General features: G+C 45.3%; 1 protein-coding gene and 2 pseudogenes across 1 annotated transcript; 2 read left to right on the top strand and 1 right to left on the bottom strand.

The window, feature by feature from the left end:
- Positions 1-14,575: 14,575 nt before the first annotated feature.
- On the top strand, positions 14,576-15,940 carry LOC144752448 (uncharacterized; annotated as a pseudogene).
- A 64,960-nt stretch (positions 15,941-80,900) lies between these two features.
- On the bottom strand, positions 80,901-227,653 carry LOC144752447 (uncharacterized). Its single transcript, XM_078640373.1, has 18 exons — positions 227,648-227,653; positions 213,581-213,646; positions 212,387-212,434; positions 208,515-208,580; positions 207,318-207,365; positions 205,692-205,757; positions 202,259-202,324; positions 201,060-201,107; positions 197,203-197,268; positions 196,005-196,052; positions 190,181-190,246; positions 188,983-189,030; positions 188,565-188,630; positions 179,440-179,505; positions 169,972-170,019; positions 120,717-120,872; positions 119,279-119,419; positions 80,901-81,414 (listed from the first exon to the last, which is right to left on the bottom strand). Exons 1-18 carry the CDS (start codon positions 227,651-227,653, stop codon positions 81,220-81,222), a joined length of 1,314 nt encoding a protein of 437 aa, XP_078496499.1. The 3' UTR covers positions 80,901-81,219.
- Positions 227,654-234,536: 6,883 nt separating this feature from the next.
- LOC144753115 (uncharacterized) lies at positions 234,537-236,354 on the top strand (annotated as a pseudogene).
- The last annotated feature ends 52,004 nt before the right edge of the window (positions 236,355-288,358 follow it).

Here is a 288,358-nt window from a genome sequence, read left to right as displayed (position 1 = left end):
CGACGGAGAACTGCTGCAGCAGCTAGTTGCCTAAAAGCAAGAGAAGCCATATGCAAAGATATATCAATAATTTCAGAGGCAGACGGTTCACCTTTGAGGAGAATCTTTCATGTCTCCTGTTTTTTATCGTCTGGCAAAAATTTGAGATACAATGCCACATCCGACCACATTGGCGGTCATATCTGCCTGGAATTGCTAGGGAGCTGGCGACACGCACCGACGCACCAGCAATGGCAAATTTCTTTCTGATATTACCTAAACGCCTTCCATCCTTATCAGGTGGAGCAGTAATGGGTACCGAAGGATTCTGTGATCTTCGCTGTGCAGCCTGCGCAATTACGGAATCTGGCCTTGGATGATCCACTAAGCACGCTGATGCATCGTCAGGGGCTTTATATTTTTTATCAATCCTGGGAAGGATTGCTGGTACTGAATATGGCGCCTTCATGATTTTTATTCCTTCCTCCCAAATATGATCGATAATGGAAATTGTACATACAGATTTTCTGTTCTGGTCTTTAAAATCATACAAAAAACAGTCAGACTATTTTTAAGGCATTGGTAAATGAAAACGATTTGCTGCTCTTTCCATTAGAGCATGTAAACCCCCAATATCTTACGGTGGAGAGTCAATTGCTTGAGGAGCTGGCAGAGAAGGTGTAGGAATTAGTAATCATACCACTCGTTGATAATTGTAGAGTTTTTCTGAATTTCTCCCTCTTCAGCCTCATCATTGTCATCCTGTGGACCCTGATATTGTTGCATAGGTACAGAATCTTACAACTCAGAAGAAGGCACTGTAATTGTTCCATAGTCCAAAACAGGCACAGTTCCTGCCGCAGTAAGGAAACGTGCAGATCCTGCACCAATGCAACAGGCAGTTGTATCATTGGTTCCTGGCATGGCATCAACACATGTGACTTATCCATGGACTGATGATATTGTGGCCCATAATATTCATCTTCATCCTCCTCCTGAAATTTTACATGCAGTTGAAAAGGGCTGAGGGCCGGAATAAACATGCCATCATCTTCAGATACCTCCAAAAATTGACTATGAGGCAAAGGAGAGATGTATGATGGATCCTGAGAAAAACCTCTTGATGACGGGATAGTCAACGAGAATTTTGATGACAAAACAGGTGTGAAATGTAATGTAGAAAGTCTCTTTGCATGGAATGTTGAAGAACTCATCAGTGACGGTGAAACGGATACCGTCGAGGTAGACAAAACAGTAATCCATGACGGTGTCGTCATAGCCAATGCTGTCGGCAGCATAACTACCGTCGATGAAAAAGTCATGGTCGACGAAGTAGTTGTCGACGGTGGAGGTGCCAACAATGGCAAAGGTGTGGTCGTTGGTAGCACCATCGACAATGCAGGTGCCGACAATGAGATTAGCGTCAACAGTGTTGTTGATGGCGGAAGAACCTTCAACGAGGCTTCCGTTGACGGTGCCAGTGTTGACATCGATTGCTCAGAGACGAATTCCAACAGCTGTTTTGTTATCAACAAAGTCTTTTTCGATGACGAAGAAGTTTTGACAGACTCTAACTGGGCCGTAGGTTGCTTATAGGCAGTTTTTGAGGTGTTTTTTTAGACAGATTTTTCCTCAGAAGGGAATGGAAGCTTCCCTTTTTTAGAGGTAGCCTGCTAAGACTCATGATGGGTATTTTTTGATGCTTTATGTCCCTCAGGTGATTCCACAGATCTACTGCTTTTCTAAGAAAGCTGGACTGATGCCTGGAACCTTACACTGCCTTCCTCATCAGATACAACAGAGGATTTTGATTTTAGCCTTTCCAACTAGATAAGCAGTATGTCTTCCCTGTCTTTCAAAGTCTTTGAAGAAAAAGTTCTGCAAATTCTACAGTCTTTTACCTTGTGAAGGGGGTACAGGCAGTAAATACACTCCTTGTGGGGATCTTCAGCATGCATCCTTTTCTTACCACATGACCCACAAGGCCTGAAGAGTCCTTTCTTAGAAGATTCGGACACCATGAAATCACACAAATCAAAGATGAAGAGGAAAAACTGAGCAGAGTTCTGAGAGACTCCCGGTCACAACGACGTGCAGTAGAAAATCTGAGGGACTTGCCTCTCTGTGGAGTGTTCTAAAGGGGACTGATGTCTGATTGGCTGTGTTTTAACTTTGGTTGTTTTTACAAAAGGATATGGATGGGCTACTGTAGCATCTGTACAATGCATTGTTGCCTATGATAAAATGAAATACTATGTCACCTCGACGGCGGGGATGATTCAAGCATGTGAATCTATTAAATACCCAATACTGGATCAACAATGATATCAACCTGTCAGGAAGTACTAGATACCAAGAAACACCAGCATGAAGAATGGATCTCCACAGAAACGCTCTGCAAAATCAAAGAGAGAAAGGAAAAGGAAGATGTCTTCAACACCAGCTGAACAAGAGCAGAAAACGTGAAAGCTCAAGGTGAATACCACAAAACCAACAACAAAGCAAAAAGAAGCTTAAGAGCAGACAAGCGAAGATTTCTCAATGGTCTTGTCACAGGAGCCCAGGAAGCAGAAGGCTCTGGCCAAAAGAATATATAATCAACACAAAAACACAGGGGGTCTGTAAACCAACTACCTGGCTGGCTACCCTTAACTCCAATAAGTCACCTTGGAAAGCCTAAAAGAGAGAAGACACTCAAGTGTGGGAACAAATAAACACAATACTGGTCGACAAGATCCAAACCACCAATTAGTGGATTACCATCAAACGGACTTGGTGATCAGTCCTATCATATGGTTTTCCAGCATATGAACTGGTTGGTCCCTTGATCATAGAGACCGATTACCAATCAATGGGTAGTGGAACTGGATCTGGTCCACAAGTACTTATGGACTACCAAATGACTGCTAATCATTGATGGCTGAGATAGTGATAAAGTGGTAAGCATGCAGTGCAACAAGAAAAAGTGGTGAATTTTAAAATAGGATGATGTGTCCTAAAGACTGCTATTTTAATTGAAATGAGGGCACATCCCCTAATTAAAACCAGAACAGTGCAAACAACAGTAAGACCAAATATCTGTCGGGAAAATGGCCAACATGTTTCTGCCTACCAGGCGATTAATCCCTCGGCTTTCATCAGGGCCTCTGCTCTCAAAATATTGCTACTGCTACCCAGTAATGTACAAATTATACCAAATTAAGTGATTCAAAAGTAATACAAAGTAATAGAGGTTGGAATAAATACAACCTGTAACATGCTAATCCTCCATTTCAATGTGTGAGAGTGAACATCCAATTTGACAGGGGACTGGACCTCACCTCACCTGGACCGTGCTCAGATATTCGAGGCCTCGCTCTCTTTGTCGGTACCTCAAAGCTCTATCCTGAGACTTTGGGGGAGTCTAAAAGAAGCCTTATACCACTGAAAGGAGGCAGGTTTGCAGGGAGGGTTGAGTGTATTGCTCCTGTTGAGCTGCTAGGTGTCAATCTATTATGCTAGGTAGTAGGCAGTAAAAGAGCCATCCTCAATATATATATATCTATATATATAGGTGACTTCAGTTAATCACTTGCTATCACTTTAAAAGGTGTACCTAATGAAGTAAACGCTGTCATGTGATCAAGGCTCCGCTGAGCCGAAACGTCGGTGACTCTTTCTGCCGAATAAAACTTTATACACCTCGAGGTCCGTGTCCGGAGTCTGCTTGCTGTGTTGCACGAGCGCGCGAGTTTGGAGACAAACGGTGTACAGGATATATATATATATATATATATATATAGATATATATATATATATGTATATATATTTTTTTTTGGTCGGAGGGGGCAGGGGGTGTGCCAATAAATCTTCTTTGAAACACGACCTTGGACTGCTGTCTAATTTCGTCGGGGAACGGAGTTGTTGCAGGAATATATGTATATATACACATCCTTTGTTCTTGACTAAGTAGGTCTTTACTGCTGTAAAATACAAGACATAATGTGAGTTCCTTTCCTGTACGAGCTGTATGAGTACTGCTTCAATAAATAGAGTTTAAAAAACCCTAAAAAGAAGCATTATGCTGATAACTGTGCTTTTTTGTAAGCGGACAAAAATTAGCGGCAGAAAGTTGCTCGTTATTGGGCCATTACTAACATCTTTTGTCATTTGTATCCTAGCTGGCAATATGTGACAAAAGGGAGGGACACCAAATATTCTTCAAGAACCCCACCCACCCCCATTTCTAATAATCACACTGTGAATACTTTTACACATTAATAAGGCCTGCCTGACCAGAATAGTATGTTTGGCAACCATGAATTAAATTGCATTTTTAAAATGGTAACAGAAATTACACTGATTGATTTATTTTTCATTGCGTGGGGGGGGGGGGCATGGCATTGATACATTTGAAGACCACTATCCTACTGTGATATGTCAAATGCATAAAAGGCCATTCGGTAGCATAAAGAAAAATTGTATTTAGTTGTAACTAACGTTTTCAAGCACGTCTATCTTCCACAGAATCACATGCCTGCATTACTTCCTCTGGATACGCTCATGAGTCAGTCAAATAGCTTTAGTTCGATAACACTTATCATAAAAGCATAATCATTCATACAGACCAACAGTAAAAATACAAGTTATCATAAAAGCATTATTAATAACAAAGTATATCAAATCCATCAGGGCATAGTATATTAGCACTTATTTAATTCGTTAATGATTGGATAGGCTCAAAATTGTCCAGTGAAGTGTTACATCCAGCTGTTTTATAAAAAATAGTGCTCCCCCTCAAAATCCACCTAACTGACTAATATGCACTACAGTAATGTGGTAGACTCTCCTAAAAGGGGCCATACATCAAATGTTTACAGCACATTATGTGAGAGAATCCTCTGCATATGTGCATCTTTCTCTATCAGCAATTTGTATAGCTGTTTTCACCAATCGCCGCATATGCTAAATCATTACTGTGACAAAAGACAGTTTTCCTTTGCCGTTTCTTCACTTAACTTTAGCTCTCCGGGTTTTACAGTTGTTTGTGTGGAGGATAGCTCTTTCCTACTGACCATTTCCTTGGAACGATGGGTAAAGTTTATGTTCCACCCTAGACTTCACTGTTACGTCGTGTAATCTTTCTGAACTCGAAGGATTTACGCGTATGACCTGAACCTACTACCTATATCCTAATCATATCCCAAAAGACTGAAATTTGTCGACCTTTTTTTGGTAAAATATTATTAAATAGGAGGAGAGATGGTGTTTGTCTGCGGGATGTTCCTTCGTTGAGAAACCTATCTATAAACACAACACTTTCTACAACTGCAAAAAATGTGACAAAATCCAAAACACATTCAAGCTTCCACCTCTGAGGTGAAAAGGAAGACGCTGCAGAGCTGAACCAAGCTGGAGAATTCCAGAGTAATGGCGGTCAGCACGCAAGGCACTCTGGTCATCATCTGCTTTAAAAAAATTCAAATCTATAACTGGAGCGCCCCTTTATTGAAAGGGGAGATCTGATTTGTCGTGTACTTTTCAAGCTGCGACACAGGACCCTCGAAGTGTTGAAAAATGTATCAATGCGAGAAGGGTCTCTTAACTGAGAACTATCCAACCGCAGGCGGTCATCGCCCATCCATAACAAGGAAGAGGGGATTTCTCCTCTAGAGTCTGAGAATTTTAGTCTCCAGAGAAACCCAAAAGCCCCCCTACTGAGTAAATAAACAAATTCAAAACAACCTAAAATGACAATTAGCTAGACCACTGTTAATGTTTATTACCAGACGTTGATGTCTCACTCCTCAGTCCCTGCTCTCCATCCCCTCAGTTCCAGCTAGCAATGACCTCCAATACAGACTTGGCATGGTAAATGCTGAATTAGCACAATCGATATGGCTTTATACCACAAGGAGAAGCAGCATGGCAAACACGGTTAAACATTCAGCAAATGACAGTAACCCAGACCAGACTTCTCAGAGCAGTAGCATACATGATGAGGCTACATACACCTTAAATAAGGACAAACGAGATAGACTGAGAAGAAAGACAGGATTGCTATAGTCCAGTCAAACCATGTACTTATGCCTTACGAACTAGCACACAACAATGTCTTACCAAAAACAGAAGGGTGAGAAATGTACTTTTGCATGAGAGAGCACAGTTATATTGAAAGAAGGGATTCTTCTAACTACTGGCTGAGTGCTTTTCAGTCACTTTGAAAGACTAAAAGACTGGACGGGGCAACATGTCTGTCACTTTCATCTAACACATGATAAGATGTTACTTATATAGTACATTTGGTAGTCTTAAATCTATAGACTGAAGAACAGTGCCTCCGCACACCAACACACACCACCCATAAACCAAAGACGCAATTGCGATCACTAAAACAATTATTCAGAGCCAAGGCAGTGCTTAAATGATTTTCCCTCTCCGGGTTTTTTCATCCGTCAGGTTCACTAATCACTAACTTACTATATACCAAACACTTACCTCTCGATTGAGGCCTTAACCTGTTATTTCCTACTGATGTGCTTTATGTAAATTTGCCATACAGACATCTATTCCCAATGCGGGTGTGCAGAATGAAGTGGGCCATCCTGTTTCATGAAGGTGACAGGGACCACTTTTATCCCCAAGTGGTTTGTGCCGGTTAATACAGTACATCCAGTTTCGTGTATGAGACAGGAAGCAGTTTAATCCCAGTGTGGGCAGTGTGGAATGGTGCTAATCATCCTGATAGAAATCACTTTAATCCCCGTGTAGGCGGTGAAGAATTCTATAGGCTATCCACTTTCGTGTATGTGATAGGATTAACTTTAACCCCAATGTGCATTATGCCGTACGGTGACACAGTTTCGTGTAGGTGATAGGATTAACTTTAATCCCATGCAGCTGTGAAGAATGATGCTCGCCCACATTTTTTGTGAAGCAGATAGGATTCACTTTAATCCTAATGAGGGCTTGCAGAATAGTGTAGGCATCCAGTTTACCAACAGGCGGAAGGTACCACACTGACAGCTAGCTGCTCAAAAAATACAATGAAAAGTAGCATTATGTGGTTCTTCAAGAACTAGTGCCCAGATTGTAGGGGAGCAAGACGTGACCCAAAGAGTTATGGATCACGGACTAACGGTACCGGAATAGAAATAATGGGAGACCACACACTCTGATCACTGGTACGGACCGGAAGCCACGAGCGACCACCGTCCCTTTATTTAAAGCCTTCTGGCCACGCCTGGCCAGAAGGTGTTACATTGTTTGCAGGTGTTTCCGGGTCTCGGCCGAGACCCGTGAAACACTAGAACGCTACATCCCATTCCAACTTGGTATTTTGTTTTCTTCTGAATTGATGAGAATGAGTCAACATGCAAAATCAGCTAGCCTCGAACTTGGTCGAGGATTGGGTCTTAAATGGTGTCCTCTACTTCCTCGGGTTGTTGGTGATTCAGGTTCTGGTCTTCTCGTAAACTCGGGTGTGCCCACCGTGTCTTCTGTGTGGAGGTTGTTCTCTGCTTGCTCTGTTATATCGATGTCCTGCTCTTCGCCTCTTTGTTGGTTTTCGGGCCTTGCTGGGATACGCTTGAACCATGACACATTCCTAGTCACCACCTCTTCGTCTCTCTGTGCCGTCACCGCTGTGCCTTTGGTTGTTTTGATGACCCATGGCTCAGTCTCATATGGTGTCCGGAATTTGCCTCCTGGTCTTCTGGTTCACAGCAGTGCTGTGTCTCCTGGGCTTAGTTCTTTGTCTTGAGCCCTCCTCTTGTGGCTTGCCCATTCATTGTTCTTTCGCCTTCGCTCTTGGGTGTCAGCAGGTACATATGGTGCTGGTTTCCAGTTTTCAGCCATCGGCAGTCGATCTCTCCTTGGACCGGCAAACATCAGTGACCATGGGGATCTTTGAGTGGTGCTATGGGGGGTACTTCTATATTCTCTCAGGAACAGTTGCAGTGCCATCTCCGGGTCTTTGCCTTCCACCATTGCAATTCGTAAGGTTTTGTTAACGGTTCTCATGAAGCGTTCTGCCTCACCATTGGCTTGGGGCCATTGTGGAGTGACTCTATGATGCTTTACACCCAGTTCTTTTAGAAATTCCTTAAGTTCGCTGCCCTGGAATGGCGGCCCATTGTCTGTTTTAATGCGCTGGGGAATGCCAAACAAAGCAAAAGTCTTGCTAAGCAGCGGTTGTACATTTGCGAAACTGGTAGATGCTGCTAACTCCACTACTGGATATTTGGTGTAGCTGTCCACCATTACCACTGTCACTCTCCCGTCAGGGAAGCTGCCAAAATCCAAACTGATCCAGCTCCATGGGGAGGGTGAGGGTTCCTCTGTGATGACCGGAGCTGGATTATCTGGGGCACTGGTTAGTTGGCACGCCCGGCAGTTCTTTACCACGCTGTCTACTTTCTCGTCCATATATGGAAACCATACCTTCTCCCTCATTCTCGCCTTCATTCTTCTTGTCCCTTGGTGTCCCTCATGGGCTAACATGGTTGCGTGGTCTTGAAGAGACGCTGGGATGACTATCCGTGACCCCCTCAGTATCAGCCCATTGCTTGCCTTGCTTAGCTCGTTGTGTACTCTCCAGATTTGAGACAGCCGATTGCGATCTGTTTCACTCCAGTCACTCACATGGCGTAGAAAGTTCTCCCAGGACCCTGTGTCGAGGGCTGTCTTAACTTTGACCATTGCAGCATCATGTTCATACTGACCCACGATGTCCTCTGCCGACAAAGCATGTGGACATGCTAACTGTGACACCATGTCTACAAACTCTTCCGTCTGGGCCTCTTGATCACCCCCAGTCTCTTCTTTTTCTGTGGGATGACGCGATAGAAAGTCAGCAGGGTTCTTTGCTCCTGGCCGGTACACTAGCTCCATCTGGTAGTGTTGAGTTTGAATAGCCCATCTCTCGATCCGGGGTGGAGGGTGTGGAGCTGTACCTCTAAATAACGGTAGGAGTGGTTGATGATCGGTGACCATCCTGAAGGGCTGTCCGGCAATATAGAGGTGAAAGTGATTACAGGCCCACTTCACTGCTAACGCCTCTCTCTCTATCTGAGAGTACCTTGCTTCCGTTGCCGTGAGGGCCTTGCTTGCAAACGCCAGTGGGACCCACACACCTGGTTCTGATTCTTGAGTGAGAAGTGCGCCCAGCCCTACGGGGCTGGCGTCCACAATAATTTCTGTTGCCCTTGCCGTGTCAAAGTATGCCATTGTCGTGCTGTCTAGCAGTGCTGTCTTGATTTTTTCGAACGCCTCCGCTTCCACTCGTGACCATCGCCACGCGTTTTCTTTCTTCGTCAGGTTCCTTAGTGGCTCAGCAATCGTGGCAAGTTGTGGAATGAATCGGGCACAGTACTGTGCCATTCCCATGAAACTCCTCACCTCTGAGGCTGTCGTCGGAGCTGGGGCACATTTAATCGCTGATGACTTCCGGGGGTCCACTTTGACTCCTTCCGAGTCGAAGACGTATCCAAAGAATTCAATTGACTGTTTGAAAAATTGACATTTCAACTTGTGCAGGGTGATTCCGAATTCAGCTAGCCTTCGAAGCGTTGCTTTCAATCTTCTATGATGTTCCTCACTCGTTTTCGCATGGATGAGGATATCATCACTTATGTTCAGTACTCCGTTCAGTCCGGACAGGATCTCTTTGATTGTGTTTTGGAAGATCTCTGCCGCCGAGGTGATGCCGAAATTAAGTCTCTTGTATCGTCTCAGCCCCAAGTGAGTGGAGAACGTCGTGATGTAACGACTCTCTTCTGTTAGTTTGAGCTGATGATACCCTGCATTGAGATCTAATTTGGAGAACCACTGTGCTCCATTCAAGTCAGTCAAGATGTCATCAACTGTAGGCGTGAGGTGCCTCTCCCTCTTGATTGCCCTGTTTGGCATCCTCATCCGGATTTTTCCGGGTTGTCGAGGTTTCTCTGCGATTACCATTGGTGACACCCACGGGGTCGGCCCAGTCACTTTTTCAATCACCCCCTGTTCTTCAAGGTTCTTCAGCTCTTGTTCTACCGCTGACCGCAGATGAAATGGGATTCTTCTGTGTCGTAGGGCTATAGGTTGTATCGCTTTGTCGATGTGTAATTTAACTGGCGGTCTTTTAATGGTGCCCAGACCCTGGAATAACGATGGGAACATTTGGAGGAGCTCCTCTGTGTGTAGCGCCTTCACCACATTTGCAAACGCTATCAATTTGAGGTCTTCCGCTGTGTGGCTTCCTATCAGCAGGTCTGCCTCTCGATCTATTACATGAAATGTTGTCGTGAGTTCTTGCCCTTCCGCCTTTACTTGCACAGTCATTTTCCCCTTCAGGGGTAGGGGTTTCGTGCTTCCATACGTGAGGATGCGTGCTTTTGATGGTACGAGTTTCGGTCTTGGTCTTAGGGCATTATAGTGTTGACACCCCATCACATTGATAGTGGCCCCAGTATCTATCACACCCGTTACTGTCGAGCCGTCGATCTGTATTTCGCATTTGGGTTGTGGCCTCCGTCTCCTCTTCAGTTCGCTCACAAACGATACGTAATAGCACTCGTCCTCTTCATCTGTTGATGAGTCATCTAGATCTTGTGGATACCGGGGCTGTGATCTGTCTCCTGTCTCCGCCGATCTTCCGTGGGTGTCTTCCAACGTCAGCTGCCTGACTGCTCTGCTCGGAGCTTTCTTCCCTGCCGTCTGCCGACCGCCGACCTCTGAAGCCTCCTCTAGCACCTCCTTTACATACGCTTGCGAAGTGATTTAGTCCGCCGCATTTGGCGCACGTTTTCCCACGTGCAGGGCAGCCATTTTGGCTGTGTTCTTCGTATCCGCAGGCACCACATGGCGTGCGTCGCTGCGTCCGGGTCGGCCATCTTCATCTGCCCCCGCTGTTACTACTTCACATGGCGTCCACTCTTTCTGTCTTCACGGTTACTTCATTGCTGGCAGATGGATTTATGGCTTCCTCCATCGCGGTGGCACGTGCGTCTGACAGTTCATGTGACCTGGCTAGCATCACTATCTCGTCTAGAGTGATGCGTGATTGTCGTAGGATTAATGTTCTCAGATGTTTGCTCCTGCAACCCTGGATCAGTTGAGCTGTTACTTCCTTTGTCTGATCATCGTCCGGGCATGTGCTTATCATTTCCCTAAGTCTTGCGTGGAACGCATCCATGGTCTCCCCCTCTCTCTGTTTGGATTGTCTGAACTTGAACCTTTCATAATGGGGGTTAAGTTGAGGGTCAAAGTGTTCATTTAGTGCTTGCACTGCAGCATTATAGTCTGTTGCCGCTCCGGTGTTTGGTAGGTGTGTGAACAATTTATGGAGCTCATCTCCTCCGAAGTGCAATAGTAGGGATCTTTTTACCTCATCATCCTTCTCACGTGTTGCCGTAAAATAATTGTTCAATCGGCGCAGCCACATTGCCCATCTTGGCGCCGCTGTGTTGGGTTCAATAAGAGCGCTAAACGGTGGAAGTGGGTTAATTTGCGAATGCGGCAACTGTTGAACCACTGCTGTCGCTGCCTGCTGTCCCGCTGGCCCTGCCACAGGCGCCGGGGGCGCAACCTGTTGTGCCCCTCCTGTGGCTGCCCCATCTTGTACCGACATTTTCAGCGATAATCTTGGCGAGACCTATCGCCCTTGCCTCTCAGCCACACCTCTCTTCCTTTGCCCCACCAACATGTGACAGTCTCTCTCTATTTGTTCCTTATATTCTATTTTTTTTTCTTGTATTTGCCAGTGCTTGTTTGTTTTTGTATTTGCCAGTGCTTGTTTGTGGTGATGGCACTCTTCCCTCAGGGGCCCGCACACACGGGATCAGCCGCTCTTCTCTCCCGCAGAGACACATGCTGCACACGCAGCAAACGGGGACTATTTCGCGCCACTCCGGCGCCTAGGAGAGCTGTCGTCGCTCCTGCGCATGCGCGCACACCACGAGGCCTTCGCCGGGTCTTCACCGGTCCCGCACTCGCTCTTCGCAGACCACGCCGGTCCCTGACGCAGCTCCACTCACGCTGCTTACCGGCACCTTCTGCCCGCCTCGTACCGTCACTCCAGGCGACACAGAGCCTCCGCCGGCACCAACCAGCGCGCACACGGAGACCACCGGATCCCAGGTATGCGCAGCTCCGCTCGCCGATGTATTGCTCCGCCGCTGGGCTCACTAGATACGTCCCCACCCTCGTCGCCAGTGTAGGGGAGCAAGACGTGACCCAAAGAGTTATGGATCACGGACTAACGGTACCGGTATAGAAATAATGGGAGACCACACACTCTGATCACTGGTACGGACCGGAAGCCACGAGCGACCACTGTCCCTTTATTTAAAGCCTTCTAGCCACGCCTGGCCAGAAGGTGTTACATTGTTTGCAGGTGTTTCCGGGTCTCGGCCGAGACCCGTGAAACACTAGAAGGCTACACAGATCACAGGTTTCAGGTGATGGTTCTCTTCTGAGCATCTCAGCGTGTCCCATTCTTAATTCTGCTGTGTTATTGAGAGCACGTAGTTTGTTAGTAGCAGTCACTTTAGTAATGCACCACATTACACGGTCTAAAAGATGAAATAGATGGTAGGGTTTAAGGTATTGCCTGCCAGACAGCTTTTACCTATCGGCAGGCAGAAGCCTTGCGGCCCATACCAAAAGGATAGAGATTACTCAGAGGCAGTCAACTGATTACAATTAGTTGGCTTTCTTCTCACTCTCATTTGCTTGCTTCTTAGGCAATGGTTTTCCTTCCTCGTCATGTGTTTATGCCTCCTGTGGAGGATAGCATATTTATCATCCTTTTCACTGGATTATTTTTCTACTGCTCTTATTCAGGCAACTTCTATTTTCTTTTTCTTTCAGTACTCCATGACAGTGCACATTCTACCTTTCTCCCTCTAGCCCGGCTTTCCCCCAAATCCAGCTTCCCCACCCAGTAGTGTTCCCTCATCCCTCTCCCCAAGCTTGTCTATTGCTTTACTAAGCCCACCCAGGCTTTTTTCCCTTTATTTTCTAAAGGCTTCCCTGGGTCTGGCCTCACGTTCCTCTTTTGCTCCATAAACCCCCCGCCCACTCCCTGTTGCTTTCACCCAATCCACTTTCCTTATCTGCTTCTTCGTAGTTACATGAATGTCTTGCAGTATATATTCATTTTTTAAACTCTGTTTATTTTTGGAGGGCCAGGAAGCTTTCATTTGCTGCCGAGCCGCTTCACAGTGCCACCAAAATTTTTTTTTTTTAATTTACCAATCCAATTGGTGTTTGCCATTTTGGGATGCTAAATTTTAAAAAAGGCACAGCGTCATTTAGGCGCACACATTCCTCATCATGCATGTACATGCCTATCAAATGACAGTCATCAACTGTTGTTTTTGCATTTGTCACCCCGAGTGGGACTGGTATGCTCAGACGTGAGTCCCATGCTCTCCATGCCACTGGAATCAAGCTATCCTGGTTGATGAGGGTTGAAAGTCGAAACCTGTCCTAGGATGCTTGTTTCCAGTCCAGGGAGGACATGGCTTGGCAGTTCGGGCTGGACTGTTCCCATGGGGCACAGGGTCAAGACTGATTTGCATATGGCTGGGTTCAAACTGGAATGGCATGGTGAGCAAAAAAACGATGTATTTAGGCCCATATCTCTGTACTGGGGTGAATGCATGACATTGTTCTGCATTCTGTCCATCAACTGTTGTTTTTGCATTTGTCATATAGCTGGGTCCAAACTGGAATTGCATGGTGAGACACCATGATTTATTTATTTTATTTTATTTTATTTAATTTTAAGGGTTTTATATAGCGCTGGCTAGACCCAGAGGGATCAGAGCGCTTTACATGAATATCAGATCATAGTTACAGGTTACATCGTTACAAAGGTTACACAGTTATTAGAGCAACATAGTTACTTGTAAGGTCGAGATAAGAAGCACAAACACTTAAAGGGAAAAGCAGGCAAGGGGAGAGATTCAGGGGAGGGGGTAGGAGCAAGTAGAGAGATAATTAAGGCAGGAAAGAGGAGGGGAGGGTGAGAGACACAGCATGGAAAGAGGAGGGGAAGGGCGACGGGGATACAAACCTGCAGTACCTCTAGTCACCACTGTTCTGCTAAAGAGCTATCTTGTGCTTTTATGCACACAATGCACTTTTAAGTGCTACTGCTTGAGCCTGCCTGCTGGGGACACCTGCCTTCTGGACCTACCTTGCCTGCCTGCTTGGGACCACTGCCTGCTGAGGACCACTGCCTGCTGGGGACTCCTGCCTGCTGAAGCCACCCGCCGCCTGGAGCTGCCTGCTGAGGCCTGCCTGCCGGGGCTGCCTGACCTGCTGGAGCTACCTGACCTACTGGGCTGATTTGGACTGCTGGAGCTGCCTGCCTGCTGTGGACTGCCTTCCTGCCTGCTGTGGACTGCCTGAGGAGCTGCCTGCCTGTTGGGGATCCCTTGCCAGCCTGAAGGAGACCCCTGCCAGCCCCCTCTGGGACACCCACCCTGCTGGAGCTGAGGGTCTGCCTGTGTACTCCACCCACCTGAAGGGGACCCTGTCTACTGGCCTGAGGATCACTTACCTGCTTCCACCAGCTCCCTGAGGAATCCCTCTTCTTCTCCTGGGCACAGCACAGCAAAGAAGCAGGATGAGCAGACCTCTGAATCCATGGTTCCACAACACCGTAAAGCAGCAGAGAAAGGTAGAGTCAGATGGCACCACACCACACCTAAGCAGGAAGATATTCACTGAGCTGCCGGTAACCAAGATGGGGTTTACAGCAGCAGAAATCTGGTGCATCATGACGGATGCACCCAAAGGCACCTACCTGCTGATGTTCATGTCCGAACAAATCTGCAGGAGGTATTGGCAGATGTGCTGGTCACGACGGGAGGAGAAACCCATCTCTGACTTACACCTGGAATGCCAGCTCGTGCTGGAGGTCAAGAGAATGACCGTGCACATCTACAAACCACATGTCAATGTCCAAGACCTGACAACCTTCCTACGCCGCCACTGCACATTGACTAAAGAACACTCCCGCAACCTGGACAGTGATGGCATCTGGGATGGTAAATGGACAGCATTGGTGAAGCTGAAGGAGGACCCGGCGGCCCCAGATGGAATCCACCACCCTCCTTCCAGTTTCTCTCTGGGGCGCGACTCAGGATACCAGTACTACCCTGGGCAGCCCACATTATGCAACAGGTGCAGCAAAGCAGGCCACACTGGCAAGGACTGCACAGCGCAAATATGCAGGAACTGCAAAAAAGAAGGCCACACGACAAAAACCTGCAAAGAGAAAACCCCATGCAGCCTCTGTGGGGGTGTAGGCCACCTCTTTAAGGACTGCCCAAAAAGAGCCAAATCCTAGGCCCAAGCTGCCAAACCTCCGTGGAGAGGCCAACCAGAGGAGGCAGAAGTTACCCTGCGTCCAGTCCCAGCCCCGCGGCAGGAGAGGGGGACTGGGAAAGGGAAGGGCCACAACCAGACCGCGCCCAAGCCCAAGCAGGACACCGCCAAGGTCCCAGAGACACAGACACCCAACGATACCCCACCTACTATCCTTGAGCCCGGTGAGCACAGTGAGCCAATGGAAACTCCCACCCCAACTGCCACCGAGGACCCGGAGGAAGGTGCCTGGACAACACAGGAGCGCAGGAAAAGGAGACACTCAACGGACTGTGAAGGAACAAGCAAGAGACCCTTGAGCACCCACAACTCCTACTCCGCGCTCGATGATCCAGAAGAAGAAATGCAGCCTGAACAAGACACCCCGAATGAGCAACTCAAGCAAGTGACGGAAGTGCTGAGGGAGATGAGGGCGCTGGCAAACTCCATGGAAGCGTCCCCACCCCCATCGCCAGCAAGAGTAGAAGAGGTTGAGACCACCATCGAGGGCCAAGAGCAAGACCTGCCCGTCACCCCAGAGGAGGCAGACCTCAAGCCCAGCCAAGAGGGTGGAGCAGCCATCGTGCAACAGCAAGCAACAGCTGCCGAGCAGGAGGACTAGCACAAGAGACCCAACAGGAGGCTGAACCAGCCCTGTAAGTAGCCTTGTCGAATATGTTTGAGAGAGAATAGGTTTGAGTTGAGAGAGCAGGAAGCAGTGGCGCTCTGAGCAGTGTGATCTTGATGCTGAAATGTTCGTGCAGTAGGCACACGGTGCAAAGCAGGACAAGGGAACACAAACCCAACAGGAAAAACAACCCCTGTGGTGGTGTAGGAAGGCCTAAACCAACAGGAAGAAGAACAGATCCTGTGCACCCGCTAGTAGGTTACTTTGTTCTAGTTTAAGGACATGCATTTACCCGCTGAGAGAAAGTCTACGTTAAAGTTCAAAAACGGCAAAAACAAAGATTCATGTGGGTGAAAGGTGTTTATAAGTCAATTCAATTCAATTCAAAGAATCTTTATTCGGTGATTAAAAATCGCCATAAAAGCACAAACATATTTACATGGATAAAAAGTCATTAAATATTTTCAAGATCCTTTTGCTAAAATATTGGTATTAACATGGGACACAAAGCAGGAAAAAAGTACAGCACATTACTCACAGTGAATCAAAAACACGTCATTCGTCCCTCCTAGTTACCCTTAAACGGACCGCCACTTTAATAAAATTCATTATACAACACAGTGTAAAAGGGTCCGAAGCTTTCTGTAAAAAAACTAGTGCCTCACTGGCGTGTTTCAATTTGGCTTGTTTTAAAACTTTCACTAGAAATCTACGCCTGGGCATTGTAAAAAGAGGGCACAATAAGACTAGGTGAAGGGAATCCTGCGGAGACCTATTGTCGCAGCCGCAGGATCCCTTCTGTTCAATTGAGGTAGAAAACCCTGCTGGGGATGCCAATATAAATGGGAGTAGGTTGAGTCTAAACCGGCACATCAAAAATCTGTCCTGTGCATTGTGCATAAGGTACAAATATGGCTCCATTCCCTCAATGCTCTTGACCAGATTATGGGCCCTCACTGTCTTTTTGAGCCCTTCCACCTCAGCTCTGCATTGGCTTTTCAATTCGAGAAACACTTTCTTTACTTGCATCTTGTGCTGGGTTAGTATTGTTGCAGGGTTAGTAAAGAGGTTTCCATAGCCTAGTTCCTCTAGAGTGTTCTTCACATAATTGAGCCATGGTATACGCATACATTTGTCCCTCTCTAAACAGTCCTTTAAAATTTCTCTGCTTAGAGACGCATCAGGGTTAACCCAGATCTTTAACCAGGCCACAATTGGCCGGAGTTTAACCAAATCATCTATATGCGGCCTCCCTAATTCCCTGTGTGCTATGTGAGCGGCAGTACTAGGGGGTACCCTCAGGATGGTTTTTAGGTATTTGTTTTCCTCCCGTTGGATACTTGTGGTGTTAACGAAGCCCCATACTTCAGCCCCATAAATTACTCTAGAGCAGGATATGGAGCTGTACAGGTTCATCACCTGTTCCGGACTCCATCTGCCTACCCTCCTGCAAAAACTTGCTATAGCCCCATTAGAAGCGATCATTTTACTGCACCTCTCCTCAACCAGGGAGTTAAACTGTAAGGCACCATCAAAGGTTACACCTAAGTATGGAAACGTTTTAACCTCTTCTACTATGTGACTTCCAATTGTGTAAGTAAATTTGGTGGAGGGTTTTTTACCAGCCAGGAGCACATAGGATTTGGCCAGGTTGACAGTGAGATCTAAGGCACCCATGAACTTAACAAATCCGTCGATCAGGATTTGTAAGCTCCTTGGTGTGCGTGCGAGCAGGACCGCGTCGTCTGCGTAGAGCAGAACAGGTATGTGACGCGAACCCACCCTTGGGCAATCAGCCTTTAAATCTAACAGAAACTGTTCCAGGTTATTAATATAAAGAGAAAACAAAAAAGGGGCAAGAATGCAGCCTTGCCGAACTCCGCTCATACAGGGAAAAGAGTCGGTCAGCCCCCCCCTCCCTGTTAAATCGAACCCTGGCCGAGGTATCACTATGAAGTTCCCTTAGTATGTTAATTAAGCCACCCTCTATCCCCATGCGAGACATCATGTCCCAAAGTGTCTCCCTGTTGACGTGATCAAATGCCGCTGCCAAGTCCATGAATCGAATGTAAATGGGTTCATCACTGGCCTTAGTATATTTGGCAGTCAACATGTAAAGATTCAGGCATTGATCACTGGTGGACCTCCCGGTCCTAAATCCGTATTGAGTGTCCGAGAAGATGTTGTTTTCTTCGGTCCACTCGGACAGTCTATTGAGGATCGCCCTACCCAGGAGTTTCGCCGATACATCAATCAGGGAGATAGGGCGATAACACTTGGGGTCGTCCCTGTTACCCTTCTTGAAAATCGGCACAATTGTGGCTTTGGACCAGGACGGTGGCAGGCCACAGGTGATGGCAGTATTTATAACCCTGGTCAATAAGGGGGCCCAGAGTTCTACGCAGCTCAGGAACAGATCGGGGGGAATTCCGTCAGGGCCGGGGGCTTTGTTTTTAGTCAAACCCTCTATCCCAGCGGTGATCTCCTTGATAGTAAATACAACCGTTGAAACCTGAATTGGGGCTTCAGGTAACTCCACGGGAGTACTGGACTCGTAATTATACAAGCCCCTATAATGGGTGACCCACTGTTCTGGGAGGATGTTAGACACTATCTCCGGGATGTCGTTTTCCTGGAAAGTAGGCTTATTAATAATTTTCCAGAATCCGGCTATATCCTTTTTTTCCCCAGCTTCTCTTAGATCTGCCCACGCTTCTCCCTGTAGAGCAAATTTTCTCCTCTTAGTCTCTTTCTTGTAATTCTCCCTACACACCCTAATTTTTTGGGGGTCCCTAGGTTTAGATTTAAGGCTGCTTTTAAGCTCCCTCAGTGCTTTAGAGCAATCTCTGTCAAACCATCGTGGGTTATCATGAATCCTTGTGGGCGCGCTAGTTTTAAGTAACCCGTCAATCAGGTTGGCAATCTGATCAAATGCTTCAAGCAACCTAGGTCCGTGAACTTCTGCATCTAAACAGTCATTAAAAGCGGGTTTACCAACGTCCACAAGGGTCTTATAAAACCTTTCCCCGTCTATTTTAGACCATCTTAATCTCCTACCCTGATCAGTTACCTTCTCCCTGGATGTACGCTGATCTCTGCTTTTTGAGCCCACCCGGTACATCAACTCCAATACAAGTGGGTTATGGTCGCTGAAACTGCTCCAATCGATCCCTACGCTAATAATTCTATTTAGCAGGGATCTTGAGACCAAGATATAATCTATAACAGATGAGCATCCTCTGCCCTTAAAGGTGGGTGGGAGTGTGCCATCCTTCTGTGTACCCATCATACTAATAGTATGCTTAAGGTCATACTTATGCCGGAGCATACTAAAAGCTGACCCTGTCGGCGTGTGGGAGAAGTGCGGCCCTTCTCCACATAACATTGAGACCAGTCTGAATTTGTTGTGACCAGTGCCGGACAAAGGTGGCAATTAAAATCTCCCATGACCAGCAGCGCAAATGACTGCCCCTTTTTCTGGACTGTTATTTCCTGGGCCAACCTATATTCCAGTTCTGCTACAAATGATGTACGGTCTCCCACAACCTCATTGTTATAAATGTTCAGAACGGTGGTTCTTAACCCCTTCCCGGAAAACCGAACTGCTTGAATCACTTGGGAATTCCAATCTGGGGTAGACCAACTGCCCGGGAGGTCTAAATCTACATAGGTGGATAATCCTCCCATGGCTCTCCCTGAGCTAGATTTTTGCGCAGGTACAAAGAAGCACTTATACCCCTGCAAGTGGAAATTGTTTTCTGGGGCCCATGTCTCCTGTAGGCTGATTACATGGAATTTCCTAATGTAATCGAGCCACTCCTTGTTATTGAATTTAGCTGCCCAGCCTGCTATGTTCCAGGAAATAATTTTCAATGCCTCATAGCTCTGCACTATTCCCCCTTGAGACCCCATTCGTGTCTCTGTCTCTAACCCTTGTGTATCCAGCCCATATCTTCCTCCTGTACTTTCAATATCTGTGACCGTGGGCACATCTGACGTTAACCACCCAACGCTGCTAGGTGAAATTTGCTGTACCAGGGGGCTTAGCTGCACCGTCTCCCCTTCTAAGGCCCCTCTTTCCCCTTCACCTAAAGGGGTAGTACCCGCCGGGTTCGACAGCCTGCCCCTTTGTCAATCAACCCCCTCCAGGCCATTCAAGCAACTGAACCGATTGGAGGTGAGAGAGGGTAACACTGCGCGACTGTGTAGGGGCCTAGGGTTAGATTCCTGGTATCTTCCCCACCTGCCAACCCTCATCCAACTGTCATGGGTCTGAGTCAGGTGCACAGGGGTATGGATAGGGGGGAAAAAGAAAGACACACGGAGAGTTTGAATAGTTGATTCCCGTGATCTATTCTTTCCTTGACATATATGGGAAACAGTTCCTGCATCCCTGAGACTCACCAATATGCAATCTCCTATTATGGATTTGTATGTTTTGCCCACCCAGGGCACCCTTCTAACCATTATGATTTCGTTATTTAGATGTACCGGCAGAGGTCTATTCACATTCAGCCACTTGATTACCCTACTTTTTAGTGAACAAAAATCTTCAGCCTCACCCGCTTCCAGTGGGGGGACGCCCGCCATGACTACCGTGTAATCGTTAGCCTCTGGAGGTAGATTAGGCCTACGTGGCCTGGGGGGGGGCTTCATTAGAGGTGTTGGGGCAATGCTGGCTGCGGGTTGTGTTAAAGGGCCTGGGTCTTCAGTGGGAGATGACCTATTGGAATTAAGTAACTTGACTGGTGCGGGATTAGTCCTGGGAGGTACTGCGGGGGCCTTGGCATTCCCAGCCTGTGGTGGGGCGGAGGTCACTGCTCTATTTGGGGGGCTGCTTGGAGGCCATGGAAGTTGGAATAGGCTCAGGCGATCTTCCCTGACAACCAGCCGAGGTTTTTATGCAGTTTAATGTGGCCTCCAGGATAGTAAGTCTGATCTCGACCTTTTTAATGCTCTCGCTAATTGGTAATAATAGCGACCTGAGCATAAATTCCAAATTGCCTAGCGGGACAACCGAAAGGGGAACACTAGCGATGTTATTTCCTGTGTCATTAATCAGAGCGGGAGTAATGGCCGCCTGTACAGTGGGTTTGGGGGGTAATTCGACCACTAATCTCTCAGTGGGTAAGGTGAGTTTTGATGTTTTCCCAAACTCGGAGTGAGGGATTTTGGGTGTGTTTTTACCCTGGGCACCCCTCGACTTCCTCCTACGTTTTTTTTGAGGGGGCCCAATTGCTCCTTGCACAAAAGTTAACTTGGATTTAGCTTTCCTAGCAGTGAGGGCTGGGTGGGGTTGGGAGATTAGGTCAATGGTCACCCTACTTGGGCTTGGGGTTATAGCGGGGGTTAAGCTCATGCTTGGGGCCAGTGTATGATTAATACAGTCCCTCAGCAGGAGGGGGACATCATCTGTAGAAGTTGACTCTTCGCTTGGTGAGGTAGAGTTTTCGCTGAGAGGCCTATGTTTCAGGTTATCTATAGAGCGTCTCCGCTCCGCCCTGAGCCTGATCAAGGTGCTCTCCTTATCCCCATCACCCGCAGCCCGGGGAAAGTAGTTGTCTAGGGTCCTGTTTTTTGCGCCTCCCTGCTTCATGGGGGTACCCTCCCTTGCCGGGGAAGGCATTTGGCCTGGAATAGCTGATGGGCTATGAGAGCTAAGTCAGGGATTAAGACCACAATTTGAGTATATAATACAAGAGGGTAGGCCCAGCCCAGCCTACTCTGGCCTATGACGGCCTTAGACGGTCCCGCCCTTGTCCCGGGCTTCTCCAGGCGCGCTCCCGCTCGCTCCCGCGAAGCGGTAGTACGAGTCACTTTTAAACCACCTGCCCCAAGCTCATAGGTTGATAGGCGGGGGGCGTGGCCAGCGGGGAGAGCAGCCCAGGTGACTCCAATCGGGCTCGCAGGGACTCCTGGACACTGGAGTCCCCGCGTTTTTGCTCGCAGCCCCGCTGACGCAATTGCCTGCGCCGCGCTCCTCACCACCAGTTCCAAGTCAGCAACAGTCCAAAATACGAAGCGCTGCGAGACCCGCGAAGCGGGTCCGGCGAGGCGCTGTAGGGAATGAAGGTCCAAACCACACAGGACGCAGTAGGATACACTGACAGCAGGTGGGGCTTACACACAGCTTCCACGAGGATCCCAACAAGCCGGTGGCACGGTATCCTTTTCACTCCGTTGGCGGGGGGCGTGGCCAGCGGGGAGAGCAGCCCAGGTGACTGCAATCGGGCTCGCAGGGACTCCTGGACACTGGAGTCCCCGCGTTTTTGCTCGCAGCCCCGCTGACGCAATTGCCTGCCCCGCGCTCCTCACCACCAGTTCCAAGTCAGCAACAGTCCAAAATACGAAGCGCTGCGGGACCCGCGAAGCGGGTCCGGCGAGGCACTGTAGGGAATGAAGGTCCAAACCACACAGGACGCAGTAGGATACACTGACAGCAAGTGGGGCTTACACACAGCTTCCACGAGGATCCCAACAAGCCGGTGGCACGGTATCCTTTTCACTCCGTTGGCGGGGGGGCGTGGCCAGCGGGGAGAGCAGCCCAGGTGACTCCAATCGGGCTCGCAGGGACTCCTAGACACTGTAGTCCCCGCGTTTTTGCTCGCAGCCCCGCTGACGCAATTGCCTGCCCCGCGCTCCTCACCACCAGTTCCAAGTCAGCAACAGTCCAAAATACGAAGCGCTGCGGGACCCGCGAAGCGGGTCCGGCAAGGCGCTGTAGGGAATGAAGGTCCAAACCACACAGGACGCAGTAGGATACACTGACAGCAGGTGGGGCTTACACACAGCTTCCACGAGGATCTATAAGTCAATTGTTGGTCAGTACAGAAAATAGTAGCCAGCCGACGCGTGTTTCGTCACACTGTGAAGGTAGATGTGACTCATCAGGGCTGAGGGGCTACGGTGGTATCAAGATCGTGGTGGCAGTAACCGGTAGAGTGCCAGCCTCGACTTCACCTCCTGTTGGAAGAACAGGGGAATTAGCGACTTTTCACGTTCAGTCCACATACGCGTGGCTGGCACTCTATTGGTTACTGCCACCACGATCTTGATACCACCGAATGCAACGAGCCTCTCCCCTTCCCCATCGAGGCAGGACTGATGAAGATCCTCGGCGTCTGGTTTGGTGGACCAGGGGCAGCAGCGAAGAGCTGGAACGAACGCTTGGCCAAGGTGAAGCAGAAACTGGGCCTCTGGAGCCTGAGAAACCTGAGCATTGAAGGGAAGGCTCTGGTGCTCAGGAACGACGCCCTGCCCGTGCTGCAGTATGTGACACAGGCCTGGCCACTGCTGGCCAACGTAGCAGGACCAGGGACACCACCGAACCAGTGAGTGACCTGCCACCAGCAACGGCAACGCACCTGTGGGGGAATGTATCCTCCCCAAGTCTGATCAACAGACACAAGGACATAGCTTGGATGACTGTGAAGGGGGGCCTGCCAGTGAGGTCCTTCATGCCCACACAGGAACTGCCCAAGGGGATGCCCCGTGGAGGAATCTGCACACCATCTCTTCTGGGCCTGCCCCTTTGCCCATAGACTAAGGGCTGCCTTACGACAAGAACTGCTAGCCTTCATCTCCTACGAGAACATTACTGAACAGTCCATGCTGTACGGGCTGTTTCCAGGGACACACACAGAGGAAGCTATCCTGGGCTGCTGGAGGCTCCTCTGCTGTATTAAGGACATTCTCCTGTTCGCCAGGACCCGCCTGATGACCAATGGAGAGGTGGTGAACAGAGAAGGGTGCCGCAGGATGGTGCTCAGCCTGCTTAGAGACTATGCAGCCATGGACAAGAAGGAAAGTGAAGAGGCGGAAGAACTGTAAAAAAACACTTCTTCCCCACTGTACTCTTTAAAGTGGCGGCCCCATTAAACCATAAACGATATCTGCAAACATTTCTGAACTGATGACTTGTAAATGTTTAAATGCTTTGATTGAAAAGTTAAAGTGGATTGCCTTCCCTAAGGGGGAGGTACCACGCCCTTAAAAACTATGTATCGCAAACTTTTAAGCACTTAATAAAAGTCTCTGCCCTAAAACTAAAAAAATAAATAAATAAAAACCTGTCTTAGGATGCTTGTTTCCAGTCCAGGGAGGACCTGGCTTCGCAGTTCGGGCTGGACTGTTCCCATGGGGCACAGGGTCAAGGCTGATTTGCATATGGCTGGGTTCAAACTGGAATGGCATGGTAAGCAAAAAAACGATGTATTTAGGCCCAGATCTCTGTACTGGGGTGAATGTATGACATTGTTCTGCATTCTGTCCATCAACTGTTGTTTTTGCAATAGCAAATGACAGTCAACAGACCTCCCCAGCCTCCTATGTTTGTGTTTTTGCTGATGCTACACAGCATCAGATAAACAAACTGATAAAGTCAACACGTCAATAACGCAAGATCTATTGGCTTTGCCAATGCTTATTTACCAGACTTTTCCTGCTGCCGCGCAATGCCTTAAGTGGAAATACAGATATTCAGATACTCAGATACTCGCTATGCAGGAGACCTGTTTGCCTCAAAGAAGTGCACATACTCTCACTTCACCAGTGCTGAGAAGAGCTGGAACTCTCCCTCTCAAATGAGTGAAGTGCAAACACTTAGGGCCAGATGTAGGTAGGCATTTACCGGTCGGTAACGGCCGAATTCGGCCGTTACCGACCGGTAAATGCAATTTGAGATGTAGGGCCCTGTATTTTAAAGAATCGGTAAATTTACCGATCGGTAAATTTACCGATTCTGTAAAATACCGAGTCGGTATTATTACCGATTCGGGAAAATTGATATGTAGGTGGGACTCTTCTGAGTCCCACAAGCATTAAAAAATCGGTATTTTACCATCAAATCCTATTTGATGGTAAAATACCGATTCAGGTGTGCATGGACATGTGTGCACACCTGTGCCATATGACAGGCAGACCTGCCCTTAGGGCAGGTATGCCTGCCACATGGCACCTGAACCCGTTTTGGGGGTGCTAGAGGGTGTCAAAGTGACACCCCCTGCACCCTTGTGAAAATCGGTATTTACCGATTCGGTAATTACCGAATCGGTAATGCCCAGTCATTCCTATGGGCTTCAAAGCCCATAGGAATGAATGGGCATTACCGGTCGGTATTTACCGAATCGGTAAATACCGATTTTTACCGATTCGGTAAATGCACATCTGTATTTACCTACATCTCGGTACTTATATTTTACCACTTCTTAAATACCGAATCGGTATGATTCGGTATTTAAGGGGTGGTAAAATAAAATTACCTACATCTGACCCTTAATACCTGTCCATTTACAGCACTGCACGTGCAGATCACCTCAGTCCAGGTGTATGTCTCCTCTCTTCCAAGGTCAGCTGAGCTTCTTCCGACAGTTAACATATGTTGCTGGGAACACAGATGTTCAGGGAAGCAAAAGACCCGACCGATCGTCAGTGCTACATTTCTAATGTGGAGTCACTGGAAGATTACTTCTAAGATCGTCTGTAACTAATGTCCCTTCCTTCCCACTGCAGGCAGGCACTCTAAAGAAGCGGTCCTCGGCAAGAGTGACCCTCCAAGGCACATGGCGGTGGCATGAATGCTTTACATATTCGGGCAGATGTGTTCTCGGGCGCTGGGCTGCTATGGCGACCTCAAACACAGACACAAATAGAAACCAGCCCCCAGAGAAGGGGGGGCCCATAGGCCCCCACGCAGGCATGGCGGGGCCCGGCCCCTCCTACACCCCGCCCCCTTCGTGGTCGCCTGTCCCCCGCCCTCGCCCCGGAAGTAGTTGAGCACTTCCGGGGTGAGGGGGCGGGGCCGCGGCTACGAAGGGGTTAAGAGCCTGGGGAGCGCGGGAAGCGGCCTCTTTGTGCCCGCGCTCCCCAGGCTCGCTCCTCGCCCCACCGTGGGGTTGTGTAATTTTCTCCTTTTTCTTTTTCAGTTTCTCGGATCGTCGTGAGGAGAAGCGGCGGGGCTGGGTGATTTTCTGTTTTATTTTACAGATTATCGCCGTGTTCATCGGAGCTTCTGGAGGCGAGGCGGCGCAAGTTCGTGGGAGCAGCTGTCGGGTCGTGCGGTGGACAGAGAAGCCGAGCGGAAGCCGTGAGAGGCTGCAGCGTGTTTGCGGTGATCAGCCTTGCCCGAGCGGGACGTGAAGGGGCGGATCGCGCTCACAGGAAGCCGGTGGGACCAGAGGTATTGTGCGGTCTAGGCGGGGCAGCGGCGGATCGTGGAGCCACCAAACGGAGCGCCAGCGGGCCACTAGGTATCGTAAGGGGCAGGTGGGGGCTCTGCAGCGGCTCAGGAACGGCCGCTCGAGGTTGAGGCTGCAGCGGTATGCAAGCCGGTTGTTGGGACATTTGAAGCTAAGCAGGGACAGCTAGGGCAGGGAGCGGATGGGAGACTAAAAGGTCTTTTTAAGGGAAATCGAGCGCTGAGCCGAATTTTTTGCTGTGTGATATTATCGTGGGTTTGGAAAAAGCACAATTTTGTCTGTGGTTGCATTTGGGGTCACTCACTGTGATTATATGTGTAGAAAACTCGCGATTTGTATGTTTTAAACAAGTACTACTGCATTGTTCATAGCGATATCGTTTTGGGGGATACAGATGTTTATTACATGGGTATAATCCTGCAAGTATATGTTTAAACTGTACCACGTACTGCACACACAGGGAGGATAGGCATTCGATGCAAGTGTCAGTGGTTGCTATTAACTTAATCGTTTTGAGTGGGAGTTAGCAGTGCATCTTTAGGCTGTGATAATTTCTATATGCTGACAGTTTAAACAAGTTCTGGCAAGTTAAGTATTTACGATCAAATAGTTAAATATTCTGAGAGGGGAAGGACCTTCAAGGCACCCAGGGAATTTCCATTACTGCCTGTTTTTTAAGGAATTTTGTATCTATGCAAGTTGGTAGGATAAGCAACGTGGAATTTGCTAATATTTGTTTTACTGGTATAAGGTCTTACCTAGTTCATTGTCACTATTTGGAAAGGTAACGTTCTTTGTTTTTTCAGGACTGCGAGACTAGGTTGTGGTCTTCATACACCAGCACAGGCGCCTTCGATCGGGTCAGGTATTGCAGGTCGTGCACCGCCAACTGGGTCAGGTACGGAGCACGGTGTGCTCATAAATATGTCTCAAAGAAGGGGGCATGGGAATGCGAATGTGGGTTTAATGTTCCAAAAAATGATGCACAGAATGTCTGTAATGGATAAGAGACTGGGGAAGTTTGATAAATTGGACAGGACTGTAGCGGAATTGGGGGCCAAGGTAGATGCCCAGGCTGGGCCATCTGGCAGACCCAAGCGGACGATAGTACCGCCCAAGCCAAGGGGCGTCTTTGTGACACCGCCCAGGCGGGCAAGAAATAAGAGGGTGGGGGGTCGGCCACAGAGTCCTACTCCCATCCTACCTCCGGCGGCACCGGTACCGCCTCCCATTTTTCCTCCTGCTGCACCTATCCCGCCACCTCAGGTCCCGTTGGTCGTCCCGGCACCGGTGCCCCAGCTGCCAGTGGCAGTACCAGTCGTGCCGGTCATTCCGGTGGCGGCACCTGTGCCCTTGGGTGCAGCCCCTACCCCTATCCCCGCGTCGGGGGCAATGCCAACAGACCTGGCAGCCCAGGTAGCGGCTGTCCTCCCGTGGTTGGGGGGGGGGAGCGTTGCCGGCCAACACGGCCCTCACAGCAGAGCAGCAAACATTGGTTACTCAGATACTGTTGGCTAGTGGTCGGGGCGCCACGCCGCCTGCACCAGTTTCTCCCCAAACAGGTCCAGCGAATGAGGGAGGCGGTGCCAAGACCGCGGAAGTGACGTTACCCTGCAACAATGGTAAGGAGACTGCCCTGCCACTGCTGGGCGAGGGAACATTGCCCTCCAGGGGAGAGTGCTTAGCGCAACATGTGTCACAAAGTGTGAAAGAAATGATATGGGCTGACAAATATGTTAATATTTTTTCATTACTGGTAGATAACAGAGAATGGGAATATGCAAAATCACAGAAGGATATGTTGTTGCCTAGTGAATGGAGAGCAAAATTGTACAAATTTAGGGTGGAAGAAAACATCATCAACTGGGTGAGGGCTTTTGCAGTGTACGGCGCAGTAATGGGTGAACGCTTTAAAGGAATGCAACCAGCTATGAATTGCTATCAGAGTAGAATCACAATGTTCCATGAGAACCATGCAGGGGAGGTGTGGAAAGAATATGATGTAGCTTTCAGAAAATCTAAAGAATTTGATAAGACTTTGTCATGGGACAAGGTGGATTCTATTTCATGGCACAATCAATTTGAGAAGGGGCACGGAGCAAGCACTAGCTCTACTGCGAATAAAGGTTATTCCCCCAGGCCGCAACAGCCGTTCCAACAGCCCTTTCGATCAGCACCAGGTGGGGAGACGGGCCAAAAACAGAGAATCATTGGAGGGGCGAAGGGGGTATGTTGGGACTTCAACAGGCGGACATGCCACAGGGCACCAGGCACCTGTAAGTTCAGGCACGCGTGCAACCTATGTGGGCACCCTTCCCACCCAGAAACAACATGCCGAAATAAAAACAGTGGCCCGGGAAACAGGGGTAGGAAGAAACCTGAATAGTAAGATCCACCCCATTATAGCTCATTCACCCATCCAGTTGTCAGCTATGATCCCCTGGCTGAACAGGTACCCTAACCACACATCTGCTAGGTTATTGCAAGAGGGTTTCACACATGGTTTTCGAATTCCTGCTGGGGGGTATGTCGGGACACCACAGTGCAGAAATTAGCTATCAGTTCTTTCCAATCCAACACTGGTGTCGACAAAAATAGGTAAAGAGGTGCGTTTAGGTAGGGTAGCGGGACCTTTTCATGTCATTCCCACGCAGAATTTTGTGTGCTCTCCTTTGGGGGTTGTTCCAAAGAAGGAGAGAGGGGAATTTAGGCTAATCCACAATTTGTCTGCACCTAGGGGTACATCCTTGAATGATGCTATCGATGATGCAATTTGCAGTGTGAAGTATGCGTCCTTCGATCAGGCAGCGGACATGCTGAGGGGTTTGGGCGCGGGAACACTGATGGCCAAATCTGACATCGAGTCGGCCTTTAGACTACTCCCTGTTCACCCAGAGGACCAGCACCTGCTAGGTTTCTCCTTCAAAGGGAAGTACTACATGGATAAGTGTATGCCCATGGGTTGTTCAATTTCATGTGCCTATTTTGAACAGTTCAGTTCTTTTCTGGAATGGGCATTAAGACAGCGTACGGGTCATCAGTGGGTCATGCACTACCTGGATGATTTTCTTTTCCTGGGTCCGGTGGGTTCTCGGGAGTGTGCGTCAGCATTGCAGGAATTTTGCGTGCTCATGCGCTCTTTCGGGGTCCCGTTGGCGCAGGGGAAGACAGTTGGACCAGTGACATGCCTCGAATTTTTAGGCATTGAGCTGGATTCAGTAGAGGGCTGTTTTAGACTACCAGAGGAAAAGATCCAAACATTCAAGCAGACTCTAGGACTGTGCTTGCAAGCGAAGAAAGTGAATTTAGGACTGTTGCAGCAGACAGTGGGGCAGTTAAATTTTGCATTGAGAGTAATTCCCATGGCACGCCCCTTTTCACGCTCAATTGCACAGGCCATGAGGGGTCTTCGTGAAAAACATCACCGGACACGGCTATCTGCTGAGGTGCGCCAGGACATGCGTATATGGATTGCATTCCTGGCGGACTTCAATGGCAGAGTGCTGTGGGGTGCACCCACGCTGTCCTCAGAGGACCTTGGTTTATGGACCGATGCGGCAGGCAGTGTTGGGTTTGGTGCCATCCTTGGCAAGAAGTGGGTGGCACAGAAGTGGCCCGCCTGGTGGGAGGAGAGCGGGCTGACGGTGAACATTGGTTTCCTCGAGCTCTTCCCAATCTGGGTGGCACTGAAAGTGTGGCCCGAGGAGTTGGCCAACAGATCGGTGATTTTCTGGTCAGACAATATGACAGTGGTTGACTGTATCAATCAGCAAGCTGCAAGGTGTCCACTCATCTTACGCCTGATCAAAGAGATTGTGCTGTGTTGCATGACAAGGAATGTACTTTTCAGAGCAAAGCATGTCCCGGGGGTGTTAAACAATGCAGCTGATGCCCTTTCTCGCTTTAAGATGCAGGTGTTCAGGGATCACTTGCTGGAGGCGGAGTCAACACCGGCCCATTTCCCGTCGACTCTCTGGCAAATTGGTGCCCCCAACTACATGACCTCGTGGCAGCCAGCCTAGCACCCAAGACAAGGACGGCATACGAAGGGGCGTTCAGGTCTTACTGTCACTTTCTGGGCCAGGGCTGGGAGAGTAGGTGGAATATGGAGGCTAGCTTCAATGGGTACTTAGGCGCCTTACACAGGGAAGGGCGCACGGCGGCGACAGCCAACAGGCACAGGGCGGCCATCTCCTTTTTCGCACGTGCAAAAGGGGGCAGGGACCCTACGAACAGCTTCCTGGCTCAGAAGGCGTTGAAAGGATGGCGGCGCATGCAGCCCCCTTCCACAGATTCCAGGAAACCGATAGGTTTTGAACGCTTATCAGCAGTTTTACTCGCTCTGCCGGACACATGTAGCTCTACGTCCGAGGTGGGCCTCTTTAAAGCAGCATTCTCTTTAGCTTTTTATGGGGCATTTAGGGTGGGCGAACTGGTGGCGGCCAATAAAGGTGATAGGGTAGGCGGCCTTCAGCTGCGTGATATCAGCATAAAGGGCGACACTATGTGGATCATCATCAGGAAATCTAAAACTGATCAGGAAGCTAGGGGCCAAAGCCTGGCGTTACATCGGGCAAGGAACAATCCCTGCTGCCCGGTGACACATGTTGAGGACCTGATAAGACAGCGGGCGCAGGAGTGTGAGGGGTCACTGCTAATGCATGGGGATGGGACTCCTTTGACCAGATTTCAGTTCCAGAGGGTACTAGCCATGAGTATGGCAAGGGCTGGTTATAACCACAAAGAGTTTGGAACGCACTCCTTCCGGATTGGGGCAGCCACGGAAGCAACAGCCAGGGGTTTGACCACAACTAGTGTTCAAAGGATTGGGAGATGGTCCTCAAGTGCCTATAAACGCTATGTACGGTTGCACATGTTGTGAGAGCTGCCGCCATGTTGAATATTTCTAATACCTGCTGTCTTTCTGGTTATTTACAGTTTCACGGGCCTGTGATGCAGGACGGAAACTACCCATGGATCATCAAGGCAACTTGTCTACATCACGGAGGAACCAGGAAGACATGCAGAAGAAAGTGGTAGTTTGGGTAGTGGGGCATTCGTATGTCAGGCGTGCTAACCCAATTTTTCTTGCAGGTTCAGGTAAACAGAGGGTGGAGAGTAGGGGGTGCACGGTCTCCTTCCATGGCAGGGGGGGGCTCCGCCTCAATCAGTTCAGGGACTATATGTCGGACTTACTAGCACGACATAGTACACCTCCCTCGGCGGTGATCCTTCATTTAGGGGGCAACGATCTGACAGGTTTGGGTAGAAGGGTCCTCCTGGAAGAGATTATAGCAGCAGCAGGGTGGCTAGCGAAGCGGTTACCGGGTAGTGTGGTGGTATGGTCACAACTGATACCGAGGATGCAATGGAGAGGGGGAGACTCAGTCAGCGCGTTGAATAGCTCGTTAAAGAGGGTCAACAACAAGCTGGACAAGTTATTTAGAACTCCGGTCTTACAGACCATTCCTCATGGGTGCATCTGGGGGGAGCACTTCTACCTGCGGGACGGGGTCCACTTGACGGAGGAGGGGAATGCCCTTCTTATAAGGAATATCTTGGCATGGGTGGAAGTTTTTGCAGGGAGAATATGACCTTTCTAGAAGGGGTGTGTTCTGGGGGGGGGCCAGATAGTCGGTCAACTACCTGGCCTGTGGCGGTAAGGTCATTAATCGGTGAGCAGCATTTTAAGGTCCTTACGGGGGGGCGGACCCATTCACGAAAGGGGCCGCCCGCGGGAGGGGCCATTGGTCTCTCTCAGAACTTCAGGGGCAGGATATGATATCCAGTAATTTAAAGGGTGCGGGGGAGGGAGTCTACGCTTTCCTCAGGCTGGTAGCCACCCCTCACAACACTATGACGTCACTAAGGTGCGCGAGTGTCTGGGCCCTCCTGTTATGGTTAAATGGAGTTCAGGGAGCGCACGTGGGTGTAACGTGCCCTGGGTTGCGCATGCACATCTCCAACGTGAGAGCGCAGCTGTTAAAGGATCTGACACCGGTTGGCGACCTTGCCGTAGGACTTTATTAAAATATTAGAATGCAGTTTAATTTTCAGGATGATTAGATTCGGTTAGGAAACACGCTGTACTAGATATTTGTTAAGGTTAGCCCATCATACCATGTCGAAACGGATGTCAATCTAATCTTCTGAAAAGTGTGCATTTTAATAATTGTCAGAAATGTTTATTTGATTAAAATTTTTGATTTGTTTTATATTTTAATAAATACGGCCAGGGGGTGGCCCTGTACCCCCTGACTTCCAAAGACCCCATGTGTTGACTGGTTGAATGGGTAATTCAGTCAGTATGTCAAGGGGGGTGGTGGCCGGCAGTCCCAGACCATGAGAGAAGGGGGGGCCCATAGGCCCCCACGCAGGCATGGCGGGGCCCGGCCCCTCCTACACCCCGCCCCCTTCGTGGTCGCCTGTCCCCCGCCCTCGCCCCGGAAGTAGTTGAGCACTTCCGGGGTGAGGGGGCGGGGCCGCGGCTACGAAGGGGTTAAGAGCCTGGGGAGCGCGGGAAGCGGCCTCTTTGTGCCCGCGCTCCCCAGGCTCGCTCCTCGCCCCACCGTGGGGTTGTGTAATTTTCCCCGCCCTCCATCCCCTTGGTTAGCAGACCTTGAGGCCGGCCAATGGTAGGTATAAGGTGTAGCAATGGGCCGGATTATAGGAATAGGATGCTTGATCCAGTAGGCCTTTTTCCCGTTTATTAGAAGGTTTGAACAGATGTAAATGTTTTGTGCAGTGCTGTGATAGTTTAACTAAGTTTTTCCTTAGGCCTTTTTTCCTGTTTACAGGAAGATCTGTATATGTATCTGTTTTGTGCTTTACTGTGTATTAACGAATTTTACTCCTTAGGCCTTTTTTCCCTTTTAGTATAGCAATGTCGTATTTATTATGTGTGTCTGGCGGTAAGGTCATTAATCGGTGAGCAGCATTTTAAGGTCCTTACGGGGGGGCGGACCCATTCACGAAAGGGGCCGCCCGCGGGAGGGGCCATTGGTCTCTCTCAGAACTTCAGGGGCAGGATATGATATCCAGTAATTTAAAGGGTGCGGGGGAGGGAGTCTACGCTTTCCTCAGGGTGGTAGCCACCCCTCACAACACTATGACGTCACTAAGGTGCGCGAGTGTCTGGGCCCTCCTGTTATGGTTAAATGGAGTTCAGGGAGCGCACATGGGTGTAACGTGCCCTGGGTTGCGCATGCGCATCTCCAACGTGAGAGCGCAGCTGTTAAAGGATCTGACACCGGTTGGCGACCTTGCCGTAGGACTTTATTAAAATATTAAAATGCAGTTTAATTTTCAGGATGATTAGATTCGGTTAGGAAACACGCTGTACTAGATATTTGTTAAGGTTAGCCCATCATACCATGTCGAAACGGATGTCAATCTAATCTTCTGAAAAGTGTGCATTTTAATAATTGTCAGAAATGTTTATTTGATTAAAATTTTTGATTTGTTTTATATTTTAATAAATACGGCCAGGGGGGGGCCCTGTACCCCCTGACTTCCAAAGACCCCATGTGTTGACTGGTTGAATGGGTAATTCAGTCAGTATGTCAAGGGGGGTGGTGGCCGGCAGTCCCAGACCATGCTGATCCTTAGAGCCAGGCAGCTCTGCCGGGAAACGTTAAAGCCCTGGCCCGGCATGTCTGACCTGCCGGAGTCCCCGCCCAGGCCGGATGACAGGATTCTCATTCCTGACACTGACAGATCGTCCAGTGAGGCACTGCTGCTGGGCCGAGCGCACTGCTACCTCCAACCCATGCGAGCAGCACCGTCTGCGCTTTCACTGTGAACCAGCAGACATGGCACTGCTCCAACGGCAGCACATTCACAAGGGATGAACACCCAGGACACGGGCATAGGCCAGGGAAGCTGCAGACGCATTCCAAGTGCACTGCTACCTCCAAACCATGCGAGCAGCACCGTCTGCGCTTTCACTGTGAACCCGCAGACAAGGCACCGCTCCAACGGCAGCACATTCACAAGGGATGAACACCCAGGACACGGGCAGAGGCCAGAGAAGCTGCAGACGCATTCCAAGTGCACTGCTACCTCCAAACCATGCGAGCAGCACCGTCTGCGCTTTCACTGTGAACCAGCAGACATGGCACTGCTCCAACGGCAGCACATTCACAAGGGATGAACACCCAGGACACGGGCAGAGGCCAGAGAAGCTGCAGACGCATTCCCTGGTCCCACTGGATGGACTACGAGCGGCGTCAAACCAATGCAAGTGGAGACTCTACAACAAACACATGGAGGCCTAATAAAGCAGGTGCATCCAAGTTAACACAAGACAGCAGCACCACAGAGAGCACACTTTGAAAACAAGAGAACAGTGAGAAAGAACACAGGTATGTCCGTCAGAAACAAACACAAGGAGAGGGTGGAGGCGGAGGGGGTTAAAGACGAAGTGTGAAAGATGGAGGAATGAAGGGAAAGAGTAACTATATCAAACAACAGAGGAAACAACACAAGAGGACATCTGCAGAAATCATCTGATATCACGGGGCAGAAAGCAACAAAGCATGAAAAAGAAAGCCAGTTGTGGCCGTGTAGGAGAGAGTATATAGAGAAGATTGAGGGCGATGTCAGAGTAGGAGGGACTGGACAACGGGCAGATGGTGGACGGGGAGAGTAGTAACCATACAGACTCGAAAGAAGGATGGGTGAAGATCTGATGAAGAATGAGAGGGGGCAGCAGGAGGAAGGTACGGCAAGTGGAGAGAACTGGAGGGAAAGTTGAGACAATATGAGCATGAGTAGGAGAGAGGAGGAGTACAAGGGGTGTAAACCTGCTACATGCATGTGGACATGTAGGGAGTGAGGGATGGCAGTGTCGGCGATCTTATACTGAAGGGACACAGTTGCCCTAAAGAGGACTGGAGGCAGGCAGGCACATGTAGGAACATTTATTATAGGAGCAAGAAAGTAGTAGATACACAGGACAGGCAGAGCAGCTCCAGGGATTAGAGCCCCACCAGGAGCTAGATGTTACCTGCTAAGCCACCAAAGTGCTTCAGCCAGATGTCACCTGCCATCCTCAAGAATCAGGAGATGGCACCTTAGAAAAAACTGGCACAATATCAATACGACAAGGGAAGGACAGGAGTGCCCATCAAACGAATACAAATTATGACAGATGGCTTTAAACATGGGGGAGAGCTTAAGGAGAGAGGGGAGGGTGCAGTGGGTGGAGAGAATAGGAGGGAGTAACCATAGATGGAGCTCTGGGTTCCGCGTAGCTAGGGGGGGGCGAGGGGGGCGGACCGCCCCAGGCGGCACTGTTTCGGGGGCGGCGCGCGTGCGGCGGCCTTTATAATTTATTTGGGTACACTCAGTGAGTGTCCCCAAATAAATTATAAAGGCCGCCGCAACGCCCCCATTTGAAGTGAAAGCAAGCTGCTTGCAATTGCTGCACGCATGCGAGTCGCGACCGGGTCTCCCTACGGCTACGCCTGACGTCACCAGGCCGAAATGCGCAAGACCGTTGCAGGCAACTGCAAACGTGAGGTGCGTGCGTGCCGCCTGCAGAACACCGATGTACTGCAGAAAAGTTCAGATTCCGGTGAGCCAGCCTGTTATCTTTTCTTTTACCCGTCAGATGTAATCATATGTTTTTTTTAACTATTTGAAAGAGCCAGGGCGTACACTGACTCCGTGACACACACATCTCTAGGCGGGTCAGCCCTGCTGCCCGTGACATAGTTTAAGTGGTTTTTGGGAGCGCGCCGCCCGACGTACATTGGTGACCCATGGCCAGTCCGGACCAAGTAGAGAGTGGTGGTTCGGCCTCAGCAGGCGGCTTGGCTGCGCTGCCCTGTTTAGAATCGTTGCAGTGAACCGACCCAGAATCGTCCTTCAGGATTGTAGCAAAAAGCAGTGTAATGTCCAGACCCAAATCCTTTCCCATGGTGCATCACAACTGCAGAGAGGTCAAAAATAAAGCATTCTGGTATGAGCGTGTTTGTTGATTACCTGCAACAGTAGGGCTCCACTACCACAATCAATCAATGCCACGAGAGCCACAAGGGGGTCCTGCACCGTGGGCGCTGCCCGGACCATCGGACAGTGCGGGGCGGGGGTGGGGGGGAGACCGACCATAGTGCCACACTGTTCCCCTGACCTGCCTACGAGGTTTGTTCAGTATGCAGCTAAAGTAGAACTGTGCGTCGTTGGCCCACTATATCTTATATTGCCAAGGGTTAATATGCCTGATGTAAAAAAAGTCTGCCACCATTACAGAACTGTATTGTATGTGGATAGCTCAGTGGGTTTCTGCTTTTGTGACAGAGATCCCTTTCTTACTTGTGATATGAGACTGATTAGGTAACTGTTTTCAATTGAGCGCACAGCTAAGTATAGGGTAGTAGTGAGAATTAACAGTGGTGCTCCAAATGATAGCTAATCGGTTACCACGACTAGATCAAAAAGCTAAAGAAAGCTCTACATAGAAACTATAATCATTGAGCACTCAAAAGTCCAATAATGGTGTTCTGTTTATTATTTTCTTTAGGTTCTTGTCACAATTGTATCTTCATTGAAACAGTCCTCGTTTAAATTTCAACAATGCAGCAGCCAACGTACGTTTCGTCTGGTCTGATCAGACCTACGACTTCCTCAGGGCTGCAACCCAAACAGATTGTAATAATATTAAGTAAACCAAATAATACCTAACTGTGACATATTCACATTAGTTTATAGAAAAATTACAAAAATGGTATAATTGTGCCTAGAGTAGAAAGTATTATATATAGTTATTTGCTCACCACCAAGTTTGTAGGCTGAACGCACCCCGTGTGTCTAATTATAATTAAATAAATGGAGGGTTTGTCATTTATTAATTCAAAATATAACGTAAAAGAGAGAAAAAGTTATTTTAGTAGAAATTCGAGTTTGACGTCATGGCTAGACAGCGAGGCTACATACCTATGCCTTCCCTCATCGGTAGCTTCAATTAATCCACTTCATTACTGTAACTCAGTCAAATGTATATATCTGAAAAGTCAGTGCATACGTATTCAGTCTCGAGTACTTACATCAATTAATTTCATTAGTGTAATCGGTGCAAAAAGGTCTGGACTTTCTTACCTTATCTAATAAGTGTAACGTCCAATATCTTAAACGATATGTATGCTGGCTAAGGATTCCAATTTTAAGACTTCATAAATATTTTGTCAGTTTCAATTTTCTTAATCAATGTAGATATCTGTAAAATAATTATTTGATAAGACCGCTAAGTAAGGTTATATATTCACTGCCTCTAGTAGTGCAATACAGTTGTCTTCCGTTTTTAAATGGAGACAACCTTACCTCAACAGGTTTAAGTTCTTTCAAGTTTTCACCGGTAAATGGGCTCAATCCGAGTGTCACACGTATCTGTAAATATATAAAAAACGGATTGTCTAGTATAAGCCATATCGAAGTTAAGGCTAATGGTCACGATAAGAGGTTAAGGCTAATGGTCACGATAAGAGGTTACTATCTCCTATTTGTCGGTAATTAACTCACCGAATCAAAAGTCTCCTAAAGCCTCGGAGCGCCTATCTTCGTGTCAGCGTCCTACTCGGGCGCCATCTTGGTTAGTTGCATTTATAGTATAGAGTAGTTTTTAGGCGCCATATTGATTAAGTATAGGTCCGTAACTACATGGACTACAGTCTTGAAGGTTTAGCCTTATTTAATATATATCTACATAATGTATCTTATATTCTTACGTTTTAATTAATTATTGTTTCCATCGTTTAGCAAATTTTGCATGTAATTATAGTTACGGCGCAAAAGTAGTAGGTCGTTTATAAACAATGAATAATATAATATGTTCTCAATCAGAACATAAAATATTTTCCCACAGTTATTCTTCCATTATTAAGCTTATAACCGCTAGTCAGATCCCCAACAAGGTAACCAGTCGCCATCTTGGAGCGGTCTCGTGTTCTCATATTATTAGTCCTGACTCGAGATGATGTATCTATCTTAATTCATTATTTGATGCCCACTTTAAGTAATATGGTAATAACCATAACGTATCTTAATATCTACCAGTGAGAGATGGCACCAGCACTTGCTCCGCCGTCCCACCATAGCGTCTGCCCGTTATATTAGTCTATAAGAGCACCAGAACTAAACAGCAAAGGTAGAGAAAGTAGATTACAATAAACAATACTTGGTACCAACAATTTTCGTTGTAAAGATCATGGCTAAAATATGTGTTCCCAATATCTAACCACAATACATGATAACCTCTAATAGGTATACATCTCATCAGAATACGATCATTGGTCACAGATCTTATTACTTATAAGATAGACATAGAAATATATTATCTCTCAAGTGTATAATTCACATATTCAGTTGTACTCATGTTTAGTTGAAATTAATTAAACAATAAATCTCATATTTTCATAGAGACACACAGTTTTAAAAATATATCTATTCTCTAATTTTATATCTAAAGTACAGTTGAATAAACAAGATTTCTAGAGTACATACATCAGATTGTACTACATCTTATCATATAGAAAAACAGATAGAACACATGCAAGCCATACAATGTTAACTAGATGACTAAAGCTATCGTGCATCATCAGGCTTCTGAGATTTAGTTGCCTAAGAAAAATTCGTATTCGTGATCCACATTTAACCCCATTTCTACTGCTTTCAGTTTAATGAGCCAGGTAACTTCCATCCTTCTGAGTCTCAGTATTCTATTGCCACCTCTAGGGTCAGTTTCTAAGTGGTCAATACCATGATAGGTAAATGTATGTTTCTTCCTATCTTGATGATGCCTTATCAAATGTGCTGCGGTTGGATATCTGGTATCACCTTGTACAATGGCTCTAAAATGTTCTGCCATCCTATCCCTTAGTCTTCTCTTAGTGCTACCAATGTAGATCTTACCACAGCTACACACAATCGCATAGACTACAAAAGTTGTGTCGCAGTTCATGAAAGTCTCAATAGTATATACTCCTGTACCATTATAATTGAAGGTCAATACTTTCTTCCTTGCCCATCTACATGAAGAACATCTACCACATTTGTAGAAACCTTTGAATCTCGACAGCCAGTCCTTATTTACAGGTTTGGTCGGGTAGCTAGGGCTAAGTAGATTAGAGAGAGTAAGACCTTTCCTAAAGGTTAGAGAAGGGTGCTGAGTAATAAAAGGGGAAATGTCTTGATCAAGTTTAAGTAGATTCCAGTGTCTTTTCAAAATGCAGTACAGTTTATTGCTTTCTATACTGTAATTGGTGATCATTCTGACCTTAGTTTCACCATCTTTATCCTTATTTTTGGGTTTGACCTTTAAAGTATTTTTGCGTCTCAGTTTCTTAGCTCTGGTTAGAGCCGTATCTATAGTTTTTTTATCATATCCTCTCTTTTCAAATCTCAAGGATAGGTCAGATATATTCTCCTGAAAGTCTTGATTTAGGGAACAATTCCGCCTGGCTCTCACCATCTCCCCATACGGAATAGATTTTATCTGATTCATTGGGTGACAGCTTTTAGCATGTAATACTGCGTTGCAGCTGGTAGGTTTCCTGTACATTCTACTGTTAAGTTTGCCTGCATGCACAAATAGCTCAACATCAAGAAATTTAATCATGTTATAATCATACTGCGTTGTAAACCGTAGATTATACATATTATCATTTAAATGGTCAAAAAATCCATGTAATTGTTCAACCGATCCTGTCCAGATAAGCAGACAGTCGTCGATGAAACGACCCCAGTAGTGGATATACTGAATCCATTCCCTGTTACTGGGTCCCCAAATTCGCTCCGCCTCGTACCAGCCCATAAAAAGGTTGGCAAAAGACGGAGCAAATTTGGCTCCCATCGCTGTACCAAGTTCTTGGCGGTACCACGTACCATCAAACAAAAACACATTATTTTTCAATACAAGCTCCGTCATTTGTAACAACATTTGTGAATGATCATAAAATTCTGCAGCTCGCTTGCTAAGGAAAAAGTCAAGAGCATTGATTCCTAAAGTATGATCAATATTAGAGTAAAGTGAGACCACATCAAGTGTGGCTAAGATCATCCCTTCTTCCCAAGTAATGTCATTCAATATATTAAGTATATATTTCGTGTCCATAACAAAGGATGGTAAATTCTGTACAAAATCCCTGAGAAATGTATCAATGTATTCGGACAGGTGTTCAGTTGGTCCACCAATGCCCGAGACTATCGGTCTTCCTGGAGGCTTGTCTCGGCATTTGTGGACCTTTGGCAAGGTATACAGACATGGTGATCTCGGAAATATAGTTTGTAAATACAAGTATTCATCATGATTTATCAATGATAAGTCGTACCATTCCCTTACTCTACTATTTACCGTTTCTACTAGGGTCTTCATTGGATTAGACTCTAGTCTTGTGTAATAGCGTTTGTCATTTAATTGTGATAGGACTTCACTTTTATAGTCAGTGCTATTCTGTATTACCAAGTTTCCTCCTTTGTCAGCTCTCCGAATTATTATTTCCTTATTATTCAAAAGTTCATTAAGAGCTTTCCTTTCTCCTGGTGTTAAATTATCCTCTCTGGGCTGCAAATAGCTCAAATGTTTATGTTCTAATTCTCGATCAATATCCTGACTGACAGCCTTAAAGAATACATCGATGACATTTCCTTGTGTTAACCTTGGAGTCCATTTAGAACTAGTTTTAAGACCACTGCTTTCTGTCACATAGCGTTCAACTTCTAAATCTTCTATAATTTTGGCCAGTGTAGCGGGGTCTTCTTCTGTTTCAGTTAGAGATAACAGGAGCTGCGTCTCTTTTAGTTCTTGTATAGTAAGATTACTCAAGTTTTTGGTAGTGGGTATTTCTTTATCAGGTGTATTACAAAATAATTTTTTCAATTTAAGCCTCCTAGTGAATTTAAAAAGATCTATCTTGGTCATCACCCAGTCTTGCCTCCTAGCTGGACAGAACCCTAGACCTTTTTTAAGAACACAAATCATGTCAGGAGACAGTTGTTGGTCAGATAAATTTATAATTTCAATATCACTTACTTCAGTTGAAGTTTCTAGGGCTGTGGCTTCCATGACCTCAAGCTCCTCTTTATCCTTGTCCCTTGATTTCCCTCTTCCTCGCCTGCCTCTTCTAGTCCTCTTGTATTTGTATTCCGATTCCTGCCAGTATCTCGATTCCCCCTCCGTAAACGGTGAACCTCCTCTAAAAAATTAGATTCAGGTGTAGGGGTAGTCGTTACTGTAGCCGGTACCTCTTCACTGTCATCACTAGAAAGGTTACTAGAAGATGCCTCAGTTTCGCTCAGTGGTGTGATGTTGCCAGCTAGCTTCTTACTAAGTGTAGTTTTCATTAAATAATCAAACCTCTTAGCATAAGTATATATCCTCCCTGAACGGTAGTCTTTCTCATCTCTCTTAATCTTTTGAGCTTTCCTCCTTTTTATATCTAGTTGAATATCATTCAGGATCTCATCCATAATAGTATAATTTTTTATGGTTGCCTCTGGGAGATTTAAGGCCTTAATCTCATCTTCTACCTTTTGTATCTCAATAAGAAGTTTGGCTATTTTTCTATCTGCGTTGTCTATCAAAATCTTCATTAGATTGCGTGAGCTATCATTAAGCTCCTTTTCCCATATTGCATATAGGTCTGGTTCCAGATCTTCGTAGGCGGGTATAATTTGTGAACGCAAACCTCTCGGTATCTATTCATCGTAAGGTATTGCTTAAGGGTGGCAGCATCCCACCACTTGTTTAACTCTTGTTTTTTGAGCGCTTCCAGTTTTCTAAACTTGGCGCCAAGTCCCTCTCTTTTTGCATCTGTAGATGGTCTAACTGATGATCCTATAGATCCACCTGCCAATAGATTACTGAACAGTTCCTCAGCTTCCTTGTCTCTATTCATTTTCTCCTATGCGGCTGCTCAATATAACAATACAAAGGATATGAGACTGATTAGGTAACTGTTTTCAATTGAGCGCACAGCTAAGTATAGGGTAGTAGTGAGAATTAACAGTGGTGCTCCAAATGATAGCTAATCGGTTACCACGACTAGATCAAAAAGCTAAAGAAAGCTCTACATAGAAACTATAATCATTGAGCACTCAAAAGTCCAATAATGGTGTTCTGTTTATTATTTTCTTTAGGTTCTTGTCACAATTGTATCTTCATTGAAACAGTCCTCGTTTAAATTTCAACAATGCAGCAGCCAACGTACGTTTCGTCTGGTCTGATCAGACCTACGACTTCCTCAGGGCTGCAACCCAAACAGATTGTAATAATATTAAGTAAACCAAATAATACCTAACTGTGACATATTCACATTAGTTTATAGAAAAATTACAAAAATGGTATAATTGTGCCTAGAGTAGAAAGTATTATATATAGTTATTTGCTCACCACCAAGTTTGTAGGCTGAAAGCACCCCGTGTGTCTAATTATAATTAAATAAATGGAGGGTTTGTCATTTATTAATTCAAAATATAACGTAAAAGAGAGAAAAAGTTATTTTAGTAGAAATTCGAGTTTGACGTCATGGCAGAACATAAACATTTGAGCTATTTGCAGCCCAGAGAGGATAATTTAACACCAGGAGAAAGGAAAGCTCTTAATGAACTTTTGAATAATAAGGAAATAATAATTCGGAGAGCTGACAAAGGAGGAAACTTGGTAATACAGAATAGCACTGACTATAAAAGTGAAGTCCTATCACAATTAAATGACAAACGCTATTACACAAGACTAGAGTCTAATCCAATGAAGACCCTAGTAGAAACGGTAAATAGTAGAGTAAGGGAATGGTACGACTTATCATTGATAAATCATGATGAATACTTGTATTTACAAACTATATTTCCGAGATCACCATGTCTGTATACCTTGCCAAAGGTCCACAAATGCCGAGACAAGCCTCCAGGAAGACCGATAGTCTCGGGCATTGGTGGACCAACTGAACACCTGTCCGAATACATTGATACATTTCTCAGGGATTTTGTACAGAATTTACCATCCTTTGTTATGGACACGAAATATATACTTAATATATTGAATGACATTACTTGGGAAGAAGGGATGATCTTAGCCACACTTGATGTGGTCTCAATTTACTCTAATATTGATCATACTTTAGGAATCAATGCTCTTGACTTTTTCCTTAGCAAGCGAGCTGCAGAATTTTATGATCATTCACAAATGTTGTTACAAATGACGGAGCTTGTATTGAAAAATAATGTGTTTTTGTTTGATGGTACGTGGTACCGCCAAGAACTTGGTACAGCGATGGGAGCCAAATTTGCTCCGTCTTTTGCCAACCTTTTTATGGGCTGGTACGAGGCGGAGCGAATTTGGGGACCCAGTAACAGGGAATGGATTCAGTATATCCACTACTGGGGTCGTTTCATCGACGACTGTCTGCTTATCTGGACAGGATCGGTTGAACAATTACATGGATTTTTTGACCATTTAAATGATAATATGTATAATCTACGGTTTACAACGCAGTATGATTATAACATGATTACATTTCTTGATGTTGAGCTATTTGTGCATGCAGGCAAACTTAACAGTAGAATGTACAGGAAACCTACCAGCTGCAACGCAGTATTACATGCTAAAAGCTGTCACCCAATGAATCAGATAAAATCTATTCCGTATGGGGAGATGGTGAGAGCCAGGCGGAATTGTTCCCTAAATCAAGACTTTCAGGAGAATACATCTGACATATCCTTGAGATTTGAAAAGAGAGGATATGATAAAAAAACTATAGATACGGCTCTAACCAGAGCTAAGAAACTGAGACGCAAAAATACTTTAAAGGTCAAACCCAAAAATAAGGATAAAGATGGTGAAACTAAGGTCAGAATGATCACCAATTACAGTATAGAAAGCAATAAACTGTACTGCATTTTGAAAAGACACTGGAATCTACTTAAACTTGATCAAGACATTTCCCCTTTTATTACTCAGCACCCTTCTCTAACCTTTAGGAAAGGTCTTACTCTCTCTAATCTACTTAGCCCTAGCTACCCGACCAAACCTGTAAATAAGGACTGGCTGTCGAGATTCAAAGGTTTCTACAAATGTGGTAGATGTTCTTCATGTAGATGGGCAAGGAAGAAAGTATTGACCTTCAATTATAATGGTACAGGAGTATATACTATTGAGACTTTCATGAACTGCGACACAACTTTTGTAGTCTATGCGATTGTGTGTAGCTGTGGTAAGATCTACATTGGTAGCACTAAGAGAAGACTAAGGGATAGGATGGCAGAACATTTTAGAGCCATTGTACAAGGTGATACCAGATATCCAACCGCAGCACATTTGATAAGGCATCATCAAGATAGGAAGAAACATACATTTACCTATCATGGTATTGACCACTTAGAAACTGACCCTAGAGGTGGCAATAGAATACTGAGACTCAGAAGGATGGAAGTTACCTGGCTCATTAAACTGAAAGCAGTAGAAATGGGGTTAAATGTGGATCACGAATACGAATTTTTCTTAGGCAACTAAATCTCAGAAGCCTGATGATGCACGATAGCTTTAGTCATCTAGTTAACATTGTATGGCTTGCATGTGTTCTATCTGTTTTTCTATATGATAAGATGTAGTACAATCTGATGTATGTACTCTAGAAATCTTGTTTATTCAACTGTACTTTAGATATAAAATTAGAGAATAGATATATTTTTAACTGTGTGTCTCTATGAAAATATGAGATTTATTGTTTAATTAATTTCAACTAAACATGAGTACAACTGAATATGTGAATTATACACTTGAGAGATAATATATTTCTATGTCTATCTTATAAGTAATAAGATCTGTGACCAATGATCGTATTCTGATGAGATGTATACCTATGAGAGGTTATCATGTATTGTGGTTAGATATTGGGAACACATATTTTAGCCATGATCTTTACAACGAAAATTGTTGGTACCAAGTATTGTTTATTGTAATCTACTTTCTCTACCTTTGCTGTTTAGTTCTGGTGCTCTTATAGACTAATATAACGGGCAGACGCTATGGTGGGACGGCGGAGCAAGTGCTGGTGCCATCTCTCACTGGTAGATATTAAGATACGTTATGGTTATTACCACATTACTTAAAGTGGGCATCAAATAATGAATTAAGATAGATACATCATCTCGAGTCAGGACTAATAATATGAGAACACGAGACCGCTCCAAGATGGCGACTGGTTACCTTGTTGGGGATCTGACTAGTGGTTATAAGCTTAATAATGGAAGAATAACTGTGGGAAAATATTTTATGTTCTGATTGAGAACATATTATATTATTCATTGTTTATAAACGACCTACTACTTTTGCGCCGTAACTATAATTACATGCAAAATTTGCTAAACGATGGAAACAATAATTAATTAAAACGTAAGAATATAAGATACATTATGTAGATATATATTAAATAAGGTTAAACCTTCAAGACTGTAGTCCATGTAGTTACGGACCTATACTTAATCAATATGGCGCCTAAAAACTACTCTATAATGTGGAAAAGTAAATTTTGCCATGTTATATGTGCCTACGTGTTCCCCATGTTATGCCATATGTGCATGATCGATATGCATGTATTCCTTTCTGATCGATTAAAGACGCAATTATAGTTGTGTCCATCTCTAGTATGCCAGTTTCCAGTCTTCGTGAATACAACGAATATTAGGCCTATGTAAAGCTATGTTGCCACGTTTTACAGTGTGCACGTTAATTCATTGAATTGTCCCCGTTTCTAAGCCTCAAAAGGGCCCGGACTCAGATTCAGCTCCTGTTTCCTGAACCCTCTCCGAGGAGCGATACAGCCCCCACCTGTATCCCTGACCCTTAGCTTACTTTCATGCCTCGCAGTGCCCGGCTCGGCCTGGCTCTGCCTCCCAGTCTGCCAAGAGTATGTTATGATTCTAGCTATCAGTCCAGCCCTCCTTCTCTGCATTCCTAAGCTACTGAATCGCATCAATAGTTTCCGTCATGGTCTAGCCTTTATGTCTACATGTAAGAGAAATACTGTATTAATATTCATAAAATATTCCTCGCACAAGCGCTACATGTAGAATTATGCATGCACCAGTCTTAGTGTCTGTTAGCCTTTGCCCTGATAACTTTTGGATTCTATCAACATGTACTATAAACACTAGATACTAGATATGCCTAGGTACATGTCGCTCTGACACTCCAGACTTTAGTCTCCTCTTCTAGCGCAGAAGTCATAGCCCCCAGTTCTCCCTGGTAACACGTCATTTTCAGTTTGCGCGCACCACTAGGTTAGAGGTCCCAGCTGCTCAGGTAGCCCCCTCCATGTTTCCGCCCCGTTTATGACATATTCTGTTACGTTTACATCACATGTCTATGTATACGCCCTGTACACACCTCTTGTTACACCCACTTTATGCCTTATCTTTCGCGACTGCTACAAACTCCGCCTACTGCTACGCCTACTGTATTGAATGCAATGTATTTTGTTTAACTATATATACTGATGTTCTGTTATTAAAAGTTGTGCGCACCATTCCCAGATCCTGCCCCGGCAGCTGCCGGGCCCCTGCCATCCTATTCCCGTACAGGCTGTCCTGTCCCAGTCCTTTATGCTTGATTAAAGCCTGTCAACTCCAGCTACCTCGTATCTTGACTCTTATTTATTGAGCTAACCGTTTATTGATTATAGTCAAAAATAGATCAGGTAATTAATTATTTATTTACCACATAATGGCGCCCGAACAGGAACTTGCCCTTTCCCCACGCGCCGGAGAAGCCACGCAAGCCCCCTGATCCTCTGCAGCCGTGACGGAACCATACCGGCCACGTGCAGATATTTCTGCTTAAAGTATCCCTCAGGCCCACGGAGGAGACGGAGGTTGCGGTCCAGCGTCCAGACGAGGCGGTGGAGGAACGCGGCGAGTCCCGACCAGAGCCCAAGCCGAGAGTCCAAGGTCCGAGGTATCCGGAGGTCCACCTGTAACTGAAGTCCGAAGTTCGTCCGTCCGTCGTCGTAGCAGTCCAGTCCAGTCCGAGGCCTTCCGTTCTTGCTGCCCGGTGAGTACCGTTGCTGGGGTAGTATCTAGACAGGGTCAATTGATTTGTCTCTGGTCCGTGGGTTTGGGTACACAGATCCAACACGAAGTGTCCACCTAGGTGGATGCGGGTCCTGACGTGTCTCTTTATGGGACCGGTAAGTTTCGTACTGTTTTAGCAGTGCATCTAGTCATTCCAGTAAGTTCTGTTCTGTTCTCGAGAAAATTCATGTATTCTGTTTTCAGTATTTCAGGTAGTATTCTGTCCGAACTGCCATTTTAAATGTTATTCCATGTGTTTTCAATGTCGTGGTATGAATGATTCGTTTTTCAGTTATTATTGTGTTTATCGTGTATTGTATTGTGTCCAGACTCCAGTCTAAGCCATGCCTCTGTTCTCTAAGTTACGCCAGTTAAAAACTAGAAAAGGTCTGCTCGAGGAAGCAGTTCCTGTCCCGCCTAGGGACAGTCCAGGTCATTTTATGTATCATAAGCATGGCATAAGTGCCATATTATATCTAGATTTATGGGTGGAGTACACCAAAGAATTAGAGGAAAAGTATAGATGGCCCGTATCAGGTACGTGGGATGCCGAGTGCATCATGCGAGTAGAAGAAGCATTATGGAAAAAGAAAGCCAGACAGTCCCAGAAAAGATGCCATCGAGTTATGGCGCAAAGAATCTCATAAAAGAACAGAAAAAGAAATCAGAAAGTCAGAATTAAGTAGAGAATCCTCCGAAAGAGCCCAAGAAAGGGAATTAATCGAAGTAGGTGAACGAGTTAAAGCCGAACAGTCAGACAGACAGAGGAATGCCCTCATCAAGGGTATGTATCCTCTCCTTGCCGAGGGCTTGCCAAAAGCAACCCCGGAAGCACCATGTAATTTTCCGCCGCCATTAGTTCCGATTAAGCTACGTCACAAACCGACCGCAGCTGATATTTTTCTCTCGTCCTATTTGGACGACACAGTCCCAGAATATGCGAATCCTGCTCCGCCCGCTCCTGTAAATAATATAATTCCTGTTCCTCCAGCCACCGGGGCACCTGTTACAGTACCTGTCACGGTACCCCCGGTCCAGCCCGTAATACAAGTTCCCGCTACATCAGTCACTCTGCCAGCACGAAGAGTATCAGTCGACGATTCCAGTTTAGGGGCCGCGGGGGAGGTCCTCCTGGTACCCCGCCGCCACACAAACGTATAACGTTAGTCGAGTTACATGAACGTGCGTTACAGCGTACGCCCAAATATCAGTCCGTTGCAGATATCAGACGAGCTCTTACCGAATGCCGTTATGATCCAGTCCCAGGCGATGATAATATGGTTATATATTCATTGCGTGTAAGACGGGTGACCGAGTATTTGGACACCCTACCGAATATGAAAGAAGATCTAGACAGAATATATCGTTTCATCCGTACAGGAGAAGATCCAGGAAGTATTGGTGAAATCATGTCACTAAGGAAAGCTGAGACTCAGCTCATGCTATTAAAGTTTCTAATCAATTGTTTAATTAGGGAACAAGATTATCCAGATAAAGATCCGATCGAAATGAAAGTTCTGACAAAGTGGAGTGATCATATAGCCGAGGGAAGACACAAGACACTAAGTAGTATAGACAGTATGTACAAGAAAATTCGTAAGGAAATAATAAGGTTACACGAGAAACGCAAAGCAGCACAAGTAAGCGAGAAGGAAAACGACTCTTCTACTGAAGAGGTAGACGACGAGAATACCGCCAGAATAGCGTATGTAGGTAAAACTAGATTTCCCGACCGACATTCACGCCTGGAACACAAGAAAGTCTTTCATCTTCCAGCACCAGAACGAGATTCCCTAGAACAAGTATTTCAAGCTACCGATCACATTCTGAAATCACGAATCGGTTATAGTGAACTTAGTACCATGCATTAACAAGAACTAGCCCGATCAGCAGTCCGATGGATTACTGATTCTACCACTTTTCCAGACGAAATAGTGGCACAAATGTTTCTGAAACTGCCCCCAGCCGAGCAGCGACTGGTGGGTATGTATATGATCCAGCACCTCATTACACTGTATGAGGGACAACATTCTGATCCAGGTCCGTTACATGATGTTCTGAACGAGTTACTCCAGTATAAATGGAAAGGTTTAGGTACCGATTTAATTAGTGTCATTCTAGAACAGCGCCACAAATATAGAACGTTCCTGAATCCGCATTTTGTTCACGTCTCACCTCCAGAAAGTAAACCATTTTATATAGATAGACAGCATCCATTACGGGAAGTACACCCAGTTAGGACAGAGGGTGGTGAAATGCAACGAGTATTTGTTTACACCCCTATCACAAAGATGGAACTCTTAGAGATGAAGAAATTAATTCCCTGTCACGACAAAGATCCAGCAGGGTTCCACCGAGAATTAAAAGACATGCTCCGTATGGGAGAATACACGTATCCAGATATTATTAAAATGCTAAAGGTCCTGTTGCCCGCAGGGGTATACGAAAAACTCAAGGAAAAAGAATGGGAGGTGGGAGAGAAAAAGATTGATTGGACAGCTCTAGAAGCTGAAGATAAAATACGAGTACCAGGTACCGGTCTTGGGGACAAATGTAAAGAGTTGCCCGAGTTATTGATTCAGGTCTTGCCCTGGTTACTAGTCACGAAAAAGGAAGATTGGGATGCAATCTCAGCATGCAAACAGAAACAGGATGAAGACACTAGTGATTTTTATTCTAGATTTGAGAAATGTTTCATTATTAACAGTGGTTTGAGGACAGGTAGCGAGTCATACCCTCATCTTTTTGTTACTAAACTAGTCGAGAATTCAAGCCCACAAGTTAAAAATCGAGTTTTGAAAGTCGAAAGTACCTGGCAAGCTAGTACCCCGTCACAAATGTTTCAGATGCTCCAGTATCACCAGAATAGAATCAGGGAAGAGCAAGAACACGAAAGGAGACGTATGAAAGACACGAAAATGAAAGTACTAGTTGCACAATCTGTTCCGCAAGACAGTCAGAAGAGGGGTCCGAATCAAGCCAGTCATCCTGCAGCTCCCGTTAAAGGGACATGCAATTATTGTAAACAGCCAGGTCATTTTATAAACGAGTGTGCAGTTCTGAAACACAACATAGCCACTGGTAAGACTAAAGAAAGATCACGTCCGCCTAGACCAGAACAAGTACCACAGACTTCTCAGCCATCACAAAATGCACAACAGACAGTTCCAGCACCGCAGCCTATCGCTGCAACACAGCATGTTACACAGCAGATGTACCAGTATGCCCAGTCCGAGTATCCAGAGTATCAACCGTATTCATGAAACAGCCTAGAGAGGGAGGTAGGCTTGCCTCTCATCGAGATACCTGTAGATCAAGAGGGTCCCTATGTACACAGTCAAGTATTAGGGAAAGACAGAAAGTTTTTGATTGATACAGGGGCAAGTAGGACTACTATCAGTCATGACGAGGTTCCAGGGGCTCCGCTCTCAGGCTCTAGAAATGTTTCCTTTGGATTTTCAGGAAAGCCTATTGTTAACGAGATATCAAAGCCAGTTACTCTAGAAGTTGGTCCATTGTCCCGAACTACTGATTTGTTACTTACGAAAACATGCCCAGAAAATTTGTTAGGCATTAAAACATTGAAAGAATTAGGTGCAGTTATTTGCTGCTCTCCAGAAGGAATACGATTGTTTTTACGTGACTTTAAAGGTCACTATGTATTACGAGATTTTGATCCAAGATTGTCAAATGTACCGCAGCATTTATGGGCGCAAGGTCCAACTGATGTAGGTTTTATGCAAATCACACCCCATCGTGTGACTCTCAAGCAAGGTATAGTTTTACCACGAATCAGACAGTACAGATTGCCACCTGAGGCTGTAGCAGCCTTATCCAAAATTATTGACGAGCTCATTGCTCAAGGAGTGGTTGTAGAAACTGACTCCAATGTATGTAATTCTCCTATCATTCCAGTCATGAAACGTACTGATCCAAATGCACCTCCAGTATATCGATTAGTGATTGACCTTCGAGAACTTAATAAATGTATCATACCCCAGTATCCAGTAGTCCCAGATATTTCATCCCTATTGACAGCTATTGATTCTGAAGCTACATTTTTCACTGTAATAGACCTCAAGAATGCATTTTTCAGTGTTCCCATTCATCCAGACAGCCAGTACCTTTTCGGTTTTTGTTTAAATGGAAGGAGCTATAAATTCACACGAGCTCCTCAAGGTTTCACAGAAAGTCCTAGTATTTATAGTCAAGCACTTAAGAGACAACTAGACAATATTCACATGCCAACTGACACTGCCCTGCTCCAGTATGTCGATGATCTACTGATCACAGCCCGTTCTGAACGTGATTGCGAGCGAGCGTCACTCACAGTCCTGTATTTTCTGGCCGAGCAGGGGCACAAGGTGTCCCCTTCCAAATTACAATTCTGTGTCCAGCAAGTGATCTACTTAGGCCACTTACTGTCCAAGTGGGGTAGGCAGTTGACACCAGACCGTATCCAGTTGATAGCGAGTCTTCCACAGCCCAAGACACAGAAGGAGGTACGAGCCTTTATTGGCCTCACTTCTTATTGCAGACAATGGATTCCTCAGTATGCATTTCTAGCTAAGCCACTGATACAGTTAACGACACAGGAGGCAGCCGTATCGACTGTCCTCCCTTGGACATCTGAACATACACTTGTTTTTAATGAATTAAAGAAAGCTTTATGCCAAGCACCTGTTCTAGCTACACCGAACTACAGTAAGTCTTTTACACTTTTTGTCACGGAACGTGATGGTACTGCATTATCTGTTCTCACACAAGATCAAGCAGGACAGTACAAGCCCTGTGCTTATTTTTCGAGCACATTAGATCCAGTAGCCCAGGCTTTGCCTGCGTGCCTCAAGTCAGTTGCAGCCACAGCTCTAGCTATTAGACAAAGTGATTCCATAGTATTAGGACACTCCCTGACAGTACAAGTTCCACACTCCGTGGAAGTTCTTTTAAACCGAACACAGACTCAGCACTTGACAATTGCACGTTTAACAGGTTATGAACTGACACTGTTCCAGCCACACATAGAAATCAGACGCTGCAACGTTCTAAATCCTGCTACACTGTTACCGTCAGTTACTTCAAATTCTGCCACACATGACTGTGTGGAAGTTATTAACACTATGACAAAGCCAAGACAAGACCTGACAGACATTCCATTACCTAATCCCGACCTGACACTTTATGTGGATGGTTCATGTATGAGAAATAGTACAGGAGAACTAGTAGCCGCGTATGCAGTGACTACTGAAACCGAAGTTATAGAAACACACCGTATTGACACCTTGTCTGCTCAAGCAGCAGAGCTAGTTGCTCTGACTCAAGCCTGCATACGTGCCAAGAACCTGAAAGTAAACATATATACAGATTCACGTTATGCATTCGGAGTTGTACACGACTTCGGAGTGCTCTGGCAGGAAAGAGGTTTCATGACTTCTCATGGAACCAAGATTCAGCATGGTCTCCTCATTCAAGCTCTGTTAGATGCAATACATTTACCGACAGCTATCGCTATCATGAAGTGCAAGGCACATACGAAAGTTACTGACATCATTTCCCAAGGTAATGATCTAGCAGATCGAACAGCCAAGCTTACAGCTCAGACTCCAGACATTCCAGTTAACACGACACAGACATTCACTCTAGATCCGACTACATGTATGACAGTTAAGGACCCTACACAAGATGTCATAGACATACAGTTACATGCTACTCCCGAAGAAATCAAGAAATGGTCCGAACAAGGAGGGGTCCAGACAGATCAGGGATGGGTGACGAAGGGAAAAGCCACATGGTTTCTCCCCGACTCTATGGTTCAAGTCATTATCAATACCGCACATAGTCCAGCACATCTAGGAGAAAAAGCCATTTTAGACAGTATCCAGAACCTTTGGTTCAACAAGCACTTACGAGCTGCAGCCAAGCAGAAAGTCCGTACTTGTATGATATGTTGTCAATTCAATCCAGGTAAAAGTGTCCCGGTGGAACAAGGTGGATTCCAACCTCCTGACCACCCTTTTGAAGTCCTCCAGATGGATTATATTCAGATGGAGCGATGTCGAGGTTTCAAATATGTCCTTGTAGTTGTATGCGCTTTGTCCAGGTGGACAGAAGCATATCCAGTTCCAGATTACACAGCAGCGACCACTGCCAGGCAGTTGGTTCGTGAATTCTTTCCCCGTTATGGACTCCCTAGGGTCGTGTATTCTGATAACGGCCAACCATTCTCATCTGAGCTTATGAAACATGTTTCCCTCTTGTTAGGGTACCAGTGGAAGTTCCATTGTGTGCGCCATCCTGAAGCAGCCGGTCTCGTAGAGAGACATAATCAAACCCTGAAAATCCGTATTGCTAAGACATGTAAAGAGAAAGGTGTAGACTGGCTAGTTGCCCTGCCAGTTGCTTTATTCTTCATGCGAATGGTTGCACACTCCAGATCAGGTCTGTCCCCTTATGAGGTCGTATTCGGCCGCCCCCCAAATATGTGGGGTACACCTAGACCCCGCAGTATTACAGATGTTTCCAGTAATATGTTGACAGATTACCTAGCTTCCTTGATGTCTGCCCTACACTCTTGTCGTTCGCAGGTTGCCGCTGCATTTCCAGACAATACTGAAGTGAAACCGCACGAGGTCCTTCCAGGGGACCTTGTTCTCGTAAGGAACTTTGATCGCTCAAGTCCGCTGGAGCCTCGTTGGAAGGAGCCGAGACTTGTCCTTCTGACCACCCGTACGGCCGTGAAGTTGGAAGGCCGCAAGGGATGGGTCCATCTGTCGCATATCAAGAAATTCCCTGGAGTCCGGAAAAAGACATTTTTAAAGGACATTTCTAAAGACTGTTCCATTTCTAAGGACTGCCTAAAAATTGACTCTGAATTCAAGCCTCCCCTGTTAGAGGCAACTCCGCAACAGGAGTATAAGTTAAAGCTCCGGTCTAGTAAAATAAGTCAGCCAGTTTAATTGTCTAAGTCCCCCTCGGGTGAAACGGTTAGACAGGTATCTGACATGTATGAGATAGACCCCCATAGTGAGAGAGTTAGTCAAAACTCTATCAGATGTATCGTTTTTCTAAGTTTTATATTGTTTCTAAGTCTTATGGTTACCTGCACAAGTTATGCATTGCATTTATGTTTTCCACGTTCACATGTAAATATGTTTTCTAATGCTACAGTAGAGCACACATTTAGTGATCTGCCTCCTCACGAGCTATCCTATCGTCTTGCTATGAGAAATAACACATTTATCAGAATGTTACACTATTCACACCAGACCAGCAATGCTACTAATTGTTGGGTGTGTGGTCGACTTCCCCCTTTCCAGACACCGAAGGGAGTTCTGCCACTCTTTCCTTATCCGTTTTCACATAATGGTTCGTGTGGAGCATGGTCCACGTTAACGTCATCTTCCAATGATATGTCCCTTCTGAATAGAACATGTTTTCCAGACAAGCAAGGTCTCTCCCATAGAACAGGGTTAGATCTAGAAAATGAAGTTTACAATTTAGGTAATTATTCTTCGAATTTTATGGTCCTGAATGTTCAGTCTGATACTACTCCAGACTTACCTGCTATTTCAGTACTACCAGTCAAAGGCGAATTATGTGTCAGAAATAATGGTTCCGCAGATGTAGGACATAGTGATTGTACTACTACTGTCGAGTATAGTGACAGTGGGAAATCTATTTTCAAAGCCTCACGTCATTCTTATTTTGTTTGTGGTCAGACCGCATATGTTCGTCTGCCCCTCGATTGGGATGGAACATGTTACATTGCCTTCCTACTGCCACCAGTTTTTCTAGCCCCATCTGATTATCACAGAAACACACATCTAGTACACGTTAGACATAGAAGGGAGATCGAGTCCCCAATTGTCGATCAAACTGAAACTGCTCTAGAACAGTATACAGATTTCAATAGAGGTTTCTTCTTCTTTATAGGACCTATCCAGAATAGTAAGTTAATCCGTAGGTTAACCAGAACCCTTGAAGCAGTAGTGAATGAGACTACTTCTGCTCTAGGTAATTTAACTGAAGAGCAATCTGCTATGAGATTTGTCGTGCTCCAAAATCGTCTCGTTCTTGACGTCATACTGGCCGATAGAGGAGGAGCATGTAGAGTCATCGGATCTAGTTGCTGCATTTTCATTCCTAATAACGCGCCGTCTGTTTATTCAGCTATAACCAGACTTCATAAAATGGCCCATCAGTTACACCAGAATCCAGGCACCTGGACATGGTCCGGTTGGCTCTGGAGTATCATATCTGCCTGGGGATGAAAAGTATTGTCATTCCTAGGTATTGCAGTAATGATCACATTCAGTTGCTGCCTCTGTATACAATGTGGCCCTGCGATTTGCGGCATTTGTGCTACCTCTTGTATTCCTAGTCCTAAGTCCCGTTCCAAGACAATTCGAGACGAGCAAATGATGCTGTATGAAATGATAGATGGTATCATGAATATAGATGTTTCCTGATGGAAATGTAGGGCACAAGGAGGGAATGTGGAAAAGTAAATTTTGCCATGTTATATGTGCCTACGTGTTCCCCATGTTATGCCATATGTGCATGATCGATATGCATGTATTCCTTTCTGATCGATTAAAGACGCAATTATAGTTGTGTCCATCTCTAGTATGCCAGTTTCCAGTCTTCGTGAATACAACGAATATTAGGCCTATGTAAAGCTACGTTGCCACGTTTTACAGTGTGCACGTTAATTCATTGAATTGTCCCCGTTTCTAGGCCTCAAAAGGGCCCGGACTCAGATTCAGCTCCTGTTTCCTGAACCCTCTCCGAGGAGCGATACAGCCCCCACCTGTATCCCTGACCCTTAGCTTACTTTCATGCCTCGCAGTGCCCGGCTCGGCCTGGCTCTGCCTCCCAGTCTGCCAAGAGTATGTTATGATTCTAGCTATCAGTCCAGCCCTCCTTCTCTGCATTCCTAAGCTACTGAATCGCATCAATAGTTTCCGTCATGGTCTAGCCTTTATGTCTCCATGTAAGAGAAATACTGTATTAATATTCATAAAATATTCCTTGCACAAGCGCTACATGTAGAATTATGCATGCACCAGTCTTAGTGTCTGTTAGCCTTTGCCCTGATAACTTTTGGATTCTATCAACATGTACTATAAACACTAGATACTAGATATGCCTAGGTACATGTCGCTCTGACACTCCAGACTTTAGTCTCCTCTTCTAGCGCAGAAGTCATAGCCCCCAGTTCTCCCTGGTAACACGTCATTTTCAGTTTGCGCGCACCACTAGGTTAGAGGTCCCAGCTGCTCAGGTAGCCCCCTCCATGTTTCCGCCCCGTTTATGACATATTCTGTTACGTTTACATCACATGTCTATGTATACGCCCTGTACACACCTCTTGTTACACCCACTTTATGCCTTATCTTTCGCGACTGCTACAAACTCCGCCTACTGCTACGCCTACTGTATTGAATGCAATGTATTTTGTTTAACTATATATACTGATGTTCTGTTATTAAAAGTTGTGCGCACCATTCCCAGATCCTGCCCAGGCAGCTGCCGGGCCCCTGCCATCCTATTCCCGTACAGGCTGTCCTGTCCCAGTCCTTTATGCTTGATTAAAGCCTGTCAACTCCAGCTACCTCGTATCTTGACTCTTATTTATTGAGCTAACCGTTTATTGATTATAGTCAAAAATAGATCAGGTAATTAATTATTTATTTACCACAATACTATAAATGCAACTAACCAAGATGGCGCCCGAGTAGGACGCTGACACGAAGATACGCGCTCCGAGGCTTTAGGAGACTTTTGATTCGGTGAGTTAATTACCGACAAATAGGAGATAGTAACCTCTTATCGTGACCATTAGCCTTAACCTCTTATCGTGACCATTAGCCTTAACTTCGATATGGCTTATACTAGACAATCCGTTTTTTATATATTTACAGATACGTGTGACACTCGGATTGAGCCCATTTACCGGTGAAAACTTGAAAGAACTTAAACCTGTTGAGGTAAGGTTGTCTCCATTTAAAAACGGAAGACAACTGTATTGCACTACTAGAGGCAGTGAATATGTAACCTTACTTAGCGGTCTTATCAAATAATTATTTTACAGATATCTACATTGATTAAGAAAATTGAAACTGACAAAATATTTATGAAGTCTTAAATTTGGAATCCTTAGCCAGCATACATATCGTTTAAGATATTGGACGTTACACTTATTAGATAAGGTAAGAAAGTCCAGACCTTTCTGCACCGATTACACTAATGAAATTAATTGATGTAAGTACTCGAGACTGAATACGTATGCACTGACTTTTCAGATATATACATTTGACTGAGTTACAGTAATGAAGTGGATTAATTGAAGCTACCGATGAGGGAAGGCATAGGTATGTAGCCTCGCTGTCTAGCCATGACGTCAAACTCGAATTTCTACTAAAATAACTTTTTCTCTCTTTTACGTTATATTTTGAATTAATAAATGACAAACCCTCCATTTATTTAATTATAATTAGACACACGGGGTGCTTTCAGCCTACAAACTTGGTGGTGAGCAAATAACTATATATAATACTTTCTACTCTAGGCACAATAATACCATTTTTGTAATTTTTCTATAAACTAATGTGAATATGTCACAGTTAGGTATTATTTGGTTTACTTAATATTATTACAATCTGTTTGGGTTGCAGCCCTGAGCAAGTCGTAGGTCTGATCAGACCAGACGAAACGTACGTTGGCTGCTGCATTGTTGAAACCCTTTCTTACTTGTGGTTCAGCCGCACCTGGAGCTGAGGTCGGGGTGGAGGTTGTTGATTATTTAAAAAATAAATAATAGCTTTGAAAGCATCTGCTGCAGAGTTTAACTTTCTTGTTGCACAAATGAGTGTGATTTCCGTTTTTTGTCTGTTTCCATGGACTTCATTGCATAATTTTGGTTGCAAGAAAGAGTCACTTTAAGTGTCATACATTTATTCACTGAATATCTCTCACAAATCCACTGAATCTATAAACATTTCACGCACAAGCAATTTGAAACATTAGCAGCTGTGCTTAAATGGGTGTAATGTCTAATATTTATATGTTTCCCTTGTCTTCATTGCTTGATTTGCTTGCTATAAAGTGTCACTCATATTTGTGGAAATGCCACTCATAATCACACTGACATTATGAAAGTGTCACACATAGCATTCTGAAACCTTGGCAGCTATGGTGGTGAGGGGGAGAATTTTTGGACTAGGCCTGAGCAACCTGACTGATGGATGAGGTCGAGGATCGGTAGCATAAGGGAGACTAGTGGGCTCTTCATCCTGTGTGAGAGTACAGCAGAGAGAGAAGAGGGACAGATGGCAGATCAAGCAGTCAAAGCCTTCCCAACTGCGGCAGAAGACTGGCGGGAAGGTGGGGGCGGGGGTGTGCCACTCCCACCTTTTTCACTCCACCATTCCCTAGTTCAGATGTGACTAACTCTTCCTTCCTTTATGCCCGGCCTGCTGTTAGCTGTACATCCGGTGCCAGCTGCGCCCCTCCACGTGCACAAACCATAAGCTGAACATTGCAGGCATTACCCTACAATTGCAGAAACTTAGACATGGTCGCCGGTTGTATAGTGGGGTGTCGGAGAACATTCCATAAAGTATAGAACCCTGCAAATGCTGGTCATTTCTACGTTTTTATTTCTTTATTTAAAATTTTATACTATACGCAAATGACAAAGTACTCTACAGGTTTTTTTTACAAAAAAAATGTGAGAAATGATTTCAAGTAATAATCATACATATTTACAAAGAAATTTTCAGGATGACGTCAGAGCATTTTCAGCGAAGGTAATAACCAAGAGAAATAACCAAGGATTGGGAACACCCAGTGGTGCTCGAATAATTTTCAGAGTGGTGTCGCTGCCATCAATGCTTCATCACTGAACTCACAATGTTGTACATATATCATTAAAGCATGGTGTGTTCGCGCATTGTCATTTATAGACAGCACAATCTCCATTGAAGGGGTCACTTAACTTGCAAAGACATCCAGTTTTACAGATAAAACTAATATAGTGCACAAGCGATGTGTGGAAATCGGGTGTCAATCAATCAAAGAAACAGGATTTGCATAGTGCTACTTATCACCTGTGTGGGTATCTAGGCACTGGGGGTTGGGGGTGGTGCTGCTGATGAGGGACGTTAATTGAATAACCATGTTTTTAGGCCCTTCCTGAAATCCTGCAGGGTGGCAGTTAGTGTGTTCTTCTTTGTACTGCCGGTCACCGGTGTATTAAACTGTGTAGCCTTGGACCGCGGCATGTATTGTGCATGTAACTTGCATGATCGAGGTAACTATTAGCGGCGATACTACGTGTCTCTGTCGTTTTTCCCCAGCACCCCTCACCCCTCTCCCCAGGGGCGGCAATCTGAGGGATAGCCCCGGGCGCCACAAGCTCTAGCTACGCCCCTAAGTGGGTAGAAACAGGACGACCTGCGAGGCGCACTGAGTAGTGATGTGTAAAACTACGGAGGGCTCACAATCGTAAAATGCTTATCATGAGGAAGACCTACATGCTGCATGTTTGGTGTCCTGAGTACAGCTAAAGTGAGCGAATTCTGTTAATCAACTTTTCCAAGCATTGATTTCAAAGTCTCAACTCAGTTGAGGGAAAGTGGTACAGAAAAAACGATAACAACGTTGGTATGGGAGTGATAGAAATTCGATGTATGTGCAAAGTGAAGGCTAGCCTTTGTAATAAACAAAGTCCTGTACAAGGAGGGAGGTGGTTTACACACAAAACAAGCCCACGTAAGAAATCACTTCATAACGGGTAGTGGAGCTAACCCTTATTTAAAGGAGGTTTACCAGCTGCTTACAGCAACCACGGTTGAAAAACCGCAGCTCTTTGGAGCAGTTCTCTGGAGCACACAAGCCGTTTTCTTTTTTTTCTTTAACAAGTTGTATTGTTTTACTTCATAAAAGTTGCACAGAGATATTGCAAAACAAGCAAAACCTAAAAAATGTTATATACAAATAAAGAAATCACACAAAGAATTAAGGGGCATATTATCAAGCACAGCGTTAAAATTATCGCCGCTTTAGCGGCAGGAAACTGCCACTAAAGCGGCAATAATGGTCTTGATAATATGCCCTTCTATGGGAATTCACAAGGACATATTATCAAGCCCATTATCGCCGCTTTAGTGTCAGTTTCCTGCTGCTAAAGCGGCGATAATTTCAACGCCGTTTCTAGATAATATGCCCCTAAGACAATTACAAATTGCTCAAAACCTGGGGGCTTATTATCAAGACGGGCGATAAAATTATCGCCGCTTTAGCGGCAGAAAACTGCTGTTAAAGCAGCGATAAAGGGCTTGATAATATGCTCTATGGAATTCCAATTGAAGCTCATGTTAGATGTCCTTAACATCTAACAAGGGCTTCAATTGGAATTCCAAAGAGCATATTATCAAGCCCATTATCGCCGCTTTAGTGGCAGTTTTCTGCCGCTAAAGCTGATAGTTTATAAATCTACTAATTCATTAACATGGTCAGACCATTCAATAATCTCATTTGATCTTGCTGGCCCTTGCGAATACGTAGTTAAAAAAGCTCCAATAACTCGGATCTACAGACAGTGGCATAAATTATCTCCAAATCTATTTCATGAAGCATTTACCCCCGTCTACTCATCTTTTTCGGACACAGTTGATAATTGTCTGACGGTCTTTCATGACACTATTAAGTTCACATTAGATGCTCTGATCCCTGAGAAAAAAATCGTGCGTGGTTTCCACTCGTATCCAGACACCTTGGTACTCACCGGATCTTCAAACAGAGAAAAGCAAATGTAAAAGGCTGGAACGACAATGGTGCCGAACTAAAGACCCTATAGACAAGGGGCAATACAAAGCAGCCCTAGACATGGACCATAACCATTTTAAATCTGCACGGAAAAATCATATAGCTACCCAACTTGAGCAATCAGGCAACACTTCTAAAACCCTTTTTCACATTCATAATACCCTCATTAACCCCAAAGCCTGTAACCCAGATGAGGAACCTACTCAATTACTTTGTGACAATATAGCTGATGATTTTTCAAAAAAAATAGAGGGTATTTATAATAAGATAATATCCTCGTATTACCAACACCAATCATAATTTGATGATTGATCATGCCTCTGATTCTTCTAGACAGCTCACTTTAAAAGAGTTTCCTTTGCTTACCATTCAGGATACTGAATCTCTACTAAAATCTGCCAAATCAGGCTCTCCCAAAGATCTAATTCCTGCTAAAACTGCCAAAAAATTGCAGCCGAACTGGCGGAGCCTCTTTGTTCTATTCTTAACTGCTCTATCAAAGATGGTAAACTCCCTAAAGAATGGAAGGATGCTCAAATCATGCCCATCAGGAAAAATCCTAAATTGTCTCCCAATGGTATAACCGACTACCGCCCCATTTCACTGCTTCTCCTTCATTGCAAATTGCTGGAAAACCCCATCAACATTCATCTTTCTGCCTTTATTGAATCTTCCAACTGTCTGGACCATTCCCAGTCAGGATTCCATCCCAGGCACAGTACTGAACTAGCCTTGGTTAATGTAGCAGATGACATTTGTGTGCTGGCGGTCGCAGGCCAAGCAGTAATTCTCATACTGCTTGACCTGTCCGCCGCATTCGACACCATCTCACAACAAATCCTGCTGGACAGATTGCGCTCTATAGGAATACAGAATTCAGCTTTAGACTGGTTGCAGGACATCTTCAAAAACAGGACCCAAACAGTGAATTTTGGACCATTTAAATCCAAGACTACCTCAGTAACCAAAGGGGTACCACAGGGTTTCTGTTTAAGTCCATCCTTGTTTAATGTGTACATCGCCCCCCTTTCAGTACTCCTTAGGAATATCGGGTTTACCCCAATTTCCTACGCGGACGACACTTAACTTCTTCTTTCCTACAAGAATGATACCCCTAACATATAGAGCATGTTCGCGGAAGGTATGAAAGCTATAACATCTTGGATGAGCAGTAATTTCTTGCAGTTGAATGCAGGGAGGACATAAATAATGCTTTTCAAGGATGCTGTCACCAGATGGTCTCCTAGCTGGTGGCCAGAAGAATTAGGCCCATCACCATCTCCCAAGGCTGTAGTTAGAAATCTTGGGGTACTAATAGACATTGACTTAAACATGGATGAACGTATAGCAGTAACTAAAAGAGCTTGCTTTCATGCCCTTAGCCTCCTTTGTAAGGTCTTCCATTTCCTCCCTGCATCAACACGTAAAACCCTGATCCATGCCCTGGTAGTTAGCCATTTGGACTTCAGCAATGCTTTGCTGATCTCTGCCTAGGAATCTGCCTTGCATAGTCTTCAGGTGGTGCAGAACATAGCTGCTTGTTTGGTAACCAGTGCACCTTATCGTGCCCCATCACTTCCCCTACTACACAAACTTCACTGGCTATCTATTTGCAAAAGAATTCATGTTAAAATGTGATGCATTGTGTTCAAAGGCCTAAACCAGATGGGTCCTGCTTATCTAGCTGATAAACTAGTTAAATACACACCATCACGCACGCTCCCTTTGTTCTGAAGGGAAAGGCCTGCTTGTCATCCCCCATATCATGCAAGCCAGACTGGGAGGAAAATCGTTCTCCTACCTGGCCCCCAAACTATGGAATCAACTGCCCCTGGATATCCGCCTTACCACTAACTATCTAGGTCTTAGGAAAAAACTCAAAGCTCTGCTTTTTTAACTTTGCACCCCATACCTATACATGTCCTTAGCGCGGAGATACCCCATACGGGGTGATTCAGGCGCTTTACAAATGATATAAAAAAAAAGCGGCAAAACTTTTATCGCCTGTCTTGATAATATGCCCCACAGAGACCCAAATCTAGAAAGTCCTCTGGTTCTTGAGTGCAGAGACCTTGTGGAGGTTGGGTGCACTCCTAGATCCCTAAGTTTTCACAAGGCTTCAAATTTTTACTGCTGACAAATGTTTAATTGTAGGTTCAGTCCTTTAATGGGTCCCAGCTTACTCCATATTTGTTTTCAAAATGCTTATAAGACTGGTTTTAAATGAAGACAAATCTAATACTTCCAAACAGTATAAATCCTGTTTCCTTTTTCATCTAAACAGCAACTAAGTGTTGGGGTATGGCCCTTTACTATAACGAGGTAGTTTGTCTTCACCTGCCATCTACCTCACCCTCACTTGATGCATTATTCCCTAACAAGCCCCTCTCCTCGCCATTACACCGACTACAACACTCCAGCTTCGAAAAGGGCCCTTCTTTCACAGGTACTACTGGCGGCTCAATCCCTTTTCAGGCTATGACTTTTTCTTACTCGTGGGTGTCACAAAAAGGTCAATAGCACTTGGATAAATAACATGGATATCACAGGCAACAGTCCCTACATATACCGTTCCAGACACCAGGAGCGTAGTGGGCACCAAGAGCAAGAACATCAGCCCGAGCACACTGCAGCTAATAGTCAAGAGAAGAGAGAAGGCAAAGGTAAACTCACTGCTTTCTGCACAGTACTCATTCATGACGCAAAGGGCCCAGACTCAGTCTTATGGGTGCACTGTCTGGGGATGAGGTCAAGATTATAGTTACTGGCATGATCTTTAGGAAGCATGCAAAAACAAACTAAAAATACTTTTTCCAAAAACAGACTACAAAATACTACTAAAATCTTAACTTCATACATATCCTGGGCTGTGTAGATCAAAGCTCCACCCCTCTGTGGTGAATCTTTGATCTACAGATATCGCGAACCTAAAAAAAGACTTTAGCTCCACTGAAGCAGATATATTGCCACCTATATACTTGCAATTAGGACCATTTTCTCACCCTAGGAGTATTCAACTCCCATTATGAAGATATGGAGAATACTTACATCATCACTCTAAGGGATGACATTGAGACTTTGGGCCTCTTTCAAATGGCTCACTCTCATTCTGCTGGATATACACTTGACCAGATTTCTTTTCCAATTCAAATGCGGTCATGGTAAAATCGCCCCTGGAAAGTACCAGATTAGGCCACAAACTTCTTAATTTCTAGAGTGGTCTGAGTCAATGATGCCTTAAAGCAACTTCTAAACCTCTTACTACTTGAGCCAGATCCTGTAATCTCAGAGGGAATACTAATTTGACCAACACTTCCATTTACCCACAGGTGGACTAGCAGATAATATCAACATGTGGCTGCTCAATTTAATGCTGCCATTACTGAGGCCCTAAAGACTGGCTCTTATGAAAGCTTGTTAATCAAGCAGGAGATCTACCGCCACTAAGTGGTGTAACCCAAAGGGAAAACAAAAGATTATGCAAGAGACTTGCATGTAACTAGCATTACTCCAAGCTAGTCTGACAGAGTGGCTTACAGAGCAGCCCTTCTTTCATATCATAAGAATATTCGTATGTCACTCCAGAGCTACCTCAAGGCACTTGTTGAACGAAAGAAGGACTCCTCTAGGCACATTTTTAAAATAGGAAATACATGTACCCATCCTATTTTCTGGTCTCAAGAACTGTGAAGCACTCTATCCACTTTCTTCCATGATAAAATCAGAAACATCAACACAGATTTCACTATCTCACCCCTTCTTATCTCTCTGACCCATCTCCAAAAATCTCCCAATCTTCATTTAATTTGCCCCCTGGCTAGGTGTCGCAGTTTCAATGAATTTGTTGTATAGTTTATACAGTAGCAGTTAGCTACCATAATACTTTTCTACCTATTTTTGTTTAACCTGTGTCCAGCTAATGGGTGTAAGTGTTTACAAAATGCATGTGCTTCTAATGCATCACAGGTGTGTAGAGGTATCGAACATGTTATATATCTTTGTATTGAAGCGTAACCTTGTGTGCAGTTCCAACAGGGCAAAGATTCTACGTAGTAAATACTAAGACTTGTAAGCAGCCTTAGGTATTAGACTGAATCCTCTCAGCATGACAATTTCTACATAACATAGAAGACTGTGTACACTATGTACATGGGCTACTTTTGCTTCCAAAGATGGGCTATCTGTACATTTTTACCAATGTATGAAGGCTGCAGGTAGTACAATCTTTACCATCTTCAGACCTTGCTTGTTTTAAGCGAATAGTGTCTTTTTCGTCAAGTGTTGCATAGAATGTACACTGTTCTTAGTAGATACTTTCTAATGCTGTGTAGTGTATTTCTCATGAGAGTTTCACTGTCTGCAGTCAGTGTGGTACAGAGTAAACTCTCTCCATAGAGTAAATACGGTTTACAGTACCCACTTTTCTACTCATATCAATTTAATTTCTCAATGTAGGTTCAGTGACTGTGAGGGGTTTGATACAGATCAAAGCTGTCATTAGTAGGGCATTAATTTTGGAACAGACGTTGAGTATCTTGAGGAACTTGACTTTCTCTGAACAGTTGTATACATATTGAATACCATGTTCAATGAGAGTTTCCCATATTTACCTGGTTGATTGTTAATGTGAACTTGGGCTACCCGTGAAGTGTATGGTATAGGGTCAATGTGGCACATTACTCAGACTTGCCACATCTAAGGAAGGTGTATCAGTGATGGCATTAACAATGCTTTATATTATTCTGAGCTATTTTGTACTTACTTTCAGGCCTCTAAAGCCATGTTAATTTATAGTGTAATATGTACAAGAGAAGTTTGGATGAAGTTACCAGTAATGTCACCAATGATGTCATTTGAGATGTCATCAGTGATGTTATAAATAATGTCATGGAACATGTCTTGTGTGATGTCATATGTGATGTCCGAAGCAGTGCATGGCAGGGGCGCAATTTATAGTTCGCTCTGTTAACTATAACTGGTGTATCTCTGTGGTTTTTTTTTTGTCCAAAATGTTAATATTGTCACTGACATATTCTCCTAACTATAACATTACATTAATCTTTGGTTTTTTTCTCATTGAATATACATAAATATATTTTTTAATTTATTATGCCATTTGGAGTGTTATATGTATGAACGTATGTATGTCTGTATATATATATATATATATATATATATATATTCACTCCGATACCATCGAAAAATTACCGATGAAGAACGGGACACCCAGGGCTGCATTCATCAAGAAGTTTATTTGGCAGATGAAGAAAATACAGCGACGCGTTTCGCCATTACGGCTTTGTCACGCTCGTCTAGCAGCATTCAACATCGTTATTTAAACACCACCCAAGTGCACATAAAAAATATATCCGTGAAATGGAGGCGGCCATTTTGTAAGATGCAAACAAACAGTATATCACAGTCTTTTCTAAATTAAATCAGCTCTAATATTATACTTGGTCAGATTCACTTGTACCATATTAGATTAAATCATACAGGAACATATATTTTGTTTTGTATCATCATTCACCACCCAAATCCATAATGTACAAATATTGGTTTGCCGAGGATCAAATTAAAGCTGGTATTTAAGCATGATATTAGATTTGCGGTTTATGTGTCCAGATCCTAATATTCTTAAACAGGCTCCCATAGCAAGTTTATCAAAACCGGCATGAGACTCTGTAAGTCCACCCATAAACACGTCATAGTTTGTTTACTTTATCACGAACAAATGTCATAGCGCACATTCTTACTATGACGATCTGCCACATTTCAAACAGTAGTGCCCCAGTGGGCCCGCAAAATAAAGAATTCTTGGTATAGACAACCTGCCCAAATGTTACCTCAGCATTTCCTCAGCTACATCACTCTAGTGCTACGGCCGAGGAGCACATTATTATATTGCCGATCTGCCACGTTGTATTGCCCCAGTGGGCGTGCCAGTTAAGGAATTTTAAGTTTAGACAGCCTGCCCAAACTGTTGACACAGCATTGTTATACTCCCAATTTGAAGTCGTTGCTCGCCGTTATACCAGATGAGAGTATTACTATCATATTCTCCCATATGCTAGATCACGCCCTAGTGGGCACTCTATTACAAGGCATCACGTCATCATGAAATCAAATCAAGTTCAGTAAAGGTAATGGTGGTTTAGAGTCTCACTGTCAAAACAGTATTCGATGTTCAGCTTTCAATATATTGTTCCATACATTCAACGTGCATATTGATTGGATCAAATCCATGCAGGTCCGCCCCCACGTGAAGTGTCAATTCCTAAAAATAAAATACATGATATTAAAAACAAGAAAGCTGCGGAAAGCTGTCAGAACTTATTCATGCAGGTGGATTGCCAGTTCTTCGGTTACATTCAGTCCTTTAGGAATTAGACATTCAAAGTCCACAATATACTTGGACTCCAGTTTTCTGAGTGATAATTCCTGGTTGCCCCCCCTTGATCCCAGCTCAACACTGTCTATGACAACCAATTGCACCATTTGTTCATTTTGCATATGCATTTCAGAGAAGTGTCTGGCCACCGGATAAAGCTTGTTATTGTTATGAATAGCTCGTAAGTGCTCCAGTACTCTCTTCTTCGCCGTGTGTTTGGTACTGCCCACATACCATTTGTTACATGGACAGATCAAAATGTATATGCTGTAAGTGGTGTTGCATGTTAAATGTTTCCGATTAGTAAATATCCTTTTGCTATTAGGTACACTCAGTGTTTTTACATCTTTGCTGAACTTACAAGCCTTGCATTTTCTACAGCATCTGAAACCCACATCCACATTCTTGGAAACAGTTTTAGAAATCACATTGTTGTGACTGAGTTCATCTCTCAGCGATTTACCTTTTCTAAAAGTGATTTGGGGGTTATCAGAGAGGTATTTCTTCAGGTGATCATCCGTTTGTAGGACATGCCAGTGTTTTTGGAGAATCTTACGTACATTATATGATTGTTCCGAATATGTAGTAATAAATCTGATCTTGTCCGTCTCTTCCATATTGGCCTGTGGGATCAGTAACTCTTCTCTTTTCTTTGTGGCTACTCTGTCTTTAGCATTATTGATTATTTTTAAGCTGTAACCTCTGTTACGAAATCTTTCACACATGGTGTTCTCTTCTTCCTGATATGTGTCTTTGTCACTGCAGTTGCGTTTGGCACGCAGTAATTCCCCATAGGGTATGCTATTAATTAAACTGCGTGGATGGCAGCTGGTTGCATTTAAGATGCTATTACCTGCTGTCTTTTTGCGGTATAGTTTGGTATTCAGTAGATTATTCTTCACTACCACCTGTACATCCAGAAATTCCACTTCAGTGGTACTGTAATTACCAGTAAGTGTAAGATTCAAAGAATTCACATTCAGTTTGTCGATGAAAGATTGTAATGAGACAGTATCCCCACGCCAAATAAAAAAGATGTCGTCTATGTATCTCAGCCACAGGGCCACTTGTTCGAATTCTGCCATTTCCCTGACGACCTGCTCCTCCCACCAGCCCATGAAAAGATTCGCATAGCTGGGGGCGAAGCAGGTCCCCATGGCCGTGCCCTGTGACTGACGATACAAGACTTCATCAAAATAAAAAAAATTATTAGCAAGACAGAACTCGATCATCTCCACCAACATTGATGAATGTTGAAAAAAGGAGGCAGATCTCGTTCTGAAAAAGTGTCTTACAGCTTCTAAACCATCTTGGTGTACTATGCTAGTATATAAACTCGCCCCCAGCTATGCGAAAAGACAGCAGGTAATAGCATCTTAAATGCAACCAGCTGCCATCCACGCAGTTTAATTAATAGCATACCCTATGGGGAATTACTGCGTGCCAAACGCAACTGCAGTGACAAAGACACATATCAGGAAGAAGAGAACACCATGTGTGAAAGATTTCGTAACAGAGGTTACAGCTTAAAAATAATCAATAATGCTAAAGACAGAGTAGCCACAAAGAAAAGAGAAGAGTTACTGATCCCACAGGCCAATATGGAAGAGACGGACAAGATCAGATTTATTACTACATATCCGGAACAATCATATAATGTACGTAAGATTCTCCAAAAACACTGGCATGTCCTACAAACGGATGATCACCTGAAGAAATACCTCTCTGATAACCCCCAAATCACTTTTAGAAAAGGTAAATCGCTGAGAGATGAACTCAGTCACAACAATGTGATTTCTAAAACTGTTTCCAAGAATGTGGATGTGGGTTTCAGATGCTGTAGAAAATGCAAGGCTTGTAAGTTCAGCAAAGATGTAAAAACACTGAGTGTACCTAATAGCAAAAGGATATTTACTATTCGGAAACATTTAACATGCAACACCACTTACAGCATATACATTTTGATCTGTCCATGTAACAAATGGTATGTGGGCAGTACCAAACACACGGCGAAGAAGAGAGTACTGGAGCACTTACGAGCTATTCATAACAATAACAAGCTTTATCCGGTGGCCAGACACTTCTCTGAAATGCATATGCAAAATGAACAAATGGTGCAATTGGTTGTCATAGACAGTGTTGAGCTGGGATCAAGGGGGGGCAACCAGGAATTATCACTCAGAAAACTGGAGTCCAAGTATATTGTGGACTTTGAATGTCTAATTCCTAAAGGACTGAATGTAACCGAAGAACTGGCAATCCACCTGCATGAATAAGTTCTGACAGCTTTCCGCAGCTTTCTTGTTTTTAATATCATGTATTTTATTTTTAGGAATTGACACTTCACGTGGGGGCGGACCTGCATGGATTTGATCCAATCAATATGCACGTTGAATGTATGGAACAATATATTGAAAGCTGAACATCGAATACTGTTTTGACAGTGAGACTCTAAACCACCATTACCTTTACTGAACTTGATTTGATTTCATGATGACGTGATGCCTTGTAATAGAGTGCCCACTAGGGCGTGATCTAGCATATGGGAGAATATGATAGTAATACTCTCATCTGGTATAACGGCGAGCAACGACTTCAAATTGGGAGTATAACAATGCTGTGTCAACAGTTTGGGCAGGCTGTCTAAACTTAAAATTCCTTAACTGGCACGCCCACTGGGGCAATACAACGTGGCAGATCGGCAATATAATAATGTGCTCCTCGGCCGTAGCACTAGAGTGATGTAGCTGAGGAAATGCTGAGGTAACATTTGGGCAGGTTGTCTATACCAAGAATTCTTTATTTTGCGGGCCCACTGGGGCACTACTGTTTGAAATGTGGCAGATCGTCATAGTAAGAATGTGCGCTATGACATTTGTTCGTGATAAAGTAAACAAACTATGACGTGTTTATGGGTGGACTTACAGAGTCTCATGCCGGTTTTGATAAACTTGCTATGGGAGCCTGTTTAAGAATATTAGGATCTGGACACATAAACCGCAAATCTAATATCATGCTTAAATACCAGCTTTAATTTGATCCTCGGCAAACCAATATTTGTACATTATGGATTTGGGTGGTGAATGATGATACAAAACAAAATATATGTTCCTGTATGATTTAATCTAATATGGTACAAGTGAATCTGACCAAGTATAATATTAGAGCTGATTTAATTTAGAAAAGACTGTGATATACTGTTTGTTTGCATCTTACAAAATGGCCGCCTCCATTTCACGGATATATTTTTTATGTGCACTTGGGTGGTGTTTAAATAACGATGTTGAATGCTGCTAGACGAGCGTGACAAAGCCGTAATGGCGAAACGCGTCGCTGTATTTTCTTCATCTGCCAAATAAACTTCTTGATGAATGCAGCCCTGGGTGTCCCGTTCTTCATCGGTAATTTTTCGATGGTATCGGAGTGAATTTACACAGCCAGCTGGTGGCTGCAACGGGACCGCCCACGCCAGCTTGCCCCTAACCAGCGGTGGTGGGAAGAATATATATATATATATATATATATATATATATATATATATATATATATATATATATATATATATATATATATATATATTCACTGAAAAAACCATAGGTTATAGACCATATATAGTTAGGAATTAGCATTTACAAAACCTTGAAAATTCACTGAAAAAACCATAGGTTATAGACCATATATAGTTAGGAATTAGCATTTAAAAAAACTTTTTTTACTCACACAAAACCATTGAAATTCCATATATAGTTAGTTGCACTAACTATATATCGCGCACCCGCAATCCTCTGCTGATGATGTCACATATTACATCATTCATGACATGGTCAGTGACATCACTGATGACATCACTGATGACATCTCAAATGACATCACTGATGACATCACTGATGACAACATCCAGTGACTGTATGTTTCTGTAAAGTTAAAATGTGTCTTACATATTGAAGAATGAGTGGAAGTATAAGTGTCTGGACAAAGGATTTAGTAGGTGCATGACTGAATGTATGAGTGAGTGATTAAATGTGTCTCACTGAGTGCATGGGTTAGTGACTAAAGTGTCTTAATTTGTGCATCATTATGTCTGTTGTTCTGTAAACTGCTGCATGTGTTGATCAGTAGCTATATGATTAACTATATGGGTTACTGATTGATTGTCCAAGTATTTGTATGGGAGACTGAGTGTGTGTGTGGCTGGCTGGGAGGTGTGTGACTCTGTGCAGATCAATGTGTACTTATATCAATGATTGTATAACAAGGTAAGTATGTGTTTGTATATGTTTGAAAATGTAAGGTGCTCTATGTTTAACTGTATAGACAAGAAAATGGAAGTGTGATTGATTCTTTACAGGACTGACTAGGTGTGTGAGTAACTCCATGGATGAGTGGCAGAGTGTGAGTGTCTGTATAGGTGTATGAGTGCATATGATAGTGTTGTAAAGATGAGTGATTGTATGTATGAATGATTGTATGGGTGAATGAGTGAATGTGTGTGTAGACGTAGGAATCAGTGAGTACATATGTAGTAACTAGTATTGGTGTGTCAATGGTTTCAAAAATTATACTCTGTATTTAACACTGGGTGAAACAGAGGTTATATTAAAATGTGAGGAGATGCATTGTATTGTCACATGAATGATATCATCAGTGATGTGGTCATTGATGTCAAATGAGATGTCATCAGTGATGTCATCAGTGATGTCATTTGAGATGTCATCAGTGATGTCATCAGTGATGTCACTGACCATGTCATGAATGATGTAATATGTGACATCATCAGCAGTGGATTGCGGGTGCGCGATATATAGTTAGTGCAACTAACTATATATGGAATTTCAATGGTTTTGTGTGAGTAAAATAAGGTTTTTTAAATGCTAATTCCTAACTATATATGGTCTATAACCTATGGCTTTTTCAGTGAATTTTCAAGGTTTTGTAAATGCTAATTCCTAACTATATATGGTCTATAACCTATGGTTTTTTCAGTGAATTTCAATGGTTTTTTAATAGCAAATATCATAAGCTGTCGAATGTCAAGTACGTGGTAAGTGAAAACATTTTCGTGTTTAAGCACACTGATCTGCTTTGAATGGTGCCCCCCCCCCTCATTTCTATTAGGAGTACTCTCTCTTTGCACATAGTGAAGGGTAGTTAACGCAGGCCTTTGCCCCCGTTGTAATACGTCGTGCCTGCTTCTCTCTCCATTTGATTGATTGTTATCCAAGTATTTACTGTTTTAGAATTGGTTCTCTTTGGTTCATTCTCTATTTACAAACAAACACAGAGTCGCAATACTCTGTTTAGTCTTTGCAGATAACGAAAAATCGTGTAAAAAAAAAAGAAAAGGAATCGAGCAAAATCAGTAGGCCACTAATGGGATCTCTTTTTGACCTCGGTAAAATAGAAACATTAGGAACAACCCCTCATGACAAATACAAAACTAGTGAAATGAACTGAACTCCACACAATGATGGCTGCAAAACAGCTCGGCTCCGCCACCCACCCCGCCCAAAATAACGATAAAGAGCAGCTGCCATGATTGGTTGCGGAATGGCCACGACGGAGCTACGAAATGGTGCTGCTCTCATGCTAACCCCAGCTTCAGTCTGAAACATCCAGAAACACTGTAGACTACCAATTCGATCAGTTCCGGTAGCGCCCCAATGTAACCCGGTAGAGAAGAACTAGCCCTCCCCTCTTTGACTAATGGTTCTTGTTGCCTGTCCCTTCTGTTGTCATTTAACAGAACTATTTAGCCTGCTGAAAGGGGTTGTGTTCCGACCGCTGGTTGGTGGAGACATTTTGACTATATTCTGGACCTGCGTTGTCGCGTAATGCGTCATATGACGCGCCGCGTTAGCGCATCCGGAAGTCATCCGGGGCGCGCTGCGCGTAACGTAAGCATAACAAGTCATGTGACTTGTTAATAAAACTTTTCATTGGTTCATTTTACTTTTCTTATTCTAATGATGAAAGGCTTGGTCATATGACTTAAAATTACGCTTTTTATTACTTCCGAACATTATTTTTTCTTAAATATATGTTATAATGTTCCAGGCTAATGTACTTTCCCGGAAAATTTACAACTATCCTGCAAGTAAAATATATTCTTTTTTCGAGAAAAAGAGCGTTTCTTCGTCCCATGACGGAGCCGTTGAGCAAAAGAGGGTCGACCTGCTGTCTTAGTCGCCGATACGCCTGAATATGAGATTCTTATCGATCACTTTATGTTGCAGGAATAGAAAACACAACAGCCCTTGACCATTTATCTTTACTGCGTTCCTTCGTATTATACCTTTTACCCTTCATGTAATTGGTCTGCTTTATTTCACTTGCCTTTTAATGATTCTAAAACAGTGACTATTATTAAAAACTTTACCAATGTATATACTACTACCATGTTTTCTTTTAAAAACCTTTATTGTGAAAATTTCATTATACAAATACGAGCCTATAACCACGTGGGCCGGCCACGGAGCAAACTGTAATCGTATATGATGAGTAGACATTTACACTGTAGAGGAACGTAACGGGCGGGCCATTAGGTTGCAAGAACTAAGGTGTCTAACAGTTACGGAATCGGTGGACGTACATTTTATAATTAAAATACGACAGGGCCAGTTACAATAAAATTATCTAGATATACATTTGCGGACAAGTACCATGGGTGACGTTAATTCGAACTTTCAATAGTACAGTAATCAATAACACATCAGAACTTAATATCAATAGGGATGTCGAAATATTCAATCAATTCTCGTCCCCGCCCGCCATGTGCTTCAAAACTGCATACGTATCTCGTGATTTCAAGGTTCTGCAACCAGTACACAACAAGGAGTTACGAGTCCCATTTATTCCGGCGCCATTTTGGGCGAGGACGGGCAGGTCCAGGATATAGTCAAAATGTCTCTACCAACCATCGACTATGATGATGTTCATATGCTGTATTTATTAGAGTAACACTCATCTGTCCACATGAAATTAATTTGCCACAATCTAAACATGTCATTTTAATCTTTCCAAAGTTCTTCTAAATATTTGGGACCGTTTCCCTTGCCTCTGATGCTGTCAGTGCCACTTCTTTGATGAATGTACTAGCAGGTCAGGGGTTCTCCTCCAAATCTCTCTTTTATGCAGCACTATAATTAATTGGTGCCACCTCTCCATATGACGATGCATGGTATAGTTACCATAACTATATTTTTTTTCGGTTCCTCTGGAGAGTTCATCGTGGCAGATGAAGCGTGTAACGTACCGGGCATTTACCTTTTTTTGCATGTACAGGAAAGGAAAAAAAAATCGAGCGTCCGAGTTCTAAGGTGTCCCAGGGCCATTTTAGTGGAGCAGGCCCAAATCTAAAGAACAGGCCGCCATTTTGAGAGTCCTGTTGCAGCCGCCTGTCGCTATAGCATCAAGAGCAGCCGAAACTCAGCTGAATGGCAACTGAAACGGTAAAGGGGCGCCCCACTACAGCAGACGAGCCTCCACCTAGGAAGGCCCGTTCACGCCGCCTCCCCCCCCCCCCCTTCGGGCACCCCACGCCGTTATTCGGAGCAGTATTGTAGGATAGCCACACCAGTGCGGCAACTTGCTAGACATCACCTCGGTGGTAACCGAATCTCAGCGCCTTTTGGTGTCTTCTCTTCAGAAAATATTGTTGCGCTGCCTTTGGCCCCATTCGCACATCGGTCCGCTACTGACGCCATCTCACAGGCTAATGGGGCGCCCCACGCCGAGTTTCAGCATTGTAGGATGACCACACCAGTACAGCAACTTGCTAGACACCACCTCGGTGCCATCCGGATTTTGGCATCTCAACGCCTAGTGGTGTCTTCTATTCGGAAAATATTGTTGCGCTGCCTTTGGCCCCATTCGCACATCGGTCCACTACTGACACCATCTCACAGGCCAACAGGGCGCCCCACGCCGACTTTTACCATTGTAGGATGGCCACACCAGTGCCACAACTTGCTAGACACCACCTCGGTGCCATCCGGATCTTGGCATCTCAGCGCCTTGTGGTGTCTTTTATTCAGAAAACATTGTTGCGCTGCCTTTGGCCCCATTCGCACATCGGTCCGCTACTGACCCCATCTCACAGGCCAACGGGGCGCCCCACGCCGACTTTCAACATTGTAGGATGGCCACACCAGTGCACCTTACTAGACACCACCTCGGTGCCATCCGGATCTTGGCGCGTTGTGCTGCCTTCGGCCTATTCGCACATCGGTCCGCTACTGACGCCATCTCACAGGCTAATGGGGCGCCCCACGCCGAGTTTCAGCATTGTAGGATGACCACACCAGTACAGCAACTTGCTAGACATCACCTCGGTGCCATCCGGATCTCGGCGCCCCACTGCAGATGAAGTGCCTCTCAACTATGAAACCACCACGGTGACATCTGGATCTTGGCGCGTTGTGCTGCCTTCGGCCTATTCGCACATCGGTCCGCTACTGATGCCATCTCACAGGCTAATGAGGCGCCCCACGCCGAGTTTCAGCATTGTAGGATGACCACACCAGTACAGCAACTTGCTAGACATCACCTCGGTGCCATCCGGATCTTGGCATCTCAGCGCCTTGTGGTGTCAGTCAGAAACTATTGTTGCGCTGCCTTTGGCCCCATTCGCACATCGGTCCGCTACTGACGCCATCTCACAGGCCAACGGGGCGCCCCACGCCGACTTTCAACATTGTAGGATGGCCACACCAGTACAGCAACTTGCTAGACACCACCTCGGTGCCATCCGGATCTTGGCATCTCAGCGCCTAGTGGTGTCTTCTATTCAGGAAATATTGTTGCGCTGCCTTTGGCCCCATTCGCACATCGGTCCGCAACTGACACCATCTCACAGGCCAACAGGGCGCCCCACGCCGACTTTCAACATTGTAGGATGGCCACACCAGTGCGGCAACTTACTAGACACCACCTCGGTGCCATCCGGATCTTGGCGCGTTGTGCTGCCTTCGGCCTATTCGCACATCGGTCCGCTACTGACGCAAACTCACAGGCCAACGGGGCGCCCCACGCCGACTTTCAGCATTGTAAGATGGCCACACCAGTGCTGCAACTTGCTGGACACCACCTCGGTGCCATCCGGATCTTGGCGCGTTGTGTTGCCTTCGGCCTATTCGCACATCGGTCCGCTACTGACGCCGCCTCACGTGCCAACGTATTTTCTCCGCATTTTATACCCTATACCGCATAACAGGTCATGTGACTTGTTTATAAAACTTTTCATTGGTTCATTTTACTTTTGGTTTCCTAATGATGGAAGGCTTGATCATATGACCTAAAAACAACACTTTTCATTGGATGAAAACTTTTTTTTTTCCCAAACGATGAAAGCCCCACCTTGTTTCTGGATGTTTCAGACTGAAGCTGGCGTCAGCATGAGAGCACCACCATCTCGTAGCTCCGTCGTGGTCATTCCGCAAGCAATCATGGCAGCCGCTCCCCACCAGAAGCCTACAGGAGTCGGGGGCCCCCAAAACTTTTGATGAATCCTCAAGGCGGAGGGGACGCTTTCGAGAATGGGGTCCAAGACCTAGCAGACTAGCGTCCGATTTCCAAGGTGTCCCAGGGCCATTTCAGTGGACCAGGCCCAAAAAGGAAAGAGCCTGCCGCCATTTTGAGAGTCCTGTGACAGCCGCCTATCGCTGCACCGCAAGAGTGGGCGCAGCCGCCTATCGCTGCACCGCAAGAGTGGGCGCAACTCAGCTGAATTGCGGCTTTTGACACAGTGGACCAAAAGCGGACGGAATGGCAACTGAAACGGTAAAGGGGCGCCCCACTACAACAGATGAGTTCCACCTGGAGAGGCCCGTTCACGCCGCCTCCCCCGGGGCGCCCCACGCCGTTATTCGGAGCAGCATTGTAGGATACCAAAACCAGTGCGGCAACTTACTGGACATCACCTTGGTGCCATCGTTCTGCTGCCTTGGAACTATTCGCACAACAGTTTGCTACTGATGACCCACCCCCCGCGACGCCCCACGCCAGAAATCTGGACGTTGTGCTGCGTTGGGACTATTCGCACAGCCGACCGCTACTTCGTTGTTTTTCCCTAAAAATGTTTATATGTTATTACTGTTTTTGTTTTCTTGTATATATTTATAAGTTATTAAAGTTTTATAATCTTACTACTTTGTTGGAGTGCTATATATTTTTAATGTGACACATAATTGTAAAAACTTTGATGTACAAAGAGTCATCCCTGGAATCTTCCGCTTCAGGCTCGATTCCCTCCCCAATCACAATACAGGATGGTTTTCAGATAATAGGAACGCGTCTGCTGTGACGGATCTCATCGAGTGTGGGCCTTGATCTACTATAACTCCTTTGAAGAGGGGTGATTCTTTACAGCTGGGGCCATAAACTACATCTGCAGGGCTAGCTGATACCCTAGGACCGGCCTGGACAATCGGACACAGAGGAAAAGGAGTGTCAGAGGGTGCGGTAGTGAATAGGGCGAAAGGGAGGTGTCGGGCGGGCACAGGGTGTGATTCTCAGGGAAGAGCAGCGCAGATGGGGGGTGGTTTATTACCCATGCATAAGACAGAGAGCGGGGGTGACCACTGCCTGGGGGAGATGCTTGCGAGGGTGGGGAGCCATGCTAAGGATCGACAGCGTGCACAGAGTGGGTCTGGTCAAGGCATCTAAAATGACTGCCGTGCACGACAAAAGTGTGGCATTTGAAAAAAGGCAAGATGGCGCAGACAATGTTTTTCAACACTTCCTGATTTCCTTCAAATCGAACGTTAACAGACGTTGGGGCATATTACCAAAGTTAAGCGATATTTATCCCTAACGATGCTTAGCAACGATTTTTTTACCGCTAAGCATCGTCAGAAATTATCGCAGATAAACCTTGCTATTATCAAGGTTTATCGCAAATACGATAAAAAACGACCGCAATGCATTAATATCGCTGAAAACTCAGCGATATTCATGCATTACCGAGCTAATGCTCTTAGCCATGTTATCCACCTCCCATTGGATGACATGGCTAAGAACTGCTCAGGGCAGGTGCTAGCTTTTGGAGATATTCGCGCTTATCGCAAATATTTCCAAAAGTTGATAATAGGAGATAGCGATGTTAGCGACTGTTTCCAGTCGCTAACATCTTGGCATCCCCACTTTGCATGTCATTAGTGATAAATATCACTCACATGCAAAGTGGGGCCCAAGATGGTCGCTATCTCCTACTAGCCGTCGCTAACTGGTGTTAGCAACAGCTAGGTAATACAGATATAATTTTATCTCCGCGAAGCGGAGCGCTGTTACAGATATATATCTTGTTTTTGAACGTTAATTTCTCAAAATCCACTGAAGCACATATATTGACACCTAGCAAAGGCACATCGAGCTACCAGTCCCTACAATTTTGCCAAGTTTCGTGCAAATCCATTCAGCCGTTCGATTATTATTATTATTATTTTTTTTGCCCCGCGGGGCCCTTTTAAAACCTCCACATCAAACCTAAGAGGTCAAGGAGGATCTACTATGCCCCCTTATGGTCATTTGCCCCTTCGCTTTGGCCTCCTCTTGTCTCTCGATCCTACCGAGAGACCAGATGGCGGCCGCTACGGACTGTTTGCAATGTTTACAGACGCCGGAGAACCAATCAGCTTCGCAAACCTCCGTTACGCGAAGCGGAGCGCTGTTACAGATATATATCTTTTTTTGAACGTTAATTTCTCAAAATCCACTGGAGCACATATATTGAGACCTAGCAAAGGCACATCGGGCTACCAGTCCCTAATATTTTACCAAGTTTCGTGCAAATCCATTCAGCCGTTCGATTATTATTATTATTTATTTTTTTTGCCCCGCGGGGCCCTTTTAAAACCTCCACATCAAACCTAGGGGGTCAGCGAGGATCTACTATGCCCCCTTATGGTCATTTGCCCCTTCGCTTTGGCCTCCTCTTGTCTCTCGATCCTACCGAGAGACAAGATGGCGGCCGCTACGGACTGTTTGGAATGTTCACAGACGCCGGAGAACCAATCAGCTTCGCTTCACAAAGCTCCGTACCGCGAAAAGTCCGCGAACCGGAGCGCTGCCCGGTCCGCTGTTACAGATATATATCTTTTTTTGAACGTTAATTTCTCAAAATCCACTGAAGCACATATATTGAGACCTAGCAAAGGCACATCGGGCTACCAGTCCCTACAATTTTGCCAAGTTTCGTGCAAATCCATTCAGCCGTTCGGGCTAAAAGTGAGGCCAACCGCCCTATGGAAAACTCAATGTTAAAAACACGTTTTGGGACCCCCCTTTTTTCTCGGCCCCCCCTTGACGAACCCCCCCCCAAATTTTCAAGGGGTGCTCAGAAACAAAATGTGCCATTTTCCTGAAAATTTCAGGCAATTCCGTCCACAAACGCCAAAGTTATTAGACATAGAATTTTCAAAAATCCCATAGAGAAAAAATCCTAACTATATATACCTACTGGCGACCGCCAGTAGGTAATATATATGTATGTATATATATATATATATATATATACAACAAGTGAAACGCTCCTTCTGGCAACCCTTCGCCTTCAATAGGGGTGGCTCGTTTCCGGCGGAGCCACCGGCACAATATCCCTCCAAAACGGCGTTCCTTTACAAGCACTCAGGCATCACTCAAAAAACACAGTCCACGCAAAAGTCCTTAAAGGAACGCCGTTTTGGAGGGATATATATATATATATATATATATATATATATATATATATATATATATATATATATATATATAGTATTTGTATAGCATGAATCTAGTCAAAAAGACAACAAAGTGCTGTAGAGGGTTAAAGATAAGCATAAAATCAACAAATGATAGGAGAAGAATGTGCTCATTGGATCGTTACTGCATTGTGATGTAGTGTTCTTTAAAAAAGTGGGTCTTCAACTCTTTCCTAAATTAGAGCTGCGTTAGGTTAGATTAAGTCACTGCCTCCTGAATTTTCTAAGGGAGTATGATGCAGTACCCGAGAGTGACCATGTTTGGTGCTATACTCACCTCAAAGTTGGGTTGGAGTACATTTAATACTGTTTTGAGACCTTTAGGGTTGCAGTAACTTTAGATTCAGTTTGTGAATAACAATGGTCCCACTCTTTTGTGAGTGGCACATTAGCATGCCGCTCCCTAACATCCTTCCTCCCCCTCCCTAAACCCCACTTAAATTGTCCTAAACTCCTCCTATTGATGTGCAAATATTCCCCATTGTATAGCTACTCTCCATGGTCCCATTCACATTGTCTACAAAAACATTTCCGTAGGAGTATCGAGAACGCCTCCACTTTGGAAGAGATCTCCTCACAGACACAATAGAATAGTTGGAGATTTTCACTCAGGTGGGGCGCTGCTCATGTGTTTTACACTGTAAAGTTTTTAAGTAATCACACAGCTAATAAAAACTTAGCACTCAGATACATTGCAGAAAACCTTCTGAGACACAAATATGCTTACTCGGTTGAGGGAATTTCAGTTTCCGAAGTGGAATATATTCTTTATTTTTTTTTAAATACAGCCACTGCCGAGCAGGGCATGATTACAGACAGGAAAGTTTCACATTTTGTGTTTTTGGAGTTGCTTAAACAAGAAGCCCATCGGCTCATCCAAGTCTGCATTAAAAATTTCTTCCTCTAAATTATTTCACTCCCTTTATGAAACAGAGGGTATTTGTAGCATAAATCCCCGAATATGCTGAAGGAATACTATCAATGTTACATTGCATTTGTTGACAATTAAAAATGACATATAAAAATTAGAGGTGATCATTTTTTTCTTCATTGAAAGCACTATGGACTTGGTTCCTTTTCCTTAACATGCTTTCCTTCCAGTTCCTGTCCCTCCTCTAAGAGATGTTCCACATTGCGGTTCCTTCTTGTTCTTCTTCTTCCAAAGCTACGAAAAAAGGCAGCGATCCTGAGGCAAGATACAGTTCCCTGCTCTTCTTCTACTGTTTCTTTTGCCATGTCTAGGCTCGGAGTGTCCTAAATTACAAGCCAAAACAAGAAATAAAACGAAGATTGTTATTTACATCAAATAGTACTCACTTAAATTGACCTATAGCCCACTCCTCCTCCTTAAAGACACACATGTTCTCTTGACCAACAAAATTAAATAAAGACTAATGTGAACAATATTTAAACAACTTCATAAAATATTCCTTCTGAATATCACTCACCAGTTCCTTTGTTAGACCACATTTTTGAAAGGACTGTGCAATCCTCTCCTAACTCTATCATGCATTTGGTCACTGAATCCACAGAAATTCTGTTTAAAAACTGAAATGTTGATGTCTAGTCTATCACAACCTGAGCTGTTATAAAATAGATATGTAAGTTGTGTTGAACTGCCATTGTTGAACCCTCGCACAATTGCGTTTTTGCTTTGGGCCTGATCTGAGAGATGTCACAAAGAAGATAACCTCCATCATGGGATCATATCTCTGCAGAAATATGGGGCCTCATTAATGATTCCGCTGCGCCATCGGAACGTCACTTTTTGTGACGTTCCATAGCGCAGAAGCCTGCGTGATATTTAGCAAGCAGCACTAAGCCACTTTTTTTGGCTTAATGCTGCCTGATAAATATCAGTCCATTTAACGCAGTGTTCTGCATTAAAGGGGCGTGCAATGGGTGTTGCTGGGGGCGTTCCCAGCAACATCCATGGCCTTTTGACACTACCCCAGAATTACTAGAAATCGTAAATCTGAGGCAGTGCCAAAAGCTTACTGCCTCCCCAGGGGAGGTGTAAGGGAGGCGCGATGGAGAGAAATATCTTTATTTCTTCTCGTTTTTCCTTTTTCAACGTGTGCTGCATTCTGCAGCACACGTAGAAAGAGGAAAGTCTCTTGTGATTTTTTTGTACTGGAAGGTTTCCCTTCTTGTACAAAAATAATCATCCCCACAGTGCAGGCTCCCTTGCACCATAGTGTAAAGGTGCCTGCGTTTGCGCAGGCAGCCAATTGTGCGCCGGCGCAGGGGTAAAGGACAGGAATGCGCCGTATCTTATAGATACAGCAAAACACACAAATGTTTCTTTTGCGTATCTTATAGATACAGCACATTCCTGCCCTTTTCTTTTGCCGCAGGGCAGCGCAGCAGGAAGGCCTGCTGCGCTTCCCTACGGCAGTAACTCAAAAATGAGGCCCATGGAGTTTTAAAGATAAATATTACTCTGTCTTCCTTAAGTATCTCAAAAAGAGCACTGCCACTTTAAGAACTTTGGAACTCCTTTCCTCAAGCCTCCTTCCATATGCATAAGCTCCATAAATCCATCATCCACTGCTTCACCTAATTCCTTTTATTTATGCTAAATAGGCGGGATTGAGGGATTGGCTACTCCCTTGCTTCCCTATTCTGGAAATTGCTGGTCTCTCCCCCGCTGCATCCCCTTACTAGAAGGGGCGCATTATGTTACTTTTTTGGGAGCTTATTTGGATATGGAAGATATTGATTCCCAATGCCACTCTGTCTGTTTACAGCATGCTTCAGGCGGTTGCATGGCATGCAACAAACAGTTCTCAGCAGCTGACCCTTACAAACTCCAAAGTCTTGTGACGGGCAAACCTTAATCTTGTGAGCTGTGTTTTTTTCTGAATTAAATGTATCCATGTGAAAGCATTTATTCTTGATGACCCTGAAGAGCTGGGTATCAAAGGTGATCATGGGCTTTTAAGGTGGATAGAAAATGTCACACTTATTTAATTAAAGGGTATTTGGGCCTAGGGATTGTATCAGAATTGGCAGCACTTACCGTTACCATTAATAGGGTAGCTACCTCTGTTCCAGAGGCTTCTGCCACCCACTCAGGAGGGGAAAGCTCCTGGTATCCACATTTCTGAGTATATGTGGGAACCAAGCTGCAAAGTGTTGGTACTTGAGGCAGTGAATGACCTGTTCTTTCCTGAATAGATGTGTACTCTCCACATAAGGATGCTCCTGCTGTGGAACCCCAAGGAGCATGTGCCTGCTGAATAGTCTACTAGAGGAAAATCCTCAAGGAGATAAATAGGGCTTTAGTCTCTTTGGAGGTTGAGCCTGTCTCCCTTTCCCAGGTCCCAGTTCATCAGTACTAGGGTACCTGGACCCAGGGCCTGGTACCAAAGATCCTGAAAGCCCCCCATCCTACCCTTCAGCTGTTAAACCACACTCCATAAATGGGTAGAAAGGAAGGTTTTGAGATCAAATTTGACCCCTCCTTTGTTTCTAGAGCCTGCAGGGGAGTTCTTCTGATTTTGTACATTTAAAGAATTAAGCGAAGTAGAAGGAGAGGGAAGAGGATGGCGAAAGTGAGGAAACATTCAATAAAGGGATTGAGGCCAATTGCAAATAAGACAGTTTGGACATCTGAAAACTCAATGCAGGTAATATTTTTAAAAGACTTCAGTGCCAAAAAGTGGTGAGGCAACACATATCTCCTACGATGAGTAGTATGGGGAGCCCAGATTTCTTACTGTCAGATCACCTCTACTGTAGCTCTCTCCTGATGACAGGAGCTCCCTTCATTTATATTCCACTTTTCTCAAGCAAATCCTGTCAACCACAATTGCCAAATTAAAATCAGGATCCATCTGAAGGTTTTTAACCAAGATACAGTAGCGTAGATGATAAATGTACATCAAAACACTATTGATACCCCCTTTTCTTTCCTCTTGGTTGCCACTGCTTCTACTGCAAGGGAGTTTGCAGCTTCCCCGTTGTAAATGTCTGAGATTTTTATGGAGCTGCCAAATCGGCTAAAATAGCCAAATACTTTACAGATGCAGGAATGCTAGCATTATGTAGACCCAAACATTTTGCTTAATGATATTGAACCATCCCGCCCTCTTCTCCAAGGTAAAAAAAAATGATACTGAATCTAACACTACAAATGCTGATACAGAGCAGAAGCCATTACAAACAACAAAATATGTTCATGTATTTATATCTTCAAATTGTTTACCTCTTTTCTAAATGATTTCTGCAGGACTTTTAGGGTTTTGCCTTATTGGCGCCGCACCCAGCAAATTGAATACAATGCAATACATCAGCATTTGTAAAGAGCAACAGCTACCTCAACCAGAGGTGTCCCGGCGCTAGCGTGATCCAGCACAAAAAGGTATTGGGTCTACAAGCTGAAAAGAATTCAGCTGGTCCCGGCTAAAAAGTGAACTGAAAACTATTGTTGATAAAAATAAAATTTATTTTTTTCTCTCTTTGCTAGAAGCAGTTCAAGCAGTGTTGCCTTAATGATATTGAAGCCCTGGGCAAGGCACATTTTGGCATCCCCTATTTGTGACAACTTCTAATGCTATTGCCTATATTCTGGTCATTGAAGCCTTCATGATTCCAAACAAGCTTTCAGAAATGGGATTTACTCAAACACAGGGGCTCCAAAAATTCTTAAAATTCTTAAGATGACACTGTGCAGGGGGGGTAGAGGGGGAGAGAGAGAGAGAGAGAGAATTTACTTTACCAGGGGGGCCCTTCGAAGGTGGGGCCATGGGCAATTGCCCACTTTGCTCATGCCTTAAATCACTGCTGTATTGAATCTGCTGCTATGTGGGTTGAAGAGTGTATCCTTCCACTCACATAGCAAGGAGGCCTGCATGTCTTTCCCTGCCAATGGAGATGCATGGGTGGAGTGAACAAATCCCTCTGGCAGTGCCTTCACTGCTCCCTACCACCCCAAAAACATCTGATGTCTGCTGATACCCCTCACCAACCTCCTCTTTAAGTTCACGTCCCCACAAGCCCCCCACCCAGTCACTCATTTTGGTCACTCCCCTCTTTCACTTAATTGCACAACTCTCCTCTGCACTCCCGCTGAGCACTCAGGCCTGCTCTCGCCTCCCACGCCTGCGCTTCTGCTTTACTCCCCTCGGCTCTTCCCCATGCTTCATTTGTTGTTGGTCTGCAGTGTTACCAGCCTCTGGCCATGCTAGGCATTTATACCCACTTCGCCCTAAATTCCTCACCCTCTCTAGCTGCCCAAGTTACTTCCCCTCCTCCCTCTAACCCGGGAAGCGCAAGTGAGCGAGAGGAGAAAAAAAGTCAGGCAGTTGGAGCAGGTAAGTCAAAAATGCTTTTGCACTATGTTTGCGGGTTGAGTGTGTGAGTATGGGCTTATGTCTGTGTGTCTGAGAGTGTCTGTGTGTGCAGGTATGTCTATGTGTGTGCAGGTGCATGTGTGCATGCCTGTGTTTTTAACTGTGTATGTGCGTTAGCGCATGTTTGTGAGGGCATCGTGCGTGTGTCTGAGGAGCAAGTGTTTGCTTCCACTCGTTAGATGCTGGACTTGACACAATAGTGCTAATTCCTGGCAATCTGCAGACCCTGGCACACTGAGGTATTCCCTGGCAACATGCAGGCACGGGTACAGTGGTGGTGATGCCTGGTAAAAATGCATGCCCTGACACAATGGTGTTTACACATGCCATCATACTGTGCCATCATACTGATAAACAATGCCATTTTGTGGGCAGCTAAGGCACAAATAGGAATTGTTCCGAATACTTTAGCATCAGGCTGGCTTAGAGAAGAACGAGTACAAGTGATCATAAGTTAAAAGGTATATTAGTTTACATACTTAACTAACATCTCCAAAACCCAAGACAAATGGCTTTGCCTGGGTTTTGAGGAGAGAGTTGTACAAGGCGAAACCTATTGCATTCATGTAGGTACACAGTCAAAATATCGAGTTTCAAATATCGACCTACCAAAATATCGTGTTTGAAATTTCGAAGGTCAAGAATATCGATGTCAAGAATATTGTTGGACAGAATATCGACCCTAAGGTAAGTAATATCGAATTTATTAATATCGATATAAGTAATATCGAAGTTAGTAATATCGATAGCATATATATCGATGTAACTAATTTCGATGTCACTAATATCGATATTTGTATTATTTTTATGTTTTTTATTATGTATGTGTTATATGTTTTTGTTAAGTATTTAAATTATTTTATATTATATATGTATTTTTTTTATATATTAATAAATTTATTTTTAACTAAATTATATGTTTTAGTACCGGAGCGGGTTGTGGGTTTATAGGGGAATAGGGTGGGAAGTAATTTAATAGTAAATAATTATTGATTTTTTTATGTGTAATTATTTTTCAATTTAATTATTAATTGGCAATTAATTTTTTTAATTGATAAATTAATTATTTAATTGGTAATTAATGTTAATTTTTATTAAATGTTATGTTTTAGTACCAGAGCGGGTTGTGGGTTTATAGGGGAATAGGGTGGGAAGTAATTTAATTGTCATTAATTAATTTTTTATGTATAATTAAATTTGTATTTATTTATTAATTGGGAATTAATTATTTTAATTTATAAAATAATTATTTAATTGGTAATTAATGTTAATTTTTATTAAATGTTATGTTTTAGTATCAGAGTGGGTTGTGGGTTTATAGGGGAATAGGGTGGGAAGTAATTTAATTGTAGTTAATTAATTTTTTTATGTATAATTAAATTTGCAATTATTTATTAATTGGTAATTAATTATTTAAATTGATGAATTAATTATTTAATTGGTAATTATTGTAAATGTTTTATTAAATGTTATGTTTTAGTACCAGAGTGAGTTATGGGTTTATAGGGGAATAGGGTGGGAAGTAATTTAATTGTAATTAATTATTTTTTTTATGTATCATTTATTTTGTAATTATTTATTAATTGGCAATTAATTATTTTAATTGATAAATTAATTATTTAATTGGTAATTAATGTTAATTTTTATTAAATGTTATGTTTTAGTACCGGAGCGTGTTGTGGGTTTATAGGGGTATTGGGTGGGAAGTAATGTAATTGTAAATATTTAATTATTTTTACATTTTTGGTACGGATAATTAATGTATTAATTAATTATTAATTTGCAAATAATTAATTTAAAATATAATTAATTTATTTTATTGGGAAATAAGATTTTTAAATTGTAATTGTTTTTTAATAAGTAGAAAAAATCATTAATTAATTGGTAAACTTTTTTATAATTTTTTTAGATTTTGTATATTGTTTCTTAAATTTTAATTGTGATTTAAATGTTTATCTTTTTATTTTTATGATAAATAGTTTATTTTTTGATTTTCATTATTTGGTGAGTAATATTTCATTATTATTACTTTTTGGTGTTTGTTGTTAATTTATTGTCAAATAATTATTCAAATGTCATTGGTTTTATTAATTAATAATTGTTTTTTATTGATGTTGATGTATTTAAAAAAGTAATTTTACAATATTTCAAATATAAACATTATTTATAAGTATGTTAAAATAAAATTCTACGCTATTAAACGTTTTCCCTGCTGTTCCACCCTTTGGAGTTGGAATAGTAATTTTTCCCCCGACGCTATCCAAAGGTTTCCCTTCTGTTGCACCCATTGGAGTTGGAATAGTTATTTTTCCCCCTAGGCTATCCAACGATTTCCCTACTGTTGCACCCTCTGGAGTTGGAATAGTAATTTTTACCCGTACGCTATCCAACGCTTTCCCTACTGTTGCACTCACTGGAGTGGGAATAGTAATTTTTACCCACCCGCTATCCAATGCTTTCCCTACTGTTGCACTTTCTGGAGTGGGAATAGTAATTTTTCCCCCTACGCTATCAAACTCTTTCCGTACTGTTGCACTCTTTGGAGTTGGAATAGTATTTTTACCCCTACGCTATCCAACGCTTTCCCTACTGTTGCACCCTCTGGAGTTGGAGTAGTAATTTTACCCCTACGCTATCTAACGCTTTCCCTACTGTTGCACCCTCTTGAGTTGGAATAGTAGTTTTTACCCCTACGCTATCCAATGCTTTCCCTACTGTTGCACTCACTGGAGTGGGAATAGTAATTTTTACCCACCGGCTATCCAACGCTTTCCCTACTGTTGCACTCACTGGAGTGGGAATAGTAATTTTTACCCACCCGCTATCCAACTCTTTCCCTACTGTTGCACTCTTTGGAGTTGGAATTGTAATTTTACCCCTATGTTATCTAACGATATCCCTACTGTTGCACCCTCTGGAGTTGGAATAGTAATTTTTACCCGTACGCTATCCAACGTTTTCCCTACTGTTGCACTCACTGGAGTGGGAATAGTAATTTTTACCCACCCGCTATCCAACGTTTTCCCTACTGTTGCATTGTCTGGAGTGGGAATAGTAATTTTTCCCCCTACACTATCCAACTCTTTCACTACTGTTGCACCCTTTGGAGTTGGAATAGTAATTTTTACCTTTACGCTATCCAACGCTTTCCCTAATGTTGCACTCATTGGAGTGGGAATAGTAATTTTTCTCCCTACGCTATCCAACGCTTTCTCTACTGTTGCACTCTCTGGAGTGGGAATAGTAATTTTTCCCCCTACGCTATCCAACACTTTCCCTAATGTTGCACCCTTTGGAGTTGAAATAGTAATTTTACCCCTACTCTATCCAACGCTTTCCCCACTGTTGCACCCTCTGGAGTTGGAATAGTAATTTTTACCCGTACGCTATCCAACCCTTTCCGTACTGTTGCACTCACTGGAGTGGGAATAGTAATTGTTACCCACCCGCTATCCAACGCTTTCCCTACTGTTGCACTCTCTGGAGTGGGAATAGTAATTTTTCCCCCTACGCTATCCAAATCTTTCCCTACAGTTGCACTCTTTGGAGTTGGAATAGTAATTTTACCCCTACGCTATCCAACGCTTTCCCTATTGTTGCACCCTCTGGAGTTGAAATAGTAATTTTTACCCCTACGCTATCCAACGCTTTCCCTACTGTTGCACTCACTGGAGTGGGAATAGTATTTTTTACCCACCCGCTATCCAACGCTTTCCCTACTGTTGCACTCTCTGGAGTGGGAATAGTAATTTTTACCCTTATGCTATCCAATATTATTTATATTTATTTATGTATTTAATATGTTACATAATGTTGTATTTAATTAATTATTAAAATATTGAAAGTATATTTAATTGGTTTTTTTTATTAAATATAATCATTTATTATTATTTATGTTATTATGTTATGAGTGTTGATGTATTTTTAATTTATAGTATTTGTTAATATTTTTTAATTAATTTAAAAAATATATATATATATATATATATATATTAATTAAGTATATATTATATATTGTATGTTTAATTTTAATTAAATGCTTAATATTAAATATGTATTATTTATTCATTTTAAACATTATAATACATTTTTAAATAAGTTTAAATTATATATAAGTATTATTTACTTAATTTAACTTTTTTTTTTACTTAAAAAAACCGATATTTTTAATTACGATATTTTTAACATCGATATTTTATTTTCGATATTTTTGTACTTACCATGTTGTAGATAGGGTGTCGATATACTTGCCATCGATATTCCAGCGTCGATATTTTGTCTGTCGATATTTGCATCCTCGATATTCTGTCATAGATCCATTCATGAATACTAGCTTCGACATTGACATCTCATGCCACTAACCAGCCTCTTCAGAGCATGGAGACATCTGTGTTGTCCAGGTCAAATTCTGATGCCTCCTCTTCAAAATCCTTGGATGCAAAGTCCAGAACACCAAAAGTAAACACAAGAACTATTTGTGGTTTAGTGAGTCTTCCTCCTTAGTCTGCAACTGTCACTGCTGCTCTTCAGAAGGGAATAGGGCTAGGCTCATCATTTGAGTTCCCTTGAAACAAACAGGATCAAGATGCATTTGAGTAGCTCCTTTTTTAGTTGCAGAAGACAGAGATACAGCCCTTGTAGCTCCTGCAGAACATCAGTTTGTATGCATGGCCATGCTTGGGCTTATATGTCTTCTCCATACCGAAATGTACAGATCTACCATTTGATGGAGGATTTGCGTGCTTCTCATCAATGGATGAGATGCTGGAGAAATGGAGGACTGGGTGGGACAGGGCTGTCAGGAATCGATCCCGGTTGCGCGCTGGCTGCACCGCTAGCGCGAACCTGGCAATATAGATGCAAAGCGGGTCACGCCCCACTGACACCGCATTTCACCGGAGGAAGAGGCGTAAGGTTCGTGCCTCGTTGCTCTGCACTCCTCTTCTCCTCTGTTGGATGAGTCCTGTACTTAGGGTTTTTACAGAGGAGAGTACCAGTTCCCTTGGATTGTTTGTTTTGACTAGTGTTTCAGTCTGTTGGCTGGGGCTGGTATTCATGGTACCTTGCAGAGGAGCGCTCACAGTTACTGGGCATTATTGTTGGCTAACATTATTTTGTCTCCTGGAAGAAGCCAGTCCGGTTTCAACCAGGAAAGAAACCAAAGCATATTGGTGTATTTATTATTTATTTTGCTAAAAGAAGAGTGGCCTTGTGGGGTAGAGCACTTGTTCAAGACCCTACTGTGACATTGGTGCTAATATTGGTTATCCTTTCCTAAAGAGTCATATTGGTACTTTGTATTCGTTTCCATTATTCCAAGGATATTGTGGAGAATTAACCAACCTGGGTTTCTTTCTTTGTTTGGACAAACATGCACAACTGTGTTTGAACTTTACCTCATCTTGTGCCCAGCAACTTGGTTGTTCCTTGTTTTCTCTTATTTTTTCTCCAGAAGAGAGTGCTGCAAAAAGGGGTGTGGTTCTTAGTGTTCTCCTATGGCCATACTGTCATATATCTTATGGTACGTTATATAAGGGTTTCCTTTAACATGCTGAACCAATGGTATTAATTTAGCTAGGAATTGGTTGCATTGCATGTTCTTCTTTATTTCCTATAGTTCAGGTGGATGAACATACATCACCAGGCGCGCAACACCCATTGGGCTCACGGGGCTTCAGCCCCCCCCCCGTCATGCCTGTCAGCCCGGGCTGACACAGCTTTGCGGGCTGGCGAGCATGTAATTGCAGCCGCACCCGAGTACTCAACAGATCTTTAAAAGACCATTTAGTTGTAAATGAGGCTTTTGTTGTATGGTCACCCCTTCTCACAGCCACTTTGTCCGTGGTTGGAAGAATTAGCCCCCCCCCCCCCGAAATATTTTCACCCCCCCAAAATTTGGCTCTAGTTGCCCGCCTGCATCACCCTACTCTCTTCTGGCATCATTCGTTCACTTCCTTATTATTTCAGATAGGGTGTAAGAGCGGCTCCAGAATTGAATGTTTGAGATGTGTTTGTTTAAAACTGAGTAGGAGTGTTGTGGTATCCATCCTTACAGTGTTTTTCCTGTGTCGTCCCCAGGTCTCCCTCCCAGCTGTTCCTACCCTTTCCTTCCCCCGCTTGATAGCTCCAACAGTCTGTGAGTATTACACTCCGGACTTGGTGAGGTGGGCCCCCATAGAGCATCGATACCACCCTGAGGATTCAGGAAGGAGGAGCCTGATACAGGGCCTTAATATGAAACACTTTGGTAGGCACACATCACACAATTCGCAAAATCACATAGTTTGCATCCTCCAAAGTGTGTTTATTGTTTAGTGTACTAAACACCTTTTGCGATTCAAAAACTAATTTTGCAACTCATTTTAAAATTGTAATTACATCCTACAGTCACTAAATTTGCATCAATGCTTCTCTAAGGTGTCACACCCTTTTCTGGTGGCATACTTGGATCACATATGTCCTTACTTTTTAATGTGCCACTATAATATTGTAGTGGCCAGTGACTCCTCTGCTGGACTCTAGTGGGTTTAGCCAAAGTAATGTGCTTATACTTGAAGTGTTGCAAAGGATAAGTTGGCCTTATTAGCTGAGGATGTAATTAGCATATTTAGGGCAGACAAATGACCAGCCTTTCAGCATAAAACCCTGGCTGATTCCTAGTTAGCGGTGGGTGCATTTCTGCAGTTCTCGCACTTATTTCAGCCATAAACCGGGACATTGAAAGGGGCCATAGTATCCCGGGTATTACAAGGTGGTGCCTCAAAAAATCATGACAGAAGTCTCAGCGATCCTAAGGTGACGTGCCTAGTGCGTGCTCCAGAATAAAACCCCATGCAATCTCATGCTTGGAATGTCTCAGCATGTGCCTGAACTCCTAGGAGCTCCTGCCGCCCAGAAATCCTCTCATGATCTGCTGCAGAACCTAAGACCAAAGATATATCGAAGGACTCACAGGACACCTTTAAAGCAGGCTGCACCTGAAGCTGCAGATCGTGCTGGGTGAATAACCAGACATACTGGGTGCAGGAAAGAATACAGAAATGACATCTGTGTGGTGCAGACCTCGATTGAAGCTATCATTTTTCAAGACACTAGAGCCATCATCCTGCCACTCCTCCTGTGGTCAAGGAAGACTGGTCTTGCATCCAACATCTGAATGTGATAAGGGATGACGAGGAATCTTGGAAGCCACTGAATTCTCAGCTCAACATGGCACTGGAGACTCATCGCCCTGGGCCTCAAACGCCAAAGGAATCAGTGACCACCCTCAATGCAGACACTGAAAAGCTATATTTTCAATGGATGGTTAGGATTGTCTTCCAGAGAAGCACCTCAGTAGTTATATTTTGATCTTTCGCTTATTACAATGAAGTCCTTGTACATCTGCCAAACTCTTAATCAGGCCCAACGTCTCTGCAGGGAGGGTCACTGAAATGTCTGCACATGGGGACACAGTACAGCCAACAAGGTTTAAGACAAAATATCTCAGTCGTAACAATCATTCTATCTTAATCTTCATTTGAAACCACCCCCTGTGTCAAGTAATGACTATGGATTCATCCCAGTTTTAAGGTAGGAAAGGTAGTTGGGGGGTCTTTTAATGAAACAATAATAGACACTGTTACAATGCACCAATGAGGTCACAGAAAGTGAATCTGTAACTTATTTATCCCTTAAAATCCCTTATGCAAGGCTCACTATCCACAAAGTATACAGAGAAGCCCAATTAAGTATGTGGTAGAGGGGGGGCTGGCTTCAGCGCTGGTGGCGCCTGATGCGATAATCATTTTAAGTGCCCCCAGGCCTAGGGACTGCCTCTTCATATTCACTCACTACCACCAGACTAAAGTGCCCCTCATCTCTCCAATCATAAGTTATTGCTAATCACAGTGCTCCCCACAAGTTCAGCGCCCCTCCACCGGTCAGCGCCCAGTGCGATCACACCAGTCGCACTGCCCTAAAGCCGGCCCTGAGGGGAGAAGATTAGTGAAAGGAGATGGGGCTAAAAGCTACACGTTCTTTGCGTGGTAAACTTTATGGCTCTGCGTTATGCTCTTTATTATATGCATCCCAGTAGGTCCATATGTCCAGGACGTCTGCTATTTACTGTAGACTCCATTCAGAGGATTCCAACAGTCCTTTGAGAATGCTCATTATTACTCAGGCAAATCTGGCACCCACAAAATCTCATTCTGATAGTGACGTCTGAATACCGAATTCTCACCTTTTGATTATTCTTCCAGACCTCAGACTGGATCTGGAAAATCTTTAGCTGTACCCATGCGTGCCAACCGGTGGTACCAGCAGCTCAGAGGCCATGTTGTTCCTCGTCGGGCATGAACTGCAGTGGCCTATAAAGGTGCCACCCATACACACTTACAGTTAGTTTTTCCGTGCCAAAATACATCGATCTCTTGAGGCCACTCTTTCGGCTAAAGTTCTACAGTTTGAAAGGGAAAATGTCATCACCCAAATCTACAGGGCTCACACCCCGTGAGAACATCACCAACAGATGACTGTGACAAACCTTCCTGTGATTTGTCTGTGGTGCATGAGATTGGACCACTACTCCAAGGCCTGCAGTGATTGCACCTTGATACACCCCAAGGCCATCCAGGATGGGAAGCAAAGCCCTTTGTGGGGAAACTTCACAAGACCCCATGTGATTGGTTGAGGTCCAAAAGCAGGTCCCGGTCCAGCTCCTGACAGGGCCGACTTTAGGCATGTGCAAGCTGTGCACCTGCACAGGGACACCAAACCCCAGGGGCCACCACGCCAATATATATCCTTAATATATTAATCCTCTGAGGATGGATACATATTTGCGTGGTGGCCCCTGGCAGGGATTTGGCGGCCTCCGGCTCTGTTCCACTTTTAAACACCCTGACTCCCTCCCCTCTTTACTGGCCTGCGCGCTCCGCCCCGCCCGGACCCCCTCTTCCGGGCCCCCTACCTACGCTCCCTGCCCAGGGCCACCATGAGCCTAGAGCCGGCCCTGCTCTTGAGGTCAAACCCGTTGCAGATCATCATTACGTTCCGAAAGCACAAGAAGCAACGGTGGGACTCGGGCCCTTGTCATCACTCTCGATCTCCAGAGAAGGCGCTAGGGTGTCCTTGTGTCTCCAGGTTATGCTCCTGAAGTCATTCCACTTCAAAACTGATTCGACCCATGTCCCATAGCAACCTGAATTTCTGGGGCCATTGGCAATGCTGAAGAAGATTAAGGAATTCCGTAAGACCATGCTGTTGCTTTTTATCATGTTACCAGCTCCCTCTGACGCACCTTTCTGGCACTAAGGAGCTGAGAGGCCTCCCAACTGGGCTTCTGCTGGTGGGTTTGCATTGGCACCAGCTGGACCCTCTGGTTGCGTTCTGGCTCCATAGATGACAACCAACCTATAGGACAGTCTGATGCTGAGCCAGCGCCACGCTGACCTCGACTAAAGCTGCCCGCTGCTTGAACTGAGTCAGAGCCATTCCGTCAGCCTCTTGACTCTGACACAGTGCCTTTGCCCTACAAAAGGCTTCATGTAATCCATTAATTATTTGGCACAGATTGATTCCTACAGTGGTGGCTATGATACGGGGGATGAAGTTGGCCAACAACATGAAAAGGGACCCCTGGGATCAGCATTACTGAAGGTAAGTAACTTGCTCTTCTTGAACTTGTATTTATCTAGCAGCAACCACAGCACCAAGACTGCCCTCCTCGCAGCCACCGACAACATCTGCATGCTGCTAGACCAGGGACACACCGCTGCCCTCATCCTCCTAGACCTCTCTGCAGCCTTTGACACCGTCTCACAGCGCACGCTAGCCACCAGACTCCACAACGCAGGAATTCAGGGATCCGCCCTCGACTGGATCCAATGCTTCCTCTCCGGCAGAACCCAGAGGATCAGACTCCCCCCCTTCCTCTCCAACCCCACTGACATCATCTGCGGAGTACCCCAAGGATCTTCACTAAGCTCGACGCTCTTCAACATCTACATGGCCCCTATCGCCGCCACGGACATTGTATCCTACGCCGAAGACACCCAACTTATCCTCTACCTCATTAAGAACCCAGAAATCACCAGACTCAGTTTCCAGGAAGGAATGAGAAACATAGCAGCCTGGATGAAGGACAGCTGCCTAAAGCTCAACTCCGAGAAAAGCGAGGTCCTCATCCATGGACCCTGCACCTCAGCCTGGGACAATACCTGGTGGCCCTCTGCCCTCGGGACCCCACCCACCCTGACTGATCACGCTCGGAACCTTGGCATAATCCTCGACTCCTCCCTCTCCATGAACCACCGGATCAACGGTCGCCTCCACCAGTTTCAACTGCCTCCGCATCCTTTGTAAAACCTTTAAATGGATCCACTCCAACTGCAGAAAGACAGTCACCCACGCACTCATTACCAGAAGACTACAGCAATGCCCTCTAAGCCAGAATCAACAAAACTCTTCTAAGCAAGCTCCAAACCATCCAGAACGCCACAGCCAGGCTCGCCCTAGGGACACCGCACCACGAACATATGACCCAACACCTACGAAGCCTCCACTGGCTCCCTGTAGACAAGAGGGCCACCTTTAAACTCCTCACCCATGCCTACAAATCCCTCAACAACATCAGACCCAAAGACCTCAACGAACGAGTATGTTTCGACGTACCCAAGAGAAACCTCAGCTCCGCCGACCTCGCCCTGGCAGAGGTCCCCCGCATCCGTAGAAGCAGAGCCGGCAGGAGATCTTTCTCCTACACCGCTGCCAAAGCCGATCAACATGAGGCGCTCCCCAACCCTCCACTCATTTAGGAAGGCCCTGAAGTCCTGGCTCAACTGACCTGGAGCTGTCCCCCCTCCCCCCGCCTTGAGACCCTCACGGGTGAGTAGCACGCTCTATAAACCACTGATTGATTGATTGATATCTTGAAAACCCTACTTGAGCCAACCTACAAGGGAAGCTTTGATCATAATATAGCTAACTGGTTAGTTTGAAGCTGAAGCCGGTAGAATGCAAGAACCATTATCAACGCGTACAAAGAATCTTAAGAACAAGCATTGGCATAGCCAATAGGTCTCGCCTTTGGGTCCTTATAAGTGTATAGGCATAGCTATTGACTTTGCCAATGTGTTTAAGCTGTTCTGTAGAGAAGTGGGGATGCTGTGCAGCATGCAAAAAAGTTTTAATAAAAAAGTGCCACTTGAGGGATCCTGCGCTGGCCCCGATTGACGCTGTGCTGGCCCTGAGTGACGCTGTGCTGGCCCTGAGTGACGCTGTGCTGGCTCTGAGTGACGCTGTGCTGGCGTTGAGTGACGCTGTGGTGGCGCTGAGTGACGCTGTGGTGGCGCTGAGTGATGCTGCCGTGACACAGTGTCTTTGCTGCTGTCCTCCAAACGAGCCTGCCGGAAACTGGAAAAGATATGGCTCCACGAACGCACTTCGGACAACCACGCAGCCCACAAGGACGCCACTCGCAGACATCACCACCTCATCAGAATAGCCAAGAGATCCTCCTTCAAAGACCACCTGGAAAACGAGACACACAAGATCATGAACTCCATCCACTCAGTATCTCCATCAGACCCGTGCCCACACCACATATTCAACAAAGCAGACGCTGCCATCGCACCCCAACTATGGAAGGTCATCAACATCTCCTTCGAAAATGCGACATTCCCGGAAAGCTGGAAACACGCCGAAATCAACACCCTGTTCAAGAAGCCCAAGACAGACCCCACAGACCTCAAGAACTTCCGGCTCATCTCCCTGCTCACGTTCCTGGCGAAGGTCATTGAGAAAATCGTCAACATGCAACTGGCCCGCCACCTGGAAGACAACATCTTGGACCCGTCCCAGTCCGGGTTCAGACAAAACCCCAGCACTGAAACAGCCCTTATCGCCGCCACAGACGATATCAGGCGCCAACTAGACAACAGTGAAACATCAGCCCTCATCCTCCTCGACCTGTCAGCCGCCTTCGACACAGTCTGCCATTGCACTCTAAAGATACACCTCCTAGAAGCCGGAATCCAAGAGAAGGCCCTTGACTGGACCACGTCCTTCCTCTCCGGCAGAACCCAGAGCGTCCGCTTCCCGCCCTTCCAATCCGAGGCCACCGACATTATCTGCGGCGTCCCCCAGGGCTCATCCCTCAGCCCGACGCTGTTCAACGTCTACATGGCCCCCCTCGCACAAGTGACCCGCCAACACGACCTCAACATCCTCTCCTACACCGACGACACCTAGCTCATCCTCTCCTTCACCAAGGACCCGCACACCGCCAAAACCAACCTCCATGAGGGAATGAAGGTCGTCACCGACTGGATGAAGAACAGCCGTCTGAAGCTAAACTCGGACAAGATGGAGGTACTCATCCTCAGACCCACCCCTCAGCCTGGGACGACTCCTGGTGGCCGGCCACACTGGGAACAGCACCGACACCCACCGACCATGCACGCAACCTAGGATTCATCCTCGACTCCTCCCTCTCCATGTCTAAACAGGTCAACGCCGTCTCCTCCTCCTGCTACAATCCCCTCCGCATGCTCTGCAGGATCTACAAGTGGATCCCGACCGAAACAAGAAGAACGGTTACACAGGCCCTCATCAGCAGCAGACTGGACTACGGCAACGCACTCTACGCAGGAATCCCAGCCAAACAACTACGACGACTACAACGCATCCAAAACGCCTCCGCCGGACTGATCGTCAACGTCCCCCGCCGCAGCCACATCACCCCCCACCTGAGAGACCTACACTGGCTCCCTGTCGACAAGAGGATCACCTTCAAGCTCCTCACCCACGCACACAAAGCACTCCACAAAGCCGGACCAGCCTACCTGAACAGCAAACTCAGCTTCTACACCCCCACCCGCCAGCTCCGCTCCGCCAGCCTCGCCGCTGTCCCCCTCATCTAACAAACAACCTCCGATGGCAGATCCTTCTCTATACCCCGCCGCCAAGACCTGGAACACCCTCCCTACCCACCTACGGCAGACCCAAGACCTACTCGCCTTCAGAAGTCTCCTCAAGACCTGGCTCTTCGAGCAGTAGCGGCACCCCCTCCCCTCAGCGCCTTGAGACCCTCACGGGTAAGTAGAGCGCTTTACAAGTAGTCTGATTGATTTGATTGTTTGATTGATTGATTGATTGGTTTGCTAGTTACAGTTGGTAGAGGGGTAGAAGGGGGTAGTGGAGTAGAAATGGGGTAGAAGAGGGGTAGAAAAGGGTGGAGGTGTACAAGAGGGGTAGAGGGGTACAAGAGGGGTAGAGGGGTACAAGAGGGGTAGAAGGGTAGAAGGGTAGAAGAGGGATAGAGGGGTAGTGAAGGGTAGAAGAGGGGTAGAAGGATAGAAGAGGGGTAGAAGGGTAGAGGGGAGTAGAGTGGTAGATAAGGGATAGGGGTGGAAGAGGAGTAGAGGGGTATTAGAGGGGTAGAAGAGGGGTAGAGGGTTAGTAGGGCGGTAGAGGGGTGGTAGAGGGGTAGTAGGGGGTAGAGGGGTAGAGAGGGGTAGCAGAGGGGTAGAGGGGTAGAAGAGGGGTAAATGGATAGAAGAGGGGTAGGGGGTAGTAGAGAGGTAGAAGGGTAGAGGGGAGTAGAGTGGTAGAAGAGGGATAGGGTTAGAAGAGGAGTAGAGGGGTATTAGAGGGGTAGAAGAGGGGTAGAGGGTTAGTAGGGAGGTAGAGGGGTGGTAGAGGGGTAGTAGGGGGGTAGAGGGGTAGAGAGGGGTAGCAGAGGTGTAGAGGGGTAGAAGAGGGGAAATGGGTAGAAGAGGGGTAGAGGGGTAGTAGAGGGGTAGTAGGGTAGAGGGGTACAAGAGGGATAGAAGGGTAGAAGGATAGAATAGGGATAGAGGGGTAGTGAAGGGTAGAAGAGGGGTAGAAGGGTAGAAGAGGGGTAGAAGGGTAGAGGGGAGTAGAGTGGTAGAAGAGAGATAGGGATAGAAGAGGAGTAGAGGGGTATTAGAGGGGTCGAAGAGGGGTAGAGGGTTAGTAGGGAGGTAGAGGGGTGGTAGAGGGGTAGTAGAGGGGTAGAGAGGGGTAGCAGAGGGGTAGAGGGGTAGATGAGGGATAAATGGGTAGAAGAGGGGTAGAGGGATAGTAGAGAGGTAGAAGGGTAGAGGGGAGTAGAGTGGTAGAAGAGGGATAGGGTTAGAAGAGGAGTAGAGGGGTATTAGAGGGGTAGAAGAGGGGTAGAGGGTTAGTAGGGAGGTAGAGGGGTGGTAGAGGGGTAGTAGGGGGGTAGAGGGGTAGAGAGGGGTAGCAGAGGTGTAGAGGGGTAGAAGAGGGGAAATGGGTAGAAGAGGGGTAGAGGGGTAGTAGAGGGGTAGTAGGGTAGAGGGGTACAAGAGGGATAGAAGGGTAGAAGGATAGAATAGGGATAGAGGGGTAGTGAAGGGTAGAAGAGGGGTAGAAGGGTAGAAGAGGGGTAGAAGGGTAGAGGGGAGTAGAGTGGTAGAAGAGAGATAGGGATAGAAGAGGAGTAGAGGGGTATTAGAGGGGTCGAAGAGGGGTAGAGGGTTAGTAGGGAGGTAGAGGGGTGGTAGAGGGGTAGTAGAGGGGTAGAGAGGGGTAGCAGAGGGGTAGAGGGGTAGATGAGGGATAAATGGGTAGAAGAGGGGTAGAGGGATAGTAGAGAGGTAGAAGGGTAGAGGGGAGTAGAGTAGTAGAAGAGGGATAGGGGTAGAAGAGGAGTAGAGGGGTATTAGAGGGGTAGAAGAGGGGTAGAGGGTTAGTAGAGAGGTAGAGGGGTGGTAGAGGGGGAGTAGGGGGGTAGAGGGGTAGAGAGGGGTAGCAGAGGTGTAGAGGGGTAGAAGAGGGGAAATGGGTAGAAGAGGGGTAGTAGAGGGGTAGTAGGGTAGAGGGGTACAAGAGGGATAGAGGGGTAGAAGGATAGAATAGGGATAGAGGGGTAGTGAAGGGTAGAAGAGGGGTAGAAGGGTAGAAGAGGGGTAGAAGGGTAGAGGGGAGTAGAGTGGTAGAAGAGAGATAGGGATAGAAGAGGAGTAGAGGGGTATTAGAGGGGTCGAAGAGGGGTAGAGGGTTAGTAGGGAGGTAGAGGGGTGGTAGAGGGGTAGTAGAGGGGTAGAGAGGGGTAGCAGAGGGGTAGAGGGGTAGATGAGGGATAAATGGATAGAAGAGGGGTAGAGGGGTAGTAGAGAGGTAGAAGGGTAGAGGGGAGTAGAGTAGTAGAAGAGGGATAGGGGTAGAAGAGGAGTAGAGGGGTATTAGAGGGGTAGAAGAGGGGTAGAGGGTTAGTAGAGAGGTAGAGGGGTGGTAGAGGGGGAGTAGGGGGTAGAGGGGTAGAGAGGGGTAGGAGAGGGGTAGAGGGGTAGAAGAGGGGTAAATGGGTAGAATAGGGGTAGAGGGGTAGTAGAGGGGTAGAGGGGCAGAAGGGTAGAAGCGGTAGAAGGGGTAGAGGGGTAGAAGAGTGTTAAAGGGGTAGAAGAGTGTTAGGGGGTAGACGAGGGGTAGAGGGGTTGTAAGGTACAGGGTCAGTAGAGGATTAAAAGAGGGGTAGAGGTGTAGATGGGTAGAGGGGTAGTAGAGGGGTATTAGAGGGGTAGAAGTGGGGTTGAGGGGTAAAAGAGGGGTAGAAGAGGGGTAGAGGGGTTGAAGAGGGGTAGCGGGGTTCAAAAGGGGTAGTAGAGGGGTAGAAGAGGGGTTGAGGGGTAGAAGAGGGATAGAGGGGTAGTTGAATGGAAGTAGGGTAGAGGAGTAGTAGAGGGTAGAAGAGGGGTAGAGGTGTCGATGGGTAGAGGGGTAGAAGAGGGGTAGAGGAGTAGAAGAGGGGTAGAGGGGTAGAAGAGAGGTAGTAGGGTAGTAGAGGTGTTGAGGGGTAGAGGGGTAGAAGAGGTGTATGGGGTAGAAGAGGGGTAGAGGGATAGAAAAGTGGTAGAAGGGGGTAGAAGAGGGGTTCCCCTTACTACATTTTTCGCAGGGCAGCGCATGCGCTGACTCAGCTAGACCTAAAAATCAAGTAAAAGAAGAAAAGGAATAAAAAAGCACCCCACCAATGCTAGGCTGTCCTCTGGCGGCTCTAAAGTAGCACACTATATCAGAAGGGAGCAGCGCATGGAAAAAGAAGTTGTTGTTGATGGTGGAAACATCTCTACAGTATAAGTGCTGCAGCTCGAAGGACACATAGAGTCCTGGAGAACTGCAGCGAGGTAAAGCTGATCTTGTTTAAGGTCAGGTTTCAGTTTCCACGACAGACACTAAACTGAGTAAGATCTTCGTTTTGTCCATAAAAGAGGAACTGTGGTTTCTCGTCTTCCATGATGAGAAGTTATTTTTTAGATTTCTGGCAGCAGTGGAAAAAATGCCTTTCCTCATTTGAGACTGTCCTGAAAAGTGAAGAAGGGAATACCTTGGCGCCATCGGAACGTCACTTTTTGTGACGTTCCGCGGCGCAGAAGCCTGGGTGATATTTTTCAGGCAGCACTAAGCCACTTTTTTGGGCTTAATTCTGCCTGATAAATATCAGTCTCTTTAACGCAGTGTTCTGCGTTAAAGGGCTGTGCAATGGGTGTTGCTGGGGACGTTCCCAGCAACATCCATGACTTTTTGACACTGCCCCAGATTTACGTGAAATCTTAAATCTGAGGCAGTGCCAAAAGCTTGCGCCTCCCCAGGGGAGGCGTAAGGTTGGCGCAAATTCTCTTTGTTTTTCCTTTTCCTATGTGTGCTGCAGAATCATAGAAAGAGGAAAAGCCTCTTGTGATTATTTTTGTACAGGAATGTTTCCCTAGGGAAAGCGTTGGATAGCGTAGGGGTAAAAATTACTATTCCCACTCCAGAGAGTTGAACAGTAGGGAAAGCGTTGGATAGCGTAGGGGTAAACATTACTATTCCCACTCCAGAGAGTTCAACAGTAGGGAAAGCGTTGGATAGCGTAGGGGTAAAAATTACTATTCCCACTCTAGTGAGTTTAACAGTAGGGAAAGTAATGATTTAATATATTAATAAAAATATCAATGCCAATAAAACATTAATTAAAATGAATTACCAATTTAATATTATGTAGTAATTAATTAATTACACATACAAATAATTATTAGTTAATAAAAAGTAATTACCTATTAATAATTAATTAACAACGAATTAATTTTCAATAACTAATTAATACAAATTAATACCAATTAATAATTAACAGTAAATTAATTATCAATACACAAAAAGTATTTTTAATATGTAATTAATTACAATTAAATTACTTCCCACCCTAGTCCCCTATAAATCCACAACGCGCTACAGAAAATAAATTAGGAAAATTAACATAATTATCAATTAATCAATTAATAAAATGTAATTACCAATTACAAATTAATTAACAATTAAATTCAAAGTGAATACCAATAAATAAAAATATTTAATTACAATTAAATTACTTCCCACCCTATTCCCCTATAAGCCCACAACTGGCTACAGAAAATAAATTAGGAAAATTAACATAATTATCAATTAATCAATTAATAAAATGTAATTACCAATTAAAAATTAATTAACAATAAAATTCAAAATGAATACCAATAAATAAATACAAATATTTAATTAATTACAATTAAATTACTTCCCACTCTATTCCCCTATAAAACCACAACCCGCTACAGAAAATAAATTAAGAAAATTAACATAATTATCAATTAATCAATTAATAAAAATTAATTACCAATTAAAAATGAATTAACAATAAATTCAAAATAAATACCAATAAATAAATAAATAAAAAGAGTTAATTAATTACAATGAAATTATTTCCCACCCTATTCCCCTATAGACCCACAACCTGCTACAGAACTAAAATGCAAAATTAAATTAAAAATAATTAGTAATTTCTAAAAATTAATATTTAATTTAGTATAATTAAATTACTTCCCACCCTATTCCCCTATAAACCCACAACCCGCTACATAATTAAATTATGCAAAAATTAAATAACATGAAATTCATTACTTAAAATAAATTACTAAAATAATATACACTTTTCACACATATACTAACATAATAAACACTTTAAAAAAATCGATATTATTAAAAATTCGATATATTTTAATCCCTATATTATATACGTCGATATTTTGACTTTCTATATTTTGAAAATCGATATTAAATTACTTACCTTCAATTCGATATTTTTCACCATTATATTTTGTCCATTCGATATTTTGTCCATTCTATATTTTTACTTCGATATTATGGTAATTCGATATTTTGAATTCAATATTTTTTGTAGTTACCATTTCTGTGACCTGCGGTGTGCTACATGGTGTGTTGTAGAAGAACACATGTTTGAATAAAACCCCAGCACATACCAATTGCTTCGGAAGTCTTCACAGTTGTTGTTCACCCCGGATAAGTGTTTGGTTCCTTCACATGATGATTGAGTTGAGGATGAAGCAACATGTATGTGACCTAAACTGAGGCTATTCTTGATTTGTTCCCCTCCATGGTTAGCAATCACTAGTATGATCTTCTCTTCCTTTTGTCCAGAGGAGGCCAGAATCAAATACTACCGAAACATATCAGCTCTTATAAGTGGAGCAGTCTATTTATATACAATGGACTTTAGAATAATTCAATAGTTTGGCAAGGAGTATGGTAACAAGTGGAGGTTTTGCCAGGTGACTCCTTGACATTGTGACCACCTCCTAGGTGGTTTATGAACTTGAATAATCTCATAAGCACCTATAATGCTGAAAATCATTGAGAGTCAAGACATTGTTTGACATTGTATAAACTCTATCCATAGCAGCTGTTTGCGTTAAATTGATAATACATATTTATGTTCTAAGGTTTCTTTTTGTTGGTGAGCTATTGTGAATGATTGTATGACAGAACTCTGCATGCCTTCATAAAGCAGTCTCTACCCTGACTGCGAGATTACCACTCATTCCTTTACTATGCAAGTCATTACAACACCTTACCTTAGGGTGGCGCTGGACTCTGGAATAGTCTACGCAACAGGATGGAAAGGTGTTGGACTTAAACTCCAACACCAGACCAAGAAGGCACCCCCATTGTGATGACTTGCTAGGTATAGAAATGTTTGGTAACGTCGCAGTCAGGCTAATGACTGCATTGTAAAAGAACATCGTGGTAGTAACTGTGTAGTATAGGATGTTTCCCATTATGAATATATGTTTATGTCCAGAAACCCTGAAACAAAAAGAATGAAATGTAGATATATTGTTTGCCCCTTTCACCAAGATGTAATGTAATGCAATGTAAAAGGAATTTTTAAAGTGTCCTCCATCCCCCACATACACAGTTTTGGCTCTCCATCCTTCAGTATTTACATGCGACAACAGTTGCCTTTATTCACGGTTCACTTTCAAACGTAGCAATATCACTGTGGGACTATTACATTGTATGCCACATTATGGGGTCGATTAGGATGGCGGACGGAAGAGCCACCGCGGCCCGTGAGTAGGCGGAAAAAGCCTTTTCCGTGTCCGCCTGCCGCGGATACTCCGTCCGCCATATCAGGATAGGAAAACGTGTCAAATTTCCGTCCGCGACGGAAAAGCACGCTCCGCCGGCCAACTACACACGACCACGCGGCGGACGTAACACATCCGGACGCTCCGCCGTACGCACTGACGACTAAGACCGTCCCCCCAATCAAGATGGCGGAAAACACACATAAAACCGCAGCGGAAAAACAACCTGTCTGAACACGGCGGAATCCCCACAGCGAACATAGGTGACACAGCCGAGATACCCACCGCAAGCTGACCACCACCATGGACCCGGCGCTACACGCTTTCCCGATGCTCTTCGCGATCCACCACGTCCTAGTCATGGCCTACTATGGACGACGACGCAGGTAAGGCACAAACCATTGGCTGGCTGGAGGTGAATACCAGCAAGGGACGTGACGTAGGGTGGGGGAGTGTCATGTTACCGAAACCACTGATGAGAAGCAAATACGAATACACATTTGTAGTACGCAAGCAGGAATGACAACGACAGACCACGAGACTTGATAGACTACCTTTATTGTCCAAAATAGGGGTCAAATCACAGTGTATGCGTGAGCATGGGCAAAGTGGGCACCAGAGCAGGTACAACATAGCAGGTAACGAGAGGGCAGCATGCAGTATCAGAGCATCAACAGGGCATTGTGCAGTACAGAGCAGGTACATCAGAGCAGGTAACGAGAGGGCAGTATGCAGTATCAGAGCATCAACAGGGCATTGTGCAGTACAGAGCAGGTACATCAGAGCAGGTAACGAGAGGGCAGTATGCAGTATCAGAGCATCAACAGGGCATTGTGCAGTACAGAGCAGGCCCATCAGAGGCAGCACGTGAGAGGGGCTAAGTGCATCAACAGTCCATTGCACAGAGCAGGTCCATCAGAGGCAGCACGTGAGAGGGGCTAAGTGCATCAACAGTCCATTGCACAGAACAGGCCCATCAGAGGCAGCACGTGAGAGGGGCTAAGTGCATCAACAGTCCATTGCACAGAACAGGCCCATCAGAGGCAGCACGTGAGAGGGGCTAAGTGCATCAACAGTCCATTGCACAGAACAGGCCCATCAGAGGCAGCACGTGAGAGGGGCTAAGTGCATCAACAGTCCATTGCACAGAACAGGCCCATCAGAAGCAGCACGTGAGAGGGGCTAAGTGCATCAACAGTCCATTGCACAGAACAGGCCCATCAGAGGCAGCACGTGAGAGGGGCTAAGTGCATCAACAGTCCATTGCACAGAACAGGCCCATCAGAGGCAGCACGTGAGAGGGGCTAAGTGCATCAACAGTCCATTGCACAGAACAGGCCCATCAGAGGCAGCACGTGAGAGGGGCTAAGTGCATCAACAGTCCATTGCACAGAACAGGCCCATCAGAGGCAGCACGTGAGAGGGGCTAAGTGCATCAACAGTCCATTGCACAGAACAGGCCCATCAGAGGCAGCACGGGAGAGGGGCTAAGTGCATCAACAGTCCATTGCACAGAACAGGCCCATCAGAGGCAGCACGTGAGAGGGGCTAAGTGCATCAACAGTCCATTGCACTGAACAGGTTGATCAGAGGCAGCACATGAGAGTGCAGAATGCAGTATCAGAGCATCAGCAGGGCATTGTGGAGTACAGAGCAGGTACATCATAGGCAGTAAACGAGAGTGCAGAATGCAGTATCAGAGCATCAGCAGGGCATTGTGGAGTACAGAGCAGGTACATCATAGGCAGTAAACGAGAGTGCAGAATGCAGTATCAGAGCATCAGCAGGGCATTGTGGAGTACAGAGCAGGTACATCATAGGCAGTAAACGAGAGTGCAGAATGCATTATCAGAGCATCAGCAGGGCATTGTGGAGTACAGAGCAGGTACATCATAGGCAGTAAACGAGAGGGCAGCATGCAGCATGAGAGCATCAACAGGGCATTGTGCAGTACAGTGCAGGTACATCATAGCAGGTAACGAGAGGGCAGCATGCAGCATCAGAGCATCAACAGGGCATTGTGCAGTACAGTGCAGGTACATCATAGCAGGTAACGAGAGGGCAGCATGCAGTATCAGAGCATCAACAGGGCATTGTGCAGTACAGAGCAGGTACATCAGAGGCTGCACAACTACGTGTCCCTACCAACCCGTCACAGGGACCACAAGAGTGCCACGCAGTTCTCAATGGACACACCATGTGAAGTAACATTTGAGTGAAGTGTACAGCACCTCACATCACAGAATCAGGGGGACTGCGTGAACTACCTGCCTCGGACACACTGCCAGCACCAGCAACAGGAGTGTGAGACACAGCCACAGCCCGAGTGACACACACATGGGCCACGGACCCAGACACACTGGCAGCACCAGCAACAGGAGTGTGAGACACAGCCACAGCCCGAGTGACACACACATGGGCCACGGACCCAGACACACTGGCAGCACCAGCAACAGGAGTGTGAGACACAGCCACAGCCCGAGTGACACACACATGGGCCACGGACCCAGACACACTGGCAGCACCAGCAACAGGAGTGTGAGACACAGCCACAGCCCGAGTGACACACACATGGGCCACGGACCCAGACACACTGGCAGCACCTGCAACAGGAGTGTGAGACACAGCCACAGATGTAGTCACTGACACGTGAGCCACTGACCCAGACAGACTGCCAGCACCAGAAACAGGAGTGTGCAACACAGCCACAGATCTCCTAACTGACACGTGAGCCATAGACCCACATACCCTGCCAGGATCTGCAACAGGAGAGGGCACAACTGACACTGTGCCACCATCTGATACATGAGAGTCAACTGCACCAGCGCCACTGGGACAACTGAAATGATGAGCCACAGGGCTGTATGGGCCAGGAGGCAGGGTGGGCCTGGGAGCTGGGGATAGCTCACCTAGAGCCAAATCGGGGTTGGCAGGTGTCAATGGTGTGTGTCTGCGTTTCTTAGGGAGGTGTGAGTGCACCCTGGACAGGACTGGACTGCCAAGTGGTGGGGACTCCAAAGAATCACCACCCAGCATAGGTGGAGCAACTGCTGCCGGGGATCTGGTTTCGGGGGACGTGCTGGAGCCTGCTTGTCGTTTGCTCTGTGCCTGCCGCCTGGACTCGGAATGATGTGTAATGGGGGATGCAACAACAGGGGACACCCTCCTCTGCTTCTGACCGGCCTGGATGGGAGTGGAGGTATGGGGGGACTCCGCCGCGGAGACATCAGTTTGGCGTTTAGTAGAAAACATCAGCCTCAGTGCAGCCAGGGGTGAAGTATGCCTGTCCTTGATAGCGCCATTGTCCATGCTAGATGCCTTGTCCGTAGGATGTGCCTTATCCTTAGGTGGAGTGTTGTCTCTGGATGTAGCCTGTGCCCTGCTCGCCGCCCTGTTCCTGCCAGCAGGCTTGTCGTCTGTGGTGCACCTGTCTCCAGCAGACACCTGCTCTCTGTGTGTGTCCCTGCCCTTGGGAGTGGTCCTATCCACTGCTGTGGGCCTGCTCTTGGGAGTCTCCCTGCTCTTAGTAGGTGCCTTAGTCTTCTCACTGTCCTTGGGAGTGTCCCTTACCTCTGCTGTGGGCCTGCTCTTGGGAGTCTCCCTGCTCTTAGTAGGTGCCTTAGTCTTCTCACTGTCCTTGGGAGTGCCCCTTACCTCTGCTGTGGGCCTGCTCTTGGGAGTCTCCCTGCTCTTAGTAGGTGCCTTAGTCTTCTCACTGTCCTTGGGAGTGTCCCTTACCTCTGCTGTGGGCCTGCTCTTGGGAGTCTCCCTGCTCTTAGTGGGTGCCTTAGTCTTCTCACTGTCCTTGGGAGTGTCCCTTACCTCTGCTGTGGGCCTGCTCTTGGGAGTCTCCCTGCTCTTAGTAGGTGCCTTAGTCTTCTCACTGTCCTTGGGAGTGTCCCTTACCTCTGCTGTGGGCCTGCTCTTGGGAGTCTCCCAGCTCTTAGTAGGTGCCTTAGTCTTCTCACTGTCCTTGGGAGTGTCCCTTACCTCTGCTGTGGGCCTGCTCTTGGGAGTCTCCCTGCTCTTAGTAGGTGCCTTTGTCTTCTGACTGGCCTTGTCCAAGGAACAGTCCATGGACATGTGAGTATCCCTTGCCTTGGGAGTACCTTTCATGTTGAATGCCTGTGTAGCTCCGGAAGGCATGTCCCCCAACAACACTTGTGGATCCTGTGTGTGTACTCCAGTGCATCTGACGTCGTCTACGTGAACAGATTTAGCTGATCTAGGGGATGGGGTCTGTGCCCTGCGTGCCCTGACGTGCTGTCTGACGCTGCTTCTAGTGCAATAACCTGTATTTGAGTCCTGCTCAGAATAATCACTACCCCCTGAGACATCCAGCGGTGTAGATGGGGAAACAGAAGTAGCACCCTGTTCATTCGACTGTACTATTGCAGACGCCACACTGCTTGCCAATGACTGCACTGTCCTGTGTAGACCTGCAAGATCGCCATGCATCCCTTCCATGAATGCCACCACCTGCCCCAACTTCCTATCATGGTCCTGGAAAGCATTTGTCATATTGGTCTGCCCCACACACAGCTGTCGCAGCAGATCAACGGCCTCAGCACACAGTGCATTTTGGCTCACCGTGGCAGGGGCAGCGGTGCCTGCACCGAACGCCACTCTGCTCCCCCTACTCCTCCGGCCACGAACAGTACATGGTGCAGTTGGCGGAAGTGTGGGCCCTGTGTGCTGTCTTCCGACAGTAGGTGATGAGTGCCCACTCCCAGTCTGTGACAACAGTGCAGGCTCACCAAGAGTGTCCGACGAGGAGGACGATGGTGTCTCCACATGCGAGTCCTCAGGGACGGTCCTGTCCCCCTCTCCGGCGCTGGCCTCCTCCGTGTCAGTCTGCGTGTATGCGAAGTCTGAGCCGGACTCATTTCCTCGGCTACTCTCCACCGTCTGTGGCTGAGTGTCCTCTGTCAAAGCTGAAATGCACAGAAAAGATGTGTGAGTCATGGGCACACTCACGTACAGAAGGAACAGGATAGCCAAATCACATAGCAGACAAAGGTTTAGGAGCCCTCATCCTGCACATGGCCCACCCCTACCAGTCTTCCTCACATTTTCTGCCATGGGGCCATGGACCACTAGGGGATGTGCTTTAACACTCAACTACTAAGCAAGTGGCGTGTCAACATGGCGGACCTGGATGTCAAATGAGTACCACCCAATGGGACCAAAATGGCATCACAGGCATACATACGCAACACGGAACTCAATAGTGTGTCTGTGCACCAATACATGCATAGCACTCACAAGTTTCCTACACAGACAGTATGCTCACCGCTAGTTTGCTGTTGATCGGCACTCAGACGTTCGGCCAGTTCAGGATGCGTCACTGCAATGATACGGTGCATGAGAGGGGTCATGGAGCGTCGGGCCAGACGGGGCGTCCTTGGAATCAGGCCCAGTGTTACTTCCGCTACATTCTTGCTCAGCCTGGAAATGTCGTCCCAGCGTTTGTGGCAGTGTGTATGTCGTCTGTTGCACACCCCCAATGCCCGTACTTCCCGTGCTATGCTCCTCCACAGATCCTTGCGAAGGTGCAGCTTGACCTACCATGATGGGAGACAAAAGGGTTTAAGTCAGTGGACAGGTGGCCTGTCACACACATAGGGGCAAGACTTTACTGTCAGCAGCCATGCACAATCAGGAACATATGTCTAGCCCACACTACACAGCTAAGATAGAAATAGGCCTGATCATTTGGCCCCCTCATGCACACCAACATGTCCCACACTGCACTTACCACCCGTCCCGGTGCGCCGTAGAGGCGTCCATAGTTGCGGAGTACACCGTCCACGAGGACATCAAGCTCCGCGGCGGTGAAGGGTCGAGACCGGATCTCTTTGCCACTCGACATGGCAAGATCACGGAGTATGGCACTAGAGCAGCAGTCTGTGGTCAGCTCAGCAGCAGCAGCAGGTCGAGGTGATGGTCACAGGCAGCAGTCGGTGGTCAGCTCAGCAGCAGCAGCAGGTCGAGGTGATGGTCACAGGCAGCAGTCGGTGGTCAGCTCAGCAGCAGCAGCAGGTCGAGGTGATGGTCACAGGCAGCACTGGTCCCCAGGGTAGGAAGTTTCATTTTGGCCAACACACATATATAGGGCCCTCAGCACGTGTCAGTGGCATACGTCGCCAGCAATTGGTCAGCCCTGGAAGCGTGATCGTGAAATGGGCCAATGACTGGCCCTGTTGTTGCGGTGCACAGCTTCCGCTACTTGCTATTGGCCGTATGCGGCCAGCGTCCCTCTTCCCATTGGCTGCATGTGCAGGGACCGTCACGGGCACACATCGGCAACCGCACGTGCAAGCCTCAGGCACGGATGCTTCAGTTGCAACAATGTACTATCACTGGCGCCTCCATGGCGGTGCACGTACACAGCGGGGGAGGTGCAGGCCTATACACCCTGCAGATGTACTCAATGGACATGCCAGTTCATGACCCCCCTTACAGTCACCTTGCATCATCCACCGTACACCGGCCGGAGCGGCCGGGCCATGAACAACCGCCGTGCCCGGCCATGAACAACCGCCGTGCCCGGCCATGAACAACCGCCGTGCCCGGCCATGAACAACCGCCGTGCCCGGCCAAGAACAACCGCCGTGCCCGGCCATGGCGGTTGTGTTCATGGCCGTGCACGGTGGTTGTTCGTGGCCGGGAACGGCGGTTGCTCATGGCCGGGCACGGCGGTTGTTCATGGCCGGGCACGGCGGTTGTTCATGGCCGGGCACGGCGGTTGTTCATGGCCGGGCACGGCGGTTGTTCATGGCCGGGAACGGCGGTTGCTCATGGCCGGGCACGGCGGTTGTTCATGGCCGGGCACGGCGGTTGTTCATGGCCGGGAACGGCGGTTGCTCATGGCCGGGCACGGCGGTTGTTCATGGCCGGGCACGGCGGTTGTTCATGGCCGGGCACGGCGGTTGTTCATGGCCGGGCACGGCGGTTGCTCATGGCCCGGCCGCTCCGGCCGGTGTACGGTGGATGATGCAAGGTGACTGTAAGGGGGGTCATGAACTGGCATGTCCATTGAGTACATCTGCAGGGTGTATAGGCCTGCACCTCCCCCGCTGTGTACGTGCACCGCCATGGAGGCGCCAGTGATAGTACATTGTTGCAACTGAAGCATCCGTGCCTGAGGCTTGCACGTGCGGTTGCCGATGTGTGCCCGTGACGGTCCCTGCACATGCAGCCAATGGGAAGAGGGCCGCAGGCCGCATATGGCCTTTGGGAAGTAGCGGAAGTTGAGCACCGCCATGGCGGCGCCAAATATGTGATCTTGTCAGACGCTGCACCGTGATGTGTTGTGTGCAGTTGCGTCATGAGGGATGTGAGCGTGATTGGGAAAGGTCATATGTCATCCAATATAGCATGTGTGTCCATACAATGGCCATCGGTCGGCACACAATGGGCAACAGATGTGCATTTGTACGTGTTGACGTCGGGTTTGACCCTACAGACGTTGTTACATCTTCACAACTACACAGTACATCACGGCTGTGTGGCCAATTAATGCATCTGTTGTCAGTTTCTTGTTGTGTCGAGGTGACTACAGTGGTGGTGGTACACATGCATTCCGTGTATGTGATTTCTACGTTGTGTCACCATGCATGTCATTACCGTATGCACATCATTATTGGTGGTGGCATTTGTGCTTGATGACATGGCGTGTGTAAACTTATCGTTTGTGTGCATGCAGTTGCATGAGTGTCTGTGATGTGTCTACGATACATTAGGGTGAAGACTGAAGTTTTGTCAGTAAGGTACACATGTGATGGAGTTGTACACGTATGCGTTGTTTGTTAGTTGGCCAAAGTAACATCTCTCTCCCACACAGGAGGGCTCCAAATGTGCTTCGGCCATACACTGTGCTGGAGGATATGGTAGACGAGGAGGTGATTCGGAAATTCAGGCTGGATCGACGTCGGTTGCTGGAGCTTGTGGCTCAATTGTCTCCTCATCTGCAGCCACGTAGAACGTATCCTGGCTCGTTTACACCCACTGCAAAGGTCATGGCGGTACTACATTTCTTCGCTACTGGCACATTTCAGTATACAGTTGGAGGTGCCGGGGGGATGTCACAGGCCATGTTCAGCACGGTTCTTCGGGATGTGTTAACAGCTATGATGCTGTACAAGGATGAGTACATACATTTCCCACGGCCGGAAGAGTTGCCACCTGTCAAAGATGGTTTCTATGCACTGGGCCACATACCTCACGTTGTGGGCTCAATTGATGGCACGCACATCGCGCTCATTCCACCACGGGCACGCGAACAAGTGTTCAGGAATCGCAAACACTTTCATTCGCTGAACGTGCAGGTGGTGTGCCTGGCGAGCAACATCATCTCCCATGTGTGTGCAAGATTTCCTGGATCCGCACATGACGCCCACATCATGCGGACCAGCAATGTCCCACGACTCATGGCAAATCTGCCACCCGGTCAAGCGTGGCTTGTTGGTGAGTGTGCAGTGGGGACTCTTGTGATCTCTGTGTTGCATGGGGTACCCACCATATCTTGTTCTGATGTTTGTCTCTGTCATCCCCCTACATAGGCGACTCGGCTTACCCAAACCGGCCCTGGCTCCTCAGTCCCCTACGTAATCCGAGGACGGCGGGTGAAATGCGGTACAATGAGGCACATGGAAGGACACGGAGAGTCATCGAACGTACCTTTGGACTGCTCAAGTCTAGGTTTCGGTGCCTCGATAAGACCGGAGGGGCCCTGCCTTACTCACCAGGAAAAGTATGCAAGATCGTGATTGCCTGCTGCATGCTCCACAACCTGGCAGTACGCAATGACATTGAACTGCTGTTGGACCCTGAAGACGAAGGAGTTCCTCGGCCTCCCATCCCACCCATGTCGACTGATGAGGATAGTGGTGAGGAGGAAGGTGTGGACCAGAGGCGCCAGCTCATAGATCGCTACTTCCCTTGAATGTGAGTATCTACCTCTAGTGGCGGTTGACAATGCCTCATGTATGTTTGCTGGTGTTGTGTGGATATGGGGTTAATCAGCTGGGTGTGGTTTGTGATGGTTGCACATGTGTGTCTTCATGTCTTTGGACATAGGAGTGTCCATGATGTGTGTGCTCCCATCCCATGCTTGTGTGATGGTTGTCGTTTGTGTAATGTTGCTGTGCATTGTGTTGTGATGTGTGTGAATCTCTTTACTGACGTGTGTTTGCTGTCTCTGGTTTTCTCTAGGTCACTCCCGCAGCGCCATGATCATGTGCGACTATGATCCCTGTACCTGTTTACGTCTGTATCTGATGGCAATCATGTGAATAAACATGGAGGCAAAACATCATTGTGTGAGTAAATGCAATTTATTGACAGGTTGTGCTTTTGTGCTGGTGAATATTTACAAGTAAGTGGGGGGGAGGGAGTTGGAGTTGAAGGTAATGGCAGATGAAATGTCCGTGCTGACACCACATTGGGGGGTGTCAGGCTAGTCCAGCAGACCAGTGGCAATGATTGTCTATGTGGGACAGGATGCTTTGCAGGGTGAATGTCTGGCACAGGCAGTGGCATTGTCATGGTCGTCCCCTCTTGGAGCGTGTGCCTGGCGCTCCAACACTGCTCTCAGCCACTTCCTGCCTCGGCCGCCCCCTCCGTCTCGGAGGTGGTACAGAGTCAGCTGGGAGGGCAGGTTGGTGATGGGCCACATCCGTCGCCAGGGGCTCAGGTGGTGGTGGCGGCGGTGGAGGCGGAGGCGGAGGTGGCGGGGGAGGCGGAGGTGACGGGGGAGGCGGAGGTGACGGTGGCGGTGGCGCTAACACACTTGGTGGAGGGGGGGGAGTTGTTCCGGGCAACCCATTCCCTCCACATCGTTGCCTGCTGGCCCATGATCAGCAACATCTGGCCAAGGATGCCAGAGATTTCGCGCAGGATGTTGGTGTTGTCCACTGAGTCCTGGTGAACACGATCAGCGTTTGCCTGGGACCGGTCGTATGAGGCCTGGCACCTGGCAAGAGCTTGTAGGGACTGTGCCACTGGCTCGGGTAGCTGTCCTTCCTCTGCACGCCGGTGTGTGGCTCGCCTGATTGGCTGTTGTCCCGTTGCCTGTGTTTGTGGCCCACTCACCCTGCTTGTGTGTGGGGCCGTTGGACCAGCGTTGCGCGCTGGGTTATGCTGGGTGGCACCGGCAGGAGTCGTGGTGCTGGTGGTAGTGGTGGTACTGGTGGTACTGGTGGTACTGGTGGTGGTGGGGACTGTGCAGATCACAGAGACAGGTGCCGCTGGAGTCACACATGCGACGTTGGTCGGTCCCGGGAGTCCCTGTGAGCCAGATGGCCCTGGCTGCGTGCTTGGTCCCGCTCCATCCTCCGCCCCGGAGCTGCCTGTGTCCTCGTCAGCAGAGAGTCCTGTAGGTGTGGGAGGCGAGGCTGGCGGCCGGGTACTGCTTTCCCCAGTCAGTTGACGATCACCTGAGGGACAAGATCGAGCTGGTCAGTAATGTGGACAGTACATGGTTACATTGATTTGTAGACATTTCTGTTTCCTGTCGCACACACCCCACCCTCCACCACCACCACCACCACCCTCCCCATGAACATGGGGGCCTGTTGGGAGTTGTAGTTTGGGCCTCTCACACACCCCACCCTCCACCACCACCACCACCACCCTCCCCGTGAACATGGGGGCCTGTTGGGAGTTGCAGTTTGGGCCTCTCACACACCCCACCCTCCACCACCACCACCACCACCCACCCCGTGAACATGGGGGCCTGTTGGGAGTTGTAGTTTGGGCCTCTCACACACCCCACCCTCCACCACCACCACCACCACCCTCCCCGTGAACATGGGGGCCTGTTGGGAGTTGTAGTTTGGGCCTCTCACACACCCCACCCTCCACCACCACCACCACCACCCTCCCCGTGAACATGGGGGCCTGTTGGGAGTTGTAGTTTGGGCCTCTCACACACCCCACCCTCCACCACCACCACCACCACCCTCCCCGTGAACATGGGGGCCTGTTGGGAGTTGTAGTTTGGGCCTCTCACACACCCCACCCTCCACCACCACCACCACCACACTCCCCGTGAACATGGGGGCCTGTTGGGAGTTGTAGTTTGGGCCTCTCACACACCCCACCCTCCACCACCACCACCACCACCCTCCCCGTGAACATGGGGGCCTGTTGGGAGTTGTAGTTTGGGCCTCTCACACACCCCACCCTCCACCACCACCACCACCACCCTCCCCGTGAACATGGGGGCCTGTTGGGAGTTGTAGTTTGGGCCTCTCACACACCCCACCCTCCACCACCACCACCACCACCCTCCCCGTGAACATGGGGGCCTGTTGGGAGTCATAGTTTGGGCCTCTCACACACCCCACCCTCCACCACCACCACCACCACCCTCCCCGTGAACATGGGGGCCTGTTGGGAGTCGTAGTTTGGGCCTCTCACACACCCCACCCTCCACCACCACCACCACCACCCTCCCCGTGAACATGGGGGCCTGTTGGGAGTTGTAGTTTGGGCCTCTCACACACCCCACCCTCCACCACCACCACCACCACCCTCCCCGTGAACATGGGGGCCTGTTGGGAGTTGTAGTTTGGGCCTCTCACACACCCCACCCTCCACCACCACCACCACCACCCTCCCCGTGAACATGGGGGCCTGTTGGGAGTTGTAGTTTGGCCCTCTCACACACCCCACCCTCCACCACCACCACCACCACCCTCCCCGTGAACATGGGGGCCTGTTGGGAGTTGTAGTTTGGGCCTCTCACACACCCCACCCTCCACCACCACCCTCCCCGTGAACATGGGGGCCTGTTGGGAGTTGTAGTTTGGCCCTCTCACACACCCCACCCTCCACCACCACCACCACCACCCTCCCCGTGAACATGGGGGCCTGTTGGGAGTTGTAGTTTGGGCCTCTCACACACCCCACCCTCCACCACCACCACCACCACCCTCCCCGTGAACATGGGGGCCTGTTGGGAGCCATGGACATGTTAGTGTGTTGGTGTCCAACGTGCATGGGTTGGGGCGTGGGGGATGTTTCTTCTCAGTTGTGTGAGCCTGACCATGTCGTGCTGATCGTGGTGCTTGGTTTGTACTCACCAGTCTCTTCTCCTTCGTCAAGTCCGTCTAGGCTCTCTGGGTGTAGTATCACCAGCACCTTCTCCTCCCAATCGGTGTAGGGTATGGGCTCCGGGGGTGTGCCACCGCCAGTAAGATTGGCTCTGGCGAAGTTTTTCGCTCGGATGCCCTTGACCCTGGTCTTCAGGTCATGCCACCGCCTCTGAATGTCATGCTTCGTCCTCGGCACAGTCCCCGACGCATTCACCCGAGTGACGATCCTGTCCCACATGTGGTTCTTTTGCGCCACGGTCGTCTGCTGGACTTGGGCCCCGAAGATGTTGGGCTCAACACGGATTATTTCATCTACCATTACCCGCAACTCTGTCTCCGTGAATTTCGGGTTTTTTTTGGGTGCCATGGTGTGTGGTGCTCAGTGTGTGAGTTGAGTGAGTTGGGAGGTGCAGGTGTGTGGTGTGTGATGTGTAGGATTTGTGTGGTGGGTGTTTGTGTGGTGGGTGTGGTAGGGTATGGGTGGGTGTCTTCTATGTGATTTTATGTGAGTTAGCAGTGTCTCGAATGGCCCTCTTGCTGGCAGCAATGCTGTGGTGCAAAGGATTGTGGTTGTGTGTGGGTGTCTTTTTGTAGTCGTGTCTCAATGGTTGTTGCGAGTCAGGTGGTAGGTGGGCGTGTTGACTTGTGTGCATTATTGGATAATTGGGACGTGTCATGGTGGCTTGTGCTTGGTGGGGGGGGGGGGCCTTGTCAATGTTCGTATGTTTGCTTAGGACTTGCGGTGCACTTTCTGACATTTGTTAGGCGCTAGGGATGTTGTGCGTGTTGGCCTTCCGCAGTGATGCTGTGGTTCTCGTAGCATTGTTTCCGCCGCGGACGTGGATGGCTGTGAGTTCCGTGGTACGGGCGGATTTATCCTAATTGCGGCCACGGAGTATTCTCAGGTATGGCGGTACATGTTTTATTTTCCGCGGTCATTTCCGTCCGCGGCAGTGGTTGTTCATTGGACTCCGTCCGCCGCGGACGGACTTGGTTGTGTTCCGTCCACCGCGGACGGTGTTGGTTGTGATCCGTCCGCCGCGGTCGGAGTTTCGTGACATGAATATCCTAATCCCAACCGCGGTTTCTCCGCGGCGCAGCCGGGAGTAAAATTTCCCCCACCATGGCGGACAGTACCCATTTCCGTCCGCCATCCTAATCGGCCCCAGAATGTGGACACTATCAGCTTGATTTGTTTGAAACAATTAATGGCAATGGAAACATTAGCTTTTAAATCTTGTGCAATCATTTTCTGCTTGAACTTGAAAAGATTTAACACTGTAAAAGTTATTTTGTATTGGTACCTCTACCCCACCAAACTTAAAAGGCTCTTTCCTAGCTCTTCCGGCCTGTGCTGGCATGGATATGGCCTTCTTGAGGATGTTCGCCGTATATGGTGGGACTGCCCAACTAGCGCCCTTATTGGGAGGAAATTCTAACTCATATTAAAGGAATGGTAGGTTACCCCATACCGGCCTCTATCGAGAAAGTTCTTCTAGGCATCAGAGATCCGGGGTTAGAGCATCAGACAAAAGCAGATAGGGCGATTTTATGGGTGTGTCTAGGAGCGGCCAAAACATCAATAGTAGCAGCTTGTAAAAAGACAGAGGCTCCAGCGGTGGTATTATGGCACTCATGGCTCTGGAGACTACTCACGATGAAAAGATTAGCAGATATCTTTAGAGATGGTTATAAAAGTTTTGAGTACCGGTGCGGCCCGCTGGTTTCCTTTCTCTCGAATGGCCTCCCATCAGCGGTATGCCCACCTTCCATAAGAGCACTTCACCTTTTCCAACTTTAGGATGGTTTCTCACCCTTGCCCCAACACTTTCAGATATACATCTAATCCCTCTTGGCCCTGCAAGACTAACTTAGGGCATGGACCTCGGTTCTGATGCAAGACTGACTACTTATTGCCACTCAGAAAGATGATTCACCACCACCAGGGAAGGAGGGGGGGAGGGGTCTTGTTTAAAACAATGTTGGGGCAGTTTTTTTTCTTTTTGTTTAGGGTTACTTTGGTAAAATGGTCATGACTCTAAGACAGAGAGGGAGACGGCAGGTCATCACATAAAGAGAAAATTAACACTGATTAGATGTATTTGAATGAACGATGTCCTATATTTGCTTCATGCTCTCATCACAATGTAATTTGTTGCTTTCAAGTCATGCTGAATAAGTAAAGCTTTGAAGAAAAAAAAGTTATTTTGTACATTTGCTCCACCCTTACCTTGATGTGTTTAGGAAACAGGCTGCTGGGAGAGGAAGATCGTGTATCTACAGCGCCCGATTGTTTCTTGTCTTTAGAGGAATCTCTGTGTCTGCTCTTTTCCTTCCAGTTGTCATTCTGGTTCTCTTGTTCTTTGAGTTGCTACAGATTGGATAGAAGTGAGACAGTGATGTTTGGGTTGGTATCATTTGAAGTGCTTTCATTGGACTATGGCGCCTCCTATTGAAAGTATTCAACATTTGCAGGTTATGGTGTCAACGTGTGGTTTGCCAAATATGTAAATGTGTCATTGAGCCAACAAACATCTCCCAAAGGGTCTGATTTAGAGGATAGTGGATGTCTGCTGCCCTCATCATTCCGCTGCTCTGCTTAGGTAGTGGCTGAAGGCAGCGCTCCCTATGATGAACTGCCACTGGCCTTACCAGTGAGAACAGCAATGTAATAACTCCAAACCACTGGAAATAATGGTGGATTGCCACCCAGTTTAGGGTGGAAGATTCACCGTCTCTTTCTTGAGTGCCTCTTGTGTGAACCATAGCAGTCTCAGAGAGAAAACACAACAAATGTCCATGTAGAGACTCTGAACTCATTAGGAATATTTTAAATGAAGGTACTTGAAATGCACCCGCTCTTTGGCCCTCATTACAAGTGCCCTGGGAAGTGGGCTTGCATTTAGCCCTCAGGATAGCAAGGCAGGGTAGTTCAAGGCTTACTAAGGGAGGTGGGTGTGGGAAGAACATCATGATCAGACAATCAGTGTTGCGCACTGCACAATAAATTGTCTTTAATGGATGTACAAGGTATGCACTTTTCTGGATTGTAACAAAGCTGCCTCTGTATCTGGTACTGTATACAGTGCTGGATTCAGTGTCACACTGTACCTTTAAGAAGTTAATCGTGGGTTCATGTTCAGTTCTGGCAGCAAGAGGCTGGTGGTGACTGGCTCTTGCTGCTGTGCACCTGCACAAGGGCCGTGCTGATATTGACCAGGCCCAGCTGACTCCACCTGTCTCTCCATTCCCCACTGATGTGCCTAGGCACTAGCCTTTAAGTCAGTAGAGGGGGTGTTGAAAGGGCACAGGTAGGCAGAGGCTGCATTCACTTGCACCAGGGGATGGAGAATCCATCTTGGTGAAAGGGCCCAAAAGCTCAACCCACCACTCAAAGAAATGACAGTTTGTAAGGCCAGTGCTATGCAACAACCTCCTATCTTTTAGAGGCGTATATCTCTAGAAGGTAAAGAACTTCTACGACTCTCAGTTCTCCAGTTCATGTCCTGTGCTTTTCGAAATATAGGGCCCAAAGCCAATCTTTTCTGGAGGTACCAAGTCCTTTTGGAACTCTCCTCCTAAATTTCGAATGTACCCTGAATAGCTTTGCCTTCGAAATGCAGTAGTTAACAGCTGATGGGTCTGTCTATATTTATGATGGACTCTACCTTCACGTGGGTCAAGCTGGTGGGATCTGCTTCCTTCCAGTCGTCCTTGTTGGAACGTTTAATGGTAAGTCCAGATCGGAATTGCATCCATATAGATCCATGCCGGCTGCTCGTTGCACCTGAAGCACATGGACTGTCTGCTTCCTTATTCAGTGACTGCAGAATGAAAGCAAGTAAAATACACTTATTTGCAAGACTGTACTTTTTTAACAGACATGATTAATGCCCTCAATTCGCCAATAAACTGCAAGGCATATAAATATCTATCGTGTCGCTTAATTACTGGTTGTAAATAGCTACATTTTGGAAAAAGGGGGTGGTGATGGACAGAGTTTCTGAATGATGCAGAATACTCTTACCAAGTCAAGAGATCATGGTTTTAATCCATCACCGTTTTTTAGCTCAATGCACCATCCCAGCTCAGAACCTGGCTATATGCAAATTAGTCTGTTCCTGTCCCAGTGCATGATGGGAACAGGGCAAACCAAACTACCAAGCCAATTCTTATACTGGGAAGGAAACAAGCTTCCGGGGACCGGTTTCTGGCATCACAGCCTTCGTCGGCCCGGCTTGCTTGAATCCTGATGGTGCAATGAGCAAGGGACTCACGTCTGAGCATACTCTCCCACACATAGTGTGGATAAAAGCGATTTTGGAAAAAGGGGGTGGTGATGGACAGAGTTTCTGAATGATGCTCTAAGGGCTGACCTGTTCTGCTGTCTAACTGGAAGCTGAGAAGAAGAAAGGGACTTTGCTGTGTGCTGTGACCCTGCCTGCTTGAAACTACAGAGAATTTGCTGTGTCTCCTGAACTGAATCTCCAAGGGCCTGAGAAGAGCTGGCCTCCTGTTTGGAACCCAGGGTTAAAGGTTCCTAAAGCTTTGCCAAAAACACTGTGCTTATTCCCTTCTGGGCACGTGATTTGTGACTGCTGGCCGTGCAGAGGTTCGGTGTGCTCATCGGCACAGTCCTGCGACAGACCGGAGGCTCGTTGTGCTCCCCCCTCGGGAGTTATTGTTCAAAAGGCTTTCTGTGCCCACACGAGCGCTCTGCCCGTCTTCTGAACCCTAAATATCACCAGGCCGCTGTTCACCGCCGCTGCCCGGGGCCAAGAATACCCTGTGAAGTTGCCGTTCGCTGGGGAGCTGCAGCGGCGAAGACCGGAGCCGCCGCGCTCCCATTGGCTGAAGGAGCCGAGCATCCTCGCTAACGCCGCGACGGGATTGGCCCGTGCGCCGTAGCGTCATCGCCGAAGCTGTGCAGGGATTGGCCGCCCAGGATTCGTCATCTTAGCCTTGTCCCGGGAGCCGCACTGCCGTTGGCTGACTCCCGGGTACTGAAGGAGGCTTGCCGCGAAGGGCGCGATGTGATTGGACCAGGCGAGGAGAACCTACGTCATCGGCCTGGAGGCTCGCCTGCCGAGTCGCACGTTGATTGGTTCCTGCACCGGGACCTCTGGGAACGCCGCCGAGGCCGGGGAAGAGTGACCGAAGGAGCGTCGTGAGTACCATCCAGCCCCTGGCCTGAGTCCCTGATTGAAGCACCGTGCTTGCTCCCTGCCGCTCCCTGGAAGTGCTGAGAGCGGGCGGAGAGCAGCCGGGACCGGCCGGGGCGGGGTGTGAGCGAGCGCTGATCGGCACGGTGGTGCCCATAGATCGCTCGGGGAGGCGCGCTCGCAGCGCTGGGGCTCATTCACTCGGAGGGCTCCTCAGCGAAGAAATCACACGTTGGCATTGTTTTTACTGCTCGTTTTGAGAGCACATTTTAAGTAAGTCAGTATTACTCGTTTTTAATACTGATTCACAAGAGACTGAGACTGATTTGATAAAGAAGTTCCTATTTACAAGTACCACCATTAAGATTAAGTGCAACCTATTATTGGAAAAGTAATTATCGTGCAAATGCTTTATATACCTGCTGAAACTAGATAAAGACATATATTTTTATAAAATATACTTACCTGTGTGGTCTCAGTTTGTGGTGGATTGGGGATTACTGTTGTGTTAAGTGCATTCATTATACACATTGCCTCAGAGATAAGCCTGTCTGCTCGTGCCAAGCTACCTAGAGGGTGAGCAGGGGTTATCTACTTTGTGTAATTCTTCACCCTGACTAGAAGCAAGGGTCCCTACTTGGTCTAAGGTACTTACCTCTGCCAATTAGAGACCCCCAGGTCTAACATAGGTTAAATAAAGTGGTGCTTAATGCCGAGCCCTTTGGGACACCCTGTTCAATCAGATGTGCCTGGGATAGGAAAGGAGGGGTGGACACACGAAAGGACCTCGCAGTCAGAAAAGATCTGAACCAAGCCAGGGCCAGATCGGTAATCCCAGCCTCCTCAAGCCGGTGAAGCAGAATCTTATGGGAGACAGTGTCGTAGGCGGCACTGAGATCCAACAGGATCAGTGCCGCCGTTTGACCATGGTCAAGAATATTTCGTAGATTTTCCGTCATGGCCAAGAGAGCAGTCTCGGTGCTGTGGCCTGCACGAAAACCATGTTGCCTCTCATTAAGAATGTTATTGACGCTCAGAGTGTTAGTGAGCACGGTATTAACATGAGATTCTGCCACCTTCGTTATCCAGGGGAGGAGGGAGATAGGCCTGAAATTCTCAGGCTTTGTAGGGTCCATATTAGGTTTCTTGAGAATCGGAGAGACCCACGCCTGTTTCGATTTCGCCGGGACAGTAGCGGATGAAAAGGAAGCGTTAATCAGTTGGTGTAGCGGGGGCATACAGGACAGAGAAGATTCTCTGAACTGCACAGGTTTAAGTGGGTCCGCTGGGGAGCCGGACTTGATTTTCCCCGCCAACTTACTGAATTCTTCCCAGGAGATCTCAGGGATAGCCGTCAGATTAGAGGATAAAACAGGCCTAGTAAAGAGAAGAGGGGTGGGCATAGCCATACCAGGGAAAGAGCGATAAATAGTCCGTATTCTTAGAGTCATGTGTACGACCTCTAATCCATGTTGCCGGTATCAGAGTGTCCAGTGCCCGGGTAATCCAGGCGCAGAACGAATTCTAACCCACCTCGACATCAGTGAAAGGGCCTAATGGGTCAGCTCCTAAAAGAGCATGAAAGTCTTCCAAACGAAGCTTACGCCACTGTCTTTTATATACCGAGCGTTGCGTGTTATTCTGTGGAGGTAGAGGCAAGGGAGTGATCATTTCGACCAGGAAATGGTCAGACCAGGCCATGAGGGTAGGTGTCGACGTCGTGGCCCTTTCTAAGTTGGTAAAAATGGGATCCAACAGATGGCCTCCTATATGTGTAGGGCTTTTAACTATTTGGTGTAACTGAAATGCGGCTAAGTCGGCAAGAATGGTACGAATAGTCAGGTCCTGGTTCAGCTCAAAGTGGAAGTTAAGGTCGCTTAAGATGCTAAAATTGGCCGACTCCACAGCAAATGCTCCGACAGTTTCTAAAAAGGTAGTAATAAAGCCAGATGCAGGTCCGGGAGGTCTATATATAAGTAGGCCGGAGAGAGAGAAGTGAGTGCTCACGGCGATATTGAAGTGTGCACATTCGCCTCCTTCCAAATTGACTTTCTCAAAACGACAGAAATAATTCTAATCACAGCAATGCCGCCTCCCCTCGTTGCTCTGTTCACCAGATAGATCGAGTAGTCAGGGGGTAGCGCCAGGTTTGGAAGAGCCGTCATATCGTCACTAAACCAAGTTTCGGTCAGAAAAAAAAACATCTGGAGATTTATCGATGATCAAATCATATATCGCTGCATGGTGTTTAACTAGTGACCTTACATTTAATTGCATTATTTTTAGCCGATGTTGAGGAGGAGGTGTGGGGGTACAAATATTGGCATAGACTTAGAGAGTACAAACGTGCCACAAGGGCATCTTAACGGGCCACTTAAAGGATGAAGCGGGGACCTGCTACATTTGTGAGGTAAAGGTCGAAGATTTAACAGTGCTTCTCTAGTATAGAGGAACTTACCAAACTGGCTTTGACCAGCATGGCTGGCGAGAGGCGACGTACTGGCGCGGACGGGCTTGCCTCTGGCGCGCCATCGGCGCTCCCGCTGCACGCGCGCGCTGCGCGCTTGCATCTCCTCAGTTATAAATGATGTCCTTAAGGAGCAGCCAGACATCTAGAGTGCTACTAAAAATGGCGCCCGCAGATGGCAGCAAGCCCGACCCTCCCTCACACAAGATGGCGCACACGAGAGTTCTAGCCACGCCAAAGGGGCAGGAAATGAGGTAAATTCGTTTTGTAAGGTGTGGGTATGAGGATAGGGTACTATGGTATTGTGGCAGCAGTCAGAACAATTTTAGCCAGTGGAATAACAATTTTAAAATATGTAACAATGGCGGCGATTTAAAAAGGGTAAAAGCCCCCGTAGAGTGCTCTAAGCATCCTGGGAAGCCGTGCAGTCCTGAAAGCAAGATCAGCTCACTAACAACCCCTCCTTAAATAAGGTGTCCTTGAGGAGCGGCCAGACATCTAGAGCGCTACTAAAAATGGCGCCCGCAGATGGCAGCAAGCCCGACCCTCCCTCACACAAGATGGCGCACACGGGAGTTCTAGCCACGCCAAAGCGGCGGGAAATGAGGTAAATTAGTTTTTTAAGGTGCGGATAGGGTACTATGGTATTGTGGCAGCAGTCAGAACAATTTTAGCCAGTGGAATAACAATTTTAAAATATGTAACAATTGCGGCAATTTAAAAAGGGTAAAAACCCCTGTAGAGTGCTCTAAGCGTCCTGGAAAGCCGTGCAGTCCTGAAAGCAAGCAGGAACTGAAGGAACTATGAAGGAACTGTACCATAGTTTTGAGAATGGGGATGCCACCAAGATGGTGTGGTGTTTGTACTTCACTAGTGGTGTGTATGGCCTGTGGCTGTTCTTTAGTCTCAGTCGACTTCAATTTTTGGATCCGTTTTCTTACGGGTTGTGATGGCTACAGATAAAAAACAAATATATAACTGTGTTTGTTGTAATAATATTTCAATCATGCTAGAGCTTCTAAAGGTTTCTAATGGCGATGATGCTTGAGCAAAGTGCACACTAAAGCCTAGAAAATGCCTACCAATCTATGTTCCTTTTTTACACTTCCCTTTCTAATCGTAGCATTTGTTAATTGGGCAACATTAGGCCAATCTAAAACTTTCTTGGTTACTGAAGCTTAGGCCAACCTGAAACTGGGTTGGTTACTGGAGCTGGCAGCCAAATGTTTTAGCCTGGCTCTGGTGTTACTGGTGCACAGCTACCAGAAGAGCCTATGTTAAGGGACCTTGTATCAACAAATTCTAGAAACCACAGTTAACCCTCTTATTTTGTTTATGAACCCTCACTTTGAAAATTTAAGCTTGGTGGAACACAGGTACATAGCCCACCCATAGGATAAGATAATAACCATATAATAACCATTCCTTATTTGCAAAGTATCCCAAATGGGACTAATTGAAAATGTGATTACATCTATATATTTCTTTTATCTATATGCACACAAATATGTTCTTCTTAATACTTTATTCAAATGTAAATATTTTATAAATTGACACATATTGAAAAATCGCATATATTGTCTTAGTACATTATTATCAAAAAAGGCAGAAATACTAAACAGCTATTTTCTAAGGACATTCATTAAAATGATAAATGCTTTAAAAATTAGAAAGATAATTGTGTTGTGTTCCTTAGCCACTCCACAACAATATAATCCTTTAAAAATATATTTTGCATGTATATCTGCCTACACACATATAATGCATGTACCTTGGCATAACTTAATTTGAATACAAACATAAAAAGAGTCCTAAAACTTAAAAACAAGATCAAATGGTTGCTTGTAAGTTGATATGATGTATCAGCTATCCCATAAATTATTGCAGCCTTCGTCAGAACAATTCGAAATAAGTTATTGGCTGAATTATTTCCACTTCATTGCAGCTTTGTGTACATTTCTTCAGTGGATTTATATACCAAAGTTAACTTAACTTGTTTAAAAAGAATATTTAGTTAATTCAATTCTGAAAGCTCTCTAATTGTAAACAGCATCAGTTAGTCGATCCCACAATTGTCATCGTACAGTTCTATTTCTACAATTTTGGTCAGTACCACATTTCAAAAGACATTTGCTTTGCCTGGTCTGAATTTTTCAGAATGCCCTCAGGTAAACATTTTCAGACTCACACCAACTAAAGTATTTCAAATACGCTATCACCTCCCTGGAAGTGCCTGCCTTCGGAGGGGTGCTGTGTAGAGAAGAAGTGTCCAGCCAGATGTAAGCTTGAATGCAAAATTACTGAGTCAGGCTCTGAAAAAAGTGGGCCATCACTGTGTAAAGTCACCAAATCTCTTCAAAACTCACTTTGGTAACAAATAAAACGGTGAACCCAGAGATATATGAAATTAGAAGTAGAAAGCACCAATTCCAAATGTAATTCCACATTTTCCAGAGGAAAACTGGGAATAAGTATGTACTACATCAATTACATACAGTATCCGAGAGGACAGATATTTTCTGGGTGCGGTAAATACCTTACCTTATTCTGGGCTACTAGTAATTAAGGTTTAGTAGCATAAGAAAGGTGTGTGTGAGGGGTAGTAGGTTGAGGTAAAAAAAGGGAGTGTGACGGTGTAGAAAATGCGTTGAACTGCGTGGGAGAAATAGGAGATTAAAGAAATAATTAGTAGGCCACGTCAAAGCAGTGCAGGAAATAAGGGTAATATACAGCCCAACCACTGATCTGGCAGCTAATATTGATACAGATCAGTATTCCGGGCTGGTCCCAGTGAAATATGCCGACTTCCTCCCGGTGTAACTTGCCGACACCCGGACCTATTCAAAAGTGCCTGCACGGTGTCTGCTTTCCATTTGGAGCAACAATCGCTAGGTGGGGAAGAGGCTTTCTTATTTTCACTTCCAGCTGGGCCCAAATCAAAGACCGTAAGCCATTCTTTTGTTCTAGTCATCTGAACCTTAACCAATGCCAATGCCAAAGCAACAGAGGGAAACAAAGGTACACAGTTTGTTTTCACTTCTTAAGTACTTAAGGAAAACTATGATCTGGAGGAAGGTTAGTAATTTTGTTGAACCCCTTGAATGTAAGAAATGCATGAACTCCAAGAATTTCATGTGTATCTTTGTGTATGAGTTATTAGACAAATAATGATTGAAATAGCACTAACGTTTATTTTTTATTTAATTCTTTTATAGTGATACTCTTCCCAATATAGAATGTTAGAGCTCTTTACAGTACACTCACAAAATAAATCGTGCAATTGTGTAAATCAACATACAGGATATGTTACATAAGAAAATGAGAGTAACAAAGTATAGGAATCCCACATCGTTCATGCTGGTAGGCCTTATATGTTAAGAGTGCATGGTTGGGAGGAACATAAAGTAAGTATTTAACATATTACACTGTGGTTGGGGTTATATGTAATGATAGTAAGACTTTATTACTACTGAAAACTGTTTTAGCAATGTTAGAATAACGTCAGATTGAGAAAAAAAAAATGTTTCTAAATGCATTCCCTGCAATTTGGATGCAGCTCCTTGATGCTGGTTCATAGCTCACTGTGCTATTCTAGAAGTGTCAAAAGCAGGACCCACTCACTATCTACATAAAGCACAAATCTTTATCCGCATGTTACAGGATTTGCTTTGCACCAAGCACATTAAGACTTAATGCTATTTAGTTGTAATTGCAATTGGATTTATATAGCACTTACTACCTCTGACGAGGCGTCGACTCGCTTTACGGCGATTAGCGTGCTACTCCGGAACCCAAGGTTAGCGGTTAGTCCAGTGGTTCTTGTTGGTTATTGTGTTTAGTAATGTATTCTCAAGAAAAATTGCATCCATTTACTCCAGTTACTTTGTTCTGTATTAATACCAGGTAGGTGTGATCATTAGTGAGGGGAATCAAAACTGTGGCTACACAAAACACAGATCTGCTCCCATTGTTCTGCCCCAGCAGCCTGCCCCCCCCCCACCCCCCGCCCCCCGGCTGAGAACCCTCAACCAGCTCCTCCTCAGACTCAGCAAGGGGATACCCCAGATATTTCGGACGATGGGGCAGGCTCCTCGAGGTCTTGGAGGCCTTCGGGGTCTACTGACCCTCCGAAGACACGCATAGCGGATATGCTGGACCCAGATGACATAGTGCACCCGAGGTCGGCGGAATGGGTCCCCGCTGAGAAGGCTGCCTTGTATGTGGCATCTCGCATTAGGAAGCCCTTGGAGAATGAGGCTAGGAGTAGGTTGAGAGCTGAGTGTCCACGTCCCACCCTAGATGGTAAGGTGTCGCTAATCCCGAAGATGGAGGGAAAGATGGTTACATTCCTTGTGAAGTTTATAAAAGACCCCAAGAAGGGGATAGATCGGTTTTGGCGTGCATGCCAGGACAAGCTCCTGGATGCCATTGGTCCAATGACTAAGATCTTGGACATGGTAGAGGAGGCCCGTAGCTCAGGTGCCCTTATTGACCCAGAGATTCTGTCAGCTTGGGCGCAGCATGCGATCTGTTTTATGGGGAACGTGAACTGCGCCCTCTCGACAGAAAGGCGCAGGTCACTCTTAATAAAGGTAGACCCCAAGTTGGGCAACCTGGCCTATTCAGAGGCAGGGTTGTTCGGCGAACCTTTTATTAAGGAACTTGGAAAATTTGTCACCACATTCACGTCCCTAGATAAAGTGGAGGCAAACCTCAAAAGGATTTTTAGCCCTCTGGTTTTCCACTGGGCCGGTCGGAGCAGGAGCCGCCCGCCCGGCCGAGGTCAAAACCAGCAGCCCCAAGGAAGGGGGCAAGGCTCCGGACGTGGCCAGTACCACACAGACCAGCGCTTTAATAATTTCTACCCAACCAGAGGGCAGGGTTTCCGCGGATGAGGAGGCTACAGAGGCCACGATGGAAATACCAACGGTGAGTGTCTTGCCGTGGCGCAGTTGCGACTAGGTGGCAGGCTGGCGCAGTTTTTCCCCACTTGGGAAGCTCTTACTGGGGACGCCTGGGTACTTCAGATGGTAAGGGGTTTCCAGATAGAGTTTTTCGGTTCCCCCCCGGCAGAGCGTTCGGCCTCGGCTGATAGTGTTTTCTACGGCAGACGCAGCTATGGTGGACGAAGAGGTAACCGGTTTGCTCAGAAAGAGGGCGGTGTGCCGGACAGAGGTTCATCCTATGGGATTCCTCAGCAACATCTTTTTAGTGGACAAAGCAGACAGGGGTCGGAGACCAGTCATCAACCTGCGGGAATTGAATGAGTGGCTGGTGTAAAGACATTTCAAAATGGAGGGCATGCATCTGCTCAGAGATGTCCTCTAGCCACTGGATTGGATGGTGAGATTGGACCTAAAGGACGCGTACCTAGTGATGCGGGTTTTCCCTCTGCACAGGAGATTCCTTCAGTTTCTTTGGCGGGGACAAGCCTACGAGTTTTGTTGTCTTCCATTTGGTCTCTCCTCTGCCCCGTGGTGTTTCACAAAGGTCCTCAAACCAGCGGTGGAATACTTGCTGGCATGGGGGGTCCGGTTGATCATCTATTTGGACGATATTCTTATCATGGCCCAGTGTCCTATACAATTGCGGGCCCATCTGCAGATGCTGGTGGCCTTGCTCCAACAGTTGGGGTTCAGGATTAACGAACAGAAATCACTCCTGTCCCCAACGCAGCAGGTTTCTTTCCTGGGGTCTGTGATAAACTCCATTTGAGCCATGCTCTGCCTGCCCTCCAGGAAGGTGGCGAAGATTCGTCACGAGATTCGTCAAACCCTGGCCAAGCAGGGGACTTCCTTATGGCAGATAGCCCGACTGGTAGGTCTTTTCTCAGCCTCTATCCAGGCGATTTTCCCGGGCCCGGTGCATTACAGGGCCCTGCAGTGGTTGAAGGTGCATCACCTGCGGAAAGGCCTGATGTACTCCCAGGTGGTTCCGCTGACGGACGAAGTACGAGAAGAGTTGGAGTGGTGGCTGTCACACATGGAAGCATAGAACTGAAGAGCAATCTTCGGTTCTGCTCCCGACTTGGTGATAGAGTCGGACGCAAGCCGGTCAGGCTGGGGAGCACGGTGTGGGGAATTTTCCACAGGCGGAAGCTGGTCTCCTCTAGAACAACAGCTTCATATCAATTGCCTCGAGCTCCTAGCGGGCTCCTTTGCGGTTCGGTGTTGGACCAAGGACAGGATTCAAGCGTCCGTCCTTCTAAAAATGGACAATGTGTAGGCGGTCAGGTATATCAATCACCTGGGTGGCACGCGGTCCAAGGCCCTAGCGAACTTGGCAAAGCAGTTTTGGAAGTTTTGCCTCTCCAATCAGGTATCAGTCACAGCGGAGTACCTCCCGGCGAAGGAGAACGCAGTGGGAGATTGGCACTCCTGCCACCTCCGAGACCGTCAACTTCCCCGGTTCTTCAGTTGGAGGCCGGATCCTTTGGCAGTGGCGTCTGTCATGATATCATGCAGGTTTCCACTAACCTGTTCAGCCGGGTACAGCAGGAGCGATGAAGGTAGCTAATTCTCCTTATCCCTTCGCAATGGCACACTCTGCGAGCATATAGAAAACTCCCCAAAGTGTATCACCACCAGGGAAGGGAAAAAAGGGACAAAGGAAACAATAAAGTAGCAGCAGCTCAAATAATCAGGTAGGTCTGTTTGGAAACATGTATGATGTATAAACCTCCCTGGTATCTGGTGATGAACCCTGCAGAGGGAGAAACAAGGAATCATACATACATTCAAGTCTTCTATGATTAAAGATCAATGCAATGCTTGTGTATAAACTTACAAGTTAAGCTGCCGCTTCAAGCTCATAGAAAACAGATTCACAAAAGGGAAAAATAAAGCATAAAAGAAAAGAAGCGCCATTCCTGCATGGTGCATGGCATTCTGGATATTAACGGTTAAGTCACCTCCAATAGTGATACAGGTAAGTAATTATCACTGTAGGATTCTCTGGGAATGGTGCCAGTAGACTCAATTGCAACACCACTATCAAATGAAGAAAAAAAAACGTAGATCAAAATAATGTCTTGAACTGAGCCCTTGAAGATTGATTAGTGCACACTGTACTGAAGTAATCCGCCCGTCTCACCTTTGTATTATGGCATACGGGTGAACGCGAGAAAAAAGAATTACTGGATCCTTGGACAAAGCATAACAAACAAAATAACAATGTACGGACGTGGTTTGAAGAACATGGAAAAAACCCCAGGATCAAAGAGTTAAGGACTTCCTTTCATTCCTGTAAAACGGTAGAGCATCTGCTCTGCAAGCAAATCCAGCGCGTTTAGATATGCGATAAGGCAGCGCCCCATGCGCCTTACCTTAAAGCTGACAAAACATATCCTTCGAGAAAGCGGCAGAAAAAGAGAAAGCCGGGTCGCGCTATCCTCAGATCCCAGCGCGTTCAATGTGCGATCGAGGAAAGGCGCCACCCGGTGTCCAGAGGCGCCACAGTGCGCTAGTAATCCAAGAAGACGGGTAAGGATCAGAGGTGGCTTATTCAGGGTGATACGAAGCGTCCAGAGCTGCACATCACAGCTACTTCTACGGTCAGGTGACAAGCACCAGACTCTAGTACAGGAGGAGTTAAGTATAGGACAGGAAGGAAAGAGAGAAAGGACATCGCCCCTAAGCATTCTGGGCGATGTAGTTGTCATTCACGCTCAGTCATTCCTCGTGTGCCTGGGTAACCTATGGCGAAACGTGACAGAACCCCCTCTCCATGACCGACGTCCCGGCGGTCCACCAGGTTTCGCAGGGAAACGAGCGTGGAAACGCCGCAGTAACGCTGGGCAACGTAAATGAGCATGAGGCTCCCAGGAACGCTCCTCAGGACCATACCCCTTCCAATCAATGAGGTACAATACCCTCCCTCTCATGCACTTGGAGTCTAGGATAGCCTGCACCACATATTCCTCCTCTCCCTCCACTACCACCGGGGAAGGTTTGGTCAGCAACCTAGTGAGAAGGGGACAAGGCTTCAGAAGGGAAACATGAAACACAGGGTGAATGTGCCAGGAAGAGGGAAGAGTGAGTTTCATGGCCACAGGATTGATGACACTGCTAATGGGATAAGGGCCCACGAACTTAGGTTTCAGCCTAGTGTTACCTTTGAACCTCAAATGCTTAGTGTCGAGCCATACCTTATCCCCCACTTTATACAAAGGTTCAGGCGTTCTTTTCTTGTCTGTCTGGTGCTTATCCCTAGCTCTGGATGATTCTAGATGCTGTCTAGCTTCCTGCAACACTGCCTGAAGATGTGTGTTATGCTCCTGTATGGTAGGATGCGTGGAGGTAACTGGTTGCTCAAAGGAAATCATGTTTGGATGAAATCCGTTGAGACAATAGAAGGGAGAACAGCCTTAGGAGGAATGGACAGCATTATTGTACGCAAATTCAGCTGTCCAGAGAAGCATACTCCCTTCCTCGCTGTGCTGTAAGGTGAAACATCTAAGGCATTGCTCCAGGTTTTGGTTCAACCTTTCTGTTTTGCCGTCTGTCTGGGGGTGATAGCTAGTGCACAGTCTGGCATCAACCTTCATGGTTGAGCATAGCGCCCTACAAAACCTAGAGGTGAACTGGGTCCCTCTATCAGTGATTAAAACAGAAGGAAGACTGTGTAATCTTACAACCTGATGCAGAAATGTGATAGCGAACTCTCCAGACGTAGGTAGTTTGGGCAATGATACAAAATGCCCCATTTTGGTTAAGTGATCTATGATTACTAAAATGGTGTCATAACCCCGACTAGGAGGCATCTCCACAATGAAGTCCATGGAGACAGTATGCCAAGGTTCTGGAGGTACAGGTATGGGTCTCAACAGACCACTAGACGGCTGATGCCTGGACTTAGATTGAGCACAAACGGAACATCCCTTGACAAAGACTCTGTATCTTTTCTCATATTGTCCCACCAAAAGTATCTAGTCAGGGTGTGTAAGGTCTCTTGTAGTCCCAAATGACCGGCCAGAGGTGAATCATGAGTCCATAGTAGTACTCTTTGTTGTAGAGACACATGAGGGATATGCAGCTTCTTGTCGTGGAACAACAAGGCATTAGACTTGGTTCTATGTTGTGGGGCTCCATCCAGCCACTCTTGTTCGTCCATCTGATTGTAGTGGGTTTTTACTTCCTCTAGGAAATCGTCTGCTGTCGTCACAGCAGGGATCATAGAGTCAAAGGAGGCTTTCTGTAAGATGATAGGAGGTTCTTCTGCTGTTATTTGGTGGGCATCCACACTAGAGGGAGGTCGTGACGAGGCGTCAGCTTTACCATTTTGCGGTCCTGGTCTGAATTTAATGACAAAATCGAAATCAGCGAAGAACAGTTACCAACAAAGCTGTCTAGGCGTTAAGGCCCTAGCGCTCTTCAAAAACAGTAGATTTCAATGGTCTGTGAAGATTTCCACTGTATGCCTAGCCCCCATCAAATGATGCCTCCATTCCTCGCAGACTCTCTTTATTGCCTATAACTCCTTGTCTGTGATGCTATAGTTTACTTCGCATGGTGACAGCTTTTTGGAGAAGTAAGCAACAGGATTCAATCCTCTGAGATAGTATTCCTCCAATAGTGTAGCAAGAAGCATCTGTTTCCACTACAAAGGGTTGACTGGGATTAGGATGTCGTAGTATGGACGCACTGGTGAAACACTTTTTCAATGTCTGGAAGGCTTGCTCTGCCTCTTCAGTACATCGAAACTGAACTCCTTTTCTTAAGAGATGAGTCATGGGTTGAATGGTTTTCGAGAAATCTCTGATGAATCGGCGATAAAAATTAGAGAAGCCAAGGAAGCGCTGGAGACTCTTCACGCTAGAGGGCGACTCCCACTGTACTATGGCATCAGTTTTCTTCTTGTCCATGCAGAGCCCTCCTGGCCCTATCACATACCCCAGGAATTCAACTTCTTCCGTGTGAAAGAGACACTTCTCCAACTTGACGTATAAGGCATGTTGTGTTAGTCTTTCCAATACTGCTGCTACATGTTGCACATGCTGGTCCAGTGAATCGGAGTATATCAGTATGCCGTCTATGTAGACTATGCAGCATACATCCAACAATCCCCTCAGCGCATCGTTCATAAAATATTGAAATGCGGCGGGGGCGAAGCAAAGACCGAAGGGCATTACTTGATATTCGTATAATCCATACTTGGTACGGAAGGCAGTCTTCCATTCGCACCAAGTGGTATGCTCCTCTGAGGTCCAATTTCGTGAAAATAGTGGATCCTTTCAGTTGATCGAGTAACACAGGAATCAATGGCAACGGATACCTGTTCTTTTTGGTGATCCTGTTGATGGTGTTAGGATTGGACCCAGGGCAGGCAGTTCTTCGCAGATTCTCTCCATCATCAAGCACTCACCCCCTTCCCTCAACTGGACAATGCTAGTGGCGAATTATCGTTTCGCCTTGGAACACTCACTTCCCTGTTGCCAGAATTGGGGAACCAGTTAGCGTTCTAGTGTTTGCTTAAGAACGCGGTCCCTTTGACTTGGAGCGCGAGCGTTCGAACAACGGCGCACTTCAACGGTATTATCCCTGAGAGGCGAACGTATTCTTTCGCGCTCTCTCAAAGTTATTCTTCATAGCTATAGAGTATTTGTTCAGTCAGGTTAGGAGTTTCCATAGGTCCTTTCTCCTTCCCGAGGAATTTCAGAGAGCCCGGCGGCTTTTCCGGCTGCACCAGTTTCTCCCGTGATTTTTCCTCGAGCCTCTCGGACTCTAACGAGGCTTCTCCTTTCCCTCAGCCTAGTTCGCTACTCCCCATCCCTTTGTTCACACTCATAGATTTTCGAGTCTTCACTTTGGGTCTTCTGGAGCGGCTTCTTCATCTTCAGTCAGCTGTTCCTCGAGCGCTGAGTATTCCTGTGACCCGTTTCTCTGTGAGCCTTCATAAGCGGCTAGCAGCCTCAAGTCGGTGAGCTCGAACCAGTTTATTAATTTCAGAACTGTATTCCTGTTGCTGATTCACAGAATTCTTTGAGCGTATTGAAAGACTTGCCTTAAGTTGACAGCGATAAATTTTCATTGCCTTCTTGGAACTTTTGGTGAAACATATATATATAACAGGAGCTGCTAACTCAATTCAAGGATTGTTACTTCATGTAGATAAAAATATATATATATATTCTTGTGTACCATCAACTTCTCCTGTGCACTGGGCAGTTCTACTACCTTCAACTTCTCCTGTTCAACTGGTCAGTTCATCTATCATCATCTACACAGTTGAGTAATAAAGACCTATAAGAGAGCAGCTAAAGCTCACACTCACACAGGTAATTGAGGTCAGGTTTCCTTGGAGAGAGTTTTTAGGAACTAGAGTATAGAGAAGTCAGAACTGAGTAATGTTGTCCTTATGTTTTACAGAATAACCTTACACCATTCCTTGAGCGGGAGAAGATATATGTGTGAGCAGTCTCTCTGTTTGTTATCCACTTCCCCTTTCCCCGTTATCACTGTTGCAAGAGAAATCCGGCACAGTGGTGAAGGGGAATTGGGAGTTTAGCATCTCCTTGGGTCAGACACTCCAGCGGAGCCGGAATCTTCAGGTACCTTCTGACAGATTGAAGTGCCAGCTGAATTTTCCGCTTGGGTGTCATGGCCGAAGGACTCGACCTAAAAGCCTTGGGATCCATTTTAGAAGACTTACAAAAACAGTTGATAGAAACCAGAGAGGAGGTTAGGAAATCTAATAGGGAGACTAGTTTTCTTCGTCAAAAGATAAATGAACTCACGGTTAGTCCCAGTCCTGATTTTGGGGGTTCCAAGTCACAAACCTTTAACCCTTCGCCTTCCACTAGTGAGTTTTCCACTCAGGTAGTGCATGCCATGTCCCCCACTATTCCACTAGCCCCTCCCGAAAGATTTCTGGGTGACCCAAATAAGGCACAGGTTTTTGTCACTCAGTGTTCTTTGCACTATCTCTGCAAGCCAATAATTTTCAAAGAAGATCAATCCAGGGTGGCGTTCATGCTGTCGTACCTGAGTGGAGATGCCGCTTCTTGGTCATTGCCTTTGGTGTCTACAAATGATCCAGTGTTGTACAATTTTCAGGCATTCAAGACAGAATTCTTACGAATATTTGATCGGAGAGCAATCTCTCAAACCACAGACAATGAGCTACTGGATTTAAAGCAAGGAAATCGAGAGTTGGTGGCATACTTAGCGCAGTACAATAAGCTTATTGTGGAGACAAATTGGCCTTCAGAAAAAAGAGCAGCAATTTTTTACAGAGGTCTACGGGACGAACTGAAGGATGGACTCTCCCAGATTCCTAAGAGACCCACCGACGTCTCAGAACTAATAGACGTAGTACTTCAAATAGACCAGAGGCAATCTGAGAGGCGTCAGGAGCGACGAAAAGAAACTCGAACCTTTCCTCCAAGATTTGATCGCATGCGGCCTGAGAGTGTTAAGTCCAAGGAAGAAGTTACAGTAGAGGAACCAATGCAAATTGGAACCGTCCGGGGACCGCTTAGTACAGAGGAACGGGAAAAGAGAAGACAAGGCAAGTTATGTATGTACTGTGGAGGTTCTGGGCATTTCGTCAAGGAGTGTCCACGCAGACCCAAGACATCGACATGGGTAAAAGACAAGCTTCACCAGTAGACGGGGTTGCCCTGGTGGAAGCCGAATGTAAGACAACTCCTTTAATTCAGTCATTGTCAAACACCATGCAGTTATCGGCACCTCATCTCATCCTATCTTGTCAAATAATTTTTGGAAAAGAACAAAGTGCAAATGTAGCAATCATGATTGATTCTGGAGCTACCGGAAACTTTTGCGATATTCTGTTTGCAAAAAGATTGGGCATTAACTTTGTTAGGAAGGAAAAGCCGGAACCAGTACGAGCTGTGGATGGAACCCCTTTATCTTCCGGTCCGATAGCCTTCGATACAGAAGCCATCTCAGTGATTGGCCCTGGAGAGCATAAGAGTTATCTTCGATTCAGTTTAATTGATGCTCCTCAATTCCAACTGATTTTGGGTCTGCCTTGGTTAACTGAGCATAATCCGAAGATTGACTGGACTAGGAGAACTGTAGATTTGACCTCAGATTTCTGTCTGGAGCATTGTTTCCACTCCCATCCTGTGAAGACGGAGTCGAGCGAAACGTACTGTTTGGCCAATCAACCACAAGTCATCTGTTTGGTGGAACTCCCCGAAATTCCTGCACAGTATCAAGATTTAAAAGCCGTTTTTGATGAGCGAGGGGCGCAGAGGCTTCCTCCCCATCGGGAATATGACTGCAAAATTGAGTTGGAACCAGGAGCCTCGCTCCCTTGTAGTCGCATATATGCTCTCTCGGAATCTGAAAATCTGCACTTGAAAGAATACCTAGACGAAAACTTGGCTAACGGATTCATTAGGCCCTCTCAATCTCCAGTTTCCTCTCCTCTTTTCTTTATTCCGAAGAAAGACAAAAGTCTGAGGACTTGTATAGACTATAGGGCCTTGAATCTGGTGACCAAAAAGAATCGATACCCGTTGCCACTTATCTCAGAACTTTTGGATCAGGTGAAGGAGGCCCAGATCTACACTAAATTGGATTTGAGGGGGGCTTACCACTTGGTCCGGATGGCAGAAGGAGACGAGTGGAAGACGGCTTTCAGAACTCGTTATGGGCTTTTCGAATACCAGGTCATGCCTTTTGGGTTGTGCAATGCGCCAGCGGCATTTCAAAATTTTGTGAATGACATCCTTCGTGAATTTTTGGACCGCTTCGCAGTGGTGTATATTGATGATATTCTTATTTTTTCGAAAAGTACCGAGGAACATATCCAGCATGTACGTGCCATTTTGGAATGTCTGTTGGAGAATCAACTCTTTGTGAAGTTGGAGAAATGTGTGTTTCATGCAACTAAGGTGGAGTTTTTGGGATACATACTCTCCCCAGAGGGAGTTTCCATGGATGAATCCAAACTCAAGGCGATCCGAGATTGGCCAGCTCCAAGTTCTGTGAAAGAAATCCAGAGTTTTTTAGGGTTCGCCAATTTTTATCGGCGATTCATCCAGAATTTTTCAGAAAAGGTGAGCCCCATTACTCGCTTGCTGCGGAAGAACGAAAAGTTTTTATGGGGAACCGAGGCAGAAAGTGCTTTTCAATTCCTCAAAGAATCCTTTGTCTCGGCGCCCATCTTGCAACATCCGGATCCGTTGGAACCATTTTTTGTAGAGGCAGATGCCTCCAATCTGGCCATTGGGGGAGTTTTGTCTCAACGCCATAAGAAGACGGGGCAACTTCATCCAGTCGCCTTTTACTCTCGAAAACTTACTGCAGCCGAAATAAACTATGCTATAGCTGACAAGGAGTTGCTGGCAGTAAAGGTGGCGTTTCTTGAGTGGCGACATTATTTGTTGGGAGCCAGGCATGTGGTAACTGTGTTTACAGACCATAGGAATTTGCAGTTCCTTAAGTCTGCGCGAACCTTGACCCCGAGGCAGCTTCGATGGTCTTTATTCTTTGCTGATTATGATTTTGTTCTCACGTACAAGCCAGGTGTAACCAACGGAAAGGCTGATGCCCTCTCTCGACTAAATGTGGGAGAGAATTCTGAGGAGAAAATTGAGAAATTCCTCATCCCTGCGGAAAAGATCGTTGCAGTAACTGTAGAGGACGAGTTGGAAGAGAAGATAGTCTTGGAATTCAAAAAAGATGAATACACGAATTGGGAGAATAAGGGTCCAGATCGGCTAGTGGAAAATGGGAAACCTTATTTTCAAGGGAAAATGTTTGTCCCTGGAGAGAAACTACAAGAGGAGACCATTCGAAAGTTCCATGATCAGCCCTTGGCGGGCCACAAAGGAGTTTTGAAGACATTGGAACTGGTAAAACGAACTTTTCTTTGGCCAGGCTTGGAAGCTCAGGTTCGACAGTATGTAGCCACTTGTGAACTGTGTCTGAAAGGGAAAAGTACCAGGCAATCCCCACAAGGCCTTTTAATGCCTTTGCCAGTACCACCTTATCCTTGGCACACAGTCTCTATGGACTTTATTGTTGAGTTACCATCTAGTCAGGGGATGTCTGTCATTTGGGTGGTGGTAGACCAATTTTCTAAAATGAGTCATTTCATTCCTCTCAAGGGTCTCCCTAATGCTACTGAATTGGCCACCCTGTTTGTTCAACACATAGTCAAATTGCATGGAATCCCGAAAGTAGTGATTTCAGATAGGGGGTCCCAGTTTGTGTCCCGATTTTGGAGATCTTTCCTAAGAGGTCTGGGGGTGGATTCTCGTTTATCCACTGGTTATCATCCCGAGACCGATGGACAGACGGAGAGAGTGAATCAAGATTTAGAACAGTACCTGCGTCTGTATCTGCTGGACCAGGAAGGAGATTGGCCATCTTTACTAGCTTCAGCTGAATTTGCCTATAATAACTCAGTGCATACCGCCACGGGGTTTTCTCCCTTTTTCTTGAATTCTGGTAGACATCCCAACATGTTGGTGGGCAGAGTTGTAGGGGATGTTCCAGCTGCTGAGGAAGTTATCCATAAGTTACAGATTGCCCTGCAGTCAGCAACTGCAAATTTGGTCAAGGCTAAGGCAGCTTTTAAGCAGCAAGCTGATAAGGGTCGCAAGGCTAATCCAGTTTATCTTCCTGGAGAGAAGGTTTGGGTTTCCACGCGCCATATGCGCTTGCGGGGAAATCGGAAGTTTCAACCCAGGTTTGTGGGACCATATTCAGTGGACAGAATGATAAATCCTGTTAGTGTGAGACTCCATTTGCCAAAAACATTGAAAATTCATCCTACATTCCATGTATCTTTGATTCGGAAAAGTCCACCAAACCTTCGTAAGGTTCTTCCACCTGCTCCAGTTCAGGTAGACTCTGTGGAGGAATATGAAGTTAAGAGAATTCTAGACTCTAAGATCAGGAAGGGACAACTTTTCTATTTAGTGGACTGGAAAGGTTTTGGTCCTGAAGAACAATCTTGGGAACCCAGCTCTAATGTTCATGCCACCAGATTAGTTAGGGAGTTTCACAACACTTATCCACACAAGCCTAGGAAGGGGGTTTTGGTGGGGGGTACTGTTAGGATTGGACCCAGGGCAGGCAGTTCTTCGCAGATTCTCTCCATCATCAAGCACTCACCCCCTTCCCTCAACTGGACAATGCTAGTGGCGAATTATCGTTTCGCCTTGGAACACTCACTTCCCTGTTGCCAGAATTGGGGAACCAGTTAGCGTTCTAGTGTTTGCTTAAGAACGCGGTCCCTTTGACTTGGAGCGCGAGCGTTCGAACAACGGCGCACTTCAACGGTATTATCCCTGAGAGGCGAACGTATTCTTTCGCGCTCTCTCAAAGTTATTCTTCATAGCTATAGAGTATTTGTTCAGTCAGGTTAGGAGTTTCCATAGGTCCTTTCTCCTTCCCGAGGAATTTCAGAGAGCCCGGCGGCTTTTCCGGCTGCACCAGTTTCTCCCGTGATTTTTCCTCGAGCCTCTCGGACTCTAACGAGGCTTCTCCTTTCCCTCAGCCTAGTTCGCTACTCCCCGTCCCTTTGTTCACACTCATAGATTTTCGAGTCTTCACTTTGGGTCTTCTGGAGCGGCTTCTTCATCTTCAGTCAGCTGTTCCTCGAGCGCTGAGTATTCCTGTGACCCGTTTCTCTGTGAGCCTTCATAAGCGGCTAGCAGCCTCAAGTCGGTGAGCTCGAACCAGTTTATTAATTTCAGAACTGTATTCCTGTTGCTGATTCACAGAATTCTTTGAGCGTATTGAAAGACTTGCCTTAAGTTGACAGCGATAAATTTTCATTGCCTTCTTGGAACTTTTGGTGAAACATATATATATAACAGGAGCTGCTAACTCAATTCAAGGATTGTTACTTCATGTAGATAAAAATATATATATATATTCTTGTGTACCATCAACTTCTCCTGTGCACTGGGCAGTTCTACTACCTTCAACTTCTCCTGTTCAACTGGTCAGTTCATCTATCATCATCTACACAGTTGAGTAATAAAGACCTATAAGAGAGCAGCTAAAGCTCACACTCACACAGGTAATTGAGGTCAGGTTTCCTTGGAGAGAGTTTTTAGGAACTAGAGTATAGAGAAGTCAGAACTGAGTAATGTTGTCCTTATGTTTTACAGAATAACCTTACACCATTCCTTGAGCGGGAGAAGATATATGTGTGAGCAGTCTCTCTGTTTGTTATCCACTTCCCCTTTCCCCGTTATCACTGTTGCAAGAGAAATCCGGCACAGTGGTGAAGGGGAATTGGGAGTTTAGCATCTCCTTGGGTCAGACACTCCAGCGGAGCCGGAATCTTCAGGTACCTTCTGACAGATGGCTCTATAATCGATGCACGTGCGTAGGCCACCTTCGCGTTTCGTATAAAGAAAAGTGGCGATGATGCAGGAGAAGAAGAGCGGATGAAACCAGAGCTCTACAGTGTTTTCAGATAGGTTTGCAGGTAAGTGTTTTCAGCCTCCGTCAAAGCGTAAATCCGACTGCAGGGTATGGATGCCCCAGGTTCCAGATCTATGACACAATCATACTTCCTATGGGGAGGCAGTCTACTTGCTTCCTGTTCATTGAACACCTCCTTGTACTTCATGTATTCTTCAGGTATAGAACTGATTAAACACACAGTTGGAGTGGTACAACTAGAATCTAAAAGGGATGCAGGATTCTCTTGTTTTCGAGGAAATGAATTCATCTCTCGGGTGCAATGCTCAGCTCAGTAGGAGGAATTCAAGTCTATAGTGCGCGCCGCCCACTTCACCAGCGGATCGTGCAAAGTGAGCCAAGGCATCCCCAAAATGAGCTTTAAATTAGGGGCGTCAATGAGGTCGAATTGTATTGTCTCGAAATGTGTAGACCCAACTTGCATGGGCAACAGCTGAGTGTTATAACACACAGGTCCGGATGTCAAGGCAGTCCCATCCACTGCTTTGACAGGTTCTGGTTTCAACGTCTTAACACACTGGATGCCTAACTCATATGCGTACCTTTGATCCATGAAGTTTCCTGTAGCCCCAGAATCCAATAGGGCATGTACTTGAATGGTTCAGAAACCCTGAATCTCCAATACAACACACACATTCATATGTGCGACCGAGGTTTGCACAGTGATGGCCAAGGTAGGGAAGACCTCGAAATCATCTAGCATCAAACAAGCGGTCTCCTTCTTATTTGCACTTATTCCTTTTCCGACGATTCTGACTGATATTCAACCACAGACACCTTTTTTACTCCTTGAGGATCTTTGTATGGAGTTCTTGTTCGAGATTTAGTCTTTGATAAAATGACCCGATTTCCCACAGTACATACAGAGCCGTAAGGTACGTCTTCTCTGTCTTTCTTCGGAGTTAAGTGGACCTCTGATTCCGCCCACCTGCATGGGTTCCGCTCCATCCATGGATGAAGGACGTTCTTCTGATGTGGGTTTAGTTCTAGTAAACAAGAACCTAGTGTCTGACCGTTGTTTATCTCCCTTCCTGTCCTGGAAGCGATGATCTAACTGGACTGTCAGATCTATTAACTCATCACAGGTTGATGGCATATTTACAACTTGAGCTAACACATCTTTCAATTCGCCTCTCAGGCCTTGATAAAACAACAATGTTCTTTTCTCCACTGGCCATTCTGTTTCTATGACCAGCCTGTTGAATGTGGTGATATATGCTAGGAGCTCTTGTGAACCCTGCTTAAGCTTAATGAGTTCCCGATCTAAGGTCAGTTGGTGTGCCTTTCTATCAAAGAGCTTACGCATCTCCTCACAAAAGTCATGAAAATTGCGTAGCACCGGGTCATTCCTTTCTATTAACGGGAAGGACCAGCTATCCGCATTCCCCCCCAGGTATGACATAACAAATGCTGTCTTAGCTTGGTCATCTGGGAACACAGCAGGCTTGCACATGATGTGCAGTTTACATTGCCCCAAAAATATACCAAACTTTTTTGGATCACCGAAGTATCTTTCCGGAGGGGCTAGTGGCAGTTGCAGGGGTTGTATTACTTGGATAGTGGATGACCCAGACTGTGACTGTGCTGCATCATGGGAAGAGGGAGGAGGAAGAGTCCAGTTCTTTATATAAGGAGACCCGCGTGTACCTGTCGGACTACCTCGAGAGAGGCCAGCTACTTCCCTACTTAGAGTGCCTAACTCATTCCTCATTTCTAGGTTCTCCCCCTAAATGCATCGACCTCCATCCGTAAGGCTGTCATAGTTTCCAACACTGAAGTTAAGACAGTGTTGGTATCTATCGCTCGGGCTGTACTATACCGTGGGCTTGTCACTCTGTCGTGATATCATGCAGGTTTCCACTAACCTAATTAGCCAGGTACAGCAGGAGCGATGAAGGTAGCTAATTCTCCTTATCCCTTCGCAATGCCACACTCTGCGAGCATAAAGAAAACTCCACAAAGTGTATCACCACCAGGGAAGGGAAAAAAGGGACAAAGGAAACAAAGTAGCAGCAGCTCAAATAATCAGGTAGGTCTGTTCGGAAACATGTATGATGTATAAACCTCCCTGGTATCTGGTGATGAACCCTCCAGAGGGAGAAACAAGGAATCATACATACATTCAAGTCTTCTATGAATAAAGATCAATGCAATGCTTGTGTATAAACTTACAAGTTAAGCTGCCGCTTGAAGCTCATAGAAAACAGATTCACAAAAGGGAAAAATAAAGCATAAAAGAAAAGAAGCACCATTCCTGCATGGTGCATGGTATTCTGGATATTAACGGTTAAGTCACCACCAATAGTGATACAGGTAAGTAATTATCACTGTAGGATTCTCTCGGAATGGTGCCAGTAGACTCAATTGCAACACCACTATCAAATGAAGAAAAAAAAACGTAGATCAAAATAATGTCTTGAACTGAGCCCTTGAAGATTGATTAGTGCACACTGTACTGAAGTAATCCGCCCGTCTCACCTTTGTATTATGGCATACGGGTGAACGCGAGAAAAAAGAATTACTGGATCCTTAGACAAAGCATAACAAACAAAATAACAATGTACGGGCGTGGTTTGAAGAACATGGAAAAACCCCCAGGATCAAAGAGTTAAGGACTTTCTTTCATTCCTGTAAAACGGTAGAGCATCTGCTCTGCAAGCAAATCCAGCGCGTTTAGACACATGATAAGGCAGCGCCCCATGCGCCTTACCTTAAAGCTGACAAAACATATCCTTCGAGAAAGCGGCAGAAAAAGAGAAAGCCGGGCGGCGCTAACCTCGGATCCCAGCGCGTTCAATGCGCGATCGAGGAAAGGCGCCGCCCGGTGTCCAGAGGCGCCACAGTGCGCTAGTAATCCAAGAAGACGGGTTAGGATCAGAGGTGGCTTATTCAGGCTGACACGAAGCGTCCAGAGCTGCACATCACAGCTACTCCTACGGTCAGGTGACAAGCACCGGACTCTAGTACAGGAGGAGTTAAGTATAGGACAGGAAGGAAAGAGAGAAACGACATTGCCCCTAAACATTCTGGGCGATATAGTTGTCATTCACACTCAGTCATTCCTCGTGTGCCTGGGTAACCTATGGCGAAACGTGACAGCGTCAGACGCGTTCAGTCAGGAGTGGAGTCGGGAGAACGGTAATGCGTTTCCGCCCTTTTCCACGATAATCCGGGTGGCGGCCCAGGTTCGCGGACAGAGGGCCTCTGTGGTCCTGATTACGCCGTTTTGGAGGTCGCAAGTTTGGTTTCCAGTTCTACTGGAACTTTCTTGGGATTCTCCAATCCGACTCCCCCCAACTCCCCATCTCCTGTTGAGTCCGGAGGGGACTCCTCACCGGCTGGTGGAGGAGGGCTCGCTCCAGTTGATGGCATGGCGGATTACAGGCTACGTTGGTGACTGCCACGCCTTTCGAGCCACGCTGAGCTCCTATTGTCCAGAGCTTGGGCGGACAGCACGTCCAAACGATACAAGTCAGCCTGGATGCGATGGGTATGTTGGTGTATGCGACGGGAGGTGGATCCCGTGGTCGCAGGTATGACACATGTCCTGAATTATATGGCGGAGTTGGCTCAGAAAGGTTTAGCGTATAGATCAGTAAATACTGTCCGTTCGGCTATTTTGGCGGGGCATGCCCCAGTGGTAGGAGCTCTTCTGGGGGAACATCCTTTCGTTTGCAAACTACTTAGGGGCATTAGATTATCGCTTTCACCAGAGCCCCGCTATTCTGTCTTCTGGGATGTGAATCAGGTGCTGAATTTATTGTTGTCATGGCAACCAAATCGTTTCCTCTCTAGGAAGGAATTATCGGCCAAGTTGGCGATGTTGCTATGTTTAGTGTCGTGTAGGAGAGTTTCAGACGTTCGAGCATTGGATATTACAGCAAGAGCTTTCTCCCCCGAAGGGGTTACCTTCACGGTGAGTAGACGCACTAAGTCCAATACACGCACGATCTCTTATACTGCTTTTGTGGAAACACCAACGCTCTGTGTGGTGCAATGCTTAAAAGCCCATGAGGAAGCCACAGAGGATGTTCGACCCCTGGGTGAACGACAACTCCTGATAGCCCTCAAAAAGCCTTTCAGAGCAGTGTCCTCCCCCACTATAGCCGGTTGGGTGCGTTGGATCATGCAAGAGGCGGGCATTAATAGCTTTTGGTGCACATTCCGCTAGATGGGCAATGGCTTCAAAAGCGTTCAGCCTTGGAGTGCGTTTGGAAGACCTTATGAGGGCAGCGGATTGGTCATCGCACTCTACCTTTAAAAGGTTTTATTTTAAGCCGCTGCTGAATGTGGCTCAGGTGGTCGTCGACAAGCTTTGAAGGAGCATAATCCTCGCCTCCGGTCCTGACATAGAATAGAAATTTGCCTAGCCTACAAGAAGGTAAGTTTCAATCCTATTAAGGAAGTGGAGGTGAGGATTATCCCTCCCAGCAAGCATGTAGGTTGCTATCCTGCTCCGTATGGATGTAAGTAATAATTTTTGCACTTCTCTGCGTTTATGATATTCTTCTTGCAATGCTTTGGTACAGTGATGGTTGTCATGTTAGCATTATGATATCGATTTTGCAGGATTTTGAGCCTGAATTTGTCTGACTTTTCTTCCTGTCCGGGAAAAGGTGATTGATCGCTATGGTTTCTTTCAGGAAACGAAAATGAGAAGCAGACTGGCTAAACATGGAAGAGATCGTCCAGCGAAGAAAGAGGAAGTGCAGGAAATGACAACATGATTTATTGGCTGGGAGACATGGACAGCGTGAAAGGACTATGAAGAGACTGTTTGTTTTTCCTGGTTATGGGAAATGTAGTTTGTTATTAAATTGGTGATAAGCTGCTGTTGGAATTTTGTTAACAAAGGCAAAGAAAGAATGAGCATAATCCTCGCCTCCGCGTCCTTAATCGAATTGAAACTTCCCTTCTCGTAGGCTAGGCAAATTTCTATTCTTTCTCCACTTTATTGAATAGCAGCCATTTAAAGTGATTAATAAAAAACTACCATTCCCATGAAACATTGGGAATGCCACAAACTTTTAACAATAGAGAATACATGCACAGAGTGTCCAGGTGAGTCCATCAATCGCAGGGCTGCAAACACTTCACAGTCCTCTGTTAGTCTCCACTCCCCCTCTTTTGCTGTGAACCTTGTCGGTATATATCTCCCCTCTCACCCCTTTTAATCAAGGGAGTCAACCACGCTAATAAAGTACATTGTGCATTGACCCACCTTTTTTATTCACCTTCACTTCACGACTACACTTTCACTGCCCTCTCACACGCATGCACCATACGGCTGGAACAAAAGATCTCCGATAAAGAGCCCCGTCTTCGGGAGCCCGTCAGACATTGCAGCGCCAGTCTGATGAGGAGCAGAACCCATATGATGTGTGTGAGGGTTTTAGTTCCAAAAAGGGAATTTCCCACTTTTTTTTCTGTCCTCCACGCTACACTTTCACGGTTTTCTCATTATCTCCGGGGAACTTTGTACCCTTCTTGTGTTACTAGTTGGCTGGACTTGTACACTGGACCCCGTTAAACAAAGTCCACCACGGTTCCCCTTGTTGTTGATAAGATTAGGCGCGGGAGTTCTCCCGCGGGACCATTGAGGATACCTACAGTAAATATTTACTGAGAGGACCATCGACTCCCTCCTGATACCATTTTGGTACTGTTAGGGCTCACCGCCTTTTCACTCTCAGACTTACTTTACCCCTGACCTGACCTTGACATAACCAATTATGGAGGATGTCCCAGGTCTGAGTTTTGATGAGGATGCAATAGCAGAGGCTTTGAGATCTTCTGCCTCACTCTTTGGGGTGGGAGGAGGCACCGCCTCTGGCTCTGCGAATGAAGATTGGGCTACCTTGACCATAATGAAAAAAGAATGGCTTAGGATTACCGTCCACGGAGCCATGATGACTGAATATCTGAGAGCCAATATCGCCCCCCAAGGGTTGATAGTTAACATAATGCCGAGACTCTTCCTTGAAGACGGCCAATTTAAGATAGAGTGGTGCCAAGTCTCGTGGAAATGCACGAAAGACCTGCTGTTCTTGATCGTGAAAACAGCTAAGAGACTAGCAGACGCCCTGCTTGTTAAAATCACAGCAGTTGAGTCAGCCATCCAAGGTACTCTTAAAAAGACTCCCTTTACCACCAAACTAGCAGAGATCAATCAGGAAATCACAGATAACCAAGAATTTCTCCTGAAACAGAAAATGATGAAACTACAGAAATATGTGGCCAGATTCGATAAAGAAAAAGTGTATCCCTACCTGAAGGAAGGATACACTAATAATAGGAATGGCTACTACTCTGATGAGAGTTCAGACAATGGCAGCCGGAGGGGATCCTCCGGAAGTGACTCTAGTGGTAGTTACCCCCCACACAACAATCGCAACCAACGCCGCCCCAACTGGAATCAAGGACATAACAACGGACCTATGTTCCATGGGCCGCCGCAAATGTTGCCACCTTGGCAATACCCCTTTTACCCACAAGGACCACCACAATTCTACCCAATGAACCCACCTTTTTTAGACAGAGGTTGGGGCAGAGGAATAGGGCGCAAGCGAGGAGGTCAAAAAGTTGTACAATGGCAAGACCAGACAACCGCTCCAACATCGGTGGAAACCAGGAGCACGACCAGGGGAAGGAGAGTCTGATTGTAAACCTCTCTGATAGGATACTGACTCCCCTAGAGGCCAAGATCCTTGAGAAGGGCTTAGGCTTTGTCCCGACTCCAATTCCTGATAGTTTCACCGAGATGTGCGAGGTCAAACAACTGTTCAGCAAGGCACGGTTACATTCCTTCTTTGCTGACAGACCCGAAAATGAGAGAATCGACACTGGGTTGCGTAAACCGTCAACCTTTACCCCAACTGATTTGATGGTTCCACCCGAGGTACTAGCCTTTGAGAAGGCAGTCCTGAGGAGTTTGGACAATAAACCAATAACCAACAGCTTCAACAACTTGAGCACAGCTGAGAGACAAGCCGTCCAATCGCTAGGCAATGACACGACTATCGTTATCAAACAGGCGGACAAAGGGGGTGCCACTGTGATCCAAAATAGTTGTGACTATGACATTGAATGTAGACGTCAACTTGCTAATACCACTCACTATAGACCTTTGACTGCAGACCCCACCAAAAGGCTCAGAACCACCATCACAAGCTTGATTATGGAAGGTGAGACAAATGAATGGATCACCAAGAACGAGGCTGCATTCTTGTTGACTACTGATCCGGTTATCCCATACTTTTACACCCTCCCTAAGATTCATAAGGGGGTGACACCAGTCCCTGGGAGGCCTATTGTATCAAGCATTGGCTCACTACTGGAGCTACTTTCCAAATTCTGCGACTCCTTTCTCCAACCATTTGTTAGGAAAATACCATCTTTCCTGCAAGATACTAGGGATGTTCTCCGCCTCATTGACAACATCGAGGGGAGGGAGGGTGTTGATCTCCTCCTAACTTTGGATGTCAAAGCACTTTACACTAACATCCCACAACAGGCTACTTTGGAAGCTGTGGAGTCCACCCTCTTACTCGAAGAATGGCCTTCACCCACCCCAGTTTCCTTTATAATAGCCTGTGCAACCCTAGCCCTGACGGAGAATTTTTTCCAATACGGTACACAACTCTATCACCAAGTCCGTGGGACTTCTATGGGTTCTACCTTTGCTCCCAGCCTGGCATGCATTTACATGGCCACATTTGAAGAGAACACCATCAGATCCGCAATCAACCCCTACTGTGACAACATAAAACTTTGGCGCAGGTACATAGATGATATCCTCGTACTATGGAAGGGTGATCGCACTACCTGGGAGGCCTTCTGCTCTTGGATTAACAAACAGAATCCTTTCCTTAAATTTAGTGGAACCATTTCAGAAACTACAATCCCTTTTCTGGACTTGAGCATTAACGTAGATCGTACTGGGCTCAGTACCACCCTGTACCGCAAGAGCACCAACAGGAATAGTCTTCTACTTTATGAGAGCCACCATCCACGGGCCCTGAGGGATAATCTCCCTTTCGGACAGTTCCTCAGGGTCCGGAGGAATTGTACTGCTAAGTCTGATTTCAAACAAGAATCTAGCCTTCTACAGCACAAATTACAGGATAGAGGGTACCCTACCAGACTCGTCCGCAATTCCTACAAACGAGCCCTTAATAACCCAAGGGAGACTTTGCTGGAAACCCACCACAAAGCATCAGATGAACTCATAACCTGCGTAACTTGCTTTACCAAGAATTCAGCATACATAAAGAAAACTATAAATAAGCATTGGAACATAGTCAACTCAGGTGACTTAGCTATTCCACGTCCTCGATTTGCATTCAAACGAACTGCTAACTTGAAAGATGCGCTGATCCACACACGGCCTAAGAAACAGAACCTGAGCAGGCAAAACACACTTTGGGATCTCCCCCTGGTAGTGGGTCACTTTCCCTGCGGTGGTTGCGCAGTCTGCCCACAAACACTCCAGTGTAAGGAAATCAGACTGACCGACACCTTTGTTTGGCACCTCCAAAGACACACCAACTGTAACAGCACAAGGTGTATCTACATGCTCACTTGTCCCTGTGGTAAAAACTATATAGGGATGACGATGAGGCAAATCAAACTAAGGATCATGGAGCACAAGAGCAACATTAGGTGCTCCAAGACACACACAAGATTATACGAACACTACTCACAGCATGGCCATTCGGCTGATAGTGTCACTTGGCTGGTATTAGAATCCCATCCGGCTATTACACAGCAGGCATTGTTTAGGATTGAACAAAGATGGGTGCACCGACTCAAGCTTGACTCAATGGGATTGAATGACTCGGTCCCCTGGGCATCGCTGGCACGGTAGACGATCTGTACACTACTTCGAGGCACTGTCTGATCAGCCTCTTCAATCGTTCTTAGCTTGGGCGCCCATCCACTCTGCTGGTTTTCAACCACACTCTGTGGGTTTCCTGATTGTGTATAGACTAACTCCCCTCCTGATACATATCACTTTCGAGTTGACCAATCACTACTGTATATTGGTACACCTACAATATCATCATGCCCTACCTTACCTACCAGTCACTACTATTCTACTTGGTGAGATTGTTATTATTCTCTAGATGGCCGCCGCTCCTACCTTTTAGACTTCCTGGAACCTTACTGATGACACTACAGACGACCTGCACACCGTCTGTTCAGCCTCATATACCCACCATAGCCCTGTCGCCCACCCTTCCCGCTGGACTGCATTAATGACGCGACTTTTATCTTTTCTAATTACCGATGTCCACCTATACTCGGCCACTCTGCCCTTGATAATCATCACTACTCTTAAGATGGCCACCACCCTGACCCGTTAGATTGAATGGCCCATCCCGGTGTAGACTCCACATTCAGATCCCGGACTGGCGCATGCGCGGTCCTGGATGAGTTACACCACTCCCCCGACGGCACTGACAGGGCGGGATGGCGATGGCTTCATAAACAAGGCTCTCTCCCGGACTCGCCACTAGCTGCTCTGTGTCCTGACCAGGCGCTGTTCATGGGGGTAGGTTTATACGGCTTGGACCGCGCGCCGCCGAAGGTAAGCTGATTGGTGGTCTCCATTGTGGACGACGCATTGAACTCTGTTGTTGGCACTCTGGTAACTTGTGGAACATTTTCGCTTCGTTTCTCCTTGGCCGAGTTTACCGTGGAAGACACTTGCTTCCCTGATACCACGTTTTATGTGAGGCACAGTCATGTTGTCCGGACGGATGCTGTCGACCTACTTACCGGACATTGCTACGCTCCCCTCCTTCCGCAGGTGTCCAGCGGGGGCCGGGCACAGGCGGTGTTCAGTTCTCTGGGTTGGCACTTGGCAGTGTCCCGCGGGAGTAGATGGCCTCAGATATTACGGGTTGTCTAATAGGCAACTTCGATCCGAAACACACTACAGGCTTGGGGCTCGAGAAGAGTTGGCCACTTACTTGAGCGGCCCTCGACGAGCACATTGGGCTCCTTAAATACGGGTTTGACAACACTGCCCTTTGTTGTCTTTTTCAAAACATGCCCCCTTCTTGGCTTCTCTCTCCTTAGGTACCATACCCAATTTGCCGGTCCCACGGGAGCTGTCTGTGGGGCATCTTAGGGAACTGCCTAGGGTAAGCACTGACCCCTTTGTTCCTTTATTCGCAGCGTTTTTGCCCTCATTCTCGATTGAGATTGTCCCTGCATAACTAAGGGTATATTGCTTACACAATAATCCTCTTGTTTGTTTATGCTTTTAATGTCTTCTGTGGTGTGTACAATGTGGAGTACTTGTGAACTAGTAAGCAACAGAACATTGCACTTACCACTATCCTCTGTTGCTTGCTTTTTATGTCTTTTTACATTTATATTTCCTTCTAGGTCGCATTACTAGTGTAGGACCATTTGGCCTGTCCATTTACAGACCTACGAAATGAGGTTGTAATTTACATCTTTTCTCTCTCACTGTGAAGTACTGAACACTTGGGTCCTGAAGAATTGCCATTATGGCAAGAAACATGTTGACTTGACCTGAGGGTTGTAGATATTTTGCTGTGAACCTTCCCGATATATATCTCCCCTCCCATCCCTTTTAATCAAGGGAGTCAACCACGCTAATTAAGTACATTGTGGACTGACCCACCTTTTTTATTCACCTTCACTTCACATCACAACTACACTTTCACTGCCCTCTCACATGCATGCACCATATGGCTGGAACAAAAGATCTCCGATAAAGAGCCCCGTCTTCAGGAGCCCGTCAGACATTGCAGCGCCAGTCTGACGAGGAGCAGAACCCATATGATGAAGCATGACATCTAGTTTACTGGGTGTGTGAGGGTTTTAGTTCCAAAAAGGGAATTTCCCCCTTTTTTTTTTTTCTGTCCTCCACGCTACACTTTCACGGTTTTCTCATTATCACTGGGGAACTTTGTACCCTTCTTGTGTTACTACTTGGCTGGACTTGTACACTGGACCCCGTTAAACAAAGTCCACCATGGTTCCCCTTGTTGTTGATATGCTATGGACACTTACCAGGACAACCAGTGGGAGGAGGACCCCCTTTCAGCCCTGCCGTGGGATGATGATTTTTATAAAGTGGTTGACACCTCCATTCACACGGTGGTCGCAGAAGCCATGGCTCCTCTAGAGGACCGGCTGTCCAGCAAAATAGAACAAGCCTGCGAAAACCTGGCTAAGGCCACAAGAACCACGCAAGCCACTACCCCAGACAGGGACTCCTCCGTTGACCACCAACCCCCTCCATCTAAACGCCCACAAGACGCGGGCGTGGATGCAGACGTGTTTAGCCGCCTTAAACAGGCATTCCTGACCAGTAATAATCCGCCAGCATCCCCTGCGGACCAGGGGACTGACGACCAGGGTGCTGCCGATGATCACGCCGGCCCCTCTTGTTCTTGGCTCCCCTCTTGTCCACCCGCTGTGCTGGAAGTTCAGGGCCTATGTGCGGATATGTTGCACCCAAACGATATCCTGCATCCGAGATCTTCGGACTGGGCCCCCTCAGAGAAGGTTGCTCAATATGTAGCGAGCCGGATCCGCCAGCCGATGGATCCTGCGCCCGCAGCTACCTCCGGGTCAGAGTGCCCCCGTCCAGCGACCGGTAATCAACGTCCGTGAATTCCACCTCATTGTGTAGCTCGATGACATCTTGGTGGTGCAGTGCACCAGGACACAGGCTTCCCAGCTTCAAACGGCGGTCAATCTTCTTCAGAGCATAGGGTTTGTGATCAATGAGGCCAAGTCTACCCTCATCCAGACTCAGTAGACCGTTTTTCTGGGTTTCTTGATCAACTCCGTCGAGTCTTCTCTTAGCCTCCTGTACCAGAAGATGACGAAGATCGGTCACAAGCTCCGGAGAGCCCTCCCTCAGACAACTAGCCTGTATAGTTGGTCTACTCTCAGCCTCGATTCAAGCCATCTTTTTGGGCCCCTTACACCACCGGGCCTTCCAACGCCTCAAGGCGATGCATCTTTGTTGCAATCTATCCAATTCACAGAAGGTGTCCCTGCCGGCAGAGGAAATAAAGGAACTCCAGTGGTGGCTCGCCAATTTGGAGGCTTGGAACGGAAGGGCTATCTTTGGGTCCATGCCAGATATCGTTATAGAATCCGATGCCAGCAGGTCCGGCTGGGACGCTTGATGTGAAGAGTTCACCACAGGTGGTGTGTGGTCACCACAAGAACAGCGATTACATATAAATTGTCTGGAGCTCTTGGGGGGCTCGTTTGCAATCCAGTGTTGGACCAAGGACTCGATCCGGTCTTGCGACCTTCTCAAAATGGACAATATTTCAGCGGTCCGCTATATCAATCACCTCGGCAGCACAAGGTCGAAGGCCCTCTCGAACCTGGCAGTACATTTTTAGCAGTATTGCCTAAGCCACCAGATCTCTGTCACAGCGGAATACCTTCCCGGACAGGCCAATCGGGTGGCGGATTTCCACTCATGACATTTCCACAATGCGAGTCTCTGGAAGTTACACCCGGAAGTGTTTGCGGATCTCCATTGAGTATGGGGTCCCTTTTCAGTGGACCTCTTCGCTTCCCGGCTGGACCACAAGTTTCCCCGGTTCTTCAGCTGGAGACCGGATCCACTGGTAGAGAAAATGGACGCGCGCCTACAGGACTGGCGAGAGGAAGCGGGTTACGCTTTCCCTCGTTGGCAATGATAACAAGGGTATCGGCCCAACTTCGACACCAGGGGGTGAGTGTGGTGATAAAAATCCCAACTTGGAGGTCGCAAGTTTGGTTTCCGGTTCTACTGGAACTTTCCTGGGATTCTCCAATCCCTCTCCCCCGCTTTCCAGCACTTCTTCTCAACCCAGACAGGGATCCCCATCCGCTCATCATGCAAGGCTCCCTAGCCCTGATGGCGTGGCGGAAAATGTTTAAATCTCTACATAAAGCTAATTCGTCAAAGCCTTCAGTGCCCCACATAGGGTTACTATGTGCTATGTAAATGTTGCAATACAATACAATACAACACAATTTATATGCAACTTTATAGAAGGGAGTCAGAACATATACAAGATTTGGGGCTAGATGTAGGTAATTCCGATTTACCTACTCTTAAATACCGAATTTTACCGATTCGGTATTTAGGAGTAGGTAAATAGGAAGAGGCAGATGTAGGTAATTTTAAATTCAGAATTACCGAATCTGTAACATTCGGTATTTACCGATTCTGTAAATACAGAATCGGTATTTCCCATTGATTCCTATGGGCTTTGAAGCCCATAGGAATCAATGGGAAATACCGATTCTGTATTTACAGAATCGGTAAATACTGAATCCTGCAAAGGTGCAGGGGGTGTCACTTTGACACCCTCTAGCACCCCAAGTATAGGCTTGTGTGACATGTGGCACACATACATGCCCTAAGGGCATGTCTGTGTGTCACATTGCACAGGTGTGCATGCACAGATGTGCATGCACACCTGGATTCGGTATTTTATCACACAATAGGATTGTGTGGTAAAATACCGACTCTTAAGGGCCTGTGGCACTCTTTGAGGTGCCACCTACATCTGGATTTACAGAATCTGTAAATTTACCGATTCTGTATTTTACCGATTCGGTAAATTTACAGAATCGGTGAATTTACAGATTCTGTAAATCTCAAGCCCCCTACATGCCAAACACCAAATACCGGTCGGTAACGGCCGAAATCGGCCGTTACCGACCGGTATTTGCTCTCCTACATCTGGCCCTTGGTTTCTTAGGTGGGTCCTACGGCACGATCCCCCACATATGTGTGAACAATATAGATTCTAAGCATAAAATGTTTTTAGGTATTGTGTTTTTGTTGTTTTGCTAATAGTCCGTTTGGATGTAGGTTTCATGGAGCCAGGGCATGGGTTGACACTATTTAAGTATGAGAAAAATGTGTCTTATGTAACAGAAACAACTGGTTCAGGGGTCTCCAACCTTTTCTGTGATTAGAGCTACTCATGTTGGATGAAAACCATCCCAAACTACTACTAAGGACCACATCAGGCACATTAGTGGCCACCATATGCAATATACGAGCAGTGATCACTTCAGTTCATCAGGCATAGTTATAATAATTTCTTTATTTAGATATATAAAAGCATATCTTTCAAAGATTCTTCCAGCACATTAAGTACAATTTTACAGATTAAAAAGAGTTAAGAGAAAACAAAATAAAATATGGCCTTCCAATCAGTGCTTACTGCAACGTGTCAGATTTAAAAATTAGCACTCCCAGACAATGCAGATGAGGTTAAAATACATATCATTCTACACAGTTATCAGCAAGGCATTAGCCGTTTCCAATTTTTCTAAAAGACTGTAAGCTTGCTGAACGAATTTGGCTAATTTTATATTTAAAACAGTGTTCTCTAAGGACAGAGCAGCAATAATGGCGTGCCTACAAGTCCGAACTCCCAGCCTGTTCCATTCTGGCCTGAGTAGGCGTCTGCGTTGGAGAATAAAGAAGGGGCATATGCAAAGCACGTGCAAAAAAGTTTCATTTGCTGCCCCACACCCTCTGCACATTAGATCGACCCTTTTTCGACGCCATACTGGGAGATTTTGAAGGAAACGCCAGTCTCCCAGTCTGAGGGCGATCAGGCATTGCTTTAGATGATAAGAGAATGTTGTCGAAAGGTAATTGGCCGGGGATAGTTGTTTATAAGAGTTGGCTACTGCCCAGGCATGACTGCGTTTCGCAAGAAGAGCTTTGTCCATGATCAGTGATTTCAATTTTATGCCTTTTTTAATTGTGTTTTTGAAGACAGTCTGGCTTGGATTAAGAGCCCAGAGATCCACAGCAGACATTTGTTGAATGTGGTCATTTAGGAGGCGACCGAATGATCCCCCCGGATTGCTCAGACTGATTTCGTTCCAGACTAGGAATTCCAAGGTACCAGCTTCTGCCTGTCTTAATTTGTGGATCAGGTTAAGATATGAGCCAACGTTGGAGGCTTCATAGTTAATTAAGCCCAGCTCTAGTCTGACCTGTGCTGGCGAGGAAGAACTCGGCAGGTAAAGCAATTTCTTATAGAGGTTAGTTGTTAGATTATTTAAGGTATTGTTCATTTTACCCTTAAAGATCTCTATGCCATACAAAAGTGTAGGCCCGATCTTTGCTCTGAGCACTTCCAGTAAAGGCAAGGCAGTGGGGCCTGAGAGTCTCCTCGATAGCTTAGCCAAGGATACCATTAACGCTGTAGCCTTGGCTGCAATCACAGTGTTCTGTTTGGAGAAACTGCCCCTGGAGTCCAAATGGACCCCAAAGTATTTGGAAGATTGGCCGATTGAGAGGCTTTCATTATCTATTGTCCAGCCTCCGCCACTGTAGCGTTTTTTACCAAACGGAACAACCATGGTTTTTTTCATGTTGATTTCTAGCTGGTTGTTGGCCGTGTATTGCATTAAGGCATTAAGGAGTCTTCGTAGACCCACTCTGGTGAGGCTGAACAGTGCCAGGTCGTCGGCATATAAGAGATTGCATAATGCAGTATTTCCTACTTTTGGTGGATGGCTGATTACCTTCTCTAGAGAGCTTGATAGGTCAGCAATAAATAGGTTGAAAAGGAGGGGGGCCAGCACGCATCCCTGTTTGACACCACGAAAGGTCGAGATTTTCCGGGAGAGATGCGAGCCAGACCCTAACTTCACTCCAACCCATGTGTTGGAATACAGCAGAATGATTGGATTCAGGATATTGTCTGGGATTCCCCACTGCCTCAGTTTTTGCCACAGAGCAGCCCTGGGCACCCTGTCAAATGCTGCTTTGAAGTCGACAAAGCAGCAAAAAATCGACCTGGAATTTGAAAGGGCTTTGTCAATAATTGTGGAGATTGTCAATAAGTTTGTCATTGTACCTGATTTGGCAACGAACCCTGTTTGATTCAGGGGAATCAGATTGTTGTCCTTTGCCCATTGTCTGAGATCCTCCAAAATGAGGCCTGCAAAGTGCTTTGCCTCTATATCCAGCAGGGCGATTAATCTGTAATTGTTCGGGTTGCCTCGTGCTCCAGCTTTATAAATGGGATGGATGATAGCACCTCTCCAAGAATCCGTAATTGTTTGAGAGCTCAAGGTGTAATTAAAGAGATTTGATAGCACCGTGGACCAGAAAGGGACGTCGGAGTTGAATAGCCTTTGTGGCATACTCTTTCTTCAGACAATTCATCGGGTGAGGTAAGCCCCTGCATTGAATCGGGTGGGAGATTCGATGCTGCGCCCATGCCAGTGTCAAAAACCCAAGTTAATCCAGGGCGGTCAGGGTGATCTTGTGCCTGGAAATGCTCTGTTAAGTATGAGATCCAGTCTGCTTCCTGAATGTTCGCTGATCCAAAGGATGTTATGTTTCGATCGGTGAAGTTGACGAGTGACCAAAATTTCTTTGAGTTCTTTTGCTTGCTTTCCCATGCCAGTTTGACACAGAATTGAGATTCCTGGGTCTTTTTCTCTTGGGTAACTGCCCTCCTAAGTGCTTTTTGGGCATGAGGATATGTAACTAGGAAGCTGCTGTTCTCTGGAAATTTTAATAGCAACCTCAGTGCGTTGTTTCTCGTTCTTTTTAGTGTTTTTATAATGGGGAGGGCTGTTGCTCCTACTGGTGGGATGCGGTTTGGGCCCTGCCTTGTCACTGGGTAAGTTCTGATCAGATGTACGCATAACTGCGACCATATTGTTGTTGGGGAAACCGCTTGGTCTGGAACACACATGATGAAATCCTTGCTTGTTTTTAAGATGCTCTGACAGTTAGACTCACTCCATTTCAGGCGTTTTAAGTTATCGGAATATATTCCTTTGTAGGTAAATGGTGCCTTTTTGTGGAAAACTAAATTTGTGGTGAAGGAGATAACCAATGGCCTATGGTCACTTTCGGACCTTGGCAGGACGGAGAAGCTATCCAGATTAAACAGATTAAACAGAAATTCTGAATTGCAGATGGTAAAGTCCAGATAGGACTTTGTTCTTCCATTTGACCAGGTCCAGTTTGGAGGGGAGTCGCTGGCCGATCTTCCATTCACCACCAGGTACCCTGCGTTGTAAAGTCTCATCACGGTGACCTCGCCTAATATGTTGGAAACTTGCACAGGAGGTTTGGACTGAGGGACAGCCTCAATAATGCTGGTCATGTTGGGTCCTTCTGAGTCTGCTATGTTCCCCTGAAATAGGTTTGTGTTAAAGTCCCCTGTGATAATGCGGTCCGAGTTAGGATATTCTGTGGCTATATCATTCATAATTTCACAGAGTCTAGCCAGGTGGTCTTTTTTTGTGCGGGTGTTAGGGTTGATGTACACATTTATAAGTAAGAGCAAACGCTGTCTGCTCCGTAGATTAATTTTGACCCCCAGTTGCCAGTCTTCTTTCAAGTAAAGTTGACTGAATTCACCTTTTAGGTTGTTGGATATGTATGTGGACAGCCCGCCTTTGGGGTGGCCGAAGTGGCTGTCCTTAAGTGCCGGTTTCCGATATTCAATAAATCCTTCTATAGGGCGGCCCTCTGGTTCCCAGGTTTCCTGTAGGGCGATTGCCACATGTTCCCCCAGGAAAGACATGGTGTCTTCGTTTAAGGTTTTTTGATGTAGGCCGCTAATATTCCATGAGCACCGTGAAAAAAGTAGCTCCCCCTTGCAATGTGGTTAACATTGTGCTGTTGTGCCTCTGCCGGGAGGAATGATTTTGATGGATTGTATGTTTCTGCTGGTGTTCCTGCCGCCGATGGTCAGTTTGGGTGTTTTGAGGCCAATACTGCTGGCAGCCATCCCCAGACATAGTCTGGTTCTTTGTTTCTCGACGCTGTTTCGGGGCATTTAAGTTCTGTATCCGACCCTGAGGCATTTTTTAGAACAGAGAACGGCCTCCCATGCTCTGTGTTTTTGGTGAGGGCCGGCTTGCTGGGTGTGGTCGCTCTGGATAGCAGCGTGATTGGATACCCTGGCGTTGTGTAAGGGTACACTCTAATTCCCCAGTTCCGCAGTGTGGCCTTATGTTCGAGAAAGGCTCCTACCCAGCCTACCTGTACGAAAGTTACAACAGTGACCTCAGAGGTTTGGTTTCCTCGTGGGGGAAGGAATTCAATGGATTCGATGCTGTTCGTGTCCAGACCTACCAGCCCCGGTATGCCTTCCACTAATTTCAGCAGATTTGATCTGTGAAGGATATCATGCCGCCCCTTGGATTTGTACTCGGGGGCTAGTAAAATCCGATGACACGATAGGTCGTCGCTTCGCAGCTCTGGGGCACTTGTGAGTCTGAGGATCGGTTTTTCGATTGTAGCATCTGATCTGTTTTTGTGTAACTGCTGTGGTGGTCGGAGGGGAACCCGTTTTAATTGTGGAGTATAACTGATCCTGGTAGCTAGGTCATTGCAGATGGTTTTTAGTAAAACTTGGTTTTGGTGTTGTGTTTTCATTCCCAAAAAGGGGGGGAGCCGTTGAAGGCCAAAATTTTCCTGCCGCTGTCTCTTGCCCGGAGTTACTTGACCTGACTGGACTCACCCTTGTACATGTTGCAGGATCGCTACCCTCTGCTATCGTTGCCGGGGCAATTGTTGATGTTCTTTGACTCTGAGGGCTCCTCGCCAGTTCTTGAGTGGATAAATCCGCAGTGGCTCCGTTCGAGGTTATTGTTGCATTTGTCGTTGGTTCCACTGTGCTGGATTCTATAGAGGATTTTTTGTTTTCGGCTATCGAAAAAATGGGGAAGAGATTCTGATGGGCCGAGTTGGAATTAGCCCTGAGTTTATTTCTTGCTTTGCGTTGACGTTTGCGCTCTCTCTTGCTGCAGGGAGGAATAGGCCCGGGGGGGACCAGGGCTGATGGAGCGGGTGAAGAAGCAGAGCTGTTGTTTCGCCCATCCTCAGATTTGGCATGCTGGAATGTTAGCCCAGTTGGTGACAGGAGGGTGCCTTTTTCAGCCGTCAAAATCGGTTTTATTGAAATGTTCTGAGGGTGATCGTTCATCGATGGAAGGCGGTTTATTGTTCCTATAATATCCGCTTCTTCTTCCTTTGTTTTTACTTTTTTGTTTCCAAAGTCCTCCGGTGGTTTGTCCAATTCTTGATTTTTAGGGAGTTGCGGTTTGGCTGACACGTTTCCTCCCCTCAGCTGCTTTACTTCCCTGATGATGGTGGAAAGGCAATCTGGGAGCAGGGAGAGGGAGTCAATAATTGGGAAGCAACAGCACTTTGGTTGAACAAAGTTCGCGGATGCTTGCGCCCTTAGAATTAGCGAGTTCAGTTTATCTAATTTGCCGTCAATCCCTGACGTAAAAAGTGTCACGGTATTTAGTAAGTCTACCTGCACCTCTAGTTTTACTGAATGGTAGTTGAGTGCGGTCACGGTTTTTTGGAGGGTCTGCAATAATTGTGGCCAAACACTAGTCGTAGTGACCTCTTCTGTATTAGGTTTTTCATTCAGGGAGAGGGTCGGGCTTGGGGAATTTGGGGTGGTCTTGAAGAAGAGGGACAGATCCGCCATGGGTTGGTCGTTTGCTGCCAGCTGCACTGATTGGCTTTGGCATGGAGTCCTTATTTGGCCGGGAGGCAAAAATAACTTGTGTAAAGGACTCAAGTCTGTTGATGCTGTTAGTATTTCTGTTATTGGTGAGGTTGGCGAGTTTGAAATTGGGTGACTACCATTGGATTGCGCTGGCCCAGCTTGCCCGTGGATTTGCACCGTCGTTGTTTGCTGAGGAAAGCCCGTTGGTGGCTTAGACGGGATCAAGGACACCGGTCCAATGACGGGAAGTTGTGAAAGTTGTTGCAGCAAAGGGGAAGCCTCTATTGGACACATAATGTCTTCCAGCTGTAATTGCGGTAGGTGGGCAAGCCCATTGTCATCTGCCGGAGATGTGAAGGGCTTGCCTGGTTGAACAGTTTGGGTATTTTCCCTGTTATGATTAATACAAGTAGACCCAAAGATATAGGCCTCTGGCGGCTCTTTTGCTGGCATCGTGTTGAATACCCAATTTTGCGCTGGTACTTGGCGGTCGAACCCTAGATGGTCCGAGGTTGTAGAAGTGGTTACCTCCAAAGTTTGCGGGTGTTGCTCTAATAATTATATTAATTCCGCAGTTTTTGATGGAGTCTTTCTAAAATAATCCCGTAGGGTTAGGCTTTTGGGTTTTTGGGGTTTTGGTGTGTGCTTGGCGTTGCCCTGAATCCCAGCTGCGTCTGATTGCTTGGGCTTCCTTCGCTTAGGTGCAGTGTACTTTCTTTCTTTTCCAGATCTCATTGCACCGGAATGGTCTTGGATTGGGGCTCTTTTGACTGAACACTGATCCGGCTCAGCTGCTGCTTTGGTGCAGGGACTGAGTTGAAGGAGGATGGTTTTCTGGTTCCCTCTTCAGGGGTGACTGCGATGGCGTACACTGCGTGGCTGCACTCTGTGCGGCTATGTCAATCAAACAGACTTTATAAACTGTGGTAACGCTCCAGATCTCCCAGTTGCGTCGTTTAAGTGGCCCAATAGCCCAGTTAGAAGTCGTTTGGCCTGATCGAGGGGAATCACCGGCTGTACCAGGCTGTACCAGCACTAACTAGGTTGTAGTGCTGTGAGTCCGTGCTCTCCTTTAGTATTTATTTTTTGGTACACAAACAGCCGGTCAGTGGTCAAGCAGGTATGCAGTAGTAATGATGGTGGATACTAATGTTATTGGCAAAGCACTGGCAAGAGGCAGCAGACAGTGTGAACAGCCAAGGCAGCCAGGGCATGTAGCTGCCGAACAGCGGGGGAGGCAAAAGCTGAAAGCAAAGCTGTCACTGGCCCTGCACACACGAGAGGGAGCAAGGTAGGGGCCGCAGCATGACGGTAGAGCTGTGTGGCAGGTAAGCCACGGACTGGCTAAAAGCCTTGGGCTCCTCGCTGCTATTGCTGTACGCCTCCGCCCCTTTGCCCTTACCACTTGCTGCTCCTCACCTCGCTCAGGTGCTCTTGATCGGGTGCTCCCTCGCTCAGGCTCAGGCTCAGGTTCGGGGCTCCTGTGCAGGCTCAGGTTTTCCTCGCTGCTCACTGCCTGCTTCCCTGCTCTCTGCTTCTCTGCTCCTCCTCCCGCTGCTTGCACAGCCCAACAGTAGCTGTAGCTTTCTGCCGCCCAGCCAGACAGGTCCCCAGGCCCCCGGTAGGCCCCCCTCGGCAGGCTCCACGCTCTCTGCTGTCAGCGTCTCCAAACGTAGTGCTGCGACGCGGCTTCTCTCTGGGTTTTTACCATGATTTTCACCGCGATTCAACCCCCGTGTCTAGCTTCGTCGTTCTGTTTGCCTGCAAAAGCTATTGGATTTCTCAATGTAGGGAGAGGATGTGGCGTAACAACAAGAGCTCCAGACTTTGGAGCTGGGATCCAGGTGTGAGCCTTGGTGTCAACTCAACATCCTGTGATTGTGGGAAAATCATTTAATCTCCCAGTGCCTATGGACAGCACCTGGATACCCTCATGGGTGATTATCCGCACTATACAAATCCGAGTTATTTTTTTTTTTTACATGTTGCATGAGACTATATAAATGTAGCATAACTGGAAGAGTTGCAGACTTAGGGAACTAGGTTAGAGTATCGGCGTCAGCTTAACATCCTGTGATCCTGGAATAGGAAGTCTTCAGGGAGAGATGAAATAGTGAGACTAGTGAGTGAAAGTAGTGAAATGAAGAAATGTGTAAGGGAGGACAGAAAAGTTTGTGAGGAGGAATAAGATGTCAACGTGAGTGATAGCTGGTAGAGCCAAGTCCTGAGCAGAGCACCAAGATGGTAGCTGGCCTCTGGGGAGTGGAGAGATGGTGGGCAGAGTTGGGTTCTGAGTGGAGCACTAGGATGGCAGATAGTCGCTGGGGAGCGAGGAGATAGTGGGCAGAGTCGAGTCTCGAGCTCTGTGTGTACAGGCAGGGGTGTCAGTAAGCGGCGTTGAGAGCGTCTGAGGCTCTGGCTGTTCTCGGGGCTGCACTGGGCACAGTGGCTCTCAGCTCAGCAGAATTTTCCTGTGCGGGAGTCAGCGTGCCTCTTTGCTGCGGTCCTAGGCTCGGGTCTCTGTCCGGTGGGAAGCTGTGGGGACAGGCACAGGATGGGCTGCACGGTGAGCAGCAAGAATAAAGCTGCAGCCGAGCTGTCCAAGGGGATAAGAATCTGCAAAATGACGGATAGAAGGCGGTGCAGGAGTTTAAGCAGCTGCTGCTGTATTAGAGGTCAGGGAGGAGGGGACAAGCAGGGGTGCTTCTAGGCATGGAATTGGGGGCTAAACTGTCAAGTGACTGCAGACACATGGCGAGGATTCCAGACATGCACTCTGTAAGAATGCATGTGGTAAATTTAAAAAAGAGTACGTGCGACCAGTGAAAGAACACAGGAAGCAGTACTTGGTACAAGCTCCACAAGTTGGACTAGAAATCTGAAGCCTCGGAGGAAAATAGATGGCAGGAGGATCTGCTGACCAATAAGAAGACAGGAACCGTAAGAGATGTAGAAGCCAGCCAATAGTAAATAAAGGTAATTAAAGGACGGGCTCTAAGCCTGTTTTAAGTGTTTTTTTAATTACAAGAGATTTTGCAAGCACAATGCAAGCACTGTGCAGGCTAAACGTAAAAAAGGCTTTGCTAATATGGAATATCTGTATATGGGTAATACATAACAGCCATAGTAGCAATGCTCTTGGCACCAATGTCATAATATTAATATTAAATCTCCCCAACACCGCATGATTTAGCAGTCAAACAGTAGCTTTTAAAAAGTTGAATATGCTGAAAGGAAAACATGTATTATAATGGACTTGCAGTGCTATCAGAAGTTGGTCCTGCTCAATACCAAACGTTGAGCATGCCTCCCTCTAACACACAGGTACTCATAGTACGGCCCGCGGGCCGCCAGCGGCCAGTCAAGCCTTCCTTGGCGGTCCGCGGACCTTGCAGACATTGTACCTTTGTTTTTAAAAAATTTTTTAAAGAGTGTCCGCAAACACTGCCCGTTACAGCAGCATGAGAGACTCTGCTCTGTAGGGGCCAGGCGATTCCAGTGATAGACGGGAGCTGCAGGGGCGCTGAGAAGAGGTGATATACAACAAAGCCTCATTACCATGTAAATGGTCTTTTAAAGACCTGTGAAGTACTGGGTTGCAGCTGTGTGTGTGCGCCCAGGAAGCTGTCTCAGCCCGGGCTGGCACACACAATGGGTGAGGTGACATACAGAGGGTGAAAGACATAGGAAGACAGACAGAGGGAGATAGAGGGAGGGAGACCAAGGGAGGGGGACAGGGAGGGACAGAGGGAGGGAGACGGGGGAGGGAGACAGAGGGAGGGAGACAAGACAGAGGGAAGGAGACAGAGGGAGACAGACAGAGGGAGGGAGACAGAGAGAGAGGGGGAGACAGAGAGAGAGGGGTAGACAGACAGAGGGAAGGAGACAGAGGGAGGGAGACAGACAGACGGAGACAGACAGAGGGAGGGATACAGAGAGAGAGAGGGAGACAGACAGAGGGAGACAGACAGAGGGAGACAGACAGAGGGAGACAGAGAGAGAGAGACAGACAGACAGAGGGCGACCGAGAGAGAGGGAGACAGAGAGAGAGGGAGACAGAGAGAGGGGGAGACAGAGCGAGAAGGAGACAGAGGGAGGGAGACAGAGGGAGGGAGACAGAGGGAGGGAGACAGAGGGAGGGAGACAGAGGGAGGGAGACAGAGAGAGGGAGACAGAGAGAGGGAGACAGAGAGAGATGGAGACAGAGGGAGACAGACACAGGTAGACAGACAGAGGAAGACAGACAGAGTGAGAGGGAGAGAGAGGGGGGGAGTCAGGGGGAGACAGTTGAAGAGAGAGGGAGACAGAGGGAGGGAGACAGACAAGAGGAGACAGAGGGAGATCGGCAGAGGGAAACAGACAGAGGGAACAGACAGAGGGAGACAGAGGGAAGGAGACAGAGGGAGGGAGAAAGAAGGATGGAGACAGAGGGGAAACATCCTTTACAACGCAGCTTTTACCATGCAGTGCCTTTACGACGCAACTTTTACAACGCAAACCATTACAATGCATTGCGCTGTTGGGCGCTCTAGGATAGGGAATAGGTTTAATTTACTGTCCAACACCTTCCCTACTATCCACGGGGACTGGAGTTGGAATAGTAAATTAAACTATTCACTATCCAGCGCCCCAAAGCACTATGTGTTGTAATGGTATGCGTTGTAAAAAACCAGTTGTGAAAGCATGCGATGTAAAAGTATGCGTTGTGATGTCATACATCCGAGACAGAGGGAGACAGAGGACGACAGACAGAGGGAGAGAGACAGAGGGAGATCGGCAGAGGGAAACAGACAGAGGGAACAGGCAGAGGGAGACAGAGAGAGACAGAAGGAAGGCGACAGAGGGAGGGAGAAAGAAGGATGGAGACAGAGGGCGACAGACAGAGGGAGAGGGAGGGAGACAGATGGAGGGAGACAGACAGAGACAGAGGGAGGGAGACAGAGGGAGGGAGACAGAGGGAGAAGGAAACAGAGAGGGAGACAGAGGGAGGGAGACAGAGAGAGAGAGGGAGACAAACAGAAGGAGACAGATAGAGGGAGACAGATAGAGGGAGACAGACAGAGGGAGACAGACAGAGGGAGACAGAGGGAGACAGACAGACACACAGAGGGCGACACAGAGAGAGGGAGACAGAGAGAGAGGGAGACAGAGAGAGGGGGAGACAGAGGGAGACAGAGCGAGAGGGAGACAGACAGAGGAAGACGGACAGAGAGAGAGGGAGACAGAGGGAGAGAGAGAGAAGGAGGGAGACTGATGGAGACAGAGGGAGGAGGGCAACAGAGGGAGGGAGACAGAGGGAGACAGACAGAGGGAGCGAGACAGCGGGAGAGAAAGGGAGGGAGACAGAGAGAGAGAGGGAGACCGAGAGAGGGAGGGAGACAGAGAGAGAGAGGGAGACAGGGAGAGAGAGGGAGACAGAGAGAGAGAGGGAGACAGAGAGAGAGAGGGAGACAGAGAGAGAGGGAGACAGAGAGAGAGGGAGAGAGACGGAGAGAGACCGAGAGAGAGGGAGGGAGACAGAGAGAGATAGAGACTGAGACAGGGACAGAATGAGACAGACAGAGACAGATAGAGGCAGGGACGGGGCAGAGAGATAGAGGCAGAGACAGCAAGGGAGATAGAGACAGGGACAGACAGAGACTGGGACAGACAGACAGACAGATAGAGGCAGAGACAGGGACGGACAGATAGAGACAGACAGAGAGGCAGAGAGACCGTGAGGGAGACGGAGAGGGAGAGGAAGACAGAGGGAGAGAGAGGGAGAGAGAGAGGGAGGGAGAAGGTGGGAGACAGAGGGTGACAGAGGGAGGGAGTCAGAGAGAGAAGGAGACAGAGGGATACAGAGAGAGCAAGACAGAGGGATACAGAGAGAAGGAGACAGAGGGAGGCAGAGGGAGGCAGAGAGAGACAGAGGGAGACAGAAGGAGAGAGAGGTAGAGAGAGGGAGGGAGTCAGGGGGAGACAAATAAAGGGAGAGGGATACAGAGAGAGGGAGACAGAGGGAGGGAGACAGAGAGAGAGGGAGAGAGAGAGAGACAGAGGGAGGGAGACAGACAGAGGGAGAGAGACAGGGAGGGAGACAGAGAGAGAGGGAGACAGACAGAGGGAGGGAGACAGAGACAGACAGACAGAGGGAGGGGGAGACAGAGTTCGACAGAGAGAGGGAGACAGAGGGAGAGAGGGAGACAGACAGAGGGAGGGAAGGGAGGGAGACAGAGGGAGGGAGACAGATGGAGACGGAGAGGGAGACTGGCAGAGGGAGGAGGGCAACAGAGGGAGACAGAGGGAGGGAGACAGAGAGAGAGAGGGAGACTGAGAGAGAGGGAGACAGAGAGAGAGAGGGAGAGAGGGAGAGAGAGAGAGAGAGAGAGGGAGAGAGACCGAGACAGAGGGAGAGAGACAGAGACAGAGAGAGAGGGGAGACAGAGAGAGAGAGGGAGACAGATAGAGGGAGGGAGACAGAGACAGACAGAGATAGAGACAGAGACAGGGTCAGACAGAGACAGATAGAGGCAGGGCCAGGGGCAGACAGATAGAGGCAGAGACAGACAGAGAGGCAGAGAGACGGAGGGGGAGACGGAGAGGAAGACGGAGAGGAAGACGGAGAGGAAGACAGAAGGAGAGAGAGAGGGAGAGGAAGACATAGAGAGGGAGGGAGAAGGAGGGAAACAGAGGGCGACAGAGGGCGACAGAGAGAGGGAGGGAGCCAAAGAGAGAGGGAGAAAGAGGGATACAGTGAGAGCAAGAGTGAGGGATACAGAGAGAAGGAGACAAAGGGAGGGAGTCAGGGGGAGACAGCGGGAGGCAGAGGGAGAGAGAGGGAGAAGGAGGTAGTCAGGGGTAGACAGATGAAGGGAGAGGAAGACATAGAGAGGAAGGCAGAGGGAGGGAGGAAAGGGAGGAAGACAGAGGGAGGGGGACAGAGGGAGGGGGACAGAGGGAGAGAGAGGGAGGGAGACAGAGGGAGGGGACAGAGGGAGAGAGTGAGAGGGAGACAGAGCGAGAGGGAGACAGAGATAGAGGGAGAGACAGAGGGAGGGAGACAGGCAAGGGGAGACAGAGGGAGATAGACAGAGGGAACAGACAGAGGGAAACAGACAGAGGGAGACAGATGGAGGGGGAGAGAGAGGGAGGCAGAGGGTGACAGACGGAGAAGACAGACAGAGGGAGGGAGACAGAGGAAGCGAGACAGACCGAGGGAGGTAGAGAGACAGAGGGAGACAGACGGAAACAGACAGAGGGAGATAGAGGGAGGGAGAGAGAGGGAGGGAGACAGAGAGAGGGAGACAGAGGGCGACATACAGAGGGAGACAGAGGGGGACAAAAAGGGAGACAGACAGACGAAGGGAGGGAGGGAGACAGACAGAGGGAGACGGAGGGAGAAAGACAGAGGGAGACAGAGGAAGCAAGACATACAGAGGGAGGCAGACAGAGGGAGAGGGAGGGAGACAGAGGGAGGGAGACAGAGAGAGGGAGACAGGCAGAGTGAGTGAGGCAGAGGGAGACGGAGGAAGAGGGAGAGAGGGAGGGAGACAGAGAGAGGGAGGGAGAGATAGAGAGAGGGAGGGAGGGAGACAATGAGAGGGAGGGAGAGAGAGAGAGAGAGAGAAAGAGCGAGCGAGATAGATGTGTGTATGCCATGTCTGGTGGCTCAGTGGACGAAGGTGTCCACTGCAGGGGCCTGTGTTCAACCTCATGGTCACCATTTTTTTTTCTCTTGCCCCGCTCACCCTCCCCCACTGACCCCGCCCCTACCAGTGCGGCCCTCGGCCACAAACCACACTGTAAATTTGGCACCAGAGAGAAAGTTTGTGAGTACCCATGCTCTAACATAACTACACACACACTAGCATTTTTCAACAAACATCATCTTGATCGTTCTCAGAGTGCCTGCATTTTCATCTTGAATTTATACTTTTCAATTTTGGTATACATACATTAATTAAACCAAAAAAAAGCCTCTAATTTAGTAAGCTGAGTTGCAGAGAGGAGTAGCTCATGAGTTACTTGAGAATCCTGAAGTGGTTGGTGCATGCATGCCAACACACGGGATTCAGCCAGGAGACTCACAATTTTATTTATCCTGGCTTTATTTTAGCGGTCTCCCCCTAAAATTGCCTCCAATTCAATGCAAGTCAGTGGGGAAAATACATTATTCTTTTCTTTTTCTATGTCTCCCTCTTGTGTTTCTAAATGTTGCCATGTACGTTATTGGTGCCTGGCTGGAGGCATTCATTTGATTAAACATGCAATTTTGTTAAGTAGTAAATTTGTTTTTGTGAAAATTGTGTGTGGCCTCGGAGGGCAGAAAAGCATTCTACTAGCTTTCAAAAATCTGTTTTGCGCCTAAGACTTACTACTTTCGGTTTGACTTCTTCACTTGTTTGAGTACTGGTGGAAGGAGTCTACAAGTAAAACAGAAAAGAAGTATTTAAGCTGTGGAAATATGTTACTGTTATACCAATTTTAAAGGCCCATAGGAATGAATGGGAAAGCCAATTTGTAATAAATAATCCAATAAATCCAGGTTATAGTTGGTACTGGTTTAATAAAGACAGCACAGTACTCATTTCTTCTGTTCCCAGCAGGCATCTGCCAGTATCAGCTTTCACATAATAACAATTCTAAATGGAATTTACAGAAGGTGCATGTGCACAGAACTAAAGGGCATATATTAAAAGGGAAATACAATAGAGCATCTTAAAAGAGAAATGCAAGGAATATAACACATCTTCCCCCTTAAGAAAACATTAATATAAAGATTTGCATTTAGAGACACGACGGACATTCCAAACTTTTCCATCTTGTGTGACTACACTGTTGCGATTCACTTTAACAACTTTGATGGGTTTGCCAAACTTTACATCACCTTTAGTAATGAAACCAGGCTTTCGAATTCTCACCCAATCACCACAATTGAATTCAGGTTCCTTAACCTTCATGCGTTTGTCATAATCACCTTTGATCTTCTGTTGCTTAATTATAACTTTTTGCCCAACTTCAGAAACATCTGGTGTAGTTTTATGAGTGTCACAATTCTTTTTAAACCACCAAGGACACAATTTGGAAATGGGATTTCTACCCCTCAATAAACAGAAAGGTGAGACTTCGGTAGTTGTATGAGGTGTAATACGATACAACCAAAGTCTCTCCCTCAATTTCTCCTTCCATAAACTTCCAAATGTCCGGGCCCAAAGTATATCCTGTTTGAGAACCCTGTTGTATCTCTCAACTTGTCCATTTCCTTGAGGTTCATATAAAGCAGTTGTGATATGTTTAATACCACAATCTCTAAAGAACTCTTGAATTTCAGAAGATTTGAATTGTACTCCATTATCTGAAATCATAATTTCAGGAGTACCTTCTCGGGCAAACAACTCTTTTAAAAATAGAATCACATTGCTAGTATTGGGATGAGAAATAAGTTTGACCTCTGGCCACTTAGAATGATAATCAACTACTACAATGGCAAATCTACATTCTGAAGGCAAAAAATTGAATGGACCAGATATGTCAACACCCAACTTTTGCCATGGATGTTCAGGCCATTTAATTGGTATTAAAGGAGCTGGGCTACATTTGCAGGACTTGTCACTGTCTATGCATTCTGGACATTCCCTTACAAACCTGTCCACAAATTTATCTACACCTGGCCACCAGAAATTGGATCTTATTAACCTTTTCATGGATGACATGCCCATATGACATTCATGACTGAGTCTCAAAATAAGTTCACGAATTCCAAAGGGAGGTATACATTTGTCAGTTCTAAATATCAAATCACCCTCAGTAACTAATTCATCTTTAATATTCAGAAAAGGTAATATATCTCCATGCACTTCTCCCTTACAAGGCCAACCCTCGTTGATAAAGTCTCTTACTTGACAAAGTAGAGTATCCTCACTCATACTGCTCTTCCATACTTCTTCAGAAATACTCTTAAAATTATCAGACCCAGACTCAGTAATGATGACTACCACTTCATCTTCATCCAGCTCTTCAGTATAGTTACATGGTAATCTGGATAGACAGTCTGCAGTGACATTCAATTTGCCTGGAACATATTCAATATCAAAACTATATTCTTGAAGACGTGACATGAGTCTGGCTATGCGAGCAGTAGCTCTCAATCCTCCTCCAGGGGATAAAATATTTACCAAGGGTTTATGGTCTGTCCTCAACATAAACCTTGCCCCCCAAATGTAATTGCGAAAATGTTCTACAGCCCATACACACCCTAAAAGTTCCTTCTCAATGACAGCATATCCTCTTTCTGTGGTACTAAGTGTACGAGAAGCAAACGCAACATTCCACTCCTCTTTCCCCGAGCGTTGTGATAAAACACAACCTAAACCGTAAAGGCTAGCATCAACCGTCAAAAGGCATAGTTTGTTCAAACTAAAAGGTCTGAGGGTAGGAGCATTCACCATATCAGTTTTTATGGACTCAAAAGCATCTTGTTGCCTGTCACCCCACACAAATTCCACGTCTTTTCTAGCAAGTTCTCTTATGGGTTCAATCTTTGAAGCAAAATCTTTGATAAATTTACTGTAGTACTCACAAAGACCAGAGAATGATAATAGTTTCTCTTTACAATCTGGTGCAGGTGCTTTTAAAATTGCATCAACCAACGATCTTTTAGGAGATACTCCATACTTAGAGATCGTGTGCCCTAAGTATTCTATTGTCTCTTGAAATAATTTACATTTATTGTCTTTGATAGTCAAACCAGAATGACTTAAGATCTTACATACATTTCTTAAATGTTCGTTATGAACTTCAATATTTTTTGAAAAAACAAGAATGTCATCTTGGAAGCATTTAACGTAATCTCCCATTTCTTTAAATAGATGAAACATGGATCTCTGGAAAACGGATGCCGCAGAGGCTAATCCAAACGGCATACGTTTAAATTGATACAAACCTTGAGGCGTTATAAATGCTGTTAATTGTCTGGACTCTTTCGTCAATTCTATCTGGTGATATGCCGATCTAAGATCGAGAGTAGAAAAGACTGTGGCACCTTCTAGCATGCTCACCACTTCATTGATGTTAGGTAGAGGATGGCAATCAACTACAATATTAGCATTTAATGCTCTTAAATCTATACATAGCCTCAAACTTTTATCAGGTTTGCGAGCAAGAACAATTGGGGAAACCCACTCAGATGACTCGATTTCTTCTATTACCCCATTGTCCAACATTTCTTTAAGAGCATTACTCAGTTCCTCTCTGACATTGAGTGGTACATTTCTGAGTTTCTGTACTAGAGGTACAGCTCCTTGTTTGAGTTTGATCCCATGACTGAAACCTTTTAATTTCCCTAACTTCTTGGAAAACACTGTAGGGAATTCATTTGCTAACTTCTCTCTTTTGTTGTCACCCTTTATAGTGACAATAGAATTTATATCTGAGCATATATTATCACATAACATAACTGGATCCTTAGATCGTGGGTTTAGTATTATACCTAATTTCCACTGATCTCTCCATCCAAGTACATCAATGCCCTTCTTAGCAACATACAAATTGATAACTGCGGACCTCCCTTTAAAACTAATGGTAGATTGTAAGTAACCTATAAAATCGATGGTGGATTTATTGAAACATAAGGCACTGATATCTGGAGGCGTAAGTTCTTTTTCCGATATCTTTGACCCAAATTTCTCACAAAAATAATCTTTCGTTATTATAGTCCAAGGAGAACCAGAATCCGCCATCAACTCAAGATCAACACCAAGGAAACTCACAAGACATTTAGGTGAGTTGAGTATTTCCCCATCAACTACCCCTATATTCAACAGAGAGACAACCATTCCACAATCACTCGTCACATCACTACTTTTAGAATGTATACATTGAACGCAAGCGACTTCAGAAGAAGGATGAGATCTCACATATGAAACCTCATTCTTTTTAAAGTGATTGGTATTATGATCATTATTCCCTTTTTTCCAATCCCTACATGCTTTGGAAAAATGACTAATCCTGCCACACTTACTACATTCTTTACCAATGGCGGGACAGAATTGGAAAGAAGCAACATGATTATTACTTCCACATCTATAACATACAATCTGATTTTTCCCAATACTCTTATTGGAATGGGCATTGTTTTTAACATTGCTAATAGCTCCTATTTCATCAACCGTTTTATCATTCTTTGCCCCTTTAGAGTTATCCTCAATGGTTTTCATCCATTTGTTGGATTGTTCAAACGCTTTTGCTGTAGAAATACTTTCCTTTAACGTAGGATTTCCTAAAATCCATAGTTGCTCTTGTGTTTTTTTACACTTGACATTCACTATGATCTGGTCTCTTATCATTTCATCAGTAATTTCTCCAAAATGACATGAAACTACTAATGATCTTAATGCTGTTAAGAAATCATCAAAAGTTTCTGACTCTTTTTGTGCTCTAGTATAAAATTTATAGCGATTTAGAGCTATACTTGTTGTAGGTTTGAAACTTGTCTCCACTCTTAACATCGCCTCATCAAAATTTCCCAAGTCTCCAGGAACAGGAGGCAAAGTCCTAAAAATGGCTTGCCCTTCTGATCCTAGACAATGTAGGAAAATATTTTTCTTCCTTTCATTCCCCATCCTTTCTCCATCTATGGCTTTTAAATAGGTCAAAAATTCCTCTTTCCACCTGTTCCAAGGAATGGGTGGATCCCCTTTGCTTTGCAAAAATTTTGTAGGTGGATCGAATTGCATAGTTATGTATAAATGTTGTGATGTACACAACTTTTACAATATGTATAATGTGTAATGTGTAATCAAAATCACATTGAATAATGTTTCACTACTTATTATAAGAATCTAAGAGAAAATGAAATAAAAACAGTTAAAATACGCTATTTAAATATTACAGTTCAATTCATCCAGCTCTGAATAACTTGTGGAAATAGTGGATTTGATTTGTTATCAGCGGTGAATTGATAACATCTAGCTTCCTTTTGTGATAGTGTCGCTATGTCAATTCATAATAAATCACCCAGTAATGTCATCTGCGGTGAAACGAAAACATTAAGCTTCCTTTTGTGACAGTGTCGTTATGTCAATTAAAAAAATCACCCAGTAATGAAGAGTTTGTAGTACTTGTAGCGCTCGATTTGTTGTCCGCGGTGAATTGAAGACACGGAGTTTTTCTCCGTGTTAGCGTTGCTATGCCAACTCAAAATGGCCGACTTTTGCGTGATGACGCATGCGCGCATACGTGATGACGTAGTTGCCGTCACTCTCGCAGTGATGATGATGTTGTTGTTGTCAGCCCTCGTGCAGTCCAAAGTTCCTCAGCTGGTCGGCATGCACGCGCCGGTTAAACGAATGCGCTACACGAAGCGGACATCTATTTAAAAGATGCAAAATCCCCAAAGTTGCAGAAATTTACCAAAATTCACCATTTCATCTGGGAAAAAGGTAGAGAATTCCTTTTTTTCTGTATAGTTACTCCCAGTTAAGCGTACCTTCAATTAAGCGTAGTGTAGGAAGTGGTGGTATGTTGAAAGTTGAATCATCACCAAACACTAGTCTTGTCGCTAAATTTCTTGAGTAAAGCGCTTTCTCTTCACTTCACAGGATTGGAGCACTTGTGAATCAGGAATCCAATTTTCTGAGGTTCTTTATAAGGCAGGAGAATTAAATCCAATTTCCAGATGCAAAATGGTAAAATTAATTTAAATTGAAGTTGTACCACTCCTGTGCTGTTGTTGAGTAGTAAGGTACTGGACACCCTCGTCGCCAATTTGTAATAAATAATCCAATAAATCCAGGTTATAGTTGGTACTGGTTTAATAAAGACAGCACAGTACTCATTTCTTCTGTTCCCAGCAGGCATCTGCCAGTATCAGCTTTCACATAATAACAATTCTAAATGGAATTTACAGAAGGTGCATGTGCACAGAACTAAAGGGCATATATTAAAAGGGAAATACAATAGAGCATCTTAAAAGAGAAATGCAAGGAATATAACACATTCCTTATTAGCGATTAGCTATTACCGAATCGCTAATGTTCCGCTATTTCAAGGGTGCCAGGGTGTCCAAAGGACACCCTGTTGCACCCCTGAAATGGACCTGTGCACAAATGTTACGCACACACACATGCCCTAAGGGCATGTGTGTGCGCAACATGTAACTTTGAAGAATGCACTAAATAGCGAATTTTAAGGAATCACTATTAAAGACTCGCAAAACGGGATGCATGTAGGAATCGCAATGTTATTAGCGATTCCTACAGATTCCTTATTTGCGATTCGGTAGTAGCTAATCGCTAATAAGGAATGGCTTTCCCATTCATTCCTATGGGCCTAATGGCCCATAGGAATGAATGGGAAAGCCATTCCTTATTAGCGATTAGCTATTACCGAATCGCTAATTTTCTGCTATTTCAAGGGTGCCAGGGTGTCCAAAGGACACCCTGTTGCACCCCTGAAATGGACCTGTGCACAAATGTTACACACACACATGCCCTAAGGGCATGTGTGTGCGCAACATGTAACTTTGAAAAATGCACTAAAGTGCATTTTTTTTAAAGTTTTAGCAAATTACCACGAAGTTCAACTTCATGGTAATTTGCTCCCCCTATTAGCGAATTCGCTATTTTTTGGGGTTTCATGCATTGCATTTAAGGAATCTCATTTTGGGATTCCTAAAATGCAAGAGCAATTTAAGGAATCGTTATTTAGAGATTCCTTAAATTGCGATTTCTGCATTTGGGATGATGCATCCCAAATGCAAAAATACCGGGAGCAAACGGCCAGATTCTGAGAATCTGCCTGTTTGCTCCCGGTATTTTCTTTGATGCATCTGCCTGTAAGTAAATTAACTTCTTTAAGTGATGTTTCTTCAGGTGTCAAATCCAGCTTCTGGTTGACAACATCAGAAGAAAGTAGCTGGAAGAAACCAAAAAACAACTAACATTTACAACAAGAAAAACTTATATCTGCTTCAAATTTTACACTTTGTTTTTGCAACTCCATAGAGCTCTATCTCTTGTACTTCCGAGTTTATCCAGTAGTTGATTGCAAATGTGGGAGGCGCTCTGGCTGACAGCTTATACAGAATTTTGAGAAAAGGACTAAATACTCCCTCAAGAAATTGATTTGGCTGATGGGAAATTGGTCGCTTTACAAGCATTCAAAGAATTATCTGGGCATATATTTACTCATTGAAAATAGCAGATGTCCCCAAAAGTTCTAGAAAATCTGGAGAAAGTCTACAATTCTTTTATATCCAGACTGTGGTAAAGTGAGGGTCCTGTAGTGGGACATGGGGAAGTTCGAGAATATAAAACCCAACGAGTTAGAGTCCTTAGGAGGAGGAAGAAAATAAGTATGAAGTATGAACATTGAGCAGCCTCTCGAGTCGAGATACGTAACAAAAAGAACATAGACATACATGTGTTCTGCTTTTAGGAAGTCCAGTCTAATGCGCCTTACCCATACTGAATTAAAAATAGTTTTGGAGATTTTAATATAAAAGCAATATAACGAAATTACTTACTACATTCTAGACAGGCTCTTCACTTTCCACAGTCCTGGGAAAGGGCTTCTTCCAGTGCCTCTGTTTTTCCCCCTCCCACCACCCGATGGTCCAGCCGTGACCTCCACAGCCCAGTAAGTGCTTTTGGAATGTTTGGGTGTTTGTATGAATGTATGATTATCTGTGCAGGTGTGGAAAGGGTGTGCCAAAGTTAGTGCAGATACATGCTTGAGAATGGATGGTGGATGTGTGTATGTGTGCTTGTCAAATGATGGGTGTGAGTGAGTGTGAGCATGTGTGTGCTCTTGTGAGTGGATGGGTGAAAGTGAGTATGCACATGTGTTCCCGCACCATTAGTTGTAAAAATCACAAGCCGCCATTGGTTCTTGCTAAGGAGCAGAATCATTGCACACAAAATAAATGTATGTGTTTTCAAATGTGTTCATCTGCAAAGCCATGAAGGTGAAGAGGGTGGAAAGTCAAACCAGAGAACCAGGTCCTACTCTGTTGTAGATGATGGGCAAAGTGTCCCTCTAATTCTTTCATTGCGTGTAAGCAACATCAGAAGTAGGTGGCTACAAAAAAAGAAAAAAACACCAGATCCCAGAATTTTATACAATTATGTCTTGGTGGGAGGGTGTGGAGCAAGACAGCATTTTCTCAAAAGGAGTAAATGATACAGTCTCTAATTAAACACCAACATACACATGTATAGTGTAGCCTGAAACACTTCCAAAGCAGCAGCGGCTCGCCATGGGAGTGCTGCAGGGCGGTGGGACGGGCAGGGGAGGGGCTTGGTGGGGGGGTAGTGCAGTCCGACATACGACGGACAGGAGTAAGGTAAGTAATAAAATAAATAAAACAATTTACCTTACGCACGCTGCATCACCGAGTTGGCGATGCAGCATCCGTCATATATTGAACTGCACTACCCCCTCGCCCAGCCCTTACCCCACCTGCCCACCACCCCGCAGCACTCCCAAGGCGAGCTGCTACTGTTCAAAAGAGCATGAGTGAAAGATAAACCATAGGAACATCCAGTTTCCCCTCTATTGTTGATGTCCTTGGTAAGGTTGAAAATGTGCAATAATGGGGTGCACCTGGGTAAATTGTCTTCCCCACACCCTCAAAATCTGGAAAAGTTTACAATACTTGTTTATACAGACTGTGGATGAAGTGTTTAAGTGGAGATGCATGAATGGAAAGGGGAGAACATAAGGCTCAAGCAGTGAGTCTTCAAGGGTTGCAGGAGGAAGACAATAAGCACAAATGACATTGATCAGTTTCTTGAATGGAGATAGGGTACAACATGAACAGTTATAGAATTGTGATCTGCTTTGGGTAAATTCTCTCCAGTGTGCCAAGCCCACACTGAGTAGGGAAGGGCTTTTTGGATTTTATTATTCGAAACCATAACTACTTACTACGTCCTGGATGGCATCATCGCTTTCCACAGCACTAGGATGGGGGCTCTAATGGTAAAAGAGTAAGTCAGAAAGAATCTAATTTATTTTGTACAAATGCCACATCAGTTACAGAGGAAAAACATGGCATGTATGCACTAATCCCCTCACAGCAAGTTCAGCACTATTCTAGGATAGATCGGAACTTATCCAAATGAGGTTGAGGAGAAAGTTGGGTGAGTCGGAGATGTTTAGATTGCACATGAGGAAACTATATCTGTGGGTGAGACCTAAAACCTGGAAAGTATGTGGTAATGACCTTACAACAAGTTCATTATTGTTCTTGGATATATCGGATATTATCTTTATAAGAAAGACGACACAGTTGTGTGGGTCATGGAGGCTAGGAACTCACGATTATTTATAATATTTTCTCATACAGGAATATATTGCATTTGTGAAGTTCTAATACAACACTATAACTAGGGAAACTAATTCTGTCAGCACCGGCAAATGATTGGTGCCAACTCCATATTAGTATAAGCCAGAAATTGAGTTCATAGAAAAGAAAATATATTTAAAGAAATCATGGTTCAACGGTTGCTAGGTCATATATGCAAAAAAATAAACGTGTGTAACTTTGAAATCCCACATGCTGGAAAACATAAAAAATGACCCCCTGGCAGCTGTACCTCCAAATTAACTGGGTGAATGGTGCTCGAGGGGCAAGAGTCTTACCAAAACGACAAATGCTGAAAAACCAGAACTGTTTGAAGGATGAATATATACCTGAAGTGGAAAGCCTGGAACACTTTTTACTAAGAAGCTGAATCAGTGCCCAAGAAATAAGCCTGTATGTGCTTTGAAAAGTGTGCATCAGCAAATCCAAAAAAGTCTGGTTAGTCACAGGTATATATTAACAGAGTGAATATACTGACCTCATCGGGTGACGCTTCCTTAGATGTCTGAACCAGCTTCTGGTAGGCCTCATCATAGGTAAGTTTCTGGAAGATGCAAAACAATAACATTTAGAAGGAGGTAAAACTATGCGTGTTCCTCATCTTACAATTCGTTTTCTCAAATCCAATGGTGGCCCTAGGCAGCGCACCCAAACCAACGGACCACACACGCAACCTGGGCTTCATCCTGGACTCCTCCCTGTCAATGACCAGACAAGTCAACGCCGTCTCGCCTTCATGTTTCAACATCCTACGCATGCTCCGAAAGATTTTCCGATGGATCCCCACCGAAACCAGGAAGACGGTCACCCAGGCACTTGTCACCAGCCGACTGGACTACGGAAACACCCTCTACACCGGAACCACAGCAAGACTGCAGAAAAGACTCCAACGCATCCAGAACGCCTCTGCACGTTTCATCCTGGACATCCCCCACCACAGCCACATCTCCGGACACCTGAAAGACCTGCACTGGCTCCCCGTCAGCAAAAGAATCACGTTCCGCCTCCTCACCCACGCACACAAAGCCCTCCATGACTGAGGCCCCAGGTACCTCAACAACCGCCTGACCTTCTACACTCCCACCCGCCAACTACGATCGACCAGCCACGCCCTTGCCTTCATTCCACGCATCCGAAGAGCCACCATGGGAGGAAGATCCTTCTCCTACCTGGCAGCCAAGACCTGGAACTCCCTCCCCATCCACCTCCGTCTTACCCAAGACCACGTCTCCTTCAGGAAGCAACTCAAGATCTGGCTATTCGAGCAGTAGCGGCCCCCCCCCCCAAGCGCCTTGAGACCCTCCGGGTGAGTAGCGCGCTATACAAATTTCATGATTGATTGATTGATTGATTGATATTGATGTGATTACTGGTTCCCAATGTCTTTGACCTCCTCGCCCTTGATGGTGCAGTCTTGAGTCAAGTAGCCAAAAGAAAATGTGGAGAAATAGAAGGATGTAAATAGTAAAAAAAATTATTTGACTGAAATGGTCAACTGTGTGTGCATTCAAAGGGCCGTCTCCAGCCACGGGCGCTGCAGGTAGGAGAGGTGGGACTAGGTGAGGGGGGGCGGATTTCGAGAGACGACCACGAGGGGAAATTATTTATTTATTTAATTTTCTCTCGTGGTCATCTCTCGAAATCCCCCCTCACCTGGCCCCGTGCCCCACTGCTCTTACCTGCAGCGGCCGTGGCTGACCGTCTCTGGGAACAAATAGGAGCATAGATAATGTTGGACCAATCGGAGACTTGATCTGACTGAAAACGAGTGGTGTACCTCTATACCCCCATTCCACCCCTCCGACCCCCTTGTTGACAGTGAGAAGCTGTTCGGAAGTGGAACCTTTTCTTATGGAAAACAGCACGAATCATTAAAACAAGAAAGCCTTGAACAGACCTCAGGCCTACGCATTAAAAGGGGCGAAACTTGTGTTGGCTGTGCAAATCTTCAAGATGATTTTATATACAAACAGATGATTAATCTACTTCATTGAAGAATTTAGAATGCTTACCTAATGAATTGACGAATTTCAACTCAAAACAACAGGATGCATCCTGTATGTAGTTGTCACTGTTCCTCGTGAACAATATGTTCTCAACCTTGAGTTTTTTTTAACACTGATATATAAACAGAATTAAAAAAGGCATAACCCACCATAAGGCGTAAATGTAAACAAAACTGTTTTTATCTAAATTAATTGCAAAAAATCATGGATCACAAATACATTTTTGTGTGTTACATATTAGAAAAATACATATTGTACAAACACAGTATTTATGATACATGATTTTGCCTCTGACGAAGGGGTGTGCTAAGTCCCGAAATGCATTGGGCTCTGGTCTGTTTGGAATCATGACATCTGTGATCCTCAAGTCATATGTATTATCATTTATGAAGTTAAATATGTGCTGAACTTCATTGTATTTACATTTTGCAATGTATGATTTATTGTCCCCAGAAGGACAACAGCAGTGAATGTATTTACAATATGTAACACACAAAAAAGTATTTGTGATCCATGATTTATTGCAATTAAAAATGTTGTTTCAATTTACGCCTTATGGTGGGTTATACCTTTTTTAAATTCTGTTTGATATATCAGTGTTAAAAGAAACTCACGGTTGAGAACATATTGTTCACGAGGAACAGTGCACACTACATACAGGATGCATCCTGTTGTTTTGAGTTTTCATTGTATGTGTAGCCAACACATGACTTTGAAAATTAAAGGTTTTATAGATAACCTGGTAGATTTGAGTGCACCTTTAACCGTTTATTCTTGACAAATTTCAAGACATGTAATATAGGATGTTTAGCATTTGTAATCAAAAAACATTTATGTTGTCATGAGGCGGTGGCTTTACTCACCTCCCAAATGGGAATCACTAAGCAACTACTATACAATAGTGTAGTGGTACTGTAGGGCCATCATACATTAGATCAAAAGAGTGGCACTTGCTATATCTTTCTCGTGAGTATGTGAGGGAAGATGAAATGCTGGGTGAATCCAGTGAAAGAAATATTTGGATTGGGAGACAAAGTAATAATACTCTAAATACTGGGTGGCCATTCCACCCCTGGAGTAACGTTGTATCAGCATGGCTTAATGTATTCTAGCCTGTTTATTGGCCCATGCAAAAGTCATAAAAAATGGAGCAGCTTATGCTGAAAAAGGTATTTTTGTAAGGGGCAGTGAAGCAATTACAAATAGGTAAAGCAGTCTGGGGAGGAAACGTCTGCTATGCTAGAGAACGTATGAGAGGAGCCTAGTGTTGAGTCTGCTGCTTGATTTTGTGGACTGTTGGGCCATAATTAGCACATATAACTATTGCAGAGTCTCAGTATATATGTATTCCGAGATAAAGTGTTGGATTATGACACCAAAAAATGGGGAGGTTTGTAATTTGTTGGGATACAGTGCACGTCAGTGGACCATCATGGACTTTTCCCAGTTAATTTGAATTCCAAAGAAGTGTCCAGATTTAATTATCTCTCTCAGAACAGGGTTTTGGTTAACCACAGGATATACCTTTTACAGTCTTATGTTGCTGGCATATAAGGATGTAAAGAAGGCCTGCTGTGACTTTTGAACAACATTTGACCGCTGAAAAAGAGCATGCCGGACCCTATAATTTAGCACACGCGCTATGATAGATCTAGATGGTACTGCTGGAGGATGGCAAACACCCAGGGATCGAAGCACCCTTTCAACTAGGGACATAGCTGATAGGTTGCCTGTGCCATTTGCCATATATGTGGGGTCCACTGGACCCCACGTATATTTTTGACCCGGGCAGATCACAGTAACTACTGATTCAGGTAACTTCCACACCCTCTCCCCTTCCCTTGCCTGGGCCCGCAGTCTTGTACCAGCATATAATGTCCCTTTAAAGTCTTCCTCTGTTATTATAATCTAAGGTCTACTCCGTTTTGTTCCCCACCCCTACAGCCTCTTCACCGCCCCATTCACCAACGTGGGAACTACCTACAGTCCTACCCTCCACAATACCAGACCCTGCGATTACTGACAATTCAGCGCTTTATAGCATTTCCCCATTAAGGTAATTACAGTACCGCCAACAACTGATGAGGCCTGTCCTTGCTCTTGGATTCCAAATATTAACTTTATCGCCTTTGCCTTTTGGAGCAGGACCTTTATTGACTCCTGATGGGATACCCTCCATAACTCACTCTTGCCTGCATTTGACGCCATACTTTACTAGAGTGGGACTGGGCACCTATATTGAAAGTGAGTTCACATTATCCTTCCACAGCTTTTCACTATAAGGTAGGGCATGACCAGTCCTCAGATATTTTCTCAAATTGCATTACCTAGCAAACCTCCGCATCTTGCGACTTTGTGGCTCATATCACTTCAGAAACTCTACCGTATCTGCCTGCACAGTGCTATATATTTTGAAAAAAAAGCTGTTGAATATTTGTAACTACCGGCTTCTGTAAAATACTATGCTCACTAGTCTAATATAGCGATACAAAAGTGGATGATGGACGGAGCGTTTGAACAAATCAAACACTCACCCCCAGTCAACTGATCTGGGTTTAATCCATCACCATTCTTTAGTTCACTCAGCCACCCCAGTTCAGACATGGCTATATGCAAATCAGTCTGACCCTGTGCCTTGTGGGAACAGTCCAGCCCGAACTGCCAAGCCATGTCTTCCCTGGACCGGAAACAAGCATCCCGTCCATCATCCCCTTTTGTATCGCTTTGTTCGCCCTAAGTGTGGCAGGGTATGCTCAGACGTGAGTCCCTTGCTCACTTGGCCACTGGATTCAAGATAGCCTGGCTGATGAGGATTATGAATCCGAAACAGGTCCCCGGATGCTTGTTTCCGGTCCAGGGAAGACATGGCATGGCAGTTCGGGCTGGACTGTTCCCATGAGGCACAGGGTCAGACTGATTTGCATATTGCCATGTCTGAACTGGGGTGGCCGATTGAGCTAAAGAATGGTGATGGATTAAACCCAGATCAGTTGACTGGGGGTGAGTGTTTGATTTGCTCAAACACTCCATCCATCATCCCCTTTTGTATCACTAGTCTAATATGGCATCCTACAGAATCTGTATAAACTTTAATAATACAGGTTCTCTAAAATAACCTTACATAGAGCAGTAAGACAATCAGTAAGTACCCTGGGATGCTCCCCCTGTCTCAGTTGCTGTTATCGTTTTCCCGACTATAGATCTTCTATAGTGGAAGCCATGACTACCTCCTTCCCTGGACCATTGAATCCTTTCTGGCCATCGTACCCATTTTTAGCTTGTAAGTTCTCATCTTTCTTATCTTGATACTTAAGGGTCCTATTGGTAATCACCAGCTAGAATTCTACTCTTACTTCAGGTTTTCTATATCCTAGAATAACACTGAGGTGATCCAAATCTCTTTTTCACAATCTCAAACTTATTTATCTTGGTGATGTTTTTTTTTTTTAAACTCTTTTTATTAACAATGCTCAGGTCAATCAACATGTCAATCCATAGGTTACATTGCATCAGACAAAAAAGGAGTGTACAGTGCACAGGATAGTCACTTTCGATCAATAACAGAACATGCAGAGTTGGACCCGTTACCCCAGACCGCCCCCCCATTCCCCTATATCTCCTCCAGGTCCCCCAAATCTTCTTCCACTTTTTTTGGGCACCCCCTACTTGTTTTCCTCTGCCCTCTGACACCAATCGAGGTCCTGCTCCCACTGGTCCCACTGCGGAGGGGCCGACGACCCCAGGCCCTGGCGATATTACGTTTTGCAACTCCCGCCGCCATTGCCGGCCAGAGTTCTTCATACCTGGTCCAATCAGTTGGCCCCCTAATTATTAGGAGCAACCATCTGGGCTCCCTCGGGACCGGGGAGCCCACCACCTCCGCCATTATATCTGTGACCTTGGTCCAAAAGGGGACAATCCCCAGGCATTTGCACAGTATGTGGAAGAAGGATCCTTCCTCCCCACACCAGTGCGCACACAAAGCAGATTGACAACCACCCCAGGAATGCAGTAGGGTGCGAGGGTAGTACACCCGATGGAGGATTTTGAGCCGTATAAGCCTGAACCTAACACGGATCGCAATCTCCCAGGGACTCTGCAGGGCGTCTTGCCAGTCGTCGTCTTCCAAGGGGCCCAGATCACACTCCCAAGTCGCCCTTAAGGACACCAGTGGATCGGGTATGTTATTGATCAACTTCCGGTAGATCGTGGACGTGGGCTTTTCAAGAATGGGACCCAGGAGTAAACGATCCTCCATGGGGGAATATTTCGGGATGGATGCGCCGCCACGAACATGGGATCGTATGGCATGGATAAGGCGTAAGTAATGGTAGCGCTGCGAATCCCGGAGATCATACTCTGTCTGCAGGTATTCGAAGGAGCGGGGGGCGTCTCCCCTCCACACGTCTCCCAAGTAGTCAATTCCAATGAGCTGCCGGCCCCTAAAGCCCTTCAATCGAGTCACTTCACTCAATTGTTCCGCAATCCACAGGGTAGTCCTACCCGTCAGGGATCCCGTCCACCCCAGGAACCTATTCGCCTCCCTCCCACTTTGGACCACCACCTTGGTGTGTGAGGGCCAATCCGCGCGGGTCTTCCGGGTGTATAACAGCGCTTCACAATTGTCCCCCGGCATCACAAACGGGTCCACTCTGTAGGCCGGCTCCGACCTGTCAGCATAAACCCAATCGTTAATAACCTGCAGCTGAGACGCCCAGTAGTATAATTGCAAGTCCGGCAGGGCCAGCCCACCGTCGTACACGCCCCTCGTTAATTTTTGGTGATGGTTTTTTGACTATCTGATTCCTACACTCACGTTTGTTTGTCTATTGTGTGTCACATGGCAACTTTTAAGTAGACTAATATCACTCCAACATTTTTTAGCTCAGAGCAATAATATGTATATCCGAATTTGTATTACATGAATCATGTTTGGACGGATCTATATAACCACAAATATCTTCTTTGATTCATTCTCAGGATATTCCTCTGTGGCTCTCCTGATGAAGGTACGTCCAGTGCCGAAACGCGCGTTGAGATCTCAGAATTGTTACCATCTAGCCACAACATATCAATTGTCTAGTTTTTACAACCTTTTTATAAATTTCTCCAAGAATCATCTTTATGTATAATTGTTGTTTATGTATTTGTGTATGTCTATATTGTTTTGGACAAAATGCTTACCGCTCGTAACCTATGGTAAATACGTTATATTTGCTGTATATGCACTTGTATGTAAATGTCTTGAATTTTTGCTTTCCAATGTTTCACTTTTTAAATAAATTTCAATAAAAAAGAATGTATATGTTTTAAATAGTTGCTGACTGATTGCACTGAGCTTGGGTTATCCACCACACCATGTCAAAAATAAATTAATGTAATGCTACTGGTATTTACTGCCTAGGAAAGTTTTTTTCTCTTTGCCAAACAAGAATGTGAGCATCTTTCCTACGAACAGTTCCATCAGTCCAACAGTCATAGAATACGGGACCCCCAGAATGTGCAACTCATTGTGGAGCAAACATGGCTCGAAATCTTTATGTTTGGTGCGTGTTATGTTTAATGATTGGTACTTCCATCAAGACGTTTTTCAAGGTATTGGTGCATTTTGGAGTATGCAGCAGGGCCATCCTCCAATTCAGATATGTCAAGTTCTGCGCCATGTATATGTTCACCAGTTCTGTCCATGTGGTGCTGCATGAAGACAGATCGCGATATGTGTATACATTTTTTTATTTGTTGCCTGCAGGCTACTTTGCATATCTAGGAGCAATGTACAGATATCTGGGGAGCTTATATTGGTGCCCCCCTCACCCTTAGGGAGAGAGGCGCCATCCTCATCATCAGTTTTTGCTGCTGTTTTTTTGTTCTCTTCAAAAACTTGTCATGGACTGCTGATAATCAGTTTTATCCTTGTGGTATGCTGTGGGCTGGTAAGAAAATTGCTAAGCGCCTGTGCCAGAAGTCAGAGTGCCGGAGCCAGTCCTGTGGTCCAAGATTTGCCAGGAGAAAATTGGGGGGAGCAAACCCAGATCTCAAGGGGCCTACTGCGTTAAATTACAGTTGAACATGATGGTGGATAATCCAAAAAATCTATAGACTGATATTAGGGTATGAACTCTAGGCCACAGAACGTTCCACAGTGCTAGTGTTACTGTAGTGGTGCAGGGATGGCTCACCTATAAGCGCGGGTACAGCCTGCAGTGCCACGGGACAGTTGACTCGATCCAAGTCCCCTGTGTTGAGGCAGGCACCTGTCCCTAATCACACAGTGGTCCGCACACCTTGCAGCGAGTCAGCATGCCTCAGCAGCCCCTGTACACCACAGATGCAGTCACAAGACTGCGGTAGCCACAGCAGCACCCAAACCAGGACGGGCAGCCTCTCCCCTTGCTCTGCCACTCCAAACCCCATGACAGACGCACATGATCTCACTGCTGCTAGGCCTAATCAGGGCCCAGGTAGTAGGCTTGTAGCCTGCAGGATATCGCAAAGAGGCAGCTCCGGTGGCCCGAACGGTTATTGCGCGCCTGCCCCAGCCACACTCCACAGCACACAGCTCTCATTTCCAGCTGTCCAGGCATGCCTAGCCACCACCTTCCAGCACACTGCGGAGGGTGGTATTCAGTCCCCGTCGCCTAGTGTCAGGTAGGTGATTGAGGCAGGTCAGCGGACGACCACCCCAGTGGAACACACCTGACTAGGCTGCAGGTTCGCAGGACAATGACTAAGTTCTGCGAGAAGGAAGTATAATCTCCAAAATGGGTTCTGTGGTACCACACTGGACGCAGGAATGAGAAGAGCGAGTGCTCTTTAGTGGAAGTGCCTTTCAGGGTGATCCGAAATTAAACACTTTTAAATGTCTGAGAAAGTTGCAGAAACACAACCTCTCCACGGAACTCCCCATTCTAAACTATGAATATGTTAATACCTTGGATACCTCGGGTGGGCATTCTGTTACAAATTTGTGGTTGTGCAGGTCAATTTCATGAATTTCTATATGAATTTGAGGAGGCACAGTAAACAAAATGAACAGCACTATAAACTCATTACCGATAATGTACAATTGTAAATATACTATGGCAAAATATTTTAAACTGGGTTTATGCAACAGCAAATACATATTCAAGAATCACAGATAAATGGCAGGGATGATTTATATATATGAGGAAGTGAATGTGTTGAAAAGGCTGCATCATGGAAAAGACGAAAAAGGACCTTGGAGAGATGGTACTTCATGTCTGAGGAGTGGACTTGACTAAAGGAGCAAAGAATTAAAGAATTAATAATGGCTGCCTAAATCAGTGAACAGAGGGGTGAGCATGTGAAGGGAGTAGCCGAGAACAAATCATACTAAGTACCAAAGTCTGTGCACAAGACTTTAGTCTTAAATGACTCTGAAATGTGTGCCTCAGCAAAACGAAGATGGTCGTTAGTATGGAAAATCTAACCTTGGAACCAGGCCCTCATCTCTCATTGATAATGGGCAAAGGGTATCTCTAGTCTTCTAAGCATGGTAAGCATGATCAAAATTGGTGCCAAACAGGATATTCTTGAGTTTTTCACTAACATATATCACCAGACTGATTATACTAACCTCTTCAAGTGGTTTTTCCTCAATTGTCTGATCCAGCTTCTGGTCAGCAACATTTGTTGTAGGTACCTGGAAGAAACAAAAAAATAACTAACATTTACAACAAAATAAAATTATGTGTGGGGTAATTTGGCATTTGGATTTCACAAATCATTGAAGTTTATCTAATGTGGTCACTGGGTTTCCAATGTCCCTTACCTCCTTACATTTGGGATGGAGTCATAAATGCAAGTCAGAAAATAATTTTAAGAAATAGAGCTATGGGAACACCTCCACAAGAAACACAATTGGGTGACGGGAAATGGACAGGTGTATGAAGAATTTAAAAATGTTAACTGATGCCATTTCGTTTCAAAGAACTGGGAAATGTTTTAGACTGTTATAATGAGAGCAGTATAAATTCGAGAATAAAACTACTTACTGTGTCCTTTGTGCCCTCTTCACCATCCACTGCACTAGGAGGCAAACTCTAAAGGCAACAGAAAAAGTCAGAAAGAATTGTTATGAATGACAAACTATGAAAATTAATGTACAGATTTCACAAGTGCAATCATAGTCTCTATAAAACACATGACTGCAGTGGCACCTTTATTTAGATAAGGGCAGCTCCACGTAAAAGTAGTGTTAAGTGTGATGAAAGGGGCTAAGACTGCATTTATGACAAAGTAATACATCATTGCAACATGCAAAATCTCATTCTTTTATCAACAACAAAAGCTTGAGCTAATTCCACATTTTTTTAATGGATTTATATTATAATTTTTTTGTCCAAACAGTAATCATTACACACTTTGATCATTCATTTAGTCACCTTAAAATGTTCCAGTAGAATACACCCATGTCTTGTACATTTTTAGGTTGACACACTACTCATGCAAATGTCATAAAAACCTGTGGAAACACTATTTCTGTTTTGTGCACACCAGTCTAACCTACACATTGTGTTAATACCTTAAATACAATGTGTGGGAATCCTATTAGTAATTCATGGTACTGTTACTTATTTTTGTGACTCTCCAAAAGGTGTAGGTATGAGCACTGAACACCAATAATAATTCATTCCACATAATGAGTACGTGAATATGGAAGTCTCCGGTTTTTCGGAGACAAAATAACCTGAAACTGAGTTTATGGAATGAGAATACATATCCACAAATCATAAAACAGCAGCTCAGCGGATGACAATGTATTTGAAAGGCCACATGTAGAAAAAGATGAAAAATGAGATTTGACAGATGGAACCTTCTTTCTCAGGGTTGGACTGTACTGTAGAAGCAGTAGTGAAACAGTGGATAAAGACTGACCACACCACATCATTGAGATGTAAATAGGTAAGACAAAGGAAATAGTCTGGGACAGATTTTATTGTGTACCAAAACCAATGCACAAGGCAAAGGTCTCTATGTGCTCTGCATTGTGGGCATCAGCAAAGCCAAGAAGGTCCATACAATGAAGAATTTAACAAAGGAACCAAGGGAACCAGGTCCTTGTCTGTGGTAGATGATGGTCAAAATGTGTCTCTACCTCTCTCTTTGTGTGATAAGCATCAGTGCCTCAGTGCCGAACATGATATCTTTAAGATTTGCACAAATGCATTTCAACAGGCTGAGTATGCTAACCTGTTTAATTGATGTGTCCTCAGTTTCTTGATCCGGCCTCTGGATGGCAATATCAGGAGGTGGTGGCTGGAGGAAACAAAAAAGAAATACCCTTAACATTTACAACAAGACTCAGTTAGGTGTGCTACTTATATCCACTTTACTTTCACAAATCCATCAAAATTGATCAGTGATGAATACTGGTTGTCTGATGCCATTCACCTTTTTTTCATTGGTGACAGAGACATGAGTGAAGGCCAAACAATAATTTTAAGAAATGGAGTTATGTCAATACCATTGCAAAGGAAACACCCTTCGGCCCCCTGGTTTTCAGATTCCCTTAGACTGTTCAGGCAGGAGTGCAGGAAGCAAGAAAGACTTTGGAGGTCCCATCTTGATCCCAATGAAAGATCTAAACACAAGGGTATGCTTAAAGGATACAAAGCTGCAGTTTTGGCAGAAAAGATGGCATACTTTAACAATCTGACGGCCTCCCTCAGCTCGCCTAGAGAGCTATTTAAAATCGTTGATTCCCTATCCCTTGCTCAACTCCCTGACCCCATTGTGGCAACCCAAGAGCTGTGTAATCAGATCTCCACCTTCTTTCACACCAAAATCATGGATATCTACACAGCCCTGGAAGCACTCAATCTTAATCTTGAGGCCGCCCCTCCCCCGGCCACTTTCTCCCTTCAGGATCCGATGACCCTGCCTCTCGGCAGCCTGTCCAATTTTCCTCCTCTTACCCTGGAACTCCTCAATCAACTCCTTGATAAGCTTAAATCTGGATCCCCTTTGGAACCTTGTCCTTTAAAGACCTTGAAGGAGAGTAGAGAGGTTTTGTTACCCCCTTTTCTGGAGATAATGAACCAAGCAATTTCCAAGGGTGTTTTCCCCGCACCTTGGAAAATGGCCACTGTCAAACCACTCTTGAAGAAGGCTACCCTAGATCCTACTATCCTAAAAAACTTCAGTCCCATATCCCTGCTCCCTGCTCCCGCCAAGATGCTCGAGGCCCATCTTAACTTTCATCTAAGTGCCTTCCTGGATAAATTCTGCCTGCTAGATTCTTCTCAGCATGGCTTCCGGAAGGCGCACAGTACGGAGTCAGCTCTCACAGTGGTGGTTAACAACATTCGCACCAAGGTCGACAGTGGTCAGACTACCCTTCTGATCCTGCTCGACCTTACAGCTGCATTTGACACCCTGTCCCCCTCTATCCTGGTCTCCCATCTTAGTGAGATGGGAGTGGATGGGTCCGCCCTTAACCTCTTGGCGTCGTTTCTTAACCAGCGCAGGCAGAGGGTCAAACTGGGTGACTTCCTCTCCCCCGCTAAGCCTGTGCAGTGTGGGGTCCCTCAGGGCTCATCCCTGAGCCCTACACTCTTTAACATCTATGTGGCACCACTTGCCAGGCTAGTAAGATCATTCGGATTGGAAGTACTATCGTACGCTGACGACACCCAGATCATGGTTTCCCTCACTCAACCTGTGGAGACTGAGGCCTCAAACTTTAGGAACTGCATGGAAGCAGTGGCAGATTGATGATCAAAAATTTCCTCAAATTAAATGCGGAAAAGATAGAGGTTCTTGTTTTTGGAGGTAAACAGGAGGTCTGGTCGGCTGACTGGTGGCCATCTGCCCTTGGAACCTGCCCTACACCCACCCTTGCAGCTCGCAATCTGGGTGTAATACTCGATACCACACTCTCCTTCAACAAGCAAGTCAATAGGACCGTTTCTACCTGCTGTGGGGTCCTAAGGATATTGAGAAAACTCTCACACTACCTCTCCCTGGATGCTAGGAAAAAACTTTCGGTTGCCCTTATATCCTCACGCCTAGATTACTGTAATGCTCTTTATCTAGGCATAAATAAGAGGCTAGTCTAACGTTTACAAGTTGTGCAGAATGCACAAGCCAGGTTTGTTGTTAACGCCCGAGACGATCATCGGGCTCTTCTATCAGAAAAAACCTTCATTGGCTCCCTATGCAGTCTAGGATAAACTTTAAGGTTCTATGTCTCACCCACTGTGCTCTCCATGGATCCGGTGCAGAAGACATCAGGTCTCTTGTGTCTCTCTATACCCCTGGCAGGGCTCTGCGCTCTGCCAACAAGAACCTTCTGTCAGTCCCGGGGACTGTGAAGGCCAGATAGGGAGGGATGGCCTTCTTTGCCCTTGCCCCGAAACTCTGGAACTTACTTCCAAACGAACTCAAGGGACTTGTGTCGCTCGCTCCCTTCCGCAAAGTCTTAAAGACCTGGCTCTACACAGGAGCCTACCTATAGGCTAACTCCAGCTTTATCTTTTATTCAGCTATTCCATCTTATGCGCCTTGATCCCTTTGGGCTAAGTTGCGCAGTACACATTTTACTTCATTCATTCATTCATTCATTAATTTATTCATTCATTCACTGATGGGAAACGGATAACTGTATGAGAACACCAAGACTTGTTTTGGTATACAATCATTTTTGAAAATAGCAGATGTCATGGAAAGCTCATAACAACCTGGAAAAAGTATACAATACTATTATATACCAACTGGGGATAAAGCGCAAAACTGGTGAATCAGGGGTTACGTGAAGGGGGTGAAGTATGGTATATAGAGGTAAAGGAGTTAAGAGTCATGGGGAGTTAGGGGTTGAAAATATGCATGAATGACAGTGAATGGCCTTTAGAGTGGCAATATGTAACAAGGTGAACAGCCATGCAATTGTACTCAGTTTTTAATAAATCCTCTCTGAGCCACCTAATCTACACTGAACTGGGAACAACGTTAGATTTTAGTATAAAAATAGTATAAATATTAGAGAAGTAACTGCTTACTATGCCCCTCATGGCCTTTTTCCTATCCACTACAGTTGGAGGCTGACTTTAATGGTAAAAGAGATAGTCAAAAAGAGTTCTCCATGAAAGACAAACTATGGTAGTTATTGAAAGTTTTCTCAGGTGCATTTTTAGTCTCTCTGACCAAATCAAGTGCAGTGGTGTCCTTATGTCCACAAGGGCAGACCAATATAAAAGCAGTGTTGGACATGCTGTAAGGGTATTATACTACATTTGTGAACCAATAATACAGCATTACATAATATAGCCTTATAGCCCGCCGTAGAGGGCTATACCGGCTATTAAAGGCCCTCTCCAGCGTTAAAGGCCCCGAGCCGAAGGCGAGGGCCTTTAACAAGGGAGAGGGACTTTAATATCAGTATAGCCCATCTACGAAGGGTTATAAGGCTATTAGAACATTCTGTCACTAGAGGACAGAATGTTCTAACAAAAAAAAAAACCTTTTGGAAGCGTGAGGGGATTTGAATCCAGAGCTGTGGACAAAGAAACATTGGAATGTTGGAGCTCCAGGCTTATACCAGCCATTATAAGCCCAGAGCAGTCCATTGTTTTCAATGGAGCTCCGAACCTTCCAATGTTCTAATATGGAAGATAATCATTTTGTCACCAACAACAGTTAATGCTAATTCTACATTGTTTCTGAACGTTAATTTTTATTATCTTGTTTAGGTCAAGCAGAAATCATATATAGTTCTGCCGCTCATGTCGAAGCCCTTACCAAAGCCATCTAGTGCAAATAAAAAAAAAGTTCTATTTGCACCCTCCTACATCTCTAACAATCATCATCAGTTGGCATTGTAGAATGTTTGATGATGAGGGTTCTTAGATATATTATGCCGTAATTCACCGGTTGGCCCATTTAGGTTACTCAAACCGAAATCACTCATGTCTTGTACATGTTTACAAGGAACGTTCGGACTTTGAAATGTCAGCAAAACTTGTGGGAATTCTCTTTCTGCATGGAACTCCCCATTCTGAGCTATGACTATGTTAAAATCAGAATTTGAGGTACTGTCACTCGTTTCATATGAATCCCCAAGCGAATTTAAAAATTCATGGTATGAATAGTAAACACGACTATTAACTCATTCCCTATAATGAGTGCTCGAAAATATACTAGCCTCAGGTTTCACTGTGGCAAAATAGCAGGGATGGCTCACCTGTAAGCGCGGGAACAGCCCGCAGTGCCACAGGACAGTTGACTCGATCCAAGTCCCCTGTGTTGAGGCAGGCGTCTGTCCCTAATCACACAGTGGTCCGCACACCTTGCAGCGAGTCAGCATGACTCAGCTGCCCCTGTGCACCACAGCTGCAGCCACAAGACTGCGGTAGCCACAGCAGCACCCAAACCAGGACGGGCAGCCTCTCCCCTTGCTCTGCCACTCCAACCCCCATGACAGATGCCCAAGATCTCACTGTTGCTAGGCCTAATCAGGGCCCAGGTAGTAGGCTTGTAGCCTGCAGGGTATCGCAAAGAGGCAGCTCCGGTGGCCCAAACGGTTATTGCGCGCCTGCCCCAGCCACACTCCACAGCACACAGCTCTGGTTTTCAGCTGTCCAGGCATGCCTACCCACCACCTTCCAGCACCCTGCGGAGGGTGGTATTCAGTCCCCGTCACCTAGTGTCAGGTAGGTGATTGAGGCAGGTCAGCGGACGACCACCCCAGTGGAACACACCTGACTAGGCTATAGGTTCGCAGGACAATGACTAAGTTCTGCGAGAAGGAAGTATAATCTCCAAAATGGGTTCTGTGGTACCACACTGGACACAGGAATGAGAAGAGCGAGTGCTCTTTAGTGGATGTGCCTTTCAGGGTGACCCGAAATTAAACACTTTTAAATGTCAGAGAAAGTTGCAGAAACACAACCTCTCCACGGAACTCCCCATTCTAAACTATGAATATGTTAATACTTTGTATACCTTGGGTGGGCATTCTGTTACAAATTTGTGGTTGTGCAGGTCAATTTCATGAATTTCTATATGAATTTGAGGAGGCATAGTAAACAAAATGAACAGCACTATAAACTCATTACCCATAATGTACAATTGTAAATATACTATGGCAAAATATTTTAAACTGGGTTTATGCCACAGCAAATACATATTCAAGAATCACAGATCAATGGCAGGGATGATTTATATATATGAGGAAGTGAATGTGTTTAAAAGGCTGCATCGTGGAAAAGACGAAAAAGGACCATGGAGAGATATTACTTCATGTCTGAGGAGTGGACTTGACTAAAGGAGCAAAGAATTAAAGAATTAATAATGGCTGCCGAAATCAGTGAACAGAGGGGTGAGCATGTGAAGGGAGTAGCCGAGGACAGATCATACTAAGTACCAAAGTCTGTGCACAAGACTTTAGTCTTAAATAACTCTGAAATGTGTGCCTCAGCAAAACAAAGATGGTCGTGAGTTTGGAAAATCTAACCTTGGAACCAGGCCCTCATCTCTCATTGATAATGGACAAAGGGTATCTCTAGTCCTCTAAGCATGGTAAGCATGATCAAAATCGGTGCCAAACAGGATATTCTTGAGTTTATCACTAACATATATCTGCAGACTGATTATACTAACATCTTCAAGTGGTTTTTCCTCAATTGTCTGATCCAGCTTCTGGTCAGCAACATTTGTTGTAGGTACCTGGAAGAAACAAAAAAAGAACTAACATTTACAACAAAATAACATTATGTGTGGGGTAATTTGGCATTTGGATTTCACAAATCATTGAAGTTTATCTGATGTGGTCACTGGGTTTCTAATGTCCCTTACCTCCTTACATTTGGGATGGAGTCATAAATGCAAGTCCGAAAATAATTTTAAGAAATAGAGCTATGGGATCACCTCCACAAGAAATACAATTGGGTGACGGGAAATGGACAGGTGTATGAGTAGTTTAAAAATGTTAACTGATGCCATTTAGTTTCAAAGAACTGGGAAATGTTTTAGACTGTTATCATAAGAGCAGTATAAATTTGAGAATAAAACTACTTACTGTGTCCTTTGTGCCCTCTTCACCATCCACTGCACTAGGAGGCAGACTCTAAAGGCAACAGAAAAAGTCAGAAAGAATCGTTATGAATGTCAAACTATGAAAATTAAGGTACAGCTTTCACAAGTGCAATCATAGTCTCTATAAAACACATGACTGCAGTGGCACCTTTATTTAGATATGGCCAGCTCCACGTAAACGTAGTGATAAGTGTGATGAAAGGGGCTAAGACTGCATTTATGACAAAGTAATACATCATTGCAACATGCAAAATCTCATTCTTTTATCAACAACAAAAGCTTGAGCTAATTCCACATTTTTTTAATGGATTCATATTATAACTTTTTTGTCCAAACAGTAATCATGACACACTTTGATCATTCATTTAGTCACCTTAAAATGTTCCAGTAGAATACACTCATGTCTTGTACATTTTTAGGTTGACACACTACTCATGCAAATGTCATAAAAACCTGTGGAAACACTATTTCTGTTTTGTGCACACCAGTCTAACCTACAAATTGTTTTAATACCTTAAATACAATGTGTGGGAATCCTATTAGTAATTCCTGGTACTGTTACTTATTTTTGTGACTCTCCAAAAGGTGTAGGTACGAGCACTGAACACCAACAATAATACATTCCACATAATGAGTACGTGAATATGGAAGTCTCTGTTTTTTCGGAGACAAAATAACCTGAAACTGAGTTTATGGAATTAGAATACATATCCACAAATCATAAAACAGCAGCTCAGAGGATGACAATGTATTTGAAAGGCCACATGTAGAAAAAGATGAAAAATGAGATTTGACAGATGGAACCTTATATCTCAGGGTTGAACTGCACTGTAGAAGCAGTAGTGAAACAGTGGATAAAGACTGACCACACCACATCATTGAGATGTAAATCGGTTAGACAAAGGGAATAGTCTGGGACAGCTTTTATTGTGTACCAAAGCCAATGCACAAGGCAAAGGTCTCTATGTGCTCTGCATTGTGTGCATCAGCAAAGCCAAGAAGGTCCATACAATGAAGAATTTAACAAAGGAACCAAGGGAACCAGGTCTTTGTCTGTGGTAGTTGATGGTCAAAATGTGTCTCTACCTCTCTCTTTGTGTGATAAGCATCAGTGCCTCAGTGCCGAACATGATATCTTTAAGATTTGCACAAATGCATTTCAACAGGCTGAGTATGCTAACCTGTTTAATTGATGTGTCCTCAGTTTCTTGATCCGGCCTCTGGATGGCAATATCATGAGGTGGTGGCTGGAGGAAACAAAAAAGAAATACCCTTCACATATACAACAAGACTCAATTAGGCTCTGCGCTCTGCCAACAAGAACCTTCTGTCAGTCCCGCGGACTGTGAAGGCTAGATGGGGAGGGATGGCCTTCTTTGCCCTTGCCCCAAAACTCTGGAACTTACTTCCAAAGGAACTCAAGGGTATTGTGTCCCTCGCTCCCTTCCGCAAAGTCTTAAAGACCTGGCTTTACACAGGAGCCTACCTATAGGCTAACTCCAGCTTTATCTTTTATTCAGCTATTCCATCTTATGCGCCTTGATGCCTTTGGGCTAAATTGCGCAATACAAATTTTACTTCATTCATTTATTCATTCATTTATTCATTCATTCACTGATGGGAAACTGATAACTGTATGAGAACACCAAGACTTGTTTTGGTATATAATCATTTTTGAAAATAGCAGATGTCATGGAAAGCTTATAACAACCTGGAAAAAGTATACAATACTATTATATACCAACTGGGGATAAAGCGCAAAAGTGGTGAATCAGGGGTTACGTGAAGGGGGTGAAGTATGGTATATAGAGGTAAAGGAGTTAAGAGTCAAAGGGAGTTAGGGGGATGAAAATATGCATGAATGACAGTGAATGGCCTTTAGAGTGGCAATATGTAACAAGGTGAACAGCCATGCAATTGTACTCAGTTTTTAATAAATCCTCTCTGAGCCACTTAATCTACACTGAACTGGGAACAATGTTAGATTTTAGTATAAAAATAGTATAAATATTAGAGAAGTAACTGCTTACTATGCCCCTCATGGCCTTTTTCCTATCCACTACAGTTGGAGGCTGACTTTAATGGTAAAAGAGATAGTCAAAAAGAGTTCTCCATGAAAGACAAACTATGGTAGTTATTGAAAGTTTTCTCAGGTGCATTTTTAGTCTCTCTGACCAAATCAAGTGCAGTGGTGTCCTTATGTCCACAAGGGCAGACCCATATAAAAGCAGTGTTGGACATGCTGTAAGGGTATTATACTATATTTGTGAACCAATAATACAGCATTACATAATATAGCCTTAGAGCCCGCCGTAGAGGGCTATACCGGCTATTAAAGGCCCTCTCCAGCGTTAAAGGCCCCGAGCAGAAGGCGAGGGCCTTTAACAAGGGAGAGGGACTTTAATAGCAGTATAGCCCATCTACGAAGGGCCATAAGGCTATTAGATTATTCTCTCACTAGAGGACAGAATGTTCTAACAAACAAAACCTTTTGGAAGCGGGAGGGGATTGGAATCCAGAGCTGTGAACAAAGAAACATTGGAATGTTGGCGCTCCAGGCTTATACCAGCCATTATAAGCCCAGAGCAGTCCATTGTTTTCAATGGAGCTCCCAACATTCCAATGTTCTATTATGGAAGATAATCATTTTATCACCAACAACAGTTAATGCTAACTCTACATTGTTTCTGAAAGTTAATTTTTATTATCTTGTTTAGGTCAAGCAGAAATCATATATAGTTCTGCCGCTCATGTCGAAGCCCTTACCAAAGCCATCAAGTGCCAATAACAAAAAGTTCTATTTGCACCCTCCTACATCTCTAACAATCATCATCAGTTGGCATTGTAGAATGTTTGATGATGAGGGTTCTTAGATATATTATGCCGTAATTTACCCGTTGGCCCATTTAGGTTACTCAAACTGAAATCACTCATGTCTTGTACATGTTTACAAGGAACTTTCGGACTTTGAAATGTCAGCAAAACTTGTGGGAATTCTCTTTCTGCATGGAACTCCCCATTCTGAGCTATGACTATGTTAAAATCAGAATTTGTGGTACTGTCACTCGTTTCATATGAATCCCCAAGCGAATTTAAAAATTCATGGTATGAATAGTAAACACGACTATTAACTCATTCCCTATAATGAGTGCTCGTAAATATACTAGCCTCAGGTTTCACTGTGGCAAAATAGCAGGGATGGCTCACCTGTAAGCGCGGGGACAGCCCGCAGTGCCACGGGACAGTTGACTCGATCCAAGTCCCCTGTGTTGAGGCAGGCGTCTGTCCCTAATCACACAGTGGTCCGCACACCTTGCAGCGAGTCAGCATGACTCAGCAGCCCCTGTGCACCACAGCTGCAGCCACAAGACTGCGGTAGCCACAGCAGCACCCAAACCAGGACGGGCAGCCTCTCTCCTTGCTCTGCCACTCCAACCCCCATGACAGACGCCCAAGATCTCACTGCTGCTAGGCCTAATCAGGGCCCAGGTAGTAGGCTTGTAGCCTGCAGGATATCGCAAAGATGCAGCTCCGGTGGCCCGAACGGTTATTGCGCGCCTGCCCCAGCCACACTCCACAGCACACAGCTCTGGTTTCCAGCTGTCCAGGCATGCCTACCCACCACCTTCCAGCACCCTGCGGAGGGTGGTATTCAGTCCCCGTCGCCTAGTGTCAGGTAGGTGATTGAGGCAGGTCAGCGGACGACCACCCCAGTGGAACACACCTGACTAGGCTGTAGGTTCTCAGGACAATGACTAAGTTCTGCGAGAAGGAAATATAATCTCCAAAATGGGTTCTGTGGTACCACACTGGACACAGGAATGAGAAGAGCGAGTGCTCTTTAGTGGATGTGCCTTTCAGGGTGACCCGAAATAAAACACTTTTAAATGTCAGAGAAAGTTGCAGAAACACAACCTCTCCACGGAACTCCCCATTCTAAACTATGAATATCTTAATACCTTGTATACCTTGGGTGGGCATTCTGTTACAAATTTGTGGTTGTGAAGGTCAATTTAATGAATTTCTATATGAATTTGAGGAGGCACAGTAAACAAAATGAACAGCACTATAAACTCATTACTGATAATGTACAATTGTAAATCTACTATGGCAAAATATAACTGGGTTTATGCAACAGCAAATACATATTCAAGAATCACAGATCAATGGTAGGGATGATTTATACATATGAGGAAGTGAATGTGTTTAAAAGGCTGCATCATGGAAAAGACGAAAAAGGACCTTGGAGAGATATTACTTCATGTCTGAGGAGTGGACTTGACTAAAGGAGCAAAGAATTAAAGAATTAATAATGGCTGCCGAAATCAGTGAACAGAGGGGTGAGCATGTGAAGGGAGTAGCCGAGAACAGATCATACTAAGTACCAAAGTCTGTGCACAAGACTTTAGTCTTAAATGACTCTGAAATGTGCGCCTCAGCAAAACGAAGATGGTCGTGAGTTTGGAAAATCTAACCTTGGAACCAGGCCCTGATCTCTCATTGATAATGGACAAAGGGTATCTCTAGTCCTCTAAGCATGGTAAGCATGATCAAAATCGGTGCCACACAGGATATTCTTGAGTTTTTCACTAACATATATCAACAGGCTGATTATACTAACCTCTTCAAGTGGTTTTTCCTCAATTGTCTGATCCAGCTTCTGGTCAGCAACATTTGTTGTAGGTACCTGGAAGAAACAAAAAAGAACTAACATTTACAACAAAATAACATTATTTGTGGGGTAATTTGGCATTTGGATTTCACAAATCATTGAAGTTTATCTAATGTGGTCACTGGGTTTCTAATGTCCCTTACCTCCTTACATTTGGGATGGAGTCATAAATGCAAGTCAGAAAATAATTTTAAGAAATAGAGCTATGGGATCACCTCCACAAGAAATACAATTGGGTGACGGGAAATGGACAGGTGTATGAGTAGTTTAAAAATGTTAACTGATGCCATTTAGTTTCAAAGAACTGGGAAATGTTTTAGACTGTTATCATAAGAGCAGTATAAATTCGCGAATAAAACTACTTACTGTGTCCTTTGTGCCCTCTTCACCATCCACTGCACTAGGAGGCAGACTCTAAAGGCAACAGAAAAAGTCAGAAAGAATCGTTATGAATGTCAAACTATGAAAATTAAGGTACAGATTTCACAAGTGCAATCATAGTCTCTATAAAACACATGACTGCAGTGGCACCTTTATTTAGATAAGGCCAGCTCCACGTAAAAGTAGTGATAAGTGTGATGAAAGGGGCTAAGACTGCATTTATGACAAAGTAATACATCATTGCAACATGCAAAATCTCATTCTTTTAACAACAACAAAAGCTTGAGCTAATTCCACATTTTTTTTAATGGATTTATATTACAATTTTTTGGTCCAAACAGTAATCATTACACACTGTGATCATTCATTTAGTCACCTTAAAATGTTCCAGTAGAATACACTCATGTCTTGTACATTTTTAGGTTGACACACTACTCATGCAAATGTCATAAAAACCTGTGGAAACACTATTTCTGTTTTGTGCACACCAGTCTAACCTACAAATTGTGTTAATACCGTAAATACAAGGTGTGGGAATCCTATTAGTAATTCATGGTACTGTTACTTATTTGTGTGACTCTCCAAAAGGTGTAGGTATGAGCACTGAACACCAATAATAATTCATTCCACATAATGAGTACGTGAATATGGAAGTCTCCGCTTTTTCTGAGACAAAATAACCTGAAACTGAGTTTATGGAATGAGAATACATATCCACAAATCATAAAACAGCAGCTCAGAGGATGACAATGTATTTGAAAGGCCACATGTAGAAAAAGATGAAAAATGAGATTTGACAGATGGAACCTTATATCTCAGGGTTGAACTGCACTGTAGAAGCAGTAGTGAAACAGTGGATAAAGACTGACCACACCACATCATTGAGATGTAAATAGGTTAGACAAAGGGAATAGTCTGGGACAGCTTTTATTGTGTACCAAAGCCAATGCACAAGGCAAAGGTCTCTATGTGCTCTGCATTGTGTGCATCAGCAAAGCCAAGAAGGTCCATACAATGAAGAATTTAACAAAGGAACCAAGGGAACCAGGTCCTTGTCTGTGGTAGTTGATGGTCAAAATGTGTCTCTACCTCTCTCTTTGTGTGATAAGCATCAGTGCCTCAGTGCCGAACATGATATCTTTAAGATTTGCACAAATGCATTTCAACAGGCTGAGTATGCTAACCTGTTTAATTGATGTGTCCTCAGTTTCTTGATCCGGCCTCTGGATGGCAATATCATGAGGTGGTGGCTGGAGGAAACAAAAAAGAAATACCCTTCACATATACAACAAGACTCAATTAGGCTCTGCGCTCTGCCAACAAGAACCTTCTGTCAGTCCCGCGGACTGTGAAGGCCAGATGGGGAGGGATGGCCTTCTTTGCCCTTGCCCCAAAACTCTGGAACTTACTTCCAAAGGAACTCAAGGGTATTGTGTCCCTCGCTCCCCTCCGCAAAGTCTTAAAGACCTGGCTTTACACAGGAGCCTACCTATAGGCTAACTCCAGCTTTATCTTTTATTCAGCTATTCCATCTTATGCGCCTTGATGCCTTTGGGCTAAGTTGCGCAATACAAATTTTACTTCATTCATTTATTCATTCATTTATGCATTCATTCACTGATGGGAAACTGATAACTGTATGAGAACACCAAGACTTGTTTTGGTATATAATCATTTTTGAAAATAGCAGATGTCATGGAAAGCTTATAACAACCTGGAAAAAGTATACAATACTATTATATACCAACTGGGGATAAAGCGCAAAAGTGGTGAATCAGGGGTTACGTGAAGGGGGTGAAGTATGGTATATAGAGGTAAAGGAGTTAAGAGTCAAAGGGAGTTAGGGGGATGAAAATATGCATGAATGACAGTGAATGGCCTTTAGAGTGGCAATATGTAACAAGGTGAACAGCCATGCAATTGTACTCAGTTTTTAATAAATCCTCTCTGAGCCACTTAATCTACACTGAACTGGGAACAATGTTAGATTTTAGTATAAAAATAGTATAAATATTAGAGAAGTAACTGCTTACTATGCCCCTCATGGCCTTTTTCCTATCCACTACAGTTGGAGGCTGACTTTAATGGTAAAAGAGATAGTCAAAAAGAGTTCTCCATGAAAGACAAACTATGGTAGTTATTGAAAGTTTTCTCAGGTGCATTTTTAGTCTCTCTGACCAAATCAAGTGCAGTGGTGTCCTTATGTCCACAAGGGCAGACCCATATAAAAGCAGTGTTGGACATGCTGTAAGGGTATTATACTATATTTGTGAACCAATAATACAGCATTACATAATATAGCCTTAGAGCCCGCCGTAGAGGGCTATACCGGCTATTAAAGGCCCTCTCCAGCGTTAAAGGCCCCGAGCAGAAGGCGAGGGCCTTTAACAAGGGAGAGGGACTTTAATAGCAGTATAGCCCATCTACGAAGGGCTATAAGGCTATTAGATTATTCTCTCACTAGAGGACAGAATGTTCTAACAAACAAAACCTTTTGGAAGCGTGAGGGGATTGGAATCCAGAGCTGTGAACAAAGAAACATTGGAATGTTGGCGCTCCAGGCTTATACCAGCCATTATAAGCCCAGAGCAGTCCATTGTTTTCAATGGAGCTCCCAACATTCCAATGTTCTATTATGGAAGATAATCATTTTATCACCAACAACAGTTAATGCTAACTCTACATTGTTTCTGAAAGTTAATTTTTATTATCTTGTTTAGGTCAAGCAGAAATCATATATAGTTCTGCCGCTCATGTCGAAGCCCTTACCAAAGCCATCAAGAGCCAATAAAAAAAAGTTCTATTTGCACCCTCCTACATCTCTAACAATCATCATCAGTTGGCATTGTAGAATGTTTGATGATGAGGGTTCTTAAATATATTATGCCGTAATTTACCCGTTGGCCCATTTAGGTTACTCAAACTGAAATCACTCATGTCTTGTACATGTTTACAAGGAACTTTCGGACTTTGAAATGTCAGCAAAACTTGTGGGAATTCTCTTTCTGCATGGAACTCCTCATTCTGAGCTATGACTATGTTAAAATCAGAATTTGTGGTACTGTCACTCGTTTCATATGAATCCCCAAGCGAATTTAAAAATTCATGGTATGAATAGTAAACACGACTATTAACTCATTCCCTATAATGAGTGCTCGTAAATATACTAGCCTCAGGTTTCACTGTGGCAAAATAGCAGGGATGGCTCACCTATAAGCGCGGGAACAGCCCGCAGTGCCACGGGACAGTTGACTCGATCCAAGTCCCCTGTGTTGAGGCAGGCGTCTGTCCCTAATCACACAGTGTTCCGTACACCTTGCAGCGAGTCAGCATGACTCAGCAGCCCCTGTGCACCAAAGCTGCAGCCACAAGACTGCGGTAGCCACAGCAGCACCCAAACCAGGACGGGCAGCCTCTCCCCTTGCTCTGCCACTCCAACCCCCATGACAGATGCCCAAGATCTCACTGCTGCTAGGTCTAATCAGGGCCCAGGTAGTAGGCTTGTAGCCTGCAGGATATCGCAAAGAGGCAGCTCCGGTGGCCCAAACGGTTATTGCGCGCCTGCCCCAGCCACACAGCTCTGGTTTCCAGCTGTCCAGGCATGCCTACCCACCACCTTCCAGCACCCTGCGGAGGGTGGTATTCAGTCCCCGTCGCCTAGCGTAAGGTAGGTGATTGAGGCAGGTCAGCGGACGACCACCCCAGTGGAACACACCTGACTAGGCTGTAGGTTCGCAGGACAATGACTAAGTTCTGCGAGAAGGAAGTATAATCTCCAAAATGGGTTCTGTGGTACCACACTGGACACAGGAATGAGAAGAGCGAGTGCTCTTTAGTGGATGTGCCTTTCAGGGTGACCCGAAATTAAACACTTTTAAATGTCAGAGAAAGTTGCAGAAACACAACCTCTCCACGGAACTCCCTATTCTAAACTATGAATATGTTAATACCTTGTATACCTTGGGTGGGCATTCTGTTACAAATTTGTGGTTGTGCAGGTCAATTTCATGAATTTCTATATGAATTTGAGGAGGCACAGTAAACAAAATGAACAGCACTATAAACTCATTACCGATAATGTACAATTGTAAATATACTATGGCAAAATATTTTAAACTGGGTTTATGCAACAGCAAATGCATATTCAAGAATCACAGATCAATGGCAGGGATGATTTATATATATGAGGAAGTGAATGTGTTTAAAAGGCTGCATCATGGAAAAGACGAAAAAGGACCTTGGAGAGATATTACTTCATGTCTGAGGAGTGGTCTTGACTAAGGGAGCAAAGAATTAAAGAATTAATAATGGCTGCCGAAATCAGTGAACAGAGGGGTGAGCATGTGAAGGGAGTAGCCGAGAACAGATCATACTAAGAACCAAAGTCTGTGCACAAGACTTTAGTCTTAAATTTACTCTGAAATGTGCGCCTCAGCAAAACGAAGATGGTCGTGAGTTTGGAAAATCTAACCTTGGAACCAGGCCCTCATCTCTCATTGATAATGGACAAAGGGTATCTCTAGTCCTCTAAGCATGGTAAGTATGATCAAAATCGGTGCCAAACAGGATATTCTTGAGTTTTTCACTAACATATATCTACAGACTGATTATACTAACCTCTTCAAGTGGTTTTTCCTCAATTGTCTGATCCAGCTTCTGGTCAGCAATATTTGTTGTAGGTACCTGGAAGAAACAAAAAAAGAACTAACATTTACAACAAAATAACATTATGTGTGGGGTAATTTGGCATTTGGATTTCACAAATCATTGAAGTTTATCTAATGTGGTCACTGGGTCTCTAATGTCCCTTACCTCCTTACATTTGGGATGGAGTCATAAATGCAAGTCAGAAAATAATTTTAAGAAATAGAGCTATGGGAACACCTCCACAAGAAATACAATTGACGAAATACACGCCTTTGATACCGTGGCCCACCCGATCCTTCTGCAGCGCCTGGCGGAAGCGGGTGTCACCGGCCTTGCGCTCCAGTGGTTCCGTTCTTTTCTTGCCAACCGTTCTTTCTGCGTTTCCGTTCCGCCCTACCAGTCCAAATTCCATCCTCTGGATCTGGGGGTTCCTCAAGGCTCCTCGCTGAGTCCCACATTATTCAATCTATATGTGAGACCGCTGGCTGAGGTTGTCAGGCATTGGGGCATGACTATGGTGTCCTATGCCGATGACACCCAGCTAGCGGTTACAATCAGCGGGGATGCGGATGTGGATGCCCCCAGATTCCAGGAGGGACTTAGGGCGGTCGCCAGCTGGATTACGTCCAACTGTTACCAGCTGAACGCTGGTAAGACGGAGGTTATGATCTTTGGCAAGCGGACGGACCTCTGGGGCGATAGATGGTGGCCATCGGACCTGGGCCCCACACCTATTCCGGTCGCTCAACTGAAAAATCTAGGGGTGTGGCTTGATCCATCTCTTTCTTTTGATTGCCACACTAAGCGCACTGTTGTTTCGGCATCTTGCGGTGTCTTCGACCCGTATTAAAATTCTTTGATGCCAAAACTAGGCAACTTGTTATCCAGGCCACCGTGATGTCACGCCTTGACTATGCCAACACCCTTCTATCGGGCTTAAATCAGGCGGAACTTACCCGCCTGCAGCGTTTACAGAACGCAGCAGCAAGAGCGATCGTGGGACTGCATAGATTTTGCTCTACGGCCAATACCTTGCGCACGCTGCATTGGCTCCCGATCGCTTGGAGGATTCAGTTTAAGGTCCTTTGTCTTGCTTTCAAAATTATCAAGGGAGCACCTGCCTTGATTCTTGCTAACCTTATGTCCCGTTACACCCCGGGCCGTGCCCTACGATCCTCCGATCTGCAACTAGCTGTTGTTCCCCGGTTCAAGCGCTGCCGGGCCGGCGGCTGTTCGTTTCAAGTTCGTGCCGCCGTGTTATGGAATTCCCTTCCTTTTGAGATCCGGGCACTCGGTGATCTGCTTTCCTTCCGGCGGGCAGTAAAAACATTTTTATTTCCTTAGCCCCTTGTCTTCCTTTCGTGCCTTGTTGTGTTGTGCTGCTACCTGGCGGGCGCCAGGACGCTCCTTTGCTGGAGCATCTGTGCGCCTTATAAATTAGCGTAACATAACAACATAACAATTGGGTGACAGGAAATGGACAGGTGTATGAGTAGTTTAAAAATTTTAACTAATGCCATTTAGTTTCAAAGAACTGGGAAATGTTTTAGACTGTTATCATAAGAGCAGTATAAATTCGAGAATAAAATTACTTACTGTGTCCTTTGTGCCCTCTTCACCATCCACTGCACTAGGAGGCAGACTCTAAAGGCAACAGAAAAAGTCAGAAAGAATTGTTATGAATGTCAAACTATGAAAATTAAGGTGCAGATTCCACAAGTGCAATCATAGTCTCTATAAAACACATGACTGCAGTGGCACCTTTATTTAGATAAGGCCAGCTCCACGTAAAAGTAGTGTTAAGTGTGATGAAAGGGGCTAAGACTGCATTTATGACAAAGTAATACATCATTGCAACATGCAAAATCTCATTCTTTTATCAACAACAAAAGCTTGAGCTAATTCCACATTTTTTTTAATGGATTTATATTATAATTTTTTTGTCCAAACAGTAATCATTACACACTTTGATCATTCATTTAGTCACCTTAAAATGTTCCAGTAGGATACACTAATGTCTTGTACATTTTTAGGTTGACACTACTCATGCAAATGTCATAAAAACCTGTGGAAACACTATTTCTGTTTTGTGCACACCAGTCTAACCTACAAATTGTTTTAATACCTTAAATACAATGTGCGGGAATCCTATTAGTAATTCATGCTACTGTTACTTATTTTTGTGACTCTCCAAAAGGTGTAGGTATGAGCACTGAACACCAATAATAATTCATTCCACATAATGAGTACGTGAATATGGAAGTCTCTGGTTTTTCGGAGACAAAATAACCTGAAACTGAGTTTATGGAATGAGAATACATATCCACAAATCATAAAACAGCAGCTCAGAGGATGACAATGTATTTGAAAGGCCACATGTAGAAAAAGATGAAAAATGAGATTTGACAGATGGAACCTTATATCTCAGGGTTGGACTGCACTGTAGAAGCAGTAGTGAAACAGTGGATAAAGACGGACCACACCACATCATTGAGATGTAAATAGGTAAGACAAAGGGAATGGTCTGGGACAGCTTTTATTGTGTACCAAAACCAATGCACAAGGCAAAGGTCTCTATGTGCTCTGCATTGTGTGCATCAGCAAAGCCAAGAAGGTCCATACAATGAAGAATTTAACAAAGGAACCAAGGGAACCAGGTCCTTGTCTGTGGTAGTTGATGGTCAAAATGTGTCTCTACCTCTCTCTTTGTGTGATAAGCATCAGTGCCTCAGTGCCAAACATAATATCTTTAAGATTTGCACAAATGCATTTCAACAGGCTGAGTATGCTAACCTGTTTAATTGATGTGTCCTCAGTTTCTTGATCCGGCCTCTGGATGGCAATATCAGGAGGTGGTGGCTGGAGGAAACAAAAAAGAAATACCCTTAACATATACAACAAGATTCAATTAGGCTCTGCGCTCTGCCAACAAGAACCTTCTGTCAGTCCCGCGGACTGTGAAGGCCAGATGGGGAGGGATGGCCTTCTTTGCCCTTGCCCCGAAACTCTGGAACTTACTTCCAAAGGAACTCAAGGGTATTGTGTCCCTCGCTCCCTTCCGCAAAGTCTTAAAGACCTGGCTCTACACAGGAGCCTACCTATAGGCTAATTCCAGCTTTATCTTTTATTCAGCTATTCCATCTTATGCGCCTTGATGCCTTTGGGCTAAGTTGCGCAATACAAATTTTACTTCATTCATTCATTCATTCATTCATTCATTTATTCATTCATTTACTGATGGGAAACGGATAACTGTATGAGAACACCAAGACTTGTTTTGGTATACAATCATTTTTGAAAATAGCAGATGTCATGGAAAGCTCATAACAACCTGGAAAAAGTATACAATACTATTATATACCAACTGGGGATAAAGCGCAAAAGTGGTGAATCAGGGGTTACACAAAGGGGGTGAAGTATGGTATATAGAGGTAAAGGAGTTAAGAGTCAAGAGTCAAGGGGAGTTAGGGGGATGAAAATATGCATGAATGACAGTGAATGGCCTTTAGAGTGGCAATATGTAACAAGGTGAACAGCCATGCAATGGTACTCAGTTTTTAATAAATCCTCTCTGAGCCACTTAATCTACACTGAACTGGGAACAATGTTAGATTTTAGTATAAAAATAGTATAAATATTAGAGAAGTAACTGCTTACTATGCCCCTCATGGCCTTTTTCCTACCCACTACAGTTGGAGGCTGACTTTAATGGTAAAAGAGAAAGTCAAAAAGAGTTCTCCATGAAAGACAAACTATGGTAGTTATTGAATTTTTCTCAGGTGCATTTTTAGTCTCTCTGACCAAATCAAGTGCAGTGGTGTCCTTATGTCCACAAGGGCAGACCCATATAAAAGCAGTGTTGGACATGATGTAAGGGTATTATACTACATTTGTGAACCAATAATACAGCATTACATAATATAGCCTTATAGCCCGCCGTAGAGGGCTATACCGGCTATTAAAGGCCCTCTCCAGTGTTAAAGGCCCCGAGCCGCGAGGGCCTTTAACAAGGGAGAGGGACTTTAATAGCAGTATAGCCCATCTACGAAGGGCTATAAGGCTATTAGATTATTCTGTCACTAGAGGACAGAATGTTCTAACAAACAAAACCTTTTGGAAGCGTGAGGGGATTGGAATCCAGAGCTGTGAACAAAGAAACATTGGAATGTTGGAGCTCCAGGCTTATACCAGCCATTATAAGCCCAGAGCAGTCCATTGTTTTCAATGGAGCTCCCAACATTCCAATGTTCTAATATGGAAGATAATCATTTTATCACCAACAACAGTTAATGCTAATTCTACATTGTTTCTGAAAGTTAATTTTTATTATCTTGTTTAAGTCAAGCAGAAATCATATATAGTTCTGCCGCTCATGTCGAAGCCCTTACCAAAGCCATCAAGTGCAAATTAAAAAAAGTTCTATTTGCACCCTCCTACATCTCTAACAATCATCATCAGTTGGCATTGTAGAATGTTTGATGATGAGGGTTCTTAGATATATTATGCCGTAATTCACCTGTTGGCCCATTTAGGTTACTCAAAGTGAAATCACTCATGTCTTGTACATGTTTACAAGGCACGTTCGGACTTTGAAATGTCAGCAAAACTTGTGGGAATTCTCATTCTGCATGGAACTCCCCATTCTGAGCTATGACTATGTTAAAATCAGAATTTGTGGTACTGTCACTCTTTTCATATGAATCCCCAAGCGAATTTAAAAATTCATGGTATGAATAGTAAACACGACTAATAACTCATTCCCTATAATGAGTGCTCGTAAATATACTAGCCTCAGGTTTCACTGTGGCAAAATAGCCGGGATGGCTCACCTGTAAGCGCAGGAACAGCCCGCAGTGCCACGGGACAGTTGACTCGATCCAAGTCCTCTGTGTTGAGGAAGGCGTCTATCCCTAATCACACAGTGGTCCGCACACCTTGCAGCGAGTCAGCATGACTCAGCAGGCCCTGTGCACCACAGCTGCAGCCACTAGACTGCGGTAGCCACAGCAGCACCCAAACCAGGACGGGCAGCCTCTCCCCTTGCTCTGCCACTCCAACCCCCATGACAGATGCCCAAGATCTCACTGCTGCTAGGCCTAATCAGGGCCCAGGTAGTAGGCTTGTAGCCTGCAGGATATCGCAAAGAGGCAGCTCCGGTGGCCCAAACGGTTATTGCACGCCTGCCCCAGCCACACTCCACAGCACACAGCTCTGGTTTCCAGCTGTCCAGGCATGCCTACCCACCACCTTCCAGCACCCTGCGGAGGGTGGTATTCAGTCCCCGTCGCCTAGTGTCAGGTAGGTGATTGAGGCAGGTCAGCGGACGACCACCCCAGTGGAACACACCTGACTAGGCTGTAGGTTCGCAGGACAATGACTAAGTTCTGCGAGAAGGAAGTATAATCTCCAAAATGGGTTCTGTGGTACCACACTGGACACAGGAATGAGAAGAGCGAGTGCTCTTTAGTGGATGTGCCTTTCAGGGTGACCCGAAATTAAACACTTTTAAATGTCAGAGAAAGTTGCAGAAATACAACCTCTCCACGGAAATCCCCATTCTAAACTATGAATATGTTAATACCTTGTATACCTTGGGTGGGCATTCTGTTACAAATTTGTGGTTGTGCAGGTCAATTTCATGAATTTCTATATGAATTTGAGGAGGCACAGTAAACAAAATGAAAAGCACTATAAACTCATTACTGATAATGTAGAATTGTAAATATACTATGGCAAAATATTTTAAACTGGGTTTATGCAACAGCAAATACGTATTCAAGAATCACAGATCAATGGTAGGGATGATTTATATATATGAGGAAGTGAATGTGTTTAAAAGGCTGCATCATGGAAAAGACGAAAAAGGACCATGGAGAGATATTACTTCATGTCTGAGGAGTGGACTTGACTAAAGGAGCAAAGAATTAAAGAATTAATAATGGCTGCCGAAATCAGTGAACAGAGGGGTGAGCATGTGAAGGGAGTAGCCGAGAACAGATCATACTAAGTACCAAAGTCTGCGCACAAGACTTTAGTCTTAAATGACTCTGAAATGTGCGCCTCAGCAAAACGAAGATTGTCGTGAGTTTGGAAAATCTAACCTTGGAACCAGGCCCTCATCTCTCATTGATAATGGACAAAGGGTATCTCTAGTCCTCTAAGCATGGTAAGCATGATCAAAATCGGTGCCAAACAGGATATTCTTGAGTTTTTCACTAACATATATCACCAGACTGATTATACTAACCTCTTCAAGTGGTTTTTCCTCAATTGTCTGATCCAGCTTCTGGTCAGCAACATTTGTTGTAGGTACCTGGAAGAAACAAAAAAAGAACTAACATTTACAACAAAATAACATTATGTGTGGGGTTATTTGGCATTTGGATTTCACAAATCATTGAAGTTTATCTAATGTGGTCACTGGGTTTCTAATGTCCCTTACCTCCTTACATTTGGGATGGAGTCATAAATGCAAGTCAGAAAATAATTTTAAGAAATAGAGCTATGGGAACACCTCCACAAGAAATACAATTGGGTGACGGGAAATGGACAGGTGTATGAGTAGTTTAAAAATTTTAACTAATGCCATTTAGTTTCAAAGAACTGGAAAATGTTTTAGACTGTTATCATAAGAGCAGTATAAATTCGAGAATAAAACTACTTACTGTGTCCTTTGTGCCCTCTTCACCATCAAATGCACTAGGAGGCAGACTCTAAAGGCAACAGAAAAAGTCAGAAAGAATTGTTATGAATGTCAAACTATGAAAATTAAGGTACAGATTTCACAAGTGCAATCATAGTCTCTATAAAACACATGACTGCAGTGGCACCTTTATTTAGATAAGGCCAGCTCCACGTAAAAGTAGTGTTAAGTGTGATGAAAGGGGGTAAGACTGCATTTATGACAAAGTAATACATCATTGCAACATGCAAAATCTCATTCTTTTATCAACAACAAAAGCTTGAGCTAATTCCAATTTTTTTTAAATGGATTTATATTATAATTCTTTTGTCCAAACAGTAATCATTACACACTTTGATCATTCATTTAGTCACCTTAAAATGTTCCAGTAGAATACACCCATGTCTCGTACATTTTTAGGTTGACACACTACTCATGCAAATGTCATAAAAACCTGTGGAAACACTATTTCTGTTTTGTGCACACCAGTCTAACCTACAAACTGTGTTAATACCTTAAATACAATGTGTGGGAATCCTATTAGTAATTCATGGTACTGTTACTTATTTTTGTGACTCTCTATAAGGTGTAGGTATGAGCACTGAACACCAATAATAATTCATTCCACATAATGAGTACGTGAATATGGAAGTCTCCGGTTTTTCGGAGACAAAATAACCTGAAACTGAGTTTATGGAATGAGAATACATATCCACAAATCATAAAACAGCAGCTCAGAGGATGACAATGTATTTGAAAGGCCACATGTAGAAAAAGATGAAAAATGAGATTTGACAGATGGAACCTTATATCTCAGGGTTGGACTGCACTGTAGAAGCAGTAGTGAAACAGTGGATGAAGACGGACCACATCATTGAGATGTAAATAGGTAAGACAGAGGGAATAGTCTGGGACAGCTTTTATTGTGTACCAAAACCAATGCACAAGGCAAAGGTCTCTATGTGCTCTGCATGGTGTGCATCAGCAAAGCCAAGAAGGTCCATACAATGAAGAATTTAACAAAGGAACCAAGGGAACCAGGTCCTTGTCTGTGGTAGTTGATGGTCAAAATGTGTCTCTACCTCTCTCTTTGTGTGATAAGCATCAGGGCCTCAGTGCCGAACATGATATCTTTAAGATTTTCACAAATGCATTTCAACAGGCTGAGTATGCTAACCTGTTTAATTGATGTGTCCTCAGTTTCTTGATCCGGCCTCTGGATGGCAATATCAGGAGGTGGTGGCTGGAGGAAACAAAAAAGAAATACCCTTAACATATACAACAAGACTCAATTAGGTGTGCTCCTTATATCCACTTTACTTTCACAAATCCATCAAAATTAATCTGTGATGAATACTGGTTGTCTGATGCCATTGACCTTTTTTCATTGGTGACAGAGACATGAGTGAAGGCCAAACAATGATTTTAAGAAATGGAGTTATGTCAATACCATTGCAAAGGAAACACCCTTCGGCCCCATAGTTTTCAGATTCCCTTAGACTGTTCAGGCAGGAGTGCAGGAAGCAAGAAAGACTTTGGAGGTCCCATCTGGATCCCAATGAAAGATCTAAACACAAAGGTATGCTTAAAGGATACAAAGCTGCAGTTTGGCAGAAAAGATGGCATACTTTACCAATCTGACGGCCGCCCTTAGCTCGCCTAGAGAGCTATTTAAAATCGTTGATTCCCTATCCCTTGCTCAACTCCCTGACCCCATTGTGGCAACCCAAGAGCTGTGTAATCAGATCTCCACCTTCTTTCACACCAAAATCATGGATATCTACACAGCCCTGGAAGCACTCAATCTTAATCTTGAGGCCGCCCCTCCCCCGACCACTTTCTCCCTTCAGGATCCGACGACCCTGCCTCTTGACAGCCTGTCCAATTTTCCTCCTCTTACCCGGGAACTCCTCAATCAACTCCTTGATAAGCTTAAATCTGGATCCCCTTTGGAACCTTGTCCTTTAAAGACCTTGAAGGAGAGTAGAGAGGTTTTGTTACCCCCTTTTCTGGAGATAATGAACCAAGCAATTTCCAAGGGTGTTTTCCCCGCACCTTGTAAAATGGCCACTGTCAAACCACTCTTGAAGAAGGATAACCTAGATCCTACTATCCTAAAAAACTTCCGTCCCATATCCCTGCTCCCCTCCCGCCAAGATGCTCGAGGTCCATCTTAAGTTTCATCTATGGGCCTTCCTGGATAACTTCTGCCTGCTAGGTTCTTCTCAGCATGGCTTCCGGAAGGCGCACAGTACGGAGTCAGCTCTCACAGTGGTGGATAACAACATTCGCACCAAGGTCGACAGTGGTCAGACTACCCTTCTGACCTTGCTCGACCTTACAGCCGCATTTGACACCCTGTCCCCCTCTATCCTGGTCTCGGGTCTTAGTGAGATGGGAGTGGATGAGTCCGCCCTGAGCCTCTTGGCGTCGTTTCTTAACCAGCGCAAGCAGAGGGTCAAACTGGGTGACTTCCTCTCCCCCACTAAGCCTGTGCAGTGTGGGGTCCCTAAGGGCTCATCCCTGAGCCCTACACTCTTTAACATCTATGTGGCCCCACTTGCCAGGCTAGTAAGATCGTTCGGCTTGGAAGTACTATTGTACGCTGACGACACCCAGATCATGGTTTCCCTCACTCAACCTGTGGAGACTGAGGCCTCAAACTTTAGGAACTGCATGGAAGCCGTGGCAGGCTGGATGACTAAAAATGTCCTCAAATTAAATGCGGAAAAGACAGAGGTCCTTGTTTTTGGAGGTAAACAGAAGGTCTGGCCATCTGCCCTTGGAACCTGCCCTACACCCATCCTTGCAGCTCGCATTCTGGGTGTAATACTCGATACGACTCTTTCCTTCGACAAGCAAGTCAATAGGACCGTTTCCACCTGCTGTGGGGTCCTAAGGATATTGAGAAAACTCTCACACTATCTCTCCCTGGATGCTAGGAAACAACTTTCGGTTGCCCTTATATCCTCACGCCTAGATTACTGTAATGCTCTTTATCTAGGCATAAATAAGAGGCTGGTCTAACGTTTACAAGTTGTGCAGAATGCACAAGCCAGGTTTGTTGTTAACGCCCCGAGACGATCATCAGGCTCTTCTATCAGAAAAAACCTTCATTGGCTCCCTATGCAGTCTAGGATAAACTTTAAGGTTCTATGTCTCACCCACTGTGCTCTCCATGGATCCGGTGCAGAAGACATCAGGTCTCTTGTGTCTCTCTATACCCCTGGCAGGGCTCTGCGCTCTGCCAACAAGAACCTTCTGTCAGTCCCGCGGACTGTGAAGGCCAGATGGGGAGGGAAGGCCTATTTTGCCCTTGCCCCGAAACTCTGGAACTTACTTCCAAACGAACTCAAGGGACTTGTGTCCCTCGCTCCCTTCTGCAAAGTCTTAACGACCTGGCTCTACACAGGAGCCTACCTGTAGGCTACCTCCAGCTTTATCTTTTATTCAGCTATTCCATCTCATGCGCCTTGATGCCTTTGGGCTAAGTTACGCAATACAAATTTTATTTCATTCATTCATTCACTCATTTATTCATTCATTCACTGATGGGAAATGGATAACTGTATGAGAACTCCAAGACTTTTTTTGGTATACAATCATTTTTGAAAATAGCAGATGTCATGGAAATCTCATCACAACCTGGAAAAAGTATACAATACTATTATATACCAACTGGGGATAAAGCGCAAAAGTGGTGAATCAGGGGTTACATGAAGGGGGTGAAGTAAGGTATATAGAGGTAAAGGAGTTAAGAGTCAAGGGGAGTTAGGGGGATGAAAATATGCATGAATGACAGTGAATGGCCTTTAGAGTGGCAATATGTAACAAGGTGAACAGCCATGCAATTGTACTCAGTTTTTAATAAATCCTCTCTGAGCCACTTAATCTACACTGAACTGGGAACAATGTTAGATTTTAGTATACAAATAGTATAAATATGAGAGAAGTAACTGCTTACTTTTCCCCTCATGGCCTTTTTCCTATCCACTACAGTTGGAGGCTGACTTTAATGGTAAAAGAGATAGTCAAAAAGAGTTCTCCATGAAAGACAAAGTATGGTAGTTATTGAAAGTTTTCTCAGGTGCATTTTTAGTCTCTCTGACCAAATCAAGTGCAGTGGTGTCCTTATGTCCACAAGGGCAGACCCATATAAAAGCAGTGTTGGACATGCTGTAAGGGTATTATACTACATTTGTATTTTTTTCAGAACAACATTTTTATTGTTTTGTTGTTATGTTGGTGAAAGATTACAAAGAGGGCACTGCTCTCCAGGAGCCAGAGGAGCAGTGTGCAGATAAATAACCATCACATACAAGCAATGTAATCAACATTTGATATAAATTGACCATCTCCGAACTCCCTTCCCCCCAACTCCCTCCCCTTTGTCCCCCCGCCCGAAACCCACCCCCTCCCCGCACAGTGTCTAAGTGGTCCAAAGTAATAGCATAGCAAAAACACAGGCAGTGTGTGCACCGTTTCACCCAGGGTCAAGCAGCAATTGTCCTGCATCAGCATCCTGTTGCGCTGGTGGTTCTAGCCACAGTCCTCTATAGTCTGCCCATCTCTTCCATATTTTAAAGTGTTTTCGGGGACAGCCCCTGGTCTAGAAAACCGGGTGCTCCAGCCCCATACAAAAATCTAGGCCCCTCTTCCACACCCCCACCAAGGGAGCCCTAGGGTCCTTCCAGGCCCGGGCTATATCTCTTTTGGCCGCCGTAAGGCCCAGGAGCAGCAGATGCCGTTTATAGATATTTCCTCCCACCTGTTCCATAACATGAAGAAGGCCCAGCTTCGGCGAGCGGGGGAGGTCCCAGCCCAACACCTCAGACAGGCAATCCCATACACCGGTCCAGAACCTCATCAATTTATCACAAGCCCACACCGTATGTATGAAGGTGCCCACCGCACGACCACACTGCAGGCAATCAGGGGAGGCAATCAAACCAGCTCTCCATAATCGGTCCCTAGTGTAGTAGGCTCTATGTAAGTACTTGAATTGAATAAAGCACAGGCGCACCGCAACAGCCGCCCCCCTCGGGGCCTCCAGGGCTTCCCTCCAGTCCTCCTCGCCCAAGTCGCCTATGTCTCCCTCCCACACAGACCGTAATCTGTCTAGGAGAGAGGAGCAGTGTGTAACTAGTGTTTGAAAATATTAGATATTTTCTTATTTTCCAATTCCCCCATGAACACCTTAGCTTCCAGGGGGCTAAATTCGGGCAAGGATTGCAGGCCGACTAAGGCGGGGGACAAGGCGTGTCGGAACTGCAGATATTTAAAGAACTGGGTTCGAGGCATATCATATTCCTCTCTCAATGCTTGGAATGATTTAAGGGTCGTGCCTTTCATGACGTGGCCCAACGCCGATATTCCAATCGCGTCCCAGCCGCGGAATCCCTGTAAGGACGCCAGTGCCGGGAGCCGCCCATTTTGCCACAATGGGGTTTCCCTCGTCAATTTGTTCCACCACCCCATATGGCGTAGAGCTCCACGCCATACCCGGAAAACCACCTGGGTAACCACTGGGAGCCTCTTTCTTATGGCCGCCGAGTACAGAATGGTGTGCAGTGTGTCTGGGTCCATCATGTATCTTTCAAGGGCATAGGCCGGGTCGCCCCGGTCCCCATACCACCAGTCGTTTAGTACTAAGAGATGAGACGCTTGATAATAGGACAAAACGTCTGATGTAGCTAAGCCCCCACAATAAGTGGAGAGGAAGCAAGTGCGGAGCACCACTCTCGCCACCCCACCAGCCCAAAGGAACTGGCTCAACGCCGAGTTCACCCGTCTGAACCATGGTGATGGAATAGGATAGGGGTGATTTTGCAGTTGGTAGAGGAGACGCGGGAGAGCCACCATCTTGAAAATGGCCGACTGGCCATATATATTCAGGGGCATTCTGGACCATGTTTTCATGTCTGAACGTACGCGGTCCCAAACAAGCAACACATTGCGTGCCCAAGAGACTTCGAGGATATCCGTCAGGAACACGCCTAGGTACTTAATGCCTCCAGCCGCCTCTTGCAATGCTGACGCCCATGATCCTAGGCCCCCTCACTCCCCCAGCACCCACAGGGTAGATTTCCGTAAATTTAAGTGAAGGCCGGACACCTCACCAAATATCCGCATTATTTCAAGGACCCTGGGCCCCGATCTATTGAGGTCTGTGAGAAAGAAAAGGACGTCATTAGCGTAGAGCGCGATTCTGTCAGACGGTCCCGCTTCCCATTCAACACCATGCATCTGCGCGTCCATTCGCACCCACGCCACCAGCGGCTCCATGGCCAGGGCGAATAAATAGGGTGAAAGGGGGCAGCCCTGCCGGGTGCCCCTTCCTACAGGGAAAGGGCTGGACACCGCTCCCGCCACTCTCACAGATGCCATCAGGTCCGTGTATAGCAGCTGCAGGTACGAAAGGAAATGGGGTCCAAGGTTCAGGCGAGACAGGAGCGCACGGAGATAGACCCAACTCACTGAGTCGAATGCTCTATCAATATCGGCCAGAAGGAGTGCCGCCAGAATCCCGGCAGCACGAGCCGCCTCCATTACTACCTGCGCCCGTCTGATATTGTGTCTTGTCGCCCTGTGGGGCATAAACCCAGCCTGGTCCGGATGGACCAAGTCAGTAACGTATGGGAGGAGACGATTGGCCAGGGCTTTCGCCAGTATTTTCGCCTCAACATTGAGGAGCGATATCGGCCTATATGATTCGTGTTGTTCAGGAGGCCTCTCAGGTATGCAAAAGACCACGATTTCAGCGTGTCGCCAATCCGCCGGAAGACGACCACACTCTCTGGCCGCCTCTAGTGCCCGTCTGTAACGCATCCCCAACTGGAGGTGAAAGGTCTTTATAAATTCACACGGGAATCCATTGGGCCCGGGGGCCTTACCCGTGTTCAGTTCTCCAAGCGCCGCGCCCAGCTCCTCATCCGACAGCCGGAGCTCAAGCCAAGCACACCCTTCATCTGAAAGCGCCCGTGGCGGGAGGTCTGCAAGGAATTTATCAACATCGTCCGCTGGGATAGACTCCCGGGGGGCATATTGGGCCGCATAATATTGCGCAAAGCTTGCAGCCAGCTCTGCTGGGGCCGTCACAGGATCCCCCACCTCATCCCGAAGTCCCGGTAGGGACTGTGCCTGGAAGGTACCCTGACAAAGCCTATAGAGCATTGTGCTGGATTTATCTCCCCACTGATATAGTCTACTTTGTGTAGCCAACCACAATTGACAAGCCTCATCCAGCACTAGAGAGGTATATGACTGTTGCATCAGTAGCAGCTGCCCTACAGCATCTGCATCTCGCCCTGTGCCGCACTCCTCCTCTAGGTCTCGGACCCGGTTCGCTGCCTCCTCTGTAACCCCCCCTACGGGTCTTAAGGTCTGGGGCACACCAGGCAATATCCACACCGCGGAGCACGGGTTTTAGAGCTTCCCATAAGGTCATGTCATCAGTTTCGGGCCTATCATTAGTATCCCACTACTGAGCTATGGCCTCCCTCATATGCGACTGATAACTGTCTTTTTGCAAATGCCACGTGGATAGGCGCCACCTAAAAGGCTGCCGCCTCTTATCTAGACGTAAGTCCATCGTTATTGGGGAATGATCCGACAGGCCACGTGGGAGCATGGATGTGGAGTCCACCCTCCCTATCCAGGTTTGGGGAATAAACAGGTAGTCAATTCTGGAAAAGGACTTATGAACCGCAGATACATAGGTGTATTCGCGGCTATGGGTATGCTGGTATCGCCATGCATCTATCCAGCCCATTCCCTGCACCATGCTACTCAACTTAGTGGGAGTATCCGCTATTATACCCCCCCTGGTCTACAACGATCCATATGCCCATTCATTACATCATTCCAGTCACCGCCTACCATTGCCAACACATTCGGGATTTTAGCCCACACATAAAACAGCTTTTCTATGAGGGCCTCTTGCAACGGGGGCGGGGCATACACACTACCAAAGACCATGGGTTCATCACCCACAATTCCTTTAATGAAAACAAATCTGCCGTGGGTATCTACCCATTGTGTCTCATGTACATAGGTCAATCTGCGATGTATCAGGACTGCAACTCCCCGTGACCCCATCACAAAGCCAGCGTGAAATACCTGCTGGTACCCATACCATTGCAAGCTAAGGGTTTTGGTCCCCAACAGGGGGATCACTGAAATATTATCGACGGTCACATTATCGACTAGCAAAAATATCGTTGAATAATTATCGACTACAAAAATATCGACTTTGTATACTTATTACACAAAATACAAAAATATCGACTACAAAATATCGAGTATTTAGAATATCGAGTACATAAATATCGTCTCATTAAATATCGACTACTAATATATCGTTGTTCATGAAATTACACCTAACACTACAAAAATATCGATTACTAAAATATAGAGTACAAAAATATCGTTTCTAAACAAATATCGAGTTACTTTTTGTACCCTATCATGTCTAAAATACCATATTAATCATCTATAAAAGTCATAGCTCTATACAAAAAACATTTTACATATAATACCTGTTACTTTTATAACATTACTATTTTTCATCATTTGCTATACATTATATTAAATGCGTTTTATCATTAGAAAAATAATCTTGACATGTAACTAACATTTTCTAAATATTTTTACACTTACACATCTATTTAATTTAATAACTAACCTGCTTTAATGCGGAAAGCACCACATACCACCATTCTGACATCAACAAACACACCAATTAACTTAAAAAAAATTCAAACTAGCCTATACAATCCTTCCTTTCATCCTACAACCAATCAAATACAAGCACACAAAATACACATACTATAAAAGGGATAAATGCATTCTACCATTTGCTGCTGCTAACTCTATGGAAAGAAGATGCCAACACTGTGAAGATTTTGTTCCTGAACAAACATCTTCAAAGATCCAGCTCACTAGCTAATCATTCAAGTAAGTAACATTGCATTATTTAAAAATTTAAATTAGTAGTCAACTATTTCACTTATATCTCCTAACTCTTCCACTTATTTAATTTTCATCTCCTCCTACTTTTCTGATAGAAACTACTACAAAAATATTCCTAATACATGCTCCTATTTCTTCCCCTGCAAAATAAGATAGTAAATATATATTTATGCTCTGTTATGCAACAACTGCTGTTTGTAAACACTATTTCACAAGATTCATACTTTATTTAAAACATTTTATTCACAGATATTATGCGATTTTCCGATTTCAACACTACAAATGTATAGAACTACACTAATTTAACATGTAAGTATATATGTTTTTGTTAGTAAACAACCAATATTTAAAATGCTATTTTCTAAACAACATATCTTGCATATTACATCTTCCCTACAGATCCAATAAAAACATCCAACATCAACTATACCAAAAGACAAGTCTACCCTTGTAAAAAATGTAAGTATACTTCACTTTGTCTAAAACTTCCGAAAAAAACAAGAACTATGTTCTTAACACCATGTTATGTATTTTATATTTCCTCTACAGCTATTGTGAATACATCATACATCTATTCTACCTACAGCAAAGAAAAGTACATATTTACAAGTTAGTATACTTTTAAATATTTCCCATTTCCCAACGGTTCAAAATAATTTTTATAATATGTGACATGTATTTATTCTATCTTCTCTACAGATCTAAACTTTACTACCTTGATGTACTCCACCAAATACTACAACTCAACTATTTAAACAAATAAGTATATGTAGTGTTCACATTAAATGTAGAACTAAGCTAATTACAAAACTGCTTTTTCCTAGAAAAACGTTTATATGTATAAACATTAACTAAGCATTTCTATATTTTCATACCAACAGTAAATAAAAAAATACATACAAGAAAGTCCTTCAAAATACAGTTCTGCATTTGTGATTACAACTTTTCGTAAACGTAAGTATAAATACAACATTAATTAGGTTAGCACCACTAAGTGAAATATATGTTATTTGATTTTGTTTCTTTCTACTCTTTCCTAGAACAAGTAAAACAAAATGACAGAAGGTTCAGAATTTGTTATGTCACAGAAAAATAAATTACTGTTATGTTATATGGGTTATGTTTATAGTCAGGAAAGACAAAGTGATAGAAAAGTTTTCTGGAAATGTACAAAATATTACTCAAACAAATGTTATGGAAGGGCTACTACAGAGGAAACTAATGTGCTATTTACCAGGGAACACAATCATCCCCCCAATGTCACAGAAATTGAAATAAGAGATGCTTTAGAAAGTATAAAGACTGCTAGTACACAAAGTGATAGACCAACAACACAAATCCTTAAAGAGGAACTGTTAAAAGTCCCAGCACATGCTTCAGGTCAACTACCCTCTATTGACTCCCTAAAACGCACTATTGCATACACTAAAAGACGCACTTCCACAACCCCACCCAACCCTACTACTTTTGAGGAAATTATTATTTCACCAGAAATGTCCATCACACACAATAAAGACAAATTTATCCTTTTTGACAATGAAAGCAGTACAAACAGAATCATAATGTTTGCAACTGCAAGTAATTTACGAAAAATCCAACAGTGTCCCCAATAGATGATGGATGGAACATTTAAACCATGCCCAAAACCTTTTTATCAACTATATTCCATCCACGGGTTATACCATAACTATAACATCCCTTTCATTTACTGTTTGCTACCAAACAAACAGCAAAACACTTACACAGAAATATTAAATGTTCTCAAAAATGAAATCAATAATTATTTTCCAGAAAAAATTATTATTGATTTCGAATTAGCTATGATTAATAGCATTTTGAAATTATTTCCCCACACAGCAATCCAGGGTTGCTACTATCATTTCAATCAGAGCATATGGAGACATCTCCAAAAATCAACTTTAAGTATTTTGTACTCCACAGATAGCACCTTTGCCTATCAAATAAAAAAATTGATAGCACTGGCCTACGTTCCTGTTACCGATGTAGCGGAACACTATAATTTATTAATTGACAGCACATATTACAAGAATAATGAAGATAAACTAACCCCATTACTGGATTATTTTGAAGATACTTGGGTGGGAAGGTTGCACAGATCTGGACATCGACGCCAACCCAAATTCCAAATCCCTTGGTGGAATGTCTATCTTAGTACTTTAAACCAAGAGGCTAAAACCAACAACAGTGTAGAAGGATGGCATAATGCTTTCCAAGCTACCACAAGCAGAACTAGACCCACATTCCATAACCTACTAGAAGCTTTGATAAAAGAACAAAGCTATCAAGAACTAAGAATGGAACAATCTATCACCCAAATTGGTCCAAAACTAAGTAAACAAACTAAACAAATGTTCCGACTACTGCAAAGTCAAGTCACACTATACCCTACAACTAGAGGATTAGAATATCTGTCAATAATAGCTAAAACCCTACTATAAAAATGTCGACAAAATATACTAATATCTTCTTACAATAATGGTACATATAAAAATAAGAAACATTTCAAAACAATTATAAATAAGACATATTTGTTTTACAAAGTTATCAAAAAACTTGACATTATTTCAGAACAAATATGCAATATTTATAATTACATCACACATACACATTACATAAAGATCGACATTTCCCACCCAATAAATAGAAATATAAAAAGTATTTACAATGTTTGTAGATGAAAGAGACGTAATGAAGCAAAATGCAATCCATCCAATCCATTACAAAGTAAGAGAAATCCAATATCGTAAACCATCAAAAACCCGAAAAATATGTAACAATTAAATAAACGCTCCAGGAAATCCCGAAAACAGTAGTGTGGACACTTTAGTATTTAAAGTGATATACACACAACTTAAAAAAAAACGCATACCAATGTATCTATCCAATACGAAACCCTCAAAAAACCCGAAAAAAGGTCAAAATTATAAAAATCCGCTCCTGGCAAACACGAAAAATCGGAGATACACGTAAAAATATAACCATAAAAACTCATACATTAGTATCTCCGAAAAAACACACGCTTCCTTCCATGTAGTTTTCATGCGAGGAACGGGAACCTGTAAAAAAACATACATAACGAAACCCACCCACAAATAGCCCATAAAATTTGTAAATACACTCACAATTAACATTAACTATGTTAGAAGACATTTCCTAACAATTCAAATAACAGTAGAACTAAAAAATACACGACGCATCTATAACGACGACATTACACCTAAACGCTACATAAACAATTCATACATACACACAAAAACACTACACATTTCGAATATACCCTCAAACATTACCACTCAGTCATAAATAGTATATAAAATTTACCTTACCTCTCTCCACACGAAGCAACTCCCAACCGCGAGCTTCTCCAATCCTGAATGAAGCGCAATAACCTTACGCGGTAAAAAAGTAGTCCCCTTAAACCAATTTAGAAAAGGTATCATAGAAAATACAATGTTATAGTATAAAAATATAATACATACACATTGTAATTGTAACAAATTAATACAGTAGACTCATTATAATTTAAACGGGATTTTTTTTTTATTTCTTTAATATTAATTAATATATAGTAATTAATATATATTAATAATATTAAATAAATATATAACACTTGAAATAATATATGTAAAAAAATTATTTTTCTGTACATTAATAGGAATAAGTTGTGTTTGTTTATAACTAAACATTATACATGTTTTGTAAATAATTAATAATAATAAATATTATAAGTTATTTATTATTATTAAAATAAAAATTATAACCATGTACTATATAAATAATGCCCTTAAATAATGTATTTTTATTTCTCTGAATGTATGTATTTGTGAAAAGAAAAGATACATGTTTAAGTTTATTAATTAATAATAATAAATATATTTGTTATTATTTTTATTAATTAATTTAAAAAAAAATTATAATAATGTCTAAGTATTATAAAAGTATATAATTGCATAAATAATCTTTTACCAATACCAGATATTATTATTAACCATATTATTCCCCTTTACAGTTATAAAGTTTACAACATAATATATTTATATGTATAATTTAAAAACAACATTGTCAGAAATATGTGACAAAAATGTATTAATTATTAATTCCATATCTTGAGCAAATATATTAATTGTCATGTTACTTTTATTTTGAAAATTAAATATTTAATAATATTAATATATAATATTAACATTATTAAATATAAATATAAATGGAAGAAACAGAAAAATAACTGATTTTATTTATTTCAATATAAATACTTGTTACAAAAAGTGATTGATAATAATATTGTGTTTTGACAAAAAAAAATGTAGTGAAAAAATTTGGTGTGACAAATTAAAACATGTACATAAATGATAATGTGTTATTCTGCAAATACAACATTTCAAAAAAAAATTATGTTTTATGTGATAGTGATTGGATTGTATTACACATGAAAAAATTTGAAAAATGTAATAAAGTTTTTTGAAAACATCCATTTTGCATTTTTTTGTAATATAATAACACACTAATGTAAAATGATATGCAAATGTCCTGGACACTAACCAATTAATAATTGCTATTCCTACTCCAGTCAAAGTATTATCAGAGAAGTTGCTGGACACTGACCAATTATAATTTACTATTCCTACTCAAGTGAAAGTAATATCTGGAAAGGTGCTGAAGACTGACCATGTATAAAGTAGAATAGCTACTTTATTATAATGTTATTGTGTAAAATGTGTCAAATATTTTTATCTATTTTATAAATTTTATTAAAATATATTTTTATTATATTTTGTTTTGAGTATTTCCAAAAATAATAATTTGCAAAAAAAGTAGCAACATTTAATCACTAAAATTGTTCAATGATTTGTAATACTTATAATGTTTTTTCTCACACTTTATATACACAAAACAGACCCTGAACCCTAAAAATACCCCTTTACCCAAGAACTGAAAACTGACCCTGAACCCTAAAAAAATACCCCTTTACCCAAAAACTGAAAACTAACCCTGAACCCTGACACTCATAGCTCCCTGGCACTCCCTCGGAGGCAGGATTCATTTATAAGCCTTTTTAAAAAATTGAATTTTAACACTGATCATTTTATTGCTTGAAACTGTGTGAATTTATTATTAAAATTGTTTGGCTTACTCTTGCACCGCTATAATTCCACGACTGCCACATACTAGATTTTAGGGCCGACTTGCATTCTAAGGGCCGACTTAGGGCCACGGTCGACTCACGCTGTCCTCCCGGGCGCAAGCTTTTCAGGCGCCATCTTGGGGGTAGTTGGAGGCTCAGCGCTCTAGTGCTCGGGCGATTCTCGGACCCGGCACTTCATTTATGGCAGCCAATTCTCGCCCGCGCAGCGGGCGGGTGCAGCGGGCGGGCGCAGCGGGCGGGCGCAGCGGACGCGCCGATGGCGCGCCGGAGGCGCGCCAGAGGCAAGCCCGTCTGGGCCCGTCCGGGCCAGTACGGACCTAGGGCCAAAACCTCTGCCCGTTTGTACCCTACTGGCCACAGGTAAATTGATTCCCTTATCCTATTCTAGAGACGAATTGTTGTCATTCCGACCTGTTACCAGTCAACATTGTTGGTACACAGTTAGACCGGACGCACCATATAGACGGTGTGCTCACTGCCCCAAGATTGGTAATGGCTCCAAAAAGGGAGAGCTTACGTCCTCTTCCCTGTCCCTTGCCCTATTAAACTGCCGATCTCTGGTTAAGCATTCGGATGAAGTTAATCTAATGATCCAGGATCATAAAATTGATGTTCTGTTTCTTACAGAGACATGGCTCTCTGACAGCTCTGAGTTCGATATAGTTAATTCTATGCCTAAGGGCTACGCGATACAGTGCCTGCACAGGCCTCGTGGCATAGGTGGAGGGCTAGCTATAATTTATAAGGAGACTCTAGCCTGCAGGATAGAAAATGGCAAGATCTCTGACGCAGAGAGCATTAGGTTTTCCATCCAACTATCCCCTAATTACTCGCTGTCAGGGCTGTTGATCTATCGACCTCCTGGTGGGGTCAAGCAGTTCATTAGTTCCCTGCTGGAGACAGCACTTACACTGGCAGCCTCAGCCCCCAATTTCCTTCTTTTAGGAGATTTGAATCTCCACTTGGAGGACCGGGGAGATAAGGTGGCTGTTGATTTGCTGGCTGACCTTGAAGCATGTAATTTGATCCTGCACAATAATGAACCCACGCATTTGAAGGGTCATCTATTAGACCCTTTATTTTCCAATGTCTCACTCCTGGAGGCCTCACCGCCATGTCCCCTCCCCTGGTCAGACCACTTTCTTATTCCCTTTAATTTGACAATCATGACGGATTCTAGATCTGAATGTAAAGGCTCTATTCGTTCTTCTCATAGACCTTGGCCTAAACTGTCCTTTGACGACCTAACCACAGTCCTTGAACAATCTATTCCTGCCCCGCTTTTGAACCCCCTTGAAGCAGATTGCAGTTTCCATAATTGGTTACTAAAAGCACTGGATTTGGTGCTTCCTAAGAAGTGTAGTACCAAGAAAAGTAATGGGTTTAAAAACCCCTGGTACACAACTGAACTGCGCGACCTTAGAAAAGTCTGCAAACGTCTGGAACGCGCTTGGCGGAAAGACTGGTCTACTAATAGTAAAGTCTCCTATCAGGAAGCCATGAGGGCATATAAGCTAGCCTGCAACCGCACGAAAGCGACCTTTTATGAAGAGAGAATCAGGACTGCTTCCAGCTCCTCTAGAGAAACATTTACTATAGTTGAGGAACTCCTGAACACCCCCTCTCCTTCATTGCCACAAGCTACGAGCAGAGCTCGGTGCAATGAGCTTGCACATTTCTTTGATAACAAGGTCAGGAAAATTCTACAAAGTATTCCTCTTAGTACTCCTCCCTCTGAGTCATCCACGCAGGTCGCGAGTGGTGTGAGCCCTTTGTGGGAGGTTATCACTCCCATAACTGAGGAAGACTTCCCCAAAGAATTAGCCAATCTTAAAAGTGGTTCCCCCTCGGACCCTATGCCCATCTATGTTCTTAAGCGGATTGCACAGACCATCTCCTCGCGGGCCACGGATCTCCTGAACGCCTCCTTCGGCTGTGGGGAAGTTCCCCCTAGCTGGAAGAAGGCGATGGTTAAGGCTCTCCCTAAAAAGCCAGGACTTGACCCTGACGATCTGGCGAACTTCCGCCCTATTTCTTTGTTGCCTGGCCTGGGCAAAATTGCAGAAAAGGTTGTCAACCGCCAGCTATCCACACTCCTAGAAGGTCACAACCTGCTCAAGCACTCGCAAACAGGCTTTCGCCCTGGGCAGGGTACTGACTCTGCCCTGATTGCAGTAGTGGAGGAAGCCAGACGCATTCTTGACGCAGGAGGATCCGCAGCTGTGGTCCTCTTAGACCTCAGCGCGGCTTTTGATACCGTCAATCACGGTATCCTTATTCAGCGCCTTACTAGGATGGGAATATCTGGCCAGGCTTTAAGCTGGATTACTTCCATTCTGAATGGTCGGTCCTACCAGGTCTGTGATGGCACCAACGTGTCTGAGTCGATCCCCCTCCAGTGTGGAGTCCCGCAGGGCTCCTCGTTGAGCCCGACGCTTTTTAATATCTATATGGCCCCACTGGAGGATGTGGTTACACCTTTCGGGGTGAAAATAGTGACCTATGCGGATGACACCCAGCTTGTCGTTTCGCTATCTCACCATGAAAATGCGGCAGAAAGATTTGGGTGCTGTCTGACAGGTATCATGGCCTGGATGACAGAATCTCGGCTGAAACTCAATGGTTCGAAAACGGAACTTATGATGGTGGGCAACCTCTCCACCTCCCTCCCCAAAACCATGTGGCCCCCCTGTCTGGGTGAGGCGCCCCAACCCAAGAATGAGATTAAGAGCTTGGGAGTATGGTTAGAGCCCGACCTGACGCTCAGAGTACAAACGAAGAAAGTGGCAGGGATCTGCTATGGTTTGTTACGCTCAGTCCGAAAGGTGTTGCCTCTTCTCCCCTTCAGTTCAAGGAAACTCCTGATTCAGGGGCTAATACTGTCAAGGCTGGACTACAGCAATGCCTTGCTGCTCGGTGCCCCTGAATCAGCCATCAACACCCTCCAGCGAGTACAAAATGCGGCGGCCAGGGTTTTGACAGGCACTGCAAAAAGGACTTCGGCCAAGCCTGCTCTTAGAGCTTTCCATTGGCTCCCCATCCGGGAGAGAGTTAAATTTAAGGCCCTTTCCATCGCCTTTAAGTCTCTCCAGGGAATTGGCCCCCCTATCCTCAGGGACCTTATATGCCCCTACAAGTCCTCGCGTTCCCTCCGCTCTGACGGGAGCAATTTACTGACCATCCCCAGAGTAAAGAGAACTCGCTCAGGAGGCAGGAGGTTCTCTGTGAACGTAGGCAAGATCTGGAATGATCTTCTTGCTGCTCTCCGTCTGGAACCCTGTCTCCAGAAGTTTCGGAAATCTTTAAAGACTTTCCTTTTCCCACGAGAAATATGAGTTCCGTTGTCCAAGGATCTTGGAAGCTAGCTGTGTGTATCAGCGCTGGGACGCTCTTGGGCAGCCATGCGCTTAAGAAATCTAATTTCATTTCATTCATTCATTTCATTTCAACCCTAAAAAATACCCCTTTATCCAAAAACCCAAAACTGACCCTGAACCCTAAAAATTCCCCTTTACCCAAAAACTAAAAACTGACCCAGAACCTAAAAATATACCCCTTAACCCACAAACTTAAAACTGACCCTGAAGCTTAAATAAACCCCTTTACCCAAAAACTGAAAACTGACCCTGAACCTTAAATATACCCCTTTACCCACAAACTGAAAACTGACCCTGAACCCTAAAAATACCCCTTTACCCAAAAACTGAAAACTGACCCAGAACCTTAAATTTACCCCTTTCCCCACAAACTGAAAACTGATCCTGAACCTTAAATATACCCCTTTACCCACAAACTGAAAACTGTCCCAGAACCCTTAAAAATACCTAGCCAGTCCGGAATTCGGTTAAAACCGAATCTGCCCGAAAATACACTACCGGTGTGAAAATCAGCTGAAATGGTTTAACCCGAGTGTCACCGATTTTCGTTGTTATGGCACCACTTGGCCACTTGATGGAGCCAAAGCATTCGAAGAAAAGCTCCAATTTAGGCCGAGAACAAAGCAGTTTGGCATGTGTGTCACCCCCATTAAATTCGGGGAGACACATTGGTTGGCAAGGTTGGTGGGTGGTTGGTGGGTGGGGCCAGGTTCCATTGAAAATGCTGTCCGCACTTTGTCTGGCCCCACACACCGAAGCACACCGCAGCACATTCCAGTCCCGCACGACGACAAGAAGACGACCAGAGGACGACCGCCAGTACTGCAAGTGCTCTAAGGCCCAGCTGGTAAGTGAAAGTGTGTGTTTTGTCGCACTTTCAAATTGCTACAGAATCGTCAGCTTTGATGACCCCTGTACCTTACAAGCAGGGGCAGAATAGCGGAGGGAGGACAGGGTTGGCCTTTTGTTAAAATGTGCCTCGGTGTAAATTACAGCGCCACAGCCGCCTCTGCAGGCTCACCTCCTCATTTTAAATGACCCCTGCTGAGCATAACAACCCACGCGCCGATGCAGCAGTCACCAGTGCCACACCAGCGAGTGTTTGTTGCAGGGACTTGGCATGAGTAGAGGGCTAGAAGCGTCATTGTTATTTTTATTTCTTTGTGCATTTGCACTGTTCGTTTTCAGAAGCTGCTGCTTTGCCTCTGCACCAAGTATAATATTATTTGTGTATGTCATGAAATGATGATCTGAGATTTCACAAAGTAAGGCCTTTGTACTATATCGCAAAAAGGGCACAGCCTAACTGGCTTCACCGCTGCTTTTTGTTCCTGACCTCATTTGCCCTAAAATGGCTGAGTGGGAATATTTCCACTGGTGGAAGATGTCCATTTAAGGTAACCGCAGAGGTACTCTGGTCCCACTGCTTCTTGGGGGTGCCTGGGTGTCCATCGTGACCACCCGCATAAACTGGTGTTGTCATGGAGGTGCACCGGTGTCCATCACCTACAATTAGGCCACTGTTTTGCAAGACTAAATGTGTACGGTGCATGCTTTCACTGCTACATCGCCATAATTGATGTTCTCTGCTTCTGCTTAGGATTAGCATTTTTCTGTGCATCCCACACCTACATTTGTGCCTCTATGTGCAGTTTTACAGGCAGCATGTGAGAGTTTGCTGACATGCGGGGACACAAAACGCAGAGGTATCAGAGCGCTTTACATGAGCGCCAGAGTGCAGGGGGCGAAGGCAGACACGAGAATGGGGAGCCGAGGTGTGAAAGGCCAAAGGGCCAGAGAAACACCAGGCCCCCTGCCGGACTCACGTGGGGGGGAGAGGAGCTAATGTGTTTTGGCGTCTGTTTAACTGCAGCCGCACCCGAGTACTTCACGGGTCATAGCATTAATGTTCAGTGAGCCGACCAGTACTATGTTTGTAGGGCAAAGAGGTTTAAGTCTTGCCTTGGGACCACTACTAATGCATGGACATTTGGGACTTATCTCAAACACTCTGCAGGATATTGCATTTCCCATTTTAGTGAAATGCAAGGGGAAATCGTCGACTAGTTAGTATTCCTTCTCATTTTGCCAGTAAGTATGACCTTATGTTTGCTCTGATGCTCTATTGCGCTGCTTCGCAATGAAACTGTGAGCGACTCCACACACTTTCTAAGTGCGCTTTTTCTTGGGTACCTTTTGCAGGACTGAAGTAGACTTTTTACAAGCATTATGAAACGGGTCCACAGAGAGGTGGTGCAGGGGCATTGCTGTACAGGTCAGCATGCACTGTTATTATATCCTGCATTGTCCTATCGACCAGCCCTACTTTACCTTCTTTCCTACAGTTAAGAAGCACTTGAAGGCACTGTTCGTTTTCAGAAGCTGCTGCTTTGCCTCTGCACCAAGTATATTATTATTTCTGTATGTCATGAAATGATGATCTGAGATTTCACAAAGTAAGGCCTTTCTACTATATCGCAAAAAGGGCACAGCCTAACTGGCTTCACCGCTGCTTTTTGTTCCTGACCTCATTTGCCCTAAAATGGCTGAGTGGGAATATTTCCACTGGTGGAAGATGTCCATTTAAGGTAACCGCACAGGTACTCTGGTCCCACTGCTTCTTGGGGGTGCCTGGGTGTCCATCGTGACCACCCGCATAAACTGGTGTTGTCATGGAGGTGCACCGGTGTCCATCACCTACAATTAGGCCACTGTTTTGCAAGACTAAATGTATACGGTGCATGCTTTCACCGCAACATCGCCATAATTGACGTTCTCTGCTTCTGCTTAGGATTAGCATTTTTCTGTGCATCCCACACCTACATTTGTGCTTCTATGTGCAGTTTTACAGGCAGCATGTGAGAGTTCGCTGACATGCGGGGACACAAAACGCAGAGGTATCAGAGCGCTTTACATGAGCGCCAGAGTGCAGGGGGCGAAGGCAGACACGAGAATGGGGAGCCGAGGTGTGAAAGGCCAAAGGGCCAGAGAAACACCAGGCCCCCTGCCGGACTCACGTGGGGGGGGAGAGGAGCTAATGTGTTTTGGCGTCTGTTTAACTGCAGCCGCACCCGAGTACTTCACGGGTCTGTACAAGACTATTTTACTTGTTGAGGCTTTCTTGTTTTTCACCCCTTCTTAGAATGGGGAGCTTAGCGCCATCAGACAGTCAATTTTGCACAGTTAAAATGTGCTTTGGTGTAAATGAATGTCGCGAGGCCAACAGATGCAGCGACTGCACGCATGTCCTTGCTGAAGCCCCAAAGTGTTCCCACTCGTTCATCGTCTTGGTGGTATTAATTAGCCGCTGGGACTCAGGGTTATTATTTTCAGATACGAAAGCTGGAATGTTGCAGGCGATATACACCTGTGTTCCCCTCATCTTGCCAGTGCAGGTCATTATTATTCGGTAGTGAGGGAGCGCTGCATGCGTGGCATTCCTTGTTAATAAAAAAAGAGGGGGAAAAGCAAACTCCCCTTGTAGAATGAAGATACGGGTGTAGTTACTAGCAGACTATTGCATCCACTGAATGAGGACTGTGTTTGACCCTATGGCTCAGGTAAATCCCGGCAGGTCCACCCATTCTAACATCCTTCTGAAGTCGATAAATGAGGACCACCATTAAGTTGGCCATCAATAGACTTTTGTGTTTCAGCCAGGGGACACCTTCGGGGGGGGGAAGCGTGCACAAATGCACATGATCGATCCCCTGCATGGTCTCCGTTCCCCCTTCTGTTTAAGGACTGGAACACATACAGAAAGAGCATCTGCCAGACACAGCGCTGCGATAGCAAAGTACGGTCTCAAGCGCTAGGTTAAACACATTGTAGCAAATGTCCAATTCCATTGAGTTTTACATTTTTAAAACGGACCTCCCCCAACTCATGAGAGTTGTGTACCTTCGTTGAAGCAGTGGTGGTGATTGTGTGCAGTGCGCTCTGACCAATCTATTCTGTATTGTTTGCCTTGTATTTCATATTTTGCTTATCCAACAAGAACATTTTACTTAACAAGGCTTTCTTGATTTCACCCCTTCTTAGAACCCCTGCATCTCCATTCTGCCAATTGCTGGAAGAATCCACCCCTCCACCCCGAAATTTGACTGTAGTTGCGCGTCTGGGAGCTATGTAAGTATATTTACACCACTGGTCGTTATTACTGTTGAACTGTATTTGAATGTTTCATACTGGACACATATGGATTCAACATTCCCCTTTCATTAAGCTGAACATTCTCCTGACAATAGGTTACCTGACCTGCATCTGTATATACATTGCATTCCTTTGCAATTTTATAAAGCGTGAAATTGGCCTGAGGGCTTTCGACCACCAAGTATTAATCACTTTTAGGCAAGATGGAGGTTAGCTAATTTGCATACATCCAGAAACTAATTCTTTTTTTAAAGCATGATGGTTAATAAGCATTTAGGGTACCTAGGATACAGATTTTTAAAGTTTTAAATCAAAAGCTAAAGATAAAATGGATCCTTATGCTATGCCTCAAATATGTGTTCTTCAATTTCACCAATTGGTTGGCAGCCTGTTCAGTGGCATCATTTTCTCAACAGTACACAACCGGTTTCTAAGTGTCTTTTTTTATGATCTACTTTGCGCAGAACAGAATGCCCCGCAGAATAAAGACGGCAGAAGATTATGTGCTGGAAAACAAAGATTTCATGGTTGAAGAAGTGCGTGGCCAAAAGATGTTAATTTGCAGGTTTTGCAGAGTGACTGTCCCAATAGTAAGTGGGAAAACTGCAAGCCGAATTGCTGAACATCTTGTCACCAAGACCCACTTGAAATTGAAAGAGCCACCTAATAGCGACAGCCTTTGCCAGATGTCTCTTGCTGAGACAATGACCCGCTTCAAAAGAAAACGTGAGGAAGAAAAGGATGTGGCACATGAATTTGTACGTGCCCCCTAGTGCAATCTGGAACCAGCTTACACCAAGCTGATGGACCGATTGGGAATCTATTCCGCAAGCGTGCACCAGCATTCAAAACATTACCAAAAACAACACAAATGTATGAGAAATACCTACCAGAGGTGTTCCTTGCAGATATTGAACATATTTCAGAGTTACTCCAAGGTGATGTGAAGATCTCTGTTACCATTGATGAAACCCCAGAGATGCGTGGCGACCCAGCAGTGGCAGTGCTAATCACATTTTGTGATGCAAAAAATGGATGGCACAGACGTACCATCATGGCAGATCTGGATGTACTGGAAACATGCAACGCAGTGTCACTTGGAATGCTGCTGCAGAGAGTTCTTACCAAGTTTAACAAAGATTGGAGTGACATTGTTTGTATTTGCAGCGATTCAGCTACTTATATGAAAAAGTTATGTGATGACCTATCAAAAGCAATGCCTGAGCTGAAGTGTTTCCCTGTGAGAGATCCTTGCCACTTGCTAGATGGTATGCTGAAAGCAGCATTACAATCTTCTGAGCTGATGAAGAATGCTATTGATTTTGTAGTACATTCAGGCGCACTGTTTCGTTATGCGCGGGAACTCAAACGCAAATATTTCTCATTTTGTGTTTTGTGTGGCAGCAAAGAAAGAATCATCCCAACTGTGTCATTTAGTAGGTGGTTCTCAGTACTAGAGGCCGTGAATGCAATATTATCTATGTGGCGACCCCTTACTGAATTTTTGCTTAGTGATGATGCAAAAGGCAAGAAATGTGAGGATCTTCGGGTGCATATTGATAGTGATGTCAAGAAAAGTACACTGTACTGCATCCTTAGATTTTTGCAGGAAAACAGGACTGCTGTAGTGGACATAATAAAAAAAACTAGAGTCAGAAAACACCCTTGTGTACCAAGTGTTCAGTATAATTGGTGTTGATGTCAAACATCTCCTCGAGAGTAGGCTAGACGACACTTTTAGTGACTTTGGCACGGCAACATGTTCCCTGTTAGAATGCTTGCCACTTGGGAAGCAAAGAAGTGTTGAAGACCAATTCAGGAAATTTTATTTTACCATGCATGAGAAATGGCTAGCTATGATGCATAGAAATGTCCCTTCACCAACCATGGCGTTTGAAGTTAATGAAGCCTCACTTTGGTACGCTGCACAAGTGTTAGATCCATTCCGTAAAGGGGAATTTTCTCCGGACTTTTCAAAGTACAGCTTCATTTTTGACCGCTTTAATACCTCTGAGGGCATGTGCACCCAGTTCAACGCCTATGTTGCAGAACCTGTCCCAGAGAATGTCAACCTTGAGGTGCACCAGTACTGGCATGGGAAGCTACGTCAGTGGCCAGAGTTGGCAAGTTGTGTACTGGCTGTTTTGGCGTTGCCAGTCTCAAGTGCCAATGTTGAGAGGGCATTTTCACAAATAAAAGTGTACATGGGAAGGAAAGAGAGAGCACGAATGACTAAAGAATCTCTGAAGAAATATTGTATGGTCTACTACAATAAATTTGACTTGTGAAAATGTATTTGAACTTCATATACACGTACATGCACTGTCTATATGCCATGCATCAATGAAGAAAGCCAGCAAAATAAAAGCAAAGCGTTTCATAAACACCGGAAAAACACAGTTTCAGTTGTTTTTTATGGCGCGAAAATTTGAAATCACTGAAAAGCACTGTTTTTTTCAGGTATTGAAATCACTGGAAAACACTGACAAAACACCGCCAGAATTTACCCAAAATAGAAACTGAAAACAGGGAAGCCTAAAAATACCCCTTTACCCTAAAACTGAAAACTGACCCTGAACTTTTAATATACCCCTTTACACACAAACAGAAAACTGACCCAGAACTTTAAAAATACCCCTTTACCCTAAGACTGAAAACTGACCCAGAAACATAAAAATACCCCTTTACCTAAAGAGAGAAAACTGACCCTGAACACTAAAATTCCTCCTGTACCCTTATTTAATTAATATTATTAAACTAACTATTAATGATTAATTAGCTAAAATTTTAATTTTAATATTTTACCAAAATAGCTGTAATTAATAGAATGTCTAAATTTATAATATTTATTCCCAAACAAAAATTTCATAACAACACAATATTAAATAAAATTTAATTTTATTAATAATTAAATAATTAATTATAATTAATTACTAATTATTTCCTAATGATAAATATGTACCAAATAATATGAATTATTTAGCAAATTAATATGTATTCATTACCAATTAATTGATAATTTAAATTTATAAGAAACATATCATAATAAATTATTTATTTTAAATTACTCCCCACCCTTATCCCCTATTAACCCAACATCCCACTCCTAAACATTAACTACAATTTATATCAATAACAACGATGAAAATATGTTCGCACATTAGCTGTAATTATTTCCATGTAATTATGTTTAAGTTTTTCACCAATTATTTAATGAACTATAACAAATTATTATATATATTACAATTACTCTAAATAATTTATTTAACTAATTAACATTAATTATTTACTAATTAATTACTAATACAACATTAAGACCAAATTATATAAAAAAATTAAATATATTTTATTATTAATTTTCCAATTAACTAATTAATAATAACTAATTACCAAATAATTACTACTTAAAATTTAATTACCAATTATATAAAATAATTAACTAAATAATAATATTTAATTGCCAATATACTAATTACTAATACTTAATTACCAATTAATTACTACATAACATTTTATTACCAATTATATTAATTAATTAACTAATTAATATGAATTATTTTCCATTTAACTAATTAATATTATTTAATTACCAATTATTTACTAATTTAAAAATTTATATAAATTAATATACATTAATTAACTAATTAATATTAATTATTTCCCAATTAACTAATTAATATTATTTAATTACCAATTAATTACTAATTAAAATTGTATAGAAATTAATATAAATTAATTAACTAATTAATAATAATTAATTCACAATTAATTAAAATATAAATATATTTACAAACATATATTAATTAATTATTTATTTTAAATTACTCCCCACCCTTATCCCCTATTAACCCAACATCCCGCTCCTAAACATTAACTACAATTTATATTACTATTAAAATTTATTTATATTTTGTATCTTTTTTCTACATAATATCGATATTTTTTTACTTTCACTATTAATCGATATTTTGTCATGTCGATATTTTTGAGTCGATATTTTTTAACTCGATATTTTATTATCATTATTGTAATCGATATTTTTAACAACGATATTTTTGTTTTCGATATTTTATTATATTCAATATTTTTAACTCGATATTTTATCCATTCGATATTGTGGAGTCGATATTATGTCTGTGCACCCCAACAGGTGTGTCTCTTGTAAGAGAAGCACATCCGCCCTTTCCTTCTTCCCTAGCCGCAGGACTGCGCCTCTCTTTATTTTATCAAGTATCCCCCGCACATTCCAACTCACAACACGCAGTGACGCCCGCGGAAGGCCCGTCTCGTGGATGTCAACCGCCATCAATGGGCAGATGGTTCAGGGCCCTAGGTGCCTGGGGCCACACACACACAAGGAATTTCAACCGGACTCGAATGGACACTGTGCCGATATAAACAGCCCCAACCCCACCAACTCCCCCTCCAACCCTTCCCCCCCTCGTTCCCCCCCAACAGCCCCCCTACCCGTCCCTCGCCCCAAACCATGCCCACAACTCCCCCACCTCCCCCCTCCCCATACCTCAGTAACATTGAAGTACCTGTCGCGGTATAGATCATATCCAGCCCGCAACGGGAGGCTAAAGACCCACTATTCCAATGGATCCCCACCAACTACCAACCCAATCCCAACCTACCCCCTACCCAACTAACTTCGCTAACTTCGGGGGTAATGTCCGCCCCCCTCAGGCATCCCCCCACCCATGTCCCCCTTCTACACATTACTGCTAAGCAAAGGTTCCGGTGGTGAGTCTCAAGAATTATCTTCGCCCCTGGTACAATCATGGTCCGTCAGTGGCCATCCTCAGGGCTCCAGAGTGTGGTAAATAAATAATTAATTACCGGATCTATTTTTGACTGGATACAATATAAACAGATAGCTCAATAAATAAGAGTCAAGATTCGAGGTAGCTGGAGTTTACAGGCTTTAATCAGACATAAAGGACAGGAACAGGACAGCCTGCATGGGAATAGGATGGCAGCTGCCGGGGGCAGGAATCGGGAATTGGGTAGCTTTTAATAACAGTGCATTAGTATATATACTAAAAACAATTACATTGCATTCAATACAGTAGGCGTAATAGTAAGGCGGGGTTTCGTAACAGTCGCGAAAGATAAGGCATAAAGTGGGTGTAACAAGAGGTGTGTACAGGGCGTATACATAGACATGTGATGTAAACGTAACAGAAGTGTCATAAACGGGGCGGAAACATGGAGGGGGCTACCTGAGCAGCTGGGACCTCTAACCTAGTGGTGCGCGCAAATGGCAATGACGTGTTACCAGGGAGAACTGGGGGCTATGACTTCTGCGCTGGAAGAGGAGACTAAAGTCTGGAGTGTCAGAGCGACATGTACCCAGGCATATCTAGTATCTGGTGTTTAGAGTACATGTTGATAGAATCCAAAAGTTATCAGGGCAAAGGCTAACAGACACTAAAACTGGTGCATGCATAATTCTACATGTAGTGCTTGTGTGAGGAATATTCTATGAATATTAATACAGTATTTCTCTTACATGGAGACATAAAGGCTAGACCATGACGGAAACTATTGATGCGATTCAGTAGCTTAGGAATGCAGAGAAGGAGGGCTGGACTGATAACTAGAAACATAACATACTCTTGGCAGACTGGGAGGCAGAGCCAGGCCGAGCCGGGCACTGCGAGGCATGAAGTAAGTGAAGGGTCAGGGATGCAGGTGGGGGCTGTATCGCTCCTCGGAGAGGGTTCAGGAGACAGGAGCTGAATCTGAGTCCGGGCCCTTTTGAGGCCTAGAAACGGGGACAATTCAATGAATTAACGTGCATACTGTAAAATGTGGCAACGTAGGTTTGCATAGGCCCAATATTCGTTGTTTTCACGAAGACTGGAAACTGACATACTAGGGGTGGACACAACTGTAATTGCGTCTTTAATCGATCAGAAAGGAATACATGCATATCGATCATGCACATATATCATAACATGGGGAACACGTAGGCACATATAACATGGCAAAATTTACTTTTCCACATTCCCTCCTTGTGCCCTACGTTTCCATCAGGAAACATCAATATTCATGATACCATCTATCATTTCATATAGCATCATTTGCTCATCTCGAATTGTCTTGGAACGGGATTTAGGACTAGGAATACAAGAGGTAGCACAAATACCGCAAATCGCAGGGCCACATTGTATACAGAGGCAGCAACTGAATATGATCATTACTGCAATACCTAGGAATGACAATACTTTCCATCCCCAAGCAGATATGATATCCCAGAGCCAACCGGACCATGTCCAGGTGCCTGGATTCTGGTGTAACTGATGGGCAATTTTGTGAAGTCTGGTTATAGCTGAATAAACAGACGGCGCGTTATTAGGAATGAAAATGCAGCAACTAGATCCGATGACTCTACATGCTCCTCCTCTATCGGCCAGTATGACGTCAAGAACTAGACGATTTTGGAGCACGACAAATCTCATAGCAGATTGCTCTTCAGTTAAGTTACCTAGAGCAGAAGTAGTCTCATTCACTACTGCTTCAAGGGTTCTGGTTAGTCTACGTATTAACTTACTATTCTGGATAGGTCCTATAAAGAAGAAGAAACCTTTATTGAAATCTTGATATTGTTCTAGAGTGGTTTCAGTTTGATCGACAATCGGGGACTCAATCTCCCTTCTATGTCTGACGTGTACTAGATGTGTGTTTCTATGATAATCAGATGGGGCTAGAAAAACTGGTGGCAGTAGGAAGGCAATGTAACATGTTCCATCCCAATCGGGGGGCAGACGAATATATGCGGTCTGACCACAAACAAAATAAGAATGACGTGAGGCTTTGAAAATAGATTTCCCACTGTCACTATACTTGACAGTAGTAGTACAATCACTATGTCCTACATGTGCGGAACCATTCTTTCGGACACATAATTTGCCTTTGACTGGTAGTACTGAAATAGCAGGTAAGTCTGGAGTAGTATCAGACTGAACATTCAGGACCATAAAATTCGAAGAATAATTACCTAAATCATAAACTTCATTTTCTAGATCTAACCCTGTTCTATGGGGGAGACCTTGCTTGTCTGGAAAACATGTTCTATTCAGAAGGGACATATCATTGGAGGATGACGTTAACGTGGACCATGCTCCACACGAACCATTATGTGAAAACGGATAAGGAAAGAGTGGCAGAACTCCCTTCGGTGTCTGGAAAGGGGGGAGTCGACCACACACCCAACAATTCGTGGCATTGCTGGTCTGGTGTGAATAGTGTAACATTCGGATGAATGTATTATTACGCATAGCAAGACGATAGGATAGCTCGTGAGGAGGCAGATCACTAAATGTGTGCTTTACTGTAGCATTAGCAAACATATTTACATGAGAAATTGGAAAACATAAATGTAATGCATAACTTGTGCAGGTAACCATCAAACTTAGAAACAATATGAAACTTAGAAAAACGATACATCGGATAGAGTTTTGACTAACTCTCTCACTATGGGGGTCTATCTCATACATGTCAGATACCTGTCTAACCGTTTCACCCGAGAGGGACTTAGACAATTAAACTGGCTGACTAATTTTACTAGACCGGAGTTTCTTTTTATACTCCTGCTGCGGAGTTTTCTCTAACAGAGGAACTTTCAGTTCAGGATTCAGATCAGTGTCTGGTTTCAGGCAGTCTTTAAAAATGTCCTTCGAAAATGTTTTTTCTCGAACTCCATGGAACTTCTTGATGTGGGACAGATGGACCCACCCCTTGTGGCCCTCCAACTTCACGGCCGTGCGGGTGGTCAGGAGAACAAGTCGCGGCTCCTTCCAACGAGGCTCCAGCGGACTTGAACGATCAAAGTTCCTTACAAGGACGAGGTCGCCTGGAATGACCTCGTGCGGTTTCACTTCGGTATTGTCTGGAAATGCAGCGGCAACCTGCGAACGACAAGAGTGTAGGGCAGACATCAAGGAAGCTAGGTAATCTGTCAACATATTACTGGAAACATCTGTGATACTGCGGGGTCTAGGTGTACCCCACATATTTGGGGGGCGGCCGAATACGACCTCATAAGGGGACAGACCTGATCTGGAATGTGCAACCATCCTCATGAAGAATAAAGCAACTGGCAGGGCAACTAGCCAGTCTACACCTTTCTCTTTACAAACTTTCGCAATACGGACTTTCAGAGTTTGACTATGTCTCTCTACGAGACCGGCTGCTTCAGGATGGCGCACACAATGGAACTTCCACTGGTATCCTAACAAAAGGGAAACATGTTTCATTAACTCGGATGAGAATGGCTGGCCGTTATCAGAATACACGACCCTAGGGAGTCCATAACGGGGAAAGAATTCACGAACCAACTGCCTGGCAGTGGTCGCGGCTGTGTAATCTGGAACTGGATATGCTTCTGTCCACCTGGACAAAGCGCATACAACTACGAGGACATACTTGAAACCTCGACATCGCTCCATCTGAATATAATCCATCTGGAGGACTTCAAAAGGGTGGTCAGGGGGTTGGAATCCACCTTGTTCCACCGGGACACTTTTACCTGGATTGAATTGACAACATATCATACAAGTACGGACTTTCTGCTTGGCTGCAGCTCGTAAGTGCTTGTTGAACCAAAGGTTCTGTATACTGTCTAACATAGCTTTTTCTCCTAGATGTGCTGGACTATGTGCGGTATTAATAATGACTTGAACCATAGAGTCGGGGAGAAACCATGTGGCTTTTCCCTTCGTCACCCATCCTTGATCTGTCTGGACCCCTCCTTGTTCAGACCATTTCTTGATTTCTTCGGGAGTGGCATGTAACTGTATGTCTATGACATCTTGTGTAGGGTCCTTAACTGTCATACAAGTAGTCGGATCTAGAGTGAGTGTCTGTGTCTTGTTAACTGGAATGTCTGGAGTCTGAGCTGTAAGCTTGGCTGTTCGATCGGCTAGATCGTTACCTTGGGAAATGATGTCAGTAACTTTCGTATGTGCCTTGCACTTCATGATAGCAATAGCTGTCGGTAAATGTATTGCATCTAACAGAGCTTGAATGAGGAGACCATGCTGAATCTTGGTTCCATGAGAAGTCATGAAACCTCTCTCCTGCCAGAGCACTCCGAAGTCGTGTACAACTCCGAATGCGTAACGTGAATCTGTATATATGTTTACTTTCAGGTCCTTGGCACGTATGCAGGCTTGGGTCAGAGCAACTAGCTCTGCTGCTTGAGCAGACAGGGTGTCAATACGGTGTGTTTCAATAACTTTAGTTTCAGTAGTCACTGCATACGCGGCTACTAGTTCTCCTGTACTAGTTCTCATACATGAACCATCCACATAAAGTGTCAGGTCGGGATTAGGTAATGCAATGTCTGTCAAGTCTTGTCTTGGCTTGGTCATAGTGTTAACTACTTCCACACAGTCATGTGTGGCCGGATTTGAAGTAACTGACGGCAACAGTGTAGCAGGATTTAGAATGTTGCAGCGTCTGATTTCTATGTGTGGCTGGAACAGTGTCAGTTCATAACCTGTTAAACGTGCAATTGTCAAGTGCTGAGTCTGTGTTCGGTTTAAAAGAACTTCCACGGAGTGTGGAACTTGTACTGTCAGGGAGTGTCCTAATACTATGGAATCACTTTGTCTGATAGCTAGAGCTGTAGCTGCAACTGACTTGAGGCACGCAGGCAGAGCCTGGGCTACTGGATCTAATGTGCTCGAAAAATAAGCACAGGGCTTGTACTGTCCTGCTTGATCTTGTGTGAGAACAGATAATGCAGTACCATCACGTTCTGTGACAAAAAGTGTAAAAGGCTTACTGTAGTTCGGTGTTGCTAGAACAGGTGCTTGGCATAAGGCTTTCTTTAATTCATTAAAACTAAGTGTATGTTCAGATGTCCAAGGGAGGACAGTCGATACGGCTGCCTCCTGTGTCGTTAACTGTATCAGTGGCTTAGCTAGAAATGCATACTGAGGAATCCATTGTCTGCAGTAAGAAGTGAGGCCAATAAAAGCACGTACCTCCTTCTGTGTCTTGGGCTGTGGAAGACTCGCTATCAACTGGATACGGTCTGGTGTCAACTGCCTACCCCACTTGGACAGTAAGTGGCCTAAGTAGATCACTTGCTGGACACAGAATTGAAGCTTCGAAGGGGACACCTTGTGCCCCTGCTCGGCCAGAAAATACAGGACTGTAAGTGACGCTCGCTCGCAGTCACGTTCAGAACGGGCGGTGATCAGTAGATCATCGACATACTGGAGCAGGGCAGTGTCAGTTGGCATGTGAATATTGTCTAGTTGTCTCTTAAGTGCTTGACTATAAATACTAGGACTTTCTGTGAAACCTTGAGGAGCTCGTGTGAATTTATAGCTCCTTCCATTTAAACAAAAACCGAAAAGGTACTGGCTGTCTGGATGAATCGGAACACTGAAAAATGCATTCTTGAGGTCTATAACAGTGAAAAATGTAGCTTCAGAATCAATGGCTGTCAATAGGGATGAAATATCTGGGACTACTGGGTACTGGGGTATGATACATTTATTAAGTTCTCGAAGGTCAATCACTAATCGATATACTGGAGGTGCATTTGGATCAGTACGTTTCATGACTGGAATGATAGGAGAATTACATACATTGGAGTCAGTTTCTACAACCACTCCTTGAGCAATGAGCTCATCAATAATTTTGGATAAGGCTGCTACAGCCTCAGGTGGCAATCTGTACTGTCTGATTCGTGGCAAGACTATACCTTGCTTGAGAGTCACACGATGGGGTGTAATTTGCATAAAACCTACATCAGTTGGACCTTGCGCCCATAAATGCTGCGGTACATTTGACAATCTTGGATCAAAATCACGTAATACATAGTGACCTTTAAAGTCTCTTAAAAACAATCGGATTCCTTCTGGGGAACAGCAAATAACTGCACCTAATTCTTTCAATGTTTTAATGCCTAACAAATTTTCTGGACATGATTTCGTAAGTAATAAATCAGTAGTTCGGGACAATGGACCAACTTCTAGGGAAACTGGTTTTGAAATCTCGTTCACAATAGGCTTTCCTGAAAATCCAAGGGAAACATTTCTAGAGCCTGAGAGCGGAGCCCCTGGAACCTCGTCATGACTGATAGTAGTCCTACTTGCCCCTGTATCAATCAAAAACTTTCTGTCCTTCCCTAATACTTGACTGTGTACATAGGGACCCTCTTGATCTACAGGTATCTCGATGAGAGGCAAGCCTACCTCCCTCTCTAGGCTGTTTCATGAATACTGTTGATACTCTGGATACTCTGTCTGGGCATACTGGTACATCTGCTGTGTAACATGCTGTGTTGCAGCGATAGGCTGCGGTGCTGGAGCTGTCTGTTGTGCATTCTGTGGTGACTGAGAAGTCTGTGAAACTTGTTCTTGTCTAGGCGGACGTGGTCTTTCTTTAGTCTTACCAGTTGCTATATTGTGTTTCAGAACTGCACACTCGTTTATAAAATGACCTGGCTGTTTACAATAATTGCATGTCCCTTTAACGGGAGCTGCAGGATGACTGGCTTGATTCGGACCCCTCTTCTGACTGTCTTGTGGAACAGATTGTGCAACTAATACTTTCATTTTCGTGTCTTTCATACGTCTCTTTTCGTGTTCTTGCTCTTCCCTGATTCTATATTATCACTCCACTTTGTCAGGACTCTCATTTCTGTCGGATCTTTAGTCGGATAATCTTGTTCCCTTATTAAACAATTAATTAGAAACTTTAAAAGCATGAGCTGAGTCTCAGCTTTCCTTAGAGACATGATTTCGCCAATACTTTCTGGATCCTCTCCTGTACGGATGAAACGATATATTCTGTCTAGATCTTCTTTCATATTCGGTAGGGTGTCCAAATACTCGGTCACCCGTCTTACGCGCAATGAATATATAACCATATTATCATCGCCTGGGACTGGATCATAACGGCATTCGGTAAGAGCTCGCTTGATATCTGCAACGGACTGATGTTTGGGCGTACGCTGTAACGCACGTTCATGTAACTCGACTAACGTTACACGTTTGTGTGGCGGCGGGGTACGAGGAGGATCTCCCCCCGCGGCTCCTAAACTAGAATCGTCAACGGGTATCGTACGGGCGGGCAGAGTGACTGATGTAGCGGGTACTTGTACTATGGGTTGGACCGGGGGTACCGTAACAGGTGCTGTAACAGGTGCCCCGGTGGCTGGAGGAACAGGAATTACATTATTTACAGGAGCGGGCGGAGCAGGATTTGCATATTCTGGGACCGTGTCGTCCAAATAGGACGAGAGAAAAATATCAGCTGCGGTCGGTTTGTGACGTAGCTTAATCGGAACTAATGGCGGCGGAAAATTACATGGTGCTTCCGGGGTTGCTTTTGGCAAGCCCTCAGCAAGAAGAGGATACATACCCTTAATAAGGGCATTTCTCTGTCTGTCTGACTGTTCGGCTTTAATTCGTTCACCTACTTCGATCAATTCCCTTTCTTGGGCTCTTTCTGAGGATTCCCTACTTAACTCTGTTTTTCTGAATTCTTTTTCGGTTCTTTTATGAGATTCTTTGCGCCATAACTCGATGGCATCTTTCTGGGACTGTCTGGATTTTTTTTCCCATAATGCTTCTTCTACTCGCATGATGCACTCGGCATCCCACGTACCTGATACGGGCCATCTATATTTCTCTTCTAGATCTTTAGTATACTCGACCCATAAGTCTAGATATAATATGGCACTTATGCCATGTTTATGATACATAAAATGACCTGGACTGTCCCTAGGCGGGACAGGAACTGCTTCTTCGAGCAGACCTTTTCTGGTTTTTAACTGACGTAACAGAGGCATGATTTAGACTGGAATCTGGACACAAATACAATACACGATAAACACAATAATAACTTGAAAACAAATCACTCATACCACAACATTGAAAACACATGAAATAACATTTAAAATAACAGTTCGGACAGAATATTACCTGGAATACTGAAAACAGAAACACATGAATTTCTCGAGAACAGAACAGAACTTACTGGAATGACTAGATGCACTGCTAAAACAGTACGAAACTTACCGGTCTCATAAAGAGACACGTCAGGACCCGCATCCACCTAGGTGGACACTTCGTGTTGGATCTGTGTACCCAAACCCACGGACCAGAGACAAATTAATTGACCCTGTCTAGATACTACCCCAGCAATGGTACTCACCGGGCAGCAAGAACGGAAGGCCTCAGACTGGACTGGACTGCTACGACGACGGACGGACGAACTTCGGATTTCAGTTACAGGTGGGCCTCCGGATACCTCGGACCTTGGACTCTCGGCTTGGGCTCTGGTCGGGACTCGCCGCGTTCCTCCACCGCCTCGTCTGGACGCTGGACCGCAACCTCCGTCTCCTCCGTGGGCCTGAGGGATACTTGAAGCAGAAATATCTGCACGTGCACGGTATGGTTCCGTCACGGCTGCAGAGGATCAGGGGGCCTGCGTGGCTTCTCCGGCGCGTGGGGAAAGGGCAAGTCCCTATTCGGGCGCCATTCTGTGGTAAATAAATAATTAATTACCGGATCTATTTTTGACTGGATACAATATAAACAGATAGCTCAATAAATAAGAGTCAAGATTCGAGGTAGCTGGAGTTTACAGGCTTTAATCAGACATAAAGGACAGGAACAGGACAGCCTGCATGGGAATAGGATGGCAGCTGCCGGGGGCAGGAATCGGGAATTGGGTAGCTTTTAATAACAGTGCATTAGTATATATACTAAAAACAATTACATTGCATTCAATACAGTAGGCGTAACAGTAGGCGGGGTTTCGTAACAGTCGCGAAAGATAAGGCATAAAGTGGGTGTAACAAGAGGTGTGTACAGGGCGTATACATAGACATGTGATGTAAACGTAACAGAAGTGTCATAAACGGGGCGGAAACATGGAGGGGGCTACCTGAGCAGCTGGGACCTCTAACCTAGTGGTGCGCGCAAATGGCAATGACGTGTTACCAGGGAGAACTGGGGGCTATGACTTCTGCGCTGGAAGAGGAGACTAAAGTCTGGAGTGTCAGAGCGACATGTACCCAGGCATATCTAGTATCTGGTGTTTAGAGTACATGTTGATAGAATCCAAAAGTTATCAGGGCAAAGGCTAACAGACACTAAAACTGGTGCATGCATAATTCTACATGTAGTGCTTGTGTGAGGAATATTCTATGAATATTAATACAGTATTTCTCTTACATGGAGACATAAAGGCTAGACCATGACGGAAACTATTGATGCGATTCAGTAGCTTAGGAATGCAGAGAAGGAGGGCTGGACTGATAACTAGAAACATAACATACTCTTGGCAGACTGGGAGGCAGAGCCAGGCCGAGCCGGGCACTGCGAGGCATGAAGTAAGTGAAGGGTCAGGGATGCAGGTGGGGGCTGTATCGCTCCTCGGAGAGGGTTCAGGAGACAGGAGCTGAATCTGAGTCCGGGCCCTTTTGAGGCCTAGAAACGGGGACAATTCAATGAATTAACGTGCATACTGTAAAATGTGGCAACGTAGGTTTACATAGGCCCAATATTCGTTGTTTTCACGAAGACTGGAAACTGACATACTAGGGGTGGACACAACTGTAATTGCGTCTTTAATCGATCAGAAAGGAATACATGCATATCGATCATGCACATATATCATAACATGGGGAACACGTAGGCACATATAACATGGCAAAATTTACTTTTCCACAAGAGTTTGAGTGTCCGCAGCACTTGTGTCCCCCGTCGCCACATCACGGGGAGGTGGGTGCTTCTGAGAACACGATCTCCAGTTGCTCCTGCTTCGCGACCTTCGGGGAGTCTTTGGGGGTCCCGCCGTGGAGGACGAGTCGGAATCGCGGCCCGGAGGAGTATGCACTCTGATTCGGACTGTCTCATCCGTCCAAGCAAAGACCTCTTCTGGAGAGTTAAAGAAGTGGGTCCGGGACTGGAATACCACTCGCAGGCAGGCCGGATAGAGCAGAGCGTATTGGATTTTAAGGTCTCGTAGTCGCACCTTAGCTGCGGTAAAGGATTGTCGTTGTTGCTGCACCAGCTTAGTATAGTCCGGGAATATCAGAATTTTGTGGTTCTCATACATTAGGGGCTCCTTTGCGCGAGCTTGTCTCAGGATAGTGTCTCGGTCATGATACTGAGTAGTTTGGCAATCACGGGTCGAGGGCGAGCCCCTACCGGCGGCTTTGGGAGAAGTGCTCGATGCGCTCGCTCAATGACAAAGCAGCGCGAGAGGGACTCTGAGGGGAGCTACCCCTCCAGCCACCGTGTCAGGAATGCCTCCATGTTGCCTTTCTCACTGTCCTCCGGAAATCCCACAAACCGCAGGTTGTTCCTCCGGGCCCGCCCTTCCGCGTCTTCAGCCCGGAGCGCAAGGCCCTTCTGAATCCCTTCCATGGTGGCCACTTTCTTCTTGAGAATCGCCACATCATCTTCCACCCCCGTGATTCTGGTTTCAGTTTCAGTGATACGGGCAACAGCATTACGCAAATCCTGTCGGAGCAAGGTGACATCAGCCCCTACGGCCCCAATTTTAGCGTCCAGAATGTCTCTAGATTGCATTTTAGCTGCCATAAGGGCCGCATTATCCGGTCCCGGTCCCTGTTGTCCTCCGGAGGCCCCCGCTCCACCGTTCGGCCCCGTGAATTTGTCCATTGGGCCCTGTTTCGTAGTGCCGCCACTGTTGCCGCCCCTCGTCATGATGAGCCACGGGCGCGAGTATAGAGCCCAATCAAGCCGTGGGGGCGCCGGGCAATCGCTCTCTCCGCCCCGGGTGGGGACCATTGATAGGATCTCTCCCGCTCACTCGAATGTAATGAGGGGTCGCGTCTCAGCTTCCCAGGAGGCCAGTGGGGCTAATCACAGTGTCTCACCAACTCACTCCATCGCGGCGACACCCCCAGCTATTGGCGCCATTTTCAGTATCGTGTCCCCCAGTGCCGGACACCAACCCGGCCTCCGTCCGAGATCTAATAGCCGTTCTAAAGAGTTGTGCACCTCCTGTTGAGGGCATTGACCGCTAATGCGTGAGGGCACACGCGCCCGTCCAGGCCCAGGACCAGTAGGAGATGATCCGACCTCCACACTGCTGTTCCAAGCGTCGTCGTCCAGAGTACGGTCTGGGCCCAGATGTCGGTCCCCAACCTCTCTCAGTCGCCGGAGGGGGGGGTTTGCCCCGCAGCCTGACCCAGCCGCCGAGCGAGGGGCACCCGTATGTGAACTGCAGCACTCCAAGTCGCCACTCTCAGCAGCAACACACCTCGTCTCAGCGTCTGCCGAGGTGGGGGGTGGGGGGGTGTATGGGGGGGAGATAGGAGCCCCCCAATACTCCCGGGCTACCAGGCACCTGCGGTCCGACTCGACCGCCGAAGGAAATCAGCCCGTTTCTGAGGGAGTTTCCCCTCCCCACAAAGCCGCTCGCCTCGCAATGGTAGCTTACCCCGCATCCGCTAGTGCCCCGACTCCAGGGCTGTGCCGGGAGCCCTCGGTACTCTCTTGTGGCGTGTCGTTCCCCAGCCGGGGTCCGCAGCTCCGAATCGTCTGTGGCCGAAATTTGAAGTGGGCACACCTCTCTCCGCCGGCCCCAGCGCCGCCGCACTTCTGGCCGGCCCTCACCAAACTCGAGGTCCCGGCTTCGGCGTGCCGCGCAGGCCTCACCGTCACAGGGCCCAGACCGCCAGAATTAGCGCTCCGGGGTCGCCCAAATTGCCACCGAGGCTCTCCCTCTGCCTCCGACAGTTAGCCACCCAACTTGGACGTCTTTGGGTCGGGGCGACGCAGGATATGTATAAGGATATTTCGCCGGCGGGATTGAGCTCGTTTAGACCACGTCCGCCATGCTTGCCGCCTTGGCCACGCCTCCATTATACTACATTTGTGAACCAATAATACAGCATTACATAATATGGAAGATAATCATTTTATCACCAACAACAGTTAATGCTAATTCTACATTGTTTCTGAAAATTAATTTTTATTATCTTGTTTAGGTCAAGCAGAAATCATATATAGTTCTGCCGCTCATGTCGAAGCCCTTACCAAAGCCATCAAGTGCAAATAAAAAAAAGTTCTATTTGCACCCTCCTACATCTCTAACAATCATCATCAGTTGGCATTGTAGAATGTTTGATGATGAGGGTTCTTAGATATATTATGCCGTAATTCACCGGGTGGCCCATTTAGGTTACTCAAACTGAAATCACTCATGTCTTGTACATGTTTACATGGAACGTTCGGACTTTGAAATGTCAGCAAAACTTGTGGGAATTCTCTTTCTGCATATAACTCCCCATTCTGAGCTATGACCGTGTTAAAATCTGAATTTGTGGTACTGTCACTCATTTCATATGAATCCCCAAGCGAATTTAAAAATTCATGGTATGAATAGTAAACACGACTATTAACTCATTCCCTATAATGAGTGCTCGTAAATATACTAGCCTCAGGTTTCACTGTGGCAAAATAGCAAGGATCGCTCACCTGTAAGCGCGGGTACAGCCCGCAGTGCCACGGGACAGTTGACTCGATCCAAGGTCCCTGTGTTGAGGCAGGCGTCTGTCCCTAATCACACAGTGGTCCGCACACCTTGCAGCGAGTCAGCATGCCTCAGCAGCCCCTGTGCACCACAGCTGCAGCCACAAGACTGCGGTAGCCACAGCCGCACCCAAACCAGGACGGGCAGCCTCTCCCCTTGTTCTGCCACTCCAACCCCCATGACAGATGCCCAAGATCTCACTGCTGCTAGGCCTAATCAGGGCCCAGGTAGTAGGCTTGTAGCCTGCAGGATATCGCAAAGAGGCAGCTCCGGTGGCCCGAACGGTTATTGCGCGCCTGCCCCAGCCACACTCCACAGCACACAGCTCTGGTTTCCAGCTGTCCAGGCATGCCTACCCACCACCTTCCAGCACCCTGCGGAGGGTGGTATTCAGTCAGCAGCAGCGCGGGCAATCTATGGATTGAACAGACGGGCCAGTGCCACGGCGCTGCTCCAGACCTTGCACTGGCTTCCAATCCGTAAGCGGATCGCCTTTAAGACCTTAACTTTGACATATAAAGCCCTTCATGCGACGGGAGCTAAGTATCTCCAGAGGAGACTTGCCTTCTACCAACCGGCGCGCTCTCTGAGGTCGGAATCTCTATTTCTGGCGACGGTCCCACGAGTGAAGAGAGCGCGTCTGGGAGGCCGCTCCTTTGGATTACTGGCCCCCCAATTATGGAACTCTCTGCCTCTTACTCTTCGGGGAGCCACTAGTTTACTAGCCTTTAGAAAGGATCTTAAAACCTGGCTATTTACCCAGTAAGTTCTCCTGTTCTGTTGTCTGTTTTGTTATTATTCGCTATTCTCATCTTCTTTTTAAATGTGTTATGTTTGCAGCCTACCCTAAATAAAAGCGCCGGGACACTCTTTTTGAGTAGCCGTGCGCTCTATAAAAACCAATATAACATAACATAACATAACATAACAGTCCCCGTCGCCTAGTGTCAGGTAGGTGATTGAGGCAGGACAGCGGACGACCACCCCAGTGGAACACACCTGACTAGGCTGCAGGTTCGCAGGACACTGACTAAGTTCTGCGAGAAGGAAGTATAATCTCCAAAATGGGTTCTGTGGTACCACACTGGACACAGGAATGAGAAGAGCGAGTGCTCTTTAGTGGATGTGCCTTTCAGGGTGACCCGAAATTAAACACTTTTAAATGTCAGAGAAAGTTGCAGAAACACAACCTCTCCACGGAACTCCCCATTCTAAACTATGAATATGTTAATACCTTGTATACCTTGGGTGGGCATTCTGTTACAAATTTGTGGTTGTGCAGGTCGATTTCATGAATTTCTATATGAATTTGAGGAGGCACAGTAAACAAAATGGACAGCACTATAAACTCATTACCCATAATGTACAATTGTAAATATACTATGGCAAAATATTTTAAACTGGGTTTATGCAACAGCAAATACATATTCAAGAATCACAGATCAATGGCAGGGATGATTTATATATATGAGAAACTGAATGTATTTAAAAGGCTGCATCATGGAAAAGTCGAAAAAGGACCTTGGAGAGATATTAATTCATGTCTGAGGAATGGACTTGACTAAAGGAGCAAAGAATTAAAGAATTAATCATGGCTGCCTAAATCAGTGAACAGAGGGGTGAGCATGTGAAGGGAGTAGCCGAGAACAGATCATACTAAGGACCAAAGTCTGTGCACAAGACTTTAGTCTTAAATGACTCTGAAATGTGTGCCTCAGCAAAACGAAGATGGTCGTGAGTTTGGAAAATCTAACCTTGGAACCAAGCCCTCATCTCTCATTGATAATGGACAAAGGGTATCTCTAGTCCTCTAAGCAAGGTAAGCATGATCAAAATCGGTGCCAAACAGGATATTCTTGAGTTTTTCACTAACATATATCAACAGACTGATTATACTAACCTCTTCAAGTGGTTTTTCCTCAATTGTCTGATCCAGCTTCTGGTCAGCAACATTTGTTGTAGGTACCTGGAAGAAACAAAAAAAGAACTAACATTTACAACAAAATAAAATTATGTGTGGGGTAATTTGGCATTTGGATTTCACAAATCATTGAAGTTTATCTAATGTGGGCACTGGGTTTCTAATGTCCCTTACCTCCTTACATTTGGGATGGAGTCATAAATGCAAGTCAGAAAATAATTTTAAGAAATAGAGCTATGGGAACACCTCCACAAGAAATACAATTGGGTGACGGGAAATGGACAGGTGTATGAGTAGTTTAAACATTTTAACTGATGCCATTTAGTTTCAAAGAACTGGGAAATGTTTTAGACTGTTATCATAAGAGCAGTATAAATTGGAGAATAAAACTTACTGTGTCCTTTGTGCCCTCTTCACCATCCACTGCACTAGGAGGCAGACTCTAAAGGTAACAGAAAAAGTCAGAAAGAATTGTTATGAATGACAAACTATGAAAATTAATGTACAGATTTCACAAGTGCAATCATAGTCTCTATAAAACACATGACTGCAGTGGCACCTTTATTTAGATAAGGCCAGCTCCACGTAAAAGTAGTGTTAAGTGTGATGAAAGGGGCTAAGACTGCATTTATGACAAAGTAATACATCATTGCAACATGCAAAATCTCATTCTTTTATCAACAACAAAAGCTTGAGCTAATTCCACACTTTGATCATTCATTTGGTCACCTTAAAATGTTTCAGTAGAATACACTCATGTCTTGTACATTTTTAGGTTGACACACTACTCATGCAAATGTCATAAAAACCTGTGGAAACACTATTTCTGTTTTGTGCACACCAGTCTAACCTACAAATTGTGTTAATACCGTAAATACAAGGTGTGGGAATCCTATTAGTAATTCATGGTACTGTTACTTATTTTTGTGACTCTCCAAAAGGTGTAGGTATGAGCACTGAACACCAATAATAATTCATTCCACATAATGAGTACGTGAATATGGAAGTCTCCGCTTTTTCTGAGACAAAATAACCTGAAACTGAGTTTATGGAATGAGAATACATATCCACAAATCATAAAACAGCAGCTCAGAGGATGACAATGTATTTGAAAGGCCACATGTAGAAAAAGATGAAAAATGAGATTTGACAGATGGTACCTTATATCTCAGGGTTGGACTGCACTGTAGAAGCAGTAGTGAAACAGTGGATAAAGACTGACCACACCACATCATTGAGATGTAAATATGTAAGACAAAGGGAATAGTCTGGGACAGTTTTTATTGTGTACCAAAACCAATGCACAAGGCAAAGGTGACTATGTGCTCTGCATTGTGTGCATCAGCAAAGCCAAGAAGGTCCATACAATGAAGAATTTAACAAAGGAACCAAGGGAACCAGGTCCTTGTCTGTGGTAGATGATGGTCAAAATGTGTCTCTACCTCTCTCTTTGTGTGATAAGCATCAGTGCCTCAGTGCCGAACATGATATCTTTAAGATTTGCACAAATGCATTTCAACAGGCTGAGTATGCTAACCTGTTTAATTGATGTGTCCTCAGTTTCTTGATCCGGCCTCTGGATGGCAATATCAGGAGGTGGTGCCTGGAGGAAACAAAAAAGAAATACCCTTAACATTTACAACAAGACTCAATTAGGTGTGCTCCTTATATCCACTTTACTTTCACAAATCCATCAAAATTGATCTGTGATGAATACTGGTTGTCTGAAGCCATTGACCTTTTTTCATTGGTGACAGAGGCAGGAGTGAAGGCCAAACAATAATTTTAAGAAATGGAGTTATGTCAATACCATTGCAAAGGAAACACCCTTCGGCCCCCTGGTTTTCAGATTCCCAGATTCCCTTAGACTGTTCAGGCAGGAGTGCAGGAATAAAGAAAGACTTTGGAGGTCCCATCTTGATCTCAATGAAAGATCTAAACACAAGGGTATGCTTAAAGGATACAAAGCTGCAGTTTTGGCAGAAAAGATGGCATACTTTACCAATCTGATGGCCTCCCTTAGCTCGCCTAGAGAGCTATTTAAAATCGTTGATTCCCTATCCCTTGCTCAACTCCCTGACCCCATTGTGGCAACCCAAGAGCTGTGTAATCAGATCTCCACCTTCTTTCACACCAAAATCATGGATATCTATACAGCACTGGAGGCACTCAATCTTAATCTTGAGGCCGCCCCTCCCCTGGCCACTTTCTCCCTTCAGGATCCGACGACCCTGCCTCTCGGCAGACTGTCCAATTTTTCTCCTCTTACCCTGGAACTCCTCAATCAACTCCTTGATAAGCTTAAATCTGGATCCCCTTTGGACCCTTGTCCTTTAAAGACCTTGAAGGAGTGTAGAGAGGTTTTGTTAACCCCTTTTCTGGAGATAATGAACCAAGCAATTTCCAAGGGTGTTTTCCCCGCACCTTGGAAAATGGCCACTGTCAAACCACTCTTGAAGAAGGCTACCCTAGATCCTACTATCCTAGAAAACTTCCGTCCCATATCCCTGCTCCCTGCTCCCGCCAAGATGCTCGAGGCCCATCTTAACTTTCATCTATGTGCCTTCCTGGATAAATTCTGCCTGCTAGATTCTTCTCAGCATGGCTTCCGGAAGGCGCACAGTACGGAGTCAGCTCTCACAGTGGTGGTTAACAACATTCGCACCAAGGTCGACAGTGGTCAGACTACCCTTCTGATCCTGCTCGACCTTACAGCCGCATTTGACAACCTGTCCCCCTCTATCCTGGTCTCCCGTCTTAGTGAGATGGGAGTGGATGGGTCCGCCCTGAGCCTCTTGGCGTCGTTTCTTAACCAGCGCAAGCAGACGGTCAAACTGGGTGACTTCCTCTCCCCCGCTAAGCCTGTGCAGTGTGGGGTCCCTCAGGGCTCATCCCTGAGCCCTACACTCTTTAACATCTATGTGGCCCCACTTGCCAGGCTCTTAAGATCTTTCGGATTGGAAGTACTATTGTACGCTGACGACACCCAGATCATGGTTTCCCTCACTCAAACTGTGGAGACTGAGGCCTCAAACTTTAGGAACTGCATGGAAGCCGTGGCAGGCTGGATGACCAAAAATGGCCTCAAATTAAATGCGGAAAAGACAGAGGTCCTTGTTTTTGGAGGTAATCAGGAGGTCTGGTCGGCTGACTGGTGGTAACCTGCCCCTGGAACCTGCCCTACACCCACCCTTGCAGCTCACAATCTGGGTGTAATACTCGATACCACACTTTCCTTCGACAAGCAAGTCAATAGGACCGTTTCCACCTGCTGTGGAGTCCTAAGGATATTGAGAAAACTCTCACATTACCTCTCCCTGGATGCTAGGAAACAACTTTCGGATGCCCTTATATCCTCATGCCTAAATTACTGTAATGCTCTTTATCTAGGCATAAATAAGAGGCTGGTCTAACGTTTACAAGTTGTGCAGAATGCACAAGCCAGGTTTGTTGTTAACGCCCCGAGACGATCATCAGGCTCTTCTATCAGAAAAAACCTTCATTGGTTCCCTATGCAGTCTAGGATAAACTTTAAGGTTCTATGTCTCACCCACTGTGCTCTCCATGGATCCGGTGCCGAAGACATCAGGTCTCTTGTGTCTCTCTATACCCCTGGCAGGGCTCTGCGCTCTGCCAACAAGAACCTTCTGACTGTGAAGGCCAGATGGGGAGGGAAGGCCTTCTTTGCCCTTGCCCCGAAACTCTGGAACTTACTTCCAAACGAACTCAAGGGACTTGTGTCCCTCGCTCCCTTCTGCAAAGTCTTAAAGACCTGGCTCTACACAGGAGCCTACCTATAGGCTACCTCCAGCTTTATCTTTTATTCAGCTTTTCCATCTTATGCGCCTTGATGCCTTTGGGCTAAGTTGCGCAATACAAATTTTACTTCATTCATTCATTCATCCATTTATTCATTCATTCACTGATGGGAAATGGATAACTGTATGAGAACTCCAAGACTTTTTTTGGTATACAATCATTTTTGAAAATAGCAGATGTCATGGAAATCTAATCACAACCTGGAAAAAGTATACAATACTAGTATATACCAACTGGGGATAAAGCGCAAAAGTGGTGAATCAGGGGTTACGTGAAGGGGGTGAAGTATGGTATATAGAGATAAAGGAGTTAAGAGTCAAGGGGAGTTAGGGGGACTTTCTTAGTGTCTCTCCGCTGAGGCGGAAGCCGGGGGCTCTGTTGCTCGTTTTTTAACAAAAGCTGTTTTAAACTGTATTTTTATTAATTTGTATAACGTGCACTGCGTAGTTGATTGAGAACTTACTTTGCACACTTCTAGGCCCCCTCAAACCCCGATTCCCAGCGCACATTGCCATCTCGTGACGCTCGGGGAGAAAGAGTTCCAGCGGCCATCTTGGGTGAGGGAAGGGTGGCGCTGCAGCTGCTGGCCGCCTCCCGCCCTCCCAGAGTATTTAATTAGGCCGACAGCGCAGCGCGCTGACTTTCTTAGTGTCTCTCCCCTGAGGCGGAAGCCGGGGGCTCTGTTGCTGGTTTTTTAACAAAAGCTGTTTAAACTGTATTTTTATTAATTTGTATAACGTGCACTGCGTAGTTGATTGAGAACTTACTTTGCACACTTCTAGGCCCCCTCGAACCCTGATTCCCAGCGCACATTGCCATCTCGTGACGCTCGGGGAGAAAGGGTTCCAGCGGCCATCTTGGGTGAGGGAAGGGTGGCGCTGCAGCTGCTGGCCGCCTCCCGCCCTCCCAGAGTATTTAATTAGGCCAACAGCGTAGCACGCTGACTTTCCTAGTGTCTCTCCCCTGAGGCGGAAGCCGGGGGCTCTGTTGCTCGTTTTTTAACAAAAGCTGTTTTAAACTGTATTTTTATTAATTTGTATACCGTGCACTGCGTAGTTGATTGAGAACTTACTTTGCACACTTCTAGGCCCCCTCGAACCCCGATTCCCAGCGCACATTGCCATCTCGTGACGCTCGGGGAGAAAGGGTTCCAGCGGCCATCTTGGGTGAGGGAAGGGTGGCGCTGCAGCTGCTGGCCGCCTCCCGCCCTCCCAGAGTATTTAATTAGGCCGACAGCGCAGCGCGCTGACTTTCTTAGTGTCTCTCCCCTGAGGCGGAAGCCGGGGGCTCTGTTGCTCGTTTTTAAACAAAAGCTGTTTTAAACTGTATTTTTATTAATTTGTATAACGTGCACTGCGTAGTTGATTGAGAACTTACTTTGCACACTTCTAGGCCCCTTGAACCCCGATTCCCAGCGCACATTGCCATCTCGTGGCGCTCGGGGAGAAAGGGTTCCAGCGGCCATCTTGGGTGAGGGAAGGGTGGCGCTGCAGCTGCTGGCCTCCTCACGCCCTCCTCAAACCGGATATAAGGATATGGTCCCCCATCCGCGCAGCGGGCGCGCCGAAGGCGCGCCAAAGGCAAGCCCGTCTGCGCCCGTCCGCGCCCGACCGGGACCAGGGGCCACTTCCCCTGGTCGTTTTTTGGGAGATAGGCGGTCATACAGCTTGAGCCTCCTGCATCAGCTTCGCCCATCTATGTTATCTAGCTGTGGCCACTCTATATATCCACTGGAGATCCCACGCTGCTGCACGCACTGTAAAACGGAGCTAATTACCACTACCACCGTCAGGTCTGAGGTAAAGGATTACTCCATGTTTCTGCCTAACTGCAGGTCTTTAGCTAAGCACTGTCTGGAGATCTCCTTGCTCCTAGATGAACACACACCGGATGTGATCTTTTTAACCGAGTCTTGGCTAAATCAAGACTCTCAGCCGGATCTGGTACAGGCTATTATTCCTGGTTACCAGATAGCGCGGGTAGACCGACCTCAGGGCAGAGGCGGTGGCCTTGCGATCATTTATAAAGAGAGCTATCTATGCCGCTGCTTGACAGAGGAGATTGAGGATTGCGAGAGTTTTCCTTTTGTGATTGAGTTTTCCCCTAACACCAGCTTCACGGGTATTCTTATCTATCGTCCTCCTGGAACCATTGGACAATTTAACACCTCTCTCTTGTCGGTGGTCTCCCAATTGGTTACTTCTCCCTCAAATTTTACTTTACTTGGAGATTTTAATGTTCATTTCGATAACCTGTCAGACCCCACGGCACTAGAGTTGATGTCGAGTTTGGCTGCCATTCAATTAGAGCAATTAGTTCCCTCTTCAACGCATGAAAAAGGTCATCTCTTAGACCCGATTTTTAGTAATAGCGATCAACTTAAAGTGGGCACTATTAGCTGCCTACCATGGTCGAATCACTTTTTGATAGCCTTCACTTGGACCACAAATAAACTTCCTCTATCCATTTTTACATCTCGGAAAATCCGAAACTGGTCCAAACTCTGTAGATAATTGGACGAAGGCCCTTAGCACCACTAGACCTCTACTCTCCCATGACCCAATGGCAAACAATAACAAATACAATGACTGGATCACCACTTCTCTAGATTTGGTTCTCCCCTCATACCTATCTGGGTCTAAGAGGCAGAGTAAATCAGCACCGTGGTACACAGAAGAACCTAGGGACAAAAAGCGCTCCTGCAAGAGACTAGAGAGGAAATGGCGCATGACCTACAATCTTATTGACAAAACCACTTACAGGGACGCTATCAAGAGCTATAAACTTGCAATAAAAACTTCACAGGCAGCCTACTATAACGATAAAATTAATGGCTAAATCTAAGCCGAAAGAAATATTACGGATAGTTAATTCTCTGATAAACCCCCCCCCCCCGCTCGCGGTAGACAATAGTAATTCCCCGTCTAGATGTAACGAGCTGGTTGACTTGTTCTTTCAAAAAGTTAACAAAATGTATCTTTCCTTTCCAGACCCAGCCATTGAATCACCCACTCAACGCTCTGACTCAGCCCTGGATGCAGTAACTCCCCCTCATAACAAGCTAGATTCTTTTCCATTGTTGAATTTGGAAACATTGGAGTCTCTAGCACAGCAAATAAAATCTGGCTCACCGTGTGACCCTGCTCCTCCGGGCTCGCTGGGGTTGGCCAGTGAAACCATCTTCCCTACTCTCATGGAGTTGTTGAACTCCTCCATGTTGAGTGGGATGGTACCTGTGGCATGGAAGCATGCAATGGTACGGGCCTTGCTAAAAAAACCTGCCCTTGACCCAGCTAACCCTAGTAATTACCGCCCGATTTCTCTGCTCCCATGGGCATCTACGATCCTGGAGAAGCACATTAATACCATCCTGACGAAGTTTCTCGAGGAAAATCATCTCCTCGATGCTTCTCAGATGGGCTTTCGCCCAAAACTTAGGACAGAGACTGCTCTATTGGCTGTGACTGAGGAGGCGAGACGGATCTTGGATCGGGGGGGGTCAGTGGCAGTGATCCTCCTCGATCTGAGTGCCGCTTTTGACACGGTCCATCATAAAATTCTGATGAACCGTCTCGCCGACCTAGGAGTGTCTGGAGAAGCCCTGGTTTGGTTCAAGTCTTTTTTATCTGATAGAACCTTCCAGGTCTTTGACGGCACATCCGTTTCATCGAGCAGGCCTCTGGGGTGTGGAGTTCCTCAGGGTTCATCATTGAGCCCTACGCTCTTCAATGCATACATGAGGCCGCTGGCTGGGATTGTTTGTCCGCATGGTATTAACATCATTACCTATGCGGACGACATCCAGCTGGTGGTTTCCCTTGTGCAGAACAGTGGCCTCCAATCACCGCCCAACTTAGCAGTGTGTTTGGAGGAGGTGAGGAGCTGGATGATGAGCTCATGTCTGAAGCTCAACGACGATAAGACCGAGCTCATGCTTTTGGGCCCGGCGGCCCCTTCCACCTTGGAGCTGCTATGGCCCGCGAGCATGGGGGCGGCCCCTGCCCCCAGAGATAACATCAAAAGTCTGGGGGTATGGCTAGATAAGTCGCTGAGCTTCAATACACAGGCCACCAAGGTGGCGGCCACCTGCTTTGGCCTCCTTAGGGTGATTAAAAAAATCCTTCCCCTTCTTCCATTTGAGGCCAAGCAGATAATTATACAGGGCCTCGTTCAATCCCGCCTGGATTTTAACAACGCCCTTTATCTTGGAGCACCGGACTACACCCTACAAAAACTTCAGCGCACCCAAAATTGTGCTGCTCGTGCGCTACTTGGAGTCCCACGAAGAACTTCAATAAAAGCTGGGTTAAGAACGTTGCACTGGCTGCCTGTCAGGGACAGAGTAAAGTTTAAATCTCTGTGCATCGCTCATCAGGCTCTCTGGAAAAAGGGCCCAGAAATCAACTGTTCTTTGATTTCCCCTTATCTGCCCAACAAGGCGCTTCGTTCCTCGTCTGCTTCTCTGGCTAAGACTCCCAGAATCTTTAAAGCCAGAGCAGGAGGACGTTCCTTCTCTTATAATGTATCAAGACTATGGAACACCCTCCCTCTGTACATGAGAAGCAATCATAACCTAACCAGTTTCCGGAAGCAGCTTAAAACTTTTTTGTTTCAGTAACCAGAATCTCTGTTTGTTCATCTGAGGGCACTCTTGTTTAGTCACAGCGCCTGGACGCCTGAGGGCAGCTGTAGCGCTTTATAAATTTTATTTTCATTTCATTTCATTTCATGAAAATATGCATGAATGATAGTGAATGGCCTTTAGAGTGGCAATATGTAACAAGGTGAACAGCCATGCAATTTATTTATTTATTTATTTTGAAAGTTTTATATAGCGCGAACAAGATCTTTACAGATATCAGAGCGCTTTACAGACGAAAGGAAAACAGCGTGTGAGTAAATAACAATTGGGGTGGGGAAGGTACATGTGGGAACATAGTCAGCCAGATACATCACTAATGTAACAGGTACAAATAATTGATAGCGCAAACAATCAGGCATGTCAATAATATGAGTCATACAAAAAACATAAAAGAACAGTATAACTGAATGGTATACGTCTGTAAAATCATCCCCAGTAATAATTCAAGTGTATTTAGCCATGAGGATAGCTTTTACTTCTTTCTTAAAAAGTATGGTAGAGGAGATGAGCCTGATTTCAGGGGGGAGTGAGTTCCAGATCCTGGGTGCCATTCCTGAGAAGGAGCGTTTATACGTTTTTTCCTTGCGGAATCTTTGGGGCTTTAGCAGGAGATTGTTTGTGCCTCTTGTCTTTCTAGAGCCTCCGGAGATCGTTAGCTTCTGGGCGAGATATCCGGGTGAACTCAGGTGGACAGCCTTGTGCGTGATGCAGGCGACTTTCAGATGTATTCTGGCTACAAAAGGCAGCCAGTTCAGGGCTCTCAGGTCAGGGGAAATGTGTGAGTGTTTTTTTGATCCGGTGATGAGTCTCGCTGCGGCGTTTAAAGAAGCTCTTATGGGTGCCGTGGTAGTTAGTGGGAGACCGCAGAGGGCGATGCTGCCGTAGTCTATTCGGGGGATGACTAGAGCTTGTACCGCAGTTTGGAAGTCTTTGGCTGGTAGGAAGGGTTTGAGTTTCCTTAAGGTATTGATTTCGTAGTTCGCCCCCTTAGTTGCTTTGTTGATGTGTTCCTGCATGTTGAGGTTGGTGTCAAGTGTCATGCCTAGAGATTTTGCTGAGTCCACGATGGTGGGATGAACATTGAGTGCGGTCAGGTGTTTAAGCCAGATTTGAGTGGTAGTGGTCTTCGCAGGAGGTGAGATCAAGAGGAACTCTGTTTTAAGAGCATTTAGTTTGAGATGATTAGCGGCCAACCATGTTTGGGTGCTTCTGATCATCGCATTCAGGAGTATAATGTTTTTGGGTGATTGTACTTCGAGATAAAGTTGGGTGTCATCGGCGTACATGTGGAATTGAACATTGGATGCTTGTAGCAAGGTGGTGAGGGGTTCCATAACTAAGCTAAACAAAGTTGGGGATAGGGAGGATCCTTGTGGGACGCCTAGCGATACCGGTATAGGAGAAGACATCAAGTTGTTACTCTTGAATTTCTGCGTTCTGTTGTGTAGAAAGGACGTGAACCACTTGAGCACAGTTCCAGATAGACCCATTCTTGTGTTTAAGAGCTCGAGTAAGTTCTCATGTTTGACTGTGTCGAATGCAGAAGAGAGATCAAGAAGGATAAGGAGGCAGGTATCGTTTTGATCCAGGATTTGGAGGGCGTCTTCAATTATGTGAATCATAGCAGTTTCTGTACTGTGGTCCGCTCTGAAGCCTGATTGATGAGGGTTGAGTAGATCAAACTGATTAATGTGTCTAGTCAATTGAGTTTGTGCGCATTTTTCCAGCAATTTGGCAAGGGTCGGAATATTGGTAATAGGACGGTAATAATTTAGATCAGAGGGGTCGGCTGTCGGTTTCTTTAGTAGTGGTGTGACTTGTCCAACTTTGAGGGAGTCGGGGATGGACCCTTGTTGAAGTGAGCTGTTGATAATTTTAGTCCAGAGTGGGAGGAGCGACGGGGTAAGGACTTTGACAGCATTGGCAGGAAGGGGGTCCATGAGGTGATTGGCTGGTTTCACAGTGCTGAGCAGTCTACCAATTTCTTCTTCCGAGTAGGTGGCAAAGGATGACCATGTAGCATTGTTTTTTGGTTCAGTGGGTGCTGTGCAGAGGGGTTTGGGATAGAGACTTACATCAATGAGGAGATCGTTCTTTATGTTGTCTGTTTTTTGGATAAAGAAAGAAGCGAAGTCTTCACAGGAGGGTGCTTCGCCCAGGGTGCTGAGTGATTGGGGTTGTTCCTTGGATTGTGTTCTGATTAGCTCAAACAGCTTTCTCGGATGATTTTTGGCTTGGTCAAGCTGACGGCTGAAGAAATCTGATTTTGAGCGTTTTATTTTCCTAAAGTAGGCATTTCTCTTTTTCTTCAGCGTTTTTAAATGCAGTGCGGAGGGAGCTGATCTCCAGATGCGCTCTGCCATTCTCATGGCCCGTCTATCGTCATTGAGACTCCCATCGTACCAAGGATTGGACATTTTTGTGGATGCTCTTTTTAGCTGCAAAGGTGCAGCTTCGTTAACTATAGAGGTCATAGCGTTGAGATAGTGATCCGTTATGGATTGTACATCCGTAACGCCATTGGGAGGAAGTAATATATTGCAGCTGTTGGGGGGTAGAAAGTTTGGGTTGAGTTTTTTCAGGTCTCTTTTCCAGACTTTGGGCTTTAAGGATTGAGCCGGGTTAGATTTGACTTTTTCGTTGATGAAGAACGTGATAATGTGATGATCTGACCAGTCACATGGTTGGATAGATTCGAGTTGGATAGAGTCCTCTTTGGAGATGATAAGGTCGATGATGGAGCCTTTCTCGTGGGTCGGGCTGTTGCAAATTTGGGTGAGGTCAAGGGCGTCGAGGAAGTTTTTAAGACTATTTACCACCGCGTCATTATGATCATTCCAGTGAAGGTTGAAGTCACCAAGGTATATTTGTGTGAGTTGTCGCCCTGAATTGGTGGTGATCAAATCCATGATTTGTTGCGAGAAGATAGAGTTGTCCCCTGGTGGGTGGTAGATGCCGTGAAGAGAGCATATCGGTTTGCCCTCACTGATAATATCGAGGCAGATGTATTCACAGGAGGTTGGGGAGGGTAGGGAAGGAGAGGTTGCTTTCAAGACAGTGAGGTTACTCCTGTGTATACATGCGATCCCCCCACCTTTTTGACCAACCCTGTCTAGTCTGGTGATGTGGTAGTTGGGGGGAACCAGTATGTCCAATATGGGTGTAGAAGATTCAGTTAGCCAGGTTTCAGTCATGATGATTAGGTCAAGGTCCAGTGATAAGATGAGATCAGCGATTGCAGAGGAGTGCCTAGATGCCGATCTGCAGTTGAGGAGGGTGCATTTGAGACGGGGTGTGTCGAGGGTGGACGGGTGTTCAAGAGAGAGGGGGACTTTTCTCAGGTTACTAGGGATAGATGTTCTGTTGTTTTGTGTGGGGGGTCTAAGGGGATTTGGGTGAATCGTTGGAATGGCGCGGAGTGTGGAGGGTATGTTGGTAAGGGGAGCTGGGTCGTAGGAGCGTAGGAGGGTAACTATGTCGAGGTCCGATAGTGTGTTGCAGGAGCGATGCGGACGGTTTTCCCAATTGCGAACAGGGATTGAGGTCCAGTGCGGGGGGTGTTGAGTGCGCGAGTCAGCCAACCAAGTGGTGGTCCTGTTAGGACTGGTGGAGCTGGTGAAGGCGGGTGCGGTGTGTCTGGGATGTGTGCCGAGTAATTGTTTGATGATGTGAATGTCTTGTTTGAGCTTGAGGAGAGTGGTGGGTGAGGAGTGACTGGAATGCTTGCAGAGTAGTTGTTTGATGATGTGAATGTCTTCTTTGAGCTGGAGGAGGGAGGCCATAACGTAATCTATTGTGGTATTTGTGTTGGTAGTGGGTATTGGAATGTTGTGGGAGGATGACATAGCATGGAGGGGGGTATTGGTAGTAGGTGGAGAGTGCATGGTGGAGGATGGGCGTGTGTTAGTGGTGATGGGGACGCCTGTAGGGTGATGGGGGGTGAGAATGGGAGGGGAGGTGTGATTGTATGTTGTTCTTTTTGTGGAGTCGAAGTTGAATTGATAGAGGCGTGCTCAGTGTGGCTGGTTAATGGGTGGAGGTGGGGGCTGAGCGTGGGGAGGAATAAGGGTTGGGGTTTGTCTGTGTGCGTGTCGGTCTGGTGCTGAACTTGGTTGGGCGGATTGTGAGTGGGAGCTTTGGTGTCATGGGTGAGAAGAATGGGAATGTGGGCTGGTGAAAGGGAGGAGGGGGGACCATTGGTGTGTGTGGGTGACATGACTGTGTCTGTGATTGAGGGGTGTGAGGTATCAACCGCAGGTGTGTGTATGACTAAGGTGCCGGTGGTAGGGGAGAGGTGCGTGTTCTTTTGGGGCTGAGGTAGGTTAGAGGCGTTGTGGTTGGGGGCTGTGTTGACAGGGGAAAGAGGAATGGGAGTGGAATGAATGGAGGTCAGGGTGTTGGTGGGACGGGAGGGGGTGCGGCTGGTGTATGTCGGGGAGAGATCTGAGTCTGTGCATGAGTAGTGTGAAGTGGTTGCAGTAGGTGGGTGGATGACGGCGGTGCCGGTGGTGGAGGAGAGGTGCGTGTCGTTTAGGGACTGAGTTGTGTTGGCATCGTACTGGTTGGGGGCTGCGAGGTCAAGGGTGACCGGACTGAGTGGGGTCCGTGGATTGGAGAGGTGCTGTACGAAAGTGGGGAACAGGTTGTCTAGTAGTTCCAGGTTCCTGTCTGTGGATTGGATTAGGAAAATCCCGTTGTTATAGATAGTGATGGAGGTTCTGCCTGGGAAGAGTAGGGATGGTGTGATGGAGAGTGTTTGGCCATGAGCGGATTTCCTGGACTTGGATACGGTGAGTAGAGAGAGGAACGTTTTTCTACATTGAGCTCTGCGTGCGGTGTGGAAGATGATATCCGTGTTTACGTCACCATTGACCGGTGAGTAGTAGGTGTCTGCAAAGGGTGTTTCAGGGTGAGACCTCAGTAAGTTGTGTTTAAAGCGTTTAGCTGCTTTTTTGGTGAGTGCGGGTGGGTAGTTGATTCTGTATGTGTGCTTGCCGATGAGCTCCATGTTGAGGTGATGTAGTCGGTAGGTGTGGGAGGGTGCCCAGTAATCGCCGGTTGCATGGAATGAATGTGACAATAGTGGGCAGCTAAAGAGTATGCTGTAGTAGTCAATGCCAATAGGGATAAGATCAGTAGTGAGTGCGGGTTGCACAGGTGTAGGATGTACGGGAGCAGAATACAAACACACACACTAGTACCCAATTGCATATAACAACAGTGACATTAATGAGCAGCCAGAGTATATGAGGTAGTAATTGGTGTCTAATGGAATGACACTTGAGATGGGAGCAGGTTACATAAGTGTAGCAGGTCAATATGAGCAATTTCACAGGTGTAGGATGCACAATAATGATATACGGGAACAGAGTACAAGCACATACACTAATACCCAATTGCATATAACAACAGTGACAATCATGAGCAGCCAGAGTATATGAGGTAATAATTGGTGTCTAAAGGAATGAAACTTGAAATGGAAGCAGGTTACATAAGTGTAGCAGGTCAGTATGAGCAATTATTCGGAGCATTACAGTGAGGTCATAGTGGGTTACACACATGTACAGCATAAAATATAGGTATAATACTGATATAATACTGATGATATGTTGGACTTAAATACCGATGCAGATAGTAAAATGTCTGATTCAAAGGAGACAATAGAGAAAAATCGAAGATGGGTGTTTCAAAATAGATGAGGTACATGAATCAATAGCAAGATAGAGTTGCAACAAAAGTTATGTGCTATATAACAATAGTGAGTAGTCAAAAATAAATGAGGTATATGAATCAGTAGCAAAATACATTTGCAACCTAAAAATTATATGAGATCTAAAGTGACACTAATGAGCAACCAAAATATATGAGGTAGCAGTTGGTGCATCGAGGTGTAGAAAAAGTGGAATGTGCAGTATACCATTATGAAAAAAGAAAAAGAAAAAAGAAAAATATAGACAAATAATACCACCGTAAGAGGCAGACACCCTATCAAAATCTTGCGTGTAAACATATGATGCGATTGTCTGAGGTAGCGACGGTGCATTACAGTTGACTAAAAAGTGAGGTGTGCAAGCTACAAATAGGCATATGCATAAAGTACCATTGTAGTAAGGCAGGCCTTTAATCGTGAGGGGTGACTAGTCCATGATGGTCGCCAAGGATAGACAATCCAGGATGGCCGAACCGCTAGGGGGGATAGAGAAATTAGTCCTCTGTCTGCTGCTAATACTTTGAGCACAGGGAAGGGCAGTTTCACTTTCCGTTAGAGCAAGCACTGCTCAAGCATGCTGAGAGGGAGGCTTATCTCTACTTCTGGTGGACTTGTGTGGAGGAGTTGAGCTGGAGAGTCTCGTGGAAATCAGGGGCATTGGTGGGATTTATTACTACATTTTTATGGCCCCAGCCATTTTGAACAAAGGAGATAGTTTTAGATGTGAGCAGGAGAGTGGAGGTGAAAAACAAAATACCTTATATACCAGCTGCACCGTGTGTATGATGAGTTTGCCAGCCGAGATTGTCCAGTTCCTGTTGCAGTGTTTGACCAGATTGTGTACAGGGCTGGAGGGGGGTCTCTCTCTCAGCCCTCCGTTTTCTCTGTCACTCCAGCCTCCGATGTCAGGCTCCACTCATCAGGCGTCCCTGCTGATCCCTCCTGGTCACGTTGGTGTGCCACGTCCGAGGTCTGAGGTGCGGGCTGAACGCAGCCCCGGTACACCAGCCCCCTTCTGCCAAGGAACGAGCGAGGGGGGGGAGGGTGGGGGCCCTCTCCTAGCCCTCAATGCCAACACGCTTCCCCCGCTGTTGTTGTTGAGCTGGCGGCACTGCTTGAATGCTTCACCGGTGATCCCTGCTCCACCGGCACAACAGCCACGTCACTGCCGCGGAGCGGGCGGGGGGGGGGTCTCCCGGTCCTCCGAGGACGCCGCAATTATTATGATGTGGTGCGGGTGGCCAATCCCCCGCTGGTCACAGCAGCCGGCACACCAACTCGCGCCTCTGCCTTGGAGCGTTCGGAGGGAGGGGGGCCTCACTCAGCTCCCTAGTGCCGCTGCGAGTTCTCTGCTGTGTTGCGGGCCGATCCGCAGACAATCCACAGTGCACTCAGCAGGTTCCAGAACTCCAGCCGCCCAGTCCCGGCGACGAGACAGGGGAAAGTCCAGAGGCAGGTCGAGGGGCTTTGCAGACATCAACCTCTGCCAAACAGCCTGACTCGTCAGCCCGCTCCGGCTTTGCTGTCTCCCTGTCTGTAAGGGTATTATACTACATTTGTGAACCAATAATACAGGATTACATATCATGGAAGATAATCATTTTATCACCAACAACAGTTAATGCTAATTCTACATTGTTTCTGAAAATTAATTTTTATCATCTTGTTTAGGTCAAGCAGAAATCATATATAGTTCTGCCGCTCATGTCGAAGCCCTTACCAAAGCCATCAAGTGCAAATAAAAAAAAGTTCTATTTGCACCCTCCTACATCTCGAACACTCATCATCAGTTGGCATTGTGGAATGTTTGATGATGAGGGTTTTTAGATATATTATGCCGTAATTCACCGGGTGGCCCATTTAGGTTACTCAAACTGAAATCACTCATGTCTTGTACATGTTTACATGGAACGTTCGGACTTTGAAATATCAGCAAAACTTGTGGGAATTCTCTTTCTGCATGGAACTCCCCATTCTGAGCTATGACTGTGTTAAAATCTGAATATGTGGTACTGTCACTCATTTCATATGAATCCCCAAGCGAATTTAAAAATTCATGGTATGAATAGTAAACACGACTATTAACTCATTCCCTATAATGAGTGCTCGTAAATATACTAGCCTCAGGTTTCACTTTGGGAAAATATCAGGGATGGCTCACCTTTAAGCGCGGGTACAGCCCGCAGTGCCACGGGACAGTTGACTCGATCCAAGTCCCCTGTGTTGAGGCAGGCATCTGTCCCTAATCACACAGTGGACCGCACACCTTGCAGCGAGTCACATGCCTCAGCAGCCCCGTGCACCACAGCTGCAGCCACAAGACTGCGGTAGCCACAGCAGCACCCAAACCAGGACGGGCAGCCTCTCCCCTTGCTCTGCCACTACAACCCCCATGACAGATGCCCAAGATCTCTCTGCTGCTAGGCCTAATCAGGGCCCAGGTAGTAGGCTTGTAGCTTGCAGGATATCGCAAATAGGCAGCTCCGGTGGCCCGAACGGTTATTGCGCGCCTGCCCCAGCCACACTCCACAGCACACAGCTCTGGTTTCCACCTGTCCAGGCATGCCTACCCACCACCTTCCAGCACCCTGCGGAGGGTGGTATTCAGTCCCCGTCGCCTAGTGTCAGGTAGGTGATTGAGGCAGGTCAGCAGACGACCACCCCAGTGGAACACACCTGACTAGGCTGCAGGTTCGCAGGACAATGACTAAGTTCTGTGAGAAGGAAGTATAATCTCCAAAATGAGTTCTGTGGTACCACACTGGACACAGGAATGAGAAGAGCGAGTGCTCTTTAGTGAATGTGCCTTTCAGGGTGACCCGAAATTAAACACTTTTAAATGTCAGAGAAAGTTGCAGAAACACAACCTCTCCACGGAACTCCCCATTCTAAACTATGAATATCTTAATACCTTGTATACCTTGGGTGGGCATTCTGTTACAAATTTGTGGTTGTGCAGGTCAATTTCATGAATTTCTATATGAATTTGAGGAGGCACAGTAAACAAAATGAACAGCACTATAAACTCATTACCCATAATGTACAATTGTAAATATACTATGGCAAAATATTTTAAACTGGGTTTATGCAACAGCAAATACATATTCAAGAATCACAGATCAATCGCAGGGATGATTTATATATATGAGGAAGTGAATGTGTTTAAAAGGCTGCATCATGGAAAAGACGAAAAAGGACCTTGGAGAGATGGTACTTCATGTATGAGGAGTGGACTTGACTAAAGGAGCAAAGAATTAAAGAATTAATAATGGCTGCCTAAATCAGTGAACAGAGCATGTGAAGGGAGTAACAGAGAACAGATCATACTAAGTACCAAAGTCTGTGCACAAGACTTTAGTCTTAAATGACTCTGAAATGTGTGCCTCAGCAAAACGAAGATGGTCGTGAGTGTGGAAAATCTAACCTTGGAACCAGGCCCTCATCTCTCATTGATAATGGACAAAGGGTATCTCTAGTCCTCTAAGCATGGTAAGCATGATCAAAATCGGTGCCAAACAGGATATTCTTGAGTTTTTCACTAACATATATCAACAGACTGATTATACTAACCTCTTCCAGTGGTTTTTCCTCAAATGTCTGATCCAGCTTCTGGTCAGCAACATTTGTTGTAGGTACCTGGAAGAAACAAAAAAAGAACTAACATTTACAACAAAATAAAATTATGTGTGGGGTAATTTGGCATTTGAATTTCACAAATCATTGAAGTTTATCTAATGTGGTCACTGGGTTTCTAATGTCCCTTACCTCCTTACATTTGGGATGGAGTCATAAATGCAAGTCAGAAAATAATTTTAAGAAATAGAGCTATGGGAACACCTCCACAAGAAATACAATTGGGTGACGGGAAATGGACAGGTGTATGAGTAGTTTAAAATTTTTAACTGATGTCATTTAGTTTCAAAGAACTGGGAAATGTTTTAGACTGTTATCATAAGAGAAGTATAAATTTGAGAATAAAACTACTTACTGTGTCCTTTGTGCCCTCTTCACCATCCACTGCACTAGGAGGCAGACTCTAAAGGCAACAGAAAAAGTCAGAAAGAATTGTTATGAATGACAAACTATGAAAATTAATGTACAGATTTCACAAGTGCAATCATAGTCTCTATAAAACACATGACTGCAGTGGCACCTTTATTTAGATAAGGCCAGCTCCACGTAAAAGTAGTGTTAAGTGTGATGAAAGGGGCTAAGACTGCATTTATGACAAAGTAATACATCATTGCAACATGCAAAATCTCATTCTTTTATCAACAACAATAGCTTAAGCTAATTCCACATTTTTTTTAATGGATTTATATTATAGTTTTTTGTCCAAACAGTTATCATTACACACTTTGATCATTCATTTAGTCACCTTAAAATGTTCCAGTAGAATACACTCATGTCTTGTACATTTTAAGGTTGACACACTACTCATGCAAATGTCATAAAAACCTGTGGAAACACTATTTCTGTTTTGTGCACACCAGTCTAACCTACAAATTGTGTTAATACCGTAAATACAAGGTGTGGGAATCCTATTAGTAATTCATGGTACTGTTACTTATTTTTGTGACTCTCCAAAAGGTGTAGGTATGAGCACTGAACACCGATAATAATTCATTCCGCATAATGAGTACGTGAATATGGAAGTCTCCGGTTTTTCGGAGACAAAATAACCTGAAACTGAGTTTATGGAATGAGAATACATATCCACAAATCATAAAACAGCAGCTCAGAGGATGGCAATGTATTTGAAAGGCCACATGTAGAAAAAGATGAAAAATGAGATTTGACAGATGGAACCTTATATCTCAGGGTTGGACTGCACTGTAGAAGCAGTAGTGAAACAGTGGATAAAGACTGACCACACCACATCATTGAGATGTAAATAGGTAAGACAAAGGGAATAGTCTGGGATAGTTTGTATTGTGTACCAAAACCAATGCACAAGGCAAAGGTCTCTATGTGCTCTGAATTGTGTGCATCAGCAAAGCCAAGAAGGTCCATACAATGAAGAATTTAACAAAGGAACCAAGGGAACCAGGTCCTTGTCTGTGGTAGATGATGGTCAAAATGTGTCTCTACCTCTCTCTTTGTGTGATAAGCATCAGTGCCTCAGTGCCGAACATGATATCTTTAAGATTTGCACAAATGCATTTCAACAGGCTGAGTATGCTAACCTGTTTAATTGATGTGTCCTCAGTTTCTTGATCCGGCCTCTGGATGGCAATATCAGGAGGTGGTGGCTGGAGGAAACAAAAAAGAAATACCCTTAACATTTACGACTAGACTCAATTAGGTGTGCTCCTTATATCCACTTTACTTTCACAAATCCATCAAAATTGATCTGTGATGAATACTGGTTGTCTGATGCCATTGACCTTTTTTCATTGGTGACAGAGACATGAGTGAAGGCCAAACAATAATTTTAAGAAATGGAGTTATGTCAATACCATTGCAAAGGAAACACCCTTCGGCCTCCTGGTTTTCAGATTCCCTTAGACTGTACAGGCAGGAGTGCAGGAAGCAAGAAAGACTTTGGTGGTCCCATCTTGATCCCAATGAAAGATCTAAACACAAGGGTATGCTTAAAGGATACAAAGCTGCGGTTTTGGCAGAAAAGATGGCATACTTTACCAATCTGACGGCCTCCCTTAGCTCGCCTAGAGAGCTATTTAAAATCGTTGATTGCCTATCCCTTGCTCAACTCCCTGACCCCATTGTGGCGACCCAAGAGCTGTGTAATCAGATCTCCACCTTCTTTCACACCAAAATCATTGATATCTACACAGCCCTGGAAGCACTCAATCTTAATCTTGAGGCCGCCCCTCCCCCGGCCACTTTCTCCCTTCAGGATCCGACGACCCTGCCTCTCGGCAGCCTGTCCAATTTTCCTCCTCTTACCCTGGAACTCCTCAATCAACTCCTTGATAAGCTTAAATCTGGATCCCCTTTGGACCCTTGTCCGTTAAAGACCTTGAAGGAGTGTAGAGAGGTTTTGTTACCCCCTTTTCTGGAGATAATGAACCAAGCAATTTCCAAGGGTGTTTACCCCGCACCTTGAAAAATGGCCACTGTCAAACCACTCTTGAAGAAGGCTACCCTAGATCCTACTATCCTAAAAAACTTCCGTCCCATATCCCTGCTCCCTGCTCCCTCCAAGATGCTCGAGGCCCATCTTAACTTTCATCTAAGTGCCTTCCTGGATAAATTCTGCCTGCTAGATTCTTCTCAGCATGGCTTCCGGAAGGCGCACAGTACGGAGTCAGCTCTCACAGTGGTGGTTAACAACATTCGCACCAAGGTCGACAGTGGTCAGACTACCCTTCTAATCCTGCTCGACCTTACAGCCGCATTTGACACCCTGTCCCCCTCTATCCTGGTCTCCCGTCTTAGTGAGATGGGAGTGGATGGGTCCGCCCTGTGCCTCTTGGCGTCGTTTCTTAACCAGCGCAGGCAGAGGGTCAAACTGGGTGACTTCCTCTCCCCCGCTAAGCCTGTGCAGTGTGGGGTCCCTCAGGGCTCATCCCTGAGCCCTACACTCTTTAACATCTATGTGGCCCCACTTGCCAGGCTAGTAAGATCGTTCGGATTGGAGGTACTATCGTACGCTGATGACACCCAGATCATGGTTTCCCTCACTCAACCTGTGGAGACTGAGGCCTCAAACTTTAGGAACTGCATGGAAGCTGTGGCAGGCTGGATGACCAAAAATGTCCTCAAATTAAATGCGGAAAAGACAGAGGTCCTTGTTTTTAAAGGTTAACAGGAGGTCTGGTCGGCTGACTGGTGGCCATCTGCCCTTGGAACCTGCCCTACACCCACCCTTACAGCTCGCAATCTGGGTGTAATACTCGATACCACACTTTCCTTCGAAAAGCAAGTCAATAGAACCGTTTCCACCTGCTGTGGGGTCCTAAGGATATTGAGAAAACTCTCACACTACCTCTCCCTGGATGCTAGGAATCAACTTTCGGTTGCCCTTATATCCTCACGCCTAGATTACTGTAATGCTCTTTATCTAGGCATAAATAAGAGGCTGGTCTAACGTTTACAAGTTGTGCAGAATGCACAAGCCAGGTTTGTTGTTAACGCCCCGAGACGATCATCAGGCTCTTCTATCAGAAAAAACCTTCATTGGCTCCCTATGCAGTCTAGGATAAACTTTAAGGTTCTATGTCTCACCCACTGTGCTCTCCATGGATCCAGTGCAGAAGACTTCAGGTCTCTTGTGTCTCTCTATACCCCTGGCAGGGCTCTGCGCTCTGCCAAGAAGAACCTTCTGTCAGTCCCGCGGACTGTGAAGGCCCGATGGGGAGGGAAGGCCTTCTTTGCCCTTGCCCCGAAACTCTGGAACTTACTTCCAAACGAACTCAAGGGACTTGTGTCCCTCGCTTCCTTCCGCAAAGTCTTAAAGACCTGGCTTTACACAGGAGCTTACCTATAGGCTACCTCCAGCTTTATCTTTTATTCAGCTATTCCATCTTATGCGCCTTGATGCCTTTGGGCTAAGTTGCGCAATACAAATTTTTCTTCATTCATTCATTTATTCATTCATTCACTGATGGGAAATGGATAACTGTATGAGAACTCCAAGACTTGTTTTGGTATACAATCATTTTTGAAAATAGCAGATGTCATGGAAAGGTCATAACAACCTGGAAAATGGATACAATACTATTATATACCAACTGGGGATAAAGCACAAAAGTGGTGAATCAGGGGTTACGTGAAGGGGTGCAGTATGGTATATAGAGGTAAAGGAGTTAAGAGTCAAGGGGAGTTAGGGGGATGAAAATATGCATGAATGACAGTGAATGGCCTTTAGAGTGGCAATATGTAACAAGGTGAACAGCCATGCAATTGTACTCAGTTTGTAATAAATCCTCTCTGAGCCACTTAATCTACACTGAACTGGGAACAATGTTAGATTTTAGTATAAAAATAGTATAAATATTAGAGAAGTAACTGCTTACTATGCCCCTCATGGCCTTTTTCCTATCCACTACAGTTGGAGGCTGACTTTAATGGTAAAAGAGATAGTCAAAAAGAGTTCTCCATGAAAGACAAACTATGGTAGTTATTGAAACTTTTCTCAGGTGCATTTTTAGTCTCTCTCACCAAATCAAGTGCAGTGGTGTCCTTATGTCCACAAGGGCAGACCCATATAATAGCAGTGTTGGACATGATGTAAGGGTATTATACTACATTTGTGAACCAATAATACAGCAATAAATAATATGGAAGATAATAATTTTATCACCAACAACAGTTAATGCTAATTCTATATTGTTTCTGAAAATTAATTTTTATTATCTTGTTTAGGTCAAGCAGAAATCATAGTATAGTTCTGCCGCTCATGTCGAAGCCCTTACCAAAGCCATCAAGTGCAAATAAAAAAAAGTTCTATTTGCACCCTCCTACATCTCTAACAATCATCATCAGTTGGCATTGTAGAATGTTTGATGATGAGGTTTCTTAGATATATTATGCCGTAATTAACCGGGTGGCCCATTTGGGTTACTCAAACTGAAATCCCTCATGTCTTGTACATGTTTACATGGAACGTTCGGACTTTGAAATGTCAGCAAAACGTGTGGGAATTCTCTTTCTGCATTGAACTCCCCATTCTGAGCTATGACTGTGTTAAAATCTGAATTTGTGGTACTGTCACTCATTTCATATGAACCCCAAAGCAAATTTAAAAATTCATGGTATGAATAGTAAACACAACTATTAACTCATTCCCTATAATGAGTGCTCGTAAATATACTAGCCTCAGGTTTCACTGTGGCAAAATAAAAGGGATGGCTCACCTGTAAGCGCGGGTACAGCCCGCAGTGCCACGGGACAGTTGACTCGATCCAAGTCCCCTGTGTTGAGGCAGGCGTCTGTCCCTAATCACACAGTGGTCCGCACACCTTGCAGCGAGTCAGCATGCCTCGGCAGCCCCTGTGCACCACAGCTGTAGCCACAAGACTGCGGTAGCCACAGCAGCACCCAAACCAGGACGGGCAGCCTCTCCCTTTGCTCTGCCACTCCAACCCCCATGACAGACGTCCAAGATCTCACTTCTGCTAGGCCTAATCAGGGCCCAGGTAGTAGGCTTGTAGCCTGCAGGATATCGCAAAGATGCAGCTCCGGTGGCTCGAACGGTTATTGCGCGCCTGCCCCTGCCACACTCCACAGCACACAGCTCTGGTTTCCAGCTGTTCAGGCATGCCTACCCACCACCTTCCAGCACCCTGCGGAGGGTGGTATTCAGTCCCCATCGCCTAGGGTCAGGTAGGTGATTGAGGCGGGTCAGCGGACGACCACCCCAGTGCAACACACCTGACTAGGCTGCAGGTTCGCAGGACAATGACTAAGTTCTGCGAGAAGGAAGTATATTCTCCAAAATGGGTTCTGTGGTACCACACTGGACACAGGAATGAGAAGAGCGAGTGCTCTTTAGTGGATGTGCCTTTCAGGGTGACCCGAAATTAAACACTTTTAAATGTCAGAGAAAGTTGCAGAAACACAACCTCTCCACGGAACTCCCCATTCTAAACTATGAATATGTTAATACCTTGTATACCTTGGGTGGGCATTCTGTTACAAATTTGTGGTTGTGCAAGTCAATTTCATAAATTTCTATATGAATTTGAGGAGGCACAGTAAACTAAATGAACAGCACTATAAACCCATTACCCATAATGTACAATTATAAATATACTATGGCAAAATATTTTAAACTGGGTTTATGCAACAGCAAATACATATTCAAGAATCACAGATCAATAGCAGGGATAATTTATATATATAAGAGGAAGTGAATGTGTTTAAAAGGCTGCATCATGGAAAAGACGAAAAAGGACCTTGGAGAGATGGTACTTTATGTCTGAGGAGTGGACTTGACTAAAGGAGCAAAGAATTAAAGAATTAATAATGGCTGCCTAAATCAGTAAACAGAGGGGTGAGCATGTGAAGGGAGTAGCCGAGAACAGTTCATACTAAGTACCAAAGTCTGTGCACAAGACTTTAGTCTTAAATGACTCTGAAATGTGTGCCTCAGCAAAACGAAGATGGTCGTGAGTTTGGAAAATCTAACCTTGGAACCAGGCCCTCATCTCTCATTGATAATGGACAAAGGGTATCTCTAGTCCTCTAAGCATGGTAAGCATGATCAAAATCGGTGCCAAACAGGATATTCTTGATTTTTTCACTAACATATATCAACAGACTGATTATACTAACCTCTTCAAGTGGTTTTTCCTCAATTGTCTGATCCAGCTTCTGGTCAGCAACATTTGTTGTAGGTACCTGGAAGAAACAAAAAAAGAACTAACATTTACAACAAAATAAAATTATGTGTGGTGTAATTTGGCATTTGGATTTCACAAATCATTGAAGTTTATCTAATGTGGTCACTGGGTTTCTAATGTCCCTTACCTCCTTACATTTGGGATGGAGTCATAAATGCAAGTCAGAAAATAAGTTTAAGAAATAGAGCTATGGGAACACCTCCACAAGAAATACAATTGGGTGACGGGAAATGGACAGGTGTATGAGTAGTTTAAAATTTTTAACTGATGCCATTTAGTTTCAAAGAACTGGGAAATGTTTTAGACTGTTATCATAAGAGCAGCATAAATTCGAGAATAAAACTACTTACTGTGTCCTTTGTGCCCGCTTCACCATCCACTGCACTAGGAGGCAGACTCTAAAGGCAACAGAAAAAGTCAGAAAGAATTGTTATGAATGGCAAACTATGAAATTTAATGTACAGATTTCACAAGTGCAATCATAGTCTCTATAAAACACATGACTGCAGTGGCACCTTTATTTAGATAAGGCCAGCTCCACGTAAAAGTAGTGTTAAGTGTGATGAAAGGGGCTAAGACTGCATTTGTGACAAAGTAATACATCATTACAACATGCAAAATCTCATTCTTTTATCAACCACAAAAGCTTGAGCTAATTGCACATTTTTTTTAATGGATTTATATTATAATTTTTTTGTTCAAACAGTAATCATTGCACACTTTGATCATTCATTTAGTCACCTTAAAATGTTCCGGTAGAATACACTCATGTCTTGTACATTTTTAGGTTGACACACTACTCATGCAAATGTCATAAAAACCTGTGGAAACACTGGGGCATATTATCAAGGACAGGCGATACATTATCGCCGCTTTTATTGGCAGGAAACTGCCGATAAGGCGGTGATAATGGCCTTGATAATATGCTCTATGAATTCCAATCGAAGCCAATGTCAGATGTGTTCACATCAGGCTCTTCTATCAGAAAAAACCTTCATTGGCTCCCTATGCAGTCTAGGATAAACTTTAAGGTTCTACGTCTCACCCACTGTGCTCTCCATGGATCTGGTGCAGAAGACATCAGGTCTCTTGTGTCTCTCTATACCCCTGGCAGGGCTCTGCGCTCTGCCAACAAGAACCTTCTGTCAGTCCAGCGGACTGTGAAGGCCAGATGGGGAGGGAAGGCCTTCTTTGCCCTTGCCCTGAAACTCTAGAACTTACTTCCAAACGAACTCAAGGGACTTGTGTCCCTCGCTCCCTTCCGCAAAGTCTTAAAGACCTGGCTCTACACAGGAGACTACCTATAGGCTACCTCCAGCTTTATCTTTTATTCAGCTATTCCATCTTATGCGCCTTGATGCCTTTGGGCTAAGTTGCGCAATACAAGTTTTACTTCATTCATTCATTTATTCATTCATTCACTGATTGGAAATGGATAACTGTATGAGAACTCCAAGACATGTTTTGGTATACAATCATTTTTTAAAATAGCAGATGTCATGGAAAGCTCATAACAACCTGGAAAAAGTATACAATACTATTATACACCAACTGGGGATAAAGCGCAAAAGTGGTGAATCAGGGGTTACGTGAAGGGGGTGAAGTATGGTATATAGAGGTAAAGGAGTTAAGAGTCAAGGGGTGTTAGGGGGATGAAAATATGCATGAATGACAGTGAATGGCCTTTAGAGTGGCAATATGTAACAAGGTGAACAGCCATGCAATTGTACTCAGTTTTTAATAAATCCTCTCTGAGCCACTTAATCTACACTGAACTGGCAACAATGTTAGATTTTAGTATAAAAATAGTATAAATATTAGAGAAGTAACTGCTTACTATGCAACTCTTGGCCTTTTTCCTATCCACTACAGTTGGAGGCTGACTTTAATGGTAAAAGAGATAGTCAAAAAGAGTTCTCCATGAAAGACAAACTATGGTAGTTATTGAAAGTTTTCTCAGGTGCATTTTTAGTCTCTCTGACCAAATCAAGTGCAGTGGTGTCCTTATGTCCACACGGGCAGACCCATATAAAAGCAGTGTTGGACATGCTGTAAGGGTATTAAACTACATTTGTGAACCAATAATACAGCATTACATAATATGGAAGATAATCATTTTATCACCAACAACAGTTAATGCTAATTCTACATTGTTTCTGAAAATTAATTTTTATTATCTTGTTTAGGTCAACCAGAAATCATATATAGTTCTGCCGCTCATGTCGAAGCCCTTACCAAAGCCATCAAGTGCAAATAAAAAAAAGTTCTATTTGCACCCTCCTACATGTCTAACAATCATCATCAGTTGGCATTGTAGAATGTTTGATGATGAGTGTTCTTAGATATATTATGCCGTAATTCACCGGGTGGCCCATTTAGGTTACTCAAACTGAAATCACTCATGTCTTGTACATGTTTACATGGAACATTCGGACTTTGAAATGTCAGCAAAACTTGTGGGAATTCTCTTTCTGCATGGAACTCCCCATTCTAAGCTATGACTGTGTTAAAATCTGAATTTGTGGTACTGTCACTCATTTCATATGAATCCCCAAGCAAATTTAAAAATTCATGGTATGAATAGTAAACACGACTATTAACTCATTCCCTATAATGAGTGCTCATAAATATACTAGCCTCAGGTTTCACTGTGGCAAAATAGCAGGGATGGCTCACCTGTAAGCGCGGGTACAGCCCGCAGTGCCACGGGACAGTTGACTCGATCCAAGTCCCCTGTGTTGAGGCAGGCGTCTGTCCCTAATCACACAGTGGTCCGCACACCTTGCAGCTAGTCAGCATGCCTCAGCAGCCCCTGTGCACCACAGCTGCAGCCACAAGACTGCGGTAGCCACAGCAGCACCCAAACCAGGACGGGCAGCCTCTCCCCTTGCTCTGCCACTCCAACCCCCATGACAGACGCCCAAGATCTCACTGCTGCTAGGCCTAATCAGGGCCCAGGTAGTAGGCTTGTAGCCTGCAGGATATCGCAAAGAGGCAGCTCCGGTGGCCCGAACGGTTATTGCGCGCCTGCCCCAGCCACACTCCACAGCACACAGCTCTGGTTTCCAGCTGTGTTTAGGCATGCCTACCCACCACCTTCCAGCACCCTGCAGAGGATGGTATTCAGTCCCCGTTGCCTAGTGTCAGGTAGGTGATTGAGGCAGGTCAGCGGACAACCACCCCAGTGGAACACACCTGACTAGGCTGCAGGTTCGCAGGACAATGACTAAGTTCTGCGAGAAGGAAGTATAATCTCCAAAATGGGTTCTGTGGTACCACACTGGACACAGGAATGAGAAGAGCGAGTGCTCTTTAGTGGATGTGCCTTTCAGGGTGACCCGAAATTAAACACTTTTAAATGTCAGAGAAAGTTGCAGAAACACAACCTCTCCACGGAACTCCCCATTCTAAACTATGAATATGTTAATACCTTGTATACCTTGGGTGGGCATTCTGTTACAAATTTGTGGTTGTGCAGGTCAATTTCATGAATTTCTAGATGAATGTGAGGAGGCACAGTAAACAAAATGAACAGCACTATAAACTCATTACCCATAATGTACAATTGTAAATATACTATGGCAAAACATTTTAAACTGGGTTTATGCAACAGCAAATACATATTCAAGAATCACAGATCAATGGCAGGGATGATTTATATATATGAGGAAGTGAATGTGTTTAAATGGCTGCATCATGGAAAAGACGAAAAAGGACCTTGGAGAGATGGTACTTCATGTCTGAGGAGTGGACTTGACTAAAGGAGCAAAGAATTAAAGAATTAATAATGGCTGCCTAGGAGGAGGAGCTACGCACGCATCCGAGATGGCCTCGTGAGCACAGGGCTCCCGAGTCCCTCGCCACCCTCCACATATATCCTGAAAGATATCCTGACTTTGACTACGGGTTCTTGAAGATGAACCTCAGCTGACACCTTAGCTGTTTTCAAAATTTCATTTGGACTTCGGGAACCGCAGATATGCCGATCGAAGTTTTTGCGGTCCGCCCTACGGAGAGACCGGGAGCTGGCACGCCAAGACGCCGGGGAGTAGTTGAACAACAACGGACTGAGGGGCTACCCCTGTTGCCCTGAGTTGACTTTCGGTTTCGTTTTTGGGCCTCTGGCCTCCTCTGATTGCGTGATTGCCTCGCGCCCCCACAGAGGTCTTGCCTAACTCTGCTTCTTTATTGTACGCCAACGGTCGTGAGGGCTTGGGTGTTGGGCTGAGCGGCTGCTTTTGCCCTGTCGGCCCACTTTCGTGATCTTCAGTGGTCTGGTGGTGAGCGGCCATTCTCACTAGGTCTCGCGGGCCCCTTCGGAGCTCACCATTCAAAATGACTACCAGGCCTGACAACGAGAAGCGGAACACTAAAACGCCTCTACATGGGGGACCGATTCAAACCAATGTCATGGATCGCTATACCCAACCCAAGGGGTCCCCCGGTGGCACCAGTCGAGCTTTGGAGGGCCCCAATGACGACCCTATTGCGTTGACCGAATTGACTCTGCAGGATGTCATGGGCGCCATTGCCAACATGAAGGCTTCCATTGGTCAGCAATATGAGGCTCTCGCTCTCAAAATTGACACTGTAGCAGTTGATGTTACTTTGATCAGAGCTGATTTGTCGAAGACCAATGAAAGGGTCAAGTCGCTAGACCTGAAGACTTCCAGCCTCACGACCGATGTGTCTGATCTGCAGACGGAAGTTGGAAACTTGCGCTCCTCCAACGATCTCATGGCCCATCGACTGGAGGATTTTGAAAACAGGGCCCAACGCAACAACATACGCCTTATTGGGGTCCCTGAAAATTCTGGTACTCTGGCAACGGATCTCCTTGTGGAAGACCTCGTCTTGAATCACCTTGCCCCTACAGGCCTGAGTAAATTCTTTGCCGTGGAGCGTGCCCATCGAGTGCCGGGCGGAAAACCGAAGTCGGGCGCCTCTCCGAGAACTATCATCGCCAGGATCTTCAATTTCAGGGACAGAGACACTATCCTGCAGGCCTCGAGAGTAAGTGGCCCCGTAAAATTCGAGAACACGACGGTGAGTTTCTATCCGGACTTCACTCAGCTTGTTCAGAGGCAAAGGATGGGGTTTCAGGGAGTGAGGCGAAGGTTGAGAGACTTGGGCCTGAAATATGCAATGCTATTTCCAACAAGGCTGCGTGTCGAATACGAAGACCTGACTTTCTTCTTTGATCGTCCTGACGGAGTTAGTGACTGGCTGGATAACCTTTCCAAACAGACTGACTCAACCGGGCATCCGGGTGGAGCCGAGGGCGGCGTATCGGAACAAGAGTGACATTATGATTCCTGATTTCTGAACACTTCACATGTTATTCGGCTGGGTTCGATACTTCTTCTATTACTCAGACCCTCCAGCTTATCGCGATTTCGCGATTTGCAAAAAAATCGCGAAATCGGCCGATCCGTGCAAATGCCGCGATATTTACAAAAACGGCCGCGAAATCCGCCGTTTTTGTAGCCAGTCAGCAGCAACGTCTCCTTTCCATCCGGTTTGGCGGTTGTCCAGAGTGCAGTTATCTTTAGAATGTGTAGCCTTTCCAGTTTAGGCCCCGCGAACTCTACGGCTATCATATCAGGGTGAGGTCACAGGAGGAGAGGCCCTCGCTAATCCCCTCATTACGGCTCCCGTAATCTACCTGACAATGACATGTTGATGGCCCTTCTCCGAGAGGGGCTACGGGGCTCTCTCGGCAGGAGGCGCGCCTCGCCCTGGCAGGAATCTGTCCTCGCTGATTAGAGACTGCTCCAGCCCGTGACTGCTGGAAGATGGAGGAAAGAGCGTCTGAAGGGGGGGGGGCGGAGAGAGAGAAGAGAAAGAAAGCCAGCAGGGAGGGAGGAAGAGACAGGGAGAGGGAAAGAGAGAGAGGGAGGAGGGGGGAAGAGAGAGAATAGAAACTAGAGGAAGGAACATCTGAATGGGGAACGGAGAGAGAGAGAAGAGAGAGAAAGAGACAGGGAGGGAGGAAGAGAGACAGGGAGAGGGGGAGAGAGAGAGAGAGAGAGGGAGGAGGGAGGAAGAGAGAGGGAGAGTGAGAGAGCGAAAGGGGGAGGGAGGTCTGCAGGAGGAAAGAAAGGGAGAGGAGCTGGAGGAATAACCGAGAGAACAGAAACTAGAATAAGAAACACCTGAAGGGGGGACGGAGAGAGAGGAGGAGAGAAGCTAGAGGAGTACAGAAAGAATGGAAACTAGAGGAAGGAACATCTGAAGGGGGAATGGAGAGAGAGAGAAGATAAAGAAAGAGAGACAGGGAGGGAGGAAGAGCTACAGGGAGAGGGAGGGAGAGGGAGAGAGAGAGAGAGGGAGGAGGGAGGAAGAGAGAGGGAGAGTGAGAGAGCGAAAGGGGAGGGGGGTCTTCAGGAGGAAAGAAAGGGAGAGGAGCTGGAGGAATAACCGAGAGAATAGAAACTAGAGGAAGGAACACCCGAAGGGGGGACGGAGAGAGAGGAGGAGAGAAGCTAGAGGAGTACAGAGAGAATAGAAACTAGAGGAAGGAACACCCGAAGGGGGGATGGAGAGAGAGGAGGAGAGAAGCTAGAGGAGTACAGAGAGAATGGAAACTAGAGGAAGGAACATCTGAAGGGGGGAACGGAGAGAGAGAAGAGCAAGAAAGAGAGGGAGGGAGGAAGAGAGACACGGTGAGGGAGAGAGCGAGAGAGAGAGAGAGAGAGAGGGAGGAGGGAGGAAGAGAGAGGGAGAGGGAGAGAGAGAGGGGAGTCTGGAGGTCTGCAGGAGGACAGACAGGGAGAGGGGAGAGGAGCTGGAGGAGTAACAGACAATAGAAACTAGAGGAAGGAACATCTGAAGGGGGGAACGGAGAGAGAGAAGAGAAAGAAAGAGGGACAGGGAGGGAGGAAGAGAGACAGGGAGAGGGCGAGTTATCTTTAGAACGTGTAGCCTTTGATTGTTTAACGCCAGATCAAGTTAATCGATATTAGAAACCATTAAGATATTGTTTTCTCTGCAAACAGCTCTACAAATTCTTCTTCAGCTTTCATTTTCGAATGCTAAGCTGCCAGCTGTCTCTTCTGCCCTGTGAGTTGTCACTTTAGACCTACTTCACTCTACAGCAGCACGCGGTCACTTGCCACACCTTACACCTGAGAGATTGGGCAGCTTCATGCTGGTATTTTTTAAGTCCACTAACCATTGCTTTTTCATGCACGTTACAGCTTTGATACCCAGGCTTTGAGAGGTCTACTCCTACACAGGAACCTAGACTTGTGACCACTGATAGTGTAAGATAGTGACAGTTTTTTTTTCGGTTACCCATGCCGTTTTCTCCAACGGCAGTGTGAAGTGTTATAGAAGTCGAATCTTTCTTTAACGTTATCAGTGTCTTTCCCAAGCTACGCCAGGGAGGAGCACTGTCCTTGCTTGCTACCAAAAATGGACCTGCGGCACGAGACTATTTATGATCCCTTGTCTGCAGTTCCGGGGGGGGGGGGGCTGCTCCCAGCCATGAGTGCGTTTGTTAGCCAGACCCTCCAGCTTATCGCGATTTCGCGATTGGCAAAAAAATCATGAAATCGGCCGATCCGTGCAAACGCCTGCAGGGAACACGGCACAACTCACAGCAAGAAGGGAGAGAATGCTTTTCGAGGGAAACAAAGTGTCTACATTGTAATTAAACCAAATATACATAGCTTCATGTTGTTAAATAACTAAAAAAGCTAGGATATCTGTGTTTGTTGTAGGAAAAATGGCCAAATAAAATGCCGCAAAATTGCCGCTAAATTTCCATATTTGTGCCGCTAAATTTCCATTTTTGTGCCGCTAAATTTGCGAATCCATGCCGCTATATCCTGGGGGGTAATGTGTTCTATTGCTGTATACCCGAGGGTGGCGGGGGGAGTGGGACTCTTTCCTCCTTAGGGGTTTCTTTTTGTAGACTAATTTAATGATAGGGCGACAGGCACACTGCAAGTTGGGGTGACTTTTGAGTCTAACGCAGGGGTGCAGGGTGGGGGGCGTTGTAACGGGTTCTAATTGGGGGTGGAGGGGGTTCTTGGGTGTTTGTGAGTTTCTTTCAAGGCAACGTATCGTTTTTCTTCCTGATCTGGTCATTGTGTTCGTTATGGGGTGGATTCAGCACTTCTTTCCGGGATGGGGGGTAGTGGGTTGAAATTAATGTGTTGGAATGTCAATGGGTTGGGGGATTTCATGCATCGCACCTATCTGACTCCGATTTCATTGAAGCGTATTTCGGAGGATAGGGGGGACAACTGCCCCAGATGTGGTATGGAGGGGGCGGGGTTCCTATATTTGGCTTGGGACTGCCCATTAGTCAGGAGTTTCTGGACAGAGGTGGTGGAACATATAATCACTGCCACCGGCCTTTAAATAGACCTGACTCCGCTTCACTGCCTGCTAGCCTTGGTCCCCAAGCCCAAGAAAAGGAACCTTTCCTACAAACTATTGCAATTAATGCTGGTACTGGCGAGGCGTAGGGTAGCAATTACCTGGATAGGGCGGAGGGCTCCTGAGGTGCCTGTCTGGCTTAGGGATGTCAGGGAGTGGTCCCTGGCCGAGGAGACACATATGCAGTGTACACGCAGTCCCGAGAAATTGCAGGATGACATACTCGCCTGGCGAGACATGTGTACTTCAGGGTTGTCTCTGAGTGATTCGGGTGAGACAAGTGATGAACTGTTCTCGCCAGAGAGGTCGGGGTCTGATGGGGAGGGAGAGGGACTGCTAGGTCTGTTTATTGTGTAGTGCTTGGCTGCTTTCTCATGTTCATCTCCTGTTTATATCATGATTCTTTCATTCCTCATGGACTCAGCCTGACCTGTGACGCCTGTACCCACCAGTGCCATAATGAGGTCATCGAACTGTCTGCACGTCTTTTTTATTGATGCCAATTGAAGGGGGGAATGTTTCTATACATGTTTTATAATCAAAATAAAGTTTAAAAAAAGAAATACAATGTGTGGGAATCCTATTAGTAATTCATGGTACTGTTACTTATTTTTGTGACTCTCCAAAAGGTGTAGGTATGAGCACTGAACACCAACAATAATTCATTCCACATAATGAGTACGTGAATATGGAAGTCTCCGGGTTTTCTGAGACAAAATAACCTGAAACTGAGTTTATGGAATGAGAATACATATCCACAAATCATAAAACAGCAGCTCAGAGGATGACAATGTATTTGAAAGGCCACATGTAGAAAAAGATGAAAAATTAGATTTGACAGATGGAACCTTATATCTCATGGTTGGACTGCACTGTAGGAGCAGTAGTGAAACAGTGGATAAAGACTGACCACGCCACAGCATTGATATGTAAATAGGTAAGACAAAGGGAATAGTCTGGGACAGTTTTTATAGTGTACCAAAACCAATGCACAAGGAAAAGGTCTCTATGTGCTCTGAATTGTGTGCATCAGCAAAGCCAAGAAGTTCCATACAGTGAAGAATTTAACAAAGGAACCAAGGGAACCAGGTCCTTGTCTGTGGTAGATGATGGTCAAAATGTGTCTCTACCTCTCTCTTTGTGTGATAAGCATCAGTGCATCAGTGCTGAACATGATATCTTTAAGATTTGCACAAATGCATTTCAACAGGCTGAGTATGCTAACCTGTTTAATTGATGTGTCCTCAGTTTCTTGATCCGGCCTCTGGATGGCAATATCGGTAGGTGGTGGCTTGAGGAAACAAAAAAGAAATACCCTTAACATTTACAACAAGACTAAATTAGGTGTGCTCCTTATATCCACTTTACTTTCACAAATCCATCAAAATTGATCTGTGATGAATACTGGTTGTTTGATGCCCTTGACCTTTTTTCATTGGTGACAGAGACATGAGTGAAGGACAAACAATAATTTTAAGAAATACAGGTATGTCAATACCATTGCAAAGATTTAATTCCACTGATGGGAAATGGATAACTGTTTGAGAACTCCAAGACTTGTCTTGGTATACAATCATTTTTGAAAATAGCAGATGTCATGGAAAGCTCATGACAACCTGGAAAAAGTATACAATACTATTATATACCAACTGGGGACAAAGCGCAAAAGTGGTGAATCAGGGGTTACGTGAAGGGGTGAAGTATGGTATATAGAGATAAAGGAGTTAAGAGTCAAGGGGAGTTAGGGGGGGGTGAAAATATGCATGAATGACAGTGAATGGCCTTTAGAGTAGCAATATGTGACAAGGTGAACATCCATGCAATTGTACTCAGTTTTTAATAAATCCTCTCTGAGCCACTTAATCTACACTGAACTGGGAACAGTGTTAGATTTTAGTATAAAAACAGTATAAATATTAGAGAAGTAACTGCTTACTATGCCCCTCATGGCCTTTTCC

The sequence above is a fragment of the Lissotriton helveticus genome, chromosome 5_1 (genome assembly GCF_964261635.1).
Source record: "Lissotriton helveticus chromosome 5_1, aLisHel1.1, whole genome shotgun sequence".
Classification (NCBI taxonomy): Eukaryota; Metazoa; Chordata; class Amphibia; order Caudata; family Salamandridae; genus Lissotriton; species Lissotriton helveticus.
The sequence above is the reverse complement of the archived record's forward strand: the minus strand, read 5'-3'. Positions and strand labels throughout refer to the sequence as shown.

Bases quoted from the DNA above. Each gene is read 5' to 3' on its own strand.
- LOC144752447 (XM_078640373.1), bottom strand. The intron at 201,108-202,258 runs GTTAGCATACTC...TGTTGCCTTTAG, and splicing joins AGGACACATCAATTAAACAG to AGTCTGCCTCCTAGTGCAGT. The intron at 189,031-190,180 runs GTTAGCATACTC...TGTTGCCTTTAG, and splicing joins AGGACACATCAATTAAACAG to AGTTTGCCTCCTAGTGCAGT.